Below are 288,358 nucleotides of genomic sequence, written 5' to 3'. Positions count from 1 at the left end.
TTGTTTTATGGCCCAGAATATGGTCTATCTTGAAAAGAATACTTATGCTGTTGTGGGTAGAGTGTTCTGTAAATGTTAGTTAGGTTAAGTTGTCTGATAGTGATGTTCAAGTGTTCTATATTCCCACTGATGTTTGTCTACCTATTCTTTGGATAATTAAAAGAGGAAGATTGAAACCTCCAACTGCAGTTATGGACTTGTCTATTTTTCCTTTTAGTTCTGTAAGTTTTTTGCTTGATATATTTTAAGCATCTGTTATTAAGTGCATAAACATTTAGCTTTGCTAGATACTCTTGATAAATTGACCCCTCTCTAGTTATGAAATGGCTTTCTGTGATAGTTAATTTTATGTGTCAACTTGACTAACTCATGGAATATCCAGATATTTAGTCAAACATTATTCTGAGTATGTCTGTGAGGGTGTTTTTGATTAAGATCAACATTTGAATTGGTAAACAGAGTAAAGTGGATTGCTCTCCCCAGGGTGGTGGGTGGGGGCGGGGGGGGTGTGTGTTCCTCCAATCAGCTGAAGGCCTAAATAGGACCAAGGACTGAGTAAGAAGAAATTCCTTCTACCTGAGTGCCTTTGAGCTGGGAACATCAGTTTTTGTCCTGGGTTTGGACTGGAATTGAAACATCTGCACTTCCTGGGTCTTGAGCCTGCTGGCCTTAGGATCGGAACTGCACCATCAGCTCTCCTGGGTCTCCAGCTTGCTAGCTGCAGATCTTGGGATGTGTCAGCCTCCATACTCCTAGGAACCAATTTCTTTTTCTTTAAGGATGGGAGGGGCAGAGGGAGAGAGAGGGGGAGAGAGAGAATCTTAAGCAGGCTCCACACATAGCACAGAACTCCATCTCACAACCCTGAGATCCTGACCTAAGCTGAAACCAAGATTTGTATGCGTAACCAACCGAGCCACCAGGTGCCCCTAAACTCTGTGTGTGTGTGTGTGTGTGTGTGTGTGTGTGTGTGTGTGTGTGTGTGTATCTCATATTGGTTCTGTCTTTTTGGAGAACTCCAGTACATTCTCTTTAGAGAATACAATTAGGGGGTAATATTCTTCACTCTGAAATCTGCCAACTCCAGCCTTCTTTTGATTAGTGTCAGCATGTTGTATTTTTTCATCTCTTATTTTTAATCTATGTGTGTGGGTTTCTTGTTTTGCTTGTTTATCCAATGTAACAGCCTCTGTCTTCTAATTAAGCTGTTTAGACCATTCATACTTAATGTGATTATTGATACAGTTAAGATTAATTTCCCACCTTGCTGTTTTTCATTTGTCCATCTATTCTTTATCCCTTTTCTCGACTTTTCTTCCTTTTTCAGACTGAATTTTTTTTATTTATTTTTCTATTTTACTCCTTTTATTGGCATATGGGCTAAAACTCTCTGTTGTTTTATTTCCTGGTTGCTTCAGGGCTGATAGTATACATTTTAAATTTATCAGAGACTGCCTTCAAGTGATTTTATACTGTTTCACATACAGTATAAGTACCTTATGGCAGTGTGACACTACTTCTCCCTGAAGCTCTTCTTTTACTGTTTCTTGTGCAGGTGTGCTGGTGATAAATTATCTCAGCTTTTGTGTATCTAAAAAAGGAATTGGTCTCATTTTCTTTTTTTTAACTTTTTAGTTTTGAAATAATGTAGACTCTAGAAAGTTGCAAAAAAAATATTAGAGTCAGTCCCATGAACCTTTCACTGACATTTCTCCAGTGATGGCATTTTATAACTGTAGCACGATAAAACCAAGAAATTCATGAGTACAGTACTGTGCTGTACTAGTACAGCTGACAACTGTGACTAGACTACTGACCTTATTCAGTTTTTATCAGTTGTTTCCTATACTTGTTTGTGTTTTTTACCTCCATATTTGAAAGTTATTTTTCCTGGATATTGGACTTCTATGTTGCCAATCTTTTCTTTCATTAAAAGATGTCTCCCTGCTCTGGCTTGTGTTGTTTCTGATGAGACATCTTAGGACATTCTTATCCTTATTCTTCCCTATGTAATGTATCAATGCTGTGGCTGCTTTTAAGAGTTTCCTCTTTATCACCAGTTTTAAGCAATTTGATTATGATGTGCCTTGCGTAGTTTTTTTTTTTTTAATGTTTCTTGTGCTTGGGATTCTTGGATCTATAGGTTTATAATTTTCATCAAATTTGGAAAAATTTTTCAGCCTTATTTTCTCAAATATGTTTTGGTCTCACACTCCCTCTCTACATTTAGGAGACTCCATAGTAGGTCACTTAAAGTTTTTACCAAGTTACTGGACTCTATTTTACTTTTAGTCTTTCTTTTCCTCTATGTGTTTTAGTCTGGATAATTTTTAATGCTATATCTCAAGTTCATTAATCTTTTATGACAGGCATATAATCTGCCATTAATCACATTTATTGTTTTTTTTTACATTTATTATATTTTTCATCTCAGATATTCTATTTTCAACTCAAGAAACTTGATTTGGGTCTTTAAAATATCTCCAGGTACCTACATAGCAGAGTTCATCTTTTAATGACCTGCTTGACCTTGTTGAATATATAGAGTATAATTATAATAACTCTTTTAATGTCTTTTTCTATGAATTCTATCCTATATGTCATTCTTGGGTCTGTTTCTGCTGAATGATTTTTCTCCTCAATAGAGATCATATTTTTCTGCTTATTTGAAAGCTGAGCAATTTTTGATTGGATGTCAGTCATTGTAAATTTTATCTTGTTGGGTGCTAACTGTATTTATATTCCTTAAATTATTCTTAGATTTTGTTCTGGAACATAGGCTACTTGGAAGCAATTGAATCCCTTCAAGTCTTGTTTTTAAGCTTTATTAGGGACCAGAGCAGTATTAATCTATCTGGATTTGTTCCTACTACTGTGGCTAAACCTTTCTGAGTACTTGAACTGCTGTGCCCTGACTTAAGTTTTTCACTCTGGTTGGTAGAAACACAAACTATTCCCAGTTCTACGTGTGTTCCAAGAATTGTTCCCTCTGCTCCTTTTATTTATTTTTTTGATTTATTTATTTATTTTTTTTTACCCTCTGCTCCTTTTAGACAGTTCTTTCCCCAGCCTTGGATAGTTTCCTCACCTGAAAGCACCATTCAGTAATTAGTTAATGACACGAAGGCTGTGCTTTTCAGATCTCTGAGGCTTCCCTAAGTACTCTGCCCTATTTTCTCTAGACACTTTGGCTTCTCTAGATACCTACCTCTTCTAAGCAACTCAGGGAGACTGCTGGACTCTGTCTGGGTCCCCCTGCCCATACTGCATCCTGGATATTCTTTTCAGGAAGTAAGCTGGGGTAACTAAAGGTCTCAACTCTTATTTTCCTACTCTAAGCAATCACTAGACTATACTGTTTGATGTCCTGTGTCTATAAATGTTTCACATATTTTGTCTGATTTAGTATTTAGGAAGGAAAGTAAATATAGTCATTTTAGCAGAAAATGGAAGTTCTGTAATTGGAATTTTGCTGAAGAAACTTTATGGGCTCCCTAGGGCTGCCGTAACAAAGTATCACAAACTGGATGACTTAAAACCACAGAAATGTGTGCTCTCATAGTTCTAGTGGCCCAAAGTCCAAAATCAAGGTGTCAGCAGTGCCATGCTCCTTCCAAAGACTCTTCCTTGCCTTTTTTAGCTTTTGGTGGTTGGCTGCAACCCTCAGTATTCCTTGGCTTTAGATACATTACTCCAATTTCTGCTTTCATCTTCACGTGGCCTTCTCCCTGATGTGCTGTATCTCTGTGTCTAAATTTCGTCGTCTTATAGAGGCACCAGTCATTGGATTATAGTCCACCCCAGGCCAGTCTAATCTCACCTTAACTTGATTACGACAATGTCTTAGTTTGGGGTGCTGTAACAGAATATCGTAGACTGGGTAGCTTAAGAAAAAAAAATATTTCTCACAGTTCTGGAGGCTGGGAAGTCCAAGAGACCTAGCGAACGACTGATGAGCACTAGTCCTGGTTTGCAGATAACTGTCTTCAGTTGTGTCCTTACAGCAAAGAGAGCAGAAAGGTTTTCATCTCTCTTGTGTCTCTTCTCATAAGGGCACTGATGTCATTCATGAAGGCTCTACCATCATGATTTAATTATGTCCCATAGGCCGTATTTCCAAGGCTTCAACATGAATTTGTGGGGATGGGGGACGTAAACATTCAAGCATTCAGTACCTAGCAATCTGCAAACACCCTACATCAAATAAGGTCACAGTCACAGGTACCAGGAGTTAGCACTTTAACATATCCTTGGAGGGGACACAGTTTAACCCATAGTGGAAATATTTATTCGTCTTTGCTTTTTAAAAGCTCTCTCTTTTTTTAAAGTAAGCTGTATGTCCAATGTAGGACTTGAATTCATGACCCCAAGATCAAGAATTATATGCTCTATCAACTGAGCCAGTGAGGCATTCCCTTCTTCATTTTTTTAAATGCTTTTTTACATTTTATAAAGTTTTTAAAATTTTAATTCCTGTGTAGTTAACATACAGTGTTATATTACTTTCGGTAGTACAAATATAGTGATTCAACATCTCTGTACACTGTCAGTGCTCGTCACAGTAATTATACTCTTTAGCGCCCCCATCACCTATTTCACACATGCCCCACCCTATTCTCCTTGATTAAAGTATATTTTAAATGAAACAAAGGTGACTCACCAATCTTTCTGGGAAACTGTTAAAATACTCTGTGTTATTATTTTATCTTTAGATATCCTCAAGTATTTATGATGGTTTCTAAATCAATTCCATATTTATCTTCCCTTAATTATGATTTCTTAATACAAGGAAATTATTGCTTTAAAACTCCTCATATTGGCTTTAAAAAAATAAAACCATTATATATTTTTTGGTCTTTTGTTTCACCCTGAACCAAAGGGATTATTAGGGATTAAAAGGGTTCAAACTGGAAATTGTAGGAATCAGCTGCTGTGATGTTATCTTAAAAATAGCTTCTTGCCTGAGGATTAAAATGTGTAGTCAATTAAATCTTCATTATTTGGAGGGATTAGAAGAAATTCTGTCAAATAGACAGACCCTTGGTTCCATTTACAAATTCTTTTTAAAGGAAAGCCAGAAAGGAATCACTCACATACTCATCCAATCTCTAATAAAGTTTAATTCCATGAGCTAATATAATCAATGACAGAACCATGGTCAAAATTAGAACAGGACTCATAAAGGTCTACATTCTAAAGGGACTTTCCTTTGGGTGATAATAGGTGTTTAATCATCCATGTGCCTATGGATCCACAGGCTTTCTGAGGTGGAAGGGAATTCTGACATTGCCATTATCATATATGTTGTATTGTTTTAATTGTTTATGTGACTTTCTCCCCCAGAAAACCTGAAGACAACAAATACCTTGGTACTTAACACAGTGTAATGTAGTAGGTTTTCAGTAAATATTTGTACAAGAGATGACAACATGAAATGAGGAAGGAAGGCCCAAACAAGTGAATGAATGAATAAGGCCCAAAGAAGTTTAACATCCTGTCTGTGGCCACAGAGACGATGATAGGCTAGAATGAAAACTTGCTTTCCCAGTTCTCAAGTAATTTTCTTTACAACTTTTCCTATATTTATTACCTCTTTAAATCTTAGTTCTTAAAAATAAATAAATAAATAAACAAACAAATAAATAAATAAATTAAATAAATCTTAGTTCTTTATCCACATTTTACTAATTTTCATGAATAATAATAGATAGCACTCTATGGTACTTACTATCTTCCTGGTATTTTTCTAAATGTTTTCAATATATTAAGTCATTTGATTTTTTTTTTAAAGACTGTATTTATTCATGAGAGACAGAGAGAGGCAGAGACAAAGGCAGAGGGAGAAGCAGGCTCCCCACGGGGAACCCAATGTGGGACTTGATCTCAGGACCGCAGGACCACAACCTGAGCCGAAGGCAGATGCTCAAGCCACCCAGGTGTCCCAAGTCATTTGATTTTTATACCAATTCTATAAGATAGGCATTATTTCCCCTATATTACAGGAAACTAAAATACGGAGATGTTGAGTAATATACTCAAGGTCACATGTCTAGTAATTGCTAAAGCTGAGATTGGGACCCAGGCACTCAAACACTGGAGTCTGAATATACACCACTGTGATACATTTCCTGAAATAAAGTCACATTGTCTTTTTTGTTTAAGTTCAGTGAGGATAAGTCGACTAATATTTAGCAATACAAAATAGCAAAATACAAATTTTATTGCACAAAGAACATATATGTTTTAATGTGTCAATTGAGTTCAAGATGCTCAATATTCCCCCCCCCCCGGAAGATACAGAAGCAATAGAAAAATATAATGTTTATAAACTAATATTATTGAGAAATAAATTAAAGATATTCCTTGGGTAGTAGTTTGACAGGGTTTTTATAAATAATATTCAAAAAGTTGTGACTGATTCTTTGTTTCTACAAGACAGTTAAGACTTACTGTTTTTAAACTTGTCTGTATAGTTCTAAGGTGAAAGTAATTCTAGTGCTATTCATTTTTTTTTAATTGATTACTTTAGAGTTTGCAATGTACATTGTTAAACTTATCCCAGTCTTTCTTCAAATATGATTACATGGCTTCATACATACTGTAAAAAACTTAAAATGGTATAATTCCATTTCCATCTCTGATCCTTGTGCTATCACATCATACATTCTACTTCTATATATGTTTTAAGCTCTGCAATGCCTGGTAATTCTTTTTACTTCAGTCAACTGTCTTTTAAAGAAATTTTAAAATGAGAAGAAAAGTACTTTATATTTACTCACATATTTATCATTTCTGACACTCATTTTTCCTTTGTGTAGATCCAATTTTCCATCTGATGTGATTTTCCTTTTGCTGGAGAAACTTCCTTGAATGTAATTTTGTAGCCCAGGTGTGCTGATGATAAATTCTTTCTTTTATTTATGTAAGGCAGTTTTTATTTTGCTTTAATTTTTGAAAAATATTTTGCTTCTCCCACCCCCTTTGGCACTTTAAAGATTTTATTCCATTGGCTTTTGGCTTGCATGTTTCTGAAAAGAAATAAGTTGTCATTCTTATTTTTGTTGCCTCTAGGTAATCCGTCTTTTCTTCTGGCTGGTTTTAATATATTCTCTTTATCGTTGATCTTCAACAGTTCGGTAATCATGTGCCTTGGTGTTGTTATTTTTTTGTTTTTATCCTGCTTGAGATCATCAAATTTCTTGGATCTGGGGGCTTATAGTCTTTGTCAAATTTGGGAAATTTCTCACTATAACGCCTTTACATATTTTTCTGTTTTCCTTTCCTCTCCTAGGACTTCAATTTCATGGGTATTAGACTGCTTGCTGTTATTTCAAAAGTCATGAAACTTCTGTTCATTTTTTTCTTTCTTTTTTTTTTTAGTCTTTTTTTTTCAACTGGGGCTTAATTTTGGATATATTTTAAATTGCTGTACCCTCAAATTCATATTTTTTTTCCTTCTGCAGTGTCCTATTTGTTGTTAACCTCATCAGTGAAATTTTTATTTCAGATAGTACATTCTTCATCCCTAGAAGTTCTTTTTTTTTTTTTTAATTTTTTTTTATTTACGATAGTCATACAGAGAGAGAGAGAGGCAGAGACACAGGCAGAGGGAGAAGCAGGCTCCATGCACCGGGAGCCCGATGTGGGATTCGATCCCAGGTCTCCAGGATCGCGCCCTGGGCCAAAGGCAGGCGCCAAACCGCTGCGCCACCCAGGGATCCCCTAGAAGTTCTATTTGGTTCTCTTAAAGATATCTTCCACTTCTCATTATATTTATGTTTTCCTTAAATACTTGTACATAGTTATAATAGTTGTTTTAATGTTATCTTCTAGCATCATTATCTCTGGCATTTTTAGGTCTGTTTCTATTGATTAGTTTTTCTCCTGATTCTGAATCACATTTTCCTGCTTCTTGTCATGTCTAGCAATTTTCTATTGAAAGCTAAGTACTATAAATATGTTGTTGAGTTTCTGTATTTTCTGTCTTTCTTTAATAGTGAGTCTTTGTTTTTGGCAAGTAGTTAAGTTACATGCAGATTAGTTTGATTCATTTAAGGCCTTATACTTTCTAAGACAGGTATAGAGTAGCCTTCTACTAAGATGTGACTCTGCTCTGTACCAAATGATCTAGAATGTCATTGATGTCTCTCTACTAGTCAAAATCAAAAATCAGGGATGCAGTTTAAAAGAAGCTGGTCATGATGGCCTCACTGAGAAGGTGATGGTTGACCCAAATGCTTTTCTTTTGCTTTTCATTGCTGGAGCAGTGGGTGTGAATTATTCTAATAATATTGATATATGATGTCAAACTTCGCAGATCATAATGTTTTATACCTTCACCAGCAGTTTGGGAGAATGCCTGTTTCACAGTATCTTTGCCCAGTGTTTCCCTGGTGTAGTGCTTGTCACATTTGCCTCACAGTATCCTTGCTAGCATTGAGTGTGATGTTTAATAAATTATGATATAGTCTCTTAGAAGGACTATGCAGTCATTAGGATCATGTTTTTTGAAAACTACTTAATAACCTGGGGGAAGAACTCTCAAACTAATGTCAATAAAACAAAGGTAGAATAAAAAAGTTGATATGCATCAAGATCTTACTATTAAATAAAGATCATATATATTCTTTGTTAATAGCATTTATCCATGGATAATAGCATTGTGAGAGATTTTTATATTCTCATTTTTTTAGTATAACTTTGATACTAAAAACTTACTCTAAATTGTAAGGTATCTGATAAATGGATTATTCCAAACATGGAAATACTTAAGAGCAAGAAAGTCTGCCCACATGGAAACCATATGCCCTGGGACACCTGGGTGGCTTAATGGTTGACTGTCTGCCTTTGGCTCAGGTTGTGATCCCAGGGTCCTGGGATCAAGTCTTGCATGGGCTCCCCGTAGGGAGCCTGCTTCTCTTTCTGCCTATGTCTCTGCCTCTCTCTCTGTGTCTCTCATGAATAAATAAATACAATCTTTAAAAAAAAAAATATGCCCCCAACAAACTAGAACTGGAGTCACATCTTTTAGTACATGTATTCAATCAGGAATCCTCTAATAATGGAGCTATCTGAGCTATCGAAAGGAATGTCCTGACAGGTCCTCCCACCTAATTGTGAATTTATAAAAGTTATGTAATTGGCCAACTCTCTGTTTTGGATTGGTTTTTATTTGTTTTGACTAATTTGGACCAAATGCATTTTCCTTGTCTCCCATCTTACCCTTTAAAACACTGAATGTATGCATTTGCTAGGATTGCCATAAGAAAAGATCACAGATTAGTTGGTTGAAACAATAGAAATTTATTCTCTTACAGTTCTGGAGGCTGAAGTCCAAGATCCATGTGCTGCCAGGGTTTTTGTTTTTTTTTGTTTTTTGTTTTGTTTTTTGTTTTTTTTAGTTGTTTATGATAGTCACACACAGAGAGAGAGAGAGAAGCAGAGACACAGGCAGAGGGAGAAGCAGGCTCCATGCACCGGGAGCCTGACATGGGATTCGATCCCAGGTCTCCAGGATCGCGCCCTGGGCCAAAGGCAGGCGCCAAACCGCTGCGCCACCCAGGGATCCCCAAGGTTTGTTTCTTCTGAGACATCTTCCCTTAACTTGCAGATGTCCATCTCCCTGTTCTTCATCTGATCCTTACTTTGTATGTGCCTGTGTCCAAATTTCTTCTCATAAGGACACCAGACATATTGAATTAGGGCCCACACTAATGACTTAATTTTATTTATTTATTTATTTGTTTTTAAGATTTTATTTATTTATTTGACAGAGAGGGAGAGAGCACAAGTAGAGAGAGCAACAGGTCGGGGGAGAAGGAGAAGTGGGCTCCATGCAGGGCAGGGAGTTTGACATGGGGCTCAATCCAGAACCCTGGGATTATGACTTGAGCTCAAGGCAGACACTTAACCAACTGAGCCACTCCCAAGAGCCCCTAATGACTTCATTTTAAATTATATACTTAATTGCATCTTTATATTTCTAACTATAGTCACTTTATGAGTACTGGGGGTTAGGACGTCAACATGTGAATTTGGGGAGGACACTGTTCATCCCATGATACTGAGTAACTTTAGCTCTTCAAATTCCTTATGGAGAAAACACATTTCTTTGCTCTCTGAGCATAACCTCTAGAACCCAATGTGTGTGGTGTTGAATTCTGACTCTTTCACTTTAAGAGCTGTTTGATGTGAGACAAGATATCTAGCCTCTTTACACTTAAGTATCATCATCTCTCAAATGGGGACAATACAAGTACATACTCATAGATTTATTGTAGCATTCAGTGATTTAATTTATGCAGATTTGAAGAACAGTGTCACAAAGCTGTATAGTTGATGCTCAATAAAGATCAGCTGTTGTTATATCAAATTGTCTTATTAATATAGTTGCCTAACACTGTATTTGACATGGGAAATATAGCGATGAACACAAAAAGTACTCTTTGTCTTCACCGAGGAAGGATTTTTCCCCTGGATCTGTGTATCATTCTTATTTCTGGTGAGACAACTTGTGTTCTTCTTTTAAAACTTCTGTGTAGAAACACGTTTCTAAGGGCTACTGAACAGTCAAAGCATGCTTGATCTCTGCCCTTGCCTCATTGTGGGCATTGACTCTTAGACGGTTTATAGATTTGAGGAGAGGTAAAGTCTGAAAAAGAAGCCTGTGGCGATAAATCCTATATTTTCTTTATGATTGTCTCCTCTTTCCCTACTCTTTAGACAACACACACACACACACACACACACACACACACACACGCTTATAACCTCGTAGCTGTGCTGGACACATTTTGTAAACCCACGTGCCCAGATTCTGTATGTAGATAATGCTGTCTTGTGAGGTTGAGGTACCTACTCCATTAAGAAGTCCTCGTAGAATATTTGGATGACTAAAAATGTGGATGGTGTGTCTGTCCTTTGTACACCAGCTCTCTCACCCTTCTGTGGGAACATGTGCTTTAGGTACTTTTTCAAGCAAGGACTTGTGCTGATCCACCTCATACATTAATTCTGGCTGTAGTAATACTTTGGGAAAGGAATATGAGCCCAAAAATAACCACAAGGAGAAGTGTGTCATGAAAGGTCATGGCAGTGGGGCAGAGGATATTGGACAGAAGAGATCTAAAAATAGAGAGCAAGAGATCAAAGAACCAGCAGCAGTAAGGAACCTTTTTTGGCTTTGATTCACTAGAGGGGGAGGCCACACTCCCCAGCGTGCTTCTGCCCCTCCTGCCACTCGCACCCCATTTGTGGAACTGCAGGGAGTAGCAGGATGGTGAGCAGATTTTTCTCCCCTGGGAGCTGACTGCCTTTAAATCATCTTGATGAAAAGTATATTTAAATAATTCTTTAAAACATGTCAAAATAAGTCACTTTTTGAAGAATTTTATGTTAACTGATATATTCCTAATATTCTGAGTAAAGTCGAAGCATTCTGATCAAGAAGATTTCATTTCAGCTGTATTCTGGACCAGATCTTTGTATTTTACCACTTGACATAGATTTTTTTTTTATTGTCTCCCTACATTGTACCTAATGATTAATTATTTGCAAAGCCAAGCACTAAATTTTATGTGCACGCGCTACACATTGGGTAGGTGGGTTCAGGCACATCAGATTCCAGCAGCCACTGTTTGTGTTCTGTGCAGATGGGGTGTGGGAGTATTGGCTGCAATGGAAGAAACTGATATTTTCGATATGCTGTCCAATGCCCTGCCCTTGTATATATAATACAATATATATACAATTATTTGATGATAATGAGGTGGGTAGGTTAAGACAAGGTTGAAAAGACAGAACTCTTTTGCATGAACTTTGACAGATGATTGTATTTGTGTGTGTGAATGGGGTGTAGTTGTTTTCTAATTTCATAAACTAGAGAATCAGAACATTTGGGTTAGTCCCATAATCTCTCTAAAAGTCAGTTTCCTCAACAGTAAAATTAGCTCATTGGCACTTGGTTTAGAGACAATATATGTGTGGAGGTGCTTGCAAATTATACAGCGCTGTACACATATTCCTTTTAAACCACATGGGTGTCAGAGAATCAGTCTGTGCGTTTGGGTGGAATCCACCCTTTCCTATTCGAGGAGGCTTCTTTTTATTCATTGCAAAACTATTTACTTCACTCTAGTGTGCAAGGCACTGTGCCAGGCACCTAGGTGCATTCAGAGGTGAATCATACCCAGAGCCTGCCCTCAAGGGAATTCAGGGTACAACGAGGCAGATAAACCATTGAAAAACACACTGCTTGATTTTAAGAATTTAGCTTCAAATGACTGCATAATTGAGCATAATATCACATTTTAAAAGTGATTTAGCAACCCCTTTTAAATATTTAAATAGTAATGTACATATTCATCAACATGCATTAGTCTGCTAATAGACTAATTAACATGTATGCCGCTAGTCAAGGACATTGAGAAACGCACGTGAAAACAGTGTCTTGACTCAAGACAGGCAATTTGGGGTACTGCAGTGATTCATGATAGCTGACAGGGCACTAACCCCAACTCCTGTTGAGAGATCAGGCTTCATTAGTCTCTTCAAACCAAAAGTGACCCCAAAACAATCGATTCTATCTGGTCTTAAAGTCAATTTCTCCATTGGTTTGATTCGAGGCTTTCTTAGCCTGAATCCATGAGTGAAAGGCCCTTTTGTGTAACATTTTAGTTGCAGTTAACAAATCTCTGACTTTATTCTAAAAAAAAAAGGAAAATTGAGATTTCTCCAGGAGACTGGGATTCCTAATGTTTCTGTGAAGGAAATGTACAGTTATGATCTTGAAAATTATGTAGTTTGTTGATGTAATGAAAATAAGATATTGGGCTAATAAAATTTCCAGCTATTTGAAAACCACCACAAAATCTGACTTTTGTAAAAATCTAGTTTAAAATACATTCTCAATCAGAATTATGACTTCAGAAATATTTTGAATAAGAATATGATAGGTAGGAGGAGGGGCAAGATGGCGGAAGAGCAGGGTCCCCAAATCGCCTGTCCCCACCAAATTACCTAGATAACCTTCAAACCATCCTGAAAATCTACGAATTCGGCCTGAGATGTAAAGAGAGACCAGCTGGAATGCTACAGTGAGAAGAATCCGCGCTTCTGTCAAGGTAGGAAGACGGGGGGAAAGAAATAAAGAAACAAAAGGCCTCCGAGGGGGAGGGGCCCGCGAGGAGCCGGGCTGAGGCCGGGGCGAGTGTCCCCAGGACAGGAGAGCCCCGTCCCGGAGGAGCAGGAGCTGCACCAACCTTCCCGGGGGAAAGGGGCCCGCAGGGAGGTGGAGCAGGACCCAGGAGAGCGGGGATGCCCTCGGGCTCCCGGGGACACTAACAGACACCTGCGCCCCGGGAGAGTGCTCCGAGCTCCCTATGGGCTGCAGCGCCCACGGCGGGGCCGGAGCAGCTCGGAGGGGCTCGGGCGGCGGCTCCGCGGAGGGGGCTGCAGGGCGGGAGCGCGAATACACCAGCGCAGGCCCCGGAGCACAGGGCGCCGGGACACAGCCCAGGATCCGGCCTCCCCCGGGACAGGCAGAGGCCGGGAGGGCCCAGGACAGCGAGGACGCTCCTGCCCCGAGCTGAGCAGATCAGCGGCCCCGCCCCGGAGCCTCCAGGCCCTGCGGACGGAGAGCCGAGAGCCCCGAGCCCCGTAGTTCCTGCGGAGGCTGAATCCAGGCTTCCAGAGTTGCCATAGCAACTGCGGCTGATCCTCCTGGGGCCCCACGGGGTAAACAACCCCCGCTGAGCCCTGCAGCAGGCAGGGGCAGAGCAGCTCCCCCAAGTGCTAACACCTGAAAATCAGCACAGCAGGCCCCTCCCCCAGAAGACCAGCTGGACGGACCAGTGATACTCCCCCGTGTTCCAATACAACTTGTTTCTGGCCACTCTGCACTGAGCAAAATGACTAGAAGGAAAACCTCACTTCAAAAGAAAGAATCAGAAACAGCCCTCTCTCCCACAGAGTTACAAAATCTGGATTACACTTCAATGTCAGAAAGCCAATTCAGAAGCACTATTCTACAGCTACTGGTGGCTCTAGAAAAAAGCATTGAGGCCTCACGAGACTTCATGACTGCAGAATTTAGATCCAATCAGGCAGAAATTAAAAATCAATTGAATGAGATGCAATCCAAACTAGAAGTCCTAACGACGAGGGTTAACGAGGTGGAAGAGTGAGTGACATAGAAGACAAGTTAATGGCAAAGAGGGAAACTGAGGAAAAAAGAGACAATCAATTAAGGGACCATGAAGACAGATTAAGGCAAATAAATGACACTCTAAGGAAGAAAAACCTACGTTTAATTGGGGTTCCCGAGGGCGCCGAAAGGGACAGAGGGCCAGAATATGTATTTGAACAAATCCTAGCTGAAAACTTTCCCAATCTGGGAAGGGAAACAGGCATTCAGATCCAGGAAATAGAGAGATCCCCCCCTAAAATCAATAAAAACCGTTCAACACCTCGACATCTAATAGTGAAGCTTGCAAATTCCAAAGATAAAGAGAAGATCCTTAAAGCAGCAAGAGACAAGAAGTCCCTGACTTTCATGGGGAGGAATATTAGGGTAACAGCAGACCTCTCCACAGAGACGTGGCAGGCCAGAAAGGGCTGGCAGGATATATTCAGGGTCCTAAATGAGAAGAACATGCAACCAAGAATACTCTATCCAGCAAGGCTCTCATTCAAAATGGAAGGAGAGATAAAGAGCTTCCAAGACAGGCAGGAACTGAAAGAATATGTGACCTCCAAACCAGCTCTGCAAGAAATTTTAAGGGGGACTCTTAAAACTCCCCTTTAAGAAGAAGTTCAGTGGAACAATCCACAAAAACAAGGACTAAATAGATATCATGATGACACTAAACTCATATCTGTCAATAGTAACTCTGAACGTGAATGGGCTTAATGACCCCATCAAAAGGCGCAGGGTTTCAGACTGGATAAAAAAGCAGGACCCATCTATTTGCTGTCTACAAGAGACTCATTTTAGACGGAAGGACACCTACAACCTGAAAATAAAAGGTTGGAGAACCATTTACCATTCAAATGGTTCTCAAAATATACCCTAAAAACTATAGAACACTTCTGAAAGAAATTGAGGAAGACACAAAGAGATGGAAAAATATTCCATGCTCATGGATTGGCAGAATTAATATTGTGAAAATGTCTATGTTACCCAGGGCAATTTACACGTATAATGCAATCCCTATCAAAATACCATGGACTTTCTTCAGAGACTTAGAACAAATTATTTTAAGATTTGTGTGGAATCAGAAAAGACCCCAAACAGCCAGGGGAATTTTAAAAAAGAAAACCATATCTGGGGGCATCACAATGCCAGATTTCAGGTTGTACTACAAAGCTGTGGTCATCAAGACAGTGTGGTACTGGCACAAAAACAGACACATAGATCAATGGAACAGAACAGAGAACCCAGAAGTGGACCCTGAACTTTATGGTCAACTAATATACGATAAAGGAGGAAAGACGATCCACTGGAAGAAAGACAGTCTCTTCAATAAATGGTGCTGGGAAAATTGGACATCCACATGCAGAAGAATGAAACTGGACCACTCTCATGCACCATACACAAAGATAAACTCAAAATGGATGAAAGATCTAAATGTGAGACAAGATTCTATCAAAATCCCAGAGGAGAACTCAGGCAACACCCTTTTTGAACTTGGCCACAGTAACCGGAGAAGGACAGTGTATGTTCTCATTCATTTGGGGAATATGAATAATAGTGAAAGGGAATATAAGGGAAGGGAGAAGAAATGTGTGAGAAATATCAGAGAGGGAGACAGAACATAAAGACTTCTAACTCTGGGAAATGAACTAGGGGTGGTGGAGGGGGAGGAGGGCGGGGGGTGGGGGTGAATGGGTGACGGGCACTGAGGGGTACACTTGACTGGATGAGCACTGGGTGTTATTCTGTATGTTGGTAAATTGAACACCAATAAAAATTAATTTATAAAATTAAAAAAAAAAGAATATGATAGGTATTCTGAAAATATAGGACAACTTTCTAGTAGAAGAAAGCTGCTTCAGAGATCAGAAATCTCACCATTTCCTTTTCAGGATAACTATAAGGGCCTGTACCTGGGTCTGGAGTCAGCCTCTCCTTTAGGCATTAATAGGTTTAAATCAGTGTGAGAGATCTTAAATATGGTCTTTAGGAAAAAGAAGCTATTGTAAGCTCAGAAAAGAGGGTGTTTCACTTAGTGCTCAGGATAATGGTTGAAAACTATTATGAACAGGGAGATCTGTGGGTGTTACCACTTAGCTAGTGAGTTCCACAGAATAGTGGGAAGAGGGATAGAAGTACTATGTGAGCAACAAGTGGACTGTTCAAGTGAAGATGCTCGCAGTAGGCACAGAGGCCTGGGTTACCTGATGAGGACAAGACATGCAAGCCCCAGCCAGAATTCTCAGAAAGTCGCTTCACACAGAGTCCCGCCGGCTGGCCCCAGGCCTCCAACCTGTGAGCCTCGGACCCAATGCCTCAAAAAGAGAACCCAGATCTGCATCCTATTTCCAATTACAGGTCATTAGGGAAACCTATGATGCCTCAGTTGCCCATTGCCTCTCAGGAAACAGTCCCACGAGTATTGCCGCCAGTCCCTGGATTCAGTCAATCCATGCAATGGGTATTTATCGAGCATCTACTCTCTACCATCTGCCAAGCACAAAAACTCATCTCCTACCTCTACCCTCTGATTTGTGTTTCGATAAAGTGCAGTGAGCTTCTCTAGACCTGTGATGGGATACCTTCAACTGGTCATATCAATAACATAGCCCTTTGCTGGGAGTCTCTGCAGCCCCGGTGGCTTCTGGCATCATGTTCACAGTTAAGACCCAAGTTATTCAGTGGTTCTCACCAAGCACCCTAAGTGTTTCCAGGAGACTCTAGAAACTTTCATCTTGAAGTGACCAGTGATTACTACCCTTTCAGAAGACTCATCAGCTTTCAGAATAGAAGGCAGGGTCCAGATTTATTCCCTGCTTTTCTGGTATTACTACTGTATACCAAACAACTCTAAAACTTTGTAACTTGGGCAGCCTGGGTGGCTCAGCGGTTTAGTGCCGACTTCAGCCCAGGGTGTGATCCTGGGGACCCAGGATCGAGTCCCATGTTGGACTCCCTGCATGGAGCCTGCTTCTCCCTCTGCCTGTTCTCTGCCTCTCTCTCTCTCTCTCTCTGTGTGTGTGTGTGTCTCATGAATAAATAAATAAAATCTTTAAAAAAACCAACTTTGTAACTTAAAACAGTTCCCATTATACCTAAAACTAATATATTTTATGTTAACTAACTGGAATTTATTTTTTTTAAAGATTTTATTTATTTATTCATAGAGACAGAGAGAGGCAACCCTCTCTCTGCCCAACTAACTGGAATTTAAATAAAAACTTAAAAACAAACAAACAAAAAAACAGTATCCATTAAATTATGTCTCATAGATTCTGGAAGTCAGGAATTTAGACAAGACTTCGCTGGGAGATTTTTCTGCTTTTGTGATGGCTGAAGTTATTCACTGGTACTCAGCTGGCAGAGGGGCTGGTTGAGAGGACATCTTATCTGGAGGTGGAGCAAGCATCCCAATAGAACCAGGAGGAAGCTACATGGCCTTTCCTGACCTAGCCATCGAAGCATTACCTCTGCAGCATTCTGCGGGTTGCATGTGAGTACTAAGGCCGTCTCAGATTCAAGGGGAGGGAAATGGGCTCCCTTTTTAGATGGGAGGTCACATTTTAGGAGAGCTTGGGACACATTTCTGCAGCCATCGTGGGAAAATGCAGTCTTCCACCTTAGCCTCTGTGTCTCACTTATTGCTCCACTGCCTCTGAATACCTGATACTGGCCTAGGACTCAGTTACTATGTCTACTCAGAAGTCAGCCTTCTTCCCTACCTTGTTTTCCTTCTATCTAATTGAAATGCCTTCCTCCAAAGAACTTCCCAAAGACTACCTACAAGACAAGGCAGAGTAAGAAGGTACTCGGCTGGTTTGGGTCACAGAGGAAGGACTATTCATGATGAGAACAATAAGGGAAGCTTCCTTGAGGAGGTGGCCATTCTGGTGGACTTTGATAGAAAAATAGAATTTTGACAGATTGAGGGACGCCTGGGTGGCTCAGCGGTTGAGTGTCTGCCTTCGGCTCAGGGCCTGATCCTGGGCTCCTGGGATCGAGTTCCTCATCGGGCTCCCCACAGGGGCCTGCTTCTCCCTCTGCCTGTGTCTCTGCCTTTCTCTGTGTGTCTCTCATGAATAAATACTTAAAAAAAAAATCTTTAGAAAAGAATCTTGACAGATTGAGAACAGTGGAGAAAGGTATATCATTCCCACGTGAGCAAAACCACAGAAGTGTAGAAAGGCATTTTGTATGAGGAGAAGCTAAGACTGCTAAAGAGTTTGAGCTTCAGATTCTATAGCTGCTGAGAGGCCAGGTTTAAAGCTGTGTTTTGGGAAGATGACTGTGGCAGCAGTGTGGAGAGGTGAGATTTGGGGGTGGGGGGAACGATGGCCAGCGTGTGTAGAATAGTATCCTACAGTGTATAGTATCTTTTTGAAAGGAAAGGAGATGGCTTTCTTTCTCTCTTGATCTGTGAGAGAAATAGTAATAGTGACTCTTTCACCAGAAATGATGGCTTTAACTGTTACAGTCCATCACTATGCTTGGACTTTCTGTCAGCAAAGGCTTGCCTACATGTGATTAGATTAGATAGTTTGTAGGACTAGTCATTCCCTTGGGATTTCATCCTACTCAACTCCACCATCCTAGTGAATCTATGCCTCAGCAGCCTTGCAAGACCTGCCATCAATTTCCCATGATCACCTCACACTCTTGCCCTACCTAAGAAGGTCTAGACTTTTCTGCTGTTTCTCCCCTCATTCCCTCAAACTCTTGGCCAGGGCCAAGAGTTTCTTATCCTTCCCTGGCATGCTGTGGCCTATCTCACGGTCACATCTCTGCATATGATTTTCTCTCTGCCTAAAGAATTCTTTCTATCACCCTTTCTCCACCAGGCAAATTCCTAGTCATCAGTTCATACCCAAATGAAACATCCCCTCTGTGAAGCATGATGCACTAGGCTGCTACCTTCTGGTTTTCATGACACTCTGGCTTCTATCTTAACACCTGTCCCTTTATAGTGTCATGTGCATCTCATGTACATTTTATAGATTAGATCGAGGCCTTTGAGGGAACAGACTGTGTCTTATCTTTGTATCAGTAGCATCTCTCATAGAATTAGGTAGTCAGTAAATGTTACCTGAAGGAAGGAAAGTGGGAACTTCACTTGACTCTTGTTAATGTAAATGTTGTATATGTCAGTCTGTGTTTCTGATCTAGAAATGCCAATCCCAACACTCAATGAGCAAGTAGTTGGTACTATTCTGTGCAGAACAGTGGTGTTTCAGTTTGCTCCTAAGAAGCTCAGTTTCTGTTGACATAGGTTACCGAAGTAATCTAGAAAATCAACCACAGAAAGCCAGCGGATCCTAAAGTAGTAGAGCTCTATTCACAAACCTTGTTTATTCCTAACAAACAGTTTTCCAGAGGTATCATGAACAGCCCAGTTGCGGTACCTTTCACACCCCAGTAACTATTAAAATGGGCAATTTCTTGCCAGGTTTCAGAACTGGGGAGCAGCCCTGTGTAGTCTCCTGGATTCATCAATAACATTCTTTTCTCTGAAAGGCTGACATTCACAGGTAGTTTAGGTCATTGTCAACTTCTGTGGTCTCCTTTTAAAACCTAAGGTCACGCATTCATAAAATCCTTCCTGACATAGTGAGGATAATAGTGGGGAACTCAGCTTCCACATATACTAAGCCCTAAAGAATGCTCTGTGGGCAGAGCTCAGCTTACTTGCGAGAATTTTGTTTGCACAGGGTTTCAGAGTCTGGGTAGTTTCTGAGCCAGGGTAAATGGGATGTTTTCCCTTTCCCCAAGAACCCTGCCATGAACTGCTTTATGTAACCAAGGCAGTGCTCACCAGTTGGTGGTGGCGGTGTTTTCATTCTAGCTAGCAGTGCCATGTGCGCCTTCTTAAGGCCCAGATTTACCGTGAACGCCCTCCTGGAGAACTTTGACATTCTACCCTCCTTATTACCCCTTGGGGTGTTTGCTGGGCTTATTAAACAAGCTCTAATGCTTGGTCTCCTTCTGAGAGAAACTTTTTGATTTCATTTTATCCATTAGTTAGCACCCCCCCTTCTCCCTTCCTTAATCTCACATTCAGGTGTTTTTACCTCCAAGGTGACTCATATGTGAAAATGATCATTTTAGGACACCTGGGTGGCTCAGTTGTTAAGCATCTGCCTTTGGTTTGGGTCCTGGGATCGAGTCCCTGCATTGGGCTCCCTGCTCAGCAGAGAGTCTGCTTCTCCCTCTGCCCCTCCACTCAGCTCTGCTCTCTCTCTCAAATAAATAAATAAAGGCTTTTTAAAAAATGATTATTTTAAAGCATATGGATTATGGGTAATTTATCCCAATGCCAACTGATTCTCCCCTACACTGTCCTTTAAAGAATGAGCTCCCCTGTTTCATCAAAGGATCATTAGGGATTTGAAGCGGGTGTAGTTGGTGAGGAGTGGTGAAGGGAGAGAGGACTCTGGTTTGGTCTAATGTCCTAATGTTATGTCTTATGTCCTAATGTTGCCTAAGTTGCCACTTAGGCAACATTAGGTGACTGGACCCTTTCCAGGCCTTGGCGTCTCTCAGGATCAAGACCCTGTCAGAGGTTTGATACAGATGAAAATGAGGTAGCCCCTAGAAGATGTGCAAGAAAGGTTGATTTCTGTCCTCTTTTCCTTGACAGGTCAGTAGGACTGGAGAGGGCAAGAGAATCCGAAGCTTCACACTGAGGAGTTAGGAAACAGTGTCAGTTGGGTGCATCTAAAATTAGAAAATATAAATATGTAAATAGGATCCAACTGACAGTAATTTGACTTGCAATTTTTGAGGAACACATCTATTATACCAGGCAGTGCCAATTTTGTGATTCTGTAGCTACATTTATAGTCACCATTATTTCAAAGGGCCCCTTGATTCTAAAGCTTCTTTAGCATCATAAAAATTTCTATTAGAGAAACTAAAGTTCTCAAAATAAAGGTCTGCAGGTTCCAGTGAATGGAGACCCAGCCCAGGTGTCAGAAATGTAAAACTTGCCTATATTTACAAAACACTACTTAATCATTCCTCCAAAGAGATGAGAAAAAGTTCACTCTGCTGACATCTTATCCATATAATTAAATGAGAAATAAGAGATTTAGATCTTAAATATATTAATATCATCTTCTATTAAAGCTTGATCAAAGACACTCTGTTTCCTAACTCCTTTCTTCATCTTTGATTCCTGAAGCTTTTGCAACTTGCAAGTAGAAAATGTGAAATACAAAGAAAATGCCATCGATATGTGGCTAAATATTCAAACTTACAGAAGCAAGAGAAAAGATAACAGGTATTGATGATGGAAGCAGAGACCGAATATCTTTCATGTTCTACTTCAAGGTCTAAATCTCATAGAAGAGGTCTAGATGAGTGGTGTAGGCCCCAGACCAGCAACATTGGCACCACCTGGGAACTTGTTAGTCCTGTAAATTCTTCAGCCTCATTCCAGATGAGAAATTCATTCTCTGAATGAGAAACTCTGAGGCAGACTCAGCAATCCTTGTTTTAACACACTCTCCAGGTGATTCTGATGATGTTAAAGTTTGAGAACCATTAGACTAGAGTAGATTTTGAAGAATAGAGGAATATAATCTTCAGAGTATCATAAAAATTTCATTCCACGCTTGAAGAGAAACAAACAAAAATTACTGAGCTGTGTGGTGCTTAGAGGAAATAGCTTTCTGGAAGCCAACACCACAACAGAATAACAGTTTGGGGAAGATTGAAAAGGTCACCTTTTATAGCCTGCCTCGTTAGTACAGAAATGTTTTAACTGCCAAAGTTGGCTTATAACCTATGAATGGTCTTGGAACTAGTTTCATGAAATAGTTATTATGTACAGAGGAGATTGATGCCCAGATATTTTTAGGGTACTCTGGGTTACACAGAATGAAAAAGGCTTCTTTGTTGAGAAGTGCTACAAGAAGAGAACATGTTTAATTTTGTGTAATCCAGTGCTCTGCAGGATGTCTCAGAGCTTTCAATATGTGAAGGTGTAACCGTGGGTTCTCAAAAGAAGATACGCTCTTTTGTGTATGGATGGTTCTTGAGTTTATGGTGTTTCTCCAACTGTTGGACTGTGAAAACCTTTTTCTATGTAGTGTCCTTTGGGAGCAGACTTTACAGAATCTCTTTTGGGAAATGCTGAGTTTAATTATGGAATTAATAGAATTTCTTGCTTGGAGCTGTATCTAGAGACCAGTCGAATCCCTTAGTTCTAAACACCTGGCTTGCCTAAAGTCACAGAAACTAATTATTCTGGAGCCACTTTTAGCTTCCATTTTGTGATGTAACCAACCATTGAAGATAAGAGGATCTTTTTTTAAACATAAGATTTCGGGGATAGACATCCACTTCCTACAAGGATGACAATAAGTATAATGTTTCACATCCATCAATTAGATAGTGGCCTAACAAAGGGTAGAACCACAAGCTTTGGAGTCTGATTCCAGCTCCATTATTCACTACCAGTAAAACCAAAGGGTTGAGTTACTTAAATTCTACAAATCTGTTTCTTGTGTAAAATGGGGATAATAATTGTACCCCCCTTCAGGGTGCTAATAAGAGGCAAACACATAATTTCTATAACATGGTTAGTACTATGCCTGCCACACTGTAAATGCTCAATAAATGTTAGCCACTATTTCATTGATTGATTAAAAATGTATGTAATGGACAATCATTACAGCCCAATCCACAGAGCCTTTAGAGGATTTGTATTTTATTCAACCTCAATAGACTGCATATGCATTTGGGGGGAAATATTATATAGAGGTGCAAGGCACTTATTTACAAAGTCTGATGTGTAAATCTGCAGATTCTTTTTTTTTCCTTTTTTTAAGATTTTATTTATTTCAGAGACAGAGAACATAAGCAGGGGGAGGCAGAGGGACAAGCAGACTCCCGCTGAGTGCAAAGTTCCATCCCAAGACCCCCAAATCATGACCTGAGCCAAAGTCAACTGAGCTACCCAAGTGCCCCTGAAGATTTTTTTTTAATTTTATTTATTTATTCATGAGATACAGAGAGAGAGAGAGAGAGAGAGAGAGAGAGAGGCAGAGACCCAAAGCAGGCTCCTTGCAGGGAGCCCGATGTGGGACTCAATCCTCGGACTCTAGGATCATGCCCTGAGTCAAAGGCAAATGCTCAACCGCTGAGCCACCCGGACATCCCAGCCCCTGAAGATTCTTTGCAGTAACTCTACAACATTTGAGGTTTACATGTTAGGAACCAATGGCTGTGTTAACCTATTTTTGTCTAAAAATAGACTGTCTATTTTTAAAACATTTACACAGGGAGAGAACCCTCTGCCTTCCTTGTTCCACTATTCTGTGTTTAAATTCCCTTGCAGTTAATTTTTTATGTGTCTCTTTGGGCATGTTCAAAACCCATTTCCTCTAATTGAATCTTCTGTGGACCTAACAGCTGGTCAGTATCTTCCTCCCCGTAACCTTCTACTCAGAGGAAAACCTCTTCCTAAAGAAACCACTCTATCAATCAATTAACAATATTACATGCCCCGCACTTGAACAGACACCTTGGGACAGATAGAAGACATTTGAAACCTCTGCTGTCACTTCCAGGAACTTATTATGTAGTTGAGGGAACAGATTTATTGTCTGAGAGCATTCAAGTGCTATCCTGATAGTACCGGTTGAAAATGCAGCTGATGTTCAGAAACAGGCAAAATCAGTGCAGGAGAATATTTGCAAAGCCCCATGGAAGCAGAGTGTGTTTTGTGCAAAAATGCTGTAATCAGGAATCAGGATTTAGTTTCTAATCCAGACTTTGAAATGAACTCACTGTGTGACCTATGGCTAGATCTTAACATCTCTAGATCTTCCTATCTGTAACGTGAACAATTGGAGTGGCTTCTGGCTTTTGCCACTTAAAGATGGGGACCTGTACCCCCAGTGCACATTTCCACACCGAGCGCTCACACAGCTGGAGATACAGATACTGTTCGTAGTCCCATTTTTCAGATAAGGGCATGAATATAACCTACAACTGCACAAGTAGTAACTGGGTCTGGTACTCTGGTCGCTTTTTTCTTGATCACAATGCCAAAGTTCTCTTTGGAGGGGCTTGGAAAGGGTTTAAGCTGGACCTTCTGAAATGGGTGAGGACAGAGATTGAGTGTCACTGTGGGTCTAAGTCCCCAGAGTACATGGTAATTTATAGTACGACTTCCTACCTGACCCCAGAAAACCTATAATATGAGGTTATTTCTGTCCCCAAACATCAGTATTATTACAGAGATTAGCTGAACATGAAGTTAGTTTGCTGCTTATTCATTAACTCTTTCTTTTGCAGGCATTTTTTTTTTAATTCGCCATCTTTAAGTTGTTTTTTCCCTAAGTTCTTAATTTCTTAAATAAAGCTCTTCCTAGCATCATGTATATAGAAAGACTGTTTTCTCCCCACCTCTTACGAGTCATTAGCCTGTAAATAATCACAGGTATAATGTCACTTCAGACTTTTAGTAAATTTAATTGAGAGAGAGAGAGAGAGAGGGTGTGTGCTCCAGCAAGGGGAGGGACAGGGGAGAGGATCTCACAAAGACTCTGCACTGAACTGGAAATTCAAAGTGGGGTTCATATTGGGGCTCTTGGGGGGGGGCTCAGATCTCATGATCCTGAGATCATGACCTGAACCAAAATCAAGAGTTGGACACTTAAGCAACTGAGCCACTCAGACACACCATGTTTAGCACCCCCACCCCTGCTTTTTTTTTTTTTTTTAAGATTTTATTTATTTTTTCATGAGAGACACAGAGAGAGGCAGAGACCCAGGCAGAGGGAGAAGCTGGCTCCTCTGCAGGGATCCTGATGCAGAACTCAATCTGGGGATTCTGGGATCTCACCCTAAGCCAAAGGCAGATGCTCAACCACTGAGCCACTCAGGCATCCCCATGTTTAGCCTTTTAATATAAGAGTGACTACACTTTAATATAAGAATACACTGACTTTATTTGCTTCTGCTCCACTAAGAGTTGAGAAATTTTTGACTTTTTCAGTCTCTAATTAGTGTCCTTCACCTTTTGTCTCTGCTTGAATCTGACATTTTAGAGGTGGAAGAGCCAGTAATAGTAATCCTGAACTTCCACCGAGCATTTATTTGTTTCAGCTACGGCTCAAGGCATATATCTGATGTGCACACAAACCCCAGAAGCTGGGAACTACTGATTGTTTCCATTTTACAAATAAGGAAATCGAGATGAAAGTAATTTGTCCAAAGTCACATATTCATTCAGCAGAGTCGAGAGTCAAATTCAGAGTTTGGCATCCAAACCTAAGCCCTTAAATTTGAGATTACACTTTTGTCTCCTCCAAAGGAAAGAAGTAGGACATATGTGGGAGGATCAGTTACCTTTTCTTCTTTAGGGTGAGCTGATTTAGGTGGAGTTTATTTGAGGAATGTAGGAAGATTAATTATTTAGGCTAGGAGAAAATTAGCAGCAAAGGAAGGAAATTAAGAGAGGGAACATTTTGGGTATACATTTACTTCTCATACACGCCTCTTTCCCGAAAGGAGAGTTGTTTCCTGACTAATTTTCCTAGTGAAAGAGGTCATTCACAGCTAGGAAAAGCAGGCCCCACGGCTGGCAGGATTCAGCTGCCACTGTGATCACAGTTAGTGGTGAGTTGGAGAAATTAATAGCTTACCGTCATTTCTAATGTATTTTAATAATTGACAGAATGAAAATTGACTCCCGCCTTTAGCAGAGCAAGAAGGGCTTCAGGAAATTACTCCCTCCATTTTATCACCTCTGCTTTTGTCTTATTTTCATGCTAAAATCACATGTCTGATATTTCCTTTTCCCTTGCTAATAGCAAGACTTTAAATTATTAAAGAGAAAGAATGTCAAGGCCTCTGCTTTGCTGCTTCTGTCCTCTCTGCTGTGAGAGTTGGTTCACTTTGTGGAAAGGCTCGTCTTCCATTGGGAGTCCTGTCCCAGCCCCGCTTCACGCCTGTGAACGTGAAGAGCGGGGTCTGGGCTGCTGACTGAAGCAGAGGAATGTTTGAGTGGCAGGGGAAGGGGGTTGTTGACTTTACTTAAAATATTTTTTGAAAATATCTCATATAATGTTAGGTTTTGTAGCTCTCCTAGCTCTTCTCCGACCCCCCACTTTTAAATAAACGTGTAGAGTGTGTACAGAGGGAGTTAGAAAATGAACCCCACTGTTCCTATCTCCACAGGCATCTGTGAGGGTGTGACAGGGTGAATGGGCCCTTTGGGAATTCTAAGGGGAATCCTCTAGAGCCAAATTCTTCAGCAGGGCAAACTTCCATCAGCTGTGTAAATAGTGTGGCAATGTGTGGAGGCCACAGGCAGTTTCCTGATAGTCAGCTACTGTGCCCAGGTAGTTGGTTGAAAGGATTCGTGTTCCATCCTGAGGCTCGCAGGATGTGAGTTGAGTCTTGTAGTCCCTGATGAGTGGGTGGGTGGTAGAAATTTCCTCTTCGTTTTATTCAGTGCGAAGGCAGGCAGTCTGATGAAGAGAGGTAGGGCCGGTTCCTAAAACCACACCTAACGGAAAGCTTCTCCTGGGTGTCTGGCTGAAGAAAAAACTGTGACTGCCAATGGAGGACTAAATAGGGTACCCACTGGCACTTGTTCATCCCAGCTCCAGAAATTCCTGGGACTGGTCAGAGGACATGGTGCTCTGAGGATGTCGTACTCTGAGGTTGTTTATTAAGCTGCCCTTTAGAATGTGGACTTAAATGGAATTCACGTATCTAGTTTCTTTGCCCCACACCACCCGAACGCAGGCAGCAACCCTGAAGGCTTTCCGTGTGTCAGGCAGTCCGCCCTGCGCCTGCACATGCCTCTCCTGGGGGTTGGCCCGCAGCTGCATTCACCTGGGCTCCTCCCGGTGTGGATGTCTGGATGCTTGCCTCAGCTCCTGCATCTCAAGTCCTTTTTTTTTCTTTGCATACTCTGCATCTTCATCACTCTGACATCCAATTTTTTTGATCGGCTTAAACAAATGGGCATGGAGACAAAACAACTGGGTACAGGTAGTCCTCTGCGTACACCTGTACATAAGGCATTCCTGAAAATAGGCACAAATCTGCAAGATGCAAATAGTAGATTTGCTTGTTGCAAGCAGCAACCAATACGAAAGAACTCAAAATGCTTAAAAAAAAAATCCCTAAGTATATCTTATTTATTTATTTATTTATTTATTTATTTATTTATTTATTGTAAATAGCTTTTCATTGTGTATTTCTAGAATTTGGTTTGTGCTTCTTAATTCTTTCCCTTCACCACTGGACAGCTGGAATACTGGCTGAAGTCCAGTTACCATCCAGTTGAGGCAAAGGTTTCTCTGCTTTTGAGGTGGCCACTGTTTTCCCATCTTCATCTTAATCCTGTTAAGTTCATGAGACTTACCCTTCTTATCAATAGGAGCTGTATTTATTTTTCCATTGCCAGCGCCACTTTTATGGATGTATGTGGATAAAACCCATCAAGATGTTCAAATTATTACTTACACAAGTACTCTTAGGCAGAGAGGGCATCAGGGTGCCCACACGGAACAACTGTACCATCTGTCATGACCAATTGTAGTGCTAAGCTTCTCCTTTCTTTAGTGTCCTCTCAACTTGCCTAACCATTCTGGGAATGACTAGAAAAGGGGATTGCATGCTGTTGTGGGTATGTTTTATTGAAGTGAACAACTTTTTGGCATTAGTGAAGCATCCAGAACCACAGGAATTGGTGAAGGTTTAGAGCCAGTTGCTTGTTGCCTGTGTGCACGATGAACAAGTCTGCCTCATATCATTCTAGGAGAAGCCTGTCACCTAGGTAGCTCTCAGAATATCCTTCCTATATTATTGTTTTCTTCAAAGTAGTAGAATGTTTGAGCTGAGCTGTTGTTTTGTTGTTTTTAAAGGTTCAGTGGTTAGGCATGCATATGCGTTGTTGTGACTAAGAATTTAAGAGTAACTCCAGAGACAAGGGAAGAAGTGGAAATGGGGGACTGGGATGGGAGCATCTGGATTGTTCTATGTCTTTTTTTATTTTTATTTTTATTTTTTACCACATTTACTGGCTCCTTGCGGAGACAATCTAGTGAAGTACTATATTGGACTTCATCTCTTTTTTTTTAATATTTTATTTATTTATTCATGAGAGACAGAGAGAGAGGCAGAGACATAGGCAGAGGGAGAAGCAGGCTCCCCACAGAGAACCTGATGTGGGACTCGATCCTAGGACCCCCAAGATCACGCCCTGAGCCGAAAGCAGACACTCAACCGTTGAGCCACCCAGGCGTCCCTTCATCTCTATCTTAATGTCACATAAAAATAGATCTGAGAAGCAGTGTAGTAGAATCATTAACAGCATAGACTCTGAAAGATGAGAGTTTGGATCCCAATTTCACCACTTTCTAGCTGTGGGATCTTGGATGAGTTGTTTTAACTTTGCTGAGCCTCAGTGTATGCCCATTGCTCAAGGTCTTTGATTAAATTTATTAAAAATTTTATTTCATAAATTTTTTGTGAGATTACCCAGTGTTACTCAACCAACATTGGTTTGTTTCAAAGATTTTCTTGGTGTGGTCTGGACACCTGTGTTTCCCCATTTCGTCTTTCACAATTATTAGCCAAGTAACAGTACTAATCATGGTTAAAAAGGGAATGGAAGACCGCTGGAGGGCATGCAAGTCTACTTTGGCCTTAGACAAGGTGGGCCTGCGTATTGGTGCCATCATTTTCTCCCTGTTTGTGGATGGGTTTTCATAAGTCAATACGTTGGTTGAGGGGATGGATAGAGAGAGAACTGTTTCCTTTAAAAGACTGGAAAACCGTTGACCGAGCCCTTGGATTCTCACATCTTATCGCCGTTTATCTGGGTTTGTGATGTTGAAAGATTTTCAGCAGTTGAGCTATGAGGTGACATAAACTGCCTGTTTGCTTCTGACAGAAATTCCAAGCCAGTTAGCTGAAAGTAGGAGAACTTGGAAAGGAGATTTGAGAGGGTAGAGAATTCTGATTTCCTCAGAAAGCAGAGGTAACATTTTAAAATCAGATTCCTGCAAGTCCACATGTAGACTTTTAGGATTATTCACTCTTAGTGTCTTTTCAAAGGTCAGGACATACCAGCAGTTTGTCAGACTCTTCCATAAATAGTGTCATGTTTAAAAACCCCAGTTTCTCATCTGAGCTCCCTTGTAGAATTATGGACAACGTGCAGACCCTGGTGTAAAGACTCTGGATTCGACACTAACCTCTGCCATTATTAGCTATATGACCTTGGGTGAAAAGATTCTTTTAACAATTCTGAACCTCAGTTGATCCATTCCTAAAATCCGTATATTAATACCTATATCAGGGGTACCTGGGTGGCTCAGTCGGTTGGGCATCTGGTTCTTGGTTTCATCTCAGGTCATGATCTCACGGATCATGTGGTCAAGCCCCACATCCCTTCCCGCGCTCATAGGGAGTCTGCTTGAGATTCTCTGTCTCTGCCCCTCCCCCCTAGCGTGTGCATGCTCTCACTCTCTCAAGTAAATAAATAAATAAAAATTTTAAAAATACCTTCATCAAGGGAACCAGATGAAGGGTTTTGGGAACCAGATAAGAAAATGTGTTTAAAATTTTTTGCAAGCTCTGCCACCAAAATGAGGAATTTTAGTAGTTAGATGGTCATAGGATTCTGCTATAAGGATTCTACACAAATCTATACAAAATCATTTACCCATTTTTGAGATTATAACAATGAGGAATGCAAACAAATGCTTGCGAAATACTTTTTCTTTTTTCCTGTAACACTTTCCTGTGAAATGCCAAGGCAAGGGCCAAGAGCAAGAAATATTTAGGTTTCCCACAACAATTTCCCCTCTAGGCAATGGTAAGAACAAAATGACGAAAAAATTCCACTTTAGCACACAGGGCGTTTCTTTTTCTTTCTTTTTTTTTTTTTTTTTTTTTTCTGCTTAGAAAGATTTTATATTCTTAAAAGGAAGGTGGGTTTAACCTGAGTTCCAAAGAGGCTCCTTCCAAAAAAAGTTCTTTAAAATTAGAGAAATAAAAAGTCTATCACTTAGAAAGTACAGCTGTGTAGGCCCTTCAGATTGTGACTTGATTATGGCAGGAGAATTAACATTTCTTGAAGCACTACACTTCAGTTCTTGGCTAAGTAGTGACAAAATGCTTGTGGACCATCAGTCTTCATTTGGTCATCATGGATGATAAAGGAAAATCACTAAGTGTGCTCTGATTAGACATCCAATCGATAAGTATTTTCAAAGGGCCTATTATATGCAAGAAGTTGCTGGGTTTTATGAGGGGTGGGTTAGGAGGATGGCTTTGAGTGTAATTGTTATTTATTTATTTTTAAAAATTGTATTTATTGGAGAGAGAGCACATGCAATCAGGGTGAGGGAGAGGGACAAGCCGACTCTCCACTGATCACACAGCCTAAAACAGGGCTCAATCCCAAGACCTTGAGATCATGATCTGAGCTGAAATCAAGAGTCATAGGCTCAACCCACTGAGCCACCCAGGCACCCCTGAGGACAATTGTTTAAAGACACATGAATTAGAGTCTTGATCTCAAAAAACTTATACTTTAGTGGAGAGATAAAGTACACACAGTCCAACCACACAGTACAAAGAGTAGATTCATGTGAGAGTGAAAAGTGCATGATAGTTCAGAAGAATAAGAGGTCATTTTCATTTAGGGAATCAGGAGAGAGTTAATAAGGAGAGATTGTTTGGGCCAGACTGCTTGGACATAAGAAGTGAGGAGGAATGCAATTTCTGGTACAGGAGAAATGAAGGTTAAGGCAAAGGAGTGGATAAATGTTAAGGAACATAAAGAGAAAAGAGATAAATAAGGCTAAACAGTTGAAGCCCAAACCAAAGAAAAGGGGACCACAGTATATTAGAAGGAGCATTGGCTAGATACAAACTGGAATGATATTTCCTTTATTCAAAGATTCATTCTTTTGTCATTTTAATGTTTTTGAAATCAAGAAAAACCTTACAGTCAGCATGTACATTTAGCATAATATTTCTTTATCACCTAAAAGAGGCTATTAAATGGTATAATCACAATCGATGGAACAATTTTAATATTCCTTAGTTTTAATTCTCTGTTTCATATACAAACACCCACTTGATCAGCTTTTTGGAGAAATAAGAAAATGACACATGCAAAGCACTTACACAGTGTTCTCAGTAAACTGACTATTTTTATAAAAGTAGAATTAAACTAACTTTGATAGGTAATGGAGCAGTCCATAAAGATTTCAAAAAGGATAGAGGATGAATCAAAACATGACATCAAATTCACCTTCAAAGAAGTTCAAGATCCAGTTAAGGATGGAACCCATTTAGGATAGTATTTGAATAGTCTAAGCAAGAATTAATGAAGGGTCAGTCTAGGGGGTGGACCAGTGGGAGTAAATGTGACCCACACCTTGCCTTGAGAGATGCTATCAACAGGACTTGCTACCTGGTGGGTTGCATCAAAAAGAGAAGTAGTCATTTTTTTTAAAAAAGATTTTATTTATTTATTCATGAGAGACACAGAGAGAGGCAGAGACATAGGCAGAGGGAGAAGTGGGCTCCTCGCAGGGATCCCGATGCAGGACTTGATCCTTGACCCTGGGATCAGGCCCAGGGCAGACACTAAAATGCTGAGCCACCCAGGCATCCCAAAAAGAGAAGTAGTGATGACTGAGAAGGTTGTACTATTAACTGAGATAGAAGACATGGGATATGATAATATACTTTGTAAGAAAATATAAATTTGGGCATCTAAGTGACGAAATATTTATTTTTTCCCATAGTTGGTCTGCACGATTCCTGGCTCACAATTCCTCAAACTTTTGGGATTTCCTTCATTAAGAGAAGCAAAGGTGTCTCTTGTTAGGTTAATGAAATGACTTTTGGGGGCACCTGGGTGGCTTAATCATAAACATCTGATTCTTGGTTTGGGTTCAGGTTACGATCTCAGAGTCATGAGATCGAACCCAGCTTCTGGCTCTGCGCTTAGCTCAAAGTACGCTTGAGATTCTCTGGCTCTCCCCTCTGCACCCCCACCCAAGCTCCCCCACTTGCCTGCTCTATTTCTCCATCTCTCTCAAATAAATAAATAAATAAATAAATAAATAAATAAATAAATAAATAAATAAAATCTTAAAAAAAAAAAAAAAGAAAAGAAAGAAATGACTTAGGACTTCACCTAAGGAGAGGGGATGGTGGCCAGGAGAATCAACCTTGTGGTTAGAACCTTGACACTTTTGGTCCCACCCCCAACCTCTGGGGTGGGGGAAGCCTGGAGGTCCAACCTGTCACCAATGGCCAGTGATTCAATCAATCATGACAATGTAAAGAAGCCTCCACAAAAAAAAACAAAGAGGAGAGGGTTTGGAGAGCTTCTGGGTTGGTGAGTGCTTTGGCTCTCAGAAGAGTGCACACCAGGAGAGAGTATGGAAGCTCCTTGCCCTTTACTTATACCTTGTCCTCCTCATCTCTTCCATCTGGCTGTTCCTGAATTATATCCTTTTATAATAAACCTATAATCTAGTAAGTGAAATGTTTCTCTGAGTTCTGTAAGCTGCTCAAGAAAATTAATAGATCCCGTGGAGGAGTTTGTGGGAACCTCTGATTTAGAGCCAGTTGGCTGGAAGTACAGATAACAACCTGGTCTTGCGATTGTCATCTGAAGTCCAAGTCAAGGGAACCTCTAATGTATGTATACCTGGTTGGTCAGAAACACAGGTAACCTGGGCTTGCAACTGACATCTGAAGTGGTGGAGGATGGAGAGGGGGCAGTCTTGTAGGGCTGGGCAAGATGCTATCAGATGCTATCTGATGCTGAATCTGATGCTATCTCTGGGTAGACAGTATCTGAATTGAGTCAGATTGTAAAATGCCCAGCTGTGTCCTAAGAATTGCTTGGCAGCATGGAGGGAAGCCCCTTCACCCCCACACATGCTGAAATTGGTGATCTGGAACATCTCACAGGAGACACAGCAAGTGCAGAAGCAAAGCTGATATGTTTGATTTGAGGCACATTGAACCCAGCTCCAGATGGAGACATCCAGGAGCCATTTAGAAATTCCTGATTTCGTTTTGGGAAAGAAACTAAGGATATCATTTTAGGGTCATGTTCATTCAGGTGACAGTTGAACCCACGCATGCAGATAAGATTTTTAAATGAAGGGACTATAGAGGTTAAAGAAAAAAATTAAAGAATGGAGATGCTAGAGAAAAACAATAGGTAACACTTCATTAAAAAGGAAACAGAAACCAGAGAAAGAAGAATTTGAGCATTTGGAAAAGAACTAGAACAGGACCATGATCTTGAACCCAAAGAGAAATGGTGTTAAGCATGAGCACATGTTCCCAGACAAATTGGTATAAATAGATAGCTCTTTTTTTTCTTTTTCTTTTACTTTTTCTTTGTAATTGAGATATAATTGACATATAATACATTAGTTCTAGGTGGACAACATAATGATTCGACATTTCATATATAATGTAGGCATGATGACTATACTGATACTGTATATTTGAAAGTTGCTAAGCAAATATATTAGAAGCTTTCATCACAAGAGATGCCTCTTTGAACACCTGAATTGTCTGAGTATCTCTTGGTATTTAGCTGTCATCTTTTTGCCGCTTTCACTTCTCTACTTCAATTTCTGAGCCCTTTTCATCTTGACCTGCTTTTCTGTGGTTGCCTTAGTAGCTTTGAGGGATCCCCCCGCTTCGCTGCTTGCCTGTGGGCTTGTGGGAAAATGCAGAGCACAAACTATCTTAGGCAGCTCCATAGGGTAATCCAACGCTGATGCTTAAGAATGTCCAAGAAATGAAACTAAGCCCTGGGGAAATCATGGAGGCAGGCCCCCGGGAGTTCCTCTTTTACAATCCTAGACGATGACTACTACTACTACTACTACTACTAATAATAATAATAATAATAATAATAAGAAGAAGAAGAAGAAGAAGAAGAAGAAGAAGAAGAATATCATATGGTTTAAGATCCAAGCACAAACCTATCCTGATTCACTTTAAAATTTCCTGGAAAAGATACTCTCGCGTGTCACACAGAAACTTCCAACTTCTGTTCAGCTCTTCCCATTGGGTTGATAATTCTATTTCTATGTTGTTTTATACACAGTAATCCGTTTTTTCTTTACTTTGCCATTCAGGGTCCTTTAAATGAGCACATATCCACAGAAGCCAGCTTAAATTTTGAGGAACTCACCCTATCTTATATTGAATGTATGATATACTTGCAGATGGTTGTAGTCTGTATTTGCCATAACCACCACATTTTAAATGCGATAAAGTATAATATACATCAACAGCCTGTTGGCAGTGCAGTTAGTTTCAGTGTCAGAAACTTGTAAGCATAAATTAGGTTTGGTTTTGATTTTCTGGCTAATGAGGATTGTGATGTCAACATTCAGTGCAACACCAAACATTTGACTCTGTTAATGTGTCAGTTTTAAGTGCAAAAGCAGAATTGGCTTGGGATGCCTGGGTGGCTCAGCGGTTGAGTGTCTGCCTTTGGCTCAGGGTGTGATCCCTGGGTCCTAGAATCAAGTCCCGCATCAGGATCCCCACAGAGAGCCTCCTTCTTCCTTTGCCTGTGTCTCTGCCCCTCCCCCTGTGTCTCTCATGAGTAAATAAGACCTTAAAAAAAAAAAAAAAACAGAATTGGCTTTATCAAAAAAGATAGAGACACACTTATTTTCTTGTTTTTCCAAATTTAATAATGGGCTTGATGACCTAACAAAAATGCTCTTGTTGACTAAACCAAATAAGACTTTTGAATGAGAGCAACTGAAAGATGTCAGGCCCTAAGGATGATAATTCACTAAGTCTGGGTCAAGACTGGGGCATCTTATTTTTAAGAAGCTGCCCCAATTTTCTAATGCACACCAAATTTTGATGATCTCTGTTTTTCTAAAATAAGTTCTAAAATAGTTCTAGAATAAGTTACAGAAAACTGAGCATAAATAGGGAACTATCTAGTAAAAAAAATTTTAAATCAGCTAGGTATACTAAAATCTGCAATCCCTTATAGCTTATAGATATGCACCAAAATAATTGAGTAAAGCCTGTAAAAGAGGGACAGGGTTTTCTGAAAATTTGTGGAAGAATGGAGAACTTTTAGAAAACTGAAAAAGAGCCAATATCATATCTAAATATTTTTGAAGGAATAGAAGAGATCCAGCCAACTGCAGGCTGTGTGTTTAATTTCCATTGCTGAAAAAATTACACAGAACTGGAAATGTTCTCATAATGTTGGTTTGGTAAGTGAGCAACTGTTCTTCAACCCAACTTAGGCGGAGCGAAAGGAAGTGGACTGAAACCAGAACGTGAGGGATTTAGGTTAGAATGTAAGTTTTATGACTGGGAGGAATATTGGAAGAACTTCCTAAGAAACATTGTGTAACCTCTCTCTCTAGAGGTCTTTAAAAATAGGATAGATTTTCATGTCTGGTTTAAATCTGGTGCTGCCCAAAGGTGAAGGAAAGCCAAAGTGCTTTATTTTATGCCTCATATATACTTTGAAGACCTTTTAAAGTCTATTTCCTCATTTTAAATACTGGAAACTAAGGATTTGTGTTATAATATGGCATCATTAATTTTTTTAAAGGTTTTATTTATTTATTCATGAGACAGAGAGAGAGAGAGAGGCAAAGACACAGGCAGAGGGAGAAGCAGGCTCCATGCAGGGAGCAGGATGTGGGACTCGATCCTGGGTCTCCAGGATCAGGCCCTGGGCTGAAGACAGGTGCCAAACCGCCGAGCCACCCAAGGATCCCCAGCATCGTTAATTTTTGAAATATTCTTCTACCTGCAGTAAATTCTGCTTTACAAAGATACATGTATATAACTTTGTATTATATATATATAATAATATATTATTTTATTTTATATATATATATATACATATATATATATATATATTCATCTCCTTTCCATGGGAGAAAAACCATGGCACATCCGCTCCCATCCTACCTCCTTTTTTTCTTTTGCTTTGGTACACTGTGTTTTTGGTCACATGTATACACAACAGAGTTCAGATGACTAGTCCTGAGAACCTTTTCTGGCAGGCTTTGGCAAATCAAGTATATGCTATATAATGTATAATAATTATACACGGAGAAAAGAGGCAGAGGGCCCAGAAGCTCTTGGCAGCTGCGCTGTCTGGTTAGAAAAGGAAGCAAGTTAGAGTTTGGACATTCAGTTCTGAGACATTATTCCTGAGTCAACAGGATTTTAATTATGTATGTGGCTTAGAAGAGACATTTACGCAAGAGGAACATATTGTTGTCGAATGTGTTTATGATTTTGCTCCTGGTTCAGAATTGGAAAGAAGCCGAAAGTAATTTCTAAAGGTACATAACTGAATTGAAGAAAAACAGCATAATGATACCTCCCCTAGTGGTAGGAAAATAACCAATATCCCAGTCTTCCCTTCCTACTCCCTCGCTCAGCACACTTCCTTTTCTTTTATAGTTAGCAAAAAAAAAAAAGAAAAAAGAAAAAAGAAAAAATATATATTTTCACATGACATTCATATGTTTCAAATCATACTCTTGAGATGGAAATTAAGTGTGTGTTAAATATAACTTCTTTGAACATCTTTTTTCTCCTGTCATGATGTTGAGGTCGCTTCAAGTGTTTGTTTACAAGTTCATTGTGTTCTTGTGTGTATTTTACTCTAGTTTTGGAAAAAGTTGAAGATTTACTGCACTGAAACTGAAATGCTGCATGGGGAATAGGAAGATTATTCTCAGTTATGTGGGTAACTTCTCTTTTGCAGAGAGAAGAGGGAAGCAAAGGGCCTGCAGAAGGCAAAGCATTTAGCTTTTCCGGAAAAAAGCTTTGCTTCCTGTGACTCTGTTCATTGATTCATTCACTGATTGATTGATTGACCTGTTCATTCAGTATTTAGTGAGCACCTACCATATGTCAATTCTATCTTTTAGGTTTATAGCGGTAGACCTATGATTATCTTTGCTTTGTTTTAACTTTTTAACTTACCTTCTCCACGCCCATTCATGTATGCAGTAATAATAGTGACATTTTCTGCTTTTGATAGCTAACAGTTCTTGAGCAATTACCAGACATTGTCCTACAGGCATTTTATAAATTATCTTATTTAACTTTCACAGCAAGCTACCTTATCAGATAGGTCTTGTTAACAACCTCATTTAAATGGGAAGGAAAAGGAACTAAGCACAGGGAGGATAGGCATTTTGTTCAAGGTCAAATACCTAATGAGTGAAACCCACGCTGTTGGAATCTGAGCCTTTTTTTAACCCATGCTGTACTGCCTTCCAGGATTTATTCTATGATTTTTTTGACTTTGAGATTTTTCCTTAAGTGAACAGTCTCACGGCTACCTCCATGCCTCACTGAATGACCATTTCTACTTTCTGTTTTCGCCTCTTTACCTCTTGAAGATCCCTCTGCGGTTGTTTTTTTAAAACAGTTAACTGCGCGAATTCCGTTTTCTTAGATTTTTCAACACTTAATGAAGTCTTGATTCTCTCTTGAAGCCTTATAAAATAACCAGATCAATGGAGCACATTCGTAAAGGTTAATGTAAAATAATTTTAGAATATAAAGTGACTTTTTCTTCTGGTGTCCATATTAGAGAAAAGCAATCCTTGTTTTGAGTGCTTCAAGTAACTAAAAATGCTTAAAACCCTGTAAATTTCTTTGGGAAAGGGAAGAAAAGTGCAGAATGTATCTACATCTGTACAGTATTGGTTTCCTCCAACTTAGTAAGGGATTATAAGACAGTCTTCAGCAAACCTAGAAATGACAACTATGATTTTATAAGCATGAGAACTTGAATCGTGTTTCTTTAATGCCATATTATTCAGTTATACCTTCCAAAAAAACTTCCTTTTAAGATGAGCCAGATCTGCCAAACCAACATATCATCTTGGAGCAATGAAAGGTTTTAGGGTTTCCCCCACTGGAATCCTATTTCCAGTTGACAGATTTTGAAGTTCCCCTAGGGTTTTAGTAGATGTTATGTACCTTTTAATGTAGGGCTTGAGAAAAGCAAATGATCACTTTGTTAGAACCTGGGGGTTCCTACTTGGCTCTGCTCTGTGCACCCCAGAGTTAACATTTAAAATGGCTAGAGACATTTAAACACTAGGTTCTCTATTTCATATTCTGGCTCCACCACTTGCTGGATAGTTGTGTGATCTTGGGCTAGCTACTTAAACTCCTAGTGCCTTGGGTTTGCTTCTATAGGATGAGAATAACATCAGTATTTATCTCATAAACTTGTTGCAAAATAAGATAATCTATGGAAAGCACAGGAAAGAGTGCCTGACCTCTAATAAATACCCAGTAAATGTTTTATTTTATCCAGCCCAATAGTGGTGAAATTGTAGGTGATGTGTTGAACTCGGTTCTTTTACACGACCTTCATAGAACTATTTGATATGCACACTGTAATTCAGAGCTTCACAGCCCTAGAGTTTGCAGTATTTTTGGTTGCTCAAGCAAAAAAGGTTGTTTTTCTCTATATGGACATGGGAGGTAAAAGTCACTTTATATTCTAAAATCATTTATTTTATGTTAACCTTTACACACGCTGTATTGATTTGGTCATATTACAAGGCTTTTAGAGAGAATCAAGGGTGCAAATGGTCTGTTTTTGACATCTGGCCTCTACAGCCAGGAGACTTGGTTAGTGAGGTATGCAGACAGAGACTCTGGGATCTTTAAGAGGTAGGTAGAGCACAGTGGTGAATGGCAAGCACTCTGGACCAGAAGACGCTAGAGGGCCTGGGTCAAGTGGGGGGGAGGTGGACCTGTGATTCCCAAACTGTTTCTCCAAAGTGTTAACAGTTGTAACAGGTATGACTTACAGATGGTTCCCTAGTCAAACAAGTTTAAAAGTCCTGGGTTAAATGTGGTTAAATGGCTTTCTTTATCATAGAACCAATCAATGATCAGCCTTGGTCTGAATTCCAACCCTGTCTGTCACTTCCTGCATCACTGAGGCAGGTTGGTTAAACTTCTTCAACCTGTTGCCCCAGTTGCAAAATGGGGACCGTAATAGCACCTTCATCAGTTTATTATGAGTGAAATGAGTTAAAGCTTGGTGCCTGGCTCATAGTAAGCTTTATGTAAGTGTCAAGTCTTATTAATGTAGTAGAGGGAGCAGAGGACTTGGTGTCAGTAAATCCCAGCTGTGGACGTTAGGCCACACAATTTAACATCTTTGAGGCACTAAAGATTGTGAAATAAAGGAGCAAAAATACTTACTTTCTTAGCTCATTGTGAGCAGGGTAATGTACACACAGGAGATGTTGAAAATGTAAAGTACAGTACAAAAAATACATGGTAGATATACCATAAATGGCAGGTATTATTATTCCGCAAGACTATTAATATCATTCACTGAAATACACGATGGGTTGATGGCATTGGAGACCTGCATAAATCAACAGAAAGCAAATTGTGTATTGGCATGTAGACTTTCCTGAACTTTTCCCCATTGCTCAGAAATGTGAGAAGCCGAAATGAATCTCTGTCAGTGTTGAATGTAGTGGATTCAGGCCTTAGGAGTCAGGGTTGGGGGAGGCCAGAGGTGCCTGGATTATGGGGCTGGAATAGTCCTGCTAATCACAAGCTGTTAACTGTGATATTAGCCATTACATTCAAATAAAGTTTCACTAGTCAATAAATTTGGAATGTCGTGGATGAAACATGGGTAAATAACTTTATCTTAGAACCATTCCAATACTTGCCTATGCTAAGCAGATAGTTTAATATGAATTTGGAAATAGCAGGAAAGGAATACTGTTTGCATCATTTCCTAAATCCATCCTTTTCTTCTTTCCCCACAAAGTGTCTTGCAGGAGCTTCAGAATACACTTGGGAAGGACTGGCCTGGGCAGTCCCGAGGCCCTGGTATCCACTTCCTTCCTTAGTTCTCCCCAAAGGCTGCTAATGGCCTGATATACCATTCAGGCTTTCTTGTTATCAGCAGGATTCAGCTTTGACTTGGTTCTAGCAATGAGGTGGCTGGCCTGTAATAAACCTGTGATAGGTCGAACTATATGGCGATGATGATATTTGCTTGTCTTTGACCTACTAAAATAACAGTTTCATATGGTTCAAGCTCTCAGAAGAGTGATTGCAAATGCCATCTGTGTCCACCTGATTCAGGAACCATTCCTAACAGTATCAGAAGGGTAATTAGTGTCTAGCGACTGGGTCCTTCTGCTTTGTACTATCATTGAATAAATCCTCATGGAATACCTTTTACAGTTGACCCTTGAACAACTTGGGTTTGAAACGTGCGGGTCCACTAAAAAACACAGGTTTTTTTCGATAAATACGACAGAGGACTGATAATGTATTTTTTTCTTTCTTACAATTTTCTTATGATTTTCTTTTCTCTAGTTTACTTTATTGTAAAAATACAGTATGTAATATATGTAATATACAAAATGTGTTTATGTTATCAGTAAGGCTACGGTCAACAGTAGACTATTAGTAGTTAAGTTTTGGGGGAGTCAAACATATGTAGATTTTCAACTGTTGTGGTTGGTAGGCCCTCGTAACTTCTACATTGCTCAAGGATCAACTATATATGTCTCAGTGCTATCCCTAGCAACTTATCTATAAAATATTAACTTCCTCCCTCTGATTTTACCTGGAGGGGGCTGGAGGCCCCCTGGAAGTGAGCTACGCTGCTGAGTTTGGAGATGGGGCTCCCCTGAAGAGTGCTTGGCACTTGCTCCACATCAGGCTGGTTGTAAAGAGAAGACTGGACCTTAAAGGGGGCTATGAGTGAAAGTAGGTGATTAATTTAAAATTCAATATTCCGGGGCACCTGGGTGGCTCAGTGGTGTCACCTGAGCCTTTGGTGATCCCCGGAGTCCTGGGTTGGAGTCCCAGGTTCCTTGCAGAGATTACTTCTCCCTCTGCTTATGTCTTTGCCTCTCTCTGGGTGTCCCTCATGAATAAATAAATAAAATCTTTTAAAAAATTTTAAAAAATATATAAAATTCAGTGTTCTTCTTTCCTTTACCTCACTTTATTATTATGGAGTGCCCAGTTCATTGTGTCAGTTTGGAGATGCAACAGTGGATAGGAAGACACCCCTGCCTGCCTTCTAAACCAAGAGTCTAGGGCAGCCCGGGTGGCTCAGAGGCTTAGCACCGCTTTCAGCCTGGGGCCTGATCCTGGAGACTTGGGATCCAGTCCCACATCAGGCTCCCTGCATGGAGGCTGCTTCTCCCTCTACCTGTGTCTCTGCCTCTCTCTCTCTCTGTGTGTGTCTCTCATGAATGAATAAATCAAATCCTTAAAAAATAAAAAAATAAACAAAGGGCCTAGAGGGAGGCAGAGGTCAACAGGCACTTGAGTGTGGTGGGCAAGCCAGGGGAGGCCATATGAAGAAAGTCATGTGGGGGCTGGGGATGGAAGAGCACGTTGAGAGTTCCATAGTCAAAGTTCTCTGCTCTGGGTGGGGAAAGAAGTTTTTACAGTGTTTCCATTCCACCTGCTGCTGACCAGGGCTCTGGTTCAGTAAGGCAGTCCTCATAGGGTTCTTTTATAAAAAGAGTCTGTCTTGATATCCAAGGAATCACATTGTGTTATTTGGGGTTTTAACATATCTCTATGCACACCAATTTATGAACTCCGTAGGCAGCATTAAGAACAAGTACAAGGAGGGTCCATTTTAATCCACATCATGCAAAAATCTAAATTTACAGCCCAGGTATGTTAAAGAGGAATATATAGTTTATTTCAAAAATAGTCTTCTCAGTGTTTTGAGCTTACTAAATTCTGACCAGTCTGTCAATTTTATTGACAAATAGAGGACCTCTGTATCATTACACTAGAGTGAGTCTCCATATTCACAGATAGAGTCACCACAAAATTTAATAATTATCCATTTTTGGTAATAAATGTCTGATCTTATCTTCAAAAGTTGAACTTACAGATCAATTCTAAGGAAGCATCGAGTGCCCAGAGCTGGACTCTGCATTTATCCTCATGCTACATATGGCCTTTTTATAATTCTAAAATGATCTAGTAGAAATCTGTTATGGTAAAAACTAGACTTTTACTCTTAATTTTGCATTCTATTAAATATCATTATCTTTCCTTTAAAAATAGAGAGGTATGGGGAGGAGTGGGAAGCCTAAAGAAAGAAGGTAGCTTAAGTTTTAAGTTTGAAAGGCCGTTAAAAAAGAGGAATTATGTGATTATTCTCATTTTTAAAAGGTAATGTCTCCAGAATGTGATAACATAAAATAATAATCATAATTAGCTTACATCAAAAATACAGTCCTTTCATTAGCACTCACTTATTTCCTTAAATTATTTCAAATAGATGCCCGTATTATTGAATTTTAATATTTTATTTTCTTTCATAGAATTATTAAATTATTTGAAGATCCAGGTAAAATAATATTTCTCAAACTCCACGTCGTGACCCGTTAGTGGGTAGAGAAATTAATAAAATGAGTCATGATTGACATTTTATACAAATGAAGAAATAGAACAGAAAATACCAGGGGCACCTGTGTAGCTCAGTTGGTTAAGCCCCTGCCTTCAGCTCAGGTCATGATCCTGGGTCCTGAGATTGAGCCCTGCAAGCCCCGCGTCAGGCTCCCTGCTAAGGGAGGGGTGTGCTTCTCCTTCTCCCTCTGCCCCTGCCCCATGCTCATGCTCTCTCTCTCTCTCTCAAATGAATAAATACAATCTTGAAAAGAAGAAGAAGAAGAAGAAGAAGAAGAAGAAGAAGAAGAAGAAGAAGAAGAAGAAGAAGAAGAAGAAGAGGAAGAGAAGAGGAAGAGGAAGAGAAGAAGAAGAAGAAGAAGAAGAAGAAGAAGAAGAAGAAGAAGAAGAAGAAGAAGAAGAAGAAGAAGAAGAAGAAGAAGAAGAAGAAGAAGAAGAAGAAGAAGAAGAAGAAGAAGAAGAAGAAGAAAGAAGAAGAAGAAGAAGAAGAAGCAACACCAGAAATGTATCACACTTTGTAAGGGCAGGTTTTGTTTCATGAAATTTTGTTGTGTATAAACACGTATGTTTATTCATACTTATATGTGTATATAAATAGCATATAAACATATACATGTAAGTGTACTGAATCAAAATTTTATTTTATTTTTATTCATTTATTTGACAGAGAGTGCGAGAGCACAAGCTGGGGGAGTGGAAGGCAGAGGGAGAAGCAGCCTCCCTGCTGAGCAGGGAGCCTGATGTGAAACTTGATTCCAGGACCCTGAGATCAAGTCCTGAGCCTAAAGCAGACGCTTAACTGACTGAGGCACACAGGTGCCCCCTGAATCAAAAATTTAAATGTATTTCTTACTGCACAACATAGACAAAAAGCTTAGGAGAAATCCTGTGGTGGAGAACATTCAAAATAAAAAGTAAAAAAATAAACGACCATGGTACCCTACACACTAAGTATGATTTTAAATGCTAAATATCTATGAAAGCAATGCCTTCAGCCTTAGCAAGTTTACAGTTCTAATAAACAAAAAGGGCATTCAGGCAAAATGTATTTTCATATATGTGTCTGTGTATATGTGCATCAGACACCTACCTATAAATGGAAACGTTAAAACCTTTAAATATATTTAAAACCTTTAAACTATATTTAGAAAGAGAACTTCCTGATTCCATGAATAACTGTTGTTAATAACATAAAATCAAAGGTGCAGTTATCTGTTTTAACAACCTTTGCTCATTCATATACTAAGCTAAAGGCCAGTATGAAAACATTGCAGGTAGTGCTGCTTTTTTCGCTGAAAATTGATAGCTGTTTAGCACCTACCCTTTCATTAGCCTGGAATGATAGTAGGTGGTCTGTGATGCATTTGGAATCTAGAAAGAAATTCTGAAACTGCATTTAATGGTTGAGAAGAGACAGTCTTTTTCTTCATCTTAATAACGATCCCCCCTGATTTGTCTCTGATCTGAATCATCTTGCGAACATTGTAATACTGCTCTGCCCATTTTTCAGCATGGACCATGCAGGCTTCCCCGGGAACTCTCAGGACCAGAAACATTCCAGACATTCCTTAACACAACGTTCCTCAAAAGGTTGGTTTCTTAGGATCCTGCGGGAAGCACTGCCGGCATGGTTCACAGAGCCGGCTGCACAGCCTTTCAGGAGCAGATGGGCCAGACCACTGCAGCTGCCTCTCTGCTCTGAAAGACTTGCTTTGCTCAACTGGAGTCCATCAAATGCGCCTCTGGAGGGGTAAATGAGGACACTGGGATTCTCAGTAAAGAAGAATCAATCAGTGGGGCTGAGTTTCCAGCAGCACAACGAAGCTACACATAGATTGTATATCTTGGTCTGATGTGTGTTTTCTTTGGAAAGAGGAGTTTAAATGAAGTTTCCTATAGCAAAGTCTTGGCCCCCCAAATCCAAGAGTCTCAACGTTACTCTTAATGAATTCAAGAACCAGAAATTCTACACCAGAGCTCTTATTAGCTGCCTTTCTTACACAAATAATTACAGGACACACCATTTCCCTCTTTTTCCCTATTAATAATTTCCAACTCTGCCCCTCCCTCCACCCTCCCTCCCCCGTCCTCCTTATGATTCTCATACACTTCATTTGAAGCTGTCTAATGCTCTTTTTAGACCAGGACAAATTGATATCAAATGTTCCAGGGTTGAAGGCTTTTAAGAATGAAAAGACAAAAACCAAAAAACTTTTTTCTCCTACGTTCTGGCTGATGGGCCATTCACAACCAACCTAAGGGGTTCAATTTGCCTAAAATTCTCTGTCCACCCCCCCTTCCTCCCAACTCAACCCCTCCTCTGGGTTTCCACATTCCCTGATAATACAGCTATACCCAGTGTCTTTCTCAGAAACACAAAACCCTACTGCAACCAACCTCTTACACACAATTCTCCATGAAATATGAGTTCTTGAGGGTTATAGGCTGGGCTCACACACCTGGACCTGGGTGATCTGAGCAGAGTTTGTCCTCAGGCTCTATTCTTTCTCAAATGACCCATGAGATGCCGAACAAATTAGAGGTGCTCTATATTCAGCATGCGATTGACTGCCAATGAGATATGACTCAGAGCCCAGAGGTGCGGCACAGACCAGATGATTAAGAAGCTGAGGGATCATTTCACATTCCAAATGTATAGGATGATCACTGGAGGAAATAGTATTAGCCTGGGGCAAAGCATTTTTCTCTCTTCATCTCTTCCCTCCACGCAGCTGTGGGCCGAGGCTCAGCTGTGGGCCAAGGCTCCCAGAAAAGCTTGCTAAAATGAGAGTAAGGAGGGCAGTACTTTTCCCTCTGGCATGTATAAGACTCTTGCATTTCCATGTCCTTTGTTGTCATATTTGTTAATCCCACTCCTGGTCATTCAGCCAGGAGGACTTTGGAATCTTTGGCAGAATTTACGACTGCCAGCTCTGAACCAGAGAAACGCTGGACAAATCCTGTAAGATGTCGTCATCTAAAAATAGCCCTTCGTGGGTTCCTGGGAGCAGGAAATGAAGCAGAGATAGCAAGTTCACACTGACTTTTTGAAGTCACCATGGAGCATTTACAAGGATCCCACAGACAACTAAAATTAGTTTATTCTGCACAGCATTATCTACTGCTGACTCAAGATGGTGATACAAGCAGTGTTAAACTGTGAGCTCACCAGGAAGCTCATTCCCTAAAATTATTCTTTGGCTGGGAAAGGCCCCGAGTTCACATCAGTGGTTGGAAGATGGGGCACTAATAGCAACTTGTTTCACCACTACTCAGAAGCTGTGTTTTCTGCTTGCCTCCTATTCTCTGTTTCTTGCAGCTGTAAGCCTCTGGATCAGCCTATTGACGCTCTGTGCTCAAGGGTATAGGGTGTGTGTGTGTGTGTGTGTGTGTGTGTGTTGAATAGTGTTCTTTTAGTTGTGTAATACAATAATTCGGAAACAGGGAGGCTGAGTGACCTCGTAAGGACCATCTGGCAATTCGCAGACACTCAAAATTGAATGTCTATAATTTCAGTCCTTTAATTTTCAAATACTTTTAAACATACCGAGGCCTTGCCATTTCTCCTACAAGGAAAAATACAGGCCCTATGAGCTACCTTAGTGTAGGTGGTCAACTGATTAGAACCATGTTCAGGTAGGTGTAGGCAGAAAATATGCAGACACAGGTGCTGTTGTGGTTTTTCTGTTGTGGGAATAGGTTTTCTGCTTAAGGGCAAATTTATTAGAATAAAGCTGCATCCACGCTCTCTCCTGTAAGTTACTGTTTTGGTTGATTCACTCAAGAAGTCAGTTTAATAAAAAAAAGTCATACAAATCAACTGTTTAACTAAACTGGCTAATCAGTCTCGTAAAAAAGTAGCTCCAACATTTCTATATCAGCCCATACCCAGTTATGTTCTCTCTTCATGGCTGATTTTATATTCCTTTTCATACAGATTTTTTTATAATGTTCATTTCAGGACCCAAATAGATATTCTTTAGTGTATGCCAGAGTCATTTTGGTTCTAAATCATTCTGTTCCTCTGTAGGTGCCCATTCTCTGCCACTGATAACTTTGCCCCATCTGTTTAATCCATTTTTTTTTTTTTGGTTTATTAAGTACTGGGATTATTTCTTTGGTGACAAAGCCCTCAAACTATGCATCACTGATTTTCTATTTTTGAAGCCCTGGAGCTTTCCTTGTTGGGACATTGAGTGCTTCATTTCTAATTAGGCTTTCCTTCTTACTCATATTTGGCTTTGCTTTATCAATAAATTACACAACCAATAATTGGGAACAGGATTTCAGAGTATGCTGCAAACATGAGTCCCAGTGATTTGTGGGAAAGAGGGAACCTTCAGGGAGAAATGAAATTGGAACTGCACTGCAAACAAGAGGACCATCGGCTCCATAATGTAATGGGAGGTTGTTAATTTTTTAAGCAACAGCTGGACCTTACTCAGGTTGGGATAATTCTGTTTTGTAGCCAGATGAAAGTTTTTAGTAGAAACTATCCCCTTTTGTTCGCTATTTCTTTAATTTTTATTTTTTAAAGATTTTATTTATTTGAGAGAGAGAGAGAGAGATCACAGAGGGAGAGGGAGAAGCAGACTCCCTGCGGGGAGCCCGATGTGGGACTCGATCCCAGGACCCCGGGATCATGACCTGAGCCAAAGGCAGACGCTCAGCCAGAGCCGCCCAAGCGCCCTGTCCAACATCCTGTTCTAAGGCCCACCTCTGTGAAGTTTTTCCCGATCCCCCCACCCCAGCTCAGAACCATGACTCCATCCTCTCACCGCCCAGGCAGTCGGAGGTAATGCTTTTAGCACAGAGCCTGGGGTAAACAAAGTGCTCCCCAAGTGTTCTCAGTACTTACTACCTCTGCTCCTTTGCAGCAGGCATCACCCTCTGCTGGAGGGGCCGAGTCATCGTTTTATCCTAATCACCAGTGATCTGCACTTTCTGGATACTTGCTAAGCATGTATTGAACAAATAATAGATTTTCAGACCTACCCAGGTATCTTTGTAGGCCTGGGCCTGACAGTCGGTGGACACTCAGTAGGCGTGGGGCTAATGAATGCTCAGTGAATGGTTAGAAACAAAAAACTCCATTGTAACGTTTGAAAGGCAGCCAAAGGTCAGTCCCTGTGTTCACAGGGTTAACTTTTCTAATCTCCTTTTAGTGCCAAGACATTAAACAACAACAGTGTTACTTCTGAGGCCCCTTCCTATGCATGCCATGCTGGTTATTTAAATAACTGGCTAACTGGCTTTCGTGGCACTTCCCCTGTGTGCAGCGGAGTAATCATGGCTAATGCTTATTGGGCTTTTGTTTGGTGCCAAGCTCTGTTCTGAGCACTTTGTGTACGCTCACTTACTTCCTGCTGCAAATTCTTCTAAAGACAAGGCACTGAGACACAATGAGGTGAAATCCCTTGCCCCGGGTAATGCTCTTGCCAAATATGGAATTCCAGCCAGAGCTGGGCCAGAGTGACGAAGTTATGGTTTGATGGCACATTTCGCCCTACTTTGTGCAAAATGCTAAAATAGGAGTAAAGGCCGGAGTCGGTCGGTCCAGCCAAGATGCTGCTGCACAGAGATTTAATGTTTCTCTCAAATATATTGGAACTTTCAGCTGCCCTCTTTCTGGTAGGTGCTCCAGGTAGAGAGGGAGGAGGGCCACCGAAGGAGTGGCTTGTCTTGGCAGCACAGAACATTTTTAGTTAGAGTCTCAGATCCCATATCTTTGCAAATATCTGCCCTGACCTATCGATAAGCACTGTCCTGCCTCATCTTCTCCCATGTTCCTTTGTCATCTCATCTCTCCCAGCTCTTCCCCAGGCTGTGAATTTTCCACTTCCCTACCCTCCTTCAACTGCTTGGGCCCTATAGGTCATTTGAGATGCAACTTAGATGGCACTTCTTCCAGGAAGCCCTCTCTGACTTCCCGGTCAGGGCCCCTGGACCTCTGAGTACCCCCTGCCCTGGCTTCTTGTTCTGTAGTGTGCTTGTTGGTGTAATTGTCTGCTACTACACTGTGAGCTCATCAAGGGTGGGGACCCTGTCTTAATCACTTGTATGCTGAGAGCCTAGCACAATTCTGAGTACATAGGTTGTTACATAAATGTTTGTGGAATGAACAAATAAATGAGTAAATAAAAGTGTTCCCGTGCATATCCAATACTCTCAAATATTCCATAAACCAACTACAGGAACCATGCATCTCCACGTTCAGATGCCCATGACTGGCTAGAAGGACACAGCCAAGAATAACAAGTTAGAGATGTTATTTCTTTGTCGCTACATATCAGAGAAAAAAAATCCCACTGCTCTCCAACCTAAGGCTATAGGAGTAAATAATCTCTGATGGGGTGGGGGGGGAAGAGATGCCTGAAAAATTTGTGGCTGGAAAAAAAATGTTGCAAACAGCATTTATTTTTCCCCACTGTGGGCTTATTGTGTAAATTATATGTGAGACAAATATGTGATAGAGAGATTCAGTGGTAATTACTTGTTCTCAAATGTTTGGTTAACCACGCCTCTTAATCCTACATACAGTAGTTTAGCACAGAATTAAATTCTGCCCTTTAGGTAGGATTAGCATTTGGAATTTCTTGTTTCTGTAGTTTAAATGTTTTTATCCCAATATTTGTACTTTTCCATTTAGAATAAATGCACTGTGTGTGGGGAAATATAAATAGCATGGAATTCTTACAATTCAACTCATCATCCTTATTGGTTTGTGGTTGATTTTTATGGATACTAATTTTTTTAAATTACTCATCTGTAATTAGTTACAGGAACAGAGAAAGAATTGCTTCTAATGAATCTAGTGTCCTCTCTTTGCCAATAATCAAGGCCTTTAATTTTATAAAGGAAAAAAATTTCTTCCAGCCTTTACTCTCAAAATGCAAAGACTTCAAGGGACAGAGTTATTTGACATAATTAAGGAGAAAGGTTTTTCCCTGCTGCCACATATAGCAGGAATGGGGTGGGGGGGGTGTTGATCTAACTGAGGAAACTCTTTAGCCCCTATCAGTGGTAGTACTAATGTTTTTATTCAACCTCCATTAATGTTCACTGTGTACCTAAAATGTACTAGAAGATGCTATTTACTATATTAAAAAAAACTAGGAGGGCTCTGGGGGGCTCAGCTGGTTGAGCATCTGACTCTTGGTTTCAGCTCAGGTCATGATCTCAGGGTGGTGAGATAGAGCCCTGAGTCAGGCTGTGCGCTCAGTGGGGAATCTGCTTGAGATTCTTTCTCGCCCTCTGCCCCTCCCTCTTGCTCACACTCTTGTGCACTCTCTCTCTCTCTCTCTCACACACACTCTTGTGCACTCTCTCTCTCAAGTAAATAAATAAATCTTTAAAAAACTACAACAACAAAACTACAACATAGTCTCTGTCCTCAAGGAGCTTAATAAACAATTGCAACCAAACAAGACAAGTCTTAATGTGGAAGTCTACAAAAAGCCCAGCAAGGCATTAGTAGAAGAATGTGAGCCAGCGGAGGAAGTCAAGACTATGGATTCACAGAGGAGGAAACCTCTGAGCTGAGACTTACAGGAAGAGGAGCCTTCCAGGCAGCAGAGCCAGTGACTGAGCGATGAGGGAAGGCATTCTAGACACAGGGCTAAGACAACTGGAATCTCTGGGGCTTTATTATCAGTAGTATGTGGTCTGTGACCCAACTCACAACTCACAGAGACATCGGTGTGAGGCAACTCCACTGTGAGGCCAACGTTAAGCATGGCAGGAATCTGTTCAGATTGTCGGGGAGAGCAAGAGGAAGAGAATGTTCACTCTGGCCACAGTATGGTGGAGAGACTATACATAAGCTGCCCAGTATTTGGGCAGAGATGAGGTCAGATCAGAATGGCAGTGGTGGGAATCAGGATGTGAGCAGTGATGAGGAGGCAGGGGCAGCAGGGCCTGCTGATTGACTAGAGGGGCCGTAGGGCACCCTATGTGCTCTAAGCCACAAATCTGGACTGGCTCAAATTTTCTGTTAGTGGTCATAGCTGTCTACAACCCCCAAGTAGAAATTAGGTTGAGCCTTTCACTCAAATTAATTTGAAGGCAGAAAGGGGAGTTTAGCCTAACAGAGTATTTTGATGGCATTAAATGGGATATTTCAAAATAGATTGTCCTTTTGTGGGGGAGGTTATTTGTCCATGTTAATCTATTAAATAATTATATCCAGCCCTAGAGAGATATTTCTAACTCTTCCAACAGAGAATGAAGGGAGGCTAACTCATGGTCTCCATCAGCATTCCCCTTTTCTCTTTAAAGCAGTTCATAAATACAGGCTTCGCACTCTCCGTTTTTAACCATGGTTCCGTGGGAGCCAGCAAACACAGGGAAGACAGTGATTGTCACAGTCAGTGTACGTCTGTGATATCGAATCGGTTTTGCTGGTAGCCTGAATCTTCTATTTAGTTATCTATTGACATTTTTCTGTGTATATGTTCACGTAAATACCAGTATCTGTTTTCAAACTCTTCAGAATTTGGGGAAGGAAATTCTGCTCCAGTCACCTTAATCTACTCCTCCTCACAGTCTGCTGACAAAGCCCCCTTCTTTGTGACTCATCGTAGTCCAGCTTCCTTTTTGAATTGTTCCTTCTTAGAAATTTCTGGGGAGCCTGGGTGGCTCAGTCGATTAAGTGTCTGACTCTTGGTTTGGGCTCTCATCATGATCTCAGGGGCATGAGATGGAGCCCCGAGTCAGCCCATCCTGGGCATAGAGCCTGCTTAAAATTCTCTCCATCCCTCTCTCTTTGCCCCTCCCCCATCCCACTCTTGCACACATGCACATGCTCTCTCTCTAAAAAAAAAAAATTCCTTCAGAATCTGTCTCTAAAGTCCTCTATGAAATGTAATCACTATTCCAGTTCGTTATTTCTTGACAACATCAATGGACCACCTTAAATTTACATACATGCTTTGTCTTAAGTCATCTTAAACATTATCATACATATTTTGGGTATTTGCAAACAATATCATCCTTAACCTATTTTGAGTGTTCAGTAGGTATTAACCTCAACGGATGGACAGAAAGTGGAAATACATTTTCATCTGTCTGCCCTAACTTTATGTTTACCTCTAAAACTTTAGATTTTTTTTTCTATAACCCAAAATACATGTACCATCAGGAGAGCAACTCTATTTCTGACTTCTCCATCCAGTTCTTTTTTAAAAAAACCTTTTAAACATTTTGTATACACAGAAAAGTACGGACTGTAACAAGCCAGAACTTTAAAAGGCAAATATCCTGGGGTGCCTACCTGGCCCAGTCAGCAGACTATGCAGCTCTTGATCTTGAGGTCGTAAGTTTGAGCCCCATGCTGGGCACAGAGATTACTTTTTTTAAAAAATGGCAAATATCCTGTCATATGTCTCTGATGTTGTATTTTTGTTATAAAGGAAGTATTACAGATATAGTTGGTATCCCTTTTGCAAACTTCTTTGGTGTCCATCCGTTTTCCCCTTATAGAAGTATAACTAACAAGTATTTATCGTTTTTCCTTTTTTAAAAGAATGGTTACATTATACATACTTTTCTATAGCTGACTTTTCTCAAATATATCTTTTGAACATATTACTATGTCCGTAATATGGTTCTGTCTCTCTCTCTTTTTTTAGTGGCTACATAGCAGTGGTGGTGATAGCTAACATTTGCTGAGTAGTTACTATGTGCCAAGAGTCTGTCTCATCTGTAGTTTACAAGAACCACATGTTGAGGAAGCTCCATTTTGGAGATGAGGAATCTGAGACTTAGAGAGGTGTGATGGTAAAATAATGGCCCACAAAGACAGCAGTGTCTAAATCTCGGAAAGCTGGAATGCATTACCTTACATGGCAAAAGGGACTTTGCATATGGGATTAAGGTTTAGACTTTGAGATGGGGAGGTTAGTCTGGACTGTCTAGGTGGGCCAAGTTACATCCCTTGAGTCCCTAAAAGTGGAACCTCTTCTGGTTGAGTTACAGAGAGATATGATGACAGTAGAAGCAAGTTCAGAGAGATGGCAGTATGGGGATTCCGGGCTCTGTTGCTGTTTTTGAGATGTAGGGGGTCTATGTGCAAGGACCAGCAAGAAGACGTTAGGAGCTGAGGGCAGGCCTCAGCTAACAGCAGTCAGGGAAACAGAGATCTCAGTCCTACAACCAATGCGTGGGACTGAATTCTGTCCATACCTGAATGAGCAAGGAAAGGGATTCCCTCTGAGACTCAACGAGAAGGACACTGGCACTGCCAACACAGGTTTTAGCCCAGTGAGACCCATAGCAGAATCCTGACCCATCAAACTGTAAAGTAATACACTTGTGTTGTTTTATACTGCCAAAATTGTGCTAATTTATTATAGCAGCAACAGAAAATAATACAAAAGGCCACAATTAGTAAATTGTTCTGAAATGGGAACTCAACTCCGGTGGTCTGACTCCAGGGTGTGTGTATAGCTATTTATTTAACCGGTCCATGTTAACGGCCATTTAGACTGTTTTCAGTTTACAGTGTGTTAGACAATGAATGGGATAGTAGATTTCCTCTTATCTAAGTAAGTTCTACTCCTAACATGGGACTTGAACTCATGACCCTGAGATCAAGAGTCACATGTTCCACTGACTGAGCCAGCTGGGTACCCCAATTTTCTCATATCTTTATTTTCCAACACTTTAGTTAAAATTTCTATAGGAGGGAACACTAGGGTGGCTCAGTGATTAAGTGTCTGCCTTCAGCTCAGCGTGATCCCAGGGCCTTGGAATGGGGTCCCTCATTGGACTCCCCATTGAGAGCCCGCTTCTCCCTCTACCTATGTCTCTGCCTCTCTCTCTATCTCTCATGAATAAATAGTCTTTTAAAATGAGGATTTCTATAGGAAAATGTCCTAAATGTGAAATTATTGGGTCAAAAGATAATCATGTTAAATATTTTTATAAATACAGCCAAATTGCCTTGCAAAAAGTTCCCAGTGCAGCTCTCAAGCAAGAACTGAAATTAGCAGAAAAAGAGGAACAAAAGATACAAATGGATCTAGCTCATTGGTGACCATTTAAGTAAAGCAAAAAATTGAAGTGACCACAGAACCGAAAGTCCTTTCTCCTTCATTTTAGACAGAGAACCTATAGATGTCTATTCCAAAAAGAGTCCCCCTGGCTCTTTCTTCTTTATGTGTACTGTGGGTAAATTCATTTTGTGCTTTTATTTCTGGGTCTTGCTTTGGCCTTTGAGGCAACAAAGACTGACAAAAATAAATATCCTTTTTAGTAAGTACCTCTTGGGCTACTGATCTATTTTAAAATGCTCTATTACTTCAACTGAGGCTAGATTTTTCCCTTGTGCACAATTAGATACTTGTGTTTTTTAATGAATTTATGAAACCAGGGTTTCATTAATTTTGAGTGATAGGCTTCCCCGCAGGGTCCTGGAACCCAACTTTTGGAAAAAATTACTGGATTAAAAAGAAAATTAGCATAGCAACCTGTGCAAGTGTGTGGGCTCTGTGACCAGCTGCTGTTTTATGGGAGTCACGGCAGCAGGCCCATCAGGATTTAAAGGGCAGTTCCTCGTGTGACTCTATGTGAGAACAAACCTCTTCACGTTGTTCACATTAAGAGATCTTCATGTGAAAAACCAAGAAGTCTTTCTTGCTGAAGATAGCTTTTACTTTCTTGGGGCATCTTAATTCCATTTTTTTATCGGGAAAGTGGTCTCTGTCACTCTTGGCCTGTACCAATGCTTTTGTTGAGCTTATAGACATGATAGCACTCTTTCTTTTTTTCCCAGGCTCTTTCTTTTGTCTCAGAACTTCCTTTTCTCTTACTCTGCTGCCTTGGAGATTTTGGGTTTCTCCTAGGGCTGTGATTTTTTTATCTTTGAAGTTGTGAAACTTGACTCAACTGTTGATGCTTGTGTTTGCCCTTGTGCTCAAGTGCTAGATCCCAAAGCCTTGTAATAAAAACATCCTGTTGGCTGTGAAATGGAAAGATGTCTAACAATAATGTTCAATTGTTTAACTTATTTATTTTGCTTCATTTTTGCCTAGGAAACCAGAATGGAAATTTTGAATTCTGATAAATGTTAGAGTATTCTAATGAATAATGCATCTCTTATTAACACTTACCATGTGTCCAACACTACTGATATTTTTGTAAATGGCTTCAAGTTCTCAGGGCCACTCTGTGGGGTAGGTACTATTGTTATCCCCAATCCACTGTTGAGGAAAATGAGGCTTTAAGCAGTAAGACAACCTGTTCAAGGCTATATAGTAGTGAATGGTAAAGCAGAGATTCAAGCACAAGCGTGTTTGACCAGTCTGGATTCTTAACCACCATCTAGAATGTTCTTTGGCATTTCAAATCATTCATAAGCAATACTTCCAAGAATGTTTTAAAACAGAAAAAATTAAACCAGAGCTAAAGAGCTACTTACTTTGTGGTGAAGTAGAAAGAACAGTGGGATAGGAGTCAAAAGGCTGTGTCCTTACTAGCTGAGCAAGTCCCTGGACAAGTCATCAAGTCATTCACCAGCTCCTCCTTTGACCTTTGTTTCTCCTATCTGTAAAAGTGCCAATCTTCTAGCATCCTTAAAAACAAAACAAAACAGAACAGAATAAACAAGCAAACAAAAAAACCCAACCAAACAAAAAGCAAACAAACCTTACTTCTTTAATTTCCCTATTCTAAGTTAGAGGAAACCTGCCTCTCCCATATCATTTGTGACAGTTAAGGCTGGTATTGGATGAGTCAGTTGGCACAGGGCTACTTGTCCTGAAAAAGAAGGAAAAAGCAATGATTAAATGCCACCACCCCCCACCCTGGCAGAGAGCAAAGCTAAGCATAATGACTCAAGTTCAAAGCCTAGAAAATCTTGGCGGAAACAGGGTGGATATATTCTTCTGTCTCCAATTTTCCCTGTATATTCATTGTTGACCATAGAAATGTGGATGAATGTGTGGTTCATCATGTAATCATCATCTCAAACTTGCTCAAGCTGTTGTGGAGTAATAATGCTACCACACTATCTTTGTCCAGTCAGAGATGAGACCCAGCCATAGAGAAGATTTGCTAACTTTCTCAAGCATGTATCTTTATCCTATGACATAGCTTTTTGTGTGTGTTCTGAGCTGACTTGTGTCCTTTTAAAATTAATGTTTTGATATCCTAATCCCCAGACCTCAGAATGTGACTATATTGGGAGATAGGGCCTATAAAGAGGTAATTAAGGTAAAATAGGTCATATGGGCTCTACTCCAATGTGACCAGTGTTCTTATAAGAAGAGATTAGGACACACAAATACAGACGAAGGAGTGAACAACCATGTGAGGGTGCAGGGAGAGTGGCCATCAGCAAGCCAAGGAGAGAGGACTCAGAAGCAAATAAACCTGTGAATACCCTGCTTGCTCTGACTACTGGCCTCCAGACTGTGAGAAAAAAAAAAAATTCTGTTGTTTAAGCACCCAATGTCAATCTCTGGTATTTTGTTGTGGCAGCCCTAACAAACTAATACAGCATGTTTTATTTATTTATTTATTTATTTATTTATTTATTTATTTATTTATTTATTCATTCATTCATTCATTCATTCATCTATCTATTTATTCATTTTTATTTTCTTAAAGATTTTATTTAGTTATTCATGAGAGACACAGGAAAGGCAGAGGGAGAAGCAGGGTCCATACAGGGAGCCTGATGTGGGACTCGATCCCAGGACTTCAGGATCACACCCTGGGCCCAAGGCAGGTGCTAAACCGCTGAGCCACCCAAGGATCCTAATACAGCGTGTTTTATATCTGGGATTGTTTTAAGGTTTCTCCTTTACTTCTTGGAATATCTTTACCGTTATGTTTTTCTTTCTTTCCTCCTTTTACCTGAGCTCGATTTTCTTGCCCTAAAAAGTCATACTTGGGTATTAAGCTTTATCCATGTCCTGGGGTGCAGAGATTTCACAAATGTTTGAAGGATCGCCAATGTTAGATTAATCTTGACCGATACTGTGTGTGTATGTGTGTGTTTTTAAAGATTTATGTATTTATTTGGGAGACAGAAAGTGCACGCAAGTAGGGGAGGGGCAAAGGGAGAGGAGAGAGAGAATCCTAAGCCAACCCAGCCCTGAGCACAGATCTCAACATGGGGCTTGATCCCACGACTCATGAAATCATGACATGAGACAAAAACAAGAGCCAGGCTCTTAGCCAATTGAGCCACCCAGGCACATATTTACTGATACTTTGAATACGGCTTACCTTTCTACACCTATGTAAAATCCTTGTCACTGACTCACCTGTTTGTGTCAGTTCTTAAATAGATTTTTATAATCTATAATTAGCTATACTTTTATAACTAATATGATAAAACACTGAACTATATACAACTGATTTCTTATCCCTCACCTATACCCCAGGAATTTTTCTATTCTTTGTTACTCTTTGTCTTGATAATATGACAGTAGTAGTGCCATCCATCCAGATTCAGATACTCAGTCTAAAAACTTAAGGAATCTTTCTTGTCCTTTCTTTTCCTTGCCTCACATATCCAAATCCTTATCCTCTTCTGTTCATTTGTACTTTAAAACATCTAATAGCTGGGGATCCCTGGGTGGCTCAGCGGTTTAGCGCCTGCCTTTGGCCCAGGGCGCGATCCTGGAGTCCCAGGATTGAGTCCCACGTCGGGCTCCTGGCATGGAGCCTGCTTCTCCCTCCTCCTGTGTCTCTGCCTCTCTCTTTCTCTCTCTATCATAAATAAATAAATAAATCTTTAAAAAAATCTAATAGCTAATATTAAACTATAATATTAATAGTTAACTATAATATTGAATTATAATATTTAACTATAATAAACTATAATATTAAATTTGAATTAAAAATATCAATATGGATTCATGAATTAAAAATATATATGTATGTATATCTATCCATCCTCATTCTATCTCCTAAAAGAATATAGAATCAATGACATCCCTTCAGCAATAAACACATTTAGAATCCACATTTTGGTTTCTATTCATCATCCTACTAAAAGAACAATGATCTTTGGAGAAATGGCTGATTCTCATTGTTGTTGCACAGGAAAACTACAAGCTAGAGCTTAGGATATCTCGTTATGCCAAAAATCAAGGAAGTGCTCCATGATTAATGGGGGCATATTAAAAGGACCCAAAAGCTAGTTTTAAATTTTTTTTTATTATTTTATTTATTTATGATAGGCACACAGTGAGAGAGAGAGCGAGGCAGAGACATAGGCAGAGGGAGAAGCAGGCTCCATGCACCGGGAGCCCGACGTGGGATTCGATCCCGGGTCTCCAGGATCGCGCCCTGGGCCAAAGGCAGGCACTAAACCGCTGCGCCACCCAGGGATCCCCAAAAGCTAGTTTTAAAGGACTTCCACTAGACAGATTTGGATAATATGAAGATGACTGTAATTGATTACAAAACATTGAATATTTAAAAATCCATGAGTCTATAGTGACACCCAAAAAAGTAATGGAAAGAAGAAAAAAAAATCATTTGCATCATTAGCAGTAACAAATCCTTACTCTGAAATTGATAGTAAAAGGGAAAGAACTAAAAAAAAAAAAAAAAAAAAAAAGGGAAAGAACTAAATATTTACCTTACTTTTATAGGAGGAATTCTATATCATCTTAGTTGATGAGGGAAAACTCCTCTTTAGACCACAATGCCAATAAAAGGAATGATGTTATTTGAAAGTCATTCTTTTGCAACTGCCAATGAAACAATTGATTCAAGCAAGGATCATCAGTGGTGAAAGAGTATTGTGGAACAGGATATTCACCCAGTGACACAGTGTCATCACGCAGGTGGCTTACCAATTGCAAAGGAGCAATCTGGTAGTCACCACTTTGACTATACCAATTATATGGGATAACTTTGAATTATGTTCCTTCTGACATGATGCAGATGATTTTCACAAAATCATTTATGAACTATTCTTGCCAAAAGTGGTAAAATGAATCTAATTAAGCCTTGAGACCTAACTTCAAAAATATAGAAATTACAGAGAATCACAGAACAACCAAATTACAAGGAAACCCACAGAGGAATCCCTAACATGAGATATTCTTTTTTTTCTGTTTTAATTTTATTTATTTGTGAGAGACAGAAAGAGAGAGAGGCAGAGACACAGGCAGAGGGAGAAGCAGGCTCCATGCAGGGAGCCCGACGTGGGACTCGATCCTGAGTCTCCAGGATCACGCCCTGGGCTGAAGGCAGCGCTAAACCGCTGAGCCACCTGGGCTGCCCCAACATGAGATATTCTATAAGACAACTTTTTTTTGATTCTTCCAAAAGTTCTTATCATCGGGGGGAAAGAGTAGGAAGAAGTATCGTAGATTAAAAGAGACATAGGAAAAAAAAAAAAAGAGAGAGAGAGAGACATAGGAGACATAACAACCAAATACAGTACATGAACCTTGATTGACCCTTGGCTTGATCAAAACAGCTAAACATTTTGGGGCCAGTTGGAGAATTCCAGATGAGCTACATATTACATGATATGATATGCGATATTAGGAAATTAATATTAATTTTCTTAGATGTGATAATGACATTGTAGTGATACACAAGAAAATTATTGGTTTCAGCTCAGGTCATGACCTCAGGGTGATGAGATCAAGCCCCATGTCAGACTCCTCACTGAGCACTGAACATGGAGCCTGCTTCGGATTCTCTCTCTCTCCCTCTGCCCCCCACCCCTTTTCCCCCATTTGTGTGTGCTCTCTCTCTCTCTTAAAAGAACAAAAAAAAAAAAAAAAACAATTTGGCAACATTTTTATGTCTCTGCTCCTTTTATGCTCTGCCCCTTGCCTCCATCCCCATCACCACTCTCCTACTACAAGTCCTTATCATCTCTTTCCTGGACTATTGCGGTGGCTTCCTAAGTAGTTGCCATATCCAGTTTAAATCCCCTCCAAGCCATCTGCCAAAGATTACCTCCTGAAACTCAGCTCTTACCATTTTCCTACCCTGCTTCCCCCTCCCTCTCCCCCATATGGTAAAGTCTGAAAACACTTGGCAAGCAAGGCCCCAAACTTGTCACACCATATTCTCATTCAATGCTTTCTCCTGCCACCTCATAGCCTGTGCTCTGCCAGGGGTCACAACCACAAATGCCCGTGGGGATGGCCGTGAAGAAAACAATAGGGGGTATGGGGTTTGGAGTGGACTGGGAGAAGGATCTGCCTCTAAAGGGGGTAGCTTTTATTCAAGATCAGTTGAATGTGGCCCAGTGTTACTAAAACTTACATTTCCTTTTTTTTTTTTTTAAGATTTCATTTATTTGAGAGAGAGAGAGTTCCTTTTTTTTTTAAGATTTTATTTATTTGAGAGAGAGAGAGAGCACACGAGCAGGGGAAGGGGCAGAGGGAGAGGAAGAAGCATACTCCCCACTGGGTAAGGAGCCCCACGCGGGACTCCATCCCAGGACACTGAGATCATGACCTGAGCCAAAGGCAGATGCTTAACCGAGTGAGCTACACAGGTGCTCCTATATCTTTGCATTTCCAGTAAGTCAAAAATAAAGGTTTGTATATGAATTCTCCTCATTTTAAACACTGACAAATAATTTTTAAACAAACACTCTTAAGGCTGAAAAAAAAAAAAGTTGTGGGCTGCAGTGGGTGACTCCTCCATGAGTGAATGTTTATTTTTTTCATACTGACCTCTGTGTCATTCTTTCAGTACTCCAGAATGTTCTCCATCCTTTTCTTTCAAAATCCTGTGAATCCTCAAAACCCAGTAAGCAGGGCCATTCACCTTCCCTTACTCCCCTAGGCAGAGCCAGTGCTCCCTCTTTAGAGTGCCTCACCATTTGCACAAACCTCCATTCTAGGATTTGTAATGGAATTACATGTTTAGTTGTCTGTCTTCTCCTGATGGTTCTGAACCCTTGTCATTAAAAGCCACATTTTGCTTACTGTCTCCCCAGTGCTGTTCATGGAGTCCAATATATTTCAGCATTTGATGAGCATCTGTCGATTGAGTTGCAACCTGTTAAAAGTAATGCTATAGAAGAAATTTTGACATGGCTTCTGTGGCACCCAGTTGGAATTGTACTTAAGAATGTCAATAAACCAGGGACATCCGGGTGGCTCAATCAGTTAAGTGTCTGCATTTGGTTCAGGTCATGATCCCAGGATCCCCTGCATCAGCCTCCCTGCTCAGTGGGGAACCTGCTTCTCCCTCTCCATCTGCCGGTCTCCCTGCTCATGTGTGCTCTCTCTCTCTCTCTCTCTCTCTCTTTCTCTCTCTGTCAAATAAATAAAATCTTTATAAGCTTGGATTTGGAGTCAGACTGATCAGGATTTTAGGTAAGTTTCTAATACTTGTAGTTCTATGTAACATTAGGCAAGTTACCATGTCCAACAGCCATGTTTTTTTTTTTAATCCAGAAAATGGGGATGATGATCACTATTATAATCCTGTTTTGGGGGAGTCAGTGATTCCTGTAGAGCATTAGCACTGTGCCTGGAACATTCTAAGCACTTTGTAAAGGTTGATAATTATGATTATATTTGCTTGTAATGTGCTTGGTTGTGTAAGTATGATTTGAGGTTTGGATGATGGTTTCTTTGGCTCTTCTGTAACACTGTGGTGATTTAGGATAGGGTGACCCAGATTTACCCTAGCCAGGGACTATTGTCAAGGTATCATCCTTTGTTTTCTTTAATTTTACCTGTCAGCTCCATTAAATTATAGAAAGGACTTTGAGACCATTGACCTTGTCATCTACTTTTGTCACATAGTAGATCCAGTATCCTGCAGCAGAGAGCATTATCTCATAAAATAAGTTAACATTTTTATCTCATAAATACACACTTATTTCATGGAAATCATTTCTTACTTAGGTTACAACAGCTCCCAGTGTGTCTTGGGATCTTGTACTCCGGCCACCTTCCAATCAGGTCCCACACAGAACCAAAGTGATCTTTTAACACTAGGATCACAAAATGTCATTCTGTTTTGAATTTCCCAGAGTTTCCCACTGTACTTAGAATAAAATGCAAACTCCTTACCATAGCTTTGAAAGCACTACCTGACCTGGGCTGGATTATCTATCTGACCTCGTTTCCTGTCATTCACACTGCATAGGTCATAACATTCCTATAAATTTGCTGTCCTCCTGCCTGGGCTGCCTTTTCCCTAGATCTTCATGTCATTCATCCCTCATATCACTTTCTCAGAGATCTTCCTTCACCTCCCTATCCAATATTTTTCCTCTCATTAGTTTCTATCCCATTATCCTACTTTATTTTCTTCAGATTACTAGTATTTACTAGTAACTGGTATTTACTGTATTTACTAGTATTTGCTAGCATTTACTGTATTTACTAGTAACAGGTATTACTAGTAATATTTTATTTACTGCATTTACTGTATTTACTAGTAACTGGTATTATTTGTTTATTCGAAATTCCATGAGATCAGGCATCTTATCTATCTTCTATTCTTATCACTGGGAACAGAGCCTGGTATATTTCATGTTCTCCATATATATTGGTCAAATCGATTGGTGAAATTTATACACAAAGCACATCTATAGAGTTCAGTAGATTTCAACTTTTTAAAACAGAAGACTCTTATTCAAACATAATATTTGGCTTTAAATTATTAATTTGTGTGTTTGTTCAGATCTTTTTTGCTGATTTCTTGACAAGCAATTGGAGTCTTTACACATAACAAGTTCTTAGCAAATACTTAGCAATTTAACAAATCTTTATTCAACAAGAGCTACCACCAGGGGGAAATCTGCCCTCTGACCAGTAGCTGTAGATGGTGAGAAAATCTGGCTGGAGAAGAAACAGACCCGAACTCAGGAGACAAGGGCAGGCAGGAGGCACTGAATGTTTTGGAAGCACAGCTCCTCCAGGACTTCCCCACAGCTCTGCAGAGAGAGGCAGTAGGAAGCAAAAGAGGCAAGGCCATCATTTGGAGCACCTGGAAGCAGCAAGACAGGGTTCTTTAATGCCAGCCTGGGCTGCAGAGAAAAGCTGTTTGGCCTGGAGCTGCCCTGGGCCAGTGGCTGCAACACTGAAGAGATGGCAGTGGGGGTGGCAGTAGTAATAGTGGTACCAAAAGAACAACATCCCAGAGAAGTCCTGACATGTAAAGCCTCCTCCCCCCAGGATTAAGCCATGAGGGATTGGGAAGGAGGCAATGAGTGCAGTGACAAGCAAGTAGCAGTGTAGAGGGCATTTGATGCTTCACCCTCTCCTGGGTGACAGGAAGGGATTCGGGGACTTGGAATTCCAGCAGTTGAGCATGCGTGATCTGGGTCAAAACTATCAGTTTCATTGTTGTTTAGGTTTTATTTCTCTTTCAGTATCATTTCCAGTATCATTTATCAAACAAATGTAGGCAGAGATGACAGAGGTGTTGGAATTCACACCCAAGGACTTCAAAAACAGTTCTTATAAATGTGTTTGAGAATTTATAAGAAAAAAGGACTCAGATGAGTAGAGGAAAGATCTCACTAGAGAACTGGAAACAATAAAAGAAACCCAATTAGAAATTCTAGACCTTAAAAATAAAATACCTGGAATGAAAAAAAATCACTAGATGAGCTTAACAGTAAATTGCATTCTACAGAAGAGAAAAAATAGTGAACTTGAAGACAGGGTAATATGAACTATCTAAACTGAAGCACACATAGAGCAAAAAGGCTAGGAAAAAAAAAATGAACAGTCTCACTGAATTGTAGTGTAAATGAGGTGGCCTGACATCTTGTGAAACTGGAGTCCCAGAAGAAGAGGAGAGGGTGATTGGGATAATATATATATATATATTTCAAGAAAAAAAGCTGGAAAAAAATACAAATTTGATGACAGATGTTAACACATGAGTTTTATAAGCTCAATGAACTACAAGCAGGATAAAAATGATGAAAACCACTTCCAGGCACATCATAGTCAAATATCTGAAAACCGGGGACTGAAGAGAAACATCTTAATAGTGGACAAAAGTAAAAAACTCATTCTGCACAAGACCTACGGGAGCAATAATCTGACTTCTCTACATGCTAGAAGACAATGTGATAACATTGTTAAAATGCTGAAAGAAAGAAAACCTGTTAACCTGAAATTAGAAACCCAGTGAAAAGATCCTTCGAAATAAAGGGAATAAGAAGAGAGAGCAAGAGCAAGAAAGAAAGAAGGGAGAGAGGGAGGGAGAAAGAAAGGAAGAATGAAAAAGAAAAACATTGCCAAATAAAAACTGAGAGAATTTGTCAATAGTAGACATGTACTTTAAGAAATGTTAATGTCTTCAGGGTGAAGGGAGTGATACCAGATGGAAACTCAGATCAACATGAAAAATGAAGAGTCCTGGAAATGGTAGATATGTGGATCAATAGAAATTTGTTTTTCCTTGCTTATTATTGAATGAGTGTCACTCTTAATTGTAGAGCCGAGTTCTTGGTAGACACTGCAGTTTTCTGGGAATCAGGAAATCTGGGGTCTGGTCCATTTCTGTGACCTTAAATAAATGCCTTAATCTCTTATCTTGGTTGGATCATGCACCAAGTAGAATTCCAATACTTGATATTTTTCTCTTTTAGGTAAGCATTCAATAAATGTTTCCTTTTATCATTGCCTCAAAAGAGCTATCTACCCATTGCTTCTCAAATTTAGCACACATTGTATGAATCACCTGGGAATCTTTTTAAATTCAACTACAATAGTAAAGTCATTGCGGGGTTACCTGGGTGGGTCAGTGGTTGAGCATCTGCCTTCAGCCCAGGTTGTGATCCCGGGGTCCTGGGATCGAGTCCCTGTTTCTCCCTCTGCCTGTGTCTCTGCCTCTCTCTGCATGTCTCTCATGAATAAATAAATAAAATCTTTTAAAAAAAATACAGTCATTGTGGTATTGGCAAAAGGACATAAAAATAGGCCAACAATATAGAGTAGAAATATATTCTTTTTTCCTCTTTTACTTCTAACCTATTATTCTTTACATTATACCTTATATCCAAGCAGCTCTCTTTTAAACTGTACATCTGTATGACAACGGAGATGTTTATATACATCTGTCTTATAAACTCATTCTTATCTTTATATTCAGTTTTATAATCTCTGCCTTTTAATTGCAGTGGCTAATTTAATTACATCTAAATATCATTATTGATGTTGAGTTGAGTTTTACACCTACTTTCTTACTATTTGTTTTCTTCCATCTGTTTGTTTTGTCCTGTTTGGTTTTGTTTTGTTTTGTTTTTAATTCATTTGTTTCTCCTTTCCTTCCTCCTTTTGGATTTGTTGAGAATTTTTTTTTTTTTTAAGATTTATTTAGGGACACCTGGATGGCTCAGTGGTTGAACATCTGCCTTCAGCTCAGGGTGTGATCCCGGGGTCCTGGGATTGAGTCCTGCATTGGGCTCCCTGCAGGAAGCCTGCTTCTCCCTCTGCCTGTGTCTCTGTCTCTCTCTCTGTGTCTCTCATGAATAAATAAATAAATCTTAAAAAAAAGATTTATTTATTTTAGAGTGAGAGAGTGAATGAACACAGGGGAAAGGGACAAAAGGAGAGGGAGAGGGAGAGAATCACAAGCAGACACCTTGCTGAGCAGGGAGCCTGACATAGGGCTCGATCCCACAACCCTGAGATCATGACGTGAGCCTAAATCAAGAGTTAGATGTTTAACTGACTGAGCCACCCAGGTGCCCTGAGAATTTTTAAGTACTCTATTTTATCTCCTCTGTTGGCTTAAAAGCTGTACCTCTTTTATTTTTTTATCTGATCTAGGGATTGCAACATGAGGAGTCTACTATGATTTCATATTCTATCACTACCCATGTAGTATAAAAAACTTACTAAAGTATATTTCTTATTCCCCAACTTTGCACTATAGTTATCATATGTCATACTTCCTCATATGTTAAAAGCCCCACAACAGTTAACTTTTTTTGCTTTAAATAGCCAATTATCTTTTAAAGAAATTAAATAACGTCGATATTAGAGCAGTCCTGAAAAATGTCCTAAGTTTACTCTCTGTTTGCTGTATTTTACTAATGCCATGTGTGAAGTCCTTTATAGCCTCTACCTGCTGGGTTAGGTGAAGCAGTCCTTCAGCAGAATCACCTCTGCTGGCCCAGTGGCTATTCCTCAGAATTTCTTCACAATTCACACTAGAAAAACAGGAGAGCAGGATGCCTAAAAGGAGGGTGAATGCTGGCCAGGGGATTGGGAGAATAAAGCCCTTTTAAGTCTGTATTTTAAAATCTCATTAAGCTTCACTTTTTATGAAGTATAATTTGAAGAGATAGATTTGTTTTCAGAAAGCAAGTTATGAGGCATTTGGGGGTTAGTTACCCAGAGGGATGCTGAAAATTTTGAATTGTCAGTAATTCCAGAAAGCAAAATGCAAATACTAAAGAGTAATTCTGTAATTGAAATCCCTAGACAAAGAAAGGACCTTTGCTTCCTCTCAGGGTCATCTTGTATGGGAGTAAGGAGGTTTGAAGAAAATGTGTCATTGGTGATTTAATAATATTTGACTTGGGAGTTTAAATTTTTGTAATTTTAATTTTTCTTACATAGAAAACAGAGATTGCCTTAAATCTGCTGGTGACATATTTGGGTTAAAATTGCTTATGAACAACATTCTATACGCTTCCTAATCCCCTCAGTGGTTGCAATGACTGTGCCTCTCCATTAAAATATATGTTTGCGTTGTACTTTAAATTTATATTTCCTTTGGACATTCTCAGGTTTTGTAGGAATTGAAAGCTTGTCAAAGGTTTCTCTATGATGGGAATAGAAACCTTGCTAATCACACTGAGCATAAAAAAAAAAAATGGGGGCCATCTTCACATTCAGTACCCTTTCCTGGCATAGAATGACAGAGTATTGGTATGAAAAGGACTGCTTTTTTTTATATATATATATTCAAAGTGTTATAAGTATCATAGTCCTTCATCTTTGGAAGTACTGTGGCTTTCAGGGTCACTGGCTGTGTGTCACATTCCCATGGGGAGCACAATTCATCAACTGTGGTTATTTTTTGCATTCTCGGTATTGTTCATGGCTGTTTTACCTCATGAATGGTATGACACTTTTCATTTTAAAAAGGCCCTCATGTTTGTGATTACTGTGGTCAAGTTATTGGATCTGTGGCTGGCCTTGCAGCTGTCCACCGGCTTGAGCTCGCAGGAAAGTGGACATAGTTGTCAGTGTCATGATGCTATTCTGTTTGGTGAAACACAATTTCAAAACTGATGGTTATCTAAAAAACTTCTGATATAAGAATTATTATTTTTTTGTTTTGAATTCATGAAGCAGAAATACAGACTGAATAATGACTGTGAGTAGCCTTCTGTGAGGAATGTCCTCACTGTTAGCACCTGCAGGAAGGAAGATAGCATGTGCCATAGTAGTTTTATAATATTAGTATTTGCACAGAATGATGGCAGGAAGACAAACTGGGTTTTATTCCTTACTGGTTATTATTGGTTGATTATACTCCTGTGAGGGTTTATGATACTAGATGAAACCACGTGAAATTGCTGTTTGCATAGGTGATTGTATGGCTCTAGGAAACAAGAAATATTTTAATTAGTTTTCTCAACATCATTGTGAGTCTGCCACAAATATTTTACATTAATACATATATTTGAAAATTGAAATTTGAAAGGCAAAATTCATTTGTTCTCACCCTTGCTGTGTTTTTACTCTTTATCATTGCCTTCTTGGTCTTGAGGAAATGAAGATTCTATATACAGAAAATCTGACATTTGTCATTCTGTAGCCCCTTGAGAGGTAAAACAAGTAAAAATATGAATATTACCTACTCAGTCATGGGTTAAAGGCATCTTTAGATCCTTCTAACAATAATTTAAACTTGCAGCAGCAGTTCCTTTGTGAATGTTTATGAATTCCTTTTTCTATAGAGAAGACAATTTCATCTTGGGAATATATTACAAGTATTGAAATGTCTTTCCCCTCCCCCTGCTTCATATTTCTCCATTTGCAGTTTCATCTGTAGAAAGAAAAAAGGGAGCTCTGATAGCTTCTGCTGAGACTTTTCAGTAGAAAATGCATCCTAAAAGAAAAGAAAGAAACAGCTATTTTGAAGGCCGAGTTTCTGAAATTACGCATAGGCAAGTTAAATTTCAGATGTCATCCCTGAGAGCCGAAAGTAAACACGGTTGATTTAATCATGTTAATCAAAATGTATTTGCATTCAAGTGTTCTTATGTATCAGTACTTCTGGCTGGATTTAAATTATATTGACAGAAAACACCCATTTCCTCACATTTTCAAATACCAAGCAGGTTTTAGAACCTGGTCTACAGCATGGTTGTTTTTGGAAAAAAAAAATGTAATTCAGCCAAGGCTGATCTTGTTTTTCCTTTATTCTTTAAGCCAGAAGCAATTACTTTTCATTTCAGGATTAAGCGGCTGTACCATTGCCATTCGTCGCCGGGGTTCCTGGTTTCAGCATGTCTCGTTGGTTCTAAGCCAGCCCGGGGTGTTCAGGTAGCAAGCAGCTGTAGCTGGGAGTGCCTCTCCGGCCTGCATTCCTTGGCTACGAATTTTGCAGCCCTGTTTATCTGATGAAGACCTCCCCACAGCGAGTTGCTCATGACACTGTCACACAGGCCTTAATGAATGATATGGAAAGATAGTGAATATTTTTCCTCCAGGAATGCCAACCAACCCCGAATGCCAACCAGTCCCTGCGCTTTGGCCACTCACTGCAAAAGCCTGGTGCTGAGATCTGATGAGACCTGCCCCACATAAATCACATTCTCCCGGGATGCCTGCAAGTCCTCTCTCTCAGGCTGTCACCCAAGCCTGTTCAGAGAATCCTTAACGATTTCGTCTGCACGTTGATTCTCATTTCTCTGCACTAATTATTTACTTCAGTTTATGCTTTCAATCTGTAAGTATTATCGCCATCTTCAGCACGCAAAGACCTGTCTTCCTTCTCTTGAAACCATGACTTCACTTGAGATAGCTTGGGGTGGCTTTAGAGCATGACGTTCTCACTATTTCATGTGTCTTCATTTTGCCTTCCCAAACCAGACGGTAAATTCCTTGAAAGAGGAGACCTGAACATTGGTAATACTTTATATAGACAGAAAGTACCACCAACACCATTTGGACAAAAAGACTGTTGTTGTTCTTAGTAATCGAGAAAATTTGCCTTAATGTGTTCAAAAGACTCTAGATCATTTGCTCTAACATATGTCTCTTCTCCTTTCCCCTGCCTGCCCTCTGCTGGAACTGCTAATGAGCAATAAGAGGGCAAAAGCAGGACGCTGTGTGGGAAACACAGGAAAATAGGGACTTGTCTGATTGAAAAGCAAGTTGGGTAACCATGATTTGTGAGTTCACAACCTAGATCTTTGAAGCTCCTCGTTATTTGCCCTTGGATAACTAGCAGTCTCATTACAAGACACCTTATGGGTTCTGCTGTGCTTGGGGATGTGACTCTACCTATTGGCATGAGATGGACCAAATGACCTTGTGTGTCTTCTACTCTTCTATGCTTCTTCCATCTCTCTCTTGCAAACTTCCAATAGATGGCACATACCTAAGCCAGAGAGCGCCCAAACATGAATGCCCTCCTGTTTACCAATCCCTCAAAACCTTCACCACCTCAGGTGTAACAGGCATTTTCAAGGATCTGGCAAGATTGCCAGTTTGGTAATGCAATGCAGAAGGTAAGTCTGAAACTCTAGACTGGCTTCCTGTTTCAAAGGACAGCAGGATATGACAGCTGCTGAGGCAACCCATTTGCCCTTGGAGAGGAGAAGCAAGAGTGTCTGATCTCTAGATGACCTCTCCCTCCTGCTGGCTCAGGGATGGTGTGAGCAGTCCCACTCCCCCTCCTGCTCTTGGTCTGATGGCTACATCTTATGAAAACAGGGAGGAAAAACATGTTTTTTGCTTTTGTTTTATTATTAAAAGAAGCATTCTCTGGAGAGGCAGGATCCATTAGCTGAACCCATTTCAATATCTATGGTTAATTAATTTAGGCAGCTTTAATGTGCTTTTATTATGTAGCCTTTAAAAGCAATTCTGGTAAATGTCCATCCCATAAATAGTAGCACTACTTTATATGTATGATATCCTTTTTGGAAAGGTGAGTCTGAATTATTATCCAGATATTAATTTGCACACAACACTGTCCAGACAATGCAAAAAATGCTTCCTCATAGTTTGGACATTGTTTGATACATTTTGAAATGGGAAAAACTGTCAGATATGACACTCCATGTTTTAGGTCAGTTAATAAGTCAGCCTGGTTGCCTCCCAAAGCATAACTTTGAAAATCAGTTTTCTACAATAACTGAATAATTGACTTCCCCATATAATTCTGTAAATTAAACACTAGACTTTGAATTACTAAAAGAAATAGCACAGTTAGCCAATAAACCTTTCTTATATAACGATAGCGTTTTAATTTATTGTATGCATTAGTGTTTATTCATGGCTAAGATTTCATCAATCAGGTTCCCATTTAAAAAAAGATGTCCCTGAAAAACAACAGTGGAGAAATGCTGAGTTCCAAAAACAATGTTGTAAAAGGCAACAGGCTTAGCATTTTGGGCACATGTTTAACTCAATTATTATAGTCAATACTCATCTGGCTCCAAGTATAAACCCATGTTTTTTAAGGATCTACCTTATGAACTGACTTTCTTGTAATGTTAGGGTTTAAATAAGAAATTATTTAAATTTCGGGATGCCTGGGTGGCTCAGTGGTCTAGTGCCTGCCTTCAGCCCAGGTCCTGATCCTAGAGTCCTGGGATCAAATCCCACATCTGGCTCCCTGCATCAAGCCTGATTCTCCCTCTGCCTATGTCTCTCTCTCTCTCTTTCTCTCTGTGTCTCTCATGAATAAATAAATAAAATATTTTTAAAAATTAAAAAAATGAAATTATTTAAATTTCATTATTTAAGAGGTGTGCTGTATTTGTTCAAAATTGTAACAATGTCTGATATATTTTATTTTATTTTTTTGATATTCTAAAATATTTATTTTGCTGCTTTGATGGGCTTCTACACTGCTTTAGATTTTTAATTTTGTTTACAGTGGTACATTTCAATAGTTGGCTTCAGATTAAATGAATACTAGTATTTTTATTGATATTTTTATTAATTAGTTCTTTCTGAAAATACTTACTGAAAATTACTCCACAATAGAACCCTTAAGTATCACTAGCACGATAAATATTACTTTTAAATCATTTATTCATCTCATTCATTCAACAAAATTGTATTAACACATAACAGGACTGACTTGTCTCTACATAGGATAGGCATAGGATAGGAGCCCCTAATATTTTTAGGGACCTGTGTAAATGTTTTAATTTCTTTTAAAGTGAGAAGGAGAAAAAAAGAAATTTTAGGTCAAAGAAAATGTTTAAATATATAATACTAATGCATTCATCTTTTTACTAACATGATCATAAAATATAATTTTTAATATTTTTTATGGCAGAAGAGGTCCATGTAGGCTAAAGTTCCCAGAACCCCCAAAAGTCATAATGCAACCTATGCCAAATTTCATCTATACTAGATTCTAGAGATAAGAGGATGAGTAAGACACAATTTTTATGCCCAGAGCAGTCACAGCCTAATGAAGGAAATGGACATAAAACAGTTCACAATGTGGTTTCCTTGAAGTTGTTTGAAATAGTAGTAATAGCTTGAGGAACACAGGTGTTTTACACAAAAAGTCATTGTTTGAAATAGTTATAGCTTGAGGAACACAAATGTTTTACTCCAAAAGGTCACTTAGCACATAGACCTGGTCTTAACCTTCTTTCAGTTAAATTTACACAAAATAGGATTTGCATATACTTTAATGGTACATAGCATGACTGCACGTTTGTTCATTTTAAATACCACTGATATTGCCATCCAGATCTGTAAGTGCAAATGCTCTCATTTTACAAGGAACTTCATTAACAGGGCCACAAAGAAATGCTGGGTCCTCCATATTGCTGGTTCAATGAAGAAAATTAGAAATGTCTCCCTAGCTTAGCAAAGCTTACTTATGTCTTTTGGAATTGTACTGAGGCTTCAGAAATGGAACAGAATCTTGGCTGCACTTTCTCTTTTCATATAATTTCTCGTTTATATGCGATTCATCATTTGGTTTTTCAGTTACTGTTTCTAATGTCATAATTGGGGTAGTCAGAATGTTCTAAACCTAAATCTTCCTCACTAATATTTGGGCCCACTTCCACATTTTTTGTTGTCAGTTGGAGAACGATTTTTGATTACTTTTTATTTTTAGAGCAATTTTACCTGCATTATCTGATTATATACACAAAAGCTTTTTGAATAAGAATGGTGTCATAGGACCTTGGAAAGAGCACAGGCTCAGACAAATCTGGATGTGAATCAGAATTCCATCACTCAAGCTGTATGACCTTGGTCAATTCATTTAAGCTCATTGCATCTCAGCTTCCCCATCTATAAAATCGCAATCATTATGCACGTGTTACAAAGTTGCTGTAGAACTAAAATAATGCATATTAAGCATTAGGTCAGAACTTAGAATATAGTAGGTTCTAAATAAGTAGCTGCTACTATTATTTGCCATATTTTACAGATTAGGAAACTGATACACAGACATATTGGTCAGCTTTGAGGGGCTGGAGCTCCCGAAAGAGGTTGTAGGCAAAAAAAAAAAAAAAAAAAAAAAAAAAAAAAACAGCAGCAAAAGGCACAGAAAAATCAGTAATACTGAAGCAACCAGATAATCAATATGTATTTATTGAGCACCTTGTAAGTATAAGGTTTTGTGCACAAGTTGGGAGTACTTTGGGTTGCAAATAGCAAAATCCCAACTTGCTGGCATGAAAAGAATTTATTGGCTGATGTAACTCAAACACAGGATGTAGGAAACTGGTCCTGGAGATGTCTGGATTCAGTTATCAGAACACTTTTAGGACTTACACTCTTCATTTCTGACTTGTGTTTCTGATTCTGTTTACAGATAGCTTTCTCCATGCCATGAGGAGCATGGCTCCTAGTAACTTTGGTCTCTCATCCTATCCTAGCAGCTCTTCTACCAGCAAAGAAAGAGGATTTCTTCCCCTTTGGCTCCAGCCTGGAAACCATCCCAAGGATGACTTGCGTTGCATCAACAGAGGTTCCATACTCCATCTCAAAGCAAACACCAAGCCAGGAAGATAGGTAATATCCCAGGGTATTAGCTCATAGAATACAAACTTGAATTTATTTCTTAACATACATGTCTTTTAATGGAGAAAGTTAAAACCACTTGGGCACTGTCTCAGAAAAAGCAGAACTCTCTAAACACGGTGCCTGGAGGCTGGACCACAGACTGACATCCTGTTGTTTGAAAAAGTCCTGGGGGAATGCATTATTCTAACAGCTTGCTTAACATTTTGCTTCCTGTGGAGTGGGCTGGAGGTGGAAACTCAAAGCCGACTTCTACATTGAGTTCTAGAGTAGAGGAACTTCTCTTAAAATCTCTGCTGATGTTATTTGAAACACTGAACTGTTGGGGCGCCTCAGTGACTCAGTCCATTAAATATCTGACTCTTGATTTCAGCTCAGGTCATGATCTTGGGTCCTGGAATTGAGACTTGTGTCAGGCTCTGGGCTTATCAGAGTCTGCTTAAAGATTCTCTCCCTCTGCCCCTCCCCCTACTCTCTCTCTCCCTCCCTCCCTCTCTCTCTCTCTCTCTCTCTCTCTCTCTCCTCCTCAAATAAATAAATCTTTTCTTTAAAAAAAAAAAAAAGACATTGAACTGTCCACTCATGGTTCCAGTACCTCAGTGTCCTCTCATTGTTACATTCATGGGAGGACATGGTATTATATTTGAGATCTGGGGAGCTCGTGACTGGGTGTGGATGCAGTGTTTTGGCTTTTTATGCCAGCATCAGCATTTCCCACTCATCTCATATTTCTCCAGTCAGTTGGGCCCTCCATGCAAGGTTACCTTGATTACTTTAGGTCTTTTTGGTCACAAATCTTTCTTAACTTTTTACCTCAAAATGTTGTCTCTTACCCACTTAGGTTTTCTTTTTTCTGTCTCAAAATTAGAGGTATCCCTACCCTTTTCCAGCACAAAATTCTTCCCTCTTTCACTTCCCTTAGAAACCAACTGCATCTGCTGCTTCAGCTTCTATTCACATCTTGGATTACCCCTCTGCTGCATCTTTCTCCACATATCTGCCTACGGGACTATCCCTCGAGATATCAGCAAAAGAGAGAATGTATGTGGAAGCACTCTATGGCTTTAAAGTGGAATATAAGTCTTTCTTCTTTTTTAAAAAATTTATTTATTTATTTATTCATGACAGAGAGAGAGAGAGAGAGAGAGAGGCAGAGACACACGCAGAGGGAGAAGCAGGCTCCATGCAGGGAGCCTGACATGGGACTCGATCCAGGGTTTCCAAGATCACACCCCAGGCTGAAGGCGGCACCAAACCGCTGGGCCACCGGGGCTGCCCTCCTGTCTTTCTTCTTCACCATCCCCTCAAAAAAGTACCAGTGTAGTGCAGTTTGGGGGTTTACTTTCACTATTCAACTCATTACTTAACATCCTAAAATCTGATGTCTCCTAATGTATGTTGAGGGGCCCATGTCTTTGTTGACCCTTCTGCCAGCATGTGACACATTTGCCTTTGCCTCCTCTTTTGATGTCTGTAACTCACTGCCTTGGTCCACCTTTGCCTTCTCTGACTACTCTCTCCTTTAATGCCCATCTGTTTCTTTCTACCTCTGAGTGTGAGTGGTCTCCATCATTCTGCCCTTGCTCCTTCTCGCCCCCCCACCCGTCTTGTTCTCTAAATACTTCTTAAAACAAATCCTGGATCTCTCTCTTCCCCTCAACCTGTTAAATGCCCGATGATAATTTTAATCTACTTATCTCACTACCCCCCAAATATAAGGTATATAAAATAAACTCTCACCCTATCCTAGATATCTTCCACTCTATCTCAGCCAACAACACTCTATATCTTCCACTCTATCAACAGCCAACACTCTATCTTCCACTCTATCTCAGCTATCTCATCTATCTCTGTAGATATCTTCCACTCTATCTACAGCCAACAGTACTTTTCTACCCAGTCACCTGGACTTGAAACCTTGGTTCCCTCTTTGATTTCTTGCTCTCTTTCCCTGAATCCATTTGAAGCCATATTTTAAGAGAACACATTTTTCTATTCACCCACCTTCATTATGTTTCTCACTTCTTCTTTCTCTTTCTTCAGGCAGCGATAGTTCAGGCTGCTGGAATAGCAAACAATCTATTATTTTGCTTTCAGTAAGGTTGTCCAGAAGTATTTTGTGACTATATTTTTTTTCTCTTCCTCATTCTTGATTCTTTCCCTTTCCTGAACTAAATAACCATTCAAACTTTATTCATAGAGATCACTAAATCTTCTTCTACAAATGCCTTTCTCAAAACCTAAGTACACACGTTTAGAACGGCCTGTTAGGTAACAGGTGTAAGTTGACTGTTGTCTATAAGCATTGACATGAAAAAGTACATTTCATAGCTATGTGTTTTAATATAATTTGCATCTTCAAATCAGAAACTTCATATTAGGATAATATTTCAACCATATTTGACTTAGAAAGCCAATGTTTTGAGGATCTAGTGATGGGCTAATGAATGTGCATTAAACATATTGCTTAAGTTTTGATACATTTCCAGCAATCATCAGCACCTAATTTCAGTTTATGTGTAAACTCATCAGAAACATCACCTCAATCTCTAGGACTCGTGTCTTCTAACTTTATTTCTGCAGATCCTATTAATTAAGAATGATTAAGGACAGCTTTATTTTTCCCAGTTTCAACATTAAAGATGTATGTTGTAGCAGTAGCATACTGTGCAGCTATGAAAAAAAAACAAAACAAGAGAAGCTCTTTATGTGTTTATATGGAAAGAGCTCTGTTGTAAACTGAATGTTTACATGTCCTCCCCCAAATTCATAGTTGAAGCCTTAACTACCACTGTTGTGGTATCTGGGGCGATGGGGGGAGGGGTAATTAGGGTTAGATGAGGTCATGAAGGTGGGTGGGATCATGTCATGGTGGGATCACTGCTCTTATAATAAGAGACACTGGAAGACTTGTTATCTCTTTCTGCCTAGTGAGGACACAGTGAGAAGGTGGCCATCTGCAAGCCAGGAGGAGAAATCTCTCCAGAACCTAACCATGGCTGGCACCCTGACCTCAGCTTTCCAGTCTCCAGAAATGTGAGAAAATAAATTTCTGTTGTTTAAGCTACCTAATCTATGGGGTTTTGTTATGGCAGCCCAAGCTGATTAATACAATCTCCAAGATTTATTTTTAGGTAGGGAAAAAAAAGGGTGCCAAAATAGCATACTGTTGGGGTGGGAAAAAAAAAAAAAACAGGAAGAGTCTATACTTGTACTGACTTGTATATACATTCTAAAACTCCTAAGGATAAATGAGAAACTAGTAATGTTGGTTACTTGTTCGGGGGGCATGGGAGATTGGCAGATAGAGGGCAGGGGTGGTAGAAAGGAGATATTGCAGTATATCTTTCTATATTTCTTGATGCTTGAACTATGTGAATGTGCCACCTCAAACAAGTAAATAAATAAAATTTATAAAAAATAATAAAGCCATTTGGAAAAACAAGATTATATCGAAATAAGGAAAATATTGATTATATTGAAAGAAAATTGCTGATTAGCAGAATAGTTATGAAAGAAGTTGGCATTTAAAGATGAAGGAATATGAGCAGTTATTTAATAATTGCTGTGACTATGTAGACAGTTCCAACTGTCCTTAAATGCACTTCTGATCATTTTCTTGCTTTTAACTTCCATTAAGGATTTCTTTTCCATTGGTCATCTGGCCTATCTCTTATTCCCATCAACTCTTTTTAAAATTTTTTTTTAAGATTTTATTTATTTATTCATGAGAGAGACACAGAAAGAGAGAGAGAGAAAGAGAGAGGCAGAGACACAGGCAGAGGGAGAAGCAGGCTCCATGCAGGGAGCCCAACATGGGACTCGATCCTGGGTCTCCAGGATCAGGCCCTGGGCTGGAGGCAGCGCTAAACCGCTGAGCCATCCGGCTGCCCTCTTTTTTTTTTTTTTTTTTTTTGAACTAAGCTCTGCACCTAGCATGGGACTTGAACTCATGACCCTTATATCAAGAGTCATATGCTATATTGACTGCATCAGCCAGCCACCCTCTCCCCTCCATCAGTTTATTTTGAGCTGTTTTGTCATGACCCCAAAGTGCCTTTGTTTCTGTCCCCACATTTTTATAAATGTCATTTCCAGGCAGCCCGGGTGGCTCAGAGGTTTGGCGCCACCTTCGGCCTGGGGCATGACCCTGGAGACCCAGGATCCAGTCCCGCATCGGGCTCCCTGCATGGAGCCTGTTTCTCCCTCTGCCTGTGTCTCTGCCTCTCTCAATCCGTGTTTCTCATGAATAAATAAATAAAATATTTATAAATAAATAAATAAATAAATAAATAAATAAATAAATAAATAAATAAATATAAATAAATAAATAAATGTCATTTCCATTGCCTGGACTACCCTTCTATTTGTTCCTTTTGATGAAGCTCCCCCAAATGGAGGTGAGTGTTTTTCCTGACAACACTCTAAATTTTTGAACAGCTCTGGTATTCTCTATGCACTTTTTACCTCTTGTCAAATTCAAAAAATTCAGGGCACACAGCATATTCATTTTACATCCCAATGCTGGCATCCAATAGGCACTTGATGGTTGAATGAATGAATAAATATACACTCTGGCTGAAATGTTAAAGACAAAGATACCATAGTAGTCCATAATAAAATTCTAGCCAATGCTCAGGGAAAATGCTTCACAGGAGGGTTTGAACTCTCTGCAATGCAATTGTGTTATTCAAGTTGTGATTTCCTTATAAGAGCTGAATTGTATCAGGACAGTTTCAGTGTATGTGCGGCCAAAGTGAGTGCAGAATTGTGTCAGGACGATTCTCCATGAGCCTTTTGATTTGGGGAGGAAGCTTTCAGTTTTGTAGATGTTTTGTGTGTGTTTTGAAAACTCTGTTGAGCATCCCCATACTAAGGCATCTCTTTGAGGATCTTCTCTGTTTAAGAGCATTTTATTTCTAATATTTTAAAGTATAGATGACAGCTCTCAATCTAGTGGATTTTATCCTTATCTCCAGAAAACCACATTTTTTTATGCTTCGTGGTAAAGTAAGTTGTGTATCTATAGAAATCACCCTGTGTAAGTGAGCGTTTGGCTGGAACCTCAGATCTACGTTTGCTTGCCAAAGAGCAAAAAGGAAAGCAGGGTGATTTCTGTCACTTCATAGTAGATACCTTTTTCTTTTATTTTTATTTTTATTTTTATTTATTTATGATAGTCACACACAGAGAGAGAGAGAGAGAGAGAGAGAGGCAGAGACATAGGCAGAGGGAGAAGCAGGCTCCATGCACCAGGAGCCCGACGTGGGATTCGATCCCGGGTCTCCAGGATCGCACCCTGGGCCAAAGGCAGGCGCTAAACCGCTGCGCCACCCAGGGATCCCCTAGATACCTTTTTCATGCATCTGTCTCAGAGGTGTTCTTTTAAAATATTGTAAAATGTGCAGAAAACAAATCATTAATATTTTCTAGCTGAAAGAATTCACTTGCCACTTTTTGGAGGGTTTTGGCTATGTCAATAAGGCACTAGGGAGACAGATATTAGAATGAGGCCCATTATCTTTTGTTAATTCAGTTTTCCCTGAACAAAGTAGATGAAATAAATGCTTGAACTCCAACTATTCAGACGTGCTTGTATAAACATGGCCTCATGATAATTTGTCTTCAAAGTTCATTGACTTTAACTGTCTTACTGATGCTGTGAAAATGTGTCCACTTGTATATCTAACGTATTAGTGTTTATTTTCTATAGTATCTTGAGATCTAATGGACAGCATGATGAGTGTAGTTAATAAAACTGTATTGTATACTGGAAATTTGCTAAGACAGTAGATTTCGGTGTTCTTCACAGAAAAGAAAATATGTTTGGAGATGGCTATGTTATTTATCAGGTTAACTGTAATAATTATTTTGCCATGTATATTTGTATCAAACATCATGTTGTAACCTTTAATTATATACAATCATTATTTAAAAAAAACAAGATTTGCAATAATTAAATGCAGAAGCTATGAGAATCCAGCTGTCCTCCATTTTGCAAAAATGTAAAATAATGCCACTCAGTACATATTTCTCATTTTGGAGACTATGGTTATTTTTTTCATAAGAAATATATTATTTGTCTTCACCTAAAAAAATCCAAAACATTTTCTATAGTAATGAGCACCTTCAAAGCCTCAGTTCAATATACATTTGAGCACAATCCTTATACTTTTCTCGGTATAAATAGCACATTTGTTCTTAGTGACATGTGGCTAACGGCAAAACTTAAATCCAACAGAACTTGCCAGACCTTAGTTCTGATGCCATTTCTTGCAAGGTTTGAAAATAAAAATGACAGCAATGTAGAATATTTCTCCTACCCTAGAATTTTAGTATTTTGCAGTCACCAAATGTGCAAAATCTCCAGATTTTCCCTCCTCCAGGAAAGAGTGTCTCAAATAATTAATTAAGCCCTTTAAAAAAAACCAGCAGTTCCCTGTGGGTTGCTTTTATAATTCCCTCTACATTCACCAACTAAAGGTCTACCTAAATTAACTGTCTCACTTGTTCTCAACATAACATTTTACCTAATTCTTGCAGTTGTTTATTGTGTAGCTCATGTGTCTTTCTCTGTTTGTTGTCATCAGTTGTTCAAAATCATAAGGCCCCAGAAGCTAAGACCTAAGTATCCTTAATTTATTTTCTGTGGGGCCTAAACAGCATTATATGATACTAAACAGGTAATAATTATTTTTAGTGTGATGCTGATGAAGACAGGAATCTAGAGTAGGCTGATTAAATGTGAATTTAACATGAAAACAGAAATTTACTGAAGCTCCAGTGCTATTTATAGCACATAGTAGTCTATCAGCTACTGAAAGCAGTGATGAGAATGTTCAAATAGCCAACTCCCAAAGTTCATAGGGCACGTGTGTCCCTTAAATTGCTCACCTGCTTTCACCCTACAGCCATGTTTCTGTTTTTATGACTCCAGCCAGAGGCTGAGAAGGTGCACATGAGGTCAAATAAGCGACTTTTCTAATACTGATACTTCTAGTAATAAGGTTACTCAGAGAGAAGGTGGTTAATGATCGCTAAATCATTATTGTGAGAGATTATTGTAGAATTTAGATCTTGATGGTCAACTTGCATTAATAAATCACATTTGTTGAGTGCATGGTTGGTAGAAACATGGAAAAATTCTTTTTTCTGGCAGAAGCTCTGTAGGGCAAGTCTGACTGTGGAAGATCTTAAATCCACAGGAGAAAATCAAATGGCTCATCTTGATGAACTAGCAGTGCTTGGAGGAGCAAGCCTTAAGTAGAACTGAGGAATTTAACCTTTGTCCTAGTCCTCCCTTTTGTCAGCAAGAAAACTGTCAAGGTTGATTTCAAATGAATCATCCTTGGCATTTTTTCCCCCTAAAACCGCTTATCTGTCACTTCATAGAAATTGTTACTTGTCCTCAGTGCTATGAGTACTGGCTGAGACATTGCAGACAATTGATTATACCACAGAAGTTGAAGGAAAAATATATATATATAATAATTATATATATACATATATAATATTAAATAAATAAATAAAATTTCCCTTGAACTGGCTATGTATCAATAAACTCAGCAGTTTTAGAGTTAAGGTCTGAAACCATAGCCATTTTGTCACTTAGTCGCCAGTGTTCTCCAAGAAAGATTAGGAAATGTTTGGCTTAGAGACAATCCTTAAAAAATACTGAAAAATGCATTTTTGCCAGCTGTATTAATATTACTTTTACTTAGAACATCACATTTCTTCACATTTTTAAAATGTTTGTAAGATGTGCTTATGATAACATTTTTTCCACCTTTCAAGAAAACCCAGACCCTTAAGCACATGTGTCTTTAAGACGCAGACTTGGAGGGACACGTGGGTGGCTCAGTGGTTGAGCATCTGCCTTTGGCCCAGGTCATGATCCTGGAGTCCTGGGATCAAGTCCCACATCAGGCTCCTCACAGGGAGCCTACTTCTCCCTCTGCCTGTGTCTCCACGTCTCTCTGTGTCTCTCATGAATAAATAAATAAAATCTTAAAAAAAAAAAAAAAAAAAAAAGACACAGACTTGGAGCATTTTCGCTCCTGAAGTCAGTTCGATCTACTGAGGGAAGTGTTGAACTATCCGTAATGGTTTCATTCTCCCATGCTTCTGAAGATGTAGCTGTTTTGTTATGTGATTCTCTTTCATCTTTTAATTGCTTGCAGTCCTTCTTTTGAGAACAAACAATGTGCTTTTTGAATTTAATTGAATAGCCGCTCTAGAATAATGTGACAAGGAAATGTCATACTCTTAGACTCCAGTAGGTGTTAAGATGGGTATAGTCATTTCTGGAAATTCCCAAATCAGATCTATGTGAACTCTTCCAGGAAATGTGACTAGGCCAGCCCAACAGGACTCTTCCCCAAGCAGAGGCGAACAGATGGAAGCTAGAAGCACCATTTTCATCCTGGCAGGATTAAGACAGGACCTAGCAAACTGAACTAGCAATATTCAGTTTTCTGGTGTTTTGACGATATTCACATGGGCTCCTCCAGAATGCCTCCCATATACCACGTAGATCTAACACTGCCTGTTTTTTTTTTTTTAAGATTTTATTTATTTATTCATGAAAGACACATCGTGAGAGAGGCAGAGACACAGGCAGAGGGAGAAGCAGGCTCCATGCAGGGAGCCTGACATGGGACTCGATCCCGGACTCCAGGATCAGGCCCTGGGCCCAAGGCAGGCACTAAACCGCTGAGCCACCCAGGGATCCCCCAAACACTGCCTATTTCGATTTGGGGCCAAACCTACTCTGCTTTCAGACTATGTAAAAATTGTAGTAATACTCAATAAGCAATTAATGGTGCAAACAGTACTCATGGTATTATTAGGGTTCAGCAAATTTGTTTAATTTAATTAGGCATTTAATTTCCTTCTGGTGTTTTTTATAAAAGAAAAACAAGAGGAAGGAAAAATAATCTCAGTTATTAACTACTTTAAGCTATTCAGTTACTACCTCTTGGGCTGTAGCAAACCATGAATCTTTTAAAAGCAAAACAATTTAAAGTACAGTAAAAATTATGCTTAAATTTTCAAAAGGCAATGGAAATATAATTCTTTTTAAAAGGCATATTACTTTCACCATATTTCTTAGAATAAATATTATAAAGCAGTATAAAATTATATAGACTATAGTATTATAGAGAAATATATATCCTGAAGACTATACCCCAAATGTTAGCCCATTCTTCATCAGCTAATGTTCATCCATGTTTCCTGACAATGCCCAGACTTTTCTCCTGATCTCTTCCTTACCAGTGACCATTTCGGATGAGCATCAAAATATTACAAGGCATACAATGTTACAAAGCTCAAGAAACATTAACAAGTTGAAGGAAGGCTACAACTGAAAGGATAATTAATCCCTAAAATTAATTAGAATATCAGAAAGAGTTCTTGGCAAGTTAATTAGAGTCAAAACTTCTTTCTTTTCTTCTTAAAGATGCATAAAAGTGTGATTCTGTTTTTTCTATATAATATTTTTATCCCCTTTCCTCCTAAAATGATGTAGCTATCACAGAATGCCCACAGGGTGGAAAAAATGCTTTCCAAGGTAATCTTCCTGCTTTTGTTTTACTTTCTGTATTTTTGAAAAAAAAAATCTTTCTTTATAGGCTTTTCGCTTTTTTTTTTCTTTATAGGCTTTTCTAATTGTTTTCCACTTTTGAGTTGGCAGATGACATAGTTAATTATTTTTTTCTCAGTTATAATGAATACACTAAAAGCAATTCAAGAACTGAATGGAGAATTGAAGCTCATATGTTAGGATATAAAGCATAAAATATACCCTAGGCTAGTAAATTATTGATAATCTGTGCAGCATTTTATATTGTTGCATATATTGATTTGCTGGGATGTTTAAATAAATTATCAGGAAAATTTAATAAGTAGCTACATGTATGACCTGTATGAACACAAGTTCCCATTTTTCTCTGGGTTTCACATAGAAGGCGAAATATATATATATTTATATAATGGAGATAGTAGTGTGAATCACAAATCACATTTAAAGAGTTAGATAACCTTGGCATGTGTCATTCTTAATTTACATTCAAACTATACTCATGTGTGTGATACCACCAAGATGTATATTTTCTGCAGATAATGTTTCCTTAAAGTAATTTTTCATGCAGATTTCTCTGAGTCCAGGTGACTCATGTAAGATATTATTAGGTTTGTAGGGGATGCCTTTCTAGTTGTAAAAGGCTGTAAAAGAGGCCTGAAGGCAGGTGACAAATCATTGGCAAACTCCCCATTATTGGGGAAATATACTTGGTGGAGCCCTTACCTTGTATGAAACTCTCAGCTGGGCAGTGACACTCAATTTTGTCACTTTTAAAATAAGTTAACAGGGACACGTGGGTGGCTCAGTGGTTGAGCATCTGCCTTCAGCTCAGGTTGTAATCCCAGGATCCTGGGATCGAGTCCCACATCAGGCTTCTCCCTCTGCCTATGTATCTGCCTCTCTCTCTGTGTCTCTCATGAATAAATAAATAAAATATTTTTTAAAAACATGAGTTAACAATATCACTCACATCCCAGCTGTAGTACATGGATTTCTCTCTCTTTTTTTTTTAAAGATTGTGTGGCTGAATAATGATGGACACTCTTTCCATCAAGAGGTAGTGTCTATTTCTTCTTTCTTGATCTGACCAGACCTATGACAGCTTTGGCCAATGCAGGATGCCAGAAATGATGCCATGCTAGTTCCATGTGTAGCTCTTAAATAGCCCAGTAGCCTCCACTTCTCCACTCTAGAAAGCCAACCATCAGTTACGAAGTGAGTCTACTTTGAGACCACCATTCTGTGAGAAGCCCAAGCCATAGGGAGAGGCCTTGGAGGAAGAGACTCAGAAGACAGAGAGGCCAGGGAACACTGAGGTATTGGCAATGTAGAGAGGGAACCTTCTTGGAAGTAAATCCTGCAGCTCCAACTGCCCCAACCAAGTCCACATGGATCAGACATGAGCCACCTAGACAAGTCTTTGCCAGATTTCTGACTTACAAACCATTGGCAAAATAAAACAATTGTTTTAAGCCTCTATGTTTCAGGGCAGTTTGTTATACAGCAATAGATAACTGGAACGAAGAGTAAGAAAAATAAATTCATGATGATGAAGAGCTGAAGAAAGATGATTCAGAGGAGAAAATATGTAAAGGGTGAAATAAGGAAATCTATAACAAGCACCTCAGAAGCAAGAGTTCAGGTAATAGAAATGGTGAGGCTTTCTCCATAAAAACCACTAGAAGTTTGCCAGCTACCCACTGATGCATAGTGCAGGTCTCAATTTAAAGGACCCTCTACTATAATTTTATAATGGTGCTGGCAAGAAAAAAGGTGCAGGGAAATAATCTGACACCATTTTTTACATGATTTTATTATTTATTTATTTATTTATTTATTTATTTATTTATTTTTAAAGAGTTTATTTATTCATGAAAGACACATGGAGAGAGAGGCAGAGACATAGGCAAAGGGAGAAGCAGGCTCCTTGCAAGGAGCCTGATGTGGGACTTGATCCTGGATCCTGGGATCATGCTCTGAGCTGAAGGCAGATGCTCAACCACTGAGCCACTCAGGCCCCCCCTACATGATTTTATTTATAAGAGTTGTCCCTTACATTGTCAAGCATATAGAATATACATAACCTAAATTTATTTAAAATACAATCAAGTTTTCACCGAATATTCAATACAAGATGATTCCCGTTTGTCAGGGAAAGTTGGGCAACAATTTGTTGTAATGAGATTTGGCCCTAGAATGGGTTTGTAAAAGTTTTACCCGACCATGAAGGGAATGAGAAAAAAGAAAAGGAGTAAATTTCATTGAAAGCCTGTTATTGTCAGGTTTTGCATATTTTCTTCTTCCTCTTCTTCTCCTTCCCCTCCTTGTTCTTCATCATCATCATCATCATCACAGAAGTGATAACATTTGTTGAGTATGAGTGATAACATATGTTGAGTACTCTAACTGTATGCTATAAAGCTTATTTACATGGATCATCTCAATCTTTGTAACACCCTAAGGTAGGCATCATATTCATTTTACAAATGAAAAACTCGAAGCTCTGTGTATCAAGTTGATTGATCAGGATTGTTCAGAAGCCAGGATTTGACCAAAGGACTATTTGAATACTGACTAAACCAGTGAGGAGGACAGGGTACACATGTGCCATATTTGTTTAAGATAATTTTATTTAATCCTCTTCATACCCATCTAAGGTCAATATTACTATTCCTCTTTTGCATACAAGGGCATTAGGGTCAGAAAGGTTAGGCAAATTATACAAGATCACACACCTGTGACAGAGCCAGGATTCAGATCCAAACCATGAACTCTACTACTGCACAGCGATTAACAGGCATTTGGAACAACAGAATCATAGACTCTTGGCCTGGTATATCCTCTTCTAAGAACTGAAAACCATTCTTATGAAGGTGGGCTGATGAGAGGCCAGAAAGGAGTATGCTATCCATTGGTTTATTAAGCCATTCAGCAGTAGGACATGGGGCATTCTCTCAACACCTGAATTGACAATTCAGCAATAAAAAGATGTCTGTCTGCCAAGAGCTTCTCAACTAGCAAGTAGAACAGCACTGTGTTGGGAGTGAAAATAGATACAGGTCCACCACATCCAGCTTAGGGGGCTCAAGGAAGTCTTCTTAGAAGGAGTAATGCTTTCACTGAGTCTTAAAGGAGGCCTAAGAGTTACCCAAGTAGGGATGGGATCAAGCACATTCCAGGTGATAGAACATCATGTGTAGAGGCCCACATAAGACAAAGGATGGGGAGGTGACCAGAATGAGGATGTGAGAGGGTGTCTTGCAGACCATGATAAGACATTTGGACTACATTCTTAGTGTACGAGAAGCCACTGGAGGATTTAAACAAGGGAGTGGCATGGCCACATTTATAATTTAGAAATACCACTCTGGATAAGAGGACTGTTACAATAATCCAGGAGACCAATAATTATATTCTGAACTAGGTGGAGTATTTGGAGAGATATGGATAGATTTGAGCCATTTTAGGAAGATTATCTATCAGAACATAATGATTGATTAAATGCTGAGGCAAAGGAGAAAGCTAAGCTAAAGAGAATAATCAGATTACTAACCTGAGCAGCTCTCTGAGTGAATGGAAGAGGAGAAGGATTCTGGGGGGAACATGATGTGTTCCTGTGGGCATGTTGAATTTTGAGTTTTTGTGGGACAGCCAAACAGAGGTGTCTTCTTAGGCGGTTCCAAGGCTCAGGGGAGATTGCAGGACCAGAAATGAAGGTCTGGGCATTGCGGGCATTGAGAAGGTATTTGAGTCATGGACCTAGATTAGTCCACCCACAGCAGAGAACAGGAAAAGTTGGAGGAAAAGAGAATGAGGCTAGACAACTCTGGGAAACACTAACATTTAAAAGCAGTAGGACATGGGGCACCTGAGGGACTCCGCATTGGTTTAGTGTCTGCCTTTGGATCAGATCATGATCTGGGGGTTCTGGGATAGAGCCCCATGTTGGGCTCCCCAGGCAGAGGGGAGTCTGTTTGTTCCTCTCCCTCTACCCCTTCCCCTGGCTCATACTCCACCCTTTCAAATAAATAAAATCTATAAAAGCAGTGGGACAAAAGAAGAAGGAGGAGGAGGAGGGGAAGGGGAGAAGAAGGAGAGTAGCAGCACAGCCAAGAGAGAATAGTACCATTGATGCAAAAGAGGAAACAGGAAGGATTCCTAGGACATGTGTGTTCTGATGCTATGCTAAAACAGTTGTGGATGATACCACAAGAGCAAACATGACAATTCCCTGGAATCACAACACTGGCAGTTCATTGTTCTTCTATATGGAAATGAAGCAACTTCATTTCATAAAGAAATGAAGGGAGCTTATCAAAGCCCTGGAGCATGTACACACACACACACACACACATACACACAAATTTCAACTACAGAGAAGTGTTTTTCTTTTCTATAGCATTTAGATTACCTAAAACTTGAAAAGATTTTTCCCCACAATCTATTTCTGCCCCACATACAGTTAAGTAAGAAATAAGCATACAAAATAGTTCTGGAAAGACAATGTTGCCGAAAGCTCTAAGAAACTGAAAACAAAAAGAATTATAAAATGTCAGGGCCACAGTAACCTTTGCAAATCATCATAAAACATCACAACTTGTTCAGACTCAATACATTTATGTGATATTATGTACTGTTCAGGATACTTTGATCATCTCATTAGCCACTAACGTGGTTGTAATGAAGTAGAAGACTCTGGCATCAGTGGGTTATTACAATGCTAAGAGAAGATAATAAGCAGCATAAGAGAGGAATAGAAAGGGTTACCGAGGTTTAGAAAAGGGAAATGTTCCTTATATGGGGGTGGTAATGAGAAGAAAAAACTGAGCTTTGAAAAGCCGAAAGTGCTGATGGCATCCCTGCTCCCGAGGTAAGCACTTTATATGTTATCTCATTTGAAGGACTTGTGTGTGTTGCATGGTGGAAATGGGCAATTTACACAAAGGCAGATAGGAACTTTGGTATTCATCAAAGTGCCTGGTTCAGGAGCACAAAACTATTAATATTAGGGGTTATCATTAATTGGTACTTCCTGGTGCTGGGCACAATAAATGCTATCACATTTCAGCCTCAAAACAACCTAGAGATTAAGGTATTATAACTTCCACTTTACATATAACTCTCATTTACATATAAATTTAAGTGAGTTACCCAAGGAAACTCCCTGGTGAAAAAACAAATAGGCATACTCAACCAAGAATTTTGAAGAGAATGGGTTTATAGGTATGGACAGGGTAAAAACAATGAACAAGGGATGTTGAGGTACTCAGAGACTCACAAAAACAGGAAGCCATTGCCACCCCTAGATGTAGATAATTTGAGGAACATCATTAAGCAGGCAGTTCAGCTGACCTGTAGCAAATTAGTTGCTTCTTTTCAGAACATAGGTGCTAGGAATTCTACCTTTGCGGCTTTCATTGACATCTTTACATTAAACACATATGTGATAGTTGTTATTTTGGATCTGTCAGTCCCTTCTGCACCTACTCTGATCAACATTTGTGATGCTAGGAAACACTTTGGGAAATTGGAGGAAGTGGATGACCCTAAACACAGCCTTCTTATACATTGAATATTGCCGAATACTCTTTCTGAAAATGCTGTTGACCTTTTTTTTTTTTTTTTGGCATCTTGTTTTTTAAAGAATATTCAATGTTATGTGCTTAAATGTGGGTTTTGAAATGTATGCTGCTTATTACTTCCATGTAAGTAGTTATCAGAACCTAGTCAGGGGCTGGAATCACCTAAAAGGAGCCCCCTAAAAGAAGCTATAGTTATAGAAAGGTGTGGATGTTATAGAACTATGGGAAAGTAGGAAAGGAATAAGAGGAATAAATATGTTGACCTGTCTTTCTGCTTGCATCAAATTTAATGATTGTTATGTGTAAACACTAAGGACTATTATCAGGATGCATACTTACAGTACTTACTTGATCTGTATTTCTAGCACTGGGATGGATGAGAATACCCTTGAGCTCTCATTCTCTTTTAGGATTCCCACACCCATTCCCCATTGAAAGTAAAACTTGAATCTTCTAAAAATAGAGTACAAAAGGACTAATGCAGGAATGACTATTTTAATCCTGAAATAATTGCTAGCTAAAATTGACTCCAAATGTAGGTACTAGCAATATGATCAGTGGAAAAGTTGCCTTTGTTTTTTGCTTTTTTTTTTAAAGTTGCCTTTGTATCAGTGTCCATCCAGGAGAATGAGAACAGATCTAGGTATTTCAAATGGAGGAAATTTAAATAGGGAATTGGTTATAAAGATCTTAAAATGTGGGATTCCTGGTTGGCTCAGTGGTTGAGCATGGGCCTTTGGCTCAGGGCATGGTCCTGGAGTCTCAGGATCAAGTCCCAAATTGGGCTTCCTGCAAGGAGCCTCCTTCTCCCTCTGTCTATTCTCTGCCTCTCTGTGTGCGTCTCTCATGAATTAAAAAATAAAATCTTAAAAAAAAAAATCTTAAAATGTGTGGAAGAGCAAAAAGAACAATTTGACCATAATAAACCCTACATCATTGGGGCTCCTGGGTAGATCAGTTGGTTATGTGTCTGACTATTGGTTTTGGCTCAGGTCATGATCTCTAGGTCCTAAGATTGAGCCCTGCATTGGCCTCCCTGCTGATTGTGAAGCATACTTGAGATTCTCTTCCTCTCCCTCTGCTCCTGCCTCTTTCCCCATGCATGTATGCTTTAAATAAATAAATATATAATAAACCCTAGATCATCATTTATGATTGCATCCCCAGTGCCTAGCACAGTACATAGCATGTAGCAAGGGTTCAATAAATATGCATAGAATCTATGATTACATTTGTGGGTCAGGTTTGGTCTGTCAATCTACGAAAGCCATGAGTTCTGTTGGAAAGCAACCTATATGACTGTGATATTTCAGTGAATGTGGATATATGGTTTGATCTTTGGTAGGAAATCACATTCAAAGCCTTCTGTTCACAATCTGCCAATGGATATTTATTGAATATTTACTAGGTGCTAGGTACTATTCTTGGCACTTTTCTGAGCACCTTGTATGACTAACTTAACCTTCATAGTAACCCTATGATAATAGATTCATCACTTCCCATTTTACAGATGAGGATGAAACTGAGGCAAAGAGCCTTTAAGAAACAAGTCTACGATCATACAAGAAAATAGGAGAGCCATGCTTCCATCCACAGAGTTTGGCTCTAGACGCTACACTCAGTCTCCACATCATTTATCTTTTCATTGCTCAAGTGAGGAAACCTTAGCCTACCTCTCTATCTTTATTTACTCTTTTTCCCATTGTACTCTAGAGCAGAACCCTGCTAGCTGTTTCTGTGACCTGCTTCCAATTCTTTCTCGGCCCACAGAAAAATATATTTCCCAGCTCTTCCCTATAATTACGGTAGCTGTGTGACTGAGTTCTAGCCAGAGGAATATGAGCAGGGATGATATGTATGACTTCCTGGACTGGCCCATTAAGCCTCTCACACATGGTGCTATATGTTCTTTTCCTTTCTTTCAGCTTAAGGAAGGTGAGCGTGGTGAGCTTGGATGCCATATTTTGAAGTGTTGGAGCCCCAAAATGGAAGAAGGCTGGATCCCTGCATGTTTCTGGGAGAAGAGTCAGGAACCAATCAGGAATGTCCGTGTTAGATTTTAAGTGAACAAGAGATAAACTTATACCAGTTTTATGCCACTATATTTGTTGGGGTTGTTTGTTGTAGCAACTAGAGCTATCTTAACCGATATGTGTGTGAATCAAATTGATCTTTTATCCCTGGAACATGTGTCTGGCTTTTGCACATACTTTTCCTTAGAATTCTCATTTTCTCCTTCCAATTATTCACATCCTAAAAATTATTCAAGGCCTAAACCAAGTCCATTACCTCCAAGCAGCTCTCTTCCACACCCACCAGCCACAGTGATATCTCTTTCTCTCAATTCCTTTAGCACTTTGTTGTCTTTGCCTTTCATGTGCCCTTGTCATGGCTTCATTTTGGGATGTTGTGTTTTCCCAGTGAGGTTGTAAGCTCTTCAAGGTCAAGGATCATGTTTTTATGCTTCTTTTATGTCTCTGAAGTATGTAATATGGTGTTGTAGCTTGGGGATTTTCAATAAATATTTGTGGGAAAAATGAATTTATAAATGTATTAGGCTCAATAAAGTCTATATTCCTAAAAACAGTCATTTATTACTCAAGCAGGAAGGCATGTAAACTATAATTTACTGGAGTTGGTGTTCTTTTTATTCCTTTCACCGACATATACAGTCTAACACTTTTGACAACTGCTTAGAGGAGACAGAAGGCATGCTTATCAAGTTTCAGATGACACAAAACTAGAGGTAATAAATAATGCACAAGATGACAGAATCAAAACTAGGCAAGTGGGAATGAAGCCGACAGCATTTAATAAGGATAACTACAAGATTAAAATTTTAAAAGCCAGCAGCCCAATTTCAGTATGGAAAGACATGGCTTTCACTTTTAATTAGCTGCTTGGGCTGACAGGAGCTCAGAGTGGTACACAGGACCCTACTCAAAGTTAGGCCTAGGGCACTGAGTGGCAGGCAAAATATTTAGGCTCTACAAGGGCACTGGCATGAAGTAAGGTCACTAGGTGGAGCCAATTGGAGGTGGATGGAGCCTCAACTTTGGGAAAAGGGGAGGAACAAAGTCCCATAAATTAGCCAGGGCAAGCTCGGCACACTGGCTAGCTTTCAGCTGTAGCATTAATGAGAATCCCTGTCCGAGGCCACCATTAAGTGCTTTCTGACACTAAGCTAGTACCGATAGGACAGCCTGAGTCCTCTGAGAGTTTTGCCTTGAAGTGGAACAAAAAGGGTCTTTAAAGGTTTGTTATTTTAATTTTAGCCTCATTCTCCTCTGTTAGGGTCAGAGCTATCCTTCAACTAAGACCCCTCACTTTTGAAGCTGAGAAATGCCTCGTCATCTGGCATGTACATTCAAGTCACCTTTGAGATGGGGAGAGAAAGCAGAAGATCACATCTTTTCTGGGCTCAGCAGGGACAATCATTGCAGGATCCTCAGTTAGATCTGCGCCTAGAAATCTACATTTCCTAAAAACTGGAATCAGAATTCTGGCAAGAAGCCTGTGGCCCAGGCCTTGGCACTAGATCATCAAAAAAGTGAATACAATCTTAGGTGGTGTGAATAGAAGCCTAGCATCTGGAACAACGGTCCTGCTGTCATCTGTGCTGGTCACGACACACAGGAAGAACTGTTTCTATTCCAGTTACCATGATTTAAAGGGAAACAGGCGAACTGGTGTGTGTCAAAAGGAAGATAATCAGAATGTTGGAAACCCAATCACTACTTACGTTTTGGTGGTTGGGGCTCAAGGCCTAGAAGGGGTCAAGATGGTGGATTGGATGGGAGGGTGGTGTCGGGCAGCATAGATATGAGAACTGCCTTTGGATAATGTGAATACAGTCTTGTGAAAGAATGCTAGCTTGTGAGGTAATGCAGAATTGGGACCAGTGGGTTTGAAGCCCCCCAAAAAAAGACTTTAGCCATTATAGCTCTTGAAATGTAGAATATGCTTTTTAAGTAAGAGAGGTTTAAAATGTTCAAGTAAAGGTCTGATGACTGTCATAGATGTTTTAGCTGGAATTCGGGACCTTTGGGTGGGAAGTTAGAGGATTTCTAAGGTCTCATTCAAATCTAATGGTCCATGACCTAATCAAACTGTAACTTAGAAATGTGCTACAGAATCTGAAGGAAAGAGAGTATTACCTGAGATTCTTTTGGAGTCTTTTCTTTTTTTAAATGAGACTTTTTAAAAAAGATTTTATTTATTTATTCATGAGAGACACAGAGAGAGAGAGAGAGGCAGAGACACAGGCAGAGGGAGAAGCAGGCTCCACGCAGGGAGCCCGACGAGGGACTCGATCCCGGGTCTCCAGGATCACACCCCGGGCCAAAGACAGGTGCCCAACCGCTGAGCCACCCAGGTGCCGCTGATTTGATTTTTGAAGTGGATCTTCCCCTCCAAAGAAACAGAACCCATGGATTATTTGATCTGCGATATGAACGGTGAGAAAAATAGTGCCATTAGGAAGGGAAAGGCACTCCCTGAGGTGTATAGAAAAAGAAACGTTCAACAAACACCGTGGGGAAGGCCCGAGTCTGTGCAGGAGTGAAGGCAATGTCAGGGAGAAGGCTGGAAGCCCTTTTCGCTAGTGACAAGAAGTTGTGATGCCCATGACACTGCGCAAGGGGAGAGCTCCCCCAGAGCGGGGAAACCCGCTTGGTCTCTGCCTCCCCGCGTCCGCAGGCCCTGGAGACCGACTCACCAGAATCCCGTTGTTTGTGACAACCTACTGCCCTTGACATACTGGGAGTTTCTACATCTCTGTTCTTTGCTCCGCGTGTGTTTTTGGACTCACAGACGGGAAGACACACACACACACATCCTTTGCATAATCTCAAGTCCCACCTGGGGTGAGGGGTCGTCTGCGGACTTGGGTAGGGAAAGCCTCTCACGCTAGGAACTGGGGGTGGTGCCGCGTGCTGCGCAGCCCGGGCCCGAGAGGGCAGGGGCAGAGGTCGGGGTATTTACCCACAAACACCCCGTCCCCTCCTCCCCGGCCCCCGACCACCAGGAAGCCCTGCACTGGCTCCGCTCCAGCCGCCGCACGGCGTCCACGTCCACGCGCGCCCTGGGGTCGGTGCGCGGTGTGCGCGGTGTGCACCTGCGGCGGAACCCAGGTAACGTCGGCCGGGGCGCCCCCCAGGCCCGCGCCCCCGCCGCGCCCCCGCCCCCGCGCCCCGCGCCCCGCGCGTCCCCGGGCCCCGCTCCGCGTGCGGCGCTCGCCGCGGCCGCGGCGCCCCGGGCGCGGGGGGTGGGCGCGCGGGCTGCGCGCGGGCCGGCGCCGGGGCTCTGGGCATGCTCAGTGGCTCGGGCAGGGCTCCGGGCGCGAGCCGGGCTCCCTCGGCGCCGCATTCAGCCGCTGCCGAGGGAGCCGCCGGGCGCTGCAGGCTCGGCGCGCGCTGCCCGCGGGAGGCCCGGCCGCCGCCCCCCGCCGCAGCCCCCCGCCGCCGCCCGCCGCCCGCCGCCGCCCGCCGCCGCCCGCCGCCCCCCGCCGCCCCCGGCCATGGCAGCGCTCGGCCACCCCGCCGCCTTCGGCCGGGCCACCCACGCCGTGGTGCGGGCGCTGCCCGAGTCCCTGTGCCGGCACGCGCTCCGGCGCGCCCAGGGCGACGAGGTGGACTTCGCGCGCGCCGAGCGGCAGCACCAGCTGTACGTGGGCGTGCTGGGCGGCAAGCTGGGGCTGCAGGTGGTGCGGCTGCCGGCCGACGAGAGCCTGCCCGACTGCGCCTTCGTGGAGGACGTGGCTGTGGTGTGCGAGGAGACGGCCCTCATCACCCGGCCCGGGGCGCCCAGCCGGAGGAAGGAGGTAACCGCCCGCCCGGCGACGCGAGGGGCGCGGCCGGGGATGCCCCGGGCCCTCCCCCGCCGCCCGCGCCCGCCCGAGCCGCCCGCCCGAGCCGCACCGCCGGACCGGCCCCGGCTCCGCCGCTACTTCGCTCTCGGGGGACAGGTTGTGTGAGAGACAGAGAGAGAGAGAGAGAGAGACAGACAGAGAGAGAGAGACAGAGAGAGAGAGAGAAACAGAGAGACAGAGAGAGATAGGGACAGAGGGAGACAGAGACAGAGAGACAGAAAGAGACAGAGACAGAGAGAGACAGAGAGACAGAGACAGAGAGACACAGAGAGAGAGATAGGGACAGAGAGAGACAGAGACAGACAGAGACAGAGAGACAGAGAGAGACAGAGACAGAGAGAGAGACAGAGACAGAGAGACAGAGAGAGAGAGAGAGAAAGAGAGAGAGACAGAGAGACGGGGGGGCGGGGAGCTCACTGCTCACGCCTCCCGCTGCAGGCGCAGCTTGGGCGCCTCCCAGACGCCCCGAAGGAGCGTGGTTGTGCGACTCCGGCAGGTGGGTGGGGTGGGGACTCCATCGCGCAGGCGTTTTTATTCGCAAAGACGAAAGTGTTGTGAAGACCGCGCAACTCTGAGCGCCCCCGGGGAGCGGGGGCGGGGAGGGTCGAGGCTCGGGCGGGGGGAGGGGGCCCCCCCCCGGGGAGGACTCCGGGGGTCGGCGCTGGCTGGTGACCCCGAAGCCCTCAGGTCCTGCCCACGGCTGCGGGGCCGGCCCGGCCAGGTCTTCGGGTGTCGGCGCCCACAGACCTGGGGCGCCCCGAGTTACTTTTTGGGGACGGCAAGTGAGTCCGGCCGAAAGGGACGCAAGTCAGGAGGGCGGTTTGTTCCTGAGCCATGAATACGTATTCACGAGTAGGCTGGGTGTGAACCGTTGTACCGGGTGTAGGGTGTTGGGTGTGTGCGGCTGTGCATTCAGTCAGAAATGGTTGTTTCCCAAATTCCATGATTTTTACTCTCTGTGTTTTTAAGCTTATAGCGATTAGAGCTTGTTGGGGTCTCGAGGCAAAGTGACTACTTTTGCAGGTTGTGAAAATGGCTGTGATGGCTTTAAACCCAAGGCAGGTTAGTGGCGAGAGAGAGAGAGAGAGAGAGAGAGAGAGAGAGAGAGAATGGATTTAAAATGCCGTCTGACTTGGGGTTCCCCTTATTGCCGGGCTAAAAGCCCAGGCTCAAGACTCACAGTTTCTATTGGCATCTAGTGGCATGGCAAGAAGCTGGTGGTTTCTTTCAAATTTGGACGGTTAGGGATTACCCCCACCCCCTTATTTTGTCTCTGTTCCATGCACACTGAAAACGCCTCAAAGAGCTTATAGTCAATATTTGTTTATTCCGCACAAACATCACTACTTAGTTGATCGAACCATACATGAGCTGAGAGAAAAGCATATTGCATTTGTTTCTCCCTGACGCAGCTCAGCTTTTGTTCGCCCTACCTTAGCAGAAAACAAGAAGAGTAACAGGTCCCATTCTCTTTACCTTTTCTTTCCTTTGCCACACCTCTGGGTTGGTGAGATGGCCCCCCTGTTTTTTTTTTGGCCCCCCTGTTTTAAACTGATGAGCATATAACCAACCCTATTGGAGTACTTCCTAGTGTGTCGTAGGCTATATGGCACAACTGTGTCGTGCCTTTCAAAATGGTGCTCATTTGATGAGGGTAGTCCAGTGTCCCGTCAAGAGACTGTCGCATGTTTAATCATCCATTTCATTTTATTCCTATAATAAAACCTTCCGGGGATCCCTGGGTGGCGCAGCGGTTTGGCGCCTGCCTTTGGCCCAGGGCACGATCCTGGGGACCCGGGATCGAATCCCACATCGGGCTCCTGGTGCATGGAGCCTGCTTCTCCCTCTGCCTCTCTCTCTGCCTCTCTCTCTCTCTGTGACTATCATAAATAAATAAAAATTAAAAAAAAAACCTTCCAAATTTTGGCCTTCCTGATACTAAAGTAAGCACTGATATTTCTCCCCTGTCAGATTTTGAGGCATACATTTTAAATTGGCTTCACTCTTATATTAATCCAGTGGCCCTCTGCCGGAGGCCGGAGGCCACTTAATATAGTGGGTAGGAACACCAGACTGCATCCAATTCTGTGACCTTGGGGAGTGTCTCTTGCCTCATTTTTCTCACCTGAAAAGTGGACATAATTCCTATTTCCTAAAGTTATTGTAATAAATTTGTTAATCCATCTGAAATTTATAGGATAGGACATTTCATGAATGATGGTCTTTAGTGTTTACCTAACAGTAGGTCATGGAAGATTTATTTCTTTTTGAGCAGTAGGAAGTCTACTATGTACTGATGTAGTTACAGTGATATTTCCCCTTCCCACAGTGAAGGGGCGTCATCTTCACCCCTTAGGATCCTCGCGATCTGTCCTAATCTGCTGCGTAGCACTTCTTCCCGGCTTGAGCTTTCTACAGGCTCATGTTATCTCCACAAAACGCCTTTGCCGTGCACATGATCTGAATCAGCAGAGGAACAGACCTTTCAGCCATAGAGAGAAATATGGGCAGTTGTGTTGGATGGGGTAGTCTGGAAAGCAGGGCTATGTAGGGTAACCAACACTCTTTGAAATCTGTCACATCTCCAGTTCACTGGCTTAGTTGTTGAGTGAATAAATGGATTAATGAAATGCTAACTAATATTAACAAGCTAATAATAATTACTTCAAGGACCTCTTTGGACTGTTGTATATATTTTTCATGTGACACCTGCCTCACTAACTGAAATTCCACAACAATCAAGGCGATGTATTAAGATTATTTATACGATTTCTTTGCCTTCTCCTTTATTTTTTTTATTATTTTTTTAAGATTTTATTTATTTATTCATCAGAGACACAGAGCGAAAGAGAGAGAGGCAGAGATACAGGCAGGGGGAGAAGCAGGCTCCATGCAGGGAGCCAGATGTGGGACTTGATCTGGGTCTCCAGGATCACAACCCCAGGCTGAAGGTGGCACTAAATGAGCCACCCAGGCTGCCCCAGCCTTCTGTCTCCTTATGCTCCATTCCATTCTCCATGTTGTAGAGTCCAAGTCTCTAAGCTGGTTTTTCTAAAACTCAAAATTTTTTTAAGACTTTATTTATTTATTCACAAGAGACTCACAGAGTGAGAGAGGCATAGACATAGGCAAAGGGAGAAGCAGGATCCATGCAGGGAGCCCGATGTAGAACTTGATCCTGGGACTCCAGGATCACACCCTGGACAGAAGGCAGGCGCTCAATTGCTGAGCCACCCAGGCATCCCTCTAAAACTCAAATCTGATCCTGTCCTGCACTGATGAAACTTCTTGAAGAACCTCCATTAAGCTTGATACACCCATTGAGCTGGACTCTGCTTGCCTTTCTAGCTTCATTTGCATCTCTGACCCTACCGGAGTGCCTCCCAACCCTTTGGCTCAAGCCAAGTTCTCTCACTAAAGCTCACCATGCTCTTCTTTTGTAGGCAGACATTTCTCCTTTGTCTGGGACATTCTTCCTCTTTTCCTCTTCTCCATTTTACCTAGCTGTTCCTATTCATGCATCACGTCTCAGCTTACTATTATCATTAATATTATTAGCTAATCTCAATTGGGTGCTTGCCATTTGCAAAACATAATATCAGATTTATGACCTAGATTCCATTGAATGGCCACATCAACTCTTTGAGCTCAGTACTATCATTATTCTTTTAAAATTGATAGAACTGAGGCTTAGAGAGATTCAACACCTTGACCAAAGTTATAGAATGGAACCAGTGAAACCAGAACTTGAACTCAGTTTGTAGAATTCTAAAGCTCTAGTCACAATCATTGTGATACTGAACAAGCAAGCATGGATTGGTCCTCCTTTTATGAGCACCTGTAACTCTCTGCACTTCCTTCTATGATATATTTCATACCATATGATAATAGCCTGTTTTACCTTTCTGTATCCCCTCACTATTATGAAAACTGTTAGGACCAGGATCACATCTGCATTCTTTAACATTTTATTCCCAAGATTTTGCACATAAGAGTCGTGCAGCATATATTTTGTTGAACAAGTGTGTCCATGAGTTTAGATCAGTCTTAGATTTCCTTGCTTATGACATATTTGGTGTTTTGCAAGCAGAAGTTTCATTACAAGTGATTACAAGTGCAGGTGATTTATAATTGTTTTTCTTTTCCTCTGCTTTTCTCTGTCTCGTTATTTTGCTTGTTTTTTTTTTTTATAAAAATCCTGAGAAATTCCTTCTTTATCAAAACATCATGTTATATTTGGTGACTTTTTTTCCTTGAAAGAAAGGACTGAGAATCAAACTCAAGAAAGTAATCCTTCTGTGAAAGCCACAATGGGACCTCCCAATATTAATAAAATACAGGTGCTGTCTGCAGGAAGTGTAAGTTTTAGTGAAGAAAACTGTGTGTACAGAGTCAGCAAATAATGTTAATTGTCTCTTAACTCTGTGTCTTCACGAGCAGGAATATTTTAATGTTTAATATTTAAAGACAAACTAGCTTTGAGAACCAATCATATTTTAAATGAATTCAGCTTAATTTTAGAAGGAAAAAAGTCAACTTATAAATGTCAACATCCTGTAAACAAATATCTAAGACTTCAAGAAAGACAATTAACAGAGTGTGAGGATTGGGTTTTATTTATTTATTAAAGATTTTATTTATTTATTCATGAGAGACACACAGAGAGAGAGGCAGAGACATAGGCAGAGAGAGAAGCAGGCTCCATGCTTCTCCCCGATGTGGGACTCGATCCCGGGACTCCAGGATCAGGCCCTGGACCAAAGGCAGGCACTTAACCACTGAGCCACCCAGGCATCCCAGAATTGGATTTAAAAAAAAAATGAAAAATTTTGGATATATTAAATTCAGAAGGTTCAAGAGGATAGATAGGTGGTGAAAGTAAGTCTCCCTGCCCTTGTACCTGACTTACCCAGCTCCCTTCCTTAGAGGCAAGTGCTAATACCAATCTCTTGATTTTCCTTCCAGAAAGTTTTTAGTACCTAATAAATGATTAACTGACAAAGGTTACTCAAGCAAAATTATAAAGTAAATCCTATGCCCTTTTGCCTCTCTTTCAGAGTCACTTTATCCTTTCCTAGGTACCAAGGATTAGTATGAGGGATATTCTGTCTAGGAGAAAAAAACACACAAACTCATTCTCACAAGGTAGTAATGGCCTTAATTATCCTTTCCTGGATCATTTGTATTTTTAGGGACCTCCTTAGGAAGAAGGCAATGCATAGCACAAGGTAATAAATACCAAAAGTGGAAGTAGACATCAAGGTAGGGACATGGAGGCATAAATGAAAGGTGTGAGCAATACTTATTTAGGTAGGAATTCCCCTTTTATTGGAGCACTTAACTATTTGGACCTACATATTTTGGCCCTGGGTTTATTCTTTGGTTAGGCTAAAGGCATAACCCTGTTGATCGTAGAAGCAAGATGAGCAACAAGACCAGGTCTAATGATTAGCTAACATGTGCCAAATTGTATGTGTGTGTGTGTGTGTGTGTGAATTGCAAAAGATGGTATTATTATTATTATTAGCTCTATTTAAAAGAAGGAAACTGAGGGTCAGGTAACCAGAGTTAAGTAAGTTGTCCAAAGACACACAGCTAATAAATGACAAAACTGAGGTTTTCATGAAAATGTGAAAGTTATTGTTGCTTGAAGTGCTTGTAGCCAGTTGTGGTTAATCATAACAACACAATCAATACAAAATAACTACCCTAATCCCCTTTTTATGCAACTAACAATATGCAGATCTCAGTTGGATATTAACGAAGTGAATGTTTTACTTCCCTCCTCTTATAAATGAGAGTAGATTGTTTTCATTTTAGTTAAATAATAATAATCTGACTATTTACATGAAACCTCAGAATTCCGTAGGCATAATTTGTGCAGAATTGTATCTTATTTACCAGCAGACTGGATGATTGCTTTTTAAAATGTACACATTTCCTCAAACTTCTTTTTAACATCAGGTGAGAAAACTGCCCTAAGCCATAATTAGAATTTACTCTTACTCTTCACCAAGATAGAAAGTAAATGTGCTGGAGGCTCTTTACATGGCAGCAGATTAACGGCTCTTGATAAATCATCACCCCCAACTGGTTAGAACAACTGCTCCCTTTCAGGATGTTTCTTTTTTGACTCTACTTGGCCCTGGAAAAAAAATGTTTGTAAATTGATATGTCTTGGAAACTAGAGTGCATCTATTAAATATGCAATCTATTCCCATGCAGTTGATCTTGAAAGCCTTGAAAATAAAGAACATAATGATGAGTAGGGAGTGACTTCTATTAGATACTGTTAGCTGAAAATGAGCTTTCTGCAGAGATTCCTAGGATCATTAGAGAATCATTATAAGACTAAGAAGGCAGAGATGGATCCCTTATAATTCAGATATGCTGGAAAAATTGCTTTTGCATGTATTTAAATTCTTGTTGAGCTCAGATTTCTTCAAAATTAGTTTTATTATAGTAATGGTAGGTATCCATCCATTAATATAAGCCACAACACAGAAGTCTACTTAAGACTTTTGAACAATACCTTCTATTGCTTTTGAATCATGCATAAATTATTCATGGCCTCTTATGAATCTCAGCATAAATTTGGAGATGCATGTTTAAAAAATGAGTGCTGGTTATTGTTTATTTTATGGGCATTTGCTATTAAAATCTAGAATGATTTGAAGAAGCCTCATTTTCTAACTAGAGAGTTGGACACGTGATAGAGTTCATTCCCTTACTCAAGGGGTATCATGATTAAAGGGAAAATAACTGAAATGTTTAAAAGACAAAGAAAAGTTTCATTCATATCTTATGCAGAACGTGGTGTGTTGTTCATCCCAGATAGTCAATAAATATTTATTTACCAAAGCTAAATCCCCAGTGTTCCATCAAAATGCTCCCCTGACCTTTAAAGTTAGCTTTTATAGCTTTCCCTAAACTGATATTAGGTATTAAATCTGTTAGTGTTCTCAGGCTCATTTCATAAGCAGGGATTTTTCATCCAAATGGACAAGCAGGAGTAATCTCAAACAACAAATCCCATTTAAAAATGTGTGCATGTAATGCCATCCTAGATCCCTTCATCATTGTCAAACAATTTAATAATGTACATTGTCTTCCTGAAGCTGAATGCTAAAGGAGCAGTAGCATCACATACAAAGAATAAATAACCAGACTTTAAATTCCAGTTTCTAAATGTTTAGGTCATCCAAGCAAGGTATGACCAGAAACTAGCAAGCAGAGTACAAAGATGAAAGTACATGTTATTATAGGGTTGGTTTAATTTTGCCCAACAAATCAATGTGGGCAAACCTGACTTAATTTTTGTTAGCAAATTAAAGACAACACAACTTTTAAGCTGCTTTTGCAACTGGATGGGCTTATAGGGGTAAATTGTCATTATTGTGAAGATGCATGCATCAACATTTTGCTTGATTGCAGTGTGTGTAATTAAATAAACCTTTGCCTTAATTTAAAAATATTTTAATATTTTGATTTCTTTGTTCTCATTTAAGAAATATTAAAGTTTTTTAATTTGCTTATGGTACTAATTATGAGAGCCATGATTGCATTAAAAATGACTGTACTTTTGAAGGTAAAGGAACAATAGTTGTATCATTACTATATGTTTGTGCATTCATGAACTGTCTGCTACATGCCAGACCCAATGTTTGGTGCTAGGGAGATATAGCTGAATTAGATACCACTGCTGCACTCAGGATCTCACAATTCACTAGGGAAACAGGCTGGTGGCAGATGCTTGCAGAACAAGGGGGCGGTTTTTATGACAGGGTTCTGAGTAGTGCGATAGAAGCTCCAGGAGGTGTGTCTTACCTATATCAGGACTTCTCAGAAGAAGAGAATATTGAGCTAGAAGTAACCAGGAAAGGCAGAGAGGCAGCCTTCCAGAGACAGCACTATGAAATAGGTTGAGGGTGGGCAGCCCTGGTGGCCCAGCGGTTTAGCACCACCTTTAGCCCAGGGTGTGATCCTGGAGACACTGGATCTAGTCCCACATCGGGCTCCCTGCATGGAGCCTGCTTCCCCCTCTGCCCCCCCCCTCTGTCTCATGAATAAATACATAAAAAAATCTTAAAAAAAAAAGTCGAGGGCAACAGTTCAGGAAAAAATAATTTCATTAACATTGAGAAGGATGTAGGATTGAAAAAAGCCTGCCTGTGCCCTCTCAGACTCTGAGATTTTGGTTATCTAGTTCCAGGTTCACCAAGAAGACTACCTCCTTAACTATATTTCCTGTTTTGAGCCTAAAGGGATTTGATGCCCTAGCATACCCTATTCCTAATTGCCTACTCCAAATCTGAGACTTATTTCTTGAGGTTGCTAGAATGCTATTTGGCAGGGGCAGTAATTTTTCCTCTGTGGCCCCAAATTTGACACTTTAGGATGTACCAGGCAAACCTGGCATCCCATAGTATATAGTTATATATAACATTATCCATGTCAATGGCAGTAAGAGAAAATTTTCCTCTTTGCTGTTGAAATGTGTTCTTTATTCACAAATCTTTCCACCTTGGCAGTAGACATTAGTGAATCTCACACTAACAATAAATCAAGGACAGCCTAAAGTAAGTATATATCTCTTATGGGTAAATTTCTTTAAGATTATATTTATTTGTTTGTGAGAGACACACAGAGAGAGGCAGAGATATAGGTAGAAGGAGGAGCAGGCTTCCCACGGGGAGCCCAGTGCAGGATTCCATGCCAGTACCCTGGGATCACGACCTGAGCCAGTGGCAGACACTCAACTACTGAGCCACCCAGGTGCCCCTCATGGGTTAAATTTTATGCATGCTGTGAAAGGCAACATGGTACAGGTATAGCACTGTTCTAGGAGTGGGACACTGGTTTTGATTTTTTGCAGTGATATGAATATCTAATATACTTTACAGTTTGGAGATGCTGTACTTTCTTCCTGGATCTTAGGTCACGTTGGGATGGGACGTGGAGGGTGGGAAAGGGATAAGGAGATGTGGAAAAAATTATGGGGCAATGATGATAACTTACAGTTGTGAGATGGGATTAGAGTTTGATGAAGAAAAAATACTGGATTTTGTTCAACCTGAAACATTATGCTTGTCCTTACTTAACTAACCAATCATAAATTCCTGCCTTGCTAGTAACAACCCATTATAAGATAAAGTTTAATTTCCTAACTCTATTTCAAAAGCTCAGCTTACTCAATGATTTATAGCATATTTGATAAGTAATTTTTGTTTAGAAAACTTAGACAAAAGCCATTGGAAGAGTATAACATCCCTAGACCCACATAATTTCTGTCATCACATGACTTTCATCAGTGTCTGCTAGTTGATGTTTCTGTGGTAAATGTGAATCAGGGATCCCTGGGTGGCGCAGTGGTTTAGCGCCTGCCTTTGGCCCAGGGCGTGATCCTGGAGACCCGAGATTGAATCCCACGTCAGGCTCCTGGTGCATGGAGCCTGCTTCTCCCTCTGCCTGTGTCTCTGCCTCTCTCTCTCTCTGTGTGACTATCATAAAAAAATAAATAAATAAATGTGAATCAATGACTTGAACAAATGGAGAGCAAGTGAATGTGAAGTATGTACTGGAAATTGTTTTTTTAATTAGAACTAAAAGTCTTGTCTTGTTCATCGCAGTTCTTTCTTGTAAACCCTCCATACATATGTGTTGATTTCCATTCCCAGTGCTAAACTTTGAGTTTTGTTTTCAAAATTTTGACTTCTGTCTTCCCAAACTACATAGTTATTTTTCTGAATAAAGAGAAAGAAAGATACTCATTGAAATGTAGCCTTTCTGGAGTTAGGAGTTATTGATGTAATTATTTTTAAAATTTGGAGATATGCTTGTGGTAAACTTAGACATTTTTTGCCTGAAATTATTCAAAGAGCTGAAATTAGCTAATTTAATCTTGGTACAGTTAAAAGATAATAATGGAAGAAAAAGACATCCATTTTATTCTTTTAATTACTATTATTAATTCTGGGGTCATGGGGAACCATCATTTCACAAAGAATAATATAACTACACTTTGGCTTTGGGTCATATTTTAGGCCACTTGTGATATAAACATATTTTCCAATTCAAGAGTTTTGTCTGGAGAAATTTAAATCTAGTGCTGTATTTTGAGGCACTCAAACCATTTTGCTCTTGCTTTTGGTATTCTTCTTTCTTTATGCTATCTTAGTCCTTCATCAGGGGCCCAGGTTTTCCATCTCCCATTCTGCAGAAAATATGGTGCTGGAAGAAAGAGGGACCCTAGTTGCAAAGGGCACAGATTTCTTCATTTTTATGTTATTCTCAAACTAAACATCTCTGAAGCTTTAGGCCTCCCCTACTCTCCAGGCTTTCGCAGGCCACCCCACATATGCAGTGAATAGAGCACAGCTTCACGACAAGGCTTTTTATGCAGTTGTGTGTGTGCATGTTTTCAAAGTGCTGCTCGCCACTTTTACCATAGAGAGGTCATGAAATCAGTTTAGTGGGTCATGACCGGCCCTTTTATTTTTATTGTAACAAAATCAATAGAAAATGTCAGAGTGCACTGCAGCATGATAAGATAAAATGTCATGAAACTTTTTTCTTTGTATACATATGTGTTTCTGTGTTTACTAATTACATGTATAAAATATGTTTCTTACTATATAGGTCACTGCCAAGAAAAGTGTGAAAAAAAGTGTGAAAACCCACTCTATCTCCTTTCAACTTGATTGTACCTCTCAGCCTCATTATGAAAATTCTCGAGCACCATGCCGGTTGTCCAGTTGGGATCTGGAAATCATGGTCAAAATCCCTAACTGTTTCTCTATGTATATCAAGTCATGCTTGATTTCTGTTTGCCTAGGTTGGAAATGGAACCTTCTGGCTATTTAGAACCCTGTCTATTGGGGGTGGGGGTGAAGCTTAATTGAGGAACAATAGGAGGAAATGTCAACTCCATCATTTGCTAGAAGCTGATTCTCCTTTGGTGACATTCTAAACCAGTTAAGGGAAGATTACATCGATTAAGACAGGCAAGCATAGTTTCCATTTGAACTGGCATCTTTTTCCTTTTTTTGCAAGTAGATTCTGTGGTGGGTATACACAATTGAATCACTGAACAAATTGCATCCAGAGGGGTTGACTTCTGCATTTTCCTACCGGCAGCCTCCAGATGGAAGCTGAGATCTGCAATGACCTCAGGAAGCCTCAGTGTCCAATGTTAGGATTTTCATTGCATTAGGGGATGGAAACTCAGGAGTTTTTTTTTTTTTCCTCAAGAACCCCAGAATGTGTCAAAACACAGAATGTCCTAAAACATAATTATAATGTTTATGTCATTCTTAGACCACTCCCTAAGGGCCTAGAAGGGACCTTAAAAATCACTGGTTTCACCATTTTTCTTTCACACTCTGCAACACTAAATATGTGTAAATCCAGCCTTTACAGAAGAATACCCAAAGGAAATTTAATTTTCTTCCCCAGGTAACCCATTTCAGCAGTATTTGTGAGCATTGGTGCTCATGAAGTATGAGTCATTGGAACTGATGTACCAGTTGGGGTTCATTCTGACAAAGTGTATTTGGTGAGTAACAAGTTAGTCTGTGATTACAAGGAAACAGAGCATCTGACTTTCTGTGGTAACCCCCCCCCCTTGCACAGCTGAGCAGCCTAGTACTAAGAGTGGAGTGTACTCTCTCACACCTGCTCTTTTGTCCCCGTCTAAAGGAGTGTTTTGAAGATTTTTGTAAAAGAATAATATTAGAGGAAAACAGCACGGCGGTGACTGGAGAAATTGTGTGTTTGTCGGGAAATGCCTTGGAGTTGTGCATCTTGGAGCCATATTAGAAAAAAAAATGGATAATGCATTTGTCATGTCCATGACGGCATTTATCTTTGTGATCACTGAGTTGGATAACTGAAGCCTCTGAGTGGTTTGCAAAAAAACTGAGGACGAATACTGCTTCTAAACTAGTCCCGAGAGAAAAGCTTCTTGGGAGGAGGAGAAGGAATAGTGATTTAGCTTAGAACATTTTTTTTTTGAAAATAAATGCAGAAAAACATACAAGCTATAGCCCACTGGCCTCAGTGTGGCTGAGGGCTCAATTATGATTCGATCCACGCTCCCTGAAACATTCGGCTTGCCCTGAGGTCAGCCTAATGACTAGAAATTCTGTGAATGTAACAGCTACTGTCCCTTGGACTGTTTTAAACACACACACACACACACACACACACACAGAGTTTATACACATTCAGCATCAAGTTTGGATAAAATCAGTTTTCTAACAATGCCTTCCTTGTGAATAGTGCTTGGTAATAATGCAAGTCATCAAAACCGATTAGAGGGATTCCTGAGTTACATTATTTTGGCAGACCACTAGCCAGGAGAAATATTTTTTAAAATGAATTCTGCTTTTACAGTGGGCTCTTTCAGCCTGTAATCACCTCCATGTTACCCTTCCTTCCTCTTGATTTCACCCTTTTTTGGAGCTGTCAATGGAGGAGAAAGAGTGTATGCAGTTCCTGGAGCTTTCTTACCCTTCTTTCCTTTCTTCTTGTTGAGGAGTTCCTGTAACACCATGAATTTTTCCTCTTATTCTGAATCTGGATAGTGATTTTCAAATTACCAGTTTCAACTCGTAAGTTGATCATAAAGTCTGCCTAGTGGGTCACTCTGCCTTTTGTTTGTTCTTGTAAATGAACTAGAATTGAAAATACCAGAGTACATGCATTACCCATAAGATAGCCGGTTATTGTTTCATTTATACACATACACACATGCATTTTCCTTGTGTGTTGTGGATGGTGATGTAAGGTGTATTTCTTGCTGTGAGACATTGCCATTGAAATCTACTTATCTAGGACACCAAGATAAAACTTAAATAAGTACTAACACTGGCTTTTATTGACATTCTTTGCTGTTTGCAGCAACAATAGAATTTTGACATGTGTCAAAGGCACTGACTTTCATTGAACAAATAAGCAATTTGTCTCATTTTATTACCTAGTAGGAAGGTAAAGCCACTTGTATAAATGCAGCAAAATGCAGGAGATGGAAAGGAAGAGAAGAAAAACAACAGTGTAGATAATGAGTTTGGGGTTCTTCCCAGGAAGTAGGCATTTTCAAATATCAAGGACTCCCTCACATAAATGCTGTAGAGTATTTCCATACACTTAGACACGGTATCTTCATTTGTAAACCAAACTAGGATGATATGTTACTATAGGCCAGGATAGCAGGTGTTGAGAAAGCACACCTATTGTTAAAAGGGCCACATTAGAGCCCAGTACATTTTTACATTTTGTTGACCCCAGCCTCGCTTCCACTAATACTCCTTTCTCCTACTCCCCCCTAATTTGCCTACCTGCATCTTCAGCTTGCCCCACTCTCTATATCCATCCTCACTTGAAGCACTTCATGCCAGATCATCTCAGGTGCCTCAATCATTGTCATTCCCAGCATATACACCTCTCACACAAAGTCTGGTACCCAGAGACACAGGCTTTTAAACCGCTTCTGGAGGCTGACTGATTCCTGTGACATTCCTTGGGCTGTGCTTTCTGTTTCCATTGCCTTCAGGAATGAAGAAGGACAGCTATGAATTCAAATTATCATTCCACTGCTTATTAGCTGTGTAGCCTTGAGCAAGTTGAGAATCTGTTTCATCATCTGTAAAAACTGGGATGGTTTTGACCATCTGTAACTTTGTTATGTGCCTATATGCATTAACATGTTAAGGTGCCTAGTAGTACTGTGCACGGAGTAGGTCTTCTGTCAGTCATCAATCCCCCCCCCCTTCTGTTATTATCTGTTTTTTGTATTTCTAGAGAGCAGAAATTTAAGCCCCTGAGGTTGAGACTGCACTTTTTTCTTGCTAATTCTCACCCTGGAAACTAAAGATCTCCATCCTGTTGGCTTCAGGCTTGCTGCCTGTAGCCTGCCCAGACATTAAGACTTTGCCTGGCAATTGGGATTCCCATAGCTCTTGTATTCTACACCCATATGCTGGCTCCACTTGAAGCATGCCAAGAGGTTGGGAAGACCATTAGAACCTCTGCTTGAGCCTCAATGGGCACCTGAGCCAGTCCCGCAGCACCTGTGTGTGCTGCTATCAAAGCAGGTACAGTGGGGGCACTGGCTTTCTCTCCGCTGCACTTTTTTTAGGAGTAAATCATCCTCAACTGAGTCAAAAGATACTGCTCTTTCTATGATTCTTCTTCATCCCCTGATCTTCTAAATAAATGAGTACTTAGAGAATCTTTGCCTTTAAATTTACCATTTGATCTTGAACCAGTCATTTATGAGTGTTTAAATTTGAATTCACATTTCTAATACCTTTATACATTTAATATGTTTCCATTTTTAAGAACTTTAAAGGTTTTATTTTATATAGTTTTTTCTTTATTATTACTATTTTTATTGAAGTATGGTTAACACAGTATTGGTTTTAAGTAATAAAACATGACTCAGCAAATTTTATACATTATACAGTGTTTAATCACAACAATAAGTATGGTCAGGATACAACATTATTACAGTATTGTTATTATTTTTATTTTAGTATAGTTGCACACAATGTGTTTCAGTATATAGCATAGTGATTCAACAAGTCTGTATGTTATGCCATACTCACTGCAGATATAGCTACTATCTATCATCATATAGTATTGTGATTCTATTGACTATATTCCTTATACTGTACCTTTTATCCCTGTGACTTATGCATTCCAAAGTGGAAGCCTATATATCCCACTCCCTTTTACCCATTTTGTCTCTCTCTCTCCACTCTCCCCCATTCTGGCAACCATAAGTTTGTTCTCTGTATTTATAAGTCTTTTTCTGTTTTGGATTTTGTTGTTGTTATTGTTCATTTGTTTTTTTAGATGCCACGTATAAATGAAATAATGTGGTATTTGTCTTCATCTGACTTATTTCACTTAGCATAATACCCTCTAGGACCATCTGTATTCTCACAAATAGCAAGATCTCGTTCTTTTTTTATGGCAAAGTAATATTCCATTACATATATATGTGTATATATGTATGTGTACACACACACACCACATCTTTTTTATCCATCTATTGGTGGACAGTTGGGTTGCTTCTATATCCTATATCTTGGCTGTTGTAAAGCTATAGTAAACATAGGAGTACATGTATCTTTTTGAATTAGATGTTTCATTCTCTTTGGTTAAATAGCCAGTAGTGGAATTACTGGATTATATGGTAATTCTATTTTTAATTTTTTGAGGAACCTCCATACTGCTTTCCACAGTGGTTGCATCAGTTTACATTCCTACCAACTATGCAACAAGGATTCCTTTTTCCCCATGTCTCTGTCAATACTTGTTATTTCTTGTCTTGTTTCAACTACCGTTCTGACAAGTATAAGGCAATATCTCATTGTGGTTTTGATTTACATTTCCCTGATTAGTGATGTTGAACATCTTTTCATGTATCTGCTGGTCATCTATGTGTCTTCTTTGGAAAAATGTTTGTTTGGGTCTTCTGCCCACTTTTTGATCAGATTATTTGTTATGGTGTTGATTTGTAGAAGTTCTTTATATTTTGGATATTAATCCCTTATCAGATATATCATTTGCAAATATCTTTTCCCATTCAGTAAGTTGCCTTTTTGTTGTTGTTGATGGTTTCCTTTGCTGTACAAAAGCTTTTTATTTTGTTCTACTCCCAATAGTTTATTTTTGCTTTTGATTCCCTTACCTCAGGAGACATATCTATAAAAATGTTAAGACTAATGTTAAACAAATTACTGTCTATGTTTCCTTCTAGGAGTTTTATGGTTTCAGGTCTCCTGTGATTTCAGGTGCTTAATCCATACTGAGTTTATTTTTGTGTAGAGTATAAGAAAATGATCCAGTTTTATTATTTTGCACGTAGCTGTCCAATTTTCACAGCACCATTTGTGGAAGAGACTGTCATTTCACCATTGAATATTTTTACCTCTTTTGTCGTAGATTAATTGACCATACAATCATAGGTTTATTTCTGAGCTCTTTATTCTGTTCCTTTGTCTATATGTCTATTTTTGTGACAGTACCATATTGTTTTGAATACTACAGCTTTGTATTAGGTCTTGAAATCTGGGATTGTGATACCTGCAACTTTGTTCTTCTTTCTCAAGATTGCCTTGGCTATTTGGTAACTTTTGTGGTCCATGCACATTTTAAGACTATTTAGTTCTGTGAAAAGTGCTGTTAGTAATTTGAGAAGGTTTTTACTGAGTCAGTAACTGCTTTAGGTAGCATGGCCACTTCCAGTCCATGAACATGGGATATCTTTCCATTTGGGTCCTCTGCAGTGTCTTTTATCAGTGTTTTATAGTTTTCAGAGTACAGGTCTTTCATCTCCTTGGTTAAGTTTATTCCTACATATTTTATTCTTTTGGGTACAATTGTGAATGGAATTGTTTTCTTTATTTCTCTTTCTGCTACTTCGTTGTTAGTGTATAGAAATGCAAACAATTTCTGTGTATTAATTTTGTTTCCTGTAACTTTACTCAATTCATGTATTACTTATGATAGTCTTTTCATGGAGTCTTTAGGGTTTTTTTATGTGTATTATCATGATCTGTAAATAGTGACAATTTAACTTCTTCCTTACCAATTTGGATGCCTTTTATTCTTTTTCTTGTCTCCTGAATCTAGGACTTCCAGTACTATGTTGAATAAAAGTGGTGAGAGTGGATATCCTTGACTTGTTCCTGATTTTAGAGGAAAAGCTCTCAGTTTTTCACCATTGAGTGTAATATTAGCTGTGGGTTTTTCATATGCCTGAATTATGTTGAGTTATGGTTCCTCTAAATCCACCACTTTTTAAAAATCATGAATGGGTGTTGAATTTTGTCAGGTGCTTTTTCTGAATCTGTTGAGATGATCATGTGATTATTGTCCTTCATTTTGTTGATGTGATGTACCATGTTGATTGACTTGCAAATATTGAACCATCCTTGCATCCCTGGAATAACACTCACTTGATCAAGGTGAATGATTTTTTAAAATGTGTTGTTGAGTGTGGTTTCTTAATATTTTCTTGATGATTTTTATATCCAGGTTTTATTAGGGATATTAGCCTGTAGTTTTCCTTTTGTTGACCATTTTTATCTAGCTTTGGTATCAGAGTAATGCTGGCCTCACAGAATGTATTTAGAAGCTTTCCTTGCTTTTCTATTTTTTGAAATAGAGGAAAATTGGTATTAACTCTAATTTAAATTTTTGGTAAAATTCACTTGAATATCCATCTGGTCCTGGACTTCTATTTGTTGGGAGGTTTATTTTATTACGTTTAATTTTGTTGCTAGTAGTTGTTCACATTTTCTATTTCTTTCTGATTTGGTTTTAGAATGCTGTATGTTTCTAGAGATTTATGCATTTCTGCCAGGTTGTCTAATTTGTTGGCATATAATCCTTTGTAATAGTCTCATAATCTTTTGTATTTCTGTGGTGTCAATTGTTGTTTCTCCTCTGCATTTCTAATTTTATTTATTTGGGTTCTCTCTTTTTTCATTAAAAACTTTAAAAATTCTTCTTACATTGCAAGGTAAAATTAGACTTGGAATTGAGTCTTAGTTTCACTTTTCAATTGTATCATCTTGGGCAATTCACAAGTTTTAGTTTCTAGTAAAATATCTTTCTTCCTGATTCCCAAGGATGTTGAAGATCAAAATGTTCCAAATACTGTGATGCCATATACAGATGTGTTTACACTGTAACACTGTTATGATAAATGATAGATTGTACATAATGGTAATAGTAACTTTAAAATTTACGGACTAGAGATTATTGGCTTTTCTTGAAAATGTCTCTGACTGATGAGATCTGACCATTGTCACTTGCACTGTGATCACTAAGCTCTGACAAGCCTTTGGGAGGAGGCTTGATAGAGGTTGCTCTTAAAGCTTCAACTCTAAAGACCCAGATACTACTTACTAGTAAAGTGAACTCAGGCAAATAAACTTTGGGTATAGTTTTGTCACTCTGTAAAAAAAGATAACATGACTTTTATTAATTTAATTATTATTGAGTGCCTGCTTATGTAAAACTGATAAAGTAAACAAACAGGATGCCTGCCCCAATGGAAACTAACTGGGGAGTCTAACGGGGGAGGCAAACATAAAATAATCACAAATATATGTGTATTTAAAATTAGTAAGTGCTACAAAGGAAAAAAATTATTTACTTCATAAAGTTGTGAAAATAAGTTTTTCACTGGAAAGGGCCTGAATATCTGTTCTTAGATAGACCTTAAATAGTAGGCAGCAAATGTTCATTAATCAAATGATAAATAACTGGTGTAATATAATATTGCCAGAAATAATAAATATTACCAGTAATAAATATTACCAGTAAAGCAGTAGGTTGGCACTGACAGGGACCTGGACTAGGAAGTCTTAAAACCTTTACTTAAAAGCTGTATAGCTCAGGACTAGCAGATGATTGCTATGGACTTCAGGATTCCCATCTGTAAGCTGGGGATAATGCTGCTCTTGGCCAACTTCCATTGTGTAGAGGTTTAAATGAAAAAAAAAAAAAACATGAATGTGAAGGCACAGTATAAAATCATGGTTATGGGTATTATGTAGTGGCTGCCTGTGAACTGTGAACCTTGTTTACCCTACTTCCTCTCACCCATATAGTAACCTCCCTCTCCCCATTTCATATATGAGGAAACTGAGTAGAGGTTACATGACTTGTTTAGGGTTAAGTAGTGGAACTGAGATGGACAGCCAGGTCTTTCTGATTCCAAGGCCTGGGCATTTGACCACTGTACCACAGAAAAGGCACAGACCATCTTGCCAACCATTAGAGAATTTGGGTTGTTAGTGAGACCCCATTGATGCAAACACCAAAGTCACAGGCTTGATGCCCCCAAAAGGCAGCTGTTCAGTCCATTAGTGAGGACAGAGAAGAATGAGACAAAGGCTTCTCTTGCGGAAGACATAGGTTCAGCTCAACAACTACCCATCCCTCTACCCCTCATCCATGAGGCTAGCTCAAAAATATTTCATACCAGGGAGAATCACAGAGAAGCTGGCTAACATCTTGAGCTATGCATTTCATCTGGGTTTGGTATTTGTTGGCAGGGATCCTTGCCAAATAGCTAAGCAACCCATGGAGAACCTTGACCTTCACTTATAAACACAGAAGGGCTTGCTGAGTAAGAATCTAAACAGGAATCCTAGGATGGCTCCAGCTCAAGGAAGGAAACTCCCCCTGGCTCTCTAGAGTATAAAACAAGGGTTAATTCCATCCATACACCCACACTAACTCTTGCTCAGTTTTCCCGGAGCCAAATCAAAGGAAAAATTATGTGAGTAATACATGAAAGAAATAGATTGTCGCTATTTTTGACATAGATGTTAGACTTTGTATGTGTCTCATTTGGTAATATAGACCCCAGATCAACAGCACAATCAATAATACAAGCCATAATTCAAGCAAGGGGCAAATATGTCTAATTCCTATACACCTGAGTTTTAGTTGAGGGAGCCAGGGTACATATAGAAACATGCCTGGGTCTTACTGTCTTTGTATACCTTAGAAGAGGGAGGATATGATGACATGCCTGGCTTTAGGTTCCAGCATCCCTTAACCCCATAACTAAGACACTTCTTTGATGGCTTGGTTAAGCTATTGGCTCCTTATCCTTCCTCTCTCTTTAGTTTTGCTCTTAGGACCAATGTTATCCATATTCAAGAAAATGAATACTTTCCCACACCGTTGATCCTTTTTGGACAGCTCTGATTTTGTTCTTATGAATATCCCTTCTTCCTTCAGGAAGACTAGAGTCGTGCCCGATAGGGACTTGTCTCTGATCTGCTCTGACTTCTGGACCCTACAATGTCCATCTCTCCACCATTACCACACCTCTTTCCTAACCCTCAACCTCACCTCCCACTTAATCCTGCCACCATGCTCTCTGGATATTCATTCTGTCTACCTGCTTGGATTTCTACCTATCTATCTCTGTGTGCCTTGGTCTAGTTTTTAGGTTTATAGACCCCTTCCTGGGCAGCTTACCTTCTCCTGGTTAATTCTTCCCTCTACAACAATCAACAGCATATCATCTATCTGTATTTATTGTACATCAGCACTTTAAATACATCCTTCTCATCATCTGCCTTGATCCTGTTATGAGCTCTTGGAACAGTTAGGCTATTAGCAGATGGATTCAGAAGACCCCTCAGTCATAGGTCAATGGTCAATAGTCAGTAGTGGGTCAGCCTCATCATTTCAGCTGTTGGCCTTGTTCTGACATGACACTTGTTCATTTCAGATGCTCAAATTGTGCCCTGGTTTCATTAACTGTATTTATATCTTGATCTCCTTTCCTCTGATTTCTTGCCTGGATCCCCAGTGAATGACTTCAAAACTGACCTCTAGTGTCCTGTATGGGAGACTTCCTTAAGCTTACTGCCAAAAATTCTGGTGCCATGTTGTGCCAGCCTTCTTGTATATCTACCTGGTAAATGTTAGGCCAAACACCAGCCTGCCCTTATGCTGGGGTGGACCCATCAGACTGCTCCCTTTTGCTGGAGTCTCTGATGCCACTGCCATTCTGATTCTTCTTCCTTCTGCCCATAATTAGAATCATCCCTGATCACTGACTTTGCCCTCTTGGACCATTCTGCTGACTGGACCTCAAATCCAACACAAGCTCTTCTGTTTTAGAAGTATCTGCTAGGTTTAATTTATTAGGAAGTTTGCGGTAAAGTGACTTGACTAGGACACACCTTAAATTCTCCTTTTCTCTTCCCACCTCCCGTAGTAATTAGCTATCAATTAAATGCTATTTTTCTGATTTGGTTTAAGAAATCAATCTGTTCTTGGAATTCTCACTAAACTGACTTTAGTACAATTTAGTAAAATGGTATTTCCTGGTAGGAAAGTAATCTTGCTGTGTTTAATTAAACAGACTAAAATGTGATTATCTCAATTGTCAAAACTGTTTTTGTAGATTTCCTGTGTTTTGTGTTGTTTTCTGTAGAAGAAAAATTATTCACATTATTGTAATTCCATATAGTGCAAAACTAGAACAAAGGAAGTGATGCAGATCCTTTAGCAGAAAGGTCATTTGAGTCATTGGAGTGTCCTGAACCATAGTGGGAACTTAGAGCCCCTGTTGATGCACAGCACATTTCTTCAGATTATGACACCACTTATTTATGTAGATGTTTTTCATGTGAATATTGGCACTGAAGGAGAGTGATAGACATTCATTTGTAAACAAAGGTGGGTGGTGTGAGGAGGAAGTGAATCCCTTGTAGAACTCTGAAATAAACCAGATCCTCAGAATGTCTCACTCTTAATAATTCCTAATTCCTGACATTCTTTATCTTTTAGAACAGAGGTGATGGAGAGAATTAAGAACGAGGATTAGGAATGCTAAAAACATGAACTCTGATTGATGATCCAGGATAACAATTTCAAACTAATAGATGTTCCCACAAGAAAGGATGATGAAGATTCTGGCTCCCAATCATAACTGGTTGATATTTACTACGGAACACAGCACTGCACCAGGTATCCATGTCTTCCTTGAGTTAGAGAAAGTGATGAATGCAGGGGCAGAGCTGGCTTGTTTTGATGATTGACTATAAAGGAAGAGAAATCTTTCCAGTGTTTCCACTGAGGATTAGCCTGTCGAAATTCAGACAGCAAAGGCCAGTATAACTTTTGGTTAACATTTTGCGTAACTCAGATTGACTAAACATACAATTCCTGGTAACTCAATTTGAATCTTTGGCAAGCTTTGGAACTAGATAGGGAGCTATCAGATTTACCTCCAGGGCTAGGACTAGCAATCATATTAGTGGGTCAATGATTTTGCATCCTAGTCAGATTATTTTAGGTTGTTGAAAAACAACAGAGACCTATCCATGTCTGCTGCAAGAATAAGAAGGAACTTGTAACAATATACCCAAACTGAACCCACAAAATCATTCAGTACATTGAAGGTCTCTTTTCCTCCTGCTTTCTCTTTTCTCTGTGGATCTGCTTTGTCTTATTCTGTTTCTGAATAACTTCAGCTTCCTTTTGGTCCAGAATTTACCTCATATCCCCCTAACCATATCAGTGTGACTCAGACTTACATTTTCTCTGTTTCCAACTCCCAAATGGGGAGTCTTATGGGCCCATTTTTTGAGCCAGGCAACCTAGTTATAGGTAGTTGGTCAGCCTGTGAATACACTTGAGTTTTGTCAGACACCTAGTATTGGTTCATTCAGCTGTGTTGCACAGTCAAAGACTAGAGAAGGTTTGCTCAGAGCAGCAGAGTCTGTGGACAGAGCAGATTCCAGCATGTAAATAAATAGGCAACTCTTGGTGTCTCACATATGACTAGCGACCTCCTGCTATAAGTAAATCTGAACACTGAACTGTAGTGGAAAAAAAAAAAAAAAAAAAAAAAGCTCTGGATGAGGAGGCCCCCGTCTGGTCTTTCTTCCCTTCGAGTTTTGAAATTCGGTGATGATGACTGCCTTTTCTCTCCTGATGAAAGATGGCCTATCCTATAATCCTTCTCTCATGCCTCCAGGTGAAAAATAAGGCATAGTATGAAAAGCTATTGCAGCAAGGAGAGTGGTGACTGTGAAGAAAAAGAAAAAATGGGAAGAGAGAAGAAGAAAGAGAAAGAGGGAAGAACTGGCTAGAAATGAGATCTTCACTGTGTATCCAGAAACAACACATCTCTATGATGCTAAGTCTTAAACTAGATGATTGGGGGTGGTGTTGAGAGGTTTGAAGGGGATGTAGAGGGAGGGAGATGGGGCCTCAGAAGTGAGATTGCAAAAGGATAGGACAAAAGGTGGACTGGAAATGGAGATGAACTACTGAGTAAGGCTGGTTTTCAGATGTTCCCTGTTTCTGAAAGCACTCCAGTAGGGCCTGGGGGGCTCAGTCAGTTAAGCATCTAGCTCAGGTCATGATCTTGGGGTCCTGGGATTGAGCCCTATGTTGGGCCCGCATCAGGCTTCCTGCTCAGCAGGGAGTCTGCTTCTCCCTATCCCTCTGCCCCTCCCCCTGCTCATGCTATCTCTCTCTTGCAAATAAATAAATAAATAAAATCTTTTAAAAAAGTAAATCCGAAAACACTTTAATAGTAGATTTCACGAGGAATCTCTGGGGCAATAGAGCTCAGCATGAGTGTCTCAACTTCAAACCAGCCCCAATTAGAGATGCACCAGACAATAAGCATCTGGACATTCCAGACATCTTTACTGGGCTGTAATATTTTGGTTTGCCATTGTAACAAATGGTCAGAGTTGCAGATGACATTTAACTGTTTGGAATGATTTATTTGACCTTAGAATGTAACACGATCTTTTCATTGAGCACATACCCTTTAGAAAGGAGAAGAATCCTCTTTATTCTTTTGTGCATCTTCACTTATTTCTGACATTAACCATCTCTCCTAATTTGATGTCTTATGGTTTGGCCTTCAAAGCCACATTATCCAGCTTCCTAAATATTTGGTCTTGGGCACAGCACTCATATTGCACAAAGCAGTAATCTTTTACCTTTTTTTCTTGATGATTAAAAAAGAGTGCCTCCTGAACACCTGAACTCATTCTACTAAAGCTAGCTCAGATGTCCTCCTTCCTTGAAGCTTTCACAGACTTTTTGGAATTATTATGTCCTCTGTACTTTGGTTAGCACATGTGCTCTTTGTAGTTATTTATTTGCATGTGCTCTCCCTCACTAATCTGAACTCCTTTCCTACATCACCACTTTCTCTTTTTTTCACTTCTGAGCCTTCAGCCCTGAGCACAGTAAATGGTACACAGTAGGTGCTCAATGAATATTTCATTGCATTGAGTAGACTATGTTCTATATAGCTTAGCATGAACAATATTCTTAGGACCCATTCTGTGTGGTCGTATAGTAGGTGGCAACTTTGGTGTAATGGGAAGAACACAGGAGTTGGAATCAAAGCACCTGTGTTCAAGCCCTTGCTTTGTTTTATGAGTGTGTGGCTTTGGTTACAGTCTCCTTGAACGTTGATTTCTCATATGTAAAATAGAGATCATGATTCCTGCTGCTTAAGGCTTTTGTGAAGATGAAATTTTTAAAATATGTAGTCTTTTTATTGTTAAAGTGCTATATGTAAACATGAGATCATCAAAATCAACCTTCTGAAAATTCACAAAATAATCCTCCTTAGATGTTTGATTCAAGATAGACCTTCTCCTTCCTGTTCTGCAGTAAACATGTTTTATAATTCAAAGCTATGCATTGTGAGAATAGTAAATATGAAACATCTGGTATGGTGCTTGCATAGAATAGTCACTCAATGAATGATAGCTGCCGTTACTGTTTTTACTCCTATTATTATTAGGATAATATAGCATTTCCTCAACTGGTTCAGAGGGAAAGCAGTTAGGTGATCCAAGGTAATGAATCTTCAGCCCTCAAACAGTTCTGTAACTCTCTATCCCTGAACAAGCATCTGATTTCTTGCCTTATTTTCCCAAACTCTAATCTCTAGTCTTCACTGTAGGATACTTTGAGCTCAGACAAGACGAGCTGTAAAAATTCAGGTGAGCATAGCTGTCCTCTTGAGCATGCACTTTAATTCTCTCATTATCAGTTTGTCAGATAGCAGAACCTCTATTGAGAATGAGAAGGCTATAAAAACATCTGCATTGATCTCCAAAGCTGATATTCTACTTTATTTGGAAGTTGAGGTGGAGATGGAAACCTTTCAAGTACTTGATGCCATTGAGCCTTGTTAATTTGTGAAAGGGTTTTGTACTTGCCCTCTTTTTTTTTTTTTTTAACCATTCTTAATTTTCCAACTCTACTTTTTTGTTGGCTTCAAATGTGCTCACCAGAGTCCTGGCAGCTTTAGTTGGAAGGAATATATTTCCGAGCTTAGTTGGACATCAGTTTTTTTGGGGCCTTGCCCAGACTTTTGACAGAGAAGGTAGTGTTAAGGGGTTGATGGTGTCTAGACAGTAAAATCAGAAACTGTGTAATTTATGTTGTATTACAGACATCCACTTCCCGGATTGGAAAAAGGAAACTGGTTTTTATCTAAGGAAGTTGCATTAAAAACCAAAGCCCTGGGTATTTCTGACCTATGAAAAGTTGAAGCTTGAATAGTTTTACATAACATTCTTCAGCCCCTTCAAAGACAAGAGTTATTGAGGGTATTACTGTGTTAGGCCAGAGATGGGAAACAAACTTCCAAGTTCCAGGAGACAGTTCATAGAACTGTACTCCTTTGCTGCTACTCACCACTGGTTGGACCCCTATAAGCTCAGAGTGTAACTTAGGTATTGCACATCAGTTTTAAAGGGATATAGGAAAGTTGGAGAGGAGATAGGCTATTTGCCAAAGAGGATGGAGTTGTTTGGACCTGTAAAGAAAATTGCAGATCTGAGTCAGGGATTGGAAGAAAAAAAATCAAATTTTGCCTTAAAGAAAAAGCATGCTCTAGATTAGGAAAAATATAATAGATATTCAAAATGCCTCAAATCCATAATATTTTGTGTTTCTTTTCAGATTACTTAATGCTCATAAATATCAGATACTCAATATTCAATACTGTCAAAAGTAATAGAAAGACAAAATCTTAAATAGCTAGGCAAAATTTATGTGAAACTAAGGTTTTTAAAGCCCATGTTAACTTTTGCTTTGTTTCGGCTTGGATACTTATCCATCTGTTTAATTAAAACTACATTTTTTCCAGGAAAGTATAAACTCCTCTATGTAGAGTTATGAGACTTCATATCAAAGGCCACTCTCTGAACCATTCTGGAACACATGCATTTAAAATGCTGTGGTCTTATTAGCGTTATGAATTAATACTAAAATCTGCTTTTATATTATTGTTTTAAAGTTAATATTTCTTAAAATAGAAAAATTAATTATTGAACTTCATTCATTAACAAAGAATTATCTTATTATCCTTATCAGGTCCTAGATTTTCCACTAGATTTAAATTTCAGTTTAATCAGTTTTATGAGATCTTACCAGGTCCTAATAGTCACTCAACAAGTATTAGTTAAATTGTATGTTGAATTGTTTCTAAATTTTACATAGAAAGCACTTTTTAGTGTATAGTAATTAGGCAATTAAAATTTGTTTTAAAGAGCAGATAGTTTCAGAAATTATACATTAATATTAGATATTAAATAGTAGATATCAGAAAATAGAGAAGAGCATAATGTATAATGAATTGATGGCTACATATTCACGATATGTATAATATTCAGAAATCTCTATAGCTGCTAAGGATTGTGATAAAAGTCTTTTCCACAGCATTCTAGCCTTTTGGTAGGAAGACTTGGAGGTCATAACTGCATTAGACACTTGGGAAGCTGAAACTTGCCACTCCAGTTTTGGGATGTTTAGATTGTTGGCTTCCGAGGGTGATAGTCTACACCTGCAGTTTCCATGATTCTACCACAGTGATGGGAATATAGAGGACACAGTGGAAAAATCTCAATTAATTGGTGGAATTGCCTGTTTAGAATGCATTGGTAACCAGGATCAGCTGGAACATTAGTATTCCAGCACTGCTAATTATGGTTGAATGCAATGATTGGAAAACTGCCTAAATAATAATAATAGTCACCATTAATTAATGGTGATAACAGTACCATTAAGTACTTACTGTCAGCTCACTTTATCCTTCTAAAAACTCTATGAATTTTATTCTATTATCATAATTTTCCAGACAGACAAGTTAAAGTTAAGTAAGTTGACCAAGATCACAAACTTAGTAAAGACTGGAGTTATTTAGATTCAGATTTGGTCTGTCTTGAATCCAAAACCTATCCTTTTTGGGGTGCCTGGGTAGCACAGTTGGCACTGTGTCCAACTCTTGATGTCAGGGTCATGAGTTCAAACCCCACATTGGGTTCCATGCTGGGCATGGAGTCTACTTAAAAAAAAAACAAAACAAAAAACCCACCCTTTTCATTATCATCCTAGTCTACTTAAAAAAAAATAAAACAAAAAACCCACCCTTTTCATTATCATCCTATTCTACAACTTTTTATTCGCCTTCCCCACTAGTTTCTCATAAGAAGTTATATTTTGGCCTACCCTTGGCTCAGCAGAGCTCTCCAGATGTTATATGTCATACCTCAAAAGCAAAGGGGCTTTTGAAAATCTTCTATCATCCTAATCCTTGTTCTGGTTATTTCATGCTGCATAGCAAATGATTCAAAAATTTAGTGACTTAAAGCAATGACAGAATTTAATTTGCTCATGAATCTGCAATTTGGGCAGAACTTAGTGGGGATAGCTTGTCACTGCCTTGCTTGGTGTCAGCTGGTATGACTCAAAGAATATTTACAATTCTGGCAGGTGGTACTGAAAAGACTCAAACAGCTGGAGACTGCCACAACTGAGGCTCCACGGGCCCTTCTCCCCATATCTATGTGGATTTGCTTGTGATCTGCCCAGTATGATGATGTCAGAATTGCTGTGGTCCCTATATGTTGGCTCGGGACATTTAAGAGACGGTCAGAGAGAGACAAAAGGAGAGAGAAAGCCAGATGAAGCTGTATTGACTAATCTAACCAAGTCTCTGAAATCATGCAATACAACTGTTTATTAATTAGAAGCAAGCTACTAAAGGTAGCCCATATTCAAAGGAAGAGGAATTAGATTTCACCTTTTGCTGGAGGAATGTCAAAGAATTTATGAACTTGTTTATCAGGGTACCATGAGCTTTTTAAGTCTGCTCCTAACTCAGCTTCAGGCAGTAGGACTAGTGCTGAGCCCAAATGTTCAAGAAGTACAAGGTGTGAGCAACATCCATCACTCCACAGTTGTTGCCTTCACCTCTTTTTGGAGCCTCTCCTTACCAGTAATAGCTCTGTATGGCTGTAGAGCTTCTCTGTTCTCTGAGGCCTAGAACTCTCCAGCTCTCCCATTCCACACCCCTCCTCACCTCCATCACAATACCTGTCTAAATGAGCAGTTCACACACAACCACAGTGAAGCCCAGAGATATACTGGGCACCACTACCAGACAGGCAGCAGAACTTCGACAATGTCAGCACCACCTGGTACCTGAGCCAGCTCTGAGATTCACAGTATGCCAGCATTGCCATAGCATATTCTCACATCACCAACCATACGTGATGGCTTTCTCATCATTTGTATTAATGAATAGCAGAGTTTTCCCAAGATGTTTCTACCCAAACCTTCATTATCCACTTTATTATAGGGCAGTCATATGTTCCCAATAATACTAAATCAACATGAATGGCATTAATAGAAGATACCAGCTTTCATATGGCAAACACCTGTGTGATGGCATAGAAAAGAGGTGGGTTCACCTTCCTAGGAAGAGTACAGTGGTTGTAGGAACAAAGCAGGACTTTTCTTCTTTGGCTGGCTTGGTGATTTTTGTGTACTTGAGAATAAAGTATAGCACCTTGGTATTTTCAAAAATCTTGCATAGCTTTTCTGAAGTTTATGAAAATGCACTCTTAGAAAATAAAATTTAAATAGTAAAAGCTAAGCTTCTTACATATTTGGGAGATAATAGGGAATATTATTTTATATGCTACTAAAATAAATTATTATAGTTCTGTCTGGAATATCCTCAGCCTTAAATCCCAAATATCATATTTCCATTGTGTTCTTGAAGCTAAAATAATCCACAGGATTTACAGTGTGAAGGCGTGACTCTCTACCTTGTTTCCAATCATCTTATAAGTTGCACATTGGTCTGTAAAGGCACCACCCAAGTACATTTTCTGATTTTAAAATATGACGCTTTGGGCAGCCTAGGTGGCTCGGCGGTTTAGCGCCCCCTTCAGTCCAGGGCGTGATCCAGGAGACCCGGGATTGAGTCCCATGTCCGGCTCCCTGCATGGAGCCTGCTTCTCCCTCTGCCTGTGTCTTTGCCTCTCTCTCTCTGTGTCTCTCATACATACAAACATACATACATACATAAAATCTTTAAAAAATAAATAAAATAAAATATGACACTTTATTTGGGGAGTATAGACATGGCCCTTAATTACTAATTTTGAGTTTACTTTATCATACATGAGTATCGGAGTCTTTTGCTACTTATTCTTACTTCCATAAGTAGCTGTCTCCAATCTTTGCTCTCCAGGAGGATGCAGGTACCTGCACCACAGATCTTGGTACATTACTACAATGCTGAATAAGTTCAGACACAGTTGACTATGACAATCACTAGTGCCTTTTATGGAGTGTTAACTGTGTGCCAGTGACATGAGAGGTCTTATCTCAATCCTTGGAGACAGTAGTTGATATTCACATTTTATAAGCAGCAAAACTCCAAGAGATTATGTAATTTGCCCAAGATTGCACACTAGTACATGGTGAAAACTTGATCTAAACTGGGCTTTTGACCACATAGCTCTTGCTTTTAGCCTAATGCTCTACTACAACCATTGCTTTCCATTCTTTTATCATCTTTCATTACCTTACTGAAATTCAGAAAACTCTCAGTTGCCAGAGGATGCTTTTTCTTTCCAGTGGTATGGCTGTGAGGTAAATCCTTTATCTCATACACTGTGAAGTACCATGCATAGTTAAAAGAGAATCCAAATAGACATCTGAGAGCTTGTAGAGTTTCTGTTTGCATGTGGGTCAAATAAACCTCATAGGGCTCAATGACATTGTGTTGCCATATAATGAGTATCTTTTTATAATTGAATTGAACTCATGGCAAGCATTGGAAGTGATGACCAACCCTGAATTGAGACTGTGGACCAAGGAGGAAGGACTCAGGCTGCCTCCCATTTTCTTGTGTTCAATAGTCTATTTTATGATCCAGCTAGTGTGTTGTGGGGGGAGGGCTTATGTAGAGCTCAATGAGATGATAAACTATAAGAAACGGAAAGAGCAACTCTCATGAAAGGAGTAATGCCAAGCAAGAAATGCCTTTAAAAATTAGGAACCTGGAGGGTGACGGACACTGCTTCCATCTCCCACAAAAGCTACTAAAGAAAGAAAGGAGCAGAGATTCCCACATTGGTACCCAGGTAAAAAACAGTGAAAATCAGGATTCAAAGGTTTGTCTGCTGACTCTAAAATCAGTGGCAATGAGGTGGATTTGCTCCACAAAAGTTCATGGTAGTTGAGGTTTTGCTGACAATTCCCTTTTGACTTTAGCTTGCCTTGTTATTGAGCCAACTCTTATGATAAAAGGCCTACATGAGGTCAGTGTGCTAGACACTACACCATAGTCTACTGGGATTAAGGGCAGGAAAAAAATAAACAGACAAATGTAACAGTGATAAGAATTATGACTGAGAAAAATACTGAGTGCAGTGTCTAGAATAGATGGGTCCGGGAAGACTTACTGGAAGTGGTGACATCTGAGACAAGATGAGCATTTATCTGCTTTTTAAGATAATTTTATTACTTTTAGGGGTGTGTGCCTTGTGTTGTATATGTTTGTATGCATTTATTCCAAATGAATGGAAACTCTAAAAATGTCTATGGTTCTATGTTAAATAAGAGTGAGTGGTGATAGTGAACATCCTTGCTTTGTTCCTGATCTAAGAAAGAAAAGCATTCTTTAGCACTGCTTTAGCTATATCCCACAACTTTGGATATTTTGTGTTTTCATTTTTGTTAATTTCAGTGTATTTTTCACATTCTCCCGAGACTTCCTCTTTGACCCATTGAGGATATAGAAGCGTGTCATTTAAAAAAAAAAAAGAAGAAGAAGTGTGTCATTTAGTTTCCAAGTGTTTGAAGCTTTTCCTGTTATCTTTCTGTCATTAGTTTGAAGTTTGATTCCATTGTGGTCAGAGAACACACTGTATATTTTCAGCTCTTTTAAAAATTTAAAAAGATTTTATTTATTCATGAGAGACAGAGAGAGAGAGAGAGAGAGAGAGAGAGACGGGCAGAGACACAGGCAGAGGGAGAAGCAGGCTCCATGCGGGGAGCCTGATGTGGGACTCGATCCCAAGTCTCCAGGATCAGGCCCTGGGCTGAAGGAGGCTCTAAACCGCTGAGCCACCCGGGCTGCCCCAGTTCTTTTAAATTTGATGAGGTTTGTTTTATGACCCAGGGTATCTTAGTATATGTTCTGTGGGCACTTGAGAAGAATGGATTTTCTGGCATTGTTGGGTGTTCTATAAATGTCGATTAGGTGCTATTGGTTGATGGTGGTGGTGTGTTCTTCTATATCCTTGCTGTCTTATGTCTAGTTGTCCTATCAGTTGCTGACTTGAGAGCAGGATGTTGAGTCTCCAACTGTAACTGTTGATTTGTCAATTTCCCTTTTCAGTTGTATCAGTTTTTGTTGCACATATTTTGCTGTTCTGTGGTTTGGTGCACAGCCATTTAGGATTGCTGTCTTCTCGATGGCCCTTTCTAACATTTTGTAATGTCTGTCTCTGTCTCTGGCAGTTTTCTTTGCTCTGAAGTCTTTTTATCTGACAGTAATATAGATATTCCTGTTTTCTTTTGACTGAGGTTTGCATGATATATCTTTTTCTTCCCTTTTATTTTGAACCTACTTATACCATTACGTTTGAAGTAAGTTTTTAGTGGATAGCATATAGTTGTGTTACACTTTTAACCCACTTTGCCAATCTTTGACTTTTAATTGGTATATTTAGACCATTGCAGTTAATGTAATTATTGATACTTTAGAGCTATGTCAGCCATTTTATTTTTGTTTTCTGTTTGTTCATTTCTCTATGATCTTTTTCCTACTTTCTACGAATTACTTGAACAGTTGTTAGAATTTATTTTTATTTATCTGTGGTGTTTTTGAGTATATCTCTTTGTATAACTTTTATAGTGAGTGCTCTAGGTAGTATGTAACATATAACTTACCACAGTCTGTTGGTTTGGGCATTTTGTCAGTTTGAAGTATAGAAACTTTACCTTCCTTTACTTCCCTTTACCTTCCTGCATTTATAATTTTCTTAAATACTTCTACATACATTTAGAATCATATCAAACGGTATTTTAAGTTTTTCTTCAAATGTCAAACATTATTTAGAAAACTCAAGAAAACAGTATTGAATTTATTCATATTCTTATTATCTGTTGCTCTTTCTTCTTTCCTAAAGTTTATCTTGTTTGGAATCCATTCAGCTTTTGAATCTATAGGTTTATGCTTTTGCCACCTTGGAGAAGCTTTCAGCCATTATTTCTTTGAGTGCTTTTTCAACCTTACCTTCTTTCTTCTCTCCATATGGGATTCTGATGACATGAATATTGTAACTTTCCTTACAGTCCCATAGGTTCATTTGGTTCTTCTTTATATCTTTTTCCTTGCTGCAACTTTCAATTGTTTCCAGCATGTTTGTAATTGCTCTTTTGAAGTATTTTGTGATAGTTGCTTTAAAATCTTTGGCTTATAATTTCTAACATTACTGTCATTTCAGTGTTGGTATCTGTTGGTTGTTGGTATCTGTTGAATTTAATTCAAATTGTGCTTTTCCTGAAATGTTCTTGGGGTGATGAGTGATTTTGAATTGAAACTTGAACCTTTTAGGTATTATATTATGAGACTCTGGATTTTATTAAACCTCTATTTTAGCTGGCTTCCTCTAACATTACTCTGGCAAGGGAAAGATGAGGGCACTGCTTAATTACTGCCAGGTAGTAGGTTTTGTATTGGCTTATTTTGTTCAACATAACCTTTTGAAATTCCTTCATGTTGTTGCCAATATTAGTATATCATTCATTTTTATTTCTTTTTTAAAAGATTTTATTTATTTATTTATACATGAGAGACACAGAGAGAGAGGCAGAGACATAGGTAGAGGGAGAAGCAGGCTCTCTGCAGGGAGCCCAAGGTGGGACTTGATTGCAGGACTCTAGGATCACACCCTGAGCCAAAGGCAGACACTCGACCACTGAGCCACCCAGGCATCTCTCATTTTTATTTCTGTACAATATTCCATTATATGCATAGTATGCCTGAGTATCTTTGAAAAAAAGTCACAATTTTTTTTCATTTACCTTTTACACATTGTGTTTATCTATTATATTGAATCATTTTTGGGAGAAATGACATATTCACAATATTGAATCATACAAAGAAGACCCAAATGTATATTTAGGTCTTATTTAATACCTTTCTGCAATATTTTGTGGTTTTAGTCTCCTTAACTAGTTATTTTTTTTTTGGTGCTATTATAAGTGGTATTTTTTTAAATTTTATTTTCCATTTGTTTATTGCCAGCACAGTAGTCCCCCCCTCTACCTGTGGTTTTGCTTTGAATGGTTTCAGTTATTCACAGCTAACCATGGTTCCAGAAGCAGATGATCCTCCTTCTGGCATATCATCAGAAGGTCAGTAGTAACTTAATGCTATGTCACACTGCCTGCATCATTCACCTCACTTCATCTCATCGTAGGCATTTTATCATCTCACATCATCACAAGAATAAAAGTAAGCACAGCATAATGAGATATTTTGAGAGAGAAAGAGGGAGATTTTGAGATTTTTGGGAGATAGAGATGATATTAACATAACTTTTATTACAGTATATTGCTACAATTGTTTTATTTATTACTTTTACTGTGCCTAACTTAAAAATTAAACTTTATTATATATACATGTGTATAGGAAAAAACATAATATGTATAGGGTTCAGTATATCCAAGGTTTCAGGCATTTACTAGGGGTCTTGGAACATATCCCCCATGGATAAAGGGGGACTACTGTATCTAAAAATACACTTGATTAACTGCATCTGCAATCTTGTATCTGCAACCTTGCTAAATTCATTTATTAATATTCTTTGTGGACTATGTACATGATCACGTCATCTGAAAAATTTACTTCTTTCTCTCTAAACAATATGCTTTTTTTTCTTTCCTCCTTTGCTTGCTTAGTTGTTGAATTGACAATACCTGTGAAACTCCTTATAATTCTGTGTATTAATTAGCCTTCTCCAGGAAATTCTAATTATGTTTACAGTCTGAATGCCAGTTGTATATTGTTGCCATTATATTAAGGACAGGAATCTCTACTAATGTCAACCAAATACCTAATGGATTTTTCAGAAGTCATTGAGGGGAGGTAGATTTCATATGCAGAGGTAAAGAAGAAAGCCTTCTCTCATCCCCTCAGCCAAGCTCAAGCCCATACTGCTCCTCTGTCAGCTCAGGTCCCCTGCCAGGGCTTTGATGTTTTAGCTCCTTATTGCAGCTCTCCTTGAAACCTCAGCCATTCCATGAAAATAAGTGGCATATATAGGAATTTAAAAACAAAAACAAAATTGAATCCTGTATTCTCTCTGTCTCTGTTTCTGTCTCTCTCTCTTATACACACACACACACACACACACACACAGCCTGGCAGCCTGGCCCCAAACCAGTTTTGTTACATAGATTTGAATCACACAGTATAAATATCACTGTCACAGAGTGGATTCCATGGTTTGGAGTCATCTTCTTTGAACCAGTAAGTTTAAGCCAGAACCAAATGGGGGAATTACAAGGTCTGAAGTATTGTTTGTTTTGCTAGTTTGGGTTTGTGGGAATCAGCCCATGTCTTCGTGTCCCTAATTGGCTTTCACCACATTCTGCCTTCAAGTGGCTAAAGTGCCAGAATGAAAAGTGAGAAAAATTCTGTTGTTTTTATAGATGCCTTAAATACTAAACATTTGAATTAACTAGTGGGTGGAAGAGGTAAACCAAATCATCAAGTAAACTAAACTTCATTTCTATTTGCTTCTGGAGTGTGTCATGTGATATTTTCCAGGGAAAGATTCACATTCTTAATTATGTTTGGTTTACAATAATATTAAAATAACCACATTTCCTGAATATAATTCAATTGTGCCATTAAGGGATATGGTGTTCCTTCATCATTCCAGTCAGGGTAAAATCCACTAGAAATAAAAATTGGCCATGAATAATCCATACAAAAAGAAAATAGATTTGACTATATTTAGAAGCCTCTATGCCAACAGAATTTATATTATCTCTGTATTCTAGTGTTTTTTTTAAACATCTCAGAACCTTCACTTTAGGAGGGATATTGGGGGGTCTTCTGGTTTAGTATAGGTTAGCTGAGGATCTGCTGTATATCATGCCGTGTTAGCCCATGAGGAAAGGAAAATGGGAGATGAAGGAGCGGTCATGCTCTTAAGGAGTTCCCTGTTCAGTGGTGCTCAGTCTGGGTATCTTGAGCCTTTGCTTGATCATCCCGAATAAAGCACTGCTTTCTTTGCAGTCCAGACAAGCAGGAGTAAACAGGCAAGCTGCTGGCTGTTTGTGTTGTCTGGGGTTACTTGTCTAGAGTTTGCTGCAGGAAGCTAGTGGGGTACAGACCATTCCCACTGCCTTCTCAGATATCCGTTCACTGACCTGGCGACCTTATCCTTCTTGAATAGTGTTTGTCTCTGAGCAGACCTCTGCACAGGCAATAATATTCTTTCCTGAACCTTGATTCTAAGAAGTCTGGAAAAGCACATGGATAAGCACTTGAAGGGCCTTAGGTGACACAAACTACTTGGGTTCTTAATATGGGTAGACAGTGTAGTGACAGCTGAGACTCAGCCGGTTAACACCTGACTGCTAAGTAGTCTATAACCTTCCATAACCAATAAGACTGACATATAGGGTTGGTGCCAAGAATGTTGTAAGGGTTGGGCCTCAGTACCTCGCATTATATTTCTTTCCCTTCTGTCCAGATCTTTGTTGGAGGAGACATATGACACCTGAAAGAGAGCCTTTCCTACCGCTTCCCTTATCTAGGATATTTGGGAGGACAGTTCACTTAGGAAATTGGTAAATATTTATGAGGTGGGAAGGGTACAAAAGAAAAAATGCTCAAATATCAGGGCAGGGACCCACTCCTGTTATGACCTTTTCTATCCCTTCCAGTTTTTCTCACTCTCACTTCTGAAACATCCTTAGAGAGAAGATATTTCAGCATGTTTATTTGTTGTTTTCCAAGAGCAGTTGACAACAGACGGTCTTGTAAGCACACCCAGTTTAACGATCATGTAACAAAATAGATGACTATTCCTGTCTGTCCCTTTGAGCTGGCCCTGCATGGACTGGCAAGACACAAACATTTTGCACATGCCATTTCTATATAGAGGTCTCACAGCTATAAAAGTTGAATCCAAGTTACCATATGAACCAATTGGAATAAAAACCCCAAACAAAGTTCCACAACTAACTTGTTATTTTCTGAGCAGGCTCCTTGGTAGCTAGAAATCTGAAGCTTCACATAAAAAATTTCAGAAATGATCAGATTTTCCAACATGCTGTAATACAGAATACCCTCTTCCCTTAACTTGCTTTCCATTGTCTCTTCCACTTTAAAAATGAAAAAAACAAAACAAAAAACAGAATCACAAGAATGATGAGCTCTTTATACACTATGGATCTGAGTAGGGTTTAAATAAGAATCGGAGACCTGTGTTCTGTTTTCTGTGTGAACACACCTAGCACATACTTGTCTTTGGCAAATGTGAGATGGAAACTGACACCCACACTAACTAGTTAGTTACCTAACTTCTCTGAGCCTTATTTGCCTTATTTGCCTTAGCGATAAGATGAGGAGCTAGAACTAAGACCATCTGTAACATAATAGGAAAACTTAGAAGTTTTAGCCCAAGTGGGTGTGCAAAGAAAATGTAATGTTTTTCAATACCTTTTTTCAATATCCTGTAACTTACTGATAGCCAATATTAAATTAGCAGTTGTTTAAGTAAACCAGTAGCTAGTTACCAACTTACAAGTGCTTATTAGTATGTTGGGTCTCAAGCACTTCAAGGATTGCTTGAACAGTGGCTATGCAGTTGCTTAGGCAATAAATTGACATTTAATTCAATGAACATATATCCAGTGCACTCAGGGGCTTCTGAGTGCATTGGCCTTATTCCAGGAGCTGTATCTTTAATCGGCATAGCACGATGATAGTTTATGAAGCCCTTTCATATGAATGGCCTCACTTGATTTTTATACCAACATGTGGAGTTGAGAGGGCAGGTATTATCACCATTTTACAGATGAGGAAATTGAGGCTACATGATGTCACATAGAATCCTAATTTCTTTTTTTTTTTAAAGATTTTATTTATTTATTCATGAGAGACATGAGAGAGAGGTAGAGACATAGGCAGAAGGAGAGGCAGGCTCCCCTTGGGGAGCTCAGTGTGGGACTTGATCTTGGGACTCTGGGATCACATCCTGAGCTGAAGACAGACGCTCAACCACTGAGCCACCCAGGCGTCCCTAGAATCCTAATTTCAATTTATTATTCCTCAGTTCTAAGGAGACAAGAGATGGAAAAATATAAAAGGAAAACCTTTTATGAAAAATAAATATCCAATGTTGATATTGACAGCAACGATGATGATGATAGCAGTTAACATTTAATAAGCTCTGACTCTATTTCAAACACTGTTCTAAGTGTAATATATGTATTAACTAATTCTCACAACAATCCCATGAAGGAGGTACTGAAATTATTCCTACTAGTGATATATAAAATGTAAAATCAACTAGGGCAGGATTTCTTTTAATCTATTTTGTTCACAGTTATATCCTCAGCAGTTAGAATGGTGCCTGACACAAAATGGACACTCCACAAATATTTTTTGAATGAATGAAAGTTTCTGAATGTTTTGAATGAATGAAAGTTTCCAAATGTTTTGAATGAATGAATCTCTGTTTTTCCAGTAGAGAAACTGAGGCTTGGGATAATTGGGTAATTGTTCTTGACTAAGACCACTCAGCTGTTAAAAGAAAGTAGATGCAAGACTTGAATTTAGCTTAATCCAGAATTCTTTAAGACCACAAACTATCCTTTATTGAAACAACCCACCAACTATACTAAGTCTATGTGCTTTGGGGGAAGTTTTAAACTCAGAAAATCATAATAACTTTTCTTATCCTTGGATTTAGTTTCTTGCAAAGAAACATTTAATTGTAAAATTCTAGATTTGGTATATAACTCTTATGTATGGTGATCAGGCTTGGAAAGCAGTTGTTTAACTACATATTCTGATGCTTCTGCTTAAAAATGCATTCTCTAATTAAATGTGTGGCGTTTTGTTTTTGTTGGCCAAGGCACTCATTGCAAGTTAGGAAAGTCTAGCTCTGGTTTATCCATCAAAGAAAGAATGAGAGACAAGACATGTCTGAGAGATGGTGTGACTAGCCATAGAAGCTTGAAGTGAGGGGTTGTTAGTAGGGGGTGGGATGCTGGGCAGGATAACAAATTCAGGTTAGTCAGAATAAAATACTTAGGAAAAACTGAATTATTAGAAGATTGCTAGCTTGCAGAAATGAACCAGTGAAAATCTAGAAAGAAAAATAAGAAATGATGCATTACTTTTGAAAAGTATAAATCTAAAACATATAATATCAATGTGAGATTTTGGCTTCACAGTGAAAGAATTGCACTGTGAAATGTAATGCCTAACTTCACCCAGTAGTTAATGTGACTTGACAGCTCACCTGGAAATGAACTTTAAAGAAATGCCTAATTTAAAAATTATATTGTATGATCTCCATAATTGAAATATTAAAAGCTTTTTAGTAGAGCATAAGTGTTTCAGTAAAAAAGAAAAAAGTATACTCTTTCCTTGCAAATAGCCTGTGACAATAGACTGAATGACTGTGATAATTTTCATTATTGTTTATATAACTAATGCAGTTCTTACCTCTTATGTATTTACATTTGCTTCTTAGTCTATATTGATATACTAGAAATTAAAGCCAAAGATGGATTTCTCTTTATTTTGCAATTTTTTTCTAATTATAAAACTAATGAATTCATATTTATTGGAGAAAATTTGGAAAATATAGAAAAATTTAAATATTTTCATATCAGAGTTTAGAAATTTCCTTTAGGGAGTGGTGTTTATGTCTATGTTAAGTCCTTTAGGAACTAAAAAAAATAGTGTTTTCTAATTATACACCCATGTGAAATAAGAGAGAGATAATAATACTCATTTTTATATTTGAGAAAAAGGAGATGCTGGCTAAGGACAAAAAAAGGAAATGGATTTTTAAAATTATGCTCACTAGACTCTATTTGCATCTATAGAGATCTTCTTTTTATACTTTTATCTGTATCGTATTGACAGATATCACCTTAGTTCAGATGTTGCTATACCAGTTTGTATCATCCATACTGTACCCTAGTCTCATTAGTCTCATAGTCTCTTTTCCATCTTAATCTCAGTGTGATTATTAACCTTCAAAAACAAAACAAAAGCACCAGGCCCAGTCAATTTAATTGGTGAATTCTACTTAACATTTAAGGGGAAAAATGACACCAATTCTCCATAATCTCTCCCAGAAAATGGAAGCAGGGGAAACATTTTATGAGGCTAGTATTACCTTAAAACCAAACCAGGTGAAGCCATTACAAGAAGGGAACTCTAAAAAAAAAAAAAAAAAAAGAAGGGAACTCTACAGGCCAATATATTTCTCTCATGAACATAGATATAATAATTCTCAACAAAATATTAGCAAACTGAATCCAACAATGTAGAAAAAGAATTATACAGTATGGCCAATGGTTTTTATTTCAGATATGCAATGCTGATTCAGCATTTGCAAATTACTCAGTATAATCTACCATATGAACAAGCTAAAGAAGGAAAATCCTGTGTTCATATCAGTATATGCAGAAAATGCATTTGACAAAAACCCACACCCATTCATAATGAAAACTGAACAAAAACTAAGAATAAAGAGGAACTTGCTCAAATTAATAAAGAACATCTACAAAACAAAATGAATTCTACTGCTAACGCATACTCACTGGTAACAGTGTTTTTCCCTAAGATCAGGAATAGGGCAAAGATGTTCTCTCTTACCACTGCTATCCATCAATGTACCAAAATCTTAGTGCAATAAGACAAAAAGAGGAGATAAAAAATACACAGATTGAGAAGGAAGAAATAACACTTTTTATTTGCAGATGATGTAATTATAATTATCTACATAGGAAAATCCTAAAGAATTAACTGAAACAAAAAAAAATAAAATAAAGACTCCTGGAACTAATAAAGAATTAACTGAAACAAAAAAATAAAATAAAGACTCCTGGAACTAAAAAAGACTCCTGGAGAGTATAGCAAAATCTTGGACATATGTTAATGCACAAAAGTTAAGTGCTTGCCCAAATACCAGTAATGAACAATTTGGATTTGAATTTGAAAAAACCACTTAAAATAACCAAAAAGATTAAGAAAACCTTGAAAGGGGCAACCCGGGTGGCTCAGCGGTTTAGCGCCGCCTTCAGCCCAGGGCCTGATCCTGGACACCAGGGATCGAGTCCGACGTCAGGCTTCCTGCATGCATGGAGCCTGCTTCTCCCTCTGCCTGTGTCTCTGCCTCTCTATCTGTTTCTCGAATAAATAAATAAAATCTTAAAAAAAAGAAAAAAAAACATTGAAAGGAAGAAAGATAAACTTACATATAAATCTAACAAAATACCTACAGGATCTATATGTGGAAAAACTAAAATTCTGGTGAAACAAATGAAAGAAGACCTAAATGAGAGATTCCATGTTCATGGATTAATAGACTCCACATTGTTAAGATATTATTCTCTCCTTGACCTAAATATTTGATGCATTCTCAGTCAAAATCCCAGCAAACTATTTTGTAGATTATAACAAACAGATTCCAAAGAATGTGTGGAAAGGCAACAAGAAACCTAGAATAACCAACACAATACTGAATAAGAAAAACAAAGTTGAAGGACTCACAATACCTGATTTCCAGACTTATTATAAAGCTGTAGTAGTCAGTACAGCATGGTATTCACGGTAGACACATAGATCAATAGAACCAAGTGGGAAGCCTAGAAATAGACCCATACAAATGTAGTCAACAGATCTTTGACAAAAGAGTGAAAGTTATTTGTCTTAGTGGACTGCCATGACTAAATACTCACACCGTAGATTAGTTGGCTTAAACAACAGGCTTCTATTGTCTTACTGTTCTGGAACTGTAAGTCTGGGATCAAAGTGCCAACATGATTTTGTTCCAGTGAGGGCTCTCTTTCTGGCTTGCAGATGACCACCTTCTCACTGTACTCACATGGCTTTTCCTCAGAGTATATGTGTGGAGAGAGTGTGCAAGGTCTCTGCTATCTCTTTTGATAAGGGCACTAATCTCATCATAAGGGCCCTAACCCCCAATAATCTCATTTAAACCAAGTATCTCTCAAAAACCCCATCTCCAGTTACTACCACATTGGGGGTTAGAGCTTCAATGTATGAATTTTGGGGAGATGCAACTCAGTACATAGCACTATTCAATGGAGAAAGGATAATTTTTAAAATAAACAGTATGAGAATAATTGGATATCCACAAGCAAAAAAATGAATCTAGACATAGACCTTACATTTTTCATAAATATTAACTCAAAATGTAAAACTATAAAACTTCTTGAAAAAAAATAGAAAATATAAATGGCAACAAGTTTTTAAATACACCACCACAAGCAGGATTCATGAAAGAAATATGTGATAAATAACCCTTTATTAAAGCTAAAAAATTCTGCTTTGTGAAGGAAACTGTTAAGAGAATGAAAGATAAGCCACTGATGGAAGAAAATGTTTGCAAAACATGTCTGATAAAGGACTTGTGTCCAAAATATACAAATAAATCTTAAAACTCAATATTAAGAAAACAAACAACCCATCTAAAAAATAGGCAAAAGGCCTGAAAAGACTCCTTACCAAAGAAGATATACAGATGGCAAATAAACATATGAAAAGATTTCAATATCATTTACCATTAGGAATTATAAATTAAAACGAGATACCACTATCCACCTATTAGAATGGCTAAAATCCAAAAAACTGACAGTACCAATTGCTGCCAAGGATATAGAACAACAGAAACACATATTGCTAATAAGAGTGTAAAGTAGCACAGCCATTTGGGCAGTTTCTTTCAAAGCTAAACATAATTTTACCATATAACTCAGCAATCACGTTCCTAGGTATTTACCTAACTGACTTGAAAACTTAGGTTCACACAAAAACCTGTGTGTAAATGTTCATGGCAGCTTTATTCATAATCACCTCAAAGTGGAGGCAACCAATTTGTCCCTATTAGGACCTTTCTATGATAGATTCATATAAAGGAATATTAATCCACAATAAGAAGACATGAGCTATCAAGCCATGAAAAGACTTGGATGAATCTTCAGCATATATTGGTAAGTGAAAGAAGTCAGTCTGTAAGGGCTACATAATACTGTATGATTCCAATTATATGATATTCTGTAAAAGATAAGCCATGACAGTGAAAAGATGTGGTTGCCAGGGGTTCAAGGGGAAACAACATGTGTTCGTGAAGCACAGGGGGATTTTTGGGGCAGTGAAATCATTCTGTATGACACTGTAATTATGGATATATACACTATGCATTTATCAAAACTCTTAGAACATCGCAATACAAAAAGTAAGCTTTAATATATGCAGACTTAAAAAAAATTTAGATTGAGAGTCCCAGGATGAAAAACAATGTGATTTAAAAAAAAAAAAGTATTACAAGGTATGAAACAACCTCACTGAAAGGGGTAGGAGAGAGAGCTGCTGAACTATGTAACTTTGGAAATGAGTGAAATCTGTAAGATTAAAAACAAAAGAGATAGTACATAGGCACCTAAATATAGTGGACAGTATTGTTTCCCTTGGAGACCCAGGTTAACAATTCTGGTATTTCTGTACTGGAATTGAGCAATTAAGTAAATGGATGGCAGATGGTAGAAGCTGGGTTTCTCATTGTTAGAGAGTTTACTGGTAAGCAAGAAAAGCTGCAATGATCCCCATGGTAATAGATTAAAGTCAGAGACGTCAGTTTGGTAATACATTAGACTTGGAGACATCAGTTTGAATTCATGTTTAGCATAGTATAAATACAGATGGTTGGATATAGAAATATTTATAGATACATGTATGTACAGGGACTAATGTATGCAAATATATTTTTTGTTTCTCAGCTGAGAGGGCCAGGAAATAACAACACCCCTGCAGTAACAAGCATAATTAGTGCCCAGATCTTGGTTTCTTATAGTATTCTCCAATAAAAGGAACCAAGATTCCTTGGAGAAATATCTGATTTTAGCACTAGATCAGGAAATATATAAGATGAATCTGGAGCAGCTCTTAGTGCCAGAAAGTAGGGAACTACTTTTAAAAATGCATACAATGGTAGAGTATGTCAAAGGGACACAAAAAACAGTTGAAAGACTCCCAATAGCTAAAGATGGAACAATTTGAGCAATGAAGTAAATAAGGAACTATGGGATTATAACCTGAAGTATAAAATAAATATCCTTGAGTTCATGCTGATATAAATAAATGATTGAATAAATACTTGGACAAGACAAATCTCCTATGCAGAAGAATTCCAAATAATTTATGTAGATACTCTGCCCTCAAGGAGATAGAGCAAAACTTCCCATACCTTAAGTGTGACTGCACAGACTGACTTTCTTCCAAAGGTACAATCTGCAAAGGGGAGGGGAGGTAGTAACTTTAACGAGGGAAAGGCCTGACAAACACAGTCTGAGCCAGGTGATCAAGGTCCACAGCAAGTGATAAGTTATGTTGATAGTATGTACTCTTGATATAATGTAGCACTTTACTTCAGCAGTCTTCCTCCCGCAGTGTCATAAACCCAGTCTAATCATAAGAGATACATCAGACAAATCCACATGGAGAGACATTCCACAAAACACCTGACCAGCACTCCTTAAAAACATCAAGGTCATCAAAAGTAAGGAAAATCTAAAAAATTGTCACTGCCAAGAGGAGCCAAGAAAGACATGGTGACTAACTGCAATGTGGTATGGGATCTGGTTGGGGTCCTGGAACAGAAAAAAAGGTATTAGGCTAAAGCTCAGATAATCTGAATAAAGTACAGACTTCAGTAAGTAAAACCCTCTCAGTGTTAGTTCCTTAGCAATGTATCAATATATGATAACAACCCTACCATACTAATGTAAGATGTGAATTACGGGGGAAACTGGTTGCAAGGATATATGGGAAATGTCTGGTTTTTTTTGTTTTTGTTTTTGTTTTTGTTTTGTTTTGTTTTAGGTAAATCTAAAACTGACCTAAAAACAAAGTTTGTTTTTTTAAATGTTTCCCAGACTTTTTTGCTGCCACTGTTCTCAGGTCACTGCATTGCACAACTCCAGGAAACGCCATTCATATAAAATTCAGTGTGAACTGTGTTCCCTGGAGTTGTACTAGGCTGCAACCTTTACAGCTTTTTCCTAAGAAAATGTATCCTGTTTTTCATGTGTCAGTTTATGTTTTCCACATAAAATTTTCCATCAGTTGATTATAGATCCTGCCTTCCTGGTTTCCTCAGGAGGGGAAGGTTGGGCTGGATCACTGACCAACCTTGTTCAGACAGAAGTAGTAGGAAAGCCACTTTCCCTCTTGTTTAAGCAGGCATCAACCCAGCTACATGAGAGCAGACAGGGAAGATGTAGCCAAGCTGTGGAGAGCTGATTGGCTTCTCCTATCCTGGCCTACAATGTATACTCCACACTTTCACCCACCTCTGACCTTGGTTATGGGGTAGGAAGTGTGACCTGCTCCGACCTCCTGAACCAGGATACAACCCAAATGGGCCAGGAAAGCCCAGGGAATGTCGGAATTGTGTTGAAAGTGGCAGCAGAAGCAGTTCTGAACAGAGAAGGGCTTTTCCAACATCCAAAGAAAGGCTCCGTTTTCCAGCCTGCTTGAATGAGAACCTGAAAGATAGAAAATTGTGTTGACTATTTGGAAAACTCAGGCATTTAACTGAAATACATCAATGAGATATTAAATACCTAATGGGAGCACTTCCCCTGGTATTTGGTTCATAAGTTGTGTTCCACCAGCTTTTTACAGCATCAAGTTCCCCCATTCTAGACCAAACTAACAGTCTTTAACTTTCTGTTCCTAAAAATTATAAACCCTAAGTGTGTCAAATTATGTTATTTGAAACCATATAAATAATCTGAGGCCTCAGATTTCATATAAAAAGAAATTTGTCTTTTAAATAACTTCATAAAGTTGTTTTACTGAAGTTGGTTGGTCCTTTTTTAATGGATCAGAAGAAAAATTAACCTTTCATGTTTTCACTTTTTTCCACACTGAAGGGGGACCTTGAACTGTTAGGACAAAAAGGGAAAATACTTTACTTGCGCCAATTTTTTTTTTAACGGAGTAGGTCCAGTTGCTGAGATAAGCCTCTTGCTGAATCAAATGTATGTTTTTGTGTTTGGTCTTGGATCTTATCTGCCTGCAGCAGCAGCAAGCTTCATAACAAATGAGGTTCAAAGAGGTGAAGCTGCTGTTTCAGCCTCTTACACCAGTGTTTTCAAAGAGTTCTGTAGATTTGGTCATTCTGCTCATCCTAATCAAACTCTTTGAAAGCTTATCTTCTGCCACCATTTCCTACGGTCTTTCCGCAAAGCAACCATTATTTGCAATCATTAGTAGAATGGTATGCAGTGTGTAAATATCCTTAATAGTTAGAGTTTCTAAGATACTGTTAGAGACCATCTTTGGAAGAATCAGAGTATTTTGCAATGATTTTGCACACATTGCAGTTGGTTTCCTAAATTTGTTTTTCAGTTCATGAGAGATAATGGCCTTTATGGTGCAAATAAGTTAAATAGATGCCTTTTGAGTACATAGATGACAAATTGTTTAATTCTTTTTGTGCTTTCTACCGGAAGATGATATTGATTACAAGAAGAGGAGTTATGTTTATGAAGGTTGATAAAGAGGAACATTTTTAATGCTATAAAGTTCCTGGAATGAGATGGGATTCACAGTCTGCAACCTTGGTTTTCTTTATAGGACCCTGCTGGCTTAAACTCTCAGAAAGTATGATTGTAATCTTCAGTCAACTAAATCGTAAAAGTAGTCAGAAGCCCTACCCTGAGGTGAAGGGCCCCTGTCAACATTTGGAGTGTCCAAGGTGGTAATGTTGCCATGATATAGGGATGGGGACTCAAATTCCTAGAACACAGGCATATTGAGCCCACTTGCCTCTCTGTGAATGGGGCTCTTGACCACAGGCCTGGCTCCCCTCTCCTCTCCTCCCACTCATGCAGCAGAAGACTGACCCATCCCAGCCAAAGGCAGCTGTCCTTGGCTAGAGCTGGCTCTTGGCTGCACTCTGTGCTCCACACAGCCTTCCAACCTAGCCAGCTTGGCTACAGAGGCCTCAGATTTCATCTCTAAGTGCAGACAGTTCATACACGAAAATCAGATTTTCTCACCTGGTAATTTGATCATTTCTCAGTTGGTAGATTTCATCCACAAAAATTGTCTTCTAGAAAATAAAATAAAATCCAATGTTATCTTGCATGGTGTTACATATAGGAATACTACCCAGTTAAAGCTCCTGAGAGAGCTGTAGTTAAAAACAGCAGTTGAGGGGCACCTGGCTGGCTCTCTCAGAGCATGTGACTTTTGATCTCAGGGTTGTAAGTTTGAGCCCCAGATTGCACGTAGAATTTACTTCAAAAATTTTTTTAAATACCAGTTTATTATCTGATCCATCCAGATCTGACCATGCTGTTCTCAACTTGAATTTCTTTTGCAGAAGTGAGAGATACCAGTTTTTAAAATAAAATATGTGGGAATGTGTTACTAACTTCATAAACATTCCCCTGCAGGTAATCAAGCTAACCAGATACTATTTGTAGAAGGAAGACAAAGTCACAGTCACACAAAGACTGTGATAACATGAATGACTTTCTTAAAATAAAAAATTCAGAAAAGATCTATTGTTTCTTCATACCTTGAAGTAACTTTTGTACAATATGTCCTAATATAAGTATACTCAAAATTCAACATAGAGACATTGGGGAATTATTTTCTTTTCTTTGCCAGGTCTTTCATGATATAATTTATCTAAATAGATAATTCCTATGGTAGGATTCAGGCTGAATTTGATTTCTTTAAAAATGCACCCCCCCTAAATTTTTTTAATGCAGCTCATATGATTCTTTAACAATATTGAAAATGATGTTATACATTCAGAAGGGTGTTGTAATTGAGCAACTTAAAGAAAAACAATGAAATGAATACTTGTGTATTTATTACACAGAGTAAGAAATCAAAATTTTTAGGTAATCCCTTGATAACCTCTCCTCAATCACAATCAGTCCTCCCACAGAAGTAACTAACCACTCATCAGTATTTTATGTTAACCTAGTCCCTTGTTTTTCTTTATAATTTAATCACCTATGTATTTTTTTATTCAAAATAATATAGTGTTTACTTTTGTCTTTTTTGAACTTAACGTAAATAGAATCATAACTTTGTATTTTTTGGTGGCGTCTTTTGCTTAACATTACTGTGTATTATATTCTAATATATGAATATATCATTTATCCATTTTATTGTTGATTTATGTTTGAGTTGTTTCTAGTTTCTTGCTGTTATAATAAGCAGTTCTATGGTTAGTCTTAAACATGCTTCCTAGGTCACATTTTCAAGAGATCCTCTCAAGTAGCTGTGGATTGTAAGATACATGTATTTTCAGCTATACTAAGTAATGCCAGAGTTTTCCCAAAGTGATTGCTCCAATTTATGTTCTCATGAGCAATGGATGAAAGTGCTATTGCATTTATCACATGTCCTCCAACACTTGATATTTTTTTATTTTAATTTTTTCTACTATAGTGAGTATGAGATGGTATCCCATTGTGATTTTCATTTTTATTTCCCTGATCACCAGTGAGGTTGGTATCTTTTCATATGTTTATGGACTGTTTGTGTTTTCATGCTTTCAACAAATACTGCTTGAGTACTTTCCATGTGCTAGGCACTGTTAGGGTCTTTCTTCCATCTCTGAAATTTCTGTACCTTTTGATTGCCCATTTTTCGTTGGATAGTGTTCCTTTTTCAAAAGAATTCTTTATATACTCTAGGAACATCCTTTATTGGATACATGTTTTGCAAATATTGCCTCTAAGTTTATGTCTTGCCTTTTTACTCTTGTGGTATTTTTTGATGAACATAAGATGAAGCTCATAATTTTAATGTAGTTAGATCCTTTTTCTTATTTATTTATTTATTTATTTATTTATTTATTTATTTATTTATTTATTTATGATAGTCACACACAGAGAGAGGCAGAGACATAGGCAGAGGAAGAAGCAGGCTCCATGCACTGGGAGCCCGACGTGGTATTCGATCCCGGGTCTCCAGGATCGCGCCCTGGGCCAAAGGCAGGCGCTAAACCGCTGCGCCACCCAGGGATCCCTCTTGTTGTTTTTAAAAGCTTTAGGCTTCTGCCTTTCAAATTTAAGACCTTACTTCCATTTGAGATGTATTCTCATATATTAAATGAGGAAGAGATCCAATTACTTTCTATTTTTTCCCCATATGGAGAACTAACTCTGACATTATTAATGAGTGGTTTCTTCTTTACCTACTAATCTACAATGTCCTCTTTGTCATGAGTCATCTCCTTATGTATATGTGTGGGTTTTTTTCTGGATCCTCCTTTCTATTTCATTGTTCTATTTGTCTTTTTCTATGCCAGTTCCACTATATCACTGTATTCATTACTTATCATAAAAGGAAAAGATAATACAATTGATCATTGAACAACACAGATTTGAACTATACATGCCCACTTGTACATAGATTATTTATAGTATGGCATTGTAAATGTATTTTATCTTCTTTATGATTTTCTTTTTTTTTAATTTTTATTTATTTATGATAGTCACAGAAAGAGAGAGAGGCAGAGACACAGGCAGAGGGAGAAGCAGGCTCCATGCACCGGGAGCCCGATGTGGGATTCGATCCCGGGTCTCCAGGATCGCACCCTGGGCCAAAGGCAGGCGCCAAACCGCTGTGCCATCCAGGGATCCCTTTATGATTTTCTTAATAACATTTTCTTTTCCCTAGCTTACTTTATTATAAGAATACAGTCTACAAAACATACAACATACAAAATATGTGTTAAACAACTATTTATAGTATCAGTAAGGCCTCTGGTCAACAGGAATCTATTAGTAGTTAGGTTTGGGGGAGTCAAAAGTTACGTGCAGATTTTCAAACTCTACAGTGGGTCAGTGCCCCCAGCCCCCATGTTATTCAAGGGTCCACTGTAGTTATTTTGCACTGTGCATAGCACACATGTGAAGCACTACATAGAGTCATCTATTATTATTTTAGCAGGGAACACATTTTTTGGGGGGGGAGAGGGACATATTTTAATATGTTGTTTTAAATGATATCTAAAACTCTGTAGAGTGCTCGCTTCAGCAGCACATATACTAAAACTCTGTAGAAAATTAGTGAACATTCAGTAGAAATACTTCTTTTTGCATTTGATCTGAGTTACCAGGCTGCCCAGAGACTTAAGAAATACACATGCTCAGTCATTGTCTTTGCGTTCTTCTGAATCATGTACAAAAAGGTAAAAGATGAACTCTCTAGATTCTCTACTGATCCTCACTCAAGAGTCTCTTATAGGGAGACTAAATGAAGGAGGCTTTACTTTAGTAGTTTGTTTCTTTTTCAGAGTTGAGTTTTAGAAGAGAAGATAATATGAAAGAACATAGAAACATATTCAGGAAAGACTTCCAGTGATAAATATCTAGAGCATCCAGTTTTTACGCACCTTGCTTTGATTCCATATTTGACTTAATTATAAACCACCTCTGAATCTTTATAAAATAAACCCATTTGTTTGATGACGGAGAGGGAAGTGCTACATTTTAACTGTTACTGAAAGAAATGTTCTTTGCTCTGTTGGTCTTGGACTTCCACAAAATGCTTGATTCCAGATGTTAAATTGTTTTTTCAGAAGCCTTGTTAAAGTGCCAGAGCATTAGATTTTTGAAGGCATTTCCAAACCCCAGCTGATTATCACAACACACAGGAATCCAAACTTTCAAAGCTCAACTTTGGCTCTGAAGTGTATCAGCAGCTGCAAAAAATATGTGTGAAGGCACAGGTTCACAGGACTGAGGGCCAATATCCTTATATGGTAAAACTATAAGTGAATTTCCTTTACTTCCTGGTTATCAGAGATTCAGGTCAGTTGTTTAAAAGGCACTAAATTTCTGTGATCCTGTAGAAAATAATTGTAGCACAGTAATAATGGTGATAATCATTTAGCAAGGTGACATGTAGATTCCACTATGTCATATTATAGGTTTTTTAAAAATTCTTTAATCTTATTTTTCTACCAAAGCATTCAGTGATGAACTTATGTCTTACTCTAGCTCTATATTCCAGAATACATTTATAAAGTCACCTTTCTCAAATTATTTTATACATATTCATATTTGTGTTCTTCTCAGAGGTTTGTTTCATCATTCCATAGGAAACCAATCCAAAAATGAAGATAAAGTCCTTTCCATTCACCTCATCTCCCTCCAGCTGATGGCAGAGGGATCATGTATAGATGCCTCAGCGTGACAGAGGCTGGAGAGTAAGTTTAGGAGAAAACCACATCTCCTAATTGTTTCTTTTTTTTTAAGATTTTATTTATTTATTTATTCATGAGAGACACAGAGAGAGGCAGAGATGTAGGCAGAAGGAAAAGCAGGCTCCCTGTGGGGAGCCCCATGTGGGACTCCCATCCCTGGACTGGGATCACACCCTGAGCCCAAGGCAGATGCTCAGTTGCTGAGCCACCCAGGCATCCCTATATCTCATAATTGTGTTCCAACAGCAGACTGATGATCTTTGTGTTCTTTTGTATCATTAAACAAATAGCATTAGAGCATTTAGCATGGTATAGTAGACTCCACAGTAAATAAATTGTCATCGGATAAAGTTTAATTAGAAATACAGACTATAATAAATGAAAGACTACCCTAGGCCCTAAAACAAAGTGTTTTCTTAATTTATTTGTTTATTTGCTTGTTTGTTTATTAAAGATTTTATTTATTCATGAGAGACACAGAGAGAGAGGCAGATACATAGGCAGAGGGAGAAAAAGCAGGCTCCCTGCAGGGAGCCCGATGTGGGACTTGATACCAGGAACCCAGGATTGCGACCTGGGCTGAAGGCACTCAACCACTGAGCCACCCAGGTGCTCCAACAAAATGTTTTAAATTAATTTTTAAAAAATATATTCTAATTTCCTACCACTGGCACTACACCTATAATTTGGTACATATAGGAATTAAAAAATCAGTCCAATGCCTCTTTCTCTCCCAAACTCCGCAAGTCCATTCTACATTGGCACAATCATTTAGAAGGAAACCCTGATGATATCAGTGCAAAACATTCCTCCAGGTCTGGGTGGGGTAGAAGTTCTGCTTTCACCCCTTTCTAATTCCTTTTCCAGCTATTGATTGGCTTCTACAATCCTGAGGGGACAGAGGTGTCCGCTGATCTTCCTCTGATTTCTTAAGATTTCTCCCTTTCAGAGCAGAAGCCAGCATGACCAGAATACTTCTAAGGAATCCTCAGCAGCAGTCTCCATGGGGAGCCTCAAAGTGAGAGTGAAACACCCTCAAACTGCTCAGCAGTTGTCATCATGGCAGCTATCAAGAACTGCAAATGTCTCTTTCACAGTCTTTATATTTAGGGCCCAAGAGAATTAATTGTCTGCTCTCTTGGCATCTGGATCTGGACAGATACACACCAAGCAGCCATTTTGCTAAAGACTGGGATCCAGAAATGAAAGACACAGTGATAGCACAATGTGATAATACCACCACACCAGTTCCCCGCCTCCCCACCCCCATCAGAGTCCACATTTACTTTGTCAGGCAAAGGAGCATTTTACTTAAGGCAGGTCCATTATCTTTCTAATTGCTTTTCCAGTGATGCAAAGTCTTTTCTCTGTCCTATTTGACCTCAGTACTTGTAGTTTGTTTTTAAAATTTTATTCTAAGCTACTTATTGCAATTGTGCCAGATGTTTAATTCATAATTCTTTGTTCTAGCTCGTCTACTTTGTGAAGGTTAACTATTTTTAAAACCATGCCAACACAACAACAAAAACTTAAGCCTACAAGCCTGTCTTTCTTTAAGCAATAATTCTATTCTAAAAAAAAAAAACAACCTATGTGAAAATTTAATTCAGATAATTCATAACAATTTATTGCTCTTTCTTAGACTTCTGCCTCTCTGTCAAACTCTGGGTCATGGACAACAGTGGCTGACTACTTTCACATGCAGTGCAGTGGTTTTTGTGATGGTGTAATAACTTGTGGGCTAGACCAAGACTGGCTGCTCAGGGTCCTGGCCAGACACTTGGTCTGAGGACCTATGAAAAATATAGTTAGATGTAGTGGGATCTAACATCATCTCAGCCCCAAAGGTGATGTTTAAAACAGCCTAACCCAACTTTGATGGTGACTCTACACTATTGTAATATCTCCCTCACTCATCAGAGTATCTGCTCCTGGTTTGGGTCCTTATTCCCTGAGGTTGTTATCCACAAAGCAGAGGAATATTTGGTTTGCTTGCTTTGGTGTTCCATTAGAGAAGCAAAGATGTAATTATTTACGAGATAAAGTTAAGTAAAATTGAGAATCAAAATATTCTTGGGATTTAAGTAATGCCTACCACTGCAAAATTATCTTTTTTTTTTACATTTATTTATTTATTCATGAGAGACACAGATGCAGTACTTGATCCTAGGACCCCCAGGATCACACCTGAGCTGAAGGCAGAGGCTCAACCACTGAGCCACTCAGGCACACCTTATCTTTTAAAATGTATTCAATGTGTGCATTCTAAACTAAATCATATTTAGTACGTAAACTAAAAATATTCAATATTAATCTCACCGTTTTCTCAAAAGGAGATACACATTATCTTTAAGTACTTTTTTTTTAGATCTATCTACAGTTCATAGTCTACTGGTTTATATGTAAAGATAATTGTTATGATTAAATAGGCATTTAACCTGCCTAGTTAACTTGTAGCACAACAATTCAAGTAGGGAATGAAGACTAGTGAAGCAATGAACTATGACCGATAGCTTGCATTTTGGTAAAAACTTTAGTATAGGATCCTCAAAATTTGTTTTAACCGATAAGTAGCATTTCCTATCAACGGGGTTGAAAGCTCATCTGCGCATTCCAGTGATGCTGTTACAGCATGAAATGCCATCGTAGAGGTGAAAGCAAACTGCTCTGGGAGCACAGAACTAAATACCTGCTGTGGAGTCAGGTAGCCCTTCACAAAAGATACAGTGTTTGACCTCGCTCTGGAATGATGAGTCAGAGTTCCAGGTGGAGAATGGTAAAGGATAGTTCAGGCAGGATATGAAAAAGCATAGTGGTGTGACAGAGCGTCTCTATATAGCAGTAGGAAGTTTGATGTGACCAGAACTTTAAGTGACAGGAGAAGTACTGAGAGCTTACCTATAGATGCCAAACTGAGATAGTCATGCTTCATCCTGGATTGTGGTTCAATGGACAGTAATGAAGGTGTTTGATTGGGGCAGTGATGTGATCAGATCTTGCTGTTTGGAAATACTCCCTGTAGATTAGGAGTTCAAAACATGAGATTCATGGAAACGTCTTAGGGCTCCTGCAGTAGTTGACGCCAGACATGTTGAGAGTCTGGACTCACAGTGACTGTGGGAATGCAGAACAGGAGATGAAGTTGGATGATATTTAGCCTTAGATTATTTGGTCTGTGAGGGCAGGGGCCATGTGTGTTTTTTTGAAGTTTGCCTCATAAAGCTCTCTATACCTGTTGTGTAATCCCCAAGTTGACATGGCCCCTTTCTTGCAAGATCTCCATCCTTTCTACTTTACTACTCTAAGTTTTTACTGATTGGTCCAAATTGTTCAGTGTAGTAAACCCATTCATTGCTTCTGCTGCTGTCAAATATATAGAATTGTCATCATTGCATTAAGTAAAAAAATTAAACCAAATATCCTACTCATTTGTACTTGTTCATGTATTTCTGTTTCATTCTTTTTTTTTTTTTTTTAATTTACGATAGTCATATGGGCGGGGGGGGGGGCAGAGACACAGGCAGAGGGAGAAGCAGGCTCCATATACCGGGAGCCTGATGTGGGATTCGATCCTGGGTCTCCAGGATCGCGCCCTGGGCCAAAGGCAGGCGCCAAACCGCTGCGCCACCCAGGGATCCCTGTTTCATTCTCTTTATCTAGTTTATGCTGGAAGAACAGTTAGTGGAGGTACATAAATCGCCCCATTCAGAAAGGAAGGTATATATTATGAAACACTTTTTAGCAATTTTTAAAATGAATTAGAGGTACAAATAAGGAAACATTTGCAAGTACTTTTTTAAAAAAGTAATTTATAGAATAATGGGATAATAAACAAAATAAACCACAAATCAAAATTATTTTATATGTATTATTTAATTATGCAGATACCCAGACAACAGTATGAAAAAATATATTCCAAATTGATAACAGTGGTTACTCCCAAGGGAAAGACTAGAAAGTGGGGGGGGGGCGGGGAGGCAGGGAATGGAATCTTTCAGTTAATCTTTATTGTCTGAATATTTTGCCACACATAACCCCTGCAAAAAAAAAAAAAGAAAAGAAAAGAAAAAAGAAGAAAGGGGAGAATGAAATAAAGTAGCCCAAAGCAGAACTCTTTCAAGGCAAAAAATTCCTTTTCCTGTGCTTATGTTTGTCAAGAGCAAAAGAAACCAGGAAGTGTCTTTGTCCAGCATTGGGGAAAAAAGAATTTTATTTCATGAATAATAATTATTATTATTACTATTTTTAAAGAGAGGATGGAGGGGGAAGAGGGAGTGAGAGAATCTCAAGCAGACTTCACACCCAGCATGGAGCCCCATGTGGGGCTCCATCTCATGACCCTGAGATCATGACCTGAGCCAAAACAAAGAGTTGAATGCTTAACCCACTGAGCCACTCAAGTGCCCCAGAATGAATGATTTTTACTATTGCTGCTAAAGTTGTGATGGATAATGATGGGTACAATGAATCTAATATACAATTTTAAACTAGAAAAATCCATATTGTAAACCTGAACCTGCCTTTGAATAGCTATGAACTCAAGCAAATAATTTAAATTCCATTGTGTATTGTCTTCCAACTCTAAAGTAGGAGAAATAATACCCCTAAAAAGGATGTTGGAGGACAGAAATGACAAGTGTAAGCAAAAGAATTTAACTCTTTTGAATTTTAGGTAAGCATAAGATAGGATGCTTTGGGATAATCTCTACCTATTTACATATACTGACAGACACTGGGTATTCTGTTGCATACTGTTTACCAATTTTAAATGTGCAAATTATTGTTTAAGGTAATCTTGCATAATCCTTGAGTCAATATTACAGAAAACTAACAATCAGTTCTTTCAGTTTCAGATTTCAAAAAGCCTCCTTTCAGATTTAAATTGAATGGGCAACCATTATTTTTAGTACTTAAAAACACAGTGACATCCCCTTGGAAATCCCTAATTAATAGTAGCTAGTGTCTAAATTAGGTGAAAATGATAATCTAAGAAAGTCTATTGATTGTTTCCAAAGCAAGATATTGTAATTCAAGCATATTTCCAGATGCCAGTGAATTGCTGGAAAGCTGCAAGTTTAACTTTCCGCTCTGATAGAGTTTTAAAAGAGGTCAGAGTACGTTTTACCATAGTGTCTAGCAATGTGAATTTGTACAGACCTTTTGGCAGACATTCCTGCACACTCAAGCTAAATCAATGAATCATCCATTGTTGGCCAGCCCCGCTCTCAGTTGCTAAGAGATTTTTCAAGCATACTGAGGCTTCATTCTACATGGTCTGAAAAACGGGCAAAATGTGTTAAATTTGTGAGTGTCTCATCTTTCCTAAATCAGTAATTAAAACTTTGCCCAGGACATTAATATTTGGGGCAATGGGCAAGTCAATGGGCAGCTAAAGGACTTTTCTCCTGGAAAAAATACAGGAGAAAACTTCCCGTTCATAACTCTTCAGGGCTGTGAGTATGAAGGAAATGGAAATATTTAAAAAGTAGACGCAGACACCAAAAACAAAAATTCAACTAGTAAGTTCTAAACTCTTTTAATGAAAAATAATGTGTGTTATTATATTTGAAATGAAGATTTTTCTTTCGTTTTTATTAAATATACTTTAATTTTCATCATTTCTCTGAGTCATGAAGACTTTATAATGTAGCATAAAATTATAAAGCTTTTATTTCATATTTTTAACACAGAAATTTAAAAAATACCATAAAAATGGAATATATTTTTTTCAGCTTATTATTTATGAAATGTGTAAAGTTTGTTATTATGTTTTATGTATATCCTTACTGATAATTGAGGTTTTAAAATATATAGTAGTTTTATTTATGTTCTTTGTGGACTTAGTGACAATTTCATATTATTGAGAATACCATAATTTATCATAGAGGTTAAGGATTCATTTGATGAGAGGAAAAGGATGTTCTGACTACAGATTTAAAAAGAGAAAGAGCATATCAAATCTAAACTTAAACACAAGATATTTTTTAAATTATTGGATTTGAGTCATTCCTCAGTTTCCCAGGATAGAATTCTATTCCATAAATTTCTTATAAAGACGAAGCTTTGGACGTAAGTATGTGGGCTTTGAAGTTGAACAGGCCTGAGTTACAATCCTGCCACTCCTTGTTCTAGGTGGTGTGACTTTGAGCAAGTTACCTTCTTTTGGCCCCCACTTCCACACCTGTAAAATAACATTACTATGGACACCACATTAGGTTGTTATGGGACTCAAATGAGGAAACATCATAGCTCTGTCACGTAGTGGGTACTCAGTTCTCAGCTTCTCTAAAACTGTTGGAGGCTAATACCAATATGCTCTTAAATGCTCACAACCAAACCTTGTTTAAGTTGGCAACATTACTATTTGTTTTACTTCTAATTTCAACAGAGATGTATTCAGATGAGTGGATAAGAACGCCTCATGTTGGGGAGCTTGGGATAAGAGCCCATGAAGAGTCTCACACTTGGCCTTCTTTCTTGCAAAGAAACAAAACATTTGTGATTCGTGGCTTCTTGCCTTCCCTCTCTGTATGAGATCTTCCTGTTATGAACCCCACCTTCTTTCAAGACCTCTATTCCAACTGCCATCTCCAGTTTACTCTTTACTGGTATAAAGCAAGACTTCATTGAGGGCACTTTAGTTTCAGCCAAGAACCAAGTATTTTCCCAGCCAAATGCGGAGCAGCAAATGAACTGCACCTTGGTACCAGCCCTGTTCTGTTGATCCAGAACATTGCTTTTTAAGATTTAAAGCAAACTTACGGAAAAATAAAGACTGACCCTATTTATATGCTTAAGCTTCCTGACACCTGTGTTTGTTTAGAGGAAATAACTCAGTGTCTGTACTAACAATTTGATGATGTACACCCTTTATAGAACCAAGTACGTTATTTTTATAGTCTGTTTTTTAATGTCAGGGAAAAACAATATCTTTGCCTCAGGTGTTTGAGGTGTTCCCTCTGTAGTCTTAGTTATAGTTTTAACCATATTTCTTTTAGGTAACCCTTATTATGCTTGATTATTGACCAAATGGAAATGAACCCATTTGGCCTATCATTCAGTTATACTGAAAAGAATTGCTAGCATCTCTGCTCTCAGAATAATATAAAGTGGCAGCAGTATAGAACTGATAGAGAATCTGATAGCTCCTGCATCAGAAGAGAAGGCTTAATGTAGCTTAATAGTATCAGTGAAAGAACATGCCTGTCCTTGCCAAGAGAAGCCAAAACAGAGGTAAATTGACAGAGAGTGAGAATATAACGCTCAGGCTGTCCTAGGGCAGATTGTTGAGTTGGTTGTTCCCTGGCAAAAATGAAGCAAAACAAAACCCAAAGGAAAGAAGTTTAGGTCTAACGCATAAAGAAATTATGTTTCCCTAAAATAAAGCAAATCAGTGTAAACTAACTTAAATTGCAGTGATGGCATTCAGTAAGCACTGCATGGAACAAGTCTCGTGGCTTTCCGCTAGAGTTTTACTTTGCAATTATCATTTTCATACAATTCAACTTGGGGGGGGAGTAGGAGAATTTCCCTCACTTTCTAAATCATCACTCAGTAGTGTGTTATAAAACACCAAGAACGGAAAAGCCATTACGTGGAATATAAAGAAATACTTGAGTGTACAATATCATTGAACTCTTGGATTTGGTTTCAGCAGACATGCTCTGTATTCCCACAAGAGTCTGGAAAATTAACTTCTATTTTTTTCTGTCTGGAGTTGCAGTTAGTGTTATTATTTGCTCCATGGCTCAATCCGGGTCAGACTGTTCTGCAGTAACACAGGTGGATGTTAAAACAGGGAATCTGTTGAAAAGATTGCGGAGGAACTGCTTCCCTAAAGCAGTTTTGGATGGCAGTTTGATGGCAGTCAGCTATGGTAAGGACCAATGAAGCCTAGCAGTACCTTCTAGAATGTGGTCTTACAAGGTTTGTTACCTGCAATCGTTAGGCAGAAGTTTCATGTAAAATAGGTCTCTAGGACCAGGTGGCATCCTTTAAGAAGTGGATCATAGAAATGGAGGTCATTGAATTCTCTTGAAATTCGTGAATTGTGATGTTGTTCTGCATTTCTCTGATTAGCTTTATTTGTAATATACAATATGCAATTCTTAAAGGAAAATATATAGACCTTTTGTGGGGGCTTTAAAATATTCTAGAAGTTTACTGTTAAGAACTAGTTATAGAAAGACTTCTTATCCTATTAAAGGTAGCAGGAGAAATATAGTTATGATTTAAGATATAGAAATTGTTTTGTATTAAGTAAAGTGTTTTATTGTCAGCAATTACATTGTTAAAATGTGACATGTAAATTTTGCCAAGAATATGTGTATTCACTTGTAAGCAGTCACATAAAGGAAACTATATTTTATGTGTTCAGCCCGCTGAATTATTTTTCTGGTAAACAACCTAACATAAAATAGACCGAAACATCAATTTATTTTAACAACTATGTTAAATTACAGATTAATGGCCCAAAATAAAATTTAAACTGATTGAATACATAATTCAGCATTAGGGGGAAAATAGATCTTTTTCCAATGGAGGATAGACTTTTTTGTTTTGTGAATAACTTATTTTCCCCTTATTAAGTTTGGGACATGCCTGAACCACAGCCAACCTTAAGAATCCTTTTGTTCAGAAATGTTCAGTGTTATATTGACTAAGGAATAACTTGGAGGTTGCAGAATAGATCAGTATTTCAATTTCTGACTTTAGACTATTTTTAAAGTACTGAGAGTTCCAATTGAAAAATTGCAAATGCTCCAGGACACTGTGCCTGGAAATAAGATTCCTGAATAGTAGAGCTTGGGGATGTTTAGGCGGCCCTTACAGAAATGAGCCTTCAAGTACATTTTAAGTACAGTGTGTCTCGCACGTTTTGAATGGTTTTTCTCAGATTTTTCTTGGATATTACTGTTTCATTTTGTTTAGCTTCTTTTCTGTAATTCTGTTTGGTAAACCCAGGAGTTTCCATGTCCAAGGGAAAAATTTCCTCAAACTTGCTATCATCCCTCTCCAGATCAAATCCTAGCAGGCCCTAGGGAGGGTCCCAGCCCACTGCCAACACACACAGATTCCCTTCTTATCACTTGGAACAGACCCTCCTCTGTGGGCACATACACCGCTGTCTTAAGAGAGCAGATATCTGTTGAGGTTAAACTAATATTTTTGGAGCAGAAACAAGAATTCTGGGATTTTTATTGGTTAATTGTGTTTTCTAGAAATGAAGCTTTAGGTCAGCTGTATTTACCAGAAAATCCAGAAAAGCACTTTTATATCTTGGTATTTGTAACAAATTACACATTTCAGAAGAAAATATCGAACACTGTGGGAAATTCATATATACTGTCTTTTAAAAATATTTTGTCAATAAAAAACTTGGAAAGCAGTCTCATTTGTTATTAGGTGAGAGACTGAAGAGAAAAGAAATTCACACTTGGACTTTGGCTGGAGAAGAGAAACAGGAGGTGAATTTAAAAAAAAAACACAATCTCAGGGCACATTAAAAAGAATTAGGTGCAAAACAGTTTATGGAAGTGTTTTCTTTCAAATAAGATAGTAATAGTGCTTCTTTTAAAAAATTTATATGTAACAATATCTGATTCTATCTTAAATGAATTTTAAAATAGCTCAGAAGCTGCTTCTCTTAAAATTCAAAATAAGATTATATTTTAGCCTCATTGCAACCTTTTCTTCCTTAAGGCAAATATGAACCATACTCTTCATATGCCATTAAAACTGTCTTTAATATTTTGCATATATTTAGTTGTTCTTTATTGCCCCCTGGAAAGTGAATAAATCCAAATAAAAAGTTGTCAGTAATGGAAGATTTCATTTTTAGTGAATTTCAGATTTTCACAGTAGTCTTCCTTCTTTCTTAGGACCTCTTGGCTCATGGAAAAAAGGGAACATTTCTGTCATTTTATTGTTAGACAGTGTCAACATGGCATATTATCATAGCTGCTCTTAATACTCAAAGGCAGTTTCTACACAGCATCAGAAGTTACTGATGGAAGAGTATCAAGCTAGTATACTCAGAAGTCTTCACTTTTCAGCCCATTGTTTTAGAGTTATGTAGATAAAGTTGTAGTCCCAGATATTTTCTTACCATGTCTTTTAAGAGTGGGTTATATCTCTGCTTAGATTTTTATATGTTCCATGTATGCATCATGCATGCTGTAGAAGGGATAGAAGACAGGTTAGTAGGAGATATGAAATACAAGGCAGAATCAATCATAATATGGAGAAAGGAAGAAAATACAAATAATTACCATCAGGAAGAGCCAGGAATGCAGTTAATGATATGCATGCCCCAGCCACTATTACAGAGGGGTCACAGATTCTATTCTAAGCTTTCTGCCACCAGCAGTCAGAGGTGGACCTGGTAGGTGTTTCAGTCGGTGAGGACCCAAAGATACCGGCAAATCAGGTACTGAGAAGTGACAGTGTTTTTACTACTAAGCTCAGAATTTCCTCTTGGGGACCCATGTGGCCATAGTGTGATGATATAAATAGCGTCATCTGTCACATTTCTGTAGTAAGTGCAACTCACTGAATTCATTATTGCAGCAGGTGAACTCTCTTAATTCAGGTGTACATTTTAGAATTTCTGGAAGACTACACTATGTGTTCTTCAGGCTGTCCTCCCTGTTTTTTTTTTTAAGATTTTATTTATTCATGAGAGACAGAGAGAGAGACAGGCAGAGACACAGGCAGAGGGAGAAGCAGACTCCATGCAGGGAGCCCGATGTGGGACTCGATTCCGGGTCTCCAGGATCAGGCCCTGGGCTGAAGGCGGTGCTAAACCGCTGAGCCATCCGGGCTGCCCCCTCCCTGATTATTTTTAATAAATTGTGCCAATGAGCTCACGATTTTGTTATGAAAAAGCAGCGGAGACATAGCAAAACAAAGCTAAGGTTTTCCTAAGCAAAAACTTTTGGGTCTACTCAGGCACATGGACCAAATAACAACAACAAAAATAAACAAAAGTAGGCTGTCACAGCTCCACAGTTCTGTTCCTTTAACAAGGCTGACATAGATGCAACCTCAAAAAATGCAAGGTCCTATATCTGCACCCCTTATGACCAAAATAAAATCTCAATAAAACATGTATTAAACCTGTACTGAACTTGAGTAATACTGTTTTTCTTCCATTGTCTTCAAGACAAACTATTTGAAAACTGCACACCCAATCAACTAGATGATTTAATTTCTCCCAGATTATTACTTATAAGACATATAAACAATGGAATAGCTTTGGTTTTAGGGTATTTGAGTTACGGTGTTTTGGTTTGGTTTGGGTTTGGTTTTGTTTCTAGTGGGCTTGGGGAGTTTTGTTTGTTGGTTTTGTTTTTTGTTTTTTTCTTTTTTTGGTTATTACAGGCTATAAGTTTGTCTTATAGGGCCATTCTTAGAGATAAAATAAACCAAATCAGTAAGCTTGGCTTTCTGTCTATAGCAGAAGAATAAGAATCTATTTTATCCAAATACATTATAACATTCTCTCTCTCCTAAATAAAATGTTGCACATGGAGTACAAGATGCAGGGACTCTTTATTTCTTTTCCTCATGTTTTCTTAAAGGAGTCCATTGCGCTGAACCATTCTGATCCTCTGATCCATGGCAGTAAGTTGCTAATCCTGTTGGTTAGCCACATTTTTTAGTAGATCTGCAGGTCATTTTGCTTAAAGTAGGAAGTGGGTTCCACATTTATCTCTTCGCTCAGCCCAGCATTCCCCTGTGTTTCCTATTTCCTTGTGGAATGTCTTGGAACAGGTGGGTGGGGTAAAGAATTGTGTGACTGGTTTTTAAATGACATCAGCCCAGCTCATGAATCAGGTTGTGTTCAGTTCTGACTGGAAGTAGGAAACCTTGCCAGTTCTCCAATTAGATCCTTACCAGGGGACCCAGGATAAAGCTAATATCTGATCCCCATTCTTCCTTTGTCTTTTCCTAATTAGCCATAGGATAGAGAAGAGGAGTGGATAGTAATTGTTACCCCTAACCACTGGCAAATAAGGAAAGGACACTGAGGCAAGATTAGGCTTGACCGGACATAGAAAACTATGTGACAGGGCACCCCGGGTGACTCAGTGGTTTAGCGCCACCTTCAGTCCAGGGTGTGATCCTGGAGACCTGGGATCGAGTCCCACGTCAGGCTCCCTGCATGGAGCCTGCTTCTCCCTCTGCCTGTGTCTCTGCCTCTCTCTGTGTGTGTCTCTCATGAATAAATAAATAAATAAAATATTAAAAGGAAAAGAAAACTTGTGACAGTATAGTTTTTTCTGTCCTTTGACTTCAGATACGAAATTTACTAGAGTTTCTTTTTTTTCTATGATAATAAAGATATTTCTCTGAGGGTTTTTTTGGTTGAAAGTTAAAAGGTCTTCTAGAAATGTCAAGTTCAATCACACGTTCTTTTGCCATAATTGCTGAACTATACTAGCATAACTGGTATTTTGCTCATGATGATCCTACTACCTGAAACACTCTCCTTAAGCCCTTCCTGCTTACATTTTCCTTTTGGAGGGCTAATTCCAACTTCACTTAGAACATGAGTTCTCTGAGATCAAAGAGTTCATCTTAATCATTCTTGATGATCATTAATATCATTCATCCCCTTACTTATATATTCATTCAAAAAGGAAAAAAAAACCCTAACTTGTTAGCATCTCCTATGTGGTAGATCTTGTGCCAGGTCCCACAGTGACAGAGCCATCACCATGAGAGCAGAGATGCTGCCCTCACAGTCTCTGGTAAAGCCCTTCATGACAAAGGATTTCAATTAAGTAAAGCACTGAGCACAGGGCCTCACAGCATCAGCTACTCAGCACATGCCTGCTCAGTGGATCAATCAGTAGTGATGGAAGTGGCACGTAGTCTGTGTCCTGAGTTTATTGTGTGGATTATCTGGATTCCCAGGCAATAATGTAACACATAGTAAGTAAATAACATTCAGTGAACATTTACTGTAGGTAGGGCACCATGCTGAGTGTTTTACATATATCATTTTATTCATCACAACAACCGTGTCAGGTAAAACCAACTTTTAATGTCCATTTTACAAATGAGGAAACTGAGGCTCAGAGTATAAAAGTAATTTGCCCAATCAACTAGCAACTATCAGAATGAGGATTTGACTGGAGTTGTTCAATTCCAAAGCTTGTGAACTTAAGCATTTTTCTGTACAACCTCTCAGGGGTTGTCTGTTTCAACTCCTTTTAGTGAATCCCAGGACCTTAACAGAGAAGCCATCTATCAGTCAGAAGACAAAATGTTCCACATTGAAAGCAGATAAAAATAGCTTCTTCAGAAGCTCAGTAAAGGTGATGCTTTCTTGTTTGTCATTTTTTCAGAAAGCCATTGATTGTCCTAAAGTGGTAGTATATCTAAGCAGGACTTTCCTGAGGGCCGCATCCAGCTAAGTTAAGGAGGAGATGCCTATGGATTCTTATAATCAAATTTTTGTGAATTTTAATTTATAGAATGTAATTTTACAGTTACTACGGGACCAAATGATTCTGGACAACACATTTAGAAATAGGGGGTGGGGAGGGGGGAAGTGAAACAAATTAAATATGTTGTTCCCTTTCACCACGTGTCCAGTTTCATTTCTTAGGGAAGACAGTAAAGATGGGTTAAAATTATATAATTACTTTATATTCCACCATTCACATTATTTCTATAGTCTCATAGTCTGTGACATTTACTCACTGTTTACATAGCTTGTATTTACAGAGCTAGTGTTCAGGAGACAGTTTTGAGGTTTTTTTCTTAACAATAGTAGCAACAGTAACAATAGCTAAAATTGTTTGCTATGTGCTGGGCTTTGTGCTAAAGCTTTTACAGCAATTTGATCATCTCTGCAATCCTTGGAGACAGTTACCATTATAATCTCCACTTTAAAAAGATCCAAAAGTTAGAAAGGGCAAGTAATAGCTCAGGGTTAAGATTTGGAGAGGTTGAGGATTATCTCAGGGTCAAACACCTATTAAGTGGCTGATTTTATACCCAAGATGAAGTCTGGCAGATTCCAATATCCATGGAATCAATTGTTCTCCTAGCCTACCTCCTTGAGAGTCTGGCCTGACTGCTAGCTAAACCGCCATCAGGTAAGGCCTTGCAATCTAAATATATAAGGTTCTCAGTGTAAAATGATTTGAAGAAGAAAATAGCACATTTTTCCAACTTGATAATCTTTTAAAGTGTACTTTAAGGGTTTTACCTACGGAAAAGCAAGCATCATGGCGGCCTACGAGCAGGTTCAGAAGGGGCCCCTGAAACTAAAAGGTGTCGCAGAGCTCGGTGTGACCAAACGGAAGAAGAAAAAGAAGGACAAAGACAAGGCGAAACTCCTGGAAGCGATGGGAACGAGCAAAAAGAACGAGGAGGAGAAGCGGCGAGGCCTGGACAAGCGAACCCCGGCCCAGGCGGCCTTCGAGAAGATGCAGGAGAAGCGGCAAATGGAAAGGATCCTAAAGAAAACATCTAAAACCCACAAGCAGAGAGTGGAGGACTTCAACAGACACTTGGACACCCTTACGGAGCATTATGACATTCCCAAAGTCAGCTGGACGAAGTAGCCTCCCCACCCAGGGTATGCAGTGGCATCGAGGGGAATTGGAAGGCAAAGTTAAGGTTCTGTTTGGTGCCTTTGGTATTTTCTAGAAACATTCTTTTACACACACCCTTGCGTTTTCTGCTGAGACAGATGCTTTTCCAAAGCAGTGTGCCCTCTTGCTGGAACTTGATTAAAGTAAAACTGTTCTTTTACTCCATTTCAGTTTGTTGGTAGCATAGAAGGTAAACTTTTTTAGTTTGGACTGGAAATTTTGTACAGGTTTATTTAGAGATTAAGGTTATTTCTGTGTCACATACAGAAAAGCGTCTTTACCCCCAAGTTGCATCTCATTCTGACAGTCATCCAGCTAGCTGTCTTTACTGGGATGAAACGGACTCCAGAGGATAAGGAGTTAATGCCAGCATGGACTCCAGAGGATAAGGAGCTAATGCCAGCACAGCCTGAGCTTACAGACCCCGCGCGGCCTGCGTGAGCTGTCCTCCCAAGCACCATTTAGCTTGGGGCTTATTCTCTTCCTTCCAGAGCCTAGGGAAGCCACTTAAACCTTCATGGCCTTCAGAATACCTCCTCAGCCACCTGGTGTGTGAGACAATGCAGCCTGGGAAGCAGAAGAATCTCCAAATGCAAGGATATAGTACACACCTTGTCCCTGTCTGAGCAGCCTGTGGCCGGCACGCAGTCTCTCCCCCTAGGGTCCCCATTCCAGACATGTCTAGAGGGTATCACCGTGGCAGACTTCATTAATCAAGGACAGCATCCCTTTGTAATGGACCCAGACACAGCCTGCCTCACTACCCTCAACCCTAGGCTCTAAGCAGTCCCCACGTTTATTCAGAGTTGGCAGAGAACATGTAGCCTGCTTGGTGTTTTTGGCCTAAGGACACCTCAGGGGTGACAGAACCTGGGCAGAGCCCCAGCACCAAGAGTACAGTCAAAGGGGATGACGGAGGTCCTGGTGCTGGAGAGCCCTGATCTCTGAGGACCTGTGTTATACCTGCATGATGAGGATCAAACCATATATACTACTGGGAGGAAGACTGTTGACCTAGGTAGTGGCAGAGTAGTAAAGTCAAAAGAGAAAAACCAAGTGTTGGGTTTGGGGCTGTCACGTATGAACAGAATAAAGCAAAAAATAATTATTAAAAAAAAAATAAAATAAAAAAAAAATAAAGTGTACTTTAAGAGGCACTTGAGTGGCTTAGTAGATTAAGCATCCAACTATTGATTTGGGCTCAGGTCATGCTCTCAGGGTCCTGAGATCCAGCTCTGTGTCAGACTCTGCACTCAGCCAGGCGTCAGCTTGAGTTTCTCCCTCTCTCTTTGCCCCTCTCCTTGCTCATGCTTTCTCTATAAAATAAATAAATAAAATCTTTTTTTAAGTGTTTTTTTTTTAAGAATTTATTTATTCATGAGACACACAGAGGCAGAGACACAGGCAGAGGGAGAAGCAGGCTTCCTGCAAGGAACCGGATGCAGGACTGAATCCTGGACCCCAGGATCACACCCTGAGCCAAAGGCAGATGCTCAACCGCTGAGCCACCCCGGCGTCCCTTTTTAAGTATTTTAAAATGAGATAGCCTTACTAAAAGTAAATTATTAAAGAGCACTTGTCATTAAAATTATATTTAATACGTATTTACTATTTATTTTCTTCTAAAATGTTCCTGGTTTTCTTCTCCAGGCCTAAATGCAGTATTTTTTCCCAAGCCATTCTGAATTTGGTTTTGCTTCAAGTTAGAAAAGCTCTCTGACTATAGCTGTGGATCCATGTTTTCAACTGCTCTGCTCTTTGCCGATGATTTTGACTCCTTCAGCAAAGGCACTCTGGCCTGCCAAGGCTCTTTTATATGGGAACTTAAATAGATATTGCAGAGAAGAATCAGCAGCAATTATGAATTGTACTTCTGGGTCTCTGTTATTTTAATATAAGACTAAATTTTCTTATTAATCACTTGCTACAGGTTTATCTTCTAAACACAGTCCAGGAACATAGTGTTGTGTAGTTACAAATGGCCTTCTTAATTAGCTTCCTAGCCCTATTTGAGTTAATAGCTATATCAGAGCATGGCGTTTTAAATAACATTTAAATAAATCCTCAAGGAGTTTTATCACACTTACTGTCTGCTCCCTTTCATGCCATTGTCACCAAAATCATCAAGAATCATTATACTTGTTCTTACACAAATATTTTCTAGACCATCCATTTATTTGTTAAGAGGGAAGATGTTGGATCTCACTGTTTTAATGAGAAAAAAGTCACTTGAGTTAAGAGAAATTGTAGAATGTTGTCACAGAGGTTGTCAGGGAAGTAAAGCTACAACATTTGAGTGTACAGGATTGAGCCTTTTACTTCTAGCCAGGAAGGCCTACAGGAATTTCCCTTTTGCTGTGAATAGTTAGAAAACTGGACCAGTTATGTGAAACCCTGGTTTTCAGACAGTGTACAAGAGGAAGGAAACAAATGAAGTGCAATCTACACTTGCCGCAGCTCACAGTCCAGAATCTGTTTCCAGGCCACATAGGAGAGATGGGGACAGAATAATGCTCAGTGGTCTTGCTGAGTTCAGAGGATGAAGACCAGAGTTTGGGGAGATCAAGAGTTTCAGGACAGAATACTGGAGGTGAGGATACTTCATGAAGAGAGCTTTCTAGACATCTGTAGAATTGCTCCTTCAGTCTTTGGCTATAAATGTATTTGTCTGTGCATGCATAAAAGCAACTACTTAAGACTAGAGAGAGAACCACAAGAAAATGGGCCAAAAAATTGCTGGAACTTAAAATAGATGGGAATAATTCATATTCCTACCAGCCAGAATGGAGAGACCGCAAAATGTGTGTGTGGGCGGGGGGCAAGCATGAGTGACAAGATAGGCAGACAAAGGAGAGAGCCCATAGTGCAAAGGGATCTTATAGTCAGAACAGGAATATATATATGGCTGGAGAAGTCAACATGAACAATGTAATCAGTGACCAGTGGGAATATGACCATTTCAGCTATGATAGTGCCAGTGACTAAGAATCTAGATCCATGATGAGATGGTTGTATATCCTGGAATATTCCAGCACAGGATTCTCTGTAAATGTATATTGTGGATGTCACCCAGAAAGAAGTGGAGAAGAAAAGGAAGGACCTGAATTTAACTTAGTTTAAGATTTAAATGATTGGGGCAGCCCCGGTGGTCTAGCGGTTTCGCGCCACCTGCAGCCGGGGGTGTGATCCTGGAGACCCGGGATCGAGTCCCACATCGGGCTCCCTGCATGGAGCCTGCTTCTCCCTCTGCCTGTGTCTCTGCCTCTCTCTCTCTCTGTCTATGAATAAATTTTAAAAATCTTTAAAAAAAAGATTTAAATGATTGAGAAGTTACTGGATTTGACTACATTTACCTGGACTGTTTTCTGTCTCTAGAAAATATGTTCAGTTAGCAGAAAATAAAATAATTTATATATAATAATTTGTACTCTTAAAAATGGTCTATTGCATATTACTTAATGTCATGGGGCCTGGTTCACCATCTTTTAAATAGGGAAAATAATATCGACTTCACATGCTGACTGAAGTTTCAAGGAGTAATTTGTGGGGAAATAAAAAAACTTTATACTTTTAGAAGAAAATTTCCTTTTTTTTTTTTTTTAGAAGAAAATTTCTAATGTGTTAGGTAAGCTAACATTCTTGGAGTTTTTTGTTCTTTTTTTTTTTGTTGTTCTTTTTTTAATGTAAATTCTACACCCAACATGGGACCCCAACTCACGACCCTGAGATCAAGAGTCACATGCTCTATCAACTGAGCTAGCCAGCCCCCCCCCCCAGCTTGATTTTAAAACCAATATGATTTCCATTGTTTTAGGAGAATTGCTCTGGCTGCAGTGTGTGTGATGACTTGAAGAAGGGAAGACCATTAAGAAGAAATCGGGAGGCTTTGTAATTGTTCAGACAACACAGAATGGGACCAACTTTAGGAAATTGCAGTGTGGATGGGTTCAAGAGCCTTTCCAATGGTAAAAATGTGGAGAGGGGGGAGGAATTACAGGGGAGTCATAGATGACTCCAAGGTTTTAGGCTTGGTGATTAAGGGGACAAGGATGACTTTAACAGAATTCAAAAGTAAGGATGTCAGAAGGCTTTGGAGAAAGGTGAATTCAATTTAAAGCATGTTGAATATAGAATACAAAGATGCCATTCAACAAGAAAAGTCAACAGTAATGTATGTAATGGTTAATGAGGATGTGGTGTAGCCCTGGAGGCAGACTCTTGCAAAAGTTACTTAAGCTCTCAGTGCCTCGGTTTCTTTTTGTGGAGAATGGTGGTAAAATAGTATATACTTCATGGATTTGTTAGGAAGCTTGAATATAAAGTCATCCAGCAGGAACACTTAAAATGGCACCGTCTTTGAATGTAGCTATTGTAGCCATTGTTGACAGGAGGATGGTACCAAGGACATGAGCAAAGAGAACTGCCCATTGCCCTGGGTGACAGGAAATGTAGCTCTGAACACTTAACTAGCTGGTGACTTCGAACAAGGGATTCAACCGGACATCAGTTTGTTCATCTGTGAAAACAAGGGATTAGGTAATTCTCTATAAGGCCTCCTATAGCTCTAATCATTGTATGATTGTGTTGAGACTGAGAGTAAAATTTGTCATAAATAAAGCATAAGGGAAATAACTTATTCACAGATAATGGAGCAGTGATGTTCATCACATTTTTAAGTACCTGTGTGTCCCTAAGACATCTTTTTTGCATTTAAAGCAAGTTAGGAATTTAGACATGTAAAGGTAAAAAGCTTTTTGAAATTTGCTTTTGGAGATTTTTTTTTAATTTAGAATTTTTTTAAAAAAGATTTTATTTGTTTATTCACGAGAGAGAGAGAGAGAGAGAGAGGCAGAAACATAGACAGAGGGAGAAGCGGGCTCCATTCAGGAAGCCCGATGTGGGACTTGATCCTGGGACCCCAGGATCACGCCCTGAGCCAAAGGCAGACGCTCAACTGCTGAGCTACCCATGCGTCCCTTTAATTTAGAATTTTGACTGTGCATTATTCTAGTGGCTTTTCTATTTACCTGCCATTGTAAATTTTCTGCAGGATTTCTGGTAAGTGTATGGAGCCTTCTCCTGTTAGCTTGGCTTAGTGATGTCACAGAACAGCTGTCTGGATGCTTACTTCATCTGCAAGAATAGGATATTTCATTTGCCAGGATTTTCACTTGTTAAAAAGGATCCCAGTCTCCATAGACAGGGTATTAATTAGCTATTTTTTGATAAGCTTTCTAGAGTAGAATGTAATCCTATTCCCATTAGGTTACCAGAAATTGTTATTAATAGAAACATGCTAAGCACATAAACAAAGCTAAGATTTGCATGTGTCGTATATGGGGGAAAGCTTATGAGGGAAAAAGCTTTAAGGAGAAGATACCAAAGGACTCCCTCTAAATAGCTTATACCTTCTCCATCATTTTGCCTTTAATAGGGGAGATTTTCTTTACCCTAATTAACTTCTTCTATCCCCTTCTTGTGGAATATGGCTGAAATACGAGGATGGAGTCCAATAAGTAATCTGTAAAAATCAGCCCAGATTACTTTATTATCTCATATTCAGGTCAAAAACTTTCTTCATATGACACATGTTTACCATTCACTTTAGGTATATTTTCAAAGTGTTTAACTATCAGATGAGAAATCAAATACAAAAACTGTATAACAGTTTATACTATATATTTTCCAATTTTTCACGTGGATAGGCTTCAAATATTAATGAAGAAGAAGAGAGGTTGTCAACTTATTTAGGAAGCCAAGTATTCAGTTCTCAGATTACTCAAAAGTCTTATTGTACATGGGTGGGTATGTATTGTGTGTGTATATTGGCAGGGAGGGATTATGTTTTGCCTTGTGAAAGAACCATTTAAGGAAAATCTGGCAGACATTGTGAATAGCTTTGATTTAAAATTTTTTCTTATCAGTTGAAAAATACCTGTGCCACTAACTGTGCCTTGTGTGGAAACGTCTAAAAATGTGCCTGCCTGGATAATTTCCCAGAGGGCCATGGTCTTTACTCTTGTCTTCCAGTGCCAAGCCACATATATTCTGTGATCTTTGGTTTCATCGGATGGCAGATGCTTCTTCATTTCATGCCATGAAAAGTGAAATTCCAGCTAATATGAAAACTTTATAAATAATTTGTACTTGAGTCTAAGAAGATAATTTAAATTTGTATGTATATATAATAGTATACTAATTATTTTAAAGTTGTTTAAGTAGAAATGATTTTATATTAATAAAATTAGGTGAGAAAAGCCATTGGAATTTCTTTTTAAAATATTTTATTTATTTATTTGAGATAGAACAGAGGGAGAAGCAGACTCCCCACTGAGCAGAGAGCAGATATGGGGCTTGATCCCAGGACGCTGAGATCATGACCTGAGCTATAGGCAGACACTTAACTGACTGAGGCACCCAGGCGCCCTGGCTTTTTGTCTTAAAAACATTTTTACAAGGGGTGACTGGGTGGCTCAGTTGGTTAAGTATCCATCTTCGCCTCAGCTCAGGTCATGATCTCAGGGTCCTGGGATTGAGCCCTGTAATAGGTTCCCTGCTCAGTGGGGATCCTGCTTCTCCTTTGCCTGCCACTCCCCCAGCTTGTGTAGTCTTTCTCTCTTTCTCTGTATCAAATAAATAAAATCTTAAAAAAAAAAAAAGAAAAATCTTTTTACTGAACCAGGAATCTTATTATAGTATAAATATAGGCCTTGGGTTCTAAGACCTGCTACGATTGAGAAAGGTTACTTAAACCTAATAAGAGTTGGTTCCCTGATCTCTATAACTGCTAAGATCTCTTCTGATTTTAATACTCCATGATTCTGTAAGTTGTATCATGTGCTACTTTCTTTTCATTTAATTCTCTAGTTCAGAAATTTATCACGCATATATCTTCATCTTGCTTTGACGTCTATTAGGTGATCAATAAATGTTTGTTAAAGTAATGGTATGTTTTGCTGCTTCTGATGGGTTGTGAAATTACTGTAATTTCACAACTTTTTATATTGGGCTGTTACTCATCTTTATCTTTGTCAAATGATATTATTGCTGCTTTAACATTTACTTGCTGTCTACCATAGCTTTGTGCATGATATAGAGTTGGTTTTTATGTGTTCTTACTAAGGTGTTTCAGAGAGGAATCTTCAGGAAAAATTCTTTCCTTACACCTAATCTTGGTCACTCTAAAAAATAGAGGGTGGCTCTGTAGGTTAAGCTGCCGACTCTTGATTTTGGCTCAGGTCACGATCTCATGGTCCTGGGCTCCAGCCCCAGGAGCTCTGGGAGGCCCTCGGTGTGTTAGATGTGTGGCTCCACTCCCAGCTCCACACTCAGCAGAGAGTCGGTTTCATGATTCTCTCTCTCTTTCTGCCCCTCCTCTCCACTCTTGTGTGCTGTCTCTCAAATAAATAAATCTTTTTTAAAAAAGAGGTAAAAAGATAAAAAGATAGACACAAATATTTTCATAATCATAAAATAATCCAGAAAGTACATTTTACTTTTATTCGGCTTGACTCTACTTGCGAAAAAAAAAAGCCCAAACATTCTGAAATTGGCCAGTTGCCCTATGGAAGGAAATGGTACCCCAACTCTATCATTTGGAAAAGTAGAGACAGATATTACGTACCGTGAGCTTGGGGATACCTATCCTTATCCTTTCTTCTGAGGCTCTTAGATGGATATACTGAAGAGAAAAAAATTATAAGAAACATTGTTTCCTGTTTAATGAAATAATTTTAAAATTATAATATTTGTTCCCTTAACTTTGATTTTTTCCATCATACATTTTCAATTAATATTTAAGTGACGATTAAACAGTTTAACTGAAGGCAGCCCAGGTGGTTTAGTGGTTTAGCGCCGGTTTAGCGCCGCCTTCAGCTTAGGGTGTGATCCTGGAGCCCCGGGATCGAGTCCCACGTCGGGCTCCCTGTGTGGAGCCTGTTTCTCCCTCTGCCTGTGTCTCTGCCTCTCTCTCTATGTCTCTCATGAATAAATAAATAAAATCTTTAAAAAAATAAGTAAAATCTTAAAAAAACAACAGGTTAACTGAGTCATCAGATAGATTCACTGAGATAGTGTATTAGTTCTTTTAAAAATGCCTAATTCTATAGGATATATATTCAGCTTCATATATTTTCAGTATTTAACACAAACACCACCAAGGATTAATATGCCATTTAAGCCTATATATATCTCTATTTAGCCTTAATATCTCCATTTAATATGGAGAGTTAATTAGTTTTGCTAGTAAGAAGCCACCTTAGAGCATTTAATACATTTTATATTATTATTTGTTCTGAGAGACTAACTCAAGATTTATAGGGTTCAATTTTGAACCTCAGAATAAATAAAGGGAAGGGAAGCCAAAACTTCCCTGGTGTTGAGGAAAAACCCCTGCTTTCTAACTCTCTATGAATGGCAGTATTGTTCACCACAGTACGGGGAGCCGGGACCTTGCCATTCCATACTTAGGCTTGTTTTTATTTTTAAGGAATGTCGGAAAATGGTGAAAATGAATGTTTTTTCTTTTTCTTCTTTCCTTAATACCTCATGGATCCTGACCTTTTCCCTTTAAACTGGTTTAGTATGTGTTTCCTTTAAAATTGGTCACTGACCCAAAAATAAGTTTTTCTTTTTTCCATGATCTTCTCTAAAGAATTCTGTTAATAGCACACTAAACTGGATTACAAACTTACTGAATAAGTGCTTTGAATTCTAGGCAACCTTGGGATAAAGGGCACAGAAAGAGTAATACTGCATAAAACGAAATTGAGCGAGTTGGTATAAAGGAAAGGAATGCAACTGTATGGTTGATGTGATCAACATCTTCTAGTAGGTTTATTAGCAATTTAATGGAATATGGTTATTCAAGCACAATAATAGCTTCAGTTGAAATGTCTGCTCTGCTCTTTTTCCCATACACTTTGGAAGGAGTTGAATGTGACAGTTGAGCTTTCAACAAGCTTCATGAATTTTAAATCCTTTCGAGACATAAAGTGGGTTACATGGCATGTAGTCAGTGTGGACAAGGAATTGGCAGCCTCGCCGGGTGTTATGGGATATCAGGTGTCTTCAACATACTGAGGACCTGAATTCACTAGGTGCATTCTGGGTCTGCTCTGCATACCCACAAAGAACAGAGGACCTCTTTCTTTCTTTTTTTGAAGATTTTATTTATTTATTTGAGAGAGAGAGTACAAGCGGCAGAGAGAGAAGTAGGCTGTGCATTGAGCAGGGAGCCTGATGTGGGGCTCGATCCCAGGACCCCAGGATCATGACCTGAGCCAAAGGCAGCTGCTTAACCGATTAAGCCACCTAGGTCCCCAGAGGACCTTTCTGTCCAAAATTTAATAATTAATTATCTTGCAGTTCCACAGTTACCTTCCCAGCAATTGCTTCAAGATTTAAACTTCATATCATCACAAAAGAAAATCTTCACTAATGTCTCAGAACAAATTATTTTTTGGCAGCTGAATATTTCACTTTTTTTCCTCTCTCTCCTATCTGATCCATGTATATTTAGAGAAGAAAACCTCTGTGAATTGTGACATAGATTTGTATCCTCAGATTTTAACACATATCCTGATTGGTCCTGAAGTATTTCTTTAAATATTTAAATATCTTATATAGCTGTTCTCAAATTCTGTTACCACGTAAAAGTCTGAATCTTTGCTTGGGGATAGTAAGTATTGAAATATTCTGGAATTCAGTACAAAGAGCTTTACTAATTGTATCTGAAACTACCTTACAACAAAAGACTATTTTCAGAAGATAATTTTTCAAGAAGTCCACTGGAAAGCAATCTCAATTTAAAGTGTGAATTCATCCTTAAATTATCTTAAAACAGGGCAGCCCAGGTAGCTCAGCGATTTAGCACCACCTTCAGCGCAGGGCGCGATCCTTGAGTCCCGGGATCGAGTCCCATGTCGGGCTTCCTGCGTGGAGCCTGCTTCTCCCTCTGCCTGTATCTCTGCCTGTGTGTGCGTGTGTATGTGTGTTTCTCATGAATAAATAAAATCTTTAAAAAAAAAAAGAAAATTAAAAAATATATATATCTTAAAACAGTCCCCCATATTTTATTTAAATATAGAATGTGGGTACTGGTAGTGTAACTTAATAGCATGAGCAGAAAAACATTTCCACAAACACAGTAGGAAATTTTGGAAGTTTATATGAGAGATTATTAGCACTGGTATTTATGAATGATATTGGGGTTACAAAGTTTTTAATGGTTTTATTTTTACTGATCTGTACTCTCTAATTTTTCTGCATTGAATGTATAGAATGGGGTGTGCTACCTTTATCATCGCAAGTCTAGGGAGAGTGGGTTTTACAGAGATCTCTCAGAAAGTTGATAAATATTCCCTGCAGTTGGGAAATACCCTGGGCACTGGTCTACGAGATCTGAAGAGCAAGAAACTGGGTGACTAATGACTTAGAAACAGAGCCAGAAGAGTGCCAAGTTGTTGGGGACAGATGCACTGCCAGAGTTTGTGGAAGTGTTTGCGCGCATTAGAAATACAGGAGTAAAAGCTGGGCTGGGGTTGTTTCAAGTCCAGTCCAAGAGTAAGAGGATCCCTGCAGCGAGAGCCTGAATGGAGTGAACCACAGGTGAACCAGGGGCTAGTAACTCAAGCGAAAAAGACTCCTGCAATGTGGCTACAAGTGGTCCGCTCCTCCTTACCCAGAGTCACATCAGTATTTGAATGTTTACAATAGTAGAAAGGATGCATTAATAAGCCATGTCCTCTGTGTGTAGATCTGCCTTGGGAGTGATTACTGTAGTTGTAGGTAGTAAAGTTTTAAATGTTCAGATATTTCTCAACTTTGTCCACCAGTGACACAACAATCATTATCCACTAACCAATCATAGCTCTTTTCTTTTGTGCACATTTCCTTTTAGTCTTTGTTAACACACTGTTTAAAAAAGTGTTGCAATCTAGTTTTTAACCAGCTAAATTTATCATTATTCTTCTTATTCTTAGAGAGATCTCTTAGTTTCTCCTTGGGTATTTATAAGGATACACTTCAATTCTTTGCACAAATACTAAATGACATTAATCACTAAAGAGACACTATGTTAAATTGTGCTCTGAAGACCTGAAAGTTAATCTACTTTTCCAAGAGAAACCAAAGCAACAAGAAAGTCTGGCTAACTATATGTCAGTAAGAAATACTTAAGGAATATATTTACTATATATACTATACATATATATAGTATAAATATATAAATATTTAGTAAATATATACTAAAATGGATTTAGCTTTGTGTTTAGCATAAACAGTACTGTGTTCACTTAGTATTTATTTCAAGATCTGAGTGTCAACTTATATGATACTAAATTTAGCTCAGATACATTTGAAAACTTTACAAACTATACCCACTGTTAAATGAAGTGGTTTTTGCCAACGGTGAGCTTTGTTAGACTATAAGCTTTGTACATTTTATAATAAGCACATTCCTGTTGTGAAATGGAATGCGTCTGATCCATAATAAATCTGGTTGAGAGACAATGGAACTTAGCCAGCTCAGCCCTGGTTCAAGGAAAAAGACAATAAATAGGGGCAGTGATATTTAGGAGAATCTAATTTCATCATGCACTGCCTCATAAGAAGAGAATCTAGAAGGCATTAAGGCTATTGTACTTTGAGAATTACTCAGAACCAGCTACAAAGTGCCTTCCATGTTATAGAAGGGACTAATAGCTATTCCTCAGATAAATGTTTTATTTAAAAGTTAATTTATATTTAGTAATCAATCGGACACAGAAATAAACTTTTTTTTTTAAGAGAAAACTGTAAGGACAAGAATGTTAACCATATTTTTCTAAAACAATTGGGGAAAGGCAAAACTCACCAGCTAGACAATAATTAGTTTTCTTTGGTAAAACGTTGACTGGAATGTTTCTATTAGGAAAATATTATCGAACTGTTCCAGTTTCATTCCAGCTGAGGATACTGAGATTCGATAACAGAAAAGAGAAATTACTCAGTATTTTTGTTACCACTATGTTAGAATTTGGACAGCTGTCAAAAACAAGAACAGTTTCTTGAAACTAGCCGTTTTATACAACTATGTTTGGAAATAAGCCTGTACTTCATATCATAAGCATATAAATATTCAGCTGGTGGTTTTTCACTAAATATTTTAAATAAGCTCTAGGAGAAGCAAATGTTTGAACATATGACAAAGGGTGAATATTTACAAAATCACTTGCCATGCTGCAGCCTGGAATCAGAAGGCAGCTTCTCAGAGTGGATTACTATGTCCGCTGTTAACAATGAGTGCAGCCTGTTACGACCACCTCTAAGGAAGGCTGTAATCACAATACACAAAAAAGTCTAGGACTAAGAAGGAAAAAAGAAAAAGCATTCCCCCAAACAACAGCATACCAAAAACCATCCTGAATTTTGTGTTCAAACACTGGGCAATGTGGTACAGTTAAAAAAAAAAAAAAGTACTAACGTGCCAGTTGTGAAGAAAGTTAGTTTCAATTGGTTAAAAAGATAAATAAATAAGCACAATGTTTTTAAAAGATATGCAGCCTTATTCATTTTTAGCACATACAACAGTCATTTAGGATTTACTAATGAAGGGTTTCTAAATTGAGATCTTTAGCAAACCTACTTGAATAAGTGAGTCAGAATGTTTTAATTAGCACAGCAAGCATCCATTTAGTCCTGTGGTGCTCTGGTATGAATTATTTTGGACTAATTGATCTAAAATGTGTTTGAAAGTTGTTCTTCCTATAGCCTTGCTAACTTTATTTGCTTAATGAACTTCACCCTGTCTCCTGTTCAAAGTGATCACAATTTCAAAATTTATAGCCTCTTAAAGAATGAAATCTTATACTACTGCCATATCTATAGCAAAACTGAATCTAACAAGAAAACACACAGCCATTTGACAATAAGTAGCTCTTGAAGCTTTAACATATCGATTACATCCAGAAAGTTCATTACAATCCATTTATTTATTTCCAGACCTTCTATCCTGGTGGTATCTGTGCAGTCATAATGTATGTGCATTAAGTAGTCTTTTCCTGACAAAGGGGATTATTCCTTCCATTGCTATAACCAGACACTGTACTGTGCAACAGCAATCACTCAAAAATATCTCCAGGAGTCTATTTCTTGGAATACGGTAGTTAAGAAGAATTGTCAAGGCCAGATACCTCACATCACTTCCTACAGAACACAGTTTGAGGTAGTTCTAATTTCCCCTGGTTTTATATACTTTTTATGTCTTACTTCAAGTTCTGACTACACCCCAGAAGTCTAGGTTAATATTTTCAAGTGTGTTGATCTCTCCATATTGAGGATATCTAGAAGGCGTTTTAAACTCAGCTTGGCTAAAACAGAACTCTTGAATTTTCTCCCTAGACTTGTTCCTTTCCTCTTCCTTTTCTGTATCAGAAATTAGTGCTATCATCCACCCCATTGCTCAAGTCAAAAATCGAAGTCATTCTTGATTGTTTTCCTTCCTTCACTCTCACATCTAATCCACCAACAAGCCCTGCCAGCTGTCCCTCAAAACACATCCCAAATTATGCCAGGTTTTTTTTGTTTGTTTTTGTTTTTGTCTCCACTATCATCACCTTTGTCCAAGCAACCGTTATCTTTTGCTTGGACTGCAAATACCTTTTAGCTAAATTCTCTGCTTCCAGTCTTGCCTTCCAGTCCATTTTCCACAAAGCAGCCAGCCAGAATTATCTTTGTAAATTAGATGATGTCACTCTCCTTCAAATATCCAGTGGCTTCTGATAACACTTAAAATTTTAACCATTTAATGGTAGTTTACTAAGTTTTTTATGATTGATCCTCTGCCTACATCCCCAGCTTTATCGAGTTCCTTGCTATATTCATTTTCTAGTACCACATACCAGGTGGCTTAAACAACAAAAATTTATTTTCTTATAATTTTGGAGCCTAGAAGTCTGAGATCAAGGTATGGGCTAGGTTGTTTTTCCTGAAGCCTTTCTTTGGTTTTTATGTGGTCTTCCCTTAGTACCTGTGTATGTCCTAATCTCTTTTCATAAGGATACCAGTCCTATTGGATTAGGACCCACTCTAAAGGCCTCACTTTAACTTAATTACCTCTTTAAAGGCCTTATCTCCTAATTTAATCACATTCTAAAATACTGGGGGTTAGGACTTCAATATATAAATTTTGAGGGGAGAAAATTCATCTCATACACTTGCCCTATTCATTTAGCCCCATATTGGTTATCTTTCTGTTCCCTGAACATATTAAGCTTGTTCCCACCTTAAGACTTTTGCACTGTCACTCATTGGAACATTCTTCTCCCTGATAGCAACAGAGTTCTCTCAGTAGACTCATACATATGTCACATGTTCTGAAAGACTATTCCTGACCTCCCAGTTGAGCCCGCTCATTTTATAAGCATACCTCAGAGATACGGCATGTTCAGTTCCACATCACAATAAAGTGAGCCAACTGAATATTCTGGTTTCTCAGTACATATAAAAATTATGCTTATGTTATACTGTAGTCTAGTAAGTATGCAATAGCATTATGTCTAAAAATATGTGTATTTTAATTGAAAATTACATTATGGCTAAGAAAATAATGTTAACCACCATCTCAGCTTTCAGTGAATCTTTTTGCTGGGGGAAGGGTCTTGCCTCACTGTCGATGGCTAATGACTGATCAGGGTGGTGTCTGTTGACGGTTGAGATGGCTGTGATATTTCTTAAAATAAGACAACACTGAAGTTTTCCATGTCCATTGACTCTTCCTTTTGCCAACAATTTCTCTGTAACATGTGATACTGTTTGATAGCCTTTTATTGACAGAAATTTGTTCAAAATTGGAGTCAGTCCTTTCAAACCCTGCCACTGCTTTATCAACTAAGTTTATGTAAAATTAGATGTAAAAATATAAATTATGTAAAAATACAATTATGTATATCCTTTGTTGTCATTTCAACAATCTTCAGAGCACTCACACCAGGAATTGATTCCATCTTAAGAAACCACTATCTTTGCTCACTCATAAGAAGCAATTCCGCATCCATACAAGTTTTATTATGAAATTTCAGCCATGCAGTTATATCTCTAGGCTCCACTTCTAATTCTAGTTCACTTGCTGTTTCTACCGCAACTGCTGTTACTTCCTTTACTGAAGGCTTGAGCCCCTCAAAGTCATCCATGAGAGATAGAACTACGTCTTCCAAACTCCTGTTAATGTTGATATTTTAACCTGTTTCCATGAATCACAAGTGTTCTTAATGGCATTTAAAATAGTGAATCTTTGGGATGCCTGGGTGGCTCAGCAGTTGAGTGCCTGCCTTTGGCTCAGGGCATGATCCTGGAGTCCCAGGATCGAGTCCCACATCGGGCTCCCTACATGGAGCCTGCTTCTCCCTCTGCCTGTGTCTCTGTCTCTCTCTCTCTGTCTCTCTCTCTCTCTCTCTCTGTCTCTCATGAATAAATAAATAAAATCTTTTAAAAAATAAAATATTGAATCCTTTCCAGGGGATTTTCAATATACTTTGCCCAGATCCATCAGAGGGATCACTCTCTTTGGCAGCTATAGCCTTACAAAATCTATTTCTTAAACAATAAGACTTAAAAATTGTAGTTAGTTATATATCCATGGGCTCCAGAATGGATGTTTTGTTAGCAGGCATGTAAACAATCTCATTGTCCATCTCCTCCATTAGAGCTCTTGGGTGACCAGGTGTACTGTCAATAAGCAATAACTTTTTGAAGATTTTATTTATTTATTTATTTATTTATTTGAGAAAGGAAGAGAGTGAAAAAAACAGAGAGAGAGAGAGAGAAACAGAGAGACAGAGAGAGAAGCAGACCCCCTGCTGAGCAGGAAGCCCAACACAGGGCTCGATCCCAGGACCCTAGGATCATGACGTGAGCTGAAGTCAGACATTTAACCAACTGAGCCACCCAGGAAACCCCAAGCAATAGTTTTTAAAGAAATCTTTTTTTTTTTTTTTTGTAGGTCTCAATAGTGGGCTTAATATATTCAGTAAACCTTGTTTTAAACAGATGTGCCATCATCTAGACTTTATTGCTCCATTAATAGAGCATTAATAGATTTAGCATAATTCTTAAAAGCCCTAGAATTTTCAGAATGGTACATGAGCATTGGCTTCGACTTAAAATTGTCACCTGCATTAGCCCCTAACAACAGAGTCAGAGGATGCCTGGGTGGCTCAGTGGTTGACCTTCTGCCTTCGGCTCTGGGCGTGATCCTGGGTCCAGCATCGAATCCTGCATCAGGCCTGCTTCTCCTTCTGTATCCGTCTCTGCCTCTCTTTGTGTGTCTCTCATGAATAAATAAATAAAATCTTTAAAAAACAAAACAGAGTCAGGTTGTTATTTGAAGCTTTGAAGCCAGGCATTGACTTCTCCTCTCTAGCTAAGAAAATCCTAGATAGCATCTGCTTCCAGTAGAAGGCTGTTTTGGGGATCCCTGGGTGGCGCAGTGGTTTGGCGCCTGCCTTTGGCCCAGGGCGCGATCCTGGAGACCCGGGATCGAATCCCATGTCGGGCTCCCGGTGCATGGAGCCTGCTTCTCCCTCTGCCTGTGTCTCTGCCTCTCTCTCTCTCTGTGACTATCATAAATAAATTAAAAAAAAAATTAAAAAAAAAAAAAAAAAGAAGGCTGTTTTGGCTACACTGAAAATCTGTTGCTTGGTGTAGCCACTTTCATTAATGATCTTAGCTAGATCTTCTGGATAGCTTGCTGCAGCTTCTCCATCAGCACTCGCTGCTTCACCTTGCACTTCTATGTTTTGGAGAAGGCTTCTTCCCTTAAACTTCATGAACCAACCTCTGCTACTTCAGACTTTTCTTTAGCAGCTTCCTCACCTCTCTCAGCCTTCATAGAATTGAAGAGAGTTAGGACCTTGCTCTGTATTAGGCTTTGGCTTAAGGGAATGTGATCACTGGTTTGGTCTTCTATCTAGACCACTAAAACTTTCCTCATATCAACTGTTTTGCTTTCTTATCATTTGTGTGTTCACTGGAGTAACACTTTTAATTTCCTTTAAGAACTTTTTTTTGTGTTCGTAACTTGACTGGTACAAGAGGCCTAGCTTTCTCCTAACTTGGCTTTTGTCATGCCTTCTTCACTAAGCTTATTTCTAGCTTTTGACTTTTGATTTTGACTCTGCCTTTCACTTGAACACTTGAGGCCCTTGTAAGGTGGTTAATTGGTCTAATTTCAATATTGTTGTGTCTCAGAGACACAGAGGCCTCTGGAGAGGGAGGGAGGTGGGGAAACGCTGGTCAGTGAAACGGCACACACAAAGTTTATCGAATAAGTTTGCCATCTTATATGGTGTGGTTAGTGTAAAACAATTACAGTAGTGACATTAAACGTCGACTAATCACAGATCACCATAACAAAAAATGAAAAAGTTTGAAGTATTGTAGGAATTACAAAAATGTGATACTGAAACACAAAATGAACACATGCTATTGGTAAAATGGCACTGATGGTCTTGCTCAGTGCAGCGTTGCCACAAGCCTTTAATTTATTTTAAAAAAACAAAAACTGAATAGTTGTGAAGCACAATAAAGTACCATAAAATGAGGTATGCCTGTATGTTACATTCCCTGAATTAACTCTCTATATGTACCTACTGCCTAATATTTTTTCTCTTTATTATTCATGTTCTATCTCTCCTTTTCCCCACAAGAATATATACAAGGATCTTCTCTCTTCACTGATATATTTCTAGGGCCTACAATAGTGCCAAGTGTGTTAAGAATGTTGAATAGATATTTACTGAGTGACTAGACAAATGAATAAAATTATTAAAGATGATAAAGAGAAGACAGCAGTTAGTGATTATTGTGACAAATACACCAAAGATAGTTTTCTCATTTGAAGGTCTTTTAGAAATAAAGATAAATCTGCTTACCATTGAAATGCTGTAAGAGCTGTCTAGAAGGAGCCCCCCCCACCTTGTGACTATGCCTTGGCTAGATGAAGTGGATATTTATAAGTGAGACATAAGTTTATTATAACATTTCTAGAAATTATGTGTAACTTGCAGAGTTTTTCAGCTATTCATTCAGTTAGACATATGGAGAGTCTGTTGTGGCCAAGTCTTTTGTTAGTAGAATGCCCTGGGAAACATGGGAGCACACAGAAGGCATATCTAATCCAGCCAGAGCCTGCAGTTGGGATGGGCCCAGGGGTCTCTTGGAAGGCTTCTAACACAGCTTAATGTGTACAATGTATTAATTGTGTATTGGACATATAAAATATTTGTCATACTTTATATGTTTGCCTTTATAAATGGCAGCATACAGCTTCTTTGAATTTACAGAAAATTTTGGGCACTTCAAGTTCCATGACTGATGCTTATTTTGGATGGTATGTGCACCAAAATTTCATGCTTCTTGACTTTTGGGAAAATTACTGTAAAATTTTAGAATCTTGTCAGTTCCCTAGTTTTTAACATATTAGATTTTGCAAACCTTTTAGCAGCCGACACTTATTTTTATTTGTTATTTGGTGGTAAATAATATTTCTGTTTGTTCTCTGCAGACAGAATGTCAGTGGCTGTTAGACACTCAGTACATGTATTGTGTCATTACTGTCAACAAGGAAAAGGGCCACTTGAATTAGTACATTATATGTCAGGAGAGTGACAAGACCAGCAGAGCTCCTGCCTTGTTTTTCATTTAAAAAGCTAAATGTTGCTTTCAGGCTTCTTCTGGGAAACTGTCTTGCTGTGACAGCTTTATGGAGGGCCTCTGGATTTTTTTGTCTGTTTTTTGTTTTTTTTTTTTAGTTTGTTTTCTGTTTTTTTTTTGTTTCAGTTTAGTTGACACACAATGTTGCATTTGTTTCATGTGTACAACTTAGTGATATGACAAGCTTATACATTCTGCTGTGTTCACCACTAGTATAACTACCATCTGTCCCATTACATCGCTGTTACAGTATCACTGAGTATATTCAGTATGCTCTGCCTTTTATTCCCATGATTTACTCCTTCCATAACTGGAGGCTTGTATCTCTCTCTTCCTTTCACCCATTTTGCCTGATTCCCCACCCCCTCTCCTCTGGCAACCATCAGTTCTCTGTATGTATGGTTCTGATTCTGCTTTTTTTTTTTTTTCATATTTTTAGACTCCATTTGTGAGTGGAATCATACGTATTTGTCTTTTTCAGTCTGACTTATGCCATTTAGCATAATCCTCTCTGGGCCCATCCATGTTTTCTCAGATGGCACAATCTCATCCTTTTCCATGGCATATAATATTCCATTGTGTGTGTGGGTGTGTGCGCGTGCGCGCACATACCACATTTTCCTTATCATTCATCTATTGATGGACACTTAGGCTGCTTCCATATCTTGGCTATTATAAATAATCCTGCAATAAATATAGGGGTGTATATATCTTTTTGAGTTACAATTTTAATTTTCCCTGGGTAAATACCCAATAGTGGAATTATTGGACCATATGGTATTTCTTTTTTCTTTCTTTTTTTTTAATTTATTTATGATGGTCACAGAGAGAGAGAGAGAGAGAGAGAGAGAGGCAGAGACATAGGCAGAGGGAGAAGCAGGCTCCATGCACCAGGAGCCCGATGTGGGATTTGATCCCGGGTCTCCAGGATTGTGCCCTGGGCCAAAGGCAGGAGCCAAACCACTGCGCCACCCAGGGATTCCCCATATGGTATTTCTATTTTTAATCTTTTGAAGAACCTCCATACTGTTTTCCACAGTGGCTGCACCAATTTACATCCCGACCAACAGTGCAAAAGGTTCCTTTTTCTCCACATTCTCACCAACTTGTTACTTCTTGTCTTCTGGATTTTAGCCATTCTGACAGGTGTGAGGTGATATCTCACTGTTGTTTTGATCGCATTTCCCTGATGATGAGAGAAGTTGAGCATCTTTTCATGCATCTGTTAACCATCTGGATGTCTCCTTTGGAAAAATGTTTATTCAAATCCTCTGCCCCCTTTTTTTTTGAAATTTTAAATTAAATTTTAATTTTTTATAAGTTTTTACTTAAATTCCACTTAGTTAACATACAGTGTAATATTAGTAATATACAGTGTAATATTCTATTATACACACACACACCACATCTTCTTTATTCATTCATTAATTGATGGACAGTTGGACTATTCCATAAACTGGCTATTGTAGATATTGTAGATATTGCATGGATATTGTAGATATTGCATGGATCCCTTTGATGTAGTATTTTTGTGTTCTTTGGGTAAATAATAGTAGTGTGATTGCTGAATCATAGAGTACTTTTATTTTTAACTCTTTGAGGAACCTTCATACTGTTTTCCAGAGTGGCTGCACCAGTTTCCTCTGTCCATTTTTTAATCGAATTATTTGTACTTTTTTTGGTGTTGAGTTGTATAAGTTATTTATATATTTTGGGTATTAACCCTTTATTGAGATATATCATTTGCAAATGTCTTTTTCCATTCAGTAGGTTGTTTGTTTTATTGATGGTTTACTTTGATGTGCAAAATCTTTTTATTTTGGTGTAGTCCCAATAGTTTATTTTGTTTTTGTTTCCCTTGCCTTAGGAGACATATCTAGAAAAATGCTACTGTGGCTAATGTCAAAGAAATTACTGCCTATGTATTCTTCTAGGGTTTTTTTTTTTTAGATTTTATTTGACAGAGAAATAGAGCCAGAGAGCACAAGCAGTGGGGAGGAGCAGAGGGAGAAGGAGAAGCAGACTCCCCACCAAGCAGAGCCCAGTGCGGTGCTTGATCCCAGGACCCTGGGATCATGGCCTGAGCCGAAGGCAGATGCTTAACCAACTGAGCTACCTAGGTGCCTTCTTCTAGGATTTTTATGGTTTCAGGTCTCATGTTTAGGTTTTTAATCCATTTTGAGTTTATTTTTGTGTGTGGTATTAGAAAGTAGTCCAGTTTCATTCATTTGCATACAGCTGTCCTGTTTCCTAGAGGGGCCTTTGAATATCTAGAACTATCTAGATAATGAGAAGGATCTTTCCCGGTTTTCTTCAGAGCTTTTTTCAATCTCTCCTGGCTTTCCTGGAGTATTCTGGCTCCATTGGTTTTCCTTCTGTGTTTATGTCAAATCTTTCTATTCCCATGTTCTCCAGATCTGAGTACTGGTTCAGAGATGAGAGTGTTGGAACATTAACTTCTGACTCTGACATATGGAGCTTTAACGGTTGTGCTTTATCTACAGAATCGAAGCAGTATAATACTTCCTTTTGGATTTACAAATTATTATTTGCAATCTGCTGTTTTCTATAAGCAGGATGGTATTAGTGTCAAACAGCATTTGATCAGCATTCTTACAGCCATGATAGCAGGTATTATCAGTTAAAATAACACCTTACATATTGTGTAATTTGTTGAATGGCAGTTCATGTTATATTTCTAGAGAAAGAAAAACTCTCCATTTAATAGTTGATTCAACATCAGAACTTTCTTTTTTAAAAAAGATTTTATTTATTTATTCATAAGGTACACAGAGAGAGAGAGAGAGGCAGAGACTCAGGCAGAGGGAGAAGCAGGCTCCATGCAGGGAGCTCAATGAAGGACTCAATCCTGGGACTCTGGGATCTCGCCCTGAGCTGAAGGCAGACACTCAACCACTCAGCCACCCAGGTGTCCTTGTTATGGACTCTTTGGATACTGCTTGTCAGTTTTGTTATATAAGTCAGTGAGTTGCTTTTAGCTGTAACTAACAGAAACTCAATTCAACTTGGTAAAGGCATGAAAAATCTCATGTCAAGAATTTCAGGACTCTAGAGTTGATTGATTCATCAGTTCAACAATGTCATCAAGAGCACAGTTCTGTCCATCTTTTTACCCTGTCATCCTTGATGATGGTTGTGTTCTCAGACCAGTACCAGTTCCAGGTGCCATATCCAGACAGGCCAATATTCAAAAGAAGTGGGATTATGTTTCTTTCTATACCTCCAGGAATCAATGAACTTCCTTTCAGTGGCCAAAATTAGATTATTTGTGCCAATCCCTGGCAAGAGGGATGGAACTGGCATGACTGATTCAGACTAGGAGATACCTGAAGGGATATGGCATTATACAATGAGGTGGTGCATATAAAATCATTTAGCACAATGAGTTTAATAAATTTTACATGTTATTAATGATGATTAGTCTGTAGCATTAATATTGTAAAAGAGGGCCAGAGTTATGAGTAGTAAAGAGGTAGATTCCTCAGCCCTTGGGAATACTGGTTCTATGTTGAGGAGATGGAGAGAGAGAGAGGTGATAAGCACCACTTGCTTGTAGTAAGTGTATCTGGGAAGCCCATGTATAGTGCAGAGTAGTAGAATCAAGGCTCAGATCTTTAGAGGGCACACAGAGAATGTCCCTCCTCATAGGAAGAGATTAAAATAAGCTACTAGAACAGGACTCCCAGGAAAAAGAACCAAAGTAGCATTTAGATATATGGTCTAAAGTGGAATAAAGCATAAAGAGTGACTTAATGCTAAATCTCAAGAGGATTATCCTGGAGCCTGTTAGATTCTCCTTTCTCAGATGGTGATTTATCCTGGGACCTGGGTAGGGATGAACCCAAAGTTGATGAAGTCTACTATATTACATATGAATATGATAAAGTATGTAGAGGTTAGCACCTAAGCAGAGCCTGATAGCTGTTTTCTCATAAGAAAATTATTGGGGCACCTGGGCGGCTCAGTCAGTTAAGAATCTGCCTTTGGCTCAGGTCATGATCTCAGGCTCCTGGGATTGAGTCCTGCATTGGGCTCTCTGCTCAGCAGGAGTCTACTTCTTCCTCTCACTCTCCCTGTTCTCCCTCTCTCAAATAAATAAATAAATAAATTTTTAAAAAGAAAGAAAGTTATTGGTGCTTTACATAGTGTAATTATTATCACTGTTGGCCAGTAATTAGCAATACTAAACAAAAAATGCAAAAAACCCACAAAGTATCATAAGTTAGTGTTAAGTTGACACTCATACACCTTGTTTTCTAGTTACGGTTTTTCCCACTACAGCAGAATCCTTCTGTTGGTCTCTGAGGGTTTTCATCTTAAATTTTTTAATCTACTTTTGGATTTGCTATCTCTTCCCCACACCCATATACTCAGCTTGTTGCTTCTTCTTTCTTTCTTTCTTTTTTTTTTTTTTTAGCTTCTTGCTTCTGACTGAATTTGGTTAAACATCAGAATACTTTACTCATGAATAACTATCTGGGATGTTTTCAGTAAACTCTCTTGGAGGGAAATAGAATTACAGTTACAGTCACATTTATGAATGCCAAAAACCATTCTGAGACTACAACTTTTTGAAATCTAGAGCTGGAAATGACTTCATTTTTACAAATATGGAAACCAAGATGCTAATATCCTGGTTAATTTTTAGAACTTGTCACTAGAGATAAACCAATACATTTATAAATCCATATCACTAGAGATAAACTAATAAGTTTAGAAATCCAGGAAATTGGGATGCCAGGGTGGCTCAGTGGTTGAGCATCTGCCTTCTGGCTCAGGGCATGATCCCTGAGTCCCAGGATCGAGTCCCACATCGGGCTCCCTGCATGGAGCCTGCTTCTCCTTCTGCCTATGTCTCTGCCTCTCTTTCTGTGTCTTTCATGAATAAATAAATAAAATCTTTAAAAAAGGAGAAAGAAATCAATGAGGAAAAAAGCAATGGATATTTAATAGTGTGTGGGAAATATTTTAGAGATCTTATTCATGCAACAGTTATTATTAAAGCTCAATAAAAGAAAAATGAATGAGGTAGTTATAAAACTTTCATACATGTTGGCCATCGTGAATATCATGAGTTCCCAGAATAATCACAGGATTAATGACATTTACTTGACTCTGTCTGATAACTTTTGAAGATGTAATGTAACAAATAGTTTCCAGTTCTGTTGACCGTTTTCCTAGTACAATAGCCTGTAATTAATTTTTCATATATTAAGGGGAACTGTTTATGATCTGAGAATCATCCAGAAACCTGTTTTATTTCTAAGGAAGACTTCCAGATGACCCACCAGCAGGAATAGATAATCATTATTAGTATTTTCATTTCTTTTTTAAAAAGATTTTATTTATTTACTCATGAGAGACACAGAGAGAGAGAGACAGACAGACAGACACACAGGCAGAGGGAGAAGCAGGCTCCAAGCAGGGAGCCCGACAGGAGACTTGATTCTGGGTCTCCAGGATCACACCCTGGGCTGAGGCAGTGCTAAACCTCCGAGCCACCTGGGCTCCCCAATATTTTCATTTCTTAATTTAAATGTTACTGCCTCAAAATAACCTTCCTTGAACCCCTGAAACATGTAGCCTTCTTACTTCTCAAAACACATTGTTGTTTTCCCACGTAGCTCTTATCATGATGTTGACCGTTGCATCTTAAATATCTGTTATGCTAAGAGCACTTTATAGCAGGGGTCATGTCTATTTTTTGATGACCACTGATCACTGTCTATCATGGTATCTAGCTCAGAACAGACACTTGATATTTACTGAATGAATGAATCTGAGAGTAAGACTGAGATGGCTCAAGGCACATTTTTACTTTGTATTACTTTTATCATTTTCATTTCTATGAACATGTATTAGATTTATAACTTTAAAAAAACAGTATTGCAATGTGTTTTCCATATTTTAAAATATAATTACACAACATTTCAGTAAATAATGGATTAAGGAAGTTGTTGGATCTGGGACTTTAAACTCTTAACTTAAAACACTGTTTTCTTGGGAATTTCTTAGGAATATCTTAAGAACTTTTGCACCACATTCTGAACAAACAACTTGGAAATAAGCATTTAGCTCAACATTTTGCTTCTGAACAAAGACCTTTATAAATAAATGTTTAAAATAAAAGATGTTCAAATTTGGGACTTTCTGTGTTAGTTTTCTATTGCTGTGTAACAGTTTACCATAAACATAGCACTTAAAAGAACACCTACTTAGTATCTTACAGATTTTGCAGATTGGAAGTCTGAGCATGGCATGCCTAGTTGTCAGCTGGGTTCTGTTTTTCATCTGGAGCTTAGATTTTCCAAGCTCACTCAGGTTGTAGGTTGAATATTCAATTCCTTGTGGTTGTAGGATTAAGCTCCCTGTTTTTTGCTGGCTGTTGACTAGGAGTTGCTCTTAGTTCCTAGAGGCTGCTCTGTAGGCATCCCTCAGTAGGCAGTTCCCAAAATGGCTGTTTGCTTTTTATCCAGACAAGTAGGACAACATTTCTCTGACTTCCATCTCTGACCTGTAAACTCCCTTTTAAGGGCTCACTTGATTAGGTCAGCTCCACCCAAAATAATCTCTCTTTTGATTAACTCAGATTAACTGACTAGAGACTTAATTGCATCTGTAGAATATCTTTACCTGTGCCATAAAATATGCCTAATCACAGGAGTGATATCTCATCATATTTATATGTTCTTTTACCACCCAAAGGGAGAGATTTGTGTACGACACTTACATCAGGTGGTGGTGGCAGTCTTGGGCCTCTTAGAATTCTTCCTCCATGCTTCCCGATGTGGTAGATTCTCAGAATCTTTTCCAGTTGATTGAATTGGTTTGGAATGTGTATGGTGACATGGCTTGGAGTGTATCTTCATGTCCATGTGCTTTTGTAATCATACTGTAATTAAAACATATTTGTTGACGATCTAAAAAGTTCTCTCCAAATAACTCCTCATGATCTGATCTAGAAATTGAAAGGATACAGTAGTGGCTCCCAAAATTCATTAGTTTGTACATGCTTAGGAAAACAAAATTTGGGACCTTTAGAAACCAAACATAAGTTCACATTGCCACAGTTTGTAACCTCTTCCTCTTACCCCCATTCTTCTAGAATGTCTGAGTACACATTTTTGTTCAAATAGATAAAAGGAACATAATCTGTTTTTAAGAGTATTATAGATGCTTATAATCTTTTCTAATATTTATTTTCATTTGACTATATAAGAGATATATAAATTATCTTGTTGTATAGGAATACAAGCTGCAGAGTAAAGTTCTCTGAGTTTAAATCTCAGTTCTGCTGGTTTAAAACCTTGAGTGAGTCACCTGCTGTCCCCCTGCTTCCTCAACTCTAAAACAGAAATAATGCTTATACTTGCTTCACTGAATTATGAGGGTTATATTAGTTAAACATGAGTTCTTGAGAGTATCTGATACACAGGAAGACTACATAAGTGTTTGCTGTTATCATTGCTAATTAAATTCCTTTTAAGAGTTTTGTCCTAGAATTATAGCAGAGGATTCCAATATGTTCTTATTTAGGAATTTTTAAGACTGAGTCATTTAATATGTTAAGCCTCTCCTTGATTTTTTTTGGTAGGTCTGGTTAGTTTTAGTAATTTAGTAATTTAATTAGCACGTGTGGGAAAGTTAAGGAATAAACCACTGAACAAACCTCAGGCATCCCAAAGTTGAAGGGTGGTAATTAATATGTAGGCTGTCATTGGTGAATATTCCTGATGTGGTTTATATATTCTATTCATATTACTTTACTTTATAATATATATATATATTAAGATCAAAGATATACTGATTAACAAAGAACACACTAAATGAAATGTGGCCTTTTGAGTGTGACCAGAGACAACACAGTGTAACTTTGATGTATCACCAAGTTTCCAGCCAGCTGTGCCTTGACATGATAGAGACATCACATCAGCTTCTTGAGTGGCTTCCTAAGCATTATCTACATGTCATACTTGACATTAAAAGACAAAACAAGGGGCACCTGGGTAGCTCAGTCTGTTAAATGTCTGCCTTCGGCTCAGGTCATGATCCCAGGATCTTGGGATATAGCCCAGCTTCAGGCTCCCTGCTTGTCAAGGAGCCTGCTTCTCCCTCTCCCCTTCTTGTGCTCTCTGTTTCTCTTTCTCTCTCAAATAAATAAATAAAATCTTAAAAAAAAATAATAAAAGGCAAAACAAAATCAGCAACAAATTGAGAAAATGAAACTATTTGACTACCAACAAAACTATGTTGCTGCTGTTCACCTTTTAAGAGCTAGATAAGAATATGAATAGGATGACAGTATAATTTTAAAGCTCATATAATATGAGTAATAAAGGAACTTGGAACATTGAAATGGGCATTGAAAACCTAGTGGCAATAGTGTTGATAGCACAACTCCCAACACATGGCAGATCTGTGGGGGACAGAGGCATATAGGCTACAGACAAGCCAATGCCAAGGTCCTCATTTGTAATCACAACATCTGGCACCCCACTGAGCTGAAGCAGCTAAAGGAAAGCAGCTTGGCAAGCAGGTTGATGCAGACATAATGGAACTGCAGCACAAAACTGTTCATCAGGCCTGTGAGCACCTTCATGACATCCAAAGGGAAGATGTAAAACATTCAGAGTGGATGTTGTTGAAAATAGGCAGCAAAGGCAACTTTGGACAGGGCCAACTGAAAAATATTTGCATCTAAATAAAGAATATTGAACCAATTACGGTGCTCTTGCAGGCTACCATGAATATAACTTCCTAATAAAAGTGTGTAAGATTTTATATTTATTTTAGCATTTTGTGTTTGGAGGATATTTTGCAAGAGGAAAAGAAGAGTTGGGATCAAGTGGTATGTTTTTGTCTTTTTTTTCTTTTTGAATGGTAGCCAGAATCCCAACCAAGACTGAGTTAATTTAGAGCAAAACAATAACATCAGCAACCACTGGTTTTGAGTATAGCATGCCGGGCACTACAAATTAGTTTATTTGTTACGTGATCCCTGTTAGAGGGAAAACAGTATCCAACTTGTAGATTAGGAAACCGAGGCTCAGAAAGTATAATTTGTCCCAGGTATAAATCCTGTACTCATATCCCCAATTCTTTCCATTCACAGTGAGAACCCAAAAGGAGTGACATAAAACGGGGTGATGATGTAAACGTGAAGAACAAATGAGGTAACAGAAATGAGGGCTGTTAAGAAGAGAGTAGAACAGAAAATGAGGGTTAAGAGAGTAGAACGGAAAATGTTAAGAAAATGGAGGGAATTCTTCAGAATGAATTATATATTTAGGAACTGTAATCATTCCGTATCATCTTGGCTGACGCCCCTTTGAGTCCTGCGGGACATCTTACCAGATAGGCCCACTTCCCACCTTGTGTCATACGTGCAGGGGGCTATTTTAAAGCAGAGATTATACAAGAAATCTACCACATAGCCTGACAGATTCCAGGAACTGGAAGGAAGTCAAACTGGCATGATTTTAATTTAAATGTGTCTTCACTTTACATTGGCTTTGCAGAAAAGATTGTAACTTTAATTCACTTGAAAGCAGATGGGATCCGTCATGGGGGTAAAACATAAGAAATTTGTCCAAATGTAAGAAAAAGCAACAGCTTTCTTTTGTGGGTCAGTTTCATAGTATGAGTGTTTGTCATTGGGTCCATGTAAGCTGTTATTCATCAATATGATAGAAGTCCTAACTAATATGTATTGAGCAATAACAATGTGCTAAGGGCTCCACATGTATTTTATCATCAAGAGGAGCCTAGGAAGTTGCTACTATTAGAACCAACCGCCCACTTTAAAGATAGGAAAACTGAGGTCCAGAAAGTTTAAGCAGCTGTTACTGGCTAATAAGTAGCCAAGCTGAGATTTGAATTCCAGGCCCCTGATGGTAACACTACACTATGCAGACATTCCCAGGGGATGTAACTCCAGGAGCTCTACATTTTTTGACAATAGTACTCCGGGAGGGGTGGGGAAGAAGGAAGGAAAAGGAGATGGGGAGGGAAGGAAGAAAAAAAGGAAATGATAATGACCTCAAAATTAGTACCAGCTCTTGAGAAAGACGTGTGGGTTGGATGGTTAGAGGCCACAGAAGTGATTTGAACCCGCTGTGGTCAGGGAAGGGATCAGTAGCAAAAGCTGGGAGGAGCAAAGAGAGGGCAAAAAGAAATGGGAGTACAAAGTAAAAGATTGAGACAACATGCAGAGTGAAAAGGGGAGAAAGAAAGGTCTTGTAAATCTCTATAGTATGAAAACAGTATTGGCGTTAGGTTCTAAATGAATTAAGGTGGTTTCTCCAATTTACCCTTTTATTTTGAATTTTTTGGGCTAACATGACCTATTCAACTCAACCTTTAGAATTAATGCTGTTTGTCTGACAGTTTCTCTCCACCCTGAGTAATGCTGAGTTCCACTATGCAAGGTTAGTGTCTCAGTAAAAGGTGGGTGTGTTGTTTGGCCTTTTTTTTTTTCTCTTGAAAGTTAATTAAGTCAACATTAACCATGGCTATGTAACCGCAGAATGGGCAGTTTCTTTGAAGGCTCATGGTTTGGATCTTTTCCTGTAAAAATTCCCACTTCTATAGTTATATTTAGTGTTCTAACTGCCTGAATAACTGACTTGCAATGGGCCCGTGTGTGAGGGCAATACTGGGCCTTGTTTGCAACCGAGTTTGTCTGCTTCATGGAACCAATATGCCAAGAGTTTGTGGTTCTCCATGGACATCCTCCCAGGTTCAGCCTCTCTTGTTTCTTCTCCAGAAATTTCCCTGGAGTTAGCATTGCCGATTTGATGCCATATGGGTCTACAATTCTCAGAACTATTTACTTGACATTTAACAAATTTTTAAACTTGTCCATACCCTTAACTCTGAAAGTAACATGATATCATCAATGTTTGTGTTATGGACCTATCCTGATGACTTTGTTTATAGAGATGTGACTGAATATTTAAGGAGAAAAAGAAAAGTACGGGCCTTGCGCAAAAGCCAGCTTTTTCATATTGGTGCAGCTGTTTTAACTTTTAAGAAACCACAAGCATTTTATCCTCTAAGACTTTAATTTGAAAGACACAGGACTTTTAAAGAAATACAATGTTTCTGAAGCTGGTATATATTAGCCTCCCTACTTCTGTTCTCTTTAAACACCTAAGAATCAAATAAAATTTCTCTTTAAACTCTTAAAAATCAAGTAATATTACATATACATTTTTCAGATCAAAATGCATGTTATTGCTGTATTCCTAGTAATCTTTGAAATGTTAAATTACAATACAAGCAATAGCATCGTGAGAGAGACAAAAGGTACAGTAGCTGCATTCTAAAGATCTCTTTGCAAGCTCAGAGAATTTTCCTTAGACTCAAAGGCAGATGCCAGAAGGAAATGGTTGTGTGTTTTCTTGGGTTCACAGTAGCCCAGAAAGCCATGGTAAATGTTATTTTGCTTCTTTTTTTATGCTGCAGTAATGATTCCCCTTCCTGTTACATAGAAAAACCTATTCTGCTGGTAAAAGAGAACACTAGATATATTTATTACGACATGAAGACCATTTTGTCCATGGAAATAAGTTTTTATTGTTCTGAGTCACTCTGGTTTGTAGAATTTTTACATGAGTTCCAGGACAAGGATGAGATGATCTATTTATTTTAATTTGTATCCTCTTTTTCTTTCTTTGCATGAATGTCAGGCTTGTTGTCAGAATATTTCCATATTTTTATTACTTCAGAAGTTACTCTGCTGTAGTTGTCTCCTAAACTCTTCATTGACAATTCAGCTTGTGTCCTGGGCATGTTGTATTTTGGTTGAACTACCTGCTTTTCTCAGTGTCATGTGATCTCTTGTTTTTCCTTTCTCCCCATTCATATTTTCTGGATGTATGTCTTCACCATGTCAAAGTTTATACAGACCTTCAGAAATATTTGAATTGTTGAACTGCTGGAAGGATGTGAATTAAACTGTGAATTTCAAAGGGCATTTGTCATGCCTTATATGTTTTCTTGCATTAAAAATAAGCCTCACTAGAAGTACTCCCTAATTCAGCCCAGAATATCTCTGTGCTTTAGACTATACCCTGGAATCTTAAAAAGACCCTGAAGTTAATTTTCAAGTATTCTTTGGTTTGACTGCAATTATTGTATTTGTTAATCACCTCTAGGGACCTAGGTTAAATTTAATTAGCAGTTTAGACCTACAGAGAAGCCTTAGATGTTGTGACATCTTAGAAAATATTTGAACAGAAAATAATGACTATCCTGTGGGCTGAGATTTCGAGTTACAGGTTATTGTCATTGATATTTCTTCCATATATTACTCAGTGTGTGTGCAGTTCTGACTTACTGACTGACTTAAGGTTTAAAATTAGATCTTGTTGGGGATCCCTGGGTGGCTCAGCAGTTTAGCACCGCCTTCAGTCCAGGGCGTGATCCTGGAGTCCTGGGATCGAGTCCCACGTCAGGCTCCCTGCTTGGAGCCTGCTTCTCCCTCTGCCTGTGTCTGTGCCTCTCTCTCTCTCTCTGTGTCTCTCATGAGTAAATAAATAAAATCTTAAAAAAAAAAGAAAAGAAAATGATAGGATATCAATCTGAATCATTTTATTTTCAACAGGTTGACATGATGAAAGAAGCATTAGAAAAACTTCAGCTCAATCTAGTAGAGATGAAAGATGAAAATGCAACCTTAGATGGTGGAGACGTCTTATTCACAGGTATCTTTATCCTCACTCTCTCCTACTCAAAACTAAATACCTGGCTTGTGTTCACTTGTTTAACTAACTATAAGGTTGGTTGATTTTTTTTTTTAATTACCAAAGTAAAAATGCTAACTGCAGGGAATTTGGAAAATACTGAAAAGCACAAAAGAGATTAAACAAAACTGACCTTTTATTCAAAGATAATCATTTCAACATTTGGGTGTGTGTCCTTTTAGTACTTTTGTATGCATGTTGTATTTGTTTATTTTTTTTACAAAAATGTTATCAGTGTGTACCTATCATTTTGTAGGTTGCATCTACTATATTCTACAATGTGAGTTTGAGGGTAGCATGGTTTTGCATTGTGTGTTATTATATCTGGTTTGTATTGAAAAGATTCTTAACTCAAGATGCATCATTTACAAATAATTTTCTTGCCCTGACAGCAAGATGAATTTAAATAATTTTCAATGCAAATTGATTTGCCTTCAATGCCAGATGAGTAATAGCAGAACTCAACCAAATATAAACAGCTAATATTATTATGGATCTAACTAGAATCAGCTTTTATAGAGGGCATAATATTGCTTGTAAAGAAACAGTAATTGTAGCATTTAACCTTTCCAGCTCTTTATGATCGTATTATTGCTTTGCAAAAGTCATGTACTAAAATGGATCCCCAGATTCATTCTAGTTATACTGATAAGTAAGACAATTGATAATCATTTTTTATTTATAGTGAGAGTGTATTTTTCCCTCAGCGTCGGAGATTATAAATACCTGTCTCCTAGATGTAGCCCTACCAGCAAGGGCAGGTTCCCAGGGACTGGGGAAATGTAACACAGGTGGCCAACTGAAAACATGAAGCTTTTTGAGTTCTAGTATTTTAGCTGATGTAAATTTTATATTGAATCCTTTGTGTATATAGAGAAAATATAGCCATCTTCATCTTAATATAAATATAATGCTTTGTAGTCCTTACATTTTTATATAATAAATGTTCTTGGAGGGGGAGAGGTATTTTTCCTGTGACAACTAATTCCTTGCTTAGTGTCATGTACCTATGGGTGGGGCCACTGTGTGGCTGATCTCCAGGTGACACCACTCTTATCCCAGACTTCTGAACAGTACCCGCTGGAGTTATGCACTGCACAACCTGTGCTACTGTTGTCACAGGCAAGGGCCCTGCCTCTGGGGCACGGTGTGCACACCCAGTGAGCTCTAAGAATGCAGAACAAGGGGTGAGGGAGGCCTACGCTGCATTCTCAGCTCTCGCCATGTCCAAGCAGACTCAGGCATTCTTTTGAATCTGCCTAGTAAGTTCCCCTTAGATATTCTTTGTGTCTCCCATTGATGGCACTTTCATTCTTTTTGCAGCACAGAACAACAGCCTGTTTCTCTTAGAAAATAAGCGAGATGTGTAAATCACGCTTCTTTACAATAAAAACCCTTTTGTACTGGAACATAGCCATATAATAAATAATTTCTTGTAAGCAGGTACAGATAATATTTGAAGTATGGTTTAAAACCAAACTGTGGGAATGCCTGGGTGGCTCAGTGGTTGAGCGTCTGCCTTTGGCTTAGGTAGTGATCCTTGGGTCCTGGGATGGAGTCCCACATCGGGGTCTCCACAAGGAGCCTGCTTCTCCCTCTGCCTGTGTCTCTGCCTCTCTCTTTGTGTCTCTCATAATAAATAAATACAATATTTAAAAAATAAAAATAAAACCAAGCTGTGTTCACGGCCATTTAGTTATCGTAACAGCTGAGCTGAACAGATTCCCTAAAACCTTTTCAGGTCATGACACAGCTTATGCTAGAAATCTTTTGCTTTGGTCAGAGATCTTTCCATAGCCTTTCAACCCTTATGTTTTGGCCCCAACTTCTAATTAGGTACCTAAGAACTGAGGCTTGCCTTTGACACTATCTGTAATTTCTTTTGGTAATATTTAAACCTTAAGTTAATATCTTGAAAGTTATTTTATTCAAAATTGAGATAGTCCTGGGATATTAGATCTTTATCTGCATGGCACCTCATTCATGCCTGATGCCTGGTCCTGCCTTCTTCTACTTCCTACTTCTCATGTTTTTTTCCTTTTTGATTTAATCATGATAAAATACATATAACATGAAATTTTCCATTTTAACCATTTTTAAGTATACAATTCAAGGAGCATTAACCACATTCATGATATCGTCCAGCCATCACCACTCAATTTTTAGATTGAGCAGAGTTGGGTAAAAAACAAAATCTGTAGTACTTTCCATGTGTTCTGGGTCCTCTTTCTTCTGCAACTCAGAGCTTCATTAACAGTTTATCAGGAAATGGACAGAAGGAAAGCAACTATCCAACTCCAGTTCCACTGAGAATCTTGTGAGTCAGATGTCAGCTACTGGCAGAAATTATTTCAATCCTATTTCTCTTAAATAGATGTCAACTTACCTCTACTTTTATTTTTTATTCTTGTGAAATATGGAGCAAATAAAAATAGTTATAAATGTCTATGTACAGTTTAAAGACCAATGATAAAATGAGCAACTGGTGCCTGCCACCTGGCTTAAAGAAATAGAATATTGCCGGGACCACAGGAGCCCTACTGCCAACCTCTAGCTTCTCTCAGCCTGAGGTAACCACTGTCCTGCATTTTGTATTAATCACTGCCTTATCTTTCTTTGAGTTTTACCTCAATCTATGCATTCCTAAATTATATGTTGTTTAGTTTTACTTGTCTTATAACTTTATATGATCAGGGTCATACTATATGAACTATTCTGCGATTTGTCTGTTTTCGATCTAACTTGGTGTAGTAGCTATAGCTTTTCAGCCTTCACTGCTGTGTGGTATCCCATGGTTAAGAATATACCACAGTGTATTTATCCATTCTACTTATGTGTATTTGAGTGTTTTCCAGTTTTTTCAATTATTTTCAGTATTGTACATTCTTGTGTATGTCTCCTGGGAATGTATATGAGTTTCTCTAAAGTAAACAGCGAGAAATGGAGTTTCAGGTGATAAACACTTTTTGCTCCAGTGAAATGTATATGATTTTCTTCTTGAAATCTATTAATGTGGTTAATTGCACTAATTTATTTTTCTGATACTTGATCAATTTTGCATCCCTAGGATGAAGTCAAACTCTATCATGATATATTCTCTTTTTACTACAGTGCTGGATTTACTTTGGTCATTTTTTTCTTAAGACTTTCATTTCTATGACCTGTAATTTTTCTTGCTTTCCTTCTCTGATTTTGGTAAAAGAGTTGTGTTAACCTTATAACATACATTAGGCAATATTTCTTATGTTTCTATTCTCAAGAATCAGTACTATTTGAATTGTGCATTCCTTGAACTTTGATAGAACTTACCTATAAACAGGCTCTGTGGGCCAAGTACTTTCTCTGTGGAGGGATTTTAAACCAATTCAATTCCTTTAATGATTGCATGAATAACTGAGGATTTTATGAGTCAGTTTTTGAGAATTCTGTTGTCTTCTAATATTTTATCTATTTTATCTAAGTTGTCAAAATGTTGGATATAAACTTCTTATCTTCTTTATATCTGTTTCAAGCTTCATGCCACTATACCTATGTCCCTTTTTCATTTGTAATGTTTATTTGTGCCTTTTCTTTTTTCTTTTGTGCCAGAGATCTGTCAATTTTATTAATCTTTCCAAAGAACCAATATTACACTTTGTTCAATCCTCTCTCTCTCTCTCACACACAGATTTCTTTTCCTTCATGTTTCTATCTTTAATTCCTTCCTTCAAATTTCTTTTTTTTTTCTGTCCTTTTTTCTTACATTTCAAGTTGGAACTTTGCCTCTTTAATATTGAACCTTTTCTCATCTAAATGCAAGTAGTTTAAGCTATGTAATTTTGCTTCCAAGTATTGCTTTAGCTAAATCCTTTGTGTTTTGATATATGTTTGTTATTATTAGTTTTAGATGTTTTCTAATTTCCATTATAACTTACTCTTTGACTCATTCATTCATGGACAATGATGTTATTTTAAAAACATATCAGTCACTATTGTAAGCTACTAGGGACTCTACTCACTACTCTGATAGTTAATAAGTGAAGGAAAGATTCAGGCATTCAACTATCTTTCCTTTATGAATTTTATTTCAAGTAGGCCAAATACTTGAGAAAGTTTTTTTTTTGAGAATTCTAGCCAGTAAATATAGATTCCTAATAAAATAATGGATTTTTGCAATGATCATCAAAGGCTATTAAAACGTTTCTATGAAAACTTGTGGGGATCTTTATAATGGAGAAATCAGGCTACTTACCATTGAACACACAGATTATTGCGTAGTATCACTGAAAATGTGGCTGTCAGTCAAGTGCCACATGATGTGATACAATAGTTCAGCCCCACCTCTGAAGTAGTCCTGTCAAAAAAAATTTTTAACAAGAATCTAATTAAGCATCTATATGAAACTATCAGTTTCCTGAAAATACAAAGTATAAAGGAACAATTTCGTGTTAGATGATACACAGGAAGTAACCAGCCAAATCCAGAACACAGCGGGATCATCAATAGGATGAATGACCTAGCTTCTCCTATAAAAGAATGAGGTAAAAGGGTAAATTGATACAGAAATGACCTAAGAGACAAAACAACAACAACAAATTTTTTTTAACATTTTAGTTCTAGGAGTCCAATTATTTTCATCAGAAAGCCCATTTAGGGGATGTAGTCCACTATCCTACCAGAAACAGAAATCCAACTTACTTTTTAAAGAGATAAGCAGTTTGCTTTTCTTTGTGCTTGGCTACCTTAGTCTTTTAAAAAGGAAATAGTGTGCACACACACCATTATAAATTTGTTTAAATTTGTTTAATTTTTAAAATGTTTTTCCTAAAAATTATATGTAAATCTAATTTATAAATCTATTTTATATTAAGGAAAGAATTAAGGATTAAGGGGGAGAATTAAGGGATTTGTTTTTTTTATTTTCAGCTGACTTTTTTAATAAAGTAGGTAATACCTTTATCAAATAAAAGATCTTTCCCTTAGTTAAGTTTTAATTTATATATAGTGAGTTTTCTCAAGAGACAACACAGACATACCATTACCAAACAAAAACAAAAAACCTGTGAGTCTGCCACCAAAGAGTGGCTCTGTCTGCCAAGAGCATAAACAATTGGAACTTATCATAGTATCATTTGACCTATGATCTTTACCTCTTTCATAAGGACATCATGAGGATTAAAGTTGTAACATCTGTAAAGTCAAGCAATTCTTTCTATTCTTATGCTTTACCCTAATGTTCTGGATCAAGATTTGTACTGATTTCTCTGAATATTTTTTCACATTACATGTAGAATTCTTTTTCAAAGAATTGAGGGAAGTTAAGGGTCCTCATAATTACATATGGCCTATCACTATCTATTATAATTAATTGTTTGCTTGCCCCTAACTAGGGAGACCATTTGTATTTGGTGTTTTGCCTTCTGAGAAGAAAATTTATGGAATTTCAGAAAGCCAAATAAATAGAAAGTTCCATCCTCCTGAAATTTAGTACTTTGCAAATAGGCATCTCTGATGTTTTAATTTGAAACAAAAAGTAAGAGTTTTAAAGACATCCCTTTAGAGGTCAGGCCCAAAGACTAGTCAGCGCTAAACTCCCTTTACATGGATAGTTTCTTCAGCCTTTACATCATTAGAAGAAAAGGAATCCAACTTCATCTCAAATGTTTAGTGTTACTCTTTTAGGGTAAAAAAAGGGAAGCCTTACTAACTTATTGCTATTACTTAATTTTTTATTACACATGAATGTATTTAATCGTGTTATTTCCTAAGTGAAACATTTATTCTTTTATTGTGCTAAAATATACATATTGTAGAATTTACCATTTAACTATTTTTAAGTGTATAGTTCAGAGACTTTAACTACGTTCACATTATTTTGCAACCATCACCACCATCCATCTCCAGCACTTTTTCACCTTCCCAAACTAAAACTTCATACCCATTCAACACTGACTTCCCACTTCCTCCTCCCCTCAGGCCCTGGCAACCACTATTCTACTTTCTACCTCTGTGAATTTGAAAATGTTTATTTCTAAGGATAAAGTTTGAAATCAGATTTGTGTTAAGAAAGCAGGGGTCAGAGTACAAGCAGAGCTGCCTTCTGTTGTAGGAAAGAATCGTTTGATGCTTTAAGGTCATTATTTACAGATAAAGAAATAGTGGGCTGTCCCTGGTGCCATCTACTCACTATGTTCCATGACATTTATTATAGGCAGAGAATTTTTTGTGGGCCTTTCCAAAAGGACAAATCAACGAGGTGCTGAAATCTTGGCTGATACTTTTAAGGTAGGTAAAGGATAACTTATGCCTGGCATACAGTAATAAATATTCATAGACACATTGAATCAATATGTCATGAATAATTATATTTAGATGTCACCAACTTTGCAAAATAATTCCTAATATTTGTACATTTGCTAGAAATTCTAAGAGCTTTCAAATTCAAATTTCTCAATAAATAGGCTGCACTGGGCTACCATATCCACAAAAGACAAAGTTATAGTAAACATCTTCTATTTTCTCCCAGTGTATAATCATACAGCCACCTGGCAGGTTTCATGGCACAATGAATGACTTTTTAAAAAAATCTGGAGACCCAACTGACTCGAACATGAAACGTAGAGTTTTCACACTGGAATCAAGAATCACTTGTACTCAGTACCTACTGTGTGCTGGAAACTGGGCTTGATATTGTGTGTACATCCTCTCAAAGTCCCTTTACTCTATTGATTATTAATAGATTGACTCACCAGACTGCTTAGGAAGGGATATATAGTAAAGAAACTCTTTTGCCTTGAGGATGTGAAGCTCTAGTTTGCACAGGGAATTCAGACATCCTTCCAGAGTAGCCCACTCCATGGATCAACCAGCAAAGCTAGCTATTGACACAATCACATATCTGGAAGGAGGCTCTGCATTTTCTTCTTAAAAGTAGTCTTTATTGGAGTGCCTGGGTGGCTCAGTCGGTTAAGTGTCCAACTCTTGATTTCACCTCGGGTCCTGAGTTGGGGCTCTGTGTCTGCTCCCTGCTGGGCGTGGAGCCTGCTTAAGATTCTCTCCCTCCCTCTATCTCTGCCCCTCCCTAGCCCCATGCATGTGCACTCTCTCTTTCTTTAAAACAAAACAAAACAAAACAAAAAAAGGTAGTCTTTATTTAACTGGCAATACCAAAAACTACAGGTCCCAGTTTATCTTCCAGATATTCAGGGCCCCTGGCAACCTCCCTAGAAATAGCCCTGTTTCAGGCAGATTTAAATCAGTTTTAGAATTATTCTGCAATGACACACTGCTTATTTCTATCATACATGTAGGACTATGCGGTCTCCACAGTCCCGGTGGCTGATGCTTTGCATTTGAAGAGTTTCTGCAGCATGGCTGGGCCTAACCTAATCGCAATTGGATCCAGTGAATCTGCCCAGAAGGCTCTAAAGGTAAATACAAAACTACGCTCCTTTGAAATGCAGCACGCAATGCCTGCCACATGGTTTTCCTAATTTTGTCTAGTGGATGGTCAGCAAGCAAGACTGGCAGGAAGACAACAGGCTGGTACTTGAACTTTCTTCAATAAACACCTTCATGACCTCACATTCATTGGGAATCAGAACACCTAAATGTAGGAAGAACTCTTCACTGGTAAACTATTCTTACTCATACACCAGGTATCCTTGAAAGGCCATGATTCAGAATAAGAAATATTGAACACATCACAGTTATTTCCTCTGGGGAAAAGGAGGGCATGCCACTGGTAGTGCTTTTCTTAAGTAAGACAGTTGGTACACCAAGGGTTGTTGTATTATTCTTATCCTTTTGTGTGTCTGAAATAGTTCATAATAATCTTTTAGAAAGGCATGATTCAAAAGTACATAAAAACCTTAACTTCTTTGCATTTGGAATACTTAGGACAAGAATTTGTCTCATTTCACAGATGAGAACTGGAAAGCCCAGAAAAATTATGATTTGCCCAAATCACAAAGTAGGTCAATAGTGGAAGTCATTGATAATGAAGAAAACCTTCCACTGCTATAGTACTTTATAGTCCAAAGATATTTTCCTTGTCCATAATAGCCCTGAAAGATGATCGGAATGCTCCATCAGGGCAAAGACCATGACTGTTTTGCTCACTATTTTTCTCCTTTTTGCTTGGTCCATGCTGGGGCCCTTAATAAATATCAGATGAATAATGAATAAATGAGAGAGATGGTATTATTTCCATTTTGCAGATGAGAACTAGATCAAATGACTCATCCCAGGCCACAAGGCTAACACTAAATGGTGGGGTGGATTACTACCTTTTTCTCACAACTTACTAAAGGACCAAAGACAGAAGCTCCTCTCAGCCAAAGAGAGGAAATCTATATGCCCCAAGGTGCACAATTAATTTTTTTGCCCTTTTAAGTCTTTACTCGTCTACCTTAGTGCTAGACTTGGTCCAGTTTGTCTCAGAAGAAATCATTGCCTACCAATTGCTGAGTTTTTCCCCCTTTATTTCCTGCAGCTTCTTCAGCAAGCGATCCTGGCCTTTCCATCTTCTTTTACTCATACTGTATCTTTGATTGTATTTCTAGGACTTTTAAAGATTGTTGAACCTGTCTCAGAATTTGAATTTGGTGGCTTTTTCTATGTTTCCTTTAGAGAATATCTTTTGTTCTGCTTCATCTGGAAGGCTGTGTTAACTTTCCACATATATGAAAGGTGGTATCTTGAAAGAAAAAGTTTGATGGATGGTATCACTCAAAGGATCTAGGAGGATTATTTTTCTTCTCAGGGACTAACTGTGGTGTCTCCGTGGCAGCTGGGTTGGTTGGCACATGTCTGAAATGGAGTATAAGGGAAGGAGAGGGCTGAAGCTGGCCTCTGCTGTGCTTTTGTGTTAATTAGCAGATGGGACATCCTCTGGGTAGACAAATTACAAAAAGTAGCCCCATCTGCAATTCTGGGTAGACTAGACCCCTAACTCAAATAGCTTGGTCCCTAACTCAGAAATGTCCCTAACTTAAAAAGTCTGGAGAAATTAATACATAACAAACTAAGAGAGAATACAGTATGGTTAACTAGCAAAACATATGAAGTAGCCCTGACTGCTATTCCTAGGATAGGATAGAGTTCCTTGAGGACTAGATATTCAGTGAGAACCTCATGGACAAAAATGGGCTAGATGTGGATCTTAAAGGATTCCCGGTAGGGACACAGTACAGACACAGACTGAGCCAGATACGTACATGAGATTTGAACAAGCTAGTCCAACCAATAAAGAGTTTTCCTGGGGGCTCCTGGAGATATGGCTATATGGAGCAGGTGAAGTCTGAAGAGGTAGCGACTTAAAAGTGAAGAAGAAGATGAATTTATCTCCATGAAGCAGGAGTCTGAACTTCTCAACAAAAGGGTCTGTACTGCTTTAGAAATGTTGGATCACTATTCTTTTGGAAAGAAAGAAGAAAAGAATGAAGGGGGAAGACCCTGCAATCAGAAGAGAGAACGACTGATAACCTGGAAAAAGAAACCCAAGCCAAGTCCCATTGTATGCCTTGGACTTGCCACCATTTCTCCATTCATCTTTCTCATCTCATCAAGTCAGGTCCCCTAGGATCACATCTTTTAAGGGCATTCTGTGTGGACTTTATAGTCCTCCTTCCTGTAGAGTTTATTTGAGTTAGTGTTAATAATGATGTTCACTCTATACTTGAAACATTCTGTGTCAGAAGCTATAAATAATCCTCACTGACTGCAGAGGTATTCACTCTTTAGAGATCATATTTTCCATCAGCAAATGTGCTTCCTAAACCATGGGCCTGTAGAGTTGGCAAATGCCCACCTGCCATGTTTCTAGCATCAAAAAGGTTTTCTTTTTTTTTTTTTAAAGATTTTATTTATTTATTCATAGAGACACACACACACACAGAGAGAGAGAGAGAGAGGCAGAGACACAGGCAGTGTGGAGACACAGGCTCCATGCAGAGAGCCTGACCTGGGACTCCATCCAGGGTCTCCAGGATCACGCCCCGGGGTGCAGGCGGTGCTAAACCGCTGCGCCACCGGGGCTGCCCCAAAAAGGTTTTCTTACTTTGTAGTGAAAGCCGAGGAACAAACTGAATGGAAGAATAATGAGATCTCCAAACAGGCATATTCTCAGGTCAGAACTAGGTGGGTTAGTGAAATTCACATTTAGTGAGCTGAACTGTTTATGTATTTGAGAACAGCTTTGGCTGTTATATTAGAAAAGTCAATAAAACTGATAGTGTGGTAAGTCCTACTACTAATTTGGATATAATACTGATATAGGTAGGCAGGAAGACAAACGGATAGAGACACATAGATCATTTGCACATAGTGAACACATATAGGTTTTAATTTTTCCATTTTATAAATGAAAATACTGAATTCTGATGAAATAAAACGTTTTGAATACAATCTTCTGGAATGAGATTTCCTTAATTTTCCTCTCCCCAGTTGCCTACCCCACTCCATACTCATTCTTTTACCGTTAGAAAGCTTTTCCCAATTATTTTGCCATAGATTTGTTTCAGCTGAGCTTCCTCTTTCTCTGCCCCTCTCTCCAACTACTCACCACCTCTTCCCATTTTTTGCTGTGGTGTCCAGCATCTGACTTGTCAGGAAAGATGTGAGTTTGGTCTCGAATGTCTGTTGTTCCCTTGCAAATCTTTTGATGTCTCTGTGGAGAAACCCATGGCCACTTGGGCATCTCTTGGAAGGGCATTTAAGAGTGGAGGTGAATTGTGCCTTCCTGTGCCACACACTGAGAGCTTGAATATTTCTCACATCTGTCACTGCTTGCTGAATACTTGCCTCCTTCAGAGCCAGAAAACTACTTCTTACATATTCATGCAAAGCTGAGAGCCTAAGGGTTTCTGGAAGCCTTATTGCATTTGAAACACTTTGTAATGGGTTGCAATCGATTCTTGGTTAATGAAGTGGGATCTTATGGAGATAGTCATCATACCTGTCTAGGTTGTAGTAGATTTAATAGTGTGTGCATTGTATATTTAAATGAAGTCATCAATCTAGGAAGACTTTAGCGACTCTGCTGAAAAGCCCAGAACATATTTAATACAGAGCACATTTAATACAGAGTATATTTAATGAAGGGAAGGAAGGAAGGAGGACATATTATTCCTCCAGTTTACTGTTGATACATCCAAGGTACTAGAAGCTAGGTTGATTTGAACAAATACGTAAAGACATTTAACATTAAGTCTTATCCTAGAAATACTATTATCTAAGCAAAATCCATCTTCAGACCAACCTGTCCATTCTATGGTTTTTCCCTCCACACTTCCCATCATTCTGCACATGCCTCTGGGCAACTATACCTTCATCCTGCCCTTCTAGCTATAAACAAAAATAGTGTAAGATTAATTAATTAATTCTTACATGAGCAATAGACCTAGTACTCTGGCAGAAGGAATGTTTGCCTTCTCAAAGATGATAAGAGCTCCAGTTGCTGCATAGCTGGAGCTGCCGGTCATAAACATAATTTGAGCAAAAGAAGTCAATTACCAAGAAATATATATTCTATTATTTCATTCATTTAGACAGAAGACAAAACTATGCTGTCAGCAGTCAGAATAGTGGTACTTTAAGGAGTGAGGAAGTCATGATCCCCGGGGCTGCTTTGTATGTTTAATTTTTAAAGTTCACAAAAATATGGATATAATGTATTATTGGAAGTGGGCTGAGATTAATTTACATAAATAATTTTCCAATAGTGGGGTCTCTCAGACCCCTGCTTTACCTTCTATATGATTCCTATCTTTCCTGCAGAATAACCTGTTTTTTATTTTATTAATTAAAAAAATCGACAAACTTTGTACCCCTTGAGCAACATCTCCTCATTTCCCTCCCCCCTCAGCCCTTATACACCTGAAATATATATAAGTTTTAATTGTCAGTTATACCTCCATAAAGTTGGGGAGGCAAAGACACAGCAAAGAGTAGATGTGCGCCACATCCCATCCATTTTTCCCTTGATCCATTCCAAAATCGACTTCCTTTCCAGGAACCTGGATTAATTATGTGCACTCTGTCACAGGACGACAGACTGTAATTCCTACCTGCTAGAGGGACTCACTGTATTGATTTTTAACTCAATCTCCTTGGTAGCATTCAGTCCTCTAGTCAATTAGGGGGGAAAAAAGAAAGGAAGGAAGGAAGACAAAGGGAGGGAGGCAGAGAAGGAGGGAAGAGGTGGGGGAGTGACATTTAGCCAAAACTTTCCCCAAACTAATCAGATGAGGCAGCTCTGAGCTATAGGGGCTGCGTTGCTGACAAGTCAGGGGACTATGCCATCTGTGAACCAGGCACCAAGAAGAGCACTCGCACCTTCCTAACCCTTCGCAGAAACCAGTTCTTTTCTCCTTTTGCCATCTGCAATTTTGTTTATTGCCCTCTTTTTAGATTAATAATTCTATTCTTTTGTATCACAATGAATTATTATTTTAAAATGCTTTCGACAGGAGTACTAAAAGGATGTGGTAAGAAAAGAATTATGAGATCACCACTCCTTTTTTGTCTTTGTCATGTAAATGGAGCTGAAATCTAGTACGTGGATTCCAGTAGAGTTGTAATTTTAAATTATGATGCTCATAATGTATCTTGATGGAAATATCTTTTGGTTTCTTATCTACTTCCTGAAATAACTAACTGCATTTGTAAGATTCCTTGAATGAGGACATGGGCTGCTTTGCAGCTAATTTAAATTGCATAGCACAAGGCATGTTTTTTTCTTTTGAATGACTAACTATATAATAGAGGTCACTCAGACAGTATTTCCTCTCATTTTGACTCAGCTTCAGCATTGATTTTATGTCCAAAAATGTCCATGTTATTTTATAGATGGTCATATAAAGGAAGAAGATGGAAAAACCCTTAATATGTTTGGATTTTGTATGTTTTTTAATTGCCTGGAATTTCCTTTGATGACAACTGGAACAACAAATAGCAAAAACCAAAAGATAGAATGAGAGCTAACTAGTATCAACAGGGTGATTGAAATGGAAAAATAAAGACTCTGCATTTCTAGTTGTTGTTGTCAAAGTGAATTACAGTGTATAGCCACAAGATTTCCCACTTTGGGTCCCTACCAAATATGAAATGCATGCTGACAATCCCACTGTAGGTTTAATTTAGTCTTATTATTTGGTTGTCTGTTCCAGTTGTATTTACCAGAGCCACAAAACAATGATTTTTTTTAAAATATCTACCATGCCTGAATTAAGAAATTAACAGAAAACCAAATAGTCTCTGAGTTTGTAACAACTGTTTATGCTTCTTTTCCTGGCAGCAGTTGCCTTATCTGACGATATTCCCAGAGCTGGATGCCAACAAGGCTAGGGTGGCCAAAATAAAATACTTTGGCATGATAGAGCCATAAATAATCTGAAGCTGTGAGACCAAAACAGCCATGCTGAATTTCAGTCCTAGTTCCAAGGCAGGAAGAAGGTAAAATTGGCCAAGTAGGAGAAAGGGAATAATAATAATAGGGTTTTTATTCTCTTGAGCTTTCAAGAAAATTTCAGAGAAAAAAGAGGAAGAAATTACATTTAAAGTACTATTTATTCTGTCCATTAAATGATGGGACATTGAAAAATATTCAACAGACTTTATGGGATGTTATAGAGAGAATTCAAGCATATGTTGGGTAACCAAACAAATGGTCTTTGAATGAGCCTTTGAATCCAAGACTCTTACTTACCCAGGAAAAGGCCTAAGTGACCTTAAATCAGTGGTTTTTAATGAGAGGCGGCATAAAACTACCTGAGGAACTTCCTGAAAACACATTACCAGGAACCTAACTCAGAAAATTAATGTTCTGGGTCTGGGATCACTTCTGCATTTTTGAAAAGCTCCACAGGTAATTCTGCCTCCCAGGTTTTCTGCAACTTCCAAAAGCACCTATTTAGAATCCTGAATAATACACACCCGAAGAAGCCAACCACTATACATTATGGGTACAAAACTATGTATTCCAAGTAGCAATAAAAATAGAGAAAATGTCATGATTAAAGCCATAAAAACTAGAAACGCCTTACCTTTTTGCTGCCTAGAGTTCAACATTATATAACTTAAAAAATAATAGCTAACTGGGTAATAACTTGGATGCCATCATTTAATCCATTTGATGGATGCTAAAATTCCTTATGAAAATATTCCAAGTGACCAAAAAATTGCTGTTATCATTTTCTAAGGACAGGATATTTGCATTTGACTCATGTTCTTACACCCTCTCCCCCAAAACACGCGCGTGCGTGTGCACACACACACACACGCACAGAAAAGTCTGACAGGACTGCAGGTGTGAAGATTAGTGCCGAAGAGACAAAAAGGTTAAACTTCACACCATTACTGATATTAGAGAAGAACTTAGCTTTAAATATAATCATATGTTGATTCTAGTAAAGAAGCATAGTTGTCTAAAGAGCCAAAATAGCAATGAGGGCTAAGCAGATAACTTAGAATCCTAGTTCATGGGTTGTCATTCTGGGTCTACCACCAACTTTCCCTGTACTCAGTCTCATTCTGAACAAACAAAGATAGATCAGCCTCACTAGGGAATGAGAGCTTCCTTTCTTCTCATCAGAAATTTCAGGATGAGCAGTTAAGGTGAAGGACTGTGTCTTGAACATGTGGATGTACAAACACCTGGCAAAAAGTAGCAACCATTTAATTTAGAAGTGGAGCTTCTAAAGCCTCTCATTACTATCCCCTTTGCACAAAGTCTTCTTAAAAGGCAATAGAAAAAATAAAACAGGCGATCGAAACAGATGAGCTTTGAAGCTTGAGCTTCCTGAGCATTATCCAGCAATATTCTTTATTGCTGGATACTCTATGAAAGATACTATCTCAAGCACAGGGGACCTTAAGATGAGTGGGAAACAGTCTTTGCCCTCAAGATGCCTCCTGCTGAATTGAAGAAACAGGACAGGACATTAAAATAAATAGTGCACAGGGGGATCCCTGGGTGGCTCAGCGGTTGGCGCCTGCCTTTGGCCCAGGGCGCGATCCTGGAGTCCTGGGATCGAGTCCCGCTTTGGGCTCCCGGCATGGAGCCTGCTTCTCCCTCTGCCTGTGTCTCTGCCTGCCTCTCTCTCTCTCTCTCTCTCTCTCTCATAAATAAATAAATCTTAAATAAATAAAACACAGTGTAACACAAGATAAATGACTAATAGATGAGGGAACTCTAGAAGAGATAGGAGTTCTGAGGAGGGAGTGATCCCAGGAGATAGGAATCCAAGTCCGAGTGGACCAGAGTGAAGAACAAGCCTGTCATAGAGGAGGAGTGGTTATTACAAATAGGACAAGTGGGGGAATATCTATTTTATAATCAATAGATGATGGCTGGAGCAAGGGCTGAGTACAGGAAAAAAAGTTAAGGTTCCGGAAATAAGTTGAGGCTGGTGCAAAGGCCAAGGAATGAGGGTTTTCTTGTCTGCAGGCTGTGGGGAGGCACTCACAATTTTTTAGCCGAGGTATAAAAGTTGAAGGTGGTATTTTAGAACAAATCTATCTGGCAGTATGCCCGTAATGATTTAACAGGCATAAAGATTAGGAGTAATAAAATTAGTTAGGTGCCATCACACAGTCCAGAAATAAAGAAGAGAAGTGTCTGGGCTAGAGAAGTAGTCGTGAAAATAGAGAGGGCCGTGCAGAAGCGGAGTTCCATTTAGAGTAGTAACAGAACACTGTGACTGAGGGATTTGAGGGGCATGAGAGAAAAAAGGAGCAGATCAGCACTTTGACAGATATTTATAGAACTCCTGTTCTGTGCTAGGCCTTGTACTAGGTCCTAGGGGACAGTGATGAACAAAATGACTTCAGAAATGACTACCAGATGGTGACTTTGGTGGAATTTTTGCAAGAGTTCCAACTCTCCCTGTCACCATGAACTCAGTCCTCCCCATCTACACAGGAACAAACCATAGAAAATCTGTGGGCAAAAGTATGTTGCTGGATTTCGCTGACCTAGATTCACATTTTGGGAACTGAGCTAGACGCAGACATATTCAACTGACAATGGCTCGGGTAGACATCCCCTGTCTAAGCCTGTAGGACACTAACGGGGTTGGCTCCCATTTCAGTTTCCATTGGCAGCAGTCAGTGGCTCATCCAAATTTGGAGTCTCTGTCCTTTACTCTTTTCTGTTTATTTTTTATTATCTTTATCTATTCATCCTAAAGGCACACCAAAAAAATCACTTTAACATTTGCATGCCCTCCATCTCCAGCAGTGTCCTATTGTTTTTTGGCTGAATTGAGTTGGCAAAAGACTGTCCCCCCCAACCCCCCGCCAAAAAAAAAAAAAGAACCCAGGATGATTATCATGTCGTGGGCTGAAAGTGTGCATCACAGCATGACCTACATGACTCTCTCAGCCATGCCAACACCAATACCCTTGATGTTGAAGGGATTAGGAAATGTATCAGGTGAGCTAGAGGGAGGATGGTTGAGTTTTGGGTTACTGTTTCTCCATGGAAATCACATGTATTAAATGCCTTAGGTGTTGATGAGTATCCTATTGCTTGGCTGAAAAGCATATGGTAAAACATAGACCCTAAAGAGTGACATTTCCACTATAAATTATTTGCTAGTCTCTAGGGGAACCATCCATACTACCTCATACAATACCAGAATTTGGGCCATCCATAGAAATAATCACATGTAAGAGAAACAACATAAATTTGCTACCACCTTCCTGCAAAACTATTCCACTAGTATTTTTACCCTGCTATTAATAATCACTTACTGGTGTGCCTGGGTGGCTTAGTTGGTTAAGCATCTGACTCTTGGGTTTGGATCGGGTCCTGATCTCGTAGCTCATGAGATCGAGCCCCACGTCAGGCTCTGTGCTCAGCAGCAGTCTGCTTGGATATTCTCTCCCTCTGCTCCTTCTTCCCCTCTCACTCACTCACTCTCTCTCTCAAATAAATAAATCTTTAAAAAAAATAATCACTATCTTCCCTTGTTTCTATCTTTTAAATGTCATGTTTGTCCAGCAGTCTTTTTTTTAAAGATTTTATTTATTTATTTGAGAGAGAGAAAGCACAAGCAGGAGGAACAGCAGGCAGAGGGAGACGCAGGCCCCTCACTAAGCAGGGCACAGGATGTGAGGCTCAGTCCCAGGACCCTGAGATCATGGCAGACACTTAACTGACTGAGCCACCCAGGCATCCCACTCCAGCAGTCTTTAAGAATATTTCTAAATCTGCTTTTCATTGATGGTCACTGGATGCTGCAGTTGGGTCCTACTGTTACTCAAACACTGTCCATAGATGTTTAAAAAAAAAAAAAAAAGGACGCTTTGCAGATATACTACAATGGCCATTCCCTTTTAATCTCCTTCTGAAGTGAGATTAAGTTCAAAGCTATGACCACATATTCAGAGGTGACTCATCATATAGATATTCAACCAAAAAAAGCCAATTGGAAGCTAAGTGAAAGATGTTGAGTCTATTGCATTTTATGCGCATTTTCCCGTCACTCATTTGTTTTTATATTCACACTCTGGCAAGTGATAAGAGCTCAGTATGGCTCAATATGCAACTACTAGTAGTTGTAATATCAGTAGCAGTAATAATACGTTTTAGGTGTAAAAATCATGTTAATTTAATTTGAGAAGTCTAAGTGATTTTCAAATTTTAGTGTTACCCAAGAATCACATTTGAAATACACATCACATTCCTCAGATTCCCCAGGAGAAACTCTGATTCAACAAGACTGGGATGGAACACAGTAACCATGGCATGATTTGGTTGCAGGTAATCCATAGATCACACTGTGAGAAGCATTGGCTCTGTCTGGAATTCACCAGATAACAGTTCCTACAGTGGCATATGATGGCAGGGGGAGAAAATTCATTCTAAAAGTAAATTGCTATGGCCTTGAACTAAAATGCCACCTACTATCATTCAGAATAATATCATACTGAGTAAAATAACTGGCACTTCAGAGAAATAGCTCTTATGTGAAAGAAAACAATGCAGAACTCCACCAGACTATTGAAATACAAATGCTTATGAAGAACTCACTTTTCTCTAAAATGCTGTGCCTTTTTAGGGGGAAATGCTTACAGAATAAAAGACACATATCATGTGTTGCATCTCTGTTGATAACACTTGTATATTAAAAACATGTATCTGAAGTGAGTTATTGCTCTAATTCTCATTAGGCACATAGGCCATCAGACTTGAATAGAAAAGTCTACATTTCTTCTACAGTCTGACATCCTATGGCTTGAAAATAAACATGTTACTAAGTTCTTCAAGTAGGACAGGGCACCTGGGAGGCTCACTCAGTTAAGCATCTGCCTTTGGCTCAGGTCATGATCTTGGAATCTCGGGATCTCAGGATCTTGGAATTAAGCCCCACATTGGGCTCGCTGCTTAGTGGGGAGTCTGCTTCCCCCTCTGCCCCACTCATGCTGGTGCTCTCTCTCTCTCTCTTGCTCAGTCTCTCTCAAACAAAAATCTTTAAAAAAAAAATCTTAATAAATAAATAAATTTTTCAAGTAGGAATAGTGAAAGGAGGAGGAAAATCCAGATCTCTATTTGGGTAAGAAATTTGGTCCCATTCCTGAACTTGTTAGGAAGAATTTGAAAAAGGCCTCTGGAGAGCAACCAAAGCTGATTAAAGTCTGACATTCCGTGGCCAGTGTTGATTACACAGAAGGGTATGACCCAAGTGTTGATGGGCAACTTCTCTTTGCTAATTAAGTGTGTCTTACAAGAAATTGCATTAGGAGATTTTAGGAGGATTTTAAGATTATTGAATGCTGAAATGCAGTGCTAAAAAGCATTCATTCATTCAACATTCAGCAAATATGTATTGACCATCTACCACACACCAAGCACTGCTGCAAAGCACTGCACAAAGGGCCAGTGGTGTAACTGTACCTCCCAGAAGGTTTTAAATAATCTTTCCTTTTGGGATGACTTGGATACCTTGACTTCATTGGATTCAAACAGTATGTCAGTCACCTAAGGAATCAAAATATATATAATGGCAATGTAAAAATATGTATTACTTTCTGAAACCGTTGATGAATGTCAACTGGTCTTTTTCCAACTTTTATTCTACCCTTCCTTTTTATTGAACCTTGAGTTTCACTTTTTAAAAGATTTCATTTATTTATTTGCAAGAGCGCACATGCATGAGAGGCAGGAGGGGTAGGGGGAGATGGAGAAACAGGCCCTCACTGAGCAGGAAAGCCAATGCTGGGTTCAATCCCGGGACCCCAGGATCAGGACCAGATCCAAAGGCAGACTCTTAACCAACTGAGCCACCCGGGTGCCTGGAACCTTGAGTTTTAAATGAGCATGTTGCCACTTTGAATAAACCCCACATTTCTCAGCTTCCTTTTTACTAAGTATAATAACGAGAACTAAGTATTGGCAATGAGATAAAAGTAGAAGTGCTAGGTATGAAATCCAGGACTTGGACTGAAAAGGAGCAATTATACCTTTTCCCCCTTCCTGAATCTTGCTGCTTGAAAAAAGGATGTGATGGTTGGTGCACCAGAGCTATTTTATACCATGAAAACAAGGGTGTGCTATACCCTAAGTATAGCAGAGCAAAAAGCTAGGATTCCGGACTCCTGATGACTGTCAAGTGACTACACTGACTATGACCTCAAAACTCCTCTCGCATGAGACAGAAATAAACTTTTTTGAAAGTCATTTGGGGGGGGGGGCAAGAGGGCAGATAGTTTCTATTATAGCCAAATTTAGTCTATTATAGCCAAATTTAGGTAAAGGCTATTTGTCTGCATTAGGCATTAAGAGAAAAACTCAATTCAAGCTGCCAAAACAATGGAGATTTATTGGTCCATGTAGTTCTAAAGTCATTCAGACTTTACAGTAAGTTTGATTGATCTGCTCAATGATGCCATCAAAGAATCAGATTCTTCTATGTCTCTTCTCCACCTAACACAGATGCATGTCAGCATAACGCTGGCTCCTATTCAGGGCAGCACAGTGACCACCAGCAGCTTCTGACGACATGCTTGCACACCTATAGTCAGGGAGGGGGACATTAACCTTCTCAGAAAAGTAAGGAAATTTCTTTCAGATCTTGTCTATTCTTATTAGTCTGAATTGGTCATCTGCCCATCTTTAAACCACCTACTATAACCAAGGGGTGAATTACACCAGAGATCCAGTTTCCTGATTGCATGGAGGCATGCTGGGGCACTGCAGCAAACTCTCAGGAGCACCATGGCCTATTTTAACATTTCAAAAATAGCACAGATATACCTGTCAGATAACATACACAGTTCTACTGTTGGCTTGTTTGGATCTAAATTAAATACTAAATAAGCAAAAGTGTTATGGTTCTTTGGGGGGTAGTGGGGACAGTGAGGAGGGGAGTTGTATTTTATTTATTTTGGTTTTGGTGTGGTTTGGTTGGTCTCAAGACACCATGAAAATATTACTGAGACACTATGGGTTCTGTGAACCAAGAAAGGAACCTCAGGCCTATAGTCAGGTGGAATTAACTCCCCCCCCCCATTACGTGGGCTACACAGGGCAGTGTAGATATACAAATGAGAAGTGAGGCAGTTACTAAGAAAGCAGAGAATTGGTGTGGAGGAAGGAACCACAATATTCACCAGACCCTGAGAAGAACTAAACCCTGAATTGCTCTTAGGGAGGAAATTGTCTTTGTTTAGGAAAATACAACAGGTCCTTTGGGGTGAAAGGTGCCGTCCTCGAAAGCTTCTGAGCAGACAATACAGCAAAAGAGAAAGCAAAAATGTCCTTTGTTAGAAGCACTAGGAACATGGAGATGGAGAGAGAAGAGAAAAAGAGAGTGAGAAGAGGCCTCAGCCACAAGGCAGGCTTGTCAAGTCTTTGAAGGACACCAGCATTCAGTATTCAGTTTTAAGTGTTCATATTACTGCAATATGTCGACCTGCCAAACATGAGAAAAAACTATTACCCTATGTGAATAGGATTTTTTGAGACAATCGAAGAAAGACTGAAGTCCCTGCCTATGTTGAAAGGGTTTAGAAGAAGGATAGCACCTGTAAAATAACTATGTCTTTGAATGGATCAAATTCACTGGAAACTGGGGCCAGAGATAACATGAGAATATAAATCTCCTCCCCCTCTCCCACTCTTTACTTCCAAGATTGGTAGAAATTATGGAGAGGGCACAAAATAGTCATTCTTAATCCTGTCTACATATTAGAGTTAAAAGGGGAGGGGCAAGATGTTTAAAAAGAAATACTGATGTTTTGTCTTACTCCAGACCAAGTAAATAAAAAGAAAATCTCAATGGTTGGGACCCAGAAATCTGTACTTTTTAAAAAGCTCCCCGGATGATTTTAGTCTAGTAGCTGTGGTTGAGAACCACTGGCCTAGGATATTACACAAATCAAAGAATAGAGGTACAAGACATTCTAAGTTAGATCTTGAAGAGTAGAGAGACCCCTTAAAGTGGAGGTGGAGGAGGGGGTCAGGGAGGAGTTGACATTGTTCCTTCTTGTCCCATCAAATTCTCTCCTCCAAATTAATATCAGTAAAGAAGCCTGGACTGAGTCAGGAGAGCTAAGATCTGGTCCTCATTTTGCAGTTCACTAACTTTCTATGCTTTTAGCTAAGTCAATTAACTTTTCATCTCTGAATCTCTGTAAAAGAGAAGTGGGCTCAATAATTTCCAAATTCGTGCCTCATTCTCAAACTTACAATTCTTAGTAATCTATAAAATGAGATCACTTCCTCAGCTGCTTGGAGTACTTAGTCAACATTCACTGTCTAACACTAGCAAAGACCATATTGAGAAAGAAACCAAGGTTTCTCACCAACCCCACTTCAAAACATAAAATTTGAAATGCCGAAAGCCATGTAACTCCCTGCACAAGAGCAAGCAAGGTGAAGATGTCTGTTTTCTTCATTAGCCATGGTTTGGTTGTGATCATTTACAGGGTATTTCAGTTTCTGGGAAAAGATATATGGGGACAACAGCTGTTTTTTTAAACACTTTGCACTTTCTCTTCAGGGCTCTTGATAATTCAGAGGAAGAATAGAGTAAATAGTATACTTATTTGGAAACTTGATTTCTTTCTTTTTCTGGTTGTTTTTCCTTCTCCTTCCCATAAATATCTGCTCTTCTCCAAAAATATAAATAAATTTGATGACTTTCTCCTAAAAACAATGGTTTTCAACCAGAGGCAACTTTGCCCCCCAGGGGACATTTGGTAATGTCTGGAGATATTTTTGTTACAACATGCAGGAGGTGGGGGGAAATGGATGCTACTGGCATGTAGTACATAGAGACCAGGGATGCTGCTAAACAGCCTACAATGCACAGGACAGCCCTAATAACAAAGAGTTATCTAGTCTAAAATATCAATAGTGCTGAGGTTAAGAAACCCCGTCCTAAAATAGGAATGAGATTTGTCAGCCTTGTTTCACAGAAATATTAATTTCTGAGCATATCATAGTTAAGGTGCTTATATCCTTGATTAGGGTCAGCAGTGACTCCTGAACATCAAGTAGCCCATGCCAGCAAGAGTGCTTTCAGAAGACAGGAATTAAATATCTATATACAGGGGCACCTGGGTGGCTCACTCGGTTAAGCAACTGCCTTCTGTTTAGGGTCATGATTCCAAGGTCCTGGGACTGATCCCCTGTTCAGGCTCCCTGCTCAGTGGGGAGTCTGCTTCTCCCTCTCCCTCTGCTTACTGCTCCCCCACTTGTGCTCTCTCCCTCTGTCAAATAAATAAATAAAATCTTTTTTAAAAAATAGCTAATATAGTCCCAATATTTATTAGATTTTTGTGTAACATTTTCAGGTATTGGAACTACTTAGTATACTTGGACGAAAATGAAATAAATGTAAGAGAATCACAGAAATTGAGTAACAAGGCCACATATAATTACACCTAGAGATTTTCATTACCAGCCTTTGAGGGAAGTGGAGCTGGGGCCTCTGAACTGCTATGTTCAGGTTCCTTTACTGACAAATTCAGAGGGGGTAAATAGATTTGTTCTGAGTGTGTGTTTTAAGAAAAGATCTGAAAAACTCATATCAAACTTTGAATAGTGGTTACCATAGGGAAAGGGAGAAGAGAGAAGAATAAGATGGAATAGAGAGGGGAAGAAGAAGACTTCAATGATTAAAAATAAGCCTTATTGAAATATAATTTCCATATAATAGCACTTTATTTCCATATAATTCACACTTTAAATGTACAATTCAAGGAGTTTTGACAAAGGTATATAGTTGTTTTAAGTCCAATAGAACTTTAACTTTTTGTAGTTTAATCTTTTGTAAGAAGCTTATGTTTTGTAATTTTGTTTATAATTCATTTTTTTGTTTATAATTTAAAAACATCTTTTTAGAAGAATTGTCTGAAATTATATACTCCTACCTTACCCCATTTTGTAAGGGTGGCTTACAAAGATGCATGAAAGATAGCAAAATAACCAGAAATGAAAGGATAAGATGATTTGAAAGGAAAACAATGATTTAAATTGGAGCCAAGGGGTCTCTGGTGGCTCAGTCAGTTAAGCATCTGACTCTTGATCTCTGCTCAGGTCTTGATCTCAGGGTCATGAGTTCAAGCCCCACATTTGGGCTCCATGCTGGATGCAGTCTGCTTAAAAAAAAAAAAAGAAAGAAAGAAAAAACAAAGATTAAATTGGAACCAAGTTTAAGAGTGCAAACTATGGATTCTCATTTTTTCCTTTACACATATGACAATCAGACTTGAAGCTTCCAGTTAGTGTGAAAAGGGTTTCCCTTTTCACCTTCTTTTGCATGTTTGAGAGCTTTGATGAATTTAAGCTCCTATTTAGCACACTCAATTTGCCACCCTTCCTACAACTAAGAGTTCATGAGTTTCATAAACCCATTGAAGGTTAATCCTCAATTATTATATGCCCATGAGGAAGCAAAAGTTCTATGAGGCAAATTTTAAAGCTAAAATTATCCATGGCGTTAACAAAGAGGTTATAGGGCTACTTAACCTTCTATGAAGAGCCAATTTATGCTAACATCCGGGAGCCAAGTCTTATAAAACCATGAAGACTCCTGTGTAGAGCAGTGGTTTGCTGGAACCAGCTCCTACCAGCTTATGGGGGCCAATTGTTAAATTTTCAGGTATTTTGCCAGCTGGTTGTTAAACACAGCCATTATTTTTTTTTAAGATTTTATTTATTTATTCATAAGAGACAAAGAGAGAGAGAGAGGCAGAGATACAGAGGGAGAAACAGGCTCCTTGCAGGGAGCCCGAGGCGGGACTCAACCCCCCCAGACCTGGGATCACGACCTGAGCTAAAGGCAGATGCTCAACCACTGAGCCACCCAGGTGTCCCAAACACAGCCATTATTAAAAAGTAAATTATGTGAGCTTCAAACTAAATAAATTATACTGAAAGCAAAAGTAGTAAATATTTAAAACTTATCAGTTCCTAATTCTGTCACTACATATTTCCATTCATGAGCTGTGCTCTTAAGATTCCTTACATCTGTTGTGTACATGCAAGATGGTGATATTATATAATGGTGTGCCAATCCTTTATATCAGTAAAATTTATAATAAATTTATGTAGGTGCCAGTAAAATTTGTAATAAATTTATGTGGGTATATTATGCATATATTTTCCCTACATTTACTAGCACACTACTGCCTGGAGCTAAAAATCTCAGAGTAATGAACATACATTAAAGTTTTTGGATTTTTTTTAAACTACCTGGGCTAAGATATAATTGGAGGCCCCGGTGATGATTTTCTTCATCTTATCCCAGAAACAAAAAAACCTCTCTCTCATGATTCTTCTCCAACCCCAAGGCAACCCTTTTGCAAATGGCCAGGTAGACTGAGCAGAGGATTTTGAATGACTCTAAAGCAAAGCAATCACAGTTATTGTCAAAGAAAATTTAAATGTGTGCCCTCTTGATGAGACAGCCAAGTAATATTTGCTCCCACAGAAAAATAAGCATAAATCCACCAGTGGTGGGATCAGAGTCAGGGCTGATACCGGGCATCGTTGCAAACTGTATGTTTGACGTTTTCTCCTCTCTCAGTCTGGAGCCTGCTCCTCTGCCACTCTAAAAGCGATAGTGCCTCTTTACCCACTATCTTTGCTCTTCTTTCACCTACTTAAAGAACATGACAGCTAGCGTTAAGGAAACCAATCCATGTAGTTCAGTAGAGAACTCAGATGACCTCAGGAGTCAGATCTTCACCATCTAAAATGCATTTAAATGCAAACTTTAAAAAATATATGCATGTCAAATAAGTTGTATATACAGGAAAAAAAATCAGCCCAAAGGCTGCAAGTTAGTGAGCTCAGGGTCTAGTCTTTCAAGGGATATTGGAGAGGTGGTACTTTGGTGTGACAGGAAAAAGGTAGGTATTTGGAAGTTGACCTACCTGGACTTGAATCTTGGATTTACTGTCTTAACATGGGACCTTGGACAAATTACTGAATTTCTCTGAACCTTGGTTTTCTCATTTATAAAAATGAATTGTTGTGAGAAACAAAGAATGGAGAACTACCAGTAAAGAGAAGATAGCTCAATAAATGCTCCAGTTGTTTCTTGCTGTCAAATGACACAGGGAACCTGGAAGATCCACCAGCCCCCAGTACCCAAAGGCTTTAATTTTTGAAGGTGGGAATAGGGTGCAGGTATCTGGGGAAGCATAGCCAAGGCATGACTTCAGTATCCAAGTAGGCAATAAGATACATCCTACATACAAGGTACAAGAACAAGAATGTGGGAGATCTGTTTCTGCCACAGAGCTAGTCTTACAGGATGCATGGGCAGGGGTTAGAAGGGAGGTAAGAGCTCAGATTTTTCATTTTGGAAGAGGTGCTTCTGAATTTCTTTCCTCTACACCCCTGAAATTAGAAAGTGAGGACTGTGACTCACCCAGGTACTCTCCTTTGTTCCTCTTGCCTATGCCTTGCTCCTAAGCCCTCCATGGAGCACAGAGTGTTCGTCTAATAAGAGGATGAGAGCTTTATTCCCAGCTTTCCCTTCCACAGAAACCACTTTTGAGGATCCCTTCCAGAATTGGTTCATGTGATTTGTGGTTGTAATTTGAATGACAGAATTCTTTTGTTCCCATGTTCAGATGGGCCTTATGATCTGAACAAAAGTAGCAACTCCAAATATGAGAGAGATTTTGTGGAGGAAATTTGTGGCAGTTAGCTTCAAAGGGAATATTTGGCACTGTAAATTGGCCCAGATTTAACTGAAAGGAACCATGTTACTTAGTTCTTAGGATCTATATAGCCCATCAATTCAGAGAGGATGTTTAACAAACAACTTCTCTCAGATTGTGTTTGTTTTGACCTGATCCATGGGAAGATCCATAAAAAATGAAAACATAATAGTCCTAGAATGTTATCCAGAGCTGTATTGACTCAGCCTTAAAAGGACTGTCTGGGCTTAATGCCTGGTATATTGTCAGCTCTCAATAAACTCTTGATGGAAGATAAATAAATGAATGAATGATTTTAAATATCCAGAAGCAACAAAAAGTGTGCTGGAGAATCATATATCGTATACCTCAATAGAATTTATAATCTGTCCTTTTAATATTGGCTATTTTGATATGTTGACATGAGTACATATGTATATTTCATAAATGATCAATTATGAGTGAGCCAAAAACACATTCTGAATATTTCCTATCCATCTCTAAATACCTTCCACACACCTTTCAGTATCTGACCCATAAAAGGATTTACTGTCTTGTTTGTTTCTGTGAAACAACATAGCCCAAGATTTTTTTTTTAATAATTGATGTAATACAATGAAACCATGAGTAACAAGTGGGAGAATGTAGCTGCCTTCCAGCCCTTTGAATGAGAAAATTCCCAGAAATGTTGGGAACTGCCGGAAATGCCTGGTTGTTAATGCAACTAGCCATGCAAATTCTCTTGGGCTGAAAGCCAGACGTTTCCCACTCTATTTTGTGACAGCTCCACTCTGGGGAGCAAGGCGGATTCCTCCAAACCAGCAGCTGTGTAACAGACCATGATGATTTGGCCAACATGGTTCTCAGAGCCATTTCCACTCTGCCGCATGCCTTCTTCTTTAAAGGGTTGCCTGTAATGGAAGAGAGGTTGACTTTCTTTTTACTGCTAGCATTCCCTTCATGGCCTTGTCCTGCCTTAAATTATAGATTGTCATCTCCTGAAGGAAGAGCCTGCAACCAAATTATCTTTGGCTGTCTTTCTCTTCCCCACCTTTCACTGTCATCCTGCCTGGCCCCAGGGGGGCCTCCATAAAGGACTGTTGGATTGAACCAAACACCACTTGTGTCCAATCCCAATAATTCTTACTGTTTTACACAAAGTGGAATAATTCCTTTGGGAAATGGCCAAAGTCAGAAATGGCATTTAGAGCAGAGACTTGACTTCTCAGATCCTTCTCTAAAGCCATGTAGAACCCATGTGTATTATCCAGAGTCTAGGGCCTCTTGGGAATTTAGAGTGTCCATAGAGAGTTTAGGTGCTTTCTCCTTTCCGTTCTGGCTTGAGACACAATGAGAAGCAGGAAGTATATCCCCTGTGGTTAAAAGAACACTTTACACAGAGGTCTGGAGCAACATACCACCTCCACCCTTTTTTAGTTAAAAAATGCTGGCACATAGAACTAAACAGCCAACAGCCACATTCTCAAGATACTTGAAATGATGCTCATCCTTTAACAAAGCCTTCTGTGCATCCACAAAGAGGAAACAAAACCTAACCCCTCCCCTTTCCGTGGCTGCGTCTTTGTCCTTGGGACCCTGAGCTCTTTGAGGTGATGCCCTGCCAGGTGGGCCACGTGAGCACATCCTCACTGTGTGGGCTCCAACAAAAGAGGAAAGATGTTAGAGATACAGTCTTCTGAATCTTTTTCTGTATGTTCCTCTCTGAATGATGAGTGCCCTGTCTTGCATATATACGTGGATTTCCTGAACCCAGCTATAAATAAATGGCAAGCTGTCTTACTCAGACAATAGCAGCATATACAAGAAAGGCAAACAATTACTCTCACAGGAAAAGAGAAACCTGTTCTTTGTTCCAAAACACAGAAACTCTTTGTGTCTAGAATAAGCACCTTTAGCTTTTTCAAGAAAAAACAATGTATTTTTTGTTTATTACTTATAGTTACCACTTCCTGAATCCTTTTCATTTAGAAAGACTATGCCTGACATAGCTTTTGTGTTTTCTCCTTTCCACAGTTAAACCACTCACTACTCCAAATGGGGCCTGTCCTGTTATTGAAAGTCATTTCTTTAGGAACATTTTTTAGCCTGTCTTGAAATGATAACCATGGGCCCTTGATAAATTGATTGAAAAACTTTTCCTAAGGTGGCTTTGTTAAGACATTTATTTTAAGAGTAACTCTCAGCAGAATTTATCAGTGAATTACTTTATCTCTTCCCAGTGTTAAATTATTTCCCTGCCAAGAGTATTATAATTCCTTTCCTGACAACAGTGAGAAAAAAAAAAAAAAACTGTCCTCAAACAATGCTAGGTTGGGTACTGGCTCTGATGTCAATAATTTTAAGAATACTCCCACCAGAAGCTATAAATTATAAATATAAGGTCCAGAAAAGAGAGAAACACCAATGAGGGAGGAAAAGCAGTGACTACAATTTCAAATAAATGTCATTAACTGAAGAACAAAGCAAACACAGAGGAACCAAAGTGGCAGGATTGTGCACTCAAGTAGCTGAGGATGGAGGATAGGAGGGAGGGTGGAAAGAGAGGGACCCCAAGTAAATAAAGCACACCAGGAAAGGAAATATAGTCTCCATTGTCAAAAGAAATTGGGCACTTTCTGAAGTAGGCACAGCCTTGGAGATTTTAATTTGTTCCCTCACTGATAAACAAGAAGTCAGCACTGATAACACTCCTTGATAACACTTCCTCTGGAATGTACAACATTCCATGTTTCTGCTTTGTAGTCAACTACCGGACATGCATGAGTCAGACCAAAAGGTGGAGAAATTGACCGGGCTGCTCATGGGACCATTAAAGGTACAGTCAGGCCCATCAGTGTGATCTTGCCATGCTTCTTTCTCTTTCAACTCATCTTACACTGGGAGTGATACGTGATTTCTTTACCTTTGGATAAAGAATGTAGTAAATCATCTGTAGACCATGAATTAAACTGGAAAACCAACTGGTAATTATCTAGTGCTTCTGAATGGTGGGAGCAACTAGTCTGAATGTGATGGACCAAATCATGTTGCCCACAATTCTCCCAGTTGCTCAGAAAATTAGGTCAATGGAAATACTCAGTTTTCTGGATTTCATTTTCTTTGTGTCTGAGCTTGACCAGATAACAATGGCTATACATACTATGGTTTTTTGTTTTGTTTTGTTTTTACATATTATGTTTTAAGGATCTTTGTGAGGTCCTTGAATCCCTGAGGTCCTACTTAGTAACCCTCTGGTCCAGGGAACTGTCTCCTGGTGGTTTTGGAAGAAATCCTGAATTTCTCCAGTAACTTGATCTAATCCACATAAAGGATGACAGTCAGTTCTAACTGTAAATGAGCAGACTAGCTATCTTGGCCCACCTTCAATTACACACAATAATAGAGATTCAGACATACTACATTCCCATTCCCTAGACACAGAAAGAAACATGCTGACCAGACTGATCAAGAGTGATTGCTGAAAGTTTCATAAACCCTAACTTTCATGTTGCATTTAGAGACCGCTCCACTTATATCTGAAGAAATCCATCTATCTGCTCATTGGGCTTCTGGACCATTTTACTAAATCATGGGTCACAGAGACATATTTTCAGTTCGATATACACGAAGTTTTTCCTTTTCTTTCTTTGTTTTAATACTTTCAGGTGCTACAAACTCTCTAGTTTACCCCAGGTCCACCACTCCCTATTGTTTTATATCCAAAATCATTTGGGTTAGGACCACAGAGTATAGTGTCTTGTTGAACAGCATAAGGAAAAAGCTAAACATTGGCCTTACTGATTTAGTCCCATTCACATTAACTAATGAATTGTATTTCTTTATCTGGACATAGATCATACCTTGTTTTTGTATCCGCAGTTGTTCACATATATAAATTGTGAACATCTCAGTGTACTCTTGATGTATGCTATATCCTTTGAAAGGAGTGAAAAAAAAGGAAGCAGTTATTTGTAAGCATATTTTGATCACCTGCTAGATGCCAAATGACTTGCAAGAAACAAAGAAGGAAGGGTGCACATTATTACACATTTAATATGTGCTACGAACTTGTGCTAAGCACTTAACAGACATGCTTTGTTTTTCTTTTAAATAATCTTCAGGGGCACCTGAGTGGCTCAGTCTGTTAAATGCCTGACTCTTGATCTCAGCTCAGGTCTTAATCCCAGGGTTGTGAGTTCAAGCTCCATCTTGGGCTCCATGCCCAGTACTTAAATAAGTACTTTAAAAAATAAAATATTCTGGGGATCCCTGGGTGGCGCTGCGGTTTGGCGCCTGCCTTTGGCCCAGGGCGCGATCCTGGAGACCCGGGATCGAGTCCCACGTCGGGCTCCCGGTGCATGGAGCCTGCTTCTCCCTCTGCCTGTGTCTCTGCCTCTCTCTCTCTGTGTGTGTGTGTGACTATCATAAATAAATAAAAAAATTTAAAAAATAAAATATTCTTCAGTCACTCTATGAGAAATAGTATAACATTGTCATCTCATTTTATAGCTGAGGAAATTGAGGCTTGGGAGCTTAAGTGACTTGCTCAAGGACACACAGTATATAGCAGAGCAAGGATTCAGACCTAGCTCTTTCTGATTGTGGACTCGAAACTTGACCCTTATTTGTCTGGTCATGCTGCCATAAAATACTAGTCACTTCTTAAGGGCCTATTACTCTGTCTTATTATATACATTATCTTCATTTAACTTTCACAGTTAGTATAGGAAAGACTATTATTATCTCAGTTTTATAATGAGAAAACCAAGAAATTGAAAAAAAAAAGCTTAAATTTACATAGTTAATAAAGGTTCGAGCTGTGACTTAAACCAGGTCTTACTCCAGAGTTCATGGTCTAATGTGCCCCATTCCAAACAATGGAAGCTACTATCAATGAGTTTTGAAAGCAACCAAAAAGAAAGTCTGCATACAATGTATTTAAATAGCAGTTCTTAATAGAAGAGCGCTACTTGGATATTGATTTTTTTTCTCTTAAGCCTCTCCGTATTATTTTTGGGCATATTCATTTTATAAAGAGCTCGAAGTTGAATATGTTTTTAATTTGCTTAGAATAGTTACTCTTTAGGAGTGTCTTTAACTTCTTAAATGTCCACATATTCAAGGAGATCTAAGGTTTCTCAATCAGGGCTCTAAAGAAGAACCAACCCTGCTGATTAAAAAGTGCAAGACAGATGTCCAGCCAAGTCCTGTAGTTACACCAGACTGGACCATGGCATAATAGGATTACATAGAAAAGAAGAGTTAATGGTACCACAAGAGAATAAATAATAAGTACCAAATGAGTGCAAAAAAGATGTTATAGTAATTTATAAGAGAGCGAGATTACTGTAGCTCTGAAGGTCAAGAAAGAGATCACATTAAGATGATTAGTAAAGAAGGCTTTGAGTTGTTCAGATGTGGGTTTAAATCTACCTGCATGAGTTTGAGCAAGTAAGTTATTTGACCTCTTTCAGTCCAGTTTGTTCATGTATAAAATGGGAATTTTGAGATTCGATAATAAATTTTAAATGTTTTCCATGATGTCCTGCTCATTCTTATTGTATAATTACTTGTTTGCCAGTCTCCTCCATTAGGCTGTAACCTCTTCAAACCCTGGATCTGTGTCCTGCTCATCTTTGTGTCTCTCAGCCTTTGGTACAGTGCTTGAGCTCATCCCCATTCCTGATATTTCTTTCTGTGGAAAGGATATTACATTATCAGATTACTCCTGCCCTCTCCCAGCTTTTGACACATCCCACACTAGGAGAAGTGAATGGTTTACTTGATTGGTGAGTCGGGAAGAACTTACTATGTGCCACCCTTAATATTCTCTTTGGAATGAATTTTCTCCAGGGGGCATGCAATCTCTTTCACTTTCTCTGCTGTGAATCTCACTGTCCAATGCTGCCACCGCTGAGTGGGCAAGAGTACCTAATCCTGAGGTCTAGTAATATGAAGCGCATTTCTATGCAAATATTGAAGGGTAAAGGGAGACCTGGTTAGAAAGGTAGATTCAAACCAGATTATGGAAAAGATCTTGTTATAACTTTATGGTATGACATTTCAGCAAATTCCTTAAAATGTATGGATATTGCTAAAGAATGAGAAAAGTCTACATGGCTAAGCCCAAAAATATTTGGATTTTTGTTTGTCTGATTTTGGTGTTTGGATATTTTTGTAGTAAGGGGGTGGTTGTTTTGGGGGTTTTTGTTTTGTGTTGGGGAGATGAGGATAAGGCATCGAATTTTAAATTTTGTGCGAGTTCATTTTTGTAAAATTTTAAAGTTATTACATTCTAAGGCACTAAAAAACCCATCATTTGATTAATAGACCTGTTAAATCAGTAGTGGGGTTTTAAAAAATTTTTATTTTGTTTTTTTTTTTATTTTGCCAAGTGTGGTCTGGGACCATCTGCTTCATAATTATCTGGAGAGCTTTAGAATACAAATTTCTATACCTCACTTCATAGCTGCCAGATCAGAATCCCTGGGGGCGAAGCCTAGGAATATGAGTTTAACAGTCTCCTCAGCTGATTTTTATGCTTATTATATTAAGGGCGTCACATGCCAACAGATAGGTTAATTCAATTTAAGTATATCTACATGAGGAAGTGTGTGTGTGTGTGATTATTGCTAAATCAGATTATCGAACAGAATGATTACCACTACAGTCCTTTTTTCCTATGGACCAGGGCAGCGCTGCTTACTCAGCCAAGGATGTCATTAAAACCCCAGTTGGGCCTTTTGTATATGTGCCCATTTCATGTGTCATTGATATGTCTTAGCAAGAAAAACTATAAAAATTATACTTTTAAAACCTTTTTAAAATCACAGACAAACACACACTTTCTGAAAAGCAATAAGAAGAAACCTTGCAGGTCTTCCAAAGAATCGTAGCTTCATGGAGTTTTCCTCTTGGGATCTAAATGACTAGAGGAAATAGGAATTTCACAGGAACATTCTTAGGCATCCGTTGCAAGCTTATACCCACACACTGCCTTCCTTCTGTTTGAAAGTGTGAGGAAATGCTCTACTTAAGCCTGCTTTGTTTCTCTTTTTAGATCATGCAACAGATGAGTGACCACCGCTATGACAAACTCACCGTGCCTGATGACATGGCCGCAAACTGTATATACCTAAATATTCCCAGCAAAGGCCACGTCTTGCTACATCGAACCCCAGAAGAATATCCAGAAAGTGCAAAGGTAAAAAAACATCCTTCCTGGCCACTGCAGCTGAGTAGGCCTCCGTGACAGTCTTCCTGCCTGGGGATTTTTTTCATGATGGAGTGACAAATAACAGGGACTTCATTTCCTCTATACATATCAAATCATTACGAAAGCAGAAGGGATAATATACTTTAGGGCATGAGGAAAATTTATTTAACTCGCTCTTCTCATTCACATCATTGATCACTAATGCATGCACAGTAATTGAAGTGATGCCTGGTATTCAAAGCTTTTCAGATAAGTACTTAGGTCTCCCAAGTTTGTGCTACCTCTCTGATTACATAAATCTCCCCACACTTAGATACTCATTAAGCATAGAAACCTACAATTAGACAGTCAACTGTGTCATTGTTTTCTGACAAATCTGAGCTGTCCTTTATCAGAAGGTCATTTGTTTTTTTTTTTACAGCAGAGAAATATGAATGACCCAAAGAGGTAGGTGCTCATTGTCAGGACTGAAAAAAAAAAGAGGAGGGGGGTGCTTTTGGCTGCATGTCCCAGGTAGTGAAGGATCAAAAGGAGCAAAAAGAAGATATACTTGCCATCAGGCACCGTCCCTCTAAGAGCCTCTGCATTTGTGTGCCAACAGGAGAGTTGTCTCTAGATACGGAATTCTTTCCTGGTCTAAGGTGTCCCTTGTCTTCTAGGGCATCCTGCCAGTCTCTTCTGCACACTCAAACACAGCAGTGCTCATCCATAGACAGACACTCCAAATGTCCTTATCTCTTTTAGGCACTTCAGCATCTTCATCGCTACCCAGGGGAATCAGATATTTACACTCAACATTACAGAAGAGGCTTTAATAACCACTGATCTTTTTTTAATGGCTTAAAAATTTGCATCTTTAAAAATTTTAGAAAATATTTTAGCCACCTTTCAAATTCGCGATACCATACAATTACTAGGTGTATCCTCTGAATCAGTCAGCTTCTTAGCAGATAAAAAGAAAAGCGTGGGGAGATACATAGATGATTTCTCTATGTCCATGACTAAAATTGTGAACCTGAGGAAAAAAGAGGATCCCTGACCCCAGGATGGAGCTTAACCAGCTCTCAGATGAATAGAGGGTCTCATACTTTATTGTGCATCAGGATTGTTAAAAATACAGGTTCCTAGACCTTCACTCTAGAATCTACGATTTCAACAACCACCCAGGTCACAGAACTCGCTTGGAGAAACACAGCTCTGGATCGTTAGGGCTTCTCCAGCCACACTGATCATCTGACAACCAGATGATGGTTAACTGCTTCTGGATTCAGCCCTGTGTCTATCAACAGTAACAATGATAACATCCACATTCACTAAGGCTTCCCCTGTGCCAGGCACTGGGCCAAGCATACTCTGTGCATTATCTTACTTATTCCTTATAGCAGCCCTATGAGGGCACTCTTGTTACTCTGATATGACCGAGTAGTAATCCAGGGCTAAGAGGGGACATGGCACTTGGCTGAAATCACACTTTAGGTGGTGAGTTGACAAAACTGGGTTTGGAGCCCAACTCTGACCCCAGGACTCTTAATTAAACACTGTACTGAATTTTAAGGAACAAAGTGCTTCCTAAAGAGGCATGGTAGATTGTATTTTTAGACAGTGTGTTTCAAGTGATTTTGTATTTTTTTAAAAAGTGCTTCATTTGATCATCAGAGAAAAATCTGTGGACTGTTAATTCGAAGTTCTGACACATGCTTTCGATTAGTGTCAAAAGATGCTATAAAATTCACACCTGTAATTTAAAAGCAATTTGACCTGAAATCCTTCACTTAAATTCTATTTCGTCAAGTTTTTCCAGGGGTGTTGGTAAGGAAAGAAACCTTAAAGTACAGTTGAGAGGGTTTAAAGTGTGGAGAGGGAGAGTAATATTCACTGGCTCTCATGTATCATTCAATCTCCCAGTGACAACAGCCAGACTGAAGGCCTCTCTAGTAACAACCACATTTTTGACACATCTTTGGCTTTGAGGTTAAAGCATAAAGTAAGTGGTTAACCAGTGCCGCTCACTCCATTGGTATGGCTGTGGGCACGTGTGGTGTATATCACATGCACATCTTGAGGTTAAATGGCTGAGAAGCCTAAACTCACAAGCCAAATTAATTCTCACGCTAGGTGAAGGGGAGGGGGCGGGGCTTAGACAGAGGCGGAAACATAATCCTTCTGCTTTACCTTTCCTTGATTCCTGCTGCAGGTTTATGAAAAGCTGAAGGACCATATGCTGATCCCCGTGAGCCATTCTGAACTGGAAAAGGTGGACGGGCTGCTCACATGCAGCTCGATTTTAATTAACAAGAAGGTAGACTCCTGAGTCGAAGTCCCTCCCTTGTAGCCGGCAGTACTGCACTCACAAGGCCGATTACCGTACCACTCTTGTGTTCATTGACAATCTACTGTGCCACTGTGCTACTAACTCTGGTTTACAAAAGTCTAATTATAAGTTTGCTTTGTTATGCACCTTCCCCTCCCTCCCCTCCCAGTGGTACCTAAACTGTGGGTTTTGCTAAATGAATTAAGCAATTTAGAAAATATAGAGCTAATGAATTACTGAACTGTGATTAATGATAGTAAAGAAACACTCATTTTAGTGTTTGTATTATCAGTGTGAATTTATAGGTGCTGTTTAGTTGCCAGTATATGCTAAAGAATGTCTTCTTGATCAGTCAGATTGGCCAGGGTTTTGGTTTTTTTTTTTTTTTTTTTCCCTCTGTATCATTAATCATCTTTGGTTCCTGTGAAATTCCCTGGTCCCTGGATTCTCCATCTTTCCTTCTTTTTTTTTTCATCTGAACTCTGGAAAGTTTGTTTCCTCTTACTTTCTTTTGCCTTTTCCCATTTCTATTACCTTGGGTAAAATCTATGGTCTTCCTTCTGGCTACCTTCCTACAGGTCCCTCCTCTCTGCCACATTAGCCTCCTCTGGCCCATGGCTACATCTTCAGCCACCACCTTCAACCTCCCCAAGAAGGGTAAATGAGTCCCCCAGGAGAACTGTGAACAAAATCTGGGAGAGAGTTAACTATGCAGAGGAATATCCTGACAGAAGTTGCCCCAAAGATCTAAATCCCAGAAGAAGTAGGGCACCACACCTCGGAAGGTAAATTCAGCTCCAGAGGGTTACTGAGGATTGTAGATCAAAAAGCTTGGAAACACCCATGGGTGTATCTCAGAAAGTCTTTAAGTCACATTCCATGAATTTTTGCTTCACTGCTGACCATTTATGGACCTTGGGGAATAGTCTTATTTTTTTCCTTATGTCTATTCCCACCCCCATTCATTGTGATTCACCCTACTTCCAGCCTTCTACCCCCTGCAAGTATCCGGGTCTAGCAAAGTTACTTCTTTCAAAAGAAACATTACATCTAAAAATGATTATTGATGATCTAGCGAGAGCCAGATGGAGCATGTTCAGGAAGCGATCAGCTTGGTGCTTGAAACCACAGACAATGGACAATTCTACTTTGAAATATCTATGAATATATACTGTGGAATTCAAGTAAAACTTCTTTCCTCTCTGTTTTTTAAATTACACAACCTGAAATTGATGCTGGCCTCTCACAAAGAACAATGCCGCAGTGAAGGGAGAGATCTTTGTCTTTTACTTAACACCTGAAAGAATCAGCCTTTTAGCAGGCCAGGGAAATGGTACTTTCCAAGGAATGGTGACTGATCCAGGCATGTTATCAAACTTCCTAGTCATCTCCACCTTTCCTGAATTGCCTGTAGCTTGTTGTTCGAGATTAACAATCAGGGAGATTAAGAAATACGACTTCAAGTCTTGCTGTGCTTACCTATATGTTTTTTTGTTTTAAGATTTATTAATTTATTTGAGAGAGAGAGAGATAGAGAGTGCATACACATGGATGGGGGGAGGGTCAGAAAGAGAAAATCTCAAGCAGACTCCCCACTGAGTGTGGAAACTCTGGAGGGAGGGGGTAGTGGTAGCCAGGGGTTGATCTCAAAAACTCCAGCCAAAATCAGGAGTCAGATGCTTAACTGACTGAGCCACCTTACCTATATATTTCTGACCAAACACTTCTTATGTCTGGTGACCAAGATAGAATTCCCTCCATTCATATATCCCCTTAGCAAATGAAAGTGATAAGCCTCTGAGAAAACCAAAACATCCTTAACCACTACCATCTTTTTCATTTATTTGATGACTTTTATGCCAGAATATGAAGAAATTCCTTCTCCTCCTTTTTGCTTAACTTTACGTTCATTTCACATGCAGATATCTTAGTTCTAGCATCTTGTGAATGAACGATATCTTGGTCACTTATTTCGAATTGCCTCATCATGGGTAAATAGTATGTTTTTACCAGAGAGAAAACGAATGTTGCTCACATGCTCAAGGTAATAAGGAAAAATTGTCTTCCACATTTATGGCTGCCCTTTTGGGTTAAATCTGGCCATGTGCTGGCACAAACAGAACTTCTCCCTGGGGGAGTCTAGCATCTCAGAAACCACCTTGGGAGAGTTAACCCAATCAGCCACCTTAGGCTTACTATTAAAGCTAAGTAGCATATAATTTTCAATATCTTTACTTCTATCATCCAGATTGAAGAACTGTATTATTGAGTCAATTGCAAATGAATAGATTTTTCTTTTGAACAATTTGTTCTACAGAAGGCTGTTTTTCACTTTTCCTTTCCTTTGCTTCTTTTCCTCTTCACTGACTCTGTCTCAAGAAATCACTTTAGAATCTATGTGCCTCCTCCCCAGAATTGTATTCTTTGCTACGTCACTGACTAGACTGTCTTCTTTGGACTCCTTATGTGATGTGACGACGTGAAAACCCCAAATATCTGCAGCATAGTAGTAGTATTTTTTTTTGATGTTCTCATCAGCATAACATTATATTTGCAGAGGAAAGATGACCCATTATATAGGTTCTCCTCTAGTCTATTGTGATTTATAAGGATAAACTAACAGAAGCTGCTCTTTGACCTTGTAAAGACATTAGAAATTGTATTAAAGTAAGGAAAAGTTAAGTCAGAATTACTTGGTTAGTAAGATTCAATCTAACAGGGGCAATATAATGAAAGTACATTATTTAGCATAACTTCTTCAACTATAATGGATTGCTATAGAAATCAACAGGCAGATCTCCAATGTGTATGGATTGCTCTTTAAGCTACTGTGAACAGATTACTAAGGCTATCTCTTTATCTCTAAGGGGGAAATAGTCTGTAGATGAATAATATGACTTATATAGAGTTGCATGTTAGTCTTTGTGATTATTTACTCGTTAACATTCTACAGAACTCAGCCATGATTTCAACATTGTGTTAGATTTGTGCATTTTGTGTTATTGACCATCACATTCTAGCCAATGTATGGTTATCCACTCTGTGTGCCAAAACCAGTCATGCCTTTCACGGCCCTTTAGTCCAGAGAAGTTCTGCACTGATTTTAGTCTCTTGCTGTCCTGATCCTACAAGTATACCAATCACGATGGAATAAAGTGTGAATTGTACTGTGACCAACAGCATGTGTCTCTTTTTTGCAACAGGAACTGCTGTAGTTAACAAAATCACTATTGCTTTGCTGTCAGAGATGGGACGCTTTCTTTGTTGTCCCATGATTAGAAATCCTGTACCTGTAAATCAACTGCCATCAAAAGTTTGGATTAAAATGATATTTGAAGTGATACTTCATACTTCAGGCACTTAAAGTATGCGTGACACCCATGCTGGGAGTTCTTGATTTCACATGTGGTCCTCCTTAGAGGCTTCCTTTGTTCCCTTTCACTCCTAATGATTAGCACATCATATGGCTCAGTCATGGAAACAGTGGAACGGTTTTTTCCTTGTTCATGCAAAAGTTTGGTTGTAGGGTTTGTTTGTTTGTTTGTTTGTTTTACAATAAGCATCTTTTAGGAAATTTGGAGATTTTTTAATGAGTCTTTTATCTCCAACAGTTTTTTTCAAGCTGAAAACAGCTTTACGGTTTTCCTTTTCTGATTGTAAAAATAACTGCTCACCATTAAAATGAAATTTGAATAATGCTGAAGAAACTATAAAAACAAAAGTAAAGAAAAAAATTACCCAAAATTTCATCACCGATCAATGCCATTATTAACATTGTGAAGATGATCCACACATCTATGAATAGATACATAAATGTGGAATAATTTTACATAATCATGCTGTTCTATAGCTTGCTTCTTTCACTTAGCAATAGATTGCAGGCATCTCTCTATGTCAATAAATAGAGATCTACATCATCAATTTTAACAGCCCTGAATATTCCATGATACAGTTGTTTAAGCAGCTCTTTCTAATTTATATGGAGTGTTATATCACAGATGTTCAGTATGCCCATGTTGCTAGTAGCCTGGGGTCTTCAAGCTGTCAAAAAAGTGCTGCTTATGAGGTTTCACACATACCCAGAGTTAATTCAATCTGGTGTCTTCTATGGTAAGTGAATGGTACATGAAAATGCTCACTAGAAGCACACACTAGTATTAAAATTCCTTGAAGAGGTTGTTGATGTACTCATACCTTCTCAGTGATGTGCATTGATTAGTTCTCCCTTATTCAGACCAGCTTTGAAAGGGACACAGAAGCTAAAAAAAAAAAAAAATGCCAACTACCACCCCTACACACCTGCCCTGGGCCCCCTAGGCAATGGAACCCCCCACCTAAGTGCCAGAGTACTTACTCTTCACAGAAGAAAATGGAGACACTTTTTAAAGGAAGAGTTGGCAGGGCTTCCCTGACTGATCTTTCTTCCAGCCTTCCAGAAGGTAAGAATGTGAAAAATCCCCTCTTGTGACAAGACAAGCTGGAAGTGGGACTTTTGCTGAATGAATAATGCTGATCAACAATAGTTTGAGGCAAGTGAGCACACGTTTAACAAGTGCCCACACTGCCAGGCTCTGGGGGTAAAGCTCCTGACTTTCCAGAGCTGGCAGTCTGGGAGGGGCAAGGAAGAAAGACTATGCCCGATCACAAATGATTATGACATAAGAGAAGGTAAGGTAAGAACTAAAAAGAAGAGTGTCGTGGTGGTTCCCAAGAAGAGGAGACCTGATGGCGGAGCTGGGATTTGATCTGGGCTTAGAAGAACAGTCCTGGCTTCAGGAGACCAAGATAGTATGTCAGGCCTTTGAGGCTGAGGAAACAGCATGAGCAAAGGCATGAAGGTTGGAGAACATAGTTTACGCCTCAGAATTGTCCATCATGGATCAGTTAACGCTACTAGACCCTTATGGTACAATGGTGACAGGACCTACTTTCCTGGAACTTACATCCACAGAGGAAGACAGACAAACAAGCTATGGCATGTGTAGTGAACATTGTGGAAAGATAATAGGGTACTCAGGGCAGATGACAGGGGCAAGCAAGTGCATTTGTTTGGCTGAAACATGGGGAAATGTAAGAGTACAGCGAGACCATGTAGGTTGGGATGTCAACAGTCTTGCCTGCGAAGACAGGATATTAGGACTGAGTTCAGCAGTCTGTGAAGATCTCCTGAAGGCAGGAAGTGATATTACTGGAGCTTGATATGGCAGCCTTGTATAGGATGATGGGAACTGAGACTTGCATTTCTCTAAGTTTAATTTCTCTTAGTTTAATTTGTCTTTTAAACATCTCTTTTCGGGATGCCTGGATGGCTCAGCGGTTGAGTCTGCCTTTGGCTCGAGGTGTGATCCCGGAGTCCTGGGATCGAGTTCCGCATTGAGCTTCCTGCAGGAAGCCTGCTTCTCCCTCTCTCTGCCTATGTCTCTGCCTCTCTCTCCCCCCTGTCCCTCATGAATAAATAAATAAAATATTTAAAAATAAAAAATCAAGCATCTCTTTTCATCACCAAAATGGAGCCTGAAAGCTGGGCAATTATCTCTCTATACATATTTTTTTTCCTCTCCTGAAAAACAAATTAATAACACCTTTCCCTCCCAACTCCAAAGGGACATTTTCAAAACAAATGAGATGAAAGGACTGATGAGTCCTTTGGAAGAAAAGTATAATGTAAATATCATTATCATCATCATTATCCTCATTAACTCCTATCACAGCAAGTCAGGATCCCATCAAAATGTCATCTTCTATTTGAAACATCAATCACCACTCCAGAAATAACTCAAGATTTTCATCATCGATGCCTCTAAGCTAGCCTGACAGCTTCCATGACGAATTCACAGGTTTCCTTGGTAGCCGACACGGCTGTTCTGAAGACATACTTGCATTAGGGAACTGTGGGTAAGTCGGAATGTTCCCTGTCTCCCATCCCCCTCCAAACACTCATTTCTAACTCAGTGAAAGCTGGCCACTTAGAGCACAAGATAACTGGGTTATCAGCCTTTTAGGAGAATGTGTAAGAGCCAAATACGTTACTGTCACTATAAATAAATAAAAGATCCAAACCAGTATGCTAGCTAGCCTCTTGGTAAAATATAGTTTGGGCTGGCTTGTGACATAAATGCCTAAAAAGAATGATGGGTCTCTAGGTCTCAGGAAGCCCCCTCTATTTATAAATAGAATGTTTAGTCATCTGTCTATGGACACAAGGAAAGAACTTGAATGAACTAACACAGACCTAAGAAGGTAGCTTGCTTTTTCCTATGCTTAACCTTAAAAGTATTTTTTTTTAAGCTCCTGCTCATGGACAAGGAAATTTATTGATTAGCTAGGAAGGACTTTGGGACAGAACTCAGAGGACAGCGCTCAAAATTAAATTAGGAAACCATGTGCTACGTGTTGAAATTTCCCACTGTGCCTCTAAGGTACAAGGACTACATATTTCACATTGAGACAGAAAGAGTTCAGGGACCAAAAAAGTTCTGATTCTAAGCAAGAGCCAAGCTATGCAGAAATGTTACCTCTTCTACCTCTGGAAAGAGCTTTTGGAATTAACAGATTCATGGATCCAAGAGGCTTCAAATTCCAGGGCAGGAGATGAACAGAGTCATCTGTTTTGTTTACATGACACCTATGTGAGCATATGAGGTGCCCTAGAGTTAATGCTAGGACAGCAACATGGGGCTTGCTTCCTTTCTAGGCTTGATTATAATTGGGGGAGACCAAAAGATCATTGTTATCATGGAAGAATGGTATCAAGGAGTTTATCTGATAGGAAATAGAATTCATCCCTTAGATCAAAAAAGCTTTTAATGATGGTCTGTGTCAAAGATACGGATGTTCGGGGTACAAACAAGGGATGGCGACACCCAGAAACCAGCTGTCAGCAGCACCCCTAGGCCCAGCATGACAAGGATAGAAAATCATGCCACTGCATCTGAGACGGAGAAAGAAGGACCACACCTCCAGCCAGAGACCAGGTTCCAGAGCAGGGAGACATACCTCTGCCTCTCTCTTTGCACTCTCTGATCTGCTTGTGCTCCCCATTGACTGAAGACAATAGCCAGATGGCTAGTGGGGGAGCTCAGGCAAGGCCTCCTTCAGAGGTGAGCCTCCTGAGCCATGGAGCTGGCAGAGAAGGGCAGAAAAAGGATCTGGAGAGGATAGAGCATAACCAGCACGATGCCACTATGAAAATGAGCTCTTCGCCCTTCAGAGAGTGGCCATCGCCAACTCTGTCTCTCAGGGTTGGCATGTAAATCATAGATCTTGGCAAATTTCTTAGGCACATGCCACTTCTGTGGTCTGGTTCTCCCTCTTTGAATATCAGACAGTGATTGGAGCAGAGTCAACAGTAGGACCTGAGTCTGCCTCTCCTGAGGGTGAGAGAACATCACATTCCAGACCCGTGAGTCCTGGACCTCTTTAGTAAGCACTATGTTAATTCTAAAATTAGAGCAGTCTCTTGGGCACCGGGTGTTCAAAAACAGCTAAGTGCCTTTTTACAGCATTCTCATGACCTGCAGGTGACATAAAGTTGTTTAGGATTCCACGGAACCTATTTTCTTTGCTTCCCCTTTCCTTTGTGCACACAGCCAATCCTGCTAGGCACAAGCTGTGTTTGGTTTTCCACAGTTATGTTGTTCATGGGGATAATATTCAGTCTAAATTAACAGCAGTTAGTTCTCCATTGCTGGAGGTGTTCACGCAGAGACTAAAGGACCACAAGCAAGAATGGCTGTGGAAAGATTACTCTAGCCGGTAAAATACAGGTATCATCTAATGTCCTCTACCGTCCTGCAATTCTGTGCTTAGGTATTTGTGCTGTTCTGATCCTGGGTGATTTCCTTCCCACTCTGGGCCCCATCCCCAGACTCTCGAATATATGAACATTGTTCTTATCTATCAAACAACAATAATAAGAGTCCCACTTCTAGCATGATCACAGAAGAGATCTGTGGACTGACTCCCTGCCAAAGCTGATGAACATTTTTTTTTTTTGGATGAGTCATTTTTTCTAGGTGTACTCACCTGGAAAAGACAGGTGACAAAGAGACAAAATTGTGAGGTATTTATGTTGTACGGATGGTAATTGGATATACATATACATAATGGAATGATTTCCCAATCAAGTTAATTAACACATCTATTACCTTTATATAGATAATATTTTTAGTGAAGTATTCAAGGTCAACTCTTTTAGTGAGTATCAAGCATACAATACGGTATTATTGACTACAGTTCCCAATCTGTACAGTAGATTTTTTTTGATGTACAGTTGACACAGAAGACTTTTTTTTGTTGTTTTCTAAGGAACATTTAAAGCCTCCGGAAATGGTTGTAAGTGCATGCATCAAATGAAGAAACAGTTAAAATCTATTAAACGTGTTAAGATTAATGAGAATCTGTGGTATTTGCCCCTTCTTCCTCCCCTCCCTACTCAGTCAGTCTCACTCCAGACAGAGCTAAGAGAACAAAGTCCTTTCTCCCCAAAGGTAAGAGGAGAGACCTCTCCATAGTTCATCCAGCCCTGGCCACCCGTTGTGGAAACTAAATACTGGGCAAGTGTGTCTGGGAAGTAGGGCTCCCCTCTTCCACCCAAGCCTCACTTGTACAGGGTAGAGGCTCTACTTTGAGCACTGTACCAAGAAGAATGTGGGGCCCTGAACACCATTACTCTGGTTCATGGGATGGGGGTTCTAGCCAGAAGAGGCAAACCAAAAAGACCTGAGGCTACAGTCTCCCCTCTAACTCTCACCAGCTATAGCAAAGATATCCCTTACAGAGGAGCTCACCTTGTCCCTGCCCCCAGCTACAGAGCCAAGCCTCAGAGATTTTGCCCAGGGGGAGTAGCTGGCTACAGAACACAGAGCTCCAAAATCCTCGCCAAAGAACTGACTTCATTTGCAACAGAGTGTAAAGAAGTTCAAGTCTAAAGGTGCTCTCAAAAACAGAGGAGGTTGAAATGAAAAGCAATCAGGAGAAGATTGGTAGATTAGGCTAAACTTTAGGCAACCAGCTTAGAAAAGGAAGAAGTAAAACTACTCCAGTTCACAGATAACACAATCTTATATATATAAAATCCTGAGGAATACACTAAAAAATGATTAGATCTAATACAAAGAGTACAACAGCAAGATTTTAGGATACAAGACCAATATCAAAAAATCAATTGCATCTCTATGTGTTTGCAATGAATAGCCTGACAACGAAATTAAGAAAAACAATTCCACTTACAATAGCATCAGAAAGAATGAAATACTTAGAAACACTTATACTCTTGAAAATGACAAAACATTAGAGAACCAAATAAATGGGAAAAAATCTCCCATATTCATTGATTAGAAGACTTAATAGTATTAAAATGGTGATACTCTCCAAATTGATCTGCAGATTCAATGCAAAACCTATTAGAATCCCAGCGGTCTTCTTTGTAGAAATTGATGAACTCATTCTAAAATTTGTATGAAATTACAAGGAGCCCCCAATAACCAAAGCAAGACTGAAAAAGAAAAAGTTGGAGGACTCACACTTCACAATTGCAAACTTCAAAGGAAACAGTAATCAAAATAGTGTGGTACTGGCATAAGGATAGACATATAGATCAGTAGAATAGAATTGAGAGTCCAGAAATAAATCTATGTTTTTATAGTCAACTGATTTTCAGCTAGGGTGTGAAAGAATATTTAATGGGGGAGAGGATAGTCTCCTCAACAAATACTGTTGGGACAACTGCATACCCACCTCAAAAGAATGAAGTCAGACTCTTCCCTCATACCATATACAAAAATTAACTCAAAGGGCACCTGGGTGGCTCAGCTGGTTAAGCATATGTCTTCAGTCCAGGTCATGATCACAAGGGTCTGGGCTCCCTCCTCAGCGGTGAGTCTGCCTCTCCCTCTACCCCTCTAATCCTGCTCATGCTCTCTCTCAAATAAATAAATAGAATTTTTAAAAAATAAATTAACTCAAAATGGGTCAGATATCTAAAGGTAAGAGGAAAAACATAAAGTCTTAGAAGAAAGCATAGAGCAAGTCTTCCTGACCTTGATTTTGGCAATGGATTCTTAGATATGACACCAAAAGCACAAGCAACAAAAGAAAAAAAGAGAGATAAATTGGACTTCCTCAAAATTGAAAACTTTGTGCTTCAAGGGACACCATCAAGAAAGTTAAAAGACAATTCACCAAATGGGAGAAAATATCTGTAAGTCATATATCTGATAAGGTTATCACATTTAGGATATATAAAGAACTCTTATAACTCAATAATAAAAAAGACAAATAACCCAGTTTTAGCCTGGGGAAAGGATCTCAAAAGGCATTTCTCTACAGAAATTACACTGATGACCACATCATTAGTTATCAGGGGTGTGCAAATCAACATCACAAGGAGATACCACTTCATATCCATTAGAATGAGGAGAATCAAAAAGTCGGATAATAAAAGTATTGACGAGGATGTGGAGAATCAGAGCTCATACACAGCTAAAGGAAGTGTAAAACACAGCCTCTTTGGAAGACAGTCTGACAGTCTTAACACATCAACATTCAATTACCATATGACCCAGCAGTTCCACTCCTAGGTATATACCCAAGAGAAATGAATGCCTATGTCCATGCAAAAAACCTATACGTGAACGCTTGTAGCAGCGTTATTGAAAATAACCAAAGGGTAGAAACAACCCCAATGTACACCAAATGCTGAGTGGATAAACAAAACATGTTAGCTCCACGCCATGGAGTATATTTGAGCCATAAAAGGAATGGAATATTGATACTTGCTACAACTGGAATGAACCTTGAAAACATTATGCGAAGGGAAAGGAGCCAGTCACCAAAGACCACATGCTATATGATTCCATGTATGGGAAATTCCAGAATAGGCAAATCTGTAGAGACAGAAGGGAGATTACTGGTTGCTCCGGCATAAGAGGTGGGGGAGAGGAGGGTTGGGGGAGAACATAGAGGGAGTGACAGCTTAGGAATAGAGCGTTTCTTTTTGCCAGAATGAAAATATTCTCAAATCCGTTGTGGTGGTGGCCGCATACATCTGTGAATATGCTTAAAACCCCTGAGTTGCACACTTTAAATGGGTGAATTGTTTGGTATACGAATTATATCTCAATAAAACCATTTTTCAAATAACGATAATAATACTCTTTGTCCTTTTCATATCTCAAAGGGTGGTTGGGAACATCTAATGAGAGAATTTATGTGGAAGTCCTTGGTACCCTATGCCGTGCTATACAGGCGTAGCCTATTATATTCCTGAATGGGATCAATCAGCTTTTCCACCAGCACCTGTCAGTACAAAACTCATAAGCTGCCATTCCTCAAACTACCTGAGCCCCCAATTAGATTTCCTTTTCAGTAAAGTTCATTGACAAATTCATTCATTTCATCCTTGAAATAGCTCCACGTAATAATTGCTTGTGGAATGCTTCTTACCATCACAGCCTTTTCAAAAGAGGAAATAACATTCCTTTTATGTGTTTTCCTCAAATTCAGCTCAAGTGTGTATAATTACCACACATACCAAGTTCCCTCGCTGCATCAACCGTGAAGTCCACATGGTGTGTATAATAATGTGCTAACTGGTAATCATTCCTTTCCTCTCAAGTTCCCAAACCCCTCATTATATTTTGGCCATCACTACGCTCTTCCCAGCCGCGGTGAACAATAGTCTGAATAAGCAAAAGGAGATGAGAAAGGCATTTGCTCAAAGTGGTGAGGTTGAGAATAATTTTGAAAGGATCTGGTTCTTAGCCAGGTGAGCCTATGAATGCAGCACCACTGCACCATTTTTAGATAGAAGGAGGGAGAGATCAAGTGACCCTTTCCAGTGGCATTTTCTTTGCTTGACTGACCTGACCGATCCTGCAGTCTACGTAACCCTAGCTTTTTCAGCCAATTATACAGCCTTGGACCCCAGCCATCTGTCATTTGGCTTGCAAGCACCCGATGCCCTCTTGGTCTCTTTTTAAAATTTTGCAAATAGTATCTAATGATAAGAGTTTTATTTTATTTTATTATTTTTTTTAAAGCTCTATGTACCTGCCATGGTGCCAGGAAGTATTATATGTCTCCTCACAGGTGTCCTATGGAGCAGATGACAAAACTGAGGCCCAGAGAAACTTAGTCATCGGATAAAGGCTCACGAGGGGATGTGGCACCAGAGCTCAAACCCTGATTCTGTGTCAACGGTGGAGCCCACGTTCCTCAGCGTTATTCTGGGCTGCACGCTGAAAACTAGTGCCCTATTACAATTTCCAACTTGTTACACATCAAGGCATTTTCAGAATGTGTAAAGTTTTCCCACCTCTGTGTTTCCATATTAATCCGGATCTGAGAGTATGTATAGCCCCTCTGTCTCAGAGGCATCCCTTGGATGAGCCTCAAAAACAAGGGAGGCCTGGATGTCTTTGGTTGCCGACAGCAGTTTTTATAGAGAAAGTGTAGAGTAACAGCACCCCCAGGTGGTCATTTGTATTTTCTCATAGGGCCTTTAGGCAAGAAGTGGGGAGAAGCTGCTGCTGCTGACCTGATGGCCTTCGTGGTACGTGTGACCCCTGAGGACGGGCTGTGGCCCTGACCTGGGCAGATTCCGTGGCCCTGACCTAGGCAGATTCCATGGCCTGGACTCTCCCACCTTGGCTGAAACCAGAAGTGCAGTCAAGGCCCCCACAGAGGTGTTGAAGATCCATGCAGACCCATAGGAAGTCTGAAGGCTTCTTGGCCAGGAAAGTGCCCCCTGCCACCCACAGCTTGGCCCACACCTGCATTTTCTCCCATTGAGCACCAGCTCTAGCTAAAGCTTTGTTCCCTTGCTGGGAAAAAAAGTCAGCAACCCTGAGGTTGGGGTGAGAATGGCAACACTTTAATTCTTAGTAATTATTCCCATCTTCATGTACAATATGTACATCTGGCCCTGCCCTGATAACAAGTGTTTCAAGGGAAAGAGAGGAACCTAGGGATGATGAGAACCAGGAGTAGGGGGGAAGGAAAGAAAGGGAGAAAGGAAGAGGCATCAAAGAAAGGAGAGAAGAGGGAGAGAGGAGAAAAGAGGGAGAGAGAAGTGAAGGGGAAGGTGGGATAGGCCCAAGAAGAGAGGCGAGGGATGGAGCCCAGACCCCCTACCGGCTGACTCAGTCCTGGTTGCCCCAGGCTTCAGAAGCAGGAAGAACGTGCAGAGGCAGTGTGTTTAACACACCAGGCGTTGCGACGGCTCCCCGTTGGACTCCCATCGTGGCTTCGTGGATGGTCTGGGCTTTCCAGAGAAGCAGAATAAATAGGCCAGAGAGGGAGGCAGATAGAGACTCACTGTGAGGAACTGGCTCACGAGATGTGGGGGCCTAAGAATTCATGATGCACAGCCAGTAAGGCGGAGACTCGGGAGAGCCAGGGGTACGGATCCAGCGCAAGGCCGAGGGCCTGAGAACCAGGACAGTCGAGGGTGTGAGTTTCAGTCTGAGTCCAAGTCTGAAGGCGGGAGAAGACGGGTGACCCAGATCAAAGAGGCAGAGAATGAGAGAGAAAGAGAGAGAATTCTTTCTTACTCAGCTTTTTATTCCATTCAGGCCCTCTGTGGGATGAGGCCCACCCACACTGGGAAGGGCAATCGGCTTAACTCAATACAGATTCTAATGTTAACCTCATCCAGAAACATCCTCACAGATAAACCCCGAAATAATATTCAACCAACTATCTGGGTACCTATGGCTCGGTCAAGTTCACACATAAAACTAACCATCCCACTTGGCAGCAGCCCCTGTTGGCAGACCACTTTTTGGTAGTTTGTATCCAGGCTATTCTCACCCTGGACAGTACAGGCTAAGGGCAGAAACACCCTTCCCAGCATCATACTCCCAGCTCCTGACACAATAAGTGCTCAAGATGTTTGAAAAGTGTTAAAACGGACAAATGAAGAAACTCACAGATTTGAGCCCAATATAAAGTGTATATATACATATAGTACTTGTCTCATTACAAAGCTGTGCCCTCTCTAGAGGACGGTGAGCTCTGAGTTAGGGGCTGTGCATGTCATCACGTTCCCAGTGCTTAATACGGTGTCTGACACATAGCAGGTGCTCAATAAATATTTGGTGACCCAGGGGCCACTGAGCGATGCCTTTCTTAGAGAAGGGGCTGGCCTTGCATTTCACTTAGAGCTGACTGAAAACCACTCTCACGTCTCATCAGAGTCTGGAACAGGCTTTTACGAATTGGTATCTTTTACATCCTCTTCAGATTTCAAAAGCCTTTGTTTGCAAAATCCCAGCCTTGCCTGCTGTCAGCACAGCCATGCAGAAACTGCCAAGAGTCCCACCGGACCCCCTGGGGAAAGCCAGGAAGGCTGTACAATTAGTGCTGTCCGTGAGCAGCCTGCAGCAGCACCGTGGGCCTTCCAGGGGAGGATGAAAATCCTGATTAAATGGAGCCGGTCACAGCCTGGGAGCCTGCGGAGCTGCAGGAGAGCTGCCCTAATGCTGTGAGACAGGTGTCCAGAACAATTTGGAAAAGGGTAAAGAGACCCAATCCACGTTGATCTTCCTGGCTGGAAGTCTCTGCTAGTCAGGAAATGCAAGCAAGAGAAACCTGTCTTTGGGGCTTCTGTGTCTTAGTTTTGCTCGTGGAAAACAGTAAGAGTGGTCCCAGAGAGTCACAGAAGTATGGGAGCTCATCAACCCCCAACTCCTCAGGCAGGAGGCCGGGCTCAAGGAAAACCAAACCCCCAGTTAGTCACCACTTCTGGCCACGCACAGGAGTGCGATGGTGTAGTAGTGAAGACGTGAGCTCTGGAATCAGAACTGCCTTCAGGTGGAAGCTCTATCATCTGCTGGCTGGGGCCATGACAGCGGTGACACCAAAAGGTAGCTCCAAGGGGCTTTAGCCTTAAACCCATGATCTCCATCAGACCTCAAGCTGTTCCAAACGAAGACAATAACCATCGTTGTAATGAACAGTTGACATATGCCTGATCTTATGTGACTAATAACCATATTAGAAAATGTTGGGGGTGGGGGGGTGTCACACATGAGCTAAGCTAACACGGTGGGCTTTTTATATGAACACAGCCTCAACACAAATCCCCTGTCAATCCCTCCAACATCCCAAACCAGGTCTCTACCCTAGGCCCTCCTAGTTAAATTATTAAATTCTGGAGCCAACACTGGCAAAGCATTTGCTTTCATTAGGACTCAGCTTCCTCCTCTGTTAAGACAATAAAAGTTGATATAGTTATTGAGTACTTTCTGTTTTCCAGACACTGAGTTAGCTATTTGTATGTGAATTTTCTTATTTAATCCCTATAACAACAGTATAAGTCAGGCCTTGCCTCTGCGTGCCTCAGTTCCTCAAGTTGCACGATAGAGATAATAATGCCACCTCTTGGAGTGAAGGTTAAAACTTGCTTATCCCAGTTAATCTGCCTCATAAAATACTTCATGTCCATATTACTATAACTTTTTAAAAGATTTTATTTATTTATTCATGAAGGACACACACACACAGAGAGAGAGAGAGAGGCAGAAACAGAGGCAGAGGGAGAAGCAGGCTCCACATAGGGAGCCTGATGCAGGACTCGATCCTGGGACCGCGGGATCACGACCTGAGCCGAAGGCAGATGCTCAACCACTGAGCCACCCGGGCGCCCCATACCACTATAATCTCATTCTGCACATATTCTGTGAAAACTGGAAACTTGCCAGTAATGATATCAAGACCAAAGTTTATCCCATTTCCAATGTTTGAGCAGGGGCTGCCTTCGGGTTCCCAATCTGGATGGCACTCCCCTCTCAGTGGCTTTTTCTCAGGGACCCTTCACTCTTGAACAGCTGTCTTCTCAGAGATTCCTCTTCACTGAATTTCTGCAAGCTCAATCAATTATTGGCAAAAATTCATGTAACTTTGTTCCTGGTATTTCAAAGTAAATCATCGTGCTCCATGAGCCTGCACCTTCCTTGCTACCTGTCTTATCCCTGTCTTTAGCAAGAATTCTCCTTGTCCTAAATAAAAAAATAAAGAATTCTCCTTTTCCTTTTGCTAACTCCTTTCATCAATCCTAATATTTGCCCAGTTCCTCCTAGAGATTTCAGATATTATCTGATTCCAGGGTCTGATTGGGTAAGTCATTTAGCCTCCCAAAGGCTCAAAAGCTTCTTTTATAAAATGACATCACAGGGGATCCCTGGGTGGCTCAGCGGTTTAGCTCCTGCCTTTGACCCAGGGCGCGATCCTGGACACCCGGGATCGAGTCCTGCGTCGGGCTCCCTGCATGGGGCTTGCTTCTCCCTCTGCCTGTGTCTCTGCCTCTCTCTCCTCTCTCTATGACTATCATGAATAAATAATAAAAAATCTTAAAAATAAAATGGCATCACACCTCCCACGCAGGCCATTAAAGACTTTTAGAGGATGTTACGCATGTTCCTCTTCTGTGCATCTGTAATACATTGGAGATGCTCAATAAGTGGAACTTTTCTTCTACCTTTGTCAGGGCTGCCCCAGAAAACCCCAAAAGGACATACATGGAAAAAAAATCTAGCTCTGGTGTGCCAGCCCGGACTCCAGGAGAAGCACCAGCACAGCAAGACTTTCAAGGCCTAAGACCTGAGCCCTGGGCCATGTGATCTGCTGCTTAGCAACGTGCTGCCTCACTGGGGGTGGAAGTGATTGTGGGGAGCTCCCGGAGCGGAGCGGAGATAAGAGACAGGATTCTCTGGGGAAGTAATTCGCACCCTGCAGCTGGCTACTTAGGCCTCCCCGGGTGAGAAGTGGCTCAACTACAAACTCACACCTGGCACTCGGTGTCTGTCCTTGTGACTTTGGATTTGGGGGTTGGATCAGAAACCACAATACGTTTCCTTTGTCCTCACGGATAAGACGTGTCTCTCCAAACTGGCAGGTGCTCGGGCTCCTGAGTGTCAACTACCGCAGCCCCGGAGGACCGTCTGGGGAGCTGTGCAGGACCCTGTTGGGGGCTCAGTAACAGTCCTTTACTCCCCAGCCTGAGTTCTGAGCCTACTGAGGAATCGAGCTAAAGACCAAACAGAGGCCGAAATGGGTCCTATGTTACTGCTACAGTTGGGTTGGAAGGTCTAACTTGTATCTGTCGGCTGGGGATGGGCCCTGCCAGGGCAGCTGTGGAGCGGGGACAGGCCGGCCGGGGACAGGCCGTGCAGGGCAGCCTGCTCCCCACCGCGAAAGGGAGGCGCTGAGCCGGCCCCCCGATGGCTTCCCAAATTCACCAAGCAGAGGGACCTCTGCCCTAGGCTCCTCCTGGCCAAGGACTATTCTTCTCTCGCAAAGTCTCATTGAGACAGATGTTTCCAGAATGACAGTCTCCTACAAGAGGGGAGGGACAGCTGGTTACCCTGTGGGCTGCTCTGTTCCGACGCAGCAAGGAGCCCACCTCCATCCCGAGCCGTCGGGTGCTCGCTGCAAACCCCGGCTGTGCTCGGGCACCGGGCCTGGGCCGCCAGCTCCGTCGGGGGCCACGCGGCGGCTCGGCCTAACCCTCAACGGGTACCAGCCGTCCCCCCGGCCTCCTCAGGCACGTTCTGCGGGCGGTGTCCTACTCTGGGACTCGGTGTCATTAGTGTTACCTGAACCCACAACAGCAATAAATGGAAAACCTCATCACTGCGGGGTTTTTGTTTAAGGCTGTTCCTCTCCAATGAGTCATACCGTCAGGTCAACACACAGTTTCCTGCAAACCCCGAATCGGTTACACAAGTACCAGGGTTCACGCTGACCCTGTGTTGTTACGGTTTTTTCCTTGTTCTGTAAAACTTTCGTTCTTGGATTACACATTTTCAGGGACCACCGCCAAGTCCTCCTTTCTCCTCTGTCCTTCTCTGGGCATTAGGTGTGCGTGTGCATGTGTGTGCGTGTATCTTTCCATGTCAGCATCCTGGTCCTGCAACTAAAAACCACGTTTCCTGTTTTTTGTTTTGTTTAAGATTTTATTTATTTATTCATGAAAGAGAGAGACACACACACACAGAGGCACAGACACAGGCAGAGGGAGAAGCAGGCCCCATGTAGGGAGCCCGATGTGGGATTCGATCCCCGGGACTCCAGGATCACGCCCTGGGCCAAAGGCAGGTGCTAAACCACTGAGCCACCCAGGGATCCCTGTTTTGTTTTGTTTTTGAGAAAAACTGAATTAATTCCAATTTTCTTCTGGGCTTCCCTGCTAGCGTTTGGTGTGCATGCATTGCTGGATTGTTCCAATAAGCTTCCCACTCTGTTCCAAAGGCATCTAAGGTAGAGAGCACTACAGGAAGGAGTTGGGCTTTCTGAGTTCAGAGCCCCCTCCTTCGGAGCGCCGCAGCCGGCAGGGTCTAAGGGAACCCGCAGACAGTCGCCTGCTCCCCTCTGCTTTCCTTATCCTCCCTGCCGCTGTGTACGCACCGTCTGTATTTTTATGGCTTGCTCCTGTCTTTCCCCTTACCTGCTCTGAGAATCCGCCAAGGCACAACTCTGTCTTATTCTTTGGATCTGCTGCAGCTAGCTCCTGACCCCTGGCGGGGGGGGGGGGGCGGTTCTCAGCTACTATTTGAGGAAAGGAAAAGGAAAAGAAAGAAGCAAGGATGCTCAGGAGGGGCCTGGGCCCCCGGCACTCAGGCATATACTAGCACCCCCTCCAGAAAGTTGCCTCCACACATTTTCTCATGGCCAGCTCCTGCCCTCCTTCTTCCTCTTTTTTTAAAAGATTTTATTTATCTGTGAGAGACAGAGAGAGAGAGACAGAGACACAGGCAGAGGGAGAAGCAGGCTCCATGCAGAGAGCCCGACGCAGGACTCGATCCCAGGACCCCGGGATCACTCCTTGAGCTGAAGGCAGATGCTCAATCACTGAGCCCCCCAGGCACCCTAGCTCATTCCCACGGAATGCCATGTCCATTCAATGTCACCCCCTCAGAATGTCTGTATCCTTCCTAAAGGAACCAACAAAGGGGCACGCGTGGACCACACAGAGTCACCTTCTATCTTCCTTCCCTGTTTTATCTATTTCAGACTCTTCACTCTCTGAAATTGTTGTAGCTGTAGGTTTAGTTATTGTCCGCCTCTCTCCATTATAATGTAAGCTCCAGGAGACACCCCAGCTACATACAGTCTTAAAGAGTGCCTGGCCCGTGGCAGGTGCCTGAAGAGTTTCAATGGAATGAATAAATGGAGAAAGAGAGGGAGGAAGGGAGTATCTCCTCTCTCCCCATGCCCCACTGAATCAACTTTTAAAAGTAGAGAAATAGGAACCTCCAGGGAGAAAAGGAAGCTGTTCTTGTGCCCTTTGCTGACCTGCCCCCTGGCTCTCCAATGTAGACCACAGGGGACAGAAAACATCTTTGGTGGGAGAACAGGTGAGGGAAGTGAGAAATGTCTCAAGCCATGTATCCTTCAAGATGCAAAGGGAGAATGCAGAGGAAGCATGCTGATAGGGACGTGGGGGTCCAGCGATGCAGAGTCGTCCTGGAGACCGTTCCAGCCAACCTGCCTGCATGCAGCAAAGGACCAGCTGAGCTCCAGAAAATGGATAACACCGTTTGCACAGACTCCCACAGGCATTGGGATATGTCACGGCACCCATGAAGAGGTGGCACGAGGAGGCCTTGGAAGGGTCTGGAGTCGGGCCTGGAAAGCCAGGAGCCAGAGACTGCAACGTCACTGCTCATCCTGCTACATTGTCGTCTCTCCTTTGCTCTGTGTCTGCTTCCTCCTCCTCTCACTGCACACCCATGCCCAGGGCCCGCGTATGGCTGCCAGGGAGTCCCACAGACGTGTTTCCCAATTCCAAGGGGGAGAATCCGATGGGACCAGCTGGGGTGACGTGTCCACATCCCTTCTCATCAGCTGTAGGGTGGGGTCATACTGTCTAGGCGTGGCAGCCGGTAGGGTTCAGAGAACAGGGTATATGGGAGAATCACCCGAAAGGACTTTTGCCATCTCTACCTTGGTCAACAGATGGTCTACTCCAGACTGATAACATCTGAGAAACAGTTTATTGTCATTTCTTTTCAAATGTCCAGGTATTTTCCATTTGTTTTCCCTGTCATTAACCCACAATCACCTAGCCCTGGGAGCATAAACTATAAAAGGCCGCCCCATGAAATATTTGCTGGGTCACTAGGGCATTAAACACTTGTTTCCAGTGTGAGTGAATCTAAAGTAGCAACCATGAACCAATGACAGGGAAATGTTTACTGCCCTAAATTAGCCTAAAGAAGCCAAATGTGACAGAAATCCTGTGGGCAACTTTCCATCTTCCTCTTTCATTGATCCTGGGGCCTGAGAAAACAACTCCTGGAATGTACCCACTGAGTCCACCCACCTCAACAGAGCAAGATAGTATATCCTGATGCACCCAAAATACACATTTCCATGGGTAATTATGAGGCCTGTTCACATGGCCTTGCGCCTCTCTCACTATTTCTGACTCATTCAAATGGTTTTCTGGTTATTTAGCCCAGGTGTACGTGATACAAGATGACACCAGGTGAGGTCATTACCTCGGATTTTTTTTGAATACTTGATATTTTTCTATTGATTTATTACCTTTGAGCCAAGTGTTCCTTTGTTATGGAAAGTCTATTCCATAGACAGCAGGTGCTGGGGAGGGTAAAAGAAGGTGGCTTCAAGCAGAGAAGCTGCTGTGCACATTAACGTAAGATCTGTCATAACTGGACAGTGACATATCTCCAAAGATCATGACTCCTTTGGAGAAATATTCCTACCCTAGGAAAACGTAATGCAGCTCTGTGTCTACCACCATCCTAGCTTGTGGAGAGGTTTAGGGTCAGTTCTGTTTGGTTCTGTGGCTTGCTTGCCCAGGCACTACTCCATGAAGACTCTCTAGTGACAAGACTTCAACCCTGGAGATTTTAAGCATTCTGAGTTATTGGAAAGGGGGGCTTCCACATGGTATGAGGGGGCAGCTGAAGGAAATCCTGGGGCACAGGTGGTTGCTTTCAGACCTAGCTAATCATCACTGTGACTGCAGCCAATGAGCATTCCTCACCACAGGTGAACAGGACATAATCTAGGTCCTCAGGACAGGTGGAGATCTCCAGGGGTGGGAGCTGATGAGCCATGGGTCGTGTTCCACTGGAGCACAGCTAACTCTCTCGCAGTCCTCGAGGTCCTTCCTCTCTCCCCACCCCACCCCCAGGCTGTGGAATCTTTAATCTGGGGGCAGAGCTCTACTTGCACTTATGCAGCTGTGTATCTGGCACTTTCTGTCTTACACCTCTATCAGTGACTTTTGAACTAAAACATTACTAATTCACCTCCTTTATTCTCTGCTTCAAGAGTAACATCCTTCCCCTAGAAGCACTGGATGACTCATATCTAGTTTTCTGGGCTAGGAGGAGGATCTTCAGGGTGCAAGTGAAGAAAACCAGAGAGTGCAGAGTTGGAAGGCTTGTGAGTGTTGCGGGGTGGGTGAGAACACAGGAATGATTCCTTAAAATATTGTCCCATTCCATATGGATTAGGCATTGTGACCACAATATAATGTTTGTTACTATGGAGTTTTGTGCTCTTGTTCACGTGGTTTCCTGCAGGGCTACAGGACAGACAAGTGGACCCTACCCAGAGGAGAAAGCAGGAAAAGTGGCTGGAGTGGACTTGGGGCGGCACGGCGCGGACTGAACCGTGGATGTCCTGCTGCGGAGTTGACTAAGGGGTCAGATCTCGAGAAATGTACCGCTATTAGACTCTACTTCCTTTGGTTGTTTTGAAGACCATAATGCCAGACCTCCCTTCCAGCGATGAAGGTATGTTTTTCCCCTAAAGGAGTGTCCCTTCCATCACTCCTTGGGCAAGCTAACTGAGAGCTGAGTGAAGGGGAGAAAATAAGCAAATAGCTTCTCCTGTTCCCTGGGGTGAGTCAGACCTAGATTCTAAGGATGAACACGAGTGAGGCCCTCCTGTCTGGGAAGGTGGGGTTTGCTGGGTAGGATGGCCTTTCCTGAGGGAGGTAGAAATGAGGGTACCCCACAGAATGCCTCGGTGCCCACCATGACTTGCTGGCGCCCTTCCGAGACACTTGGAGGTGTGCTCTGCTCTGCACACGGCAGCCAGAAGTACCAGGGAGTGGACACCCCCAGGGAAGTGTTCAGCCAGTGATGGTTTGGAGCAATTGGATAAATATTCTTCAATCCTCAGGACAATTCTGAGGCATGTTCTATGCTGTCCAACAGAAATATAATGTAAATCACACATGTGATTTCACATTTTCTGGTAGACACATTTTAAAAAGTAGTACGAGACTGGTGAAATGAATTTTGATAAAATATTGTGTTTAACCCATATATATAATTATTATCCTGTCAATATGTAATCAATCTAAAAAGTATCCACGAGATATTTAAAAAAAATTTTTGTACAGCTTTTTGTATGTTAGGAATCCAGTGCGTCTTTCACATTGAGAGCACAGCTCAGTCCTGATGAGACATATTTTAACTGCTCAGCAGCCACAGGTGCCCAGTGATGATCATATTGGTTATATGGCCGGTTCTCTACCGTCTCTTGACATTTCCAGTGCGACAGAGCCCGAGTTGCGTACAGTGGGAAATCCTCATCTTGATGCACCCTGTTTAGACTTCCTTCCTGGTCCCTGAGTGACTGCTGCAGTCTCTTGCCAGGCCTGCCTGAGGTCATCTGCTAGATGAACCACCCGCCTTCCTCCGTGCCTCTGGTTCAGCTTCTAGGGTCCACAACCAAAGACATGAGGGATCTAAGCCTCTGAGCTCTGAGGGGTACCACATCTCCTATTCATTGTCAAGGTGCTCTCAATTTTGAACTTTCCTTCTGTTATTTCTATACGGAGTAAATACTTGTTAAAAGTTACAGCAGAGTGTCTTCCATGCTGTGACAACCTGAAGGGAAGGGTCTGGTCTGTCTGCGCTTGAGCCTCAGTAGCAAAAAACAGTGTCCCTTCCCCTGAGGCCAAAGTGGTGGTGGCAGTAGCAGCACCCATGGTGATAGCTATGCCCGGCAGAGGGGCAATTTCGCCGAGGTCACCAGCAGGAATGTAGCCAAGTGACAAGGAGGCTGGGACAGAAGAACACAAGGGATTCACTGGCTTTCACACAAGATGGTTCTGAGGACCCTGAGACAGGCCAGAGGACAGTTTCTAGCCAACAAGCCAAGGGGAAGGTATAGCAGTTACCACAATGCTATATTTAAGAGAAAATTTTAATTTCTGTAGGCATGGGTAGTAATGCCTGGACACCTGAGTGGCTTGTTGGTTAAGTCTCAATTTGCTGCCTTGGCCAGGATGACTTCAGAGAATCCTCCATCCATACCTCTAAAATAAGAAAAACAATGGCAGGTTGAGATGCAGATTGACTCCAGCACTGTTTATAAATTCCTCTAGAAGAGGTGCTTCCATGGGGCGCCGGGTGGCCTCAGTTCGTTAAGCGTCTGCCTTCAGCTCAGGTCATGATCCCAGGGTTCTGGGATCAAGGACTGTGTTGGGCTCCCGCTCTGTAGAGAGTCTGCTTCTCCCTTTCCCTCTGCCTCTCCTCCTGGCTTGTGCTCTCTCTCTTTCAAAAAAAAAAATAAAACCTGAATGATAGAAAGAGAAAGAAAGGAAGGAAGGAAGGAAGGAAGGAAGGAAGGAAGGAAGGAAGGAGAAAATGAAAGGAAGAGAGGAAGGAAGGAAGAAAAGAAAAGAAAAGAAAAGAAAGAAAGAAAGAAAGAAAGAAAGAAAGAAAGAAAGAAAGAAAGAAAGAAAGAAAGAAAGAAAGAAAATCCAGAGGGTGTGGGTCCTGCCAGAGAGAACCAGCACCCAGAGAGGCAGCCTTGGGGCTGAGTTTCCTCAAGGCGGCATAGTTGGGGGAGAAACAGCATCATGGCTGAGGGGAATCAAGGTGATCATCAAGAAGGAGGTGCTGAGAATCATCAGCTCTGAAGGATGACTTACTAATGACAAAAAGACTCAAGAATAACGAAAACGACCATTGCTAACATTTACTGCCCACTGGGTATCCATAAGGAACTAAGCACTTTTCATGTATTCAATCTGTGAGATGAGATGTTGCTATTTCTTATCCTCTGTAAGTTAGCATTTCCCAACATTCCACCTTTATTCCTCCTCTCTTCACATTTTCATATTTAAACTTTTTTCCTGGGTGGAGGAGAAACCTCGGGCAGATAGCAGTTAGGAAGCTTGCCTAAACTTGAACAGTAAGTGGTTAAGGAATGATTCAAGGCCAAGTGAGGGAAGGCAGACGACCAGACAGTGAGGAGTGAGTCAGAGCCCAAGGTAGAGGTCAGGGGGGAGGACAGGCAAGGGAGGGGTCGAGGCACGTGGGTTAGGGCTAAGGTCAGAAAGAGTTACAGGACGCCAAATTCTCCTTTAACTGCATCCTGGTGTGTCACAGAAGTGAGAATGGCTGCTGAGAGGAGCCACACAGGTCTGGATGGGGATAATGGAAAAAGTATGCCGACGTAAAGCAGAATTATTTTATTTTGCTTTCTTTTATTCTGTTGTGGTAAAAGCACCTAACATGGTATCTACCCTGCTAACCAAATTCTAGGTGTACATACAGTATTGTTAACTATAGGGTCAGGGTTATACAGCAGGTCTCTGGAACATAATCATCTTGCATAACTGAAAGATTTTTAAAGATTTATTTCCTTTTTTTTTTTTTTTTTTAGAGAGAGAGAGAGAGCACACAAGAGAGAGGGGCAGAGCCTGAGGCAGGGCTCAATCTCACAACCCTGAGATCATGACCTGAACTGAAACCAATAGATGGGACACTTAACCGACTGAGCCACCCAGGCACCCCCATAACTGAAACTTTAAGCATTGAATAGCTTTTCAAGCCAGTCATTCAACATGTATTTATTGAACATCTAGTGACTTAGTCCACTCAGGCTGCTATAACAAATTACCATTGACCGAGTGGCTTAAAAACATGTGAGAAATTTATTTCTCACCATTCTAGAGGATACAAGACCAAGCTCAAGGTGCCAACACGGTCCAGTTCTGGTGAGAGCCCTCTTCTAGGTGGCAGACTGCCAACTTCTTGTTACATCTTCACTTGGCAGAAAGAGCAAGGGAGCTCTCCGGGGTGTCTTTTACGAGGGCACTAATCCCATTCAGGAGGGCCCCACTCTCTTGATCCAGTCACCTCCCATGAGCCCCACCTCCTAAAACTCACATTGAGGGTTAGGATTTCAACACATGAGGTTTGGGGAGACACATTCATTTCATAATACCTACTATATACCAGGCACTGTTGTAGAGTCAACACTGAATAAAAGTAGACAAAATGCTGGCCTTACTGAAGTTACAAACTAGCCGAATAACAATAGATTCAATATTAAACAATAAAAATGGTAGGTCTGAGGTGTTGTGCTATCACAGCCAACTCTTTCCAAGGAAAAATCCCAGGTGAACTGGATTTCAAAAACTAGGGAAAAGATTTTTTAAAAAAGGGAAAAGATAAAGAGAAAACTTCCAGTCCTGCAGGCCAAGCTCCTTCCTCTATTTAGCAAATATTATCAAGGTTCAAGTGGCTCTGGTAGTGTGAACGTGGTCTCCCAGAGGCTTAGAGTTGGAAGCACTGTCAAAGTCACTTGGGGAAAAAAAAAAAAAAAAAAAGTCACATGGGCAAACCACCTTGCCTTCTGCCTTCCAGTATGAATGCCCTCACAGCGAAAGTGGTCTGGGATAGGCTTGAATACTTTGCAGGACAGAAAACTTAGTGTTCCTCCACTCAATCCACTTCAGAGAAGTTCAGTTTTTGTTCTGTTTTGTACTGATCCCCATTAGAGTTCATGTTAACCCTGAGGCCATCATTAAGAGTATTTTATGTTCTCAGTTTTAGATTCTGGATCACTGTTTCTCACCCAGTGCTCTGTGAAGCCCTGGGTATTGTTCCACTCTGGGCACTCTTACCCTATGCCTTTAATATTCCTTCCCAAATTATACCCGCAATGGAGCCCCACCTGGAGTTTGCAAGAACTGCCTTCTTTCTCCTTCTACGACTTGGATCTAAGTCCCCTCACTGTTGCACATGGATTTTCCTGCCTCATGGATCTTTGGCAGGATCAGGCATTCTCATTTATAAGATTCCCTCTGTAGACTCCAAGGTGCCACCTGACAGACCACGAACATCTGAATTCATGTTAAGCTGTTATGTTAGCATTTCTTCATTCACCAGAGGAGAGACCATTTGCAGAAACTCACTATAGACTAAGTATGAAGTCCTCTTACTAGATTCCTGAGGCTCAGCTTCTACTTATTTACATCGATGCCACCTTCCAGAGTCCTGCTCCATCACTTACATCCCTTCATCTTGATGTTGGGCCCATTCCTTAGCTTCCTTGCCTTGGCAGGACGCTCTTGTAAGGCAGCAGTTCAGAATCTATCACAAACTGGAAGGCTCTCTTTGCTGTCAATCTTGGGATGTTCTCTTTTCCATTGAGAGAGTTGGACAATCCATGATAAGTTTCCTAGCTTATCTTTTTCCTGCCTCAGACACAGAGAACAGACCTAAATGCATTATATCGTTGCCCTTGCCCCAAGGAATGCTCCTAGCTCCTCTGAATCACGGTCTCCTAAGGCAGTTAGCTCAGTCTGCAGCTAGTAGTTAAGAACACGGCCTTGTAATCAGACACACTGAGTTGGGAATCTTGATTCTGCTACTTGGTAGAGGAGTGGCCTTGGGCAAATAATATTTTCTAAGCCTCAGAATTCTCACCTGTAAAGTGAGTATAATAAAGCCTACCTGGAAGGACTATTGTAGGTATTAAATTACAACAGCAGATGTAATGCGCTTGGTTCAGAGTGGTTACAAAATGCATCACTAGTGATTATTTCTCCCCAGGCACTTACATGACTGGGAGATCTAACCCCTCCATCAAGATCTCCCTGCTAGTATATAGGATGACACCTCTCCTCAACTATATTTAAGGTACTTTGTCCCATAATGCAAGCCTCCAATACCAAATTCCAGTCTTCACTCTTTAAACAAACCTCCTAGAGACAAGGCAGAGGGACTGATCCCTTCTCTCAAGTTCCCTTATCAAGCCGGACAATGTCCTAGTCTTGGGGTATACTGTGAATGTCCTCGAGGATCTGTTCAGGCTCATGCTTATTACCTGCACCCTCCTGGTCTTTCCTTCCTAAACTGGGAGCCGCTCCTGGGACAGACTACTTGGAAAATTCACGAAGTTACTGAGCTGAACTGTCTGGATTCCACCACATATTGTCTTGCCATTAAAACCCAGGACTGTCTGGCTCAGAACTGGCCACTTTTTTCCTCCAATTATTTCTGGGAAAATTATAATTCACAATCACTTGGAATAGAATTCATTGCTCAACATGGCATCTGGCATCTGGTAGGAAGTTCTGGGGAAAAAAAAACCATTAAGTAGCATTAGAGTGCCACCTATTAAATTCCTCTGGTCCAGTTTAAATACACCTCTTTCATGTTGTCTTGTCAGGCAGCAATGGTTTCCTCTTCCCTCCCTTTACATTCCTATAATAGCTATCTTTATTGAATGCTTATTAATTGTTCCCAGGTCATATAGCTGAAAATTGGCAAATCTAGAATCCAGCTATACTGGGTTAAATAGTGTCTTCCCAAAATCCACGTCCACTGGAACATTGGAACATGACTGTATTTGAAAATAACGTCCTTACAGATGCCTTCGAGTTAAGATAATGTCATACTAGATTAGAGTGGGCTCTGATCCAGTGATTAGTGTTGTTATAAGAAGAAGGAAATCTGGAGACAGAGAGACAGTAGGAAAACAGAGAAGGCCATGTAAACATGGAGCCAGAGATTAGAGTCATGTTGCCAAGGCCAAGGAATGCCAAGGATTGCTGGCAACTGCCAGAAGCTAGGAAGAGGTGAGGAAACAGTCTTCCCCAGAGTCTTCAGAGGGAACGTGGCTCTGCCAGTTTTGAACTTTTCACCTCCAGACTGTGACTGAATAAATTTCTGTTGTTTTAAGTCACCCAGTTTGTGGTAATGCGTTGCAGCAACCCTAGGAAACTAATACGCCAGCCTAAGCCTGTCAGATGCCAAACATCTTCATATTTAGCCACTATGATATGGTGTCTTGTGTCTGCAGACTATAGTATAACTTTCAAGGTACATTTATCAGACGCCTTGTATTTCACAGTAGGAGACAGATGGAACCCCTATAACTTGATGTGGGGGGTGGGGGAGGGGAAGAGGTGAAATTATTGCAAGGCAGGCAATGGACAGGGCTGTTTCTTGAAAAGGTGCCCAATCCTCATTACAGCCTGACCATGTGGTTGAGTAGAGAAGTGGAAATGTGTCTGCTCATGAAGTATGGTGCACCAGAAAAAAAGTGGGCCTGGATGCTGCAATACCTGCCCTGAACCAGCTCCGTGATGAGGCACATGACATTCCGATGTGGCTGCTTTGACACAGACTGTCCACTTGGGAACGTGGAGACATGGCGTCAAAAACAAAAAGGTTAACCTCTTGGCTTTGAAAAATCCCTGAGCTCCTCACTCAGTCCCTCTCAACCCCTGATCCTCTCTCCGTACCCCCACATAGCAGACACTTTACTTTTTAGCTGAGTAAATGAATAAAGAACTGCACACTGAGCACAGAATGAGGTTGGAAGTGTCAGAAATGAAACAATGGTCAACAACGAGGAAAAAGTCAGATGTATAGCAAGAGTCATGAAAGAAGGCTCAATAAGAAGTGTCTGCCACTAACATTTGGTGATCAATAGTCGTAACAGAAGGCAATGTAGCAAAGTATCAACATTCGCCAAACATTGGCAGTGAATATAGATGTTTGTAATATTTTTCTTCACAGTGTGGTGTGTTTTAAATGTTTTGTTTAAAAAAAGAGCAATCTGGGTGGCTCAGTTGGTTGAGTGTCTGGCTCTTGATTTCTGCTAAGGTCATGATCTCCGTGTTGTGAGACTGATCCTCATGTTGGGCTCTGTGCTGGGAGTGGAATCTGCTTAAGTCTCTCTCCCCCCCCCCACCGTAGGTGGCTCAGCGGTTGAGCATCTGCTTTTGGCTCAGGACATGACCCTGGGGTCCCAGGATCGAGTCTCATATCAGGCTTCCTGCATGGAGCCTGCTTCTCCCTCTGCCTGTGTCTCTGCCTCTGTCTCTCTGTGTGTCTCTCATGAATAAATAAATAAATCTTAAAAAAAAAAGATTCTCTCCCACTCCCTCTACCCCTCATTCCCACCCCCCACCTGCCACTGCCCCCCTCCACGGGTATACATGCATGCGCATGTGCTCTCTCTCTCTAGAAAAAAATAAAATAAAAATAAATAAATAATAAAAAAGAACAATAGACCAGCAACCAACTCCTAATAGCTACATTGAAATGGTTGTGTCAAGTTGGCATCGTTGAAATAACTTTACTTTAAGGGATGCTGTATCCTCTCCTTCATCAGCGGAGCTTGCATTGTTGTGGCAAAACAGTTCATTTCCACACACACAGATGGACCAAGACTTTGGAGAGAAAGTGTGGAAATATATATATGAAAACACATTTCCTTGGGCTCTGTACTCCTGCTCCTGAGAATTTGTGCAGAGGAAATTATAACTCAAAAGAAAAAAGAATGAAGAATATGTAGATGAAAAAATGGGAGACAAACTGTTTATAACAATGACAAAGTGAGAAGAACTTAAGGTGACCACTAGGGAGTGCTCAGCACTGCTCCCACTCTGGTCAGGCCACCCCCGTCTCCCCCTAGATCCCTGGGGTAGCCTCCAGCTGTCTCTGCTTCTACTTTTACACCTACAGTCTACTCTCAGCAGCCAAGAGTAGCCCTTTTAGAAGGAAATGAAATCGCATCCCCACTTCTCTTCCAAAGGTTCCCACCACCCTTGCTGCTTCTAACCCTGACTTGAGCCACCACCTCCCAGATCCTGAATTTTGGGAATAACACCCTAACTGGTCTCCCCTTTTCCATCTTCCTTCTCCTCAAGGCAACAGTGAAACTGTTCCTTTTTCAAATCATAAATCGGGTCATGTCACTCCACTGCTCAGAACCCTCCAGTGGCTTCCCCTTTGACTCAGAGTACACCCATATGACTCAGTAAAATCAGGTTACACATTTACAGTAGCACACAAGGACCTCATCTCCTTCCCAGTCCCACTGGATATTTTTCATTGGCTGTTCCCTCTACTCATAATGTTCTTTCTCCAAATGTCCACATGACATTACCTCACTCTCTTCAAGTGGTAACTTAAATCTCCTTTTCTCAGTGAGATCTTCACAAACTACCCTATTTTAAACGTTACCACTCCAGTACTGAGCGCTGAATAATGTATAGAATTGTTGAATCATTATATTGTACACTTGAAACTAATATAACACTGTGTTAATTATAGTTGAATAAAAATATTTTTTTACTGTTAACATCCCATATACCCTTATCCTACTATCCTGTTTTGTATTTTCTCTTAGCATTTGTTATATTCTAACAGAATAACTTTACATATCATTTTCCAAATGTCTATTTGCTCTGCCCTGAAACACATGTATGCTGGACTTTAAACTCCAGGAAGAAAGAAATTTTTACCTATTTTGTTCATAGCTGTTTCCCCAAACCCCAAAACAGTGTCTGGTGCATAGTTGACATTCAATAAATATTTGTAAAATGAAAGAACAAATGGTTAAGTAAATTGGGTTAAACCAAGATGAGGGAAGATTAAGCAATCAGATAAAATTGTACTGTGGATCAATGTAGGAAAAGACACATGATGTAATGTAAATGTTAGAAGCTTATGATGGAACCCGAAGCTGCTAAGCAACATCTGTGTGGCTTTGGCAACATTGTCCTTTTTCTGGTTCTTTTGCTTTCCCTTCCTTTAAATGTTAGAGTTCTCAAGAAGTATCCAACTGGCTGGTTCTGTGGGTAGAGCATGCAACTCTTGATACTGGGTTGTGAGTTCAAGCCTCATGTTGGGTGTAGAGTTTACTTTCAAAAAATGTTGGAGTTCCCAAGTTTGTCTTTGTCTATCTACCTCTTGCCCTGTCTACTCTCACTGCTTCAAATACCATGGAGTTTATCCAGCATGTTGTCCAAACCATGGTCTTGGGCCCATTGTCTTGTGTCTTGAACTTCTCATCCACATTATTCATTCTTTTTTAAAAAAATATCTTATTTAGTTATTCATGAGAGACACACAGAGAGAAGCAGAGACAGAAGCAGGCTCCTTGTGGGAAGCCCGATCCTGGACTGGATCCCAGGACCCCAGGATCACCACCTGAGCCAAAGGCAGATGCTCAACCACTGAGCCACCCAGGTGTCCCCATTCTTCATTATTCATGTTATTCTGTATACACTCCCATTAGTAGTTAGATACCATTCTGGGAGTAGTTGTCTGCTTATCAGTCTCCCCCATAAAAATAGAATTCTTCTAAGATAAGATGACTAAGACATATTAGTAAGGACTCAATAAGTGTTTGGGTAGTAAAAGATAATAAATGGAGTTCATACTGTATGCCAAGTACCTCTGAGAACCTTACATATATAGTATCATTTAATTCTCACAGCAGCCCCATAAGGGATGTAAGGTAGACATCCCTTCATCACACAGATGGAACAAATGAGGAAACAGGATCATAAAAAAAGTGACCAAGAAGCATGCTGACGTTAAATTGAGTGTTATTTTTTTTTAATTTTTTTTTTATTTATGATAGTCACACACAGATAGAGAGAGAGAGGCAGAGACACAACACAGGCAGAGGGAGAAGCAGGCTCCATGCACCGGGAGCCCAACGTGGGATTCGATCCCGGGTCTCCAGGATCGCGCCCTGGGCCAAAGGCAGGCGCCAAACCGCTGCGCCACCCAGGGATCCCTAAATTGAGTGTTAAAATGAAGGGATTATAGGCGGTTTTTCTCTTTCAAAAATGTCTTGACTAAAAAAAAAAAGTCTTGACTATTGCAGCGGAGCTCCCCGCGTGCCGCGTACGAGCAGGCGGGTATCTAACCCCACAACTTCAGTAGGTTAAGGCAGCGGCCGGAAGTTGCGGGGCGGGGTCTGGGGAAAGGGGAGGAGCCCGGGGGGCGGGGGGACGGTCCGCAAAGGCGGGGCCTGCGGCGGGAGGAGCCTCGGGCCCCACCCACGGAAACGCTCCCGGCAAAGGACGCGCGGGGGCTGTGGGCGGGGCCGGGGGCGGGGCCAGGCTCGGGCCCCGGGCCGGCAGCGATTGGCTCCCGCGGAGAGGGGGCGGGCCCCACGGCCAGCCCCGCCTCGCCGGGGGGCGGGGCCTGCGCCGGCGCCTCCAGGAGAGGAAGGAGCGCAGCGCGGAGCCCTCTGGGGGACGCCCAGGTCTGCGGCGCCCTCGGCCCCAGAGGCGGAGCCGGAAGCTCTACGGGCTCGTCCGTGAGCCCCTCTGTTTTGGAAGCGGCGGCCCTGTTCCTCTCGACCCGCTCCGCCTGCCCTTGTCGCCGCTTCACCCGGAGGCCCGAGTCCCCTGCCTGGCCGGGCGGTGCCGCCGCAGCTCCCGGACCCGGAAGAGGCGCTACCCCGCTCCTCCGCCATGGAGCCCGCTGCGCCGTCCCTCACCGAGGAGGACCTGACCGAAGTGAAGAAGGACGTGAGTAGCCAGCCTTGCCCGGGCGCCGCGGAGGGCCGGGGGTCGCGGGTGGGCAGGGCCAGGCCCGGCCGGGCGGGCGGGCGGGCGGGCTAGGAGAGCGGAAACGCGGAGTGGGAGTCCGAGCCGGAGAGGAGCCTGCGGGGGTCCGGGGGGCTCAAGGTCCAGGCGCTGCTGCAGGACGGCCCCGGGGGACCTTGGTGGAAGCGACCCCTCGTGACCTGCTAATCCACGTTTAGATCGCTGGGTTCTGAAACCCTGTCCAGTGGAGCGTTTCTCCGCACTCAGCTTCTTGCCGGCTCTCCACTCCTCCCCCGGGGATCTCTACCCCCAGCCCTGCGCTTTGGGGCTGCGTCGTGGGGAGTCGACTGCCCAGGTTCCGCCTTGAGTCACACTCCCTAGGCTGCTGGCCCAACCTGGAGCGACAGCTGGACCCGTGAAAGGCTCCCAAGCAGTGGAGCAGATATGTGAAACTCTTTTATAAAGGGGGGTTGGGGGAAGCTCAACAGCTGAAAGCACAACCTGGAATTCCCCTAGTAAGCAAACGCCCACATATTTAAATTGGGGGGTGGGTGTAGCCGAAAATTAATTTACAGGTAAATGCTGAAAATATTCAGTACCTAAATTATGCCCTTTTGCTTGGATGCTGCAGAACTGCACAAATCTTAGTACTTATTTGTTGAGGTATCTCTTGTTTCTTTTGCTTTTAATTACTTGTTTTGCCACGTGAGACCTCTACGAGTACCCCCAAAATACTTCGTGTAATTTCGAATTAAAACCAGAAACTCAACAGAAAATGAGTTCTGCAGTACTTAATACAGAATCATATTTGTGAACTGGACAAGACAGCTTTTTTTAGATGTTCGTCTACCTTAAATGCTTCCCACCCTTTTCTCCCTTGAAAGGTTTATTACACTGCACTCATAATTACATAATGACAATTGGAATGACTCATTAGCAGAAGGAAACTGGATATGACAGGGACTTGTGCCTTAGTTTGCTCATTCAGCAATACAGATGGAGCGCTTAGTATATGGAAGGCACTGTCCTTGGGCCTGGAAAGATACAAAAAAAAAAAAAAAGAAAGAAAGAAAGATAATCTGGCCTCTGCTTTACATTCTAGTCGAGATAAAACCGGGACATTGATAACTACCACAGAATAAATGAGTGTTGTCTTATGTAAGATTGGTGCCAGTGGAACCATGCACTTCAAGAGCTAAGCCTGTGGTGTTCCAAAATCTTTGTCACACAATTTGCAATGTTCCCATTTAATCTTTACAGCAGTGCTGTGAGAGGTTACAGTTGGGCATAAATATAAAACCTGTACACAAACACAGTTGTGAAGAGTGTCTTCCAGGTCTTTTTTTTTTAAATATCTTTTTCATTTATTCATAAGAGACACAGAGAGAGAGGCAGGCAGAGACACAGGCAGAGGGAGAAGCAGGCTCCATGCAGGGAGCCGGATGTGGGACTCCCTCCTGGGTCTCCAGGACCACGCCCCATGCAAAGGCAGGCACTAAACCATTGAGCCATCCAGGGATCCCCCAGTCTTCAGGTCTTTATTCATTTTTTTTCCCTGTCAGTTCATTGATACTATCCATCTCCATGATTTCAATTTACAGCTATCTCAGCAATTCATAATCTTGGGGAATCATGAAGGGGTCTCAGGAGGTCTATGAAAAAAATGTATGTGCACATTTTTTTCTTAGAGATTTTTTTCATGCTATTTTCAAAATGGTTGATGACCTCAGAAGGTCTTAAAATTATCATACAAATATTTGCACTTCCTTCTTTGTCAGCTCTAGATGCTTGTTTCCAAATATCTACTGGAAATTTACTTTTATGTTCTGTACACTCCTCATCTTGTCAGAAATTGAACTTTTTATTATCCCTTCCCCAAAACTGCTTGCTATATTCTCTGTCTTGATGGATAGTATGCCACCACCCAGCCTTCTGGAAAGTCCCACTCTTTCACTATGCTCCTCCCTTCCCCCTGCCCCCATCAGCTTGTTTACCTCATCTTTTGGATTACATGCTGCTGTGAGGTTCTAACAATTCGAAAATTAGAAATTAAGACGCAATCCCAGTTTGAAAAGAGCTTAATTTCCTGGAAGGAGGGAAACAGACATAAATTAGTAATTGCAAATTACAGAATAAGTGCAATGAATTTTGCATTCATCTAGAACACTATCTACTTGACACTCTGCTAAGTGCAGGATATACAGAGTTGAACAAAACATATGTGGTTTTTGCCTGCTTCAAACATATAGGTCATTAGGGTTGAAGACAAATATATGCTTACAAATTATGGTAAGTACTATGAAGGAGACAAACAGGTATTGAGACAGTAGCAGGGGGAATCAACTTGACATAGGACGGTCAGGGAAGGTTACATTTAAACTGGTTGCTGAAGAATATAACAGAACTGGGGCAAGAATCCTCTAGGCAGAATAAAGTTTGTAAAGGAACTAAAACAGGCAAGACCTTGGTGACTTGGGGAAATTGGAAACAGGCAGAGGGTGCTCTGAGAAGTTAGGAAGGTGGGGCTAGAGCCAGATCATGGAGGATTTTACAGATGGTAATAAAGTATTAGGATTTTTCTCAAGTGTAGTAGGGGTCTGCTGAAGAACTATGTTAATATTTTTAATCCCTTTGCCTATTGTATGGACGGAAGGGAGCAAAAGAGAAGAGGGAAACCAGTGAGGAGATTCATGGAATTAATATAGTTAAGAGCTGATGGTGATTTTGGATCAGGGGGAAAGCAGTAGAAATGGATGGAACAGGAGGATTCCAGATGCATTTTTGAAATAGAAATGTTAAGATTTGGTGATGGATTGAATTGAGAAAGAGAGTAGAGTCAGACTGGTGAGTGAAAATGTCAGATCAGCAATTAGACCTACAAATCTGAAGATCACAAAGGAGATCCAAGCTGTGGGATTGAGTGAGTTCACCTAGAAAGTTGAGAGCTAGAAGGGAAAAGGAAGATCATAGGGGAGTTTTTGTTTTTTTTTGTTTTTTTTGTTTTTTTAAATGAGAGGTCATAGCCATGGAGATGGGAATAGAGCCAGGGGAGTGTAGTATTCACGAAACCAGTATTTCAAGGAGGGGGGAGTGGTCAGCTGTGTCCATGCTGCTGAGAGGTAAAATGAAGACAAATGAGGATGAGATTTGACAGTGACGAGGTTCTTGGTGGCTGAGAAGAGTAATGATACAGAGTAGAAATGAATTGGGAGATAGGAAGTATAGTTGTGGTATGTAGAAAAGTGAAGTATATGCACAGGGTGCTACAAGGACAGGAGAGAGGAGTGCCTAATTCCTTCTGGGGAGTTTAAACAAAGCTTCCTGAAGGAGGTGACCACTGTGCTGAATCATAAATGATAAATAGGGACTTAGGGTATGAGAAGAGAAAATCAGATAAAGTGACAGCACGAAGAACTACACAGTGACAAACAGTTTTAGGTAGAACACAAAGTACCAGGACAGTTAGAGGTGGTGACAGATTAAGCTCCAGAGACAGGATCCATCCTATGAAGTGCCCTGTCTGCCATTATCAAACAGCTGTTACTTATGGTGTACTGACTGTGTATCAGAGACTGTGTCAAGCCTTCATATTCATTGTCCTACTGAGTCCTTCTAGAGGTTCTGCAGGGTAAGTGTTTATCACTATTTTACAAATAAGGAACCTGAAGCTTAGCTTAAGTTTCTTGCCCCAGCTCTTATATGGCGTATATGGCGAATTGCGATCCAAACTGACATTGGCCTTATCCAAAGCCATGCTCTTGACCTCTCTACTATTCTGCCAAAGTTGAGGAACTTTATCTTTTAAGTTGGTGGAACACACTGTTTTAAATTTTTACAAAATTAACTGACAACATTTCAATATTAGTAGAATTCCACTCCAGATTTTCATTTTCTCTTGAAAAATTGGAAGATCTCATAGATGTGTGAAGGAGAAATTTGAGTCAGAGGAAAAAAATGGGAAGTACAGCTAGGTGTCTTGTTTGTTAATAGTCCCTGCAACGTATGACGAAGACCTGAGCTAAGGCAATGCTAATGATAAAGATGAAGTGAAGGGGCAGCTTTGATAAATACAAGGGGTAAGTTGGCAGGACTTGGTGGGTAGGTGATCAGATGTGGCAAGGGAGCAAAAGAGAGGAAGTCGAGGATGAGTTGAAGGTTTATCGCATGATCAGCTGGATGGTGGTACTCCCAAATGAGTGAAGACTATCAAATGGAAAGGACAGGCAAAGATATCAAATTTGGTTTTAGACAAGTTGATTCGAGTAGCTTTGGGATGTCTAAATGGAGAAAGTCTTGATCATATACACAAATTTGGGGATCATCAGTATGTAAGTAGTAGAGATGACAGCAGATGAGGTTTTTCAAGGAGTTCAGCTTTAAAATCTATTCTCTCCCTCCATCCTCACTGCTTAAATTCATGCACTCAACATAGCTTATGTAAAATATTGTGGCAGTCTCCTTATGGGTCTCCCAATTTTTGCTCCCCCAAGTCCTCTGCGAAAGTTTTTATTTTTTTATTGCTTCTTATTTATAAACACTTTGACTCTTGGCTACAGGGAAACATATGTTTCTCAACATGTTATAAAAACTCTTCCATAATACAACCTGTTTTCCTTTCCTTAAGCTTAATTCCTTAAGCTTAATTTCTTACCACTGTGTCACATGCACCCCTGCATCTCAACTACCCCAGACTTGTTAGTATTCTCCTCTGTGCACCTTCATACTACAAGTATACCCTCTCTAAATTTCCCGGATCATGGAGGTACAGTTAATTGTTTACTCTGTACTTCCCTAATACTTGTGGTTTTTTTCTGGGTCATAGCACATTGTATGATAATTATTGGCTTGTGTTTGATAGATACTCTCCAACTAGACTGTGTGCCCTTTGCATACAGGATTCAAGTTCTGTTCATATTTGTATGCTCAACACTTGGCATATTGGGTATTTAGATATATGAAGAGTTTGTTGCGTGAACAAATAAATGAATGTGGGAGCTCAGTGGACTGAGAACTATAGGGACCCTTCACCCAGCCTACTTTTGTGCCACCATGTACTCAAATATTTCTAAGATCTTCCATTGCCTTTAGCTCATCATGATAAATGTAAGTCAAATTAGTCATCATTGTCTTCATCACTAACATTTATTGACCAGTTACTATGTACCAGGCACTTTCTTAAATACTTTACATATATTATTTTATTCCTCATAATACTCAGATGAGGAAGCGGAGGCCCCCAGGGAGTTAAGTTATTTGCCCAAGATCACATATCTAGTAAGTAGGAGAGCTAGAAAACAGTCATTGGCATCAAATTATTAATGCTATTTAGTGGGACCCACGTCTTCTCATTAAGCCCCCTGAGGCACTTCTCAGATCTAAGCCTGTTTTCTGTGATTTCCTTTTCTTCATCTCTTTAATTTCTTCCAACATTCACTATTGCTTTAGTGTACTCCTGCACCCCACCCCACCCCACCCGGCACCCACTTCCTTCTACCCCCTGACTCACTGAGTTAGAATATAGTCTTTCCAACTGACTCCAAAGATAGACACATTAAGGGCTCTTATAGTTATGCTCTTTTAAAGACATTCATACTCTAGGATAGACACTCTATGGTTTTACTCTAAGAAAATGGAAAAAAAAATTTTATAAGATTTTATTTATTTACTCATGAGAGACACAGAGAGAGAGGCAGAGACATAGGCAGAGGGAGAAGCAGGCTCCATGCTGAGAGCCTGATGTGGGACTCGATCCCGGAACCCCAGGATCGCGCCCTGAGCCGAAGGCAGACGTTTAACCGCTGAGCCACCAAGGCATCCCAGGAAAATGAAAGATTAATAAACATGAAAAGGTTATAAATTATGGGACCTCACTAAGTTATCCTCTTTGGTCCTGACTAATCCTGGATTCCATGTTAAATGGTAACTAAAATGTATGGAAGCCTCTGCCCTCATCTTTACCCCTGAAGGTGGAGGCCTGAGCATACCTCCCCTATTTCCATGGACCTGGGCGCTCTAGACCTGTTCCCTTCTCTCAACAGCGTGGCCTTGGTTTATAGGTGTGAAGATGAGATTAAAACAGGACAGAAGAAGGGCAGTCCCGGTGGCTCAGCGGTTTAGCGCTGCCTTCAGCCCAGGGCCTGATCCTGGAGACCCGGGATCGAGTTCCGCATCGGGCTCCCTGCATGGAGCCTGCTTCTCTCTGCCTGTGTCTCTGACTCTCTCTCTCTCTCTAGGTCTCTCATGAATGAATGAATGAATGAATGAATGAATGAATAAATAAATAAGTAAATAAGTAAACAAATCTTAAAAAAAAAGCTGCGAGGAATGTTTAGTCTGGGACCTACTTCTGTCTACTTGGCCCTTCGTCTTAATAACATGGATTTTAGTAGGCCTGAGCCTCTTGACTTCAGTATGTTTTCTCTCACCAATTAAGATTCCTAACTAATGATCAGTCAGTCACCTATGTGATTTCCTCAAGTGAGGGTGAAAAAAAAGCACTGAAGCACAGTTTTATGTCTTTCAGGCTTTAGAAAATCTGCGTGTATACCTGTGTGAAAAAATCATAGCTGAGAGACATTTTGATCACTTACGTGCAAAAAAAATACTCAGTAGAGAAGACACTGAAGAAATTTCTTGCCGAACATCAAGCAGGAAAAGGGCCGGAAAATTGTTAGACTATTTACAAGAAAACCCCAAAGGACTAGATACACTGGTTGAATCTATTCGGCGAGAAAAAACACAGAACTTCCTGATTCAGAAGATTACAGATGAAGTGCTGAAACTTAGAAATATAAAACTAGAACATCTGAAAGGTAAGATATTTTGGTGTCCAAGATTTCGTTTAAATGTAACAATGCTTTTAAAAGCAAAGTACAAAACAAATCAAGAAATCATCATTTTGTTTTTATTCAAAAAGTTTCAGCTTCAGAATTACATTTGATTTACATTTTTTTTTAACTTTCTGTCGTTTCATTGGAAGATTAGAATATCACTCAATGTTCTGTATTTATATTCATTTAACAATACCATTTATACAAAAATGAAATCCTGGTGTACATAGGAGTTTGTTTCTCAAGTCTGCAGGATAGAAGATCAGTCTATTCAAAAGTAACCCCTGAAAATGCACATAACACATGAAGAAAAATATATAAGGCAAAGTATTTGTAGTAAGTCCAACTGTAATGGTTCTTCCACCAGTTGATCACAGAATGAAGCAATTGGCATATGTTTGTAAGAATCGTGTTATGTAAATTATCCATAGCTTTAAACACTAGAGTCACACTCAGTCTGTCATGAGAGAGGCGTGGGAACAAAGGTTGATGAATGGCATAGCAAATTCACTTGCCGTGTCTCACCCTCACCCTGGAGCACACACTCACTAATTGGAATACTACACAGAATTGCCTCTACTGTTTAAATCCTCCTCTTCCCACAAACCCCATCTCTCTCCCTGTGCCTTTCTCTAGACAGTTGAGATAAATGTGCATGTGATGTAGCTCTACTCCAGCTGTTCTAGGCACTGGGGATCCAGAAAAGAGTAATTTAGGCCCTTAAGAAACTCTGTAAGTCCATATTGGGACACATTGGAAGTCTCCCCTCCTGAGCCATATTTAAGAAAATAGTTTCTATAGCATAGATCAGAAATGCTGAAGGTATTGTGAAGTTGAACAGCTGTTGGGGGAAAAAATGATCTATAAATATACTTTATAGATTTTGCAGATTTTACATAAAATTTCTCAAGTCAGGAGATTCTGTACCTATAGACATGTTAAATATTTGCTGAGACTAACAGAAAGATAGAATTTGTACTTATTCTTTTACCCTGAGGCTAATTGTTAGCTACACCCATTGGATATGGTAAAATTCTTTGATCAGAACAACCACTGTCATTTAAGTAGACCGTTAGGTTTGAGAACCAGGACATTATTAATGTGAAGAGACCTGGGGTATAGTTCTCAGTTTCCCAGGAAGTGGTTCTGGAAGGTTGGGTATGACTTAACTATTTGGGGACTCTCTTTTTTCATCTATACTAGTGAGAAGTTATCCAGGGGACCTCTGAAATCCCTTCCACTTCTAACACCCTGTGATTCAAGAATCCATAATTGGTATTATTTAGCTCAGAATTTGAGCATATGGTCCGTTTAAAGTTTGTTTTTTTATTAGGTAATGTGTTTTGTGCCAGAATGCTAAAGAATAGCAGTTTTGAAAGCTGTTTCTTATTTTATGAAAAATTTTAGGGACTACTTAATATTTTCTAGGTCATTCAGTGGTTAAGTATATAAGTATACAAATTAAATGTGAATGATAGCATATCATTTAGCTTCCTTGAGACTATTTCTTTACCTAGGAAATAAAAATAATGGTGCACTTCATGGCGGTTGGGAAAAGCAAATGAAACGTGAAATGGATTATGACCGAATTTATAAATTGCTGTTTAAATTTTGGTTATGTGGTAGCCAGTTTGTAATCTCTAAAAATGTACAAGATAGGTATGGGCTTAATTTTTTTAGTTACTTTTTCATTTACATCTGAATAATTTTATCATAGGACTGAAATGTAGCAGCTGTGAACCTTTTCCAGATGGAGCCACAAACAACTTCTCTAGATCAAATTCAGATGAGAGTAATTTCTCTGAAAAACTGAGAGCATCCACTGTCATATACCATCCAGAAGGAGAATCCAGCACAGCCCCTTTTTTTTCTACTGAGTCTTCACTGAATTTGCCTGTCCTAGAAGTCGGCAGAACTGAAAATCCCACCTTCTCTTCAACTACACTTCCCAGGCCTGGGGACCCTGGGGCTCCTCCTTTGCCACCAGAGCTGCAGTTAGAAGAAGGAGGAACTTGTGGAAACTCTAGTGAGATGTTTCTTCCCTTGAGGTCACGTGCTGTTTCGCATCAATGACAGTTTGCAGCCTCTTAATTTTTTTTAATAATGACAAAAAATATTTGAAAGATTATCAGTCTTTTTATAAAATTACTGTAATGACTTAACATTTGATATATGTTTTTTAAAATGCAGTGGAAGCCTACTTTATAAAAAAGACTTTTTTAGAACCAAAGAATTGCATACTTTTAGATAGCTAAAGAACATCAATGTTGATCATGTACTTTTCAGTGTTTTCCATTCTTTCCATTTTTAAAGTATTGAGTGTTTTCACATTTTTTAAGACTAACTTTAATAGGGAACATTTCTCTATTTGAGAATAGAGTGTTAGGGTGGGAATGATGTCTCAGTGTATTTGTACAAGAATTTTCATAGTCTAATAGTCCTTTCCGACTATTCAGTAAATTTTCAGACTAAGTATATCTATATGGTAATAAATCCAGTCACTGACAGGAAAACTACCAGTGTACTGAAAAGAACCTCCCCCTCACTTGGGCTAGACACTTACAGAGTCCCCTTCTGATGTGGAGGAGCACCTAAGGGAGTGTGAGCCACCTAAGATCTCAATTTGCCAAAATACGTTTCTTATTAACCTTATTAATTAATACCACTTTCTTAGGATTTTCACAATCTTATCATTTTCATTCCTACAGAAAAAAATCTCAGCAAAAACCTGCTATTACACGTAATTTGGTGGGTTTTAAAAGTATTTTTCTGAACTTTTCATCCTCTTTCAGTGAGGACCACTGTACAAGTTGAACTAACTAGAACAAAATGTTGTCTGTGTGTGTATATGTGCCAGTCCTGTCTTCAATACTGTCTGGAACAAGTGGGCCATTGGCTTCATTTGTCTTTTTTACTATATAACAAAGTTTGACTAGTTTTACACCTTTATAAATTTTATGCTGTCATTGGTTTTATTTAAATTATAATCTCCCTGTTTCCTGATATATGTCTCATATATTTCCATTACTTTGAAAAAGCAGAGGTGGGACTATGCTATTAACAACAAGAGTTTTTGAATTACAGTGCTATTTTTTGGAAGTTTCAAGTATTTCAATAGGAAATAAATACCTAAAATACTTTTTTTACATGTACCAATTTTTATAGAAATCTTACTTCAAGTGATGAGATCAAGTTGCATTTCTGGATAGACATGTATTTATCAATCACAAAGAAGATCGGCCTTTGGCTTTAGAACTTGTTTTAAGCCTGGATAATTTTTGTAGTGTAACATTTTCTAAGGATTATGGGAAGCATGTTTCACCTTCAGCAAGGCATAAGAAAACAGTGGCATTACATTTAAAGAAGTTAAAAAGCAGAAGCAGGCTTTTCATTTCATTAAAATTTGATATGTGGTTACTCTTATTTAAAAATAATTTACTCAGAATCAGAAATAATTTAGATATACTGTATCACCCACATTTATAGTTGATAACACTGAGTTTTCTTTCAGACTGTTAACTATACAGACAATAAAATTAAGGTTTTAACAAACTTAGCCTTTTGGGTTTTCTGAATCCTATGAAGTCAATTTTTTTTCCCTTTAAACACTGAAAACCACCTATTGCTGGAAGTATATAAATTAGAATGACAGACTCACAGGTTGGTGAATGCAGGAGTGAAAAAGTTACTTTTTACAGATATTGTATTATCACTTCACACAAAAGCAACAATCCTGATCTCACTTTATAATTCTATCTTAATCAATAGACTTTATTTTTTAGCATGGTTTTAGATTTGTAGAAACATTGAGCAGAAAGTACAGTTTCCATATGCCCCCACTTCCTCTGTTTTCCATTTTCATATCTTGCATTAGTGTGGTATATTCGTTAGAATTGATTAACTAGTCTTGAAACATTATTAACTAAACTTAGTAGTTTACATTAGGATCCACTCTGTGCTGTGCACTTCTATAGTTTGGTTGTCTTTTTTTTTTTTTTTTAAGATTTTACTTATCTATAGCAGCACATGCACTAGCAGAAAGAGAGGCAGACTGAGAGGAGAGAATCCTCCAGCAGTCTCCCCACTGAGCTTGGACTCGGATGCAGGGCTTGATTCTGTGACCCTGAGATCATAACCTGAGCCAAAATCAAGAGTCAGACTCTTAACCGACTGAGACACTGAGGCCCCCCAGTTCTATGGGTTTTGTTAAATGCGTAAAGTCATCTATCCACCAGTATGATATCATACAGGACAGTTTCACTGCCCTAAAAATTTCCTGTGTTCCACTTACTCATCTCTTCCTTTTCCCTCCCCCTTCCAACCCTGGCAACCACTGATCCTTTTATTGTCTCTGTGGTTTTGTTTTTTCCAAAATGTCACGTAGTTGGAATCATATGTAGCCCAAGTAGTATGTGGCCTAAGTTTTCTCCATGTCTATTCATGGTGAACACACCTCTTACTTTTGGTCAGTATGTTGGTCTTAGTGCAAGGTCAAACACTGGCAAATTAGGAACAGGCCAGAATAATGGCAAATTTTTGTTTTGTTTCAATTTTTTTTAAGAAGTGTTTTGGCTCTGGGATTTGGGGATTTGTTTATTTTGATACATTTTGTTAAATTTTAACTAATTACCAATCTTTTGTGTTTAGTGATTTCTGTCCCCTGTTTTAAAATTTTTTTCATCTCTCAGTGTCATGATGGTATTTTCCTATGTTTTTTTTCTGGAAACTTAGTTATTTTAGTTTCATAATTGGCCATATAATTCATTATGAAGTGATTTCTATGTATGGTGTAAGGTAGAAGCCAAGTTTTACAGGTGCTGGCTTTTAACCTAAGCAATTTCAAAGGGAGCAGAAAGTTCTAGGCTCTGGTCTTATCTTGTATCAGTGGATAAATATATACACTTTTGATTTTGGCGAAAAAAAGCAAACCAAGAAGCAAATCAATCTATAGTTGTTGAGTGTAAACTTATGAAGGCTATCTGAAAGGAGAGCTAAAACAAACTCAGGATAAAGTAAATGACTCAAAATCACACAACTTTTTAGGATAAAAATATTTGGCTCCACAGTCCATGCTCTTTCCATAACTCCATCCTCTTCTTAGCATTTCTTACATGACAGGAAGTTAAGAGTGGGGATTATGTATTTTTTCAGTCATTAGTTTAGTGATTATCGAGTATCTATTCTAGGTGTTGGAGATACAGTGATAAAGTCTGTGTCCTCAAAAAATTCACATTCTAGCTGGGGAAGATAAAATATAAACATGGAGACCTAGGTAATTCTAGTTGCCATGGATACAAATAGGGCATGTGTGAGTTAAAACATAACTTGGGAAAGAGTATAGGTAGCACCATCAGGGAAGTCCTCTCAGACCAGGTGGCAGTTGAGCTGAGATGTATCCAAAAGACACAGAAACCAGCTTAAAGGGGCTCCCACAGGCCAAATCCAGAATAATTTCAACATCAAAATAAATAATAATAGTTTAGGGCAGCCCAGGTGGCTCTGGTTTAGCACTGCCTTTAGCCCAGGGCCTGATCCTGGAGACCTGGGATCGAGTCCCACATCAGGCACCCTGCATGGAGCCGGCTTCTCCCTCTGCTTGTGTCTCTGCCTCTCTCTCTTTCTCTCTGTCTCTCATGAATAAATAAATACAATCTTTTAAAAAATAATAATAGTTTATAGATCATTGGATAAAATAAGAAACCATGAGTCCATGCTAATATAAATAAATGGACAAATAATGTGATGAAGAATGGGATATTGACCTAGGCTCAAATATCTCCCTACAAAACATTTATTAATTACAAAGGCCAAAAGTAACTTGATGGTAGAAAAGCCTGCCAGATACTTCCTTAAACAAAAGATCAGGGGCACCTGGCTGTCTCAGCTGGTAGAGCATGTGACTCTTGATCTTGGGGTTGTGAGTTTGAGCCCCACGTTGGGTGTAGAGACTACTTAAAGTCCTTTAAAAAATGGTTAAAATCATCAGTACTGAAGCAAATGAAATCACATGCCTACTGATTGGATGCAATGAGAAGAACACACCACCACTTTCATAATATTCTTTTTTTTTTAAAGGATTTTATTTATTCAACAGAGAGAGAGCACAAGCAGGTGGAGCGGCAGGGAGAGGGAAAAGCAGGCTTCCCCCTGAGCAGAGGGCTCAATGTGGGCCTTGACGCCAGGATCATGACCTGAGCTGAAGCCAGACATTCAACCAACTGAGCCACCTAGGTGCCCCCAGTTTCATGATATTCTTAAAGATTTGTAACCTGCATTTCATCACCAAGACAAATTGAGGCATCTTCTACAAGATAACTGTTCTATAATCTTAATGTCAAGATCATGAATGTTAGACTGAAAGGCCATTTCAGGTTGAAGGAGATGAAGAGACATGGCCACTGAATACAATGCATGAATCTAAACAACTTTAAAGATTATTAAATGTTATGAAAATTAGCAAGCAAGAAAGAAGAATAGTAGAGGTTGAATTGGTAATAAGTGTTTGGACTCAGACTATATTTTAAATTTGAAATGATAAGACTTAGTGACTTTTGACTTGAGCATCTGCTGTAATTTGGGGTGCCTGGCTGGCATAGTCTATAGAGCTTATGACTCTTGATCTCAGGGTCATGAGTTCAAGCCCCACGTTGGGTGCAGAGATTACTCACAAGTAATGGTAATACTGCTTCTCCCTCTGCCTATGTCTCTGCCTCTTTCTGTGTGTCTTTCATGAATAAATAAAATATTTTTTTAAAAAAAGAGCCACAAGATACACGTGGTTATCTTAATATCAGTTTTACTCAATAACGTCATTTTAAATATTTTTATATATTAACTAAAAGCTGTATTAGAGACTAGTATATAAAATTTGCATACATTTTCAAAATATTATACTATATGCCCCCAAGATTTTATGTTCATGGGGCTCCAGGCCACACTGTATCAGTTTTACCTATGGAGGGGTTGGAGATTGAGGTCAGCCATACAGGCAATCAACTTATCCGGGATCCCTGGGTGGCGCAGCGGTTTGGCGCCTGCCTTTGGCCCAGGGCGCGATCCTGGAGACCCGGGATCGAATCCCACGTCGGGCTCCCGGTGCATGGAACCTGCTTCTCCCTCTGCCTGTGTCTCTGCCTCTCTGTCTCTCTCTGTGTGACTATCATGAATAAATAAATAAAATCTTTAAAAAAAAAAAAAACACTGGACACCAAGGCTTGGGTGAATCTCCTGGTTAGCAATACTCCATGCATACTATCACATATCTTTGTTAATACCATCTACACGTTTATGGGGAAAGGACATTGGAAGCTCTGTGTGTGGAAATCTGGGCTCTACCCCTTGCTCCTCTTTCTTTGGCCGATTTTAATCTGTATCCCTTTGCTGCAATAAACCACAAGCAAAAGTAAAATAGCTCCCAGTGAGTTTTGGGAGTCCTTTTAGCAAAAACTTGCAATTGGTGTCAGAAGTGAGGATGGTTTTGGGTACCCCCAAACTTTGCATTTTGGGACCATCATCTTCCTCTGTCAACACAGGTATCTGGATGGAAAATTTTGAGAGAACACCTAGAACTACACACTTCTAAGTTATCGTAACCCACATTATTTATGGATCATCTACTCAGCGAAAGGCACTGAGCTGGGGTACCAGGAATATAAAACTGAATGAAACACAGTCCGGCTCCTCCACCTGGAAAAGAGGAGTGAACAAGACAGACCCTATCTCTGCCCCCTGGAGCCTGCCTCCCACAGGAACAGCAAATCATGAAGGAGTGTATCGTCTGAAGGAGCTGTCCTCCTTCCCTGGGGTCTGTAAACGTTTCCAAACAGTTTTATCACTTTCATTTAAGTATCACTCCCTCTTAGATCACCAGGAGAAGTCCAAGATTTCTAGTTTCCTTGGTGACTAGGTTACATCATTTACTGAGACAGGGAACACATACAGAAACAAGTCATAAGGAAAGACAAGCTACTGATCTAGTAAGTGGGTGTCTGAGGCCCCCGCAGGATGTCCACATGGAAAGTTTACGAGCCAAGTGGAGGTCTGGTCCAGAGGATGGATGGAAAGATTGCGGTTGGAGACCCAGATTCGGGAGCCACAAACAGAAGGGAGTTAAGGTCATGGAAAGAGATGGGCTGACTCGCAACTTTGAGTTGCCCTGTACAAAATTGAGAAGCGTTGCTGAAAGATGGTATAATACGTTGGGAAACACCACGTACACTGCAAAGCAAAACTGAAAAGAGCCTGAAAAGGAGAAGCCAGAGTTTGGAAGCCGCGCTGAGCAGCGAGATAGAACCCAAGAGGAATTTCACCAAAGATAGTTGTTCAGAGCCCACGTGGGACTTGGTCAAGCCGGGAGGATTTAGTCTGTGACTTGATTAAGTCCACCACCCATAGAGGGCTTGCAGGATGACTGAGGGAAGCAAGCACACGGAGACTAATTTTCATTTTGACGAGGAGATGCAGTGGGATCAGAAAGAAATGCTGGCGTCCCCGGGGCAATGGTTAAGGTGGAGTGGCAGTAAAAAAAAAAAAAAAAAAAAAAAATTCTATGTCTTGTGTGCCTTTATTTACTTCTTTAAAGATTTTATTCATTCATGAGAGACACATGGAGAGAGAGGCAGAGACACAGGCAGAGGGAGAAGCAGGCTCCGTGCAGGGAGCCCGACGTGGGACTCGATCCCGGGTCTCCAGGATCACGCCCTGGGCCGAAGGCAGGCGCTCCACCGCCCAGCCACCCGGGCGTCCCTCTCAGGTGCCTTTAATAGACTCCTACTGACTTTGATATTGAAAACTTGAAATTTGATATTGAAATTTGAAAGTTCGGTTGGGACCAGGGCTTCGGGACGTGCCTCTTCCCGGGGCTCCAGGAGGGCGCACAAGCAGCCCCGCCCCGCTGGGAAGCGAGCGCTCCCGCCTCCAGCCCCGGGCTCCGGTCCGGCTGCAGGAGCGCGGCGCGGCCGTCAGGGGGCGCAGGCCCCGCGGCTCTACCGCAAGACTCGGGGCGGAGCCAACCGCGGGGCGGGCCCTGGAGCAGCTTCCGGCTTCCGGCCGGGCCCGCGGTCGTCGCGCGCAGCCGTCATGGCGGCGGAGGAGAAGGACCCTCTGAGCTACTTCGCGGCTTACGGCAGCAGCAGCTCCGGCTCCTCGGGCGAGGAGGATAACAGCGAGCCGGAGGAAGCAAGCCGCAGGGCCCCAGGTCCTGCGAAGGCGGCGGGCGGCTGCGGGAACGAGGCGGAGAAGCGGCTGCCGGGCCCCGACGAACTGTTCCGGAGCGTGACTCGCCCGGCCTTTCTCTACAATCCGCTCAACAAGCAGATAGACTGGGAGAGGCACGTCGTCAAGGCGCCCGAGGAGGTGAGGCTCCCGACCCGGTTTCCGGTCGTGGCCCCGGCCTCCGCCCCCTGCCTCCTCAGCCCGCTCCTGGGGACCGGCCGGTCGTCCCCTCACACGCAGTCACGCCCTGCGGGACGCCGCCCCGCCCCCCTCCGGCCCCGGGGAGCCCGGGCCCCCTCCCCCCAGCCTGGTGGGTGTCAGCCCGGCCCGCAGCCCCCGCCCCCTGGTGAGGAGACCCAGACCTCCGCGCTCGGTGCCCCGACCCCGCGCTGCGAGGACTAACGGTGGTGACTCCCCCGCCCCCCCCCGCTGCAGCTTCTCCCCGAGACCCCTTCCCTTTGACGCCGAAGTTGCCTGCGGTGCTGCCTCCAAGACAGTGTCTGCTGCAGCCTCCTGAAGGGGTCAGCCTTGGCGTAGTATCTCTGAGACTGGATTCTTCTTTGGTAACTAAAAGTTATTAGCTTTATTCGTATAGGGAACCCTTTGGCTTTTTCACTTAACAGTATTGTGGTTTTTGATGGAAAAGAAATGTGTCTTTAAGCCTTAAACGAAAATTTAAAAAAAAAAAAAAAGAAAAAAAGTCAGCCTGAACAATGAGCGGACGGCAGGGAGGTGCATGCGCCCCTACGGATGGATTGTTAGGAACCCCGGTTCGTCACGGTGCTTCTTAATGTGTTTGCTTAACAGCCTCCCAAGGAGTTCAAAATCTGGAAGTCAAACTATGTACCACCTCCAGAGACCTACACTACTGAGAAGAGACCTCCCCCGCCAGAGCTGGATATGGCAATAAAATGGTCCAACATCTATGAGGACAATGGCGATGATGCCCCACAGAACGCTAAGAAGGCGAGGCTGCTGCCCGAAGGGGAGGAGACCGTGGAATCAGGTAAGGCAAGTCAGACCCCCTAGAAAATACCTTTGGGTCCCCGTGACAAGTTTAAAAAACAAGGAGACACTCAACGAGTGAAATTTAAATTCAGCGACTGCACAAATTTAGTTTTGTCACGACTGTGTACGAGCTTTTGCTGTGTATGTTAGGATTCGTGTGTGATGATCGCTTTTGCTGTAGCTTTGAGAAGGATTTGTGTAAAGTCGGCTCTGAAGCGAATCTCGGAAAGCTCAACCAGTAGTAGTATCTACTGTGTTTTAGAGAAAAAAAATAATAATGATAATTGTAAGTTCTTCAGGCTTTAGAGTGAAATCTCTGACAGTCTCAACCAGGAGTATATATGTGATTTATGGTGCCTTATTAAAACAGAGCCAGCTAACTCAGCGGTTTAGTGCCGCCTTCAGCCTGGGGCCTGAACCTGGGGACCTGGGATTGAGTCCCAGGTCGGGCTCCCTGCATGGAGCCTGCTTCTCCCTCTGCCTGTGTCTCTCTGCCTGTCTCTGTCTCTGTCTCTCTCTCTCTCTCTCTGTGTGTGTGTCTCTCATTAATAAAATCTTAAAAAAAAAAAAAAACAGAGCCAGCTAATTCATGGATCCTTTCTTGTGATTGCAGCTTTGAAGAGCTAAAGGCTTCATTTTATATTAAAGTAGTTGTGGTTTAAAGCCAAAATTAGTGTGACAAATGAAGTTAATTGAGTCTTACGACATAGTAGTAATAGGAAGATAATGACTTAGTTGTTGACTTGTTTGTATCATAATTTCCTCTCATATTTAGAGTATAGGTAACCACAGTAATCTCTGCTTACACGCTTTAAACCAGCTCCCCAATTCCATCCTTCAACACTGCAGCTAGTGATCACTTTCTAGAAGTCATGTCTGATTATGTAATTCACCTGCTTAAAATCCTTCACCAGCATAGAGTCCAAGCCCTCTGATAGGTCCTGCCTTTCTCTCCACTTTCAATTCGAACAGTGCTTTTTCTAGCACTTTAAGATCTTAAACTTGAAAACTGAATAGACCGTACTATCTTATGGTTCCCTGACATTTTTTTTTTTAGTTCAGAAAGTTCTTCCTTCCCTCTTTGGCTGATATCACACATTCATCCTTCAAAATCCAATTCAAGGAAGAAAAAAATATTAGCATCTACCTCAAATTATTTGCTCCTTTATACTCTGTATGTGCTAATGCGGTTGATTGCATTTATCATCCTTTGTGAGATTATTTGTTCCTAAGTCTATCTCCTTTATGAAAATGAGTTCCTTTACAGTTTGTAGTACATTTTAAGTATTCAGTGAGTCATAGTTGAATTGGACTAAATATTTGGACCACCATTTTTATGAAACATGCCAGCTAAACAAATTTCTTATGTTCTCATAAATCAAGGGCTACTTACTTAGTTCCTTTTACAACCAGCAGAAGGTATTAAGAAAAAGAATGACTAACTGGTAGGAGCTCCTCAGTTTTGATTCTACTTGGCCTTTCCATTTCTTTCACTGATTTTCCGGCATGGATTAGAAGTCACTAATGAAGGCATATATTTAGTAAATGGCATCCTTTTAGAGATGCCAAATGAAGTTGGCATTTAAAGTATTGGGACACCTGGGTGGCTCCGCCTTCTGCTCAGGGCGTGACCCCTGGGTCCGGGGATCAAGTCCTGCATCAGGCTCTCCGCAGGGAGCCTGGTTCTCCCCCTGCCTACGTCTTTCTTTGTTTCTCCTGAATAAGTAAATAAAAACTTTAAAAAATAAATGATAAAATACCTTATATTGCATAGCATTTTATGTAATTAATAAAAACCTTTTTGCATAAATAATGTTTATTTTATTTTTTTAAAAGATTTTATTTATTCATAGAGACAGAGAGAGACAGAGACACACAGGCAGAGGGAGGAGCAGGCTCCATGCAGGAAGCCCAACGTGGGACTCAATCCCAGATCTCCAGGATCACACCCCAGGCTGCAGGGGGCGCTAAACCGCTGCACCACCAGGGCTGCCCTGCATAAATAATGTTTAATTCTTACAACATGTGAAACCAGATAGGGAAATGTGGAAATGAGAGTTTAATGTGGCTTGTACATGGTCACAAAACTAGAAAATGCCAAGCTGTAAAATAGGAACTTTGACACAGTTTTTAAAATTTACTGTTCTTAACAACCTAGTACAGAAGTGTTACATGATTCTTTATTACTACTTTATAGACAAAGAAATAATCTCAGATTAAAGAACTGGCCTAAGGAAATTCACACATTTATAAAGAGTCAAAATTAGGGATCCCTGGGTGGCTCAGCGATTTAGCGCCTGCCTTCGGCCCAGGGCGTGGTCCCGGCATCCCACGATCAAGTCCCACATTGGGCTCCCTGCAGGGAGCCTGCTTCTCCCTCTACCTGTGTTTCTGCCTCTCTCTTTCTCTGTCTCTCTGTCTCTGTCTCTCTGTCTCTCTCTCTCTCTCTCTCTCATGAATAGATAAATATTTTAAAAAATCAGAAAAACATCCCACATATATGAACACTATGACTGAACATTAAGATACTTGTTCATAAGAATGAAGAAAAACCAAAGATCTGAGGACTAGCAAAATAATTCTTTAAAAACTTAAAGTATCGGGGCACTGGGTAGCTCAGTGGTTGAGCATCTGCCTTTGGCTCAGGTCGTGATCCTGAGGTCCCAGTGATGGGAGTCCCATGTCAGGCTCCCTGCCTGGAGCCTGTTTCTCCCTCTGCCTGTTTCTCTGCCCCCCCCCCCCCCACGAATGAATGAATAAAATTAAAAATAAAAAAAGAGGCAAAATTAGAGTTCAAATTCAGGCCTTTAAATGGAAATGATGCCTCTTTAAGCTGCGGTTTATTCTGTTGATGTTTTTGCAAGCTGTAGTGCTCCAGTAGTAGTAGCTGTTCTGTAGGAAGTAGGATCACTAGAGTTGATACTTAAACTAGGGTAATATAGGCTGGTGTTCCATTGTTGTTGCTATATGGAAATGGTGAGGATTCTATACTAGGACAAACAAGCGGAAAAAATTCTTTTTTCCAGCTTGCCTATTGCATCCAAATAGAACAAGTTCCAAATATGTGGCAAATAATACTGTTATTCTCGTAATTTCTGTTCTTTTGATTATATGATGGTCCTCCACCAGAAAGTATACAGATGATATCAAATGACGAATGGACCCACTGTTCAGACAGTTTAAAACTGGATTATAAAGTTAAAAAAGATAATCCTGAAATCTTTAATTTGGACTCTAATGTTGGTTATTGAATATAACTATCTTCTTTTTTAGATACTTTACTGTTTTTGTTTTTTAAGATTTTATTTATTAGAGAGCATACTCTCAAGCAGGGGGAGAGGCAAAGGGAGAGGGAGTAGACTCTGCACTGAGCAAGGAATCTGATGCTGGAGTCCATCCCAGGACCCCAAGATCATGACCTTAGCCGAACGAAGACAGATGTTTAACCGACTGAGCCACCCAGATGCCCTAATACTTTCCTTTTTAGAAGTGATTTATGCTATTTCAGAATCCCATACCATGTTTACAAAGTCACTATAAAATCAGTCATTTTTTTATCTGTATTTTTTGACATACAAAATATCTTATTTAAGAAATTCTATACTTGGGACACCTGGGTGGCTCAGTGATTTAGCGTCTGCTTTTGGTTCAGGTCGTGATCCTGGGGTCCTGGGATGGAGTCCCACATAAGGCTCCCCACAGAGAGCCTGCTTCTTCTTCTGCCTGTGTCTCTGCCTCTCTCTATGTTTCTCATAAATAAATAAATAAAATCTTTAAAAAAATAAATTCCATACTCTTAAATTATCTAATTTTTAGCTTATGAAAATATTTTTATTATTCCTACACATTTTTTGTACTTCGCCCTTTTTTTTGCCAGTTAACTCTTCCAGTTTTGTTTTGTTTTTTAAGAGCTGGGAAAGATTCAAAACTCATCCAGGCTTGCTACTTACCAGTGCTTCTTGTTTGGTAACTGTGAAATGCAGATCAGTAAGGCTTAGATATTATTGACATGTACTTACCCACGAAATCCAAGTAAAGTAGCTAATCTTTTTTCTTTTTTTTAAGAATTTAGAAAGTTCATATTAATAATGTAAACTTATTTACCTCAGGTGGTATGAATTCCATAATAGAAACATTTTTTCCTTACTAATGCATTTGTAATATATGGCACAGAATAGAAACTCAATCTTGATAAATGAACATTTCAGGGTGGTTTGGTTTCCTTTTTCTTGCTATAGTTTTTAAGGCAATGCCTTGTTGTATCACTAGGTGGCATCAGTTCCTGTTCAAATTACAGATAGGAAATGATTTTTTCCCACCCTGGTAATTTGTATTTTTTGCTAATTCAGTAAATTTATTTAGATTTGCCAGAATAATAGCAGAGGTATCTCACAGTCATCTTTTTAATAATATGTCAACAGTGGATTTTACAGCATAGCTAGTAATTTCAATTTTTAAACTATGATGATAATCTCAAAGTCAAGCAATGATGTTAAACTCCAGTTAAAAAACAAACGCCTTAAAAAAAAAAAAAAAAACGCCTTGGGGATGCCTGGGTGGCTCAGCGGTGCATGATTCTGGGATTGGGAATCGAGTCCCACATTGGGCTCCTTGCAGGGAGCCGGCTTCTCCCTCTATGTCTCTGTCTCCATCTCTCTCTCTCTCTCATGAATAAATAAATAAAATATTTAAAAAATAAACAAACACCTTAATGTGCCTGAGTGGCTCAGTTGGTTAAGCAGCTGCTTTTGGCTCAGGTCATTATTCAGGAGTCCCAGGATGAGCCCTGCATACCATTCCCCACTCAGTCCAGAGTCTGCTTCTCCCTCTGACCCTTCCCCTTCTCATGCGCACGCTCTCTCTCTCTCTCTCTCTCTCTCACTCAAGTAAATAAAATCTTCAAAAACAAAAAGAACAAAGGCCTTGGCTTATTTGAGCTGTGTGCCGTATCAGTTGATTTGTATATTATGTTTATGTATACATGATAAACTACTGGTTAAAACTAAGAATCTGGGGCAGCCCTGGTGGCTCAGCGGTTTAGCACCACCTGCAGCCCGGGGTGTGATCCTGGAGACCCAGGATCGAGTCCCACTTCGGCTCCCTGCTTGGAGCCTGCTTCTCCCTCTGCCTGTGTCTCTGCCTCTCTCTGTGTGTCTCTATGAATAAATAAATAAATAAATATTAAAAAAAAAACTAAGAATCTGTAAATTCTTAGGGGATGGTTCATTGATTTGAATTTTATTTTATCTTGCTGCCTATGTAAATCCTTAAATGCTTTATGAAATATATGAATAACATCGCCATATTGTGCTTGAAGATGAAGATGTGTGTATCATCTGCTGTTGATTCTAATAATTCTCCGCATCAACAAAGGAGATATTCTGAGTATGGTAGTGTTAGTAGAAGGGAATTGAAGGCTTAGGTTGTAAATGTATTTGCTCCATAAGGAGTTTATGGTGTGATATAAGCAGCTTTCCCCCAATTTTTAATTTTTATTATTTTTATTAAGTAAGCTCTATTCCCAATGTGAGGCTTGAACTCAAAACCCCAAGATCAAGAGTTGCATGCTCCACTGACTGAGCCAGCCAGGCACTGCAGCTTCCCATTATTTTAATATGAAGGTCCCTTTCAACATCAGAATATTTTATAGATCACCACAGGATAGTTGTTGAACTTTGGCTATCTGTTGTTTGGTTGAGAAAATAAAGCCAAAAGTGCAGTGAATCCAATAATGTGCTTAAAATAAATTTGTATTTTAAAATTTATAACTTCTACATGTTACTCTGTCTTTATGGAGTTCTTAACATAAAGCCACACATATGTTCAGAAAGAATACAGCGGTGAAACATCTGCCTGTGAGTGCTTTTTAAATTTCGAAATATAAGGGGGGAGGGGCTAAAAATAGGAAAGGGAGTTTTGCAGAGAGAGAAAGCAGATTAGAAGAGAAAGAACAGCCGATGGTCGCTTAAATAATGTCATGGTTAGATTGATACACTTCTTTGGTAAAAAGAATAGAAATGTGTCTATCTTTACAACATGTAGATTATTTAAATATATACAAGGTGTATACTGTAGAATATTTGGGAATAGCTTTTTTTCAGAACAAGTCTGATTTTCTCATTTTAAACTCATTTTAAACATTTAAATATAGGACTAAAAGGTCGCTTAATTTTTAGTTTTTATTAGGGAACTGAAAGAAATGAGGATAATGATTTTTGTCTAAAGTCAATGAAATTTTAATACTTTTTTAAAAAAATTACTGATTGAAACTTTTTCTTTCCTGTTAAAGATGATGAAAAAGATGAGCATACTTCTAAAAAGCGCAAAGTAGAACCAGGAGAACCAACAAAGAAGAAAAAGTAGAAAACAACAAATGACAAGAATTTCTGGACTGCAAAACTTGTTGAAACGGTTTTTTTGGGCAGATTAAGTTGACGTTTTAAATTATTATGAAACAACACCTCCATGAAAGAACATGTTAATTAATAATAAGTATTGCTGTGGGAACTGTCCACTGTAGAATTCATTTTTTTATTTAAAACTTTATTTAAAACTCAAGTGGTGATTTGTGATTGTGAAATTGACAACACATGGAAGCATTCTGGCTATCACAGAATTGGTGACATGCTTTGAGTTTTGTCACATGTCGACATGCCAATGTTCTATGAACCTTTTATAAAGGAATATATTTTTAAAGTAAATATATTGTAATGTACTGTGAACTTGTAGGGTGCTTTTCAGCAGTGTTTGTACAGTGTAAATAGATCATGGAAATAAAATTATTCAATATTACTATTATTGCATAGCATTAACATTTGATTATTTGTCTGTGACAGGTACCCTCTTTGCCATGTGATGTTTTAATAGTAGGTTTGACCATCTAGGGAGTGCCTCCTTTGTTCAGGTGCTTTGTGTGGATACTTTTTCTCTGATCCTCAAACAACCAGATGAAGCAGGTATTAGTGGCTTCATTTTTTAATAAAGAGAGATTAACAAAAAAAAAAAAAAGAGAGATTAACTTATCCAAGATTCCACAACGAGTGAGCAATGATTTTTGGGATTTAATTCAGGACACTTGAACTCCAAAATCATCACCCTAACCCACCTACCCAGCAAGAAGAATTTCATTGCCTTCTTGGGACTACAGATGTCATGTCTTCAGGTGCTCTTTCTGGTTAGGGAAATCTCCTTCCCTGATTGTATTCCTGCACTTTATTGAGTAAGCCTTATGTGATGGTTATTCATTAATTTCCCTGGTTAATAGTTTTCTGAAGATAAAGATTCTCTATAAAGAATTGCCAGATGTAGCAAATAAAAATACAGGAGACACCCAGTTAAATTTGAATTTTAGATAAACAACAAATAATGTTTTGAATGGGCAATATTTGGGACATACTTACACTAAAAATTTGTTTATCTGAGACTCCGATTTAACCAAGCATCTTGTGTTTTATCTGACAACACTACTTCTATTGTGTTTTTTCTATATGTCTCCTATTTGAATGCTTTGCATAGAGTGATAATCAAAATCAGCAAGGGATAGGAAATTGATAATCTTCTACAGTCCTTGATCAGTGCGGTTACTTATAGCATTTTGAACTATGAAAAGGAGAGGCTATATGTTGTATCAATCCTTCCATGAATCTTCATGCCTTTATTTTATTTATTTATTTATTTCTTAAGATTTTTTTTTGAGAGACACGGGGAGAGAGAGGCAGAGACACAGGCAGAGGGAGAAGCAGGCTCCATGTGGGACTTGATCCCAGGACTCCAGGATCACACTCTGGGCTGAAAGCAGGCTCTAAACCGCTGAGCCACCCAGGCATCCCTGTTCATGCCTTTAAGAGACCAGAGTTATTACAGGACCCTGCACATTTAGTGTATAAGAAAAATTAAAGACATTGGTCTTTAAGTTTTTTAAAAAATTTCCTCAATCCAGTTGTTTTTTTTCAATACTGGAAAAACCGTATTTGAAAAACTACAATTTTTTTTTTAATTGGGAACATGGATCAAGTAGATTAAAATTTGTAGAAGTCATTAAAAATGATGGTGCTAGCCATGGTGCTTTGTGAAATGAGGAAGGAATGTAACAGTATGATAGCTTCCAGTACATCTCAAACTTACAAAAACTATCTTCTAGCTTTATAGTTGTATGATTCCCAGAATTGAAGCAATTGGTAGGGCAAGAAACTTCTTGTTTAAAGCCTTTGTATATGAATAATTTGGAGGGCTATAGTATCATATTAGGGAGTGGCATCAAGTGATTAGTCATGACTCCAGTGTGACACCAAACTAAACAAATGGAATTATAATTGTGAGTCTGTGATTCCCAAGTCTAGAGAAACCTATTATCTGGATACATGTATTAGTGGAGCAGATATCTCAAGGAATTACAGGATTTAAAAATTAGCATGAAGGCAGACCTCACACCAAAGCCAAACAAAACCCAGCAAGCTACTTACTGTCTGGATATCTAGCCTCTTTTTACCACCCATTGGTTCAACTTCCAACTTACATCATTTAGTTTGTGACAGAACAAAACCTCACTAGATCAGTCCCTACTGATGCTTTCAGCCCCCCTTGAATGTAACACAATGGGGTTGGTGGGGAGGAATAAATACCACTTTTTTGGAAAGGGATTTGGTATTTCAGGGCAGGTAGTGGCTACACTTGTGAGCTCATTAAGCACCTGCTAGGAGATGTACACCTATGTGAATAGTGTAATTTAGGACGGGGGAGATACCCTTTAGGAAGAAGGAAGCTAAATACTTTGGAGTGGTCTGATTTTGCCATTTGTATCTCATTGGGTTTCTTTTCAAAATATGGCCAAAAAGCAGAAGGGGAAAGAGGACTCTATCTGTATTTCTTTTTTAGAGAATCCAGTCACTTGATAAAGTTGATTGTTTCCTCATCTTTAAGGAAATTAAGCCATACCAGGCATAAATGACTTTCTTTTGTGCAAGGATAAAATTTGAGAAGAACTAAGCATTTGTGGGCCATATTTTAAATTCAAAGTGTTAATAGCATTATGGAGTTTTGTGGAAAACGTTCTAGCTGGAATCAACATTACTGAGAAAATCGACACTGATTTTTAGCCATTATAATACTAATATTTGCAAACTTACAACTTTCTTGTCTAAATCCTTAATGCTGTGTAGTGCTTTTGAATTCACAAAGTTCAATCACAGTATTTTAGTTTCCAAAAACCTAATGAGGTAGGCTTTATTATTACCAAATTAGAGAAATGAGAAACCGGTCCAGCCAAAGGCAATATACCCACAAATACAAGAGTTAGCTTCAGAGCTCAGGTTAGAATCTGTAATCTCATTCTATATAAAATTTATGGAGTACTTCTGGTACAAAGCACTGTGTTAGGAACAAAGGACCCATTTTGATTTTAGCAAAATCACATTGGTAGCCATAAGGAGAAAGGACATGTAGGGACTGAGACCAGTTGCAGTAGTTCGGTAGAGCAGTATCTGCATGAGCGTAGGCATTGGCGAAGAGGCGGGTATGAGAAACTGATAATCCTTGTTAGTTGGATAATAGTGGCTGAGAGTGAGGTTTCTTTTTATTGCAAACTATTTATTTATATATATAATTAAAATGTCAGTGGGCTATAATCCAGGTTTGGACATGACCTGCACATAAAACATGTTGCCATACCATTTAGACACAAAGCCCTATTAAAGATATTTAAAAGTATCTACAGCTATCTGAATGAAAAGTCAAAATTTTGACTAATTGAAACCACAGCTGGACTTCGGTGTCACTGGTGGTATTTTGGGTTTTAGCCTTTTGTGTCCATACTGAACTGCTTCCCTACTTAGTACAGAAGTTCCAGACATTCTTACCAAAAAAAGTGTTAAATTCCCAGCAAGAGGTTTGGACGTTTCATTATATTCTAAAGCTTTCTCTCTTCTCATTACAAAGTTTTCCCAATTTGAAGCATTGCATTGCATTGTAAAAAAAAAAAAAAAAAAAAAAAAAACCCAAAAACCAAGAAGCATTTGTATGTCCAGTCCACGGAGAAGGGCGTCTGCCTGTTTTCATTGACTGAAATGACGCCTGGTACATAAGACGCACTCTACAATCCTGATTGTTGATGATGAACTGAATTTTTCACCTCTGGTTTGAGAGTGATCCTCCAGAGGCTTGTGTTTTCAGTTATATGGGCCAATAAATCTTGACAATTTAAACCAGTTTGAGTTCAGTTTTCTGTCATTTTCTATCAAAAACATCCTAATTGATGTGAAGCTCTTTTTACTCCTTGGTTTCTCGCAAGGCCCCACGCTGTCCTGGTTCTCTTCTCCATCTCTGCTCTAGCTTCTTCCTTGCCAGTTGCCCAGAACGCCAAAGTTCTCTACCCTGGTTCTCGACGATTTCAGCGGAGTTCACAGCTACCACAATTAGTAACTCTGAGGGCTCCCTATACTGTATGGCTTGCCAGAATGTTCTTGTAAAACCCTAGATTTCTGTATCCAGTTGTACATCTCAGCTTGAGTCTCAGGCCCCTCACATACTGTATGTGCAAAACCGAACACACTGTGTCAATACCCATGCCACCCACCCCTGCATTCAGTTTCTGGTTAATAGCATCACCATCAACTCAAAAACCTGCCCTCTGCCTCATTTCCCATCACATGGATTTAGTTACTAAATCCTAAAGGTTCCCTCCACTCGCTCTCACACACGTACTAATCCAGCTCTCATGAATCATTTCTAATTCCCCAGATATGCTAGTTTCATATTTCCGTGTATTCACTTGTGCCGTTTGCTTGGCCTGGCCTTTTTCCTTACTGAACTCCCTCTTACCCTCCAAGATGAGAGTCCCAAGGATGCTCTCTCTTACACACCTTGCTCAGTTTCTCCCTGTATCTGCGCCCGTCCATGGCTTTTCCCTGTGCTCAGTACTAAATAGCCAACATTCGCTGAGTGCTTACCGAAACCACTAACCGAAGGGGTAATGGATCTAAGTGCAGCTGCAACTTTTTACTGAGGCTTTTTTCAGATGCCTTTGCATTTCCCTGATACTCCTTTAAGAGGTGGATTTGAGGCTTGCCCTGCGGCTTCCTTGTTTGGCTGCCTGGAATAAACCCTTTCCTTGCTGCATACTTGTCTTAGTAATTGTCTTTGCTGTGAATCGGGCGGATGAACTTGGATCTGGTTACGTTATTATGTGCCAGGCATTGTTCTTGGTGCTTTACATGTATTAACTCATTTAATTTGATGATGTAGGTGTGAGTACTAGCCCTACGTCCCCGGGGGAAGAAAACAGGTACAGAGAGGTTAAGTGATTTGCTCCGTGTGGTGGAGCTGGGAAAGCAGACAGTCTGGCTCCAGACCCAGTGGGCCCCCTCACTGCACTGGAACGCAGGAAGGAGCACCCAAATGAAGCCATGGATTGATTTACTAATTTGTATGGTATTTCGTTCAAAGGATGTCTGACCCCTACAGGACGCTCAGAATACAAATATTTAGAGAACTAATGAATCCACAACTGGTTCACTAACCAGAGGCGTTGCATTTATTTGTTTAATGCTATGGAGGACATAGTCCATGCATAAGTGTTTTAGGAAGATTGATTGATGCATACCTCAGTGACTCAGTATCTTATTTATCGCATATTTGGAATATTTTTCATTGGAAGCCTGAAAGCAATAGAGATGAGAATATGCCCCTCTCCCTCCAAAAATACATTTTAGCTTTTCACTTGTTTTTCAAAGTCTACAGTTTTTTTAAAGCAAAGTGAAATAGCCTGAAGTCATAAATTTTGCCTCAAATTTCCCTGGCATTTTTCTAACCTTTCAAATGATGGCTGGGGTTTAGGATCCTAGCACCAGGGCGTGGAAAGGCCTCCAGAGGTCCGCCAGGACAGCTTTGCCAGAACCCTAGGAATGCCTTCCCTGTGATCTTGGCCTCTCTTTTCTAGGTTCCCAGATGAGCCCACAAAATGACAGGTTTACAGGCTGGATTTGAAAAGCCATTTCCTGTGTGTCTGAAATATTTTGGTTCCCAGGGTCTGGAACTCCCGTTTACCACTTTCTGAAAAAGAAGAAACAGAGTATTTGGTGCATATTATTGAAGCAAAAGGGCAGCTCTATTCCTGGCATAATTACCTGTCTCCGTTTCTACCCAGGACCAAAATTCTAGCAACCTTCTCTAGCACACTGGGGAGTTCGCATTAACATTTAAATTTAGAATTCCTGAGAGAAACAGCAACGGAATAACAAAACCATCTCTTCTGACTGAGGAGGTGACTTGCCTGCAAGCGAAGTTATAAGCAAGCCAACTCCGAAATAACTCCTCTGAGGCTCCTGTGCCAGGGGGAGCTTAAGATGCTTTTGCTAGTTTTTGGAGACACACTCAGATGCACACACACCAAGCATTTCACAGGCGATAGGACCGTCCTCTCTTTTTACCAAGCTCTGCCTCAGGCCTTCCCCTCCAATCCCCTCCTCAACTACAAAACATGGCCTAAGAAGCCTTAGCAGTAAAATTTCTTCTATAACATCTGGAATCCATATGTCCAATATGTAAGGCATAGAATCATTTTTTTTTCCTTTTAATTTAGGCTTAATTACTTGAGCTCAAAATCCTGCCTGCCCCTGCATCCCTCCATACCAAACTAATTAGAACAATTATCTGAGCCATCCATGGCTACAGATCTGTTAAAGCCTGTTATTGAGGTTAACAAATGAGAGGGTTAATTTCTCTAGATTGCTCCATAGTTGGCGAAGAAAGATAA

General features: G+C 39.8%; 4 protein-coding genes across 13 annotated transcripts; all 4 read left to right on the top strand.

The window, feature by feature from the left end:
- Positions 1-91,229: 91,229 nt before the first annotated feature.
- Positions 91,230-229,145, top strand: DDAH1 (dimethylarginine dimethylaminohydrolase 1). Of its 10 annotated transcripts, none has more exons than XM_055341178.1 (9): positions 94,266-94,358; positions 105,317-105,416; positions 115,199-115,378; positions 186,670-186,730; positions 190,165-190,264; positions 196,494-196,567; positions 197,593-197,712; positions 223,506-223,649; positions 225,856-229,145. In XM_055341178.1, exons 5-9 carry the CDS (start codon positions 190,171-190,173, stop codon positions 225,970-225,972), a joined length of 549 nt encoding a protein of 182 aa, XP_055197153.1. In that variant the 5' UTR covers positions 94,266-94,358; positions 105,317-105,416; positions 115,199-115,378; positions 186,670-186,730; positions 190,165-190,170; the 3' UTR covers positions 225,973-229,145. The 10 variants fall into 10 exon arrangements, with proteins under 10 accessions (XP_055197159.1, XP_055197160.1, XP_055197151.1 ...); XM_055341180.1 differs by lacking the exon at positions 94,266-94,358 and adding an exon at positions 104,542-104,635; XM_055341183.1 differs by lacking the exons at positions 94,266-94,358; positions 115,199-115,378; positions 186,670-186,730 and adding an exon at positions 104,542-104,635.
- On the top strand, positions 158,465-159,959 carry LOC129520157 (protein FAM32A-like). The gene is made up of 2 exons (XM_055341187.1): positions 158,465-158,830; positions 159,338-159,959. Exon 1 carries the CDS (start codon positions 158,478-158,480, stop codon positions 158,814-158,816), a length of 339 nt encoding a protein of 112 aa, XP_055197162.1. The 5' UTR covers positions 158,465-158,477; the 3' UTR covers positions 158,817-158,830; positions 159,338-159,959.
- A 29,085-nt stretch (positions 229,146-258,230) lies between the features above and the next one.
- Positions 258,231-268,935, top strand: BCL10 (BCL10 immune signaling adaptor). Its single transcript, XM_055341426.1, has 3 exons — positions 258,231-258,541; positions 265,083-265,371; positions 267,107-268,935. The coding sequence occupies exons 1-3, from the start codon at positions 258,485-258,487 to the stop codon at positions 267,460-267,462; spliced, it is 702 nt and encodes a 233-aa protein (XP_055197401.1). The 5' UTR covers positions 258,231-258,484; the 3' UTR covers positions 267,463-268,935.
- Positions 268,936-274,442: 5,507 nt separating this feature from the next.
- On the top strand, positions 274,443-282,402 carry CUNH1orf52 (chromosome unknown C1orf52 homolog). Its single transcript, XM_055341271.1, has 3 exons — positions 274,443-274,743; positions 275,410-275,608; positions 281,900-282,402. The coding sequence occupies exons 1-3, from the start codon at positions 274,468-274,470 to the stop codon at positions 281,971-281,973; spliced, it is 549 nt and encodes a 182-aa protein (XP_055197246.1). The 5' UTR covers positions 274,443-274,467; the 3' UTR covers positions 281,974-282,402.
- Positions 282,403-288,358: the final 5,956 nt, after the last annotated feature.

Source organism: Nyctereutes procyonoides, unplaced genomic scaffold, assembly GCF_905146905.1.
Source record: "Nyctereutes procyonoides isolate TBG_1078 unplaced genomic scaffold, NYPRO_anot_genome, whole genome shotgun sequence".
Taxonomy (NCBI): domain Eukaryota; kingdom Metazoa; phylum Chordata; class Mammalia; order Carnivora; family Canidae; genus Nyctereutes; species Nyctereutes procyonoides.
This window is presented reverse-complemented; position numbering and strand designations above follow the sequence as displayed.

Bases quoted from the DNA above. Each gene is read 5' to 3' on its own strand.
- DDAH1 (XM_055341176.1), top strand. From the start codon at position 93,512: ATGGCAGCGCTCGGCCACCCCGCCGCCTTCGGCCGGGCCACCCACGCC. The intron at 93,815-190,164 runs GTAACCGCCCGC...TATTTTCAACAG, and splicing joins CGCCCAGCCGGAGGAAGGAG to GTTGACATGATGAAAGAAGC. The intron at 197,713-223,505 runs GTAAATACAAAA...TTCTCTTTTTAG, and splicing joins CTGCCCAGAAGGCTCTAAAG to ATCATGCAACAGATGAGTGA.
- LOC129520157 (XM_055341187.1), top strand. From the start codon at position 158,478: ATGGCGGCCTACGAGCAGGTTCAGAAGGGGCCCCTGAAACTAAAAGGT.
- BCL10 (XM_055341426.1), top strand. From the start codon at position 258,485: ATGGAGCCCGCTGCGCCGTCCCTCACCGAGGAGGACCTGACCGAAGTG. The intron at 258,542-265,082 runs GTGAGTAGCCAG...TATGTCTTTCAG, and splicing joins TGACCGAAGTGAAGAAGGAC to GCTTTAGAAAATCTGCGTGT. The intron at 265,372-267,106 runs GTAAGATATTTT...ATTTTATCATAG, and splicing joins AAAACTAGAACATCTGAAAG to GACTGAAATGTAGCAGCTGT.
- CUNH1orf52 (XM_055341271.1), top strand. From the start codon at position 274,468: ATGGCGGCGGAGGAGAAGGACCCTCTGAGCTACTTCGCGGCTTACGGC. The intron at 274,744-275,409 runs GTGAGGCTCCCG...TTTGCTTAACAG, and splicing joins TCGTCAAGGCGCCCGAGGAG to CCTCCCAAGGAGTTCAAAAT. The intron at 275,609-281,899 runs GTAAGGCAAGTC...TTCCTGTTAAAG, and splicing joins GGAGGAGACCGTGGAATCAG to ATGATGAAAAAGATGAGCAT.